Raw genomic sequence first — 236,657 nt, 5'->3', positions numbered from 1 at the left:
ATTATACTACTTTATATACTATTATATTTCTTATATCTATTATAACTACTTATTATTAGATATTTTACTATGCCTAAACGCATATATAGTCACTTTATAAGCGATCTAGCTTATATCAGATACAGTTATATTGAAAAGCTCAATTTCCTCACAGATTACCCCCAGGCCTATACAGAGGCCTTTCTACTATATATTATTTAAAAAGCTTCACTACTTCTATATGTTGTAGTAAAATAAATTATACAATTCGACATATACTCACTGATTATATTTTATTGACCCTGAAAATGATTTTATTTTACTGTTCGTTTTCTAACCAAAGGTCGTTCGAAGTTTGTCAAGGAAAATAATATATTTTGACACATCTCTAATATTAATAATTAATTAATTATTGATATCTATTATTATCAACTCAGTCAAAATAAATTGATATTCTTTTCTATCCTAAATAAACCGAGTTATATAATATTCATTATACATAACGTAATCCACGGCCGACCTGTCCACTTTCACCGCACCCTCAATAAAATTGCGGCATTTCACCCACGAGACAAGATTATATTAGTCTATCTAATCGCTGAATATATAGCTATTTACTAGGACAACTTCTTACAGTATGTCCAATAGTCCCACACCCACTGCAGCGCCGTGGAGCTCGCTGGCATGGCCTAGCAGTAGGCTCACTATGTTGCTCGTTCGGCTGCGTATCAAGCTGCTGAACGCGATTTTGACCCTCATCTCTAGATAAAAAGAGATCGTCGCCTATCTTACCACGCCTTCTTGCCTTCTTTTTCAGTTTCCGCTCATTCTCAGCGCGTAGAACCTTGATTTCTTGTTGGAGGAGAACGTTCATATTCATTGCCATCTGCGCAGCCTTTTCAAGACGTTGAATATGAGAAATGGGGCTACTAGAGAGCATTCTTTTTCGAAGGCTTCTCTGTAGACTGCGGACCTCATGATATAACTGGCGAGGATTCTCAGGTGTTTGAAAAGTAGAGGATATTGATCCTTCGACAAGAGGTGGTGTTGGCGTCCGAAGTTGAAATGTAATCTTTTCGAGGACCCGGTTTTCGTTAAGTGGCTTAAGACCACCTCCTGCGAAGCCATTCTGTATATTCTCTAGATTAAAAACCATCTCGCGTGCAGGAGGATATAGGTGTAGGAAGTCTTCCTTGTCGATATGATTGTTGCCGGCAGTCATCATTCCTTCAACCAATTTCCCATAAGAGCGTTTTAATGGGCCGAAAACACCAACATCGAGTGGTTGTAGTAGATGAGAGGTATGAGGAGGCATACAGAGACAGATAATTTCATTCTCTTTGCAAAAAGCATCAAACTCTGCAGTTTGGTGGCTAGAATGGCCGTCGAGAATAAGTAATCGCTTCGCACCGGTTGAAAGGCGTTCAGAATACGGCTCAAATGTCTCTTTTAACCAAGCAAGGCCTATTTCATCTGTTGTCCACCCATTTTGGCTTCTTGCAAGAACCCAGCCATTCTTGATAGCAGGCTCTTGATACCAAGCGGCCTGGTGAGATCCAGCCTTTAAGATGACCCATGGAGGTATAGAAATGCCTTTCGAGCTCACACATTCAATGATTGTAACCCATTCACGATTTCCCTGAATAACTATCCGAGGTCTTTCACTACGATCTACCGCAGTGATAACCTTAGAGGTTGAACAGAGCCCCATTGCGAAGCCGGTTTCGTCAAAGTTCCAGATATCATCCTCATGGATACCATGTTCTTGAATAGCTTCGCGTACGGTCGCAAACCACTGTTTTATAACCTTTGGATCCTCCTGCTTTGCTCGCTGGTATGTAATCCTCCGGTTATATCTTGTTTGTATTTCAGGGCGGCGCCGGTTTTGTAAAGGAGTAGAGTAGGCCCAGTTAACCCCAAGGGTTGCTGAAGGATCCTGTAGACGCGCTTGGAGTAAATTCTGCGCCATTCCACGTACAAACTCTGGCCGAATTGAAAATCCTCGTTTATCAGCATCTAGTAGCCGTTTAACTAGTGCTTCTCTTCAGTCGCTGTTAATTTATGGCCGCTAGCGCGTGTTTCCGACCGTGGTTTGATTCCTTTCAGCCGAGAGAGTAAGGTGGATTTAGGCACTCCAAATATTGCCGCAAGCCTTGATTTTGATCCAATTTTTTTGTTTTTGTAAGCCGCAATAGCCATTTGCATTCGATTTTCTTGGGAAAGAGGCATTTTGTATGCTGGTGGTGTAAAAACAACGCGTTGAAAGATGTTGCCGGAAGGTTGGACGCGAAAGTGGACAGGTCGGCCGTGTGGACAGGTCGGCCGTGGATTACGTTAATTATTGTATTTGAATTAATAAGTTATGAATGAACCTTTTTTCTAATGTAAATGACAATGTTCTATGAGATTTTTCTTGTTAGTATTCATAAAATACGACTTGATTATTTATATTTTGAAAGGTATTTTAATCTAGTACGTACGACTTATATGTGTAAAATATAATACTAGTTTTGGATTGTCCAGTCTTTTTCATATCACGTATGGTAGTTAATAGGTTTATATTTTTAGTTAAACTTTTATTATATTATAGAGTGATTCTATATAATGAAGACAAATTCCATAAATGAAATTATATTTTGAGAATATACTTAATATATTTCAATGAGATAGTATACTTGAAAAATCTCATTCTTATTACTAAGATTAAAGAAAGTAGTTTGCTTATATACGTATTTATCTTAAAAATTAGAACTAACCTTCTGTCCGCATTCGGGGTCTATGACAAAGCGAGTCATGTGCTGGACCCTAATGACGTGGAAAGATAAGATGGGCGAGAACAGATGATGAGATTGAGAGAAACTGTCTCTCCGGGTCTGACTGAATATCTGCCTAACTAACTAACGTTGGAATCAATCTTGTACAAATAGATTAAAATAAAAGCAAATAAGCAGACAAACACAGTAAGCCAGAAGCGTGGTAAAGCTTGTGTTTTTCATTTTATGCACGTGATGACTCTCTTCTGAGTTTTAAGTCCCAGTGAGCTGATCAGAATTACATCACAGCCTTGGAAGGCTCTTGTATCTATAAAATTCACTATTTTAGATAACGTAATCCACAAGCGAGCCGCGAATACAACCGAACCGCGAATTTTCGCGTTCCCCAACTACGATTTTCGAATCAACATTCATCAACGCGTCTTTTTTCATCGTTTTCATACAAAATGCCTCTATCTAAAGAAGCTCGCATGCAGATGGCTATTTCTGCATATAAAAAGCAAGAAGTCAAATCAAGATTGAAAGCTGCTGAGATATTTGGCATACCTGAAACCACCCTTCGCGAGCGGCTTGCTGGCATCAACCCACGGTCGGAAACACGCGCCAACGGCCATAAATTAACAGCTCTTGAAGAAGAAGTCCTTACCAAGAGACTGCTAGATGCAGATAAACGGGGCTTTTCAATTCGACAAGAGTTTCTGCGTGGAATGGCGCAGATTTTGCTTCGTGAGCGTACACAGGATTCTACTGCCTCTATTGGTGTCAACTGGGCATATAACTTTGTCAAACGCAACCCAGCGCTGCGTACACGATATAACCGGCGCATAACATACCAACGTGCAAAGCAGGAGGATCCAAAGGTCATAAAGCAGTGGTTTGCGACCGTACGCGAAGCTATTCAAGAACATGGCATCCATGAGGATGATATCTGGAACTTTGATGAAACTGGCTTTGCAATGGGACTCTGCTCAACCTCTAAGGTCATCACTGCAGTGGAGCGTAGTGAAAGACCTCGGAGAGTTATTCAGGGAAATCGTGAATGGGTCACAATCATTGAATGTGTGAGCTCAAAGGGGGCTTATATCCCCCCATGGATTATCCTAAAAGCAGGATCTCAACAAGCTGCTTGGTATCAAGAATCTGCTCTTTTTAATAAGGGCTATGCTATTGCAAGAAGTCAGAATGGCTGGACAACAGATGAAATAGGCCTTCACTGGCTAAAAGAGATGTTTGAACCACATTCTAAACACCATTCAACTGGTGCAAAGCGGTTGCTTATTCTTGATGGCCATTCTAGCCACCAGACTGCAGAATTTGATGCTTTCTGCAAAGAGAATGCAATTATCTGTCTCTGTATGCCTCCTCATACCTCTCATCTTTTACAACCGCTTGATGTTGGTGTGTTTGGCCCACTAAAGCGCGCATATGGAAAACTAGTGGAAGGGATGATGATTGCTGGCAACAATCATATTGATAAGGAGGATTTCTTATCTCTCTATCCACCTGCTCGCGAAAAGGTGTTCACTAGGGAGAATATATGCAGCGGCTTCAGGGGTGCAGGACTTAAGCCACTTGATGAAGAGCGAGTCCTTGAAAAGATTACTTTCCAACTTCGCACACCAACGCCACCTCTTGTTGAAGTCGAAAGCTCAATCTCCTCTGCTTTTCAAACACCTCAGAATCCTCGCCAACTTGATCACAAGGTCCGCAGTCTACAGAGAAGCCTTCAAAAAGAAAGCTTTCTAGCAGTCCAATATCTCATATTCAACATCTTGAAAAAGCTGCACAGATGGCAATGAACACGAACCTTCTTCTTCAACAGGAAATTAAGGTTCTACGGGCCGAGAATGAGCGGAAAATAAAGAAAAAGGCAAGGAAGCGTGCTATTCTAGGTGATGATCTTGTTTTGTTTATACAGGAAGGTCAGAATCGGATCCAGCAGCTTGATATGCAGCTTAACGAGCAGGTTGATGAGCCTACACCAAGGCCTCGCAAGCGAGCTCCACAACGCTGCAGTGGCTGCGCGACTATTGGACATACTATTAGGAGTTGTCCTAATAAATAGCTATTCATTTGTCGTTTAGACAGTCCAGTTTGATTATCTTTTCGTGGTTGAGGAAGCTTCAAATTGCATATGCGTGGTAAAAATTCGCGGTTCGGTTGTATTCGCGGCTCGCTTGTGGATTACGTTAGCAGATCCTACTCTTATGTAATACAGAGCTAGTTGTGGTTATTGTAGTCTTATACTTACTGGATAATCAGTGAAAACTTGGGTGGAAATATATATTTATATTTGATGTAGATGGACTTCATTTTTTGATAAGTGTCATCTGAATATAGCGTACACTACTAATTCTTAAACCACTCTAAAACTGGTATCGAAATATTCCTTTTACTTCAGCATCTATATAGTATCTCTATCATCATCTATAATGTTGTGTTCTTGAGTAATATGGCATTAAGTATAGATGATAGGCATTTCAGAGGGGTTATGTGAGCGATATATCATTATGTCAGGTAGTCTGTTGGGTAGTTGTATAGTTGGCTAGTTTCTTGCGGGTACCCGTTGGATATCGTACGATATCTAACAAATTACCCACCTTTGACTAATCTATAGCCAATCAGCCTTAATAACTACGTTGAACACGTTGAAATCATAGTCGTATAGTTGTTTGCCTCCCCTTTGTGTCAGCTGAAATATCAGTAAGTCTCTTAGTAAGACACTCTGAGTGCTACTGCTTTATCTACTCTGTCTACAGTTTGCCTACCATGTCGTGTTCCCAGACATCTGATACACTGTATGAGCTTTCGCAGTGTACTGATTCATTTATTGATCCAGATCTTTTGCAATCTGACGATTTCTCTGTGGCGCTCACTGGCCAATTTACTACGCGATATACTTCTATTTTTGAAGTTCCAGCTCCTCCTCAATATCCTACGGCACCTGATTCACTAGAGCCCGTTGGCAAACCACACCAGTTACTCTATATTCTCTATCCTAGCAACAAAAGTGATCCAAATATGAACAGCACTCGACAACACTTTGTTGACTGGAGGATAACAACTGAGTATGGCCAGAGGGAGGTTCTACAGAAACCGGTAGCTTGGAACAGTGAGCAGAAGACCTCTTCAGTCTGGATTTGTCAATATCAGCGAGGTCGGCTCAAGCCAGCAACAATCCGAGAACTTATGCTACATTCATTCTCAGCCAAGTTTGAACTACGGCAGAGTGATCTCGATAAGGCAAAGGAGTATCTTGAGTCTGGGGGAGCTGCTCTATTTAAGGAGCTGTGGAAGCCTACTGTTGGAATTCAAACCGGTTCAACACTTGGCTTCCAAGGCTGCGATCAATATCACCTGATCAACTGGCCATATCCCTCATTTCGACACAAATTAATGCTGTCAGATGAGTGCGTGTTCATCCGAGGAGCATCCCGCAGATGAGATATATCAGAATTACCCCACTTTACACCGCTTGTTTGCTTACTGCATACGTTACTTCCGTTTGTTGTGTTTACATCTTGATTTGTGTATTTAAGACTGCTCCTGATCATAGCTAGGTGATCAGGCGAATTCTAAGTGAATCTGAACCCGCAACACGACCCTTCGAGGCGAAGCCCGTCCTCGAGCGAATAGTCTGTGATTTGTCTCAACCTTAAAAGTATCCTCGGTCCAGCACATGGCTCGCTTTGTCATAGACCCCGAATGCTGACATATAGTAAATATATTTATTTTTGGATTTGATCCTATAATACAATAAAGTAATTATATATATTTATATATAATATAATGTTCATATATAGTGTTTAGAAGTTAACACGGTTCAACACCTAAATTCTAATGCGATCATATTCACCTGATTAATTGGCTAGGACTCGAGGTTTATCAGAGGGTGGTCCCACGGTTGAGAAGAAGGCAAACGTCTTTTTCTTATGAGTGATTTATTGTATTTACCCCACTTCTTTTCTACCGTGTTTATCCTGTTTGTTTCCATTTTGGTCTATTTATACGAGAATGATCCCATTATTAGTTAGACAGACAGATTCTTCTGGAGACAGATTTTTTCCTGAGACAGTTTTCTCTGAATCGATCTGTTCTCACAATCTAATCCTTGATCCCATTTGGGGTCAAGCATATGGCTAAGCGAAGTCATAGACCCCGAATGCCGAAAATAATTATATTTTTCTAAAATATCAAATTACAGCTAAGCACAAAATAGTGGAAAATATTAGTTTACTAAATCTATAAATCTAAATTAAAAAGATAATAATTTCTCTATATACAATCAGATAGATACTATATGCACTGAAAATTGTATATATAAGAATGAATAGTTCTACATAAAAGAGATTATAAAAATAAACAAAAAATATAGCTCTAATAATAATTTATATTACAGATATTAATTTAGCTTTCTGTAACTTCAGCATAAATTTATGTCAGCAATCGGGGTCTATGACTCGTCTTAGTCATGTGCTGGACCTCGATTGACGTGGAAAGATAAGATGGGTGAGAACAGCTAATATTCAGAGATGAGAACCTTCAACTGCCTAACTAGCTAACGTTGGAATCAATCTCATATAAATAGACCAAAATAGAAGCAAACAAGCAGACAAACAATATAAGCGAAAGCGGGGTAAATTTCGTACTTTCCCCTTTACACACGAGCTAACTCTCTTATTCCCCAGTGAGCTGATCAGGATTACATCACAGCCTTAGAAGTCAGGTGTTGAACTACTTTGACTTCCAACAATTTATTAATATTTCTTATTTTTCTAGTACCAATTTTTTGGAAACCAAGATAGGTAAGAAGTTGTCAGCATCCGCTGGTATGCGATGACAAAGCAAGTTGACTGATGCTAAATCATATAACCAGGAATGTGTGGAAGAAGAGTGAGTTCAGTTAAAGAGATAGAACTGTCTGATTAACTAATGATGTAACTAAGTAGATATATATAGACCGAAAATAGAACAAATAGTGCAAACAAAATATGCAATGAAAAGGGGCACGAGCAGGGGTAGTTCGATACATTAAACGCCATGCATCTAAGGTGGCTTCAATATATTGGACGCCACTCATAGGGAGGGTTCAGTATTCAGAATTTCGGATGAACTATCGGCCGTCACTCTCAAGGGTAATCACGTATGATTTCCCGACAGAAGTTTATATCCCCAAAACTCCACAAATAATTTCCAAAATTATAGATAATATTTAAAAAATTAAATATGAACGGGACTTTAATCCTATAACACTGTCTATTATGATACTCTTCATCTAGAAAATCCAGTGTCTACCTGTAAATCACTTAAAGCTTACTTTTCTACTAGTTACTATATCTTATGCTAGTGATCCTATACCTAGTTTTCTTATAGTTATAATTTTTGAGATATTATTATAGAGATAGTAAACGTCGGCATTTGGGGTCTATGACAAAGCGAGTCATGTGCTGGATCCCAAATGACGTGGAAAGATAAGATGGGTGAGAACAGATGATGGGAACTTGCGAATGACACCCTTTCCGACGACAGAGGTTGTTATCGTTCTCTGTCTTCGGGCTACCCAGTCGTCTGGGTATCTCCAACTTGAACAGTCGAGATTGATGGTTGAAAATCAGATAGAAGATCGAGGTTATTACAGATGTGCAGGGTGGAACCAGTATCAAACACACCCATACATCATTTTCCTTTTCTGAACCATGGGCGTGAAGAGTGAATGTTTTCTTTGTCTGATAACATGAGAAAGCACCGCGGTTTTTCGGCCGAAAAGCAGATTTCTGACTCGGTGTTTTTTGATCGCTTTTTCATATGCGAATCTGAACTCATAGCGTTCTGCATAACCATTTATGTTCTGTTTGTTTGGCGGCCCGATTGACTGGATGGCCCGAAGACAGAGAACGATAACAACCTCGAGCACGGAAGCAGAACTACTAGCCCTTTTGCAGGCTAGTAAACAGCTATATTGGACAATGAGGTTGTTCCCTTTTATCGAGTTTGACCCAGAGCATCAATTCCTAATCAGATGTGATAACAAACAGACTGTTGATCTGATAACATGAGAAAGATCAGATTTTCAGACCAAATTGCATCATGTCATTCACCGACTTTGGATAATACAGGAAGTTCAGGCAAACAGACTCGAGATCAAATGGGTTAAATCATCTGAAATGCCTGCAGATGGTTTGACTAAGCGGTTTTCTCGAGAAAAGCATGCCAGATTCATTGAGCAGATTGGGATGGAAAGGACTCGAGAATCACGATTCTCAAAAGAAAAATAAGTGGTATGTTGGAAGTTAACACAGTTCAACACCTAACTTCTAAGGCTGCGATCAAATTCACCAGATTGATTGGCTAGGACTTGAGGTTTATCAGAGAGTGGTCCCACGGATGAGAAGAAGGCAAACGTCTTTTTCTTATGAGTGATTTATTGTATTTACCCCACTTTCTTTTCTACCGTGTTTATCCTGTTTGTTTCCATTTCGGTCTATTTATACGAGAATGATCCCATTATTAATTAGACAGGCAGATACTCAGTTAGACCCTGAGAGACAATTCCTCTCAATCTCATCATCTGTTCTCACCCATCTTATCTTTCCACGTCATTTGGGATCCAGCACATGACTCGCTTTGTCATAGACCCCAAATGCTGACATTATTTCTATCTTGATCCAGCTCTATCAATATAGTATCGATTATAGAATATAAAATTTCCTAAATCTAATTAAACAAAACTGAGATAATTAATAGAGTTATATATTTTAAGTTACCATATTTCTATTTAGATTAACTATATTGATATTAAAGCTTTATCACCTTATTTGTTGTTTTTTCTATGAACATTTGTTTTATAATTTTGTTTTCTATACAAATATCTTAGAGATTACATTATCAAAAATATTCTTTGATTTAGCTTATAATAAATTATGCAACCTAATTTACTTATGTCTAATTAATATTTCTTTTTTTCCCCACATTTAAATTTTATACATTAACAAAAATTTCCTTATTTTCTCTCAGTTAGATCTGAAATTATTATAATTGTATTATGACAAAACATCATTATTATATTGATAAAACGAATCTTTAAATTAACGTAATCCACAACCGAGTCAGCAGTTTTCCCTAGCACCAACATCAAGCACTATTCAACGCAACATTATTCCACCACCACTATTCAGAATGCCTCTATCTCAAGAAAACCGAATGCAAATGGCCATACACGCGTACAAAAGCAAGCAAATCCAATATCAATCAAAAGCTGCTGGAGTATTTGGCGTACCAAGGTCAACCCTTCAAGATCGGCTCAGGGAAATGAAATCACGGTCGGAAACGCGTGCCAATTGCCATAAATTTAACAGCTCATGAAGAAGAAGTCTTGATCAAGCACTTGCTAGACGCAGATAAACGAGTCTTGTCGATTTGACCTGAGTTACTGCGTGGAATGGCGCAGATCTTACTTCGTGAGCGTACCCAGGATCCTACCACAACCATTGGTGTTAACTGGGCATACAACTTTGTTAAACGCCATCCAGCGCTACGTACACGATATAATCGGAGGATTACATACCAGCGTGCAAAGCAGGAGAATCCGATGGTTATGAAACAGTGGTTTGGGACTGTGCATGAAGCTATTCAGGAACATGGTATCAATGAGGATGATATCTGGAATTTTGACGAAACTGGCTTTGCAATGGGACTCTGTTCAACCTCCAAGGTCATCACTGCGGTGGAGCGTAGTGAAAGGCCTTGAAGAGTTATCCAGGGGAATCGAGAATGGGTCACAATTATTGAATGCGTGAGCTCGAAAGGGATCCTTATACCCCCGTGGATCATCTTAAAAGCAAAAGAACACCAGGCTGCTTGGTATCAAGAATCTGCTCTCTTCAATAAGGGCTACGCTATCGCAAGAAGCCAGAATGGATGGACGACAAATGAGATTGGCCTTCGCTGGCTAAAGGAGATGTTTGAACCACAATCAAAACAACATTTAACTGGTGCGACGAGATTGCTTATTCTTGATGGCCATTCTAGTCATCTGACTGCAGAATTTGATGATTTTTGCAAAGAGAATGCAATAATCTGCCTCTGCATGCCCCCCCCCCATACTTCTCATCTTCTTCAATCACTGGATGTTGGTGTTTTTGGGCCGGTCGAACGCGTACGGGAAATTGACTGAGGAGATGATGGCTGCCGGCAATAACCATATTGATAAGGAAGACTTCCTCCACCTATATCCATCCGCGCGCGAGAGGGTCTTTACTCAAGGGAATATATGCAATGGCTTTGCAGGTGCTGGTCTTAAGCCACTTGATAAAGACCGAGTTCTTGAAAATATTACTTTCCAGCTTCGTACGCCAACATCATCTCTTGTTGAAGTTGAAAGTTCAATCTCCTCTGCTTTTCAAACACCTCAGAATCCTCGCCAGCTTGATCATAAGATCCGCAGAATACAGAGAAGCGCTCAAAAAGGAAACCTAGCAGTCCGATGTCTCATATTCAACATCTTGAGGACCACGCAGATGGCAATGAATGCGAACCTACTTCTTCAACAAGAAATCAAGGTTCTACGGGCTGAGAATGAGTGGAAAATGAAAAAGAAGGCAAGGAGGCGTGCTACCCTAGGTAATGACCTTATTTAATTTGTACAGGAAGGTCAAAATCGTCTCCAGCAGCTTGATACGCATATTGAGGAGCAGGTTGAGGAGCAGGCATCCAGGCCTCGCCAGCGAGCTCCAGCACGCTGCAGTAGTTGCGGGACTGTTGGACATACCATAAGACGCTGTCCTAATAAGTAGCTATTTATATTATCTTTTATATAGTCTAATTTAATGGCGTTGGTGGTTGAAATGCTTTAATATTCTAGTGATGACGGAGAAAGTGCCGACTCGCTTGTGGATTACGTTAATAGTATACAGTTTACTAATTCTAAGGATAGTTTTATCTAGTTAAGATATATCTACATAGCAGCATATATATAGAGCGAGCTACATTTGGCAAATGAAATTCATCATCATCATCATCATCTAATATATATCCTTTCAAATAAGTTAATAATTATTTAAAACTGAAATTCAAAGATAGTCAAAGTATTATTAAGAAATCATCCAGCTAGTTAGTCTCAACCTGACTGGTCTGAATAAGATCGTATTTTACCATAGGTTGTCTATTAGCAGTTGAAAATCTGCATAGTCGATGGTATATAGACTAGCTAAGAAATACCCAGCGCCGCTAACAAGGTACCCACCAATCATTGGTAGCATCCTGGTCAGAGAAAACTGCCTTTACTGAATCGAGAATTATAGTCACTAGCCTTGTTCACCATCTCCCTGCGCTGTGCATTCGAGATCTTTGAAGATACGGCCATATCCTTCTCCCGGTCAAATGCACGCATGCTGGGGTCATCTTCCTCCTCCTTTCGAGTTTTTTCTGGCTTCTCCAGACGTCGATTTTTCCCGGAGCGGTCCTGCAGGGCGAGTCAGTATCTCTAAAAACGAAAATTGTGGGTTCTCAGGACGTACATTAAACTTTTTGATCTTCTCTTCCATGGAGCGGTCCTTTGTTGTATTTTTCTTCTCAGACTTAGATTGCGGAGCACCCCCCGATGGGGCACCCACACCCATCACTTCGTCCTCGAGCCGTCTTATCCTCTCCTCGGGAGTTTCGACCCAGGAAGCATCAACAGTTTTGGAAGACGCAGTGGCAGCACGGGCGGTCTTGCCCGTCTGAAATTTTCGATTCCGTAGCTGGGTTGGATCAATCTTGGATGCCCAGTCACTATGCTCTGGCGGTTGCAGCATCCATTGGTCTCGACGGCTTTCTGCTTTTTCGCCCTTGGCAGACTCAGGCCCAGGGTTTTCCGTTTGAGCGGACTCTGGTACAGCTGGCGCACCTGCCCCGTCCGGCGGAGGCAAGCTGGGACCAAAGTCATCGTCACTATCGTCACTGTCGTCGCTGCCGCTGCAGCTGCCGCTAGCCTCCCGTGATTCGGCCGAAGGGAGCGACGGTCCAATCACTCGTCGTTTGGGCGAGGGGGGCGGCTGGCCCTCGTCATCATCTCCAAATTTGCGCTTCTCCGAATCCATTTGAGCTGAGAGTGTTGGAGGTGCAATCATTCTAGTTGTGGAGGGAGAGGATCGATTCGAACTTTTGGGCGCTATCTTATCGCGCTTGATGTCATTCGATAATGATTGTTGTACATCGCCTGACCGCCTCGTCTCCGCCTCCGATTCTCTCTTCACACCGGCGGCCCCACCTGGCGAAGCTATCGGGGAAGTCAGGAAGCAGGAGGTCCGATCGTCCTGTTTACCCTCTCTGTCCCCCGCATTCTGATTCTCGTGTGACGGCCCTTATCTACGCCCTTGTCCTTGGTCCGGACCCTGGGGCATGCCGCTGTCCATGTTAGCCTGCGCCTGTCAACACTACTAGAGCATGGTGTGAATTTGGTCCAGGACCGCGTGGCCACAATTGAATATGGGCCATTCGCCTGTCGAACCTCCTCAATCCGCCTCGGACAAACCGACGGGGCAGCTGCAGTCGAATGATTCCTCACCTGGGTCTTCACTCGCCGCACTCCCACGAGTGGCGGGCCAACAACAAACAGATGAAGCGAACGGAGACTCTGTGTCATCCCCTCATCCTCCCCGAAAGTTCCTACCACAGCCTGTTGAGACATCATCGCGTAGCTCTCACATTCCGAATTCAAAAAACAGCACCGACCCTTCGTCACCCAAAGAAGCTTCACAAGATGTCCGACCTCGCAGGAGACTCCTGCCGGAGCCCGTTGAAACTACAAAGACAAGCCATCGAGGATCCTCCATAGGGAAGCAGAAAATTACTCCACATGTCTCCTCTACAGTACCCAGAAGGTTCAAACCCGAAATAATTGAGACGGAGTATCGTTCGGCCCAAGGAACACCGGCCCGTTATGCACGGCTCCGAGGGGATCGGCCAGATGCACCTGGCAGAGCATCTCGACTAAGTCCCAACCGTGGAATCTTTGACCCATCAGAATCGAAATTCTCATACGCAAATCTTCTCCGCCGGCATGAATTACGGCGCCATTCATTTCGAGTCCCAGATCTCCCATCTATTCCATCGAATAGCAGTGAAGACTCCGATGCTTCTTCTGAGTCACCTTCATCGTCATCAGCTCCAGAGAAGCTAGTTGATTTACACCCAGAACTTCGAAGGGACGGTCAGTTATTCCAAGAAAGTCGCCAAGGTGGGCTTTCTGAGTACTTGCTCCAGCTTGCGGCTCGATCTGCACATCAACAACTGAAGGACCAGACACTGGCTGCCTTCCCCAACGAGCAGAATTACCAGCCCGTCGATCACTTTGCCATTGACGAGGAGACCAGAGATTCTGAAGAAGAAGATTGTATTTATCCTCCCAAGCATCATATCAAATCCCGCAGACAGTCCTCCGCAGACCTTTCCTGGGAGCTGGAGTATATGCGTCAACACAAAGAAGAAGCCGAGCAACGACTCAGGATAATGGCATCATCAAGAAAGCCGGACCTGAAGCCTTCTGTGCAAAGGTCTGGGGAACGCCCGGGACCCAACCCCCCGATGCTAGGAGATGATATCATCATACCGCAGAGTCTCTCTCCGCAGGGGACATTCTCTGAAACGGTCAGCGCGGAAAGTGGCACACAGGCAGAATCAGACCCATGCACGGGGTGTGGTGGTCTCTGGTGTGGACCAACTCGCCCGGGGGGTGGCGGAGAGATGGGTCTTTGGATGGGCACTTGTCGCAAGGATGAGGGTCATGACCGGGAAACGCAAACCCTGTCCGGCATTATGACCCCTATGGCGTTGGACGATGAGCCCGGGATGAGCCCCAGCCCTTCCCATACCTCTCGCGTGGCTCGAAAAGATTGGGCAGACCAACCTACGCCCCGCAGTATTCCCACGAACCCTTCAAAGTCTCTAGAAGATGAGTTCCATGATGGGTTTGTCACGCAGATCTACAACTATATCTCTCTTGGTTACCCCTGTGTTGCTCGCTACTATGATCATGAGCTCAGCCGAATATCAGGAATCCACGTCGACGATCTTCGACGGGACGATTTGCATACCAATGCTAAAGGGTACGTTATGGCACCTGAAGATGATCTAACGGCGGCTTGCACTCGTTGGAAGGCTCTTCGTCTCTACATACGTGAATGGGCTCGACAGCAGCCGAGCATGGCGGAAGATGACACTTTTGAAGCTTGGGGAGTCCCTGAGCGACGAGGAAGTTGGGCAATCTGAAGTCCTAAGTATCAATCTGGTTTATTTTGTATCTATGCCCACGCCACCCTCCATCAGCCATACCTGGCGTGGCAGATTACATATTTGCATTTGGAAGCGCACCTAGATGGTTATGAAATAATTTGCTTGCAATCTTGACAATACTTTTCAACCATGGCTGGATGATCTCTTGCCAAATTATACGCTCTAAATTGATACAAGAAGCTGGACTTAAGAAAAGTGGCTGAAAAACTCCCATGAATATTGCTTGTTGCTTGTCTGAAGGGACATGCACACATAATCTGAATTTCTAGTAGCAGTTGGAATTGAAGCCGACTTGTAACTTTGATGCAGTTTGAACGTGCTTGGTCATTCAAAACTATCTTGCTAAAGTGTGTAAGTGACAAGAGATGAAGTGAACCCGAAAGTAGTCCCGGCTGCTGCCCCGCTTGATCCCGCAGAATCAAGGAGAATCAATGACCATGAGACTCCAAAGATGACCGAGAAAGCAGACTTTCCCTCCGAACCGATTCATGAACAATTCCTGGAAAGATCTTCTGCTCCGGGAGATTACCGGGACCTGTAACGTCTGCTCCAAGCAGACTCGTGCTACTAGGAGACGAACAGAGCTCCCCCGCAGCAATTCGAGGTGATGCGATATTCTGTGTCGATAGTACCGTGGCGAATGGGATGTCCGAGACAACCTGTACATCGGCATTGGAACCGCTCATGTGCGCCTCTAGATCGGAACCCCTGAGATAACCTGGGAGCTTGAATGATGCTGGCTGGACGGATTCGGGGGAAGCTGATCAACTCGTGCCAGATAAGTCGGCTGCAAACAAGTTCGAAGAAATGGTGCAACACCGAACAGAATAGTCAAGACCTACTGGGCTTCACCGACGCCTGCTTGGCTGTGTGCAGCAACCCCGGGGCCAATGCACCGCGTTCCTCGACTCCTGGGCCTTCAGAATACCGCTCGATCCTGAAACAGGTCAAAGAACCACGGGTTAGTGATGGCGCTCGTGGGATTAGTTTTCAGGGCGTTTGACTTACAAGGACAACTCTGCCATGAGGGTCTCGTGTCTAAATGCCTCGCGGATATCTGGCACGTTGCTCTTGGCAACATTATTACCAGCGACGCCAGGGAGACTGCAGTCGGAACCAAGCCATCGTCTCTTGAGTGCAATCTCAAATCCACTCTGGTCCACAGAGTGCTTGGCCAATTCACACATGTCAACAGCGCTGAATTTGTAGATCTGGGCGGCGACGGAATATTCCTCAATCAGAGGCTCCTTCGTGAAGGCGAATTGAAGAGGATCATCGGTCGACAAGGAGACATTAAGTCCTCGTTTGAAGAAGCTGGCACAGGGGTTCTTATCGTAGGTGAGGAACAACGCATTGTTACTCAGTGGCGACATTGCAATGCCAATCTGATCCAAATAGTACAGATACTGGAGCAGGGGAACCTTACGCAACAAGATACCGTGACTGATGCTGTGGCAGCCGAGGAAGCCTACAGCCAGATGATCCGGATCGCCAGCCTCTCCACAGTGTGGTCGGAGAACAAATGTGTTGAACCCTCGGCGCTTCCGCCAGTTGTTCAGAGATGCAATATTGGCAAACATGAAGTAGATCCAATAGCTGTATGGCGGGTTCTGTTTGGTATCCCATTCTCGCGGAATGGGGTATTTCCTGTAGAAGCGACGCTCGGTCTTGCTTTCATCATCGACGCTGTCAAATCCTACCACGCGCTGTAGGAAAACGTGTAGCTTGGGGTGGCTTGACGGGTCCTTTGTCACTTCAAACAGCGGCTGGAAGACATTGGTGATGACCTGTTCAAAATTCTCCATCATGCCGCTTGATTTGTAGACATCGTAGAGACGAGGCACCTGGATCAGCCAGCGGACGTTGGGAGAGAATAGCTTATTATCGACCACCCAGGCAGCCAATTTGTCCCACTCTTGAATGGACCGTCCATAAATAGAGATACGCCATTCGACCATTTGGTATTTGCTTGATTCCAAGTCCGAAATCACTTCTTTGGTAATCTCAGCCAGGTAGCGACCTTTGATGTAGTTGTCCGTCTTCAAGAAGATTTCACGAAGTCGAGACTCCCCAACCGGGTTATACTTTAGATTAAACTTGTCAAATCGATGGAATGAATCGGTGTGAGCCTTTGAGGATAGCAGATTAGCAAAGACTGTGTGAGAGCGAACAGGCCTGGACAAGAGCAGAATGGATTTGTGTAGATAGGATCCAAAACAAAACGTACATGCATATCCAAGGTATCGATACTGAGATCATAGGCAGTCAAATTGATACTTTCAAAGACCTCACGCAGGGTGAGGTGCTTGCCGTCACGGAACAAGACTACTTCATCTGGCGACTTTCTCATCTTGCTTTTGATAAACCGGAGCAGATGCTTTTGGTTCATGCACGCCGAGTGGTGAACGTGGGTGTCCACCTTTCGAACGTTGTAAAAATCACGATGGGGAACTTTCTTGCTGTCAGCGATTTCCTGATATTCGTTCAGAAGCGTGTATAGCTGGAATTTCCCCTCCAGGTACGAGAGACGCTTGAAGGCAAAACTCTTGGCCGGTCCATCGGTTGAGACATCTACCACGGCATCCAAATCCATGTAGAACTCGCGCAATGTCGGAATATGGACAGTAGGCTCTTGCTTATCTGCAGCTTCATCCGATTCGTAGACCTGATAAACGCTGTTACGGTCCAAGCGATATGTATAAGAGGACTCTCCGGGGACAGGCATCAGCTCTTCTAGATCGAAGTCCTCGCCGATGTCTTCGCCCATCTTTCTCCTCTTTCCTGTTAGGTCTGCAGGGCCTCCAACAGACCCAGGTTTATATTCCTTGCCATCATCCCAAGCGGGCTCTGGAGGTGGTGGATATACAACCCACTCAGGCTGATCTCTGGGGTCATCACCAGATCGCTGGAGGGACAGCTCCATATATTTGGACCGACGGTCCAGGAGACCTTTGATCTTGCGATAGATGGCCTTCAACTCGGAGGTGACGGCATCTCCACCTGGTGCTGTTCCATTTACACCTTGGGACATACCGATGCCCAGGCCAGTTTCTTGGAGACTCTCTGCAGCTGATGCGTACGGATCTTGAGCATAAGCCACGCTGAGTGAAACGGCATGGTTTCGAGCCGCGTAGTCTGCGGCGACCTGGGCACTGCTAATCTGCGGTGTGCCATCGGCACCGGAATGCGAACCTGTATACCATTCCGACTCGTGCACCGAAGAACTTCCCCACGGGCGAGCCTCCGCACCCGTAGTTCTGTCTTCAGACGGATCAGTCATCGACCGGCTTGCCAGTACTGGACTAATGAGGCCCGGGTTCTCGCCGCTTTTGGAGGCTTGTTGGTGGTGCTGATAGAAGAGTTTCGCCTCGGCGTGACTCATGGACTTTTCGTAGGCATAGTCATAAGTGGGCGTTTTCTGCTGCTGGTCTCGAGGGAGAATGCCAGAACCGTCCTGCACAGGCTCTTCATGAACAGGAGAAGTGGCCGACTCTTCGCCAGAGCCTAAGGATCGGGGAAGTTCATCGTTGGGCGTGCTGGCATTGGGATCGAGACCGAGCTCGGGCTCAGACGACCCCATGACTTCTACTGTGTACCGGCGGATCGAAACGGAGGACGAGGTCGAGGTTGTGTAGCGCAAGAGAATTATTCGCGATTCACTGGCTCATAGTCGAGAGGCAAAAAGAGAAAGGAAACGCTGCGATCTATATATTTTTTTTTCGGGCCCCTTGTGATCCACACCGGTGAGCCTCGCAGGGCCAGATCGCGGTGGAGCCGTTGCGACCTTGGGCCTTGGGTACTTCGGATCGGCTTGGGTGTAAACACCGTGTTCAATCGAGAGATAACCAGGGCAGATCAAACCTAAGATAGAAGAATCAATGTATTTTTTTTATAAAAAAAAAATTCTCTGATCAAAGGCAAAGTCGCACTGAGGCAATGCGGAGAAGAGATGGAAGAGATCAAAGGAGGAAGAGAGCGGAGATGACGTCCGCCTAAGCAGTCGGTGGACCGCGCCTGCCCCCAACCACTTCTGAGCTCTTTCCCCCCTGCGGTACACATACATACTCTACAAGACTCGCAGAGCTCCTGACACCGCTTGACACCGCCTGACCTGCCCCCGCTATTCTCCATTCCATTCACTCTTTGGCCTTTCTTGCAGGTATGTGCTGCCCCTCCTTGCACTCGGCTTGACCACTTCGGACCCCTCCAGCTTCGCCACCCCAGCGGCTGAGACGAACCCACCGAGAGGCCTTGGGAGCCTAAACTAATCAGACAACATCAGCCCGCTTTCCCCAATCCCTTCTCCTCATATCTCTCCATTGACGACGCTCCAAACCAATACCTCCTGATTGCTGCCACGCACCATGGCATCCCTCAATCTCTCGACCAACGGACCGTCGATATCGAAGAGCTACCAGTCCGTCGTGAATGCATCATTGCCGACGGGCAATGCGGCTTCGCCAACCTTCGGCCAATGGGCTCTGTTTTCCGTCTCAGCGCCGCTCGTCAATGCCTTTCAGCAAGATTCCGGCAACAAAGAAAGTGTCCTGAAGGTCCAAAGCACTGGAGGTCAGTGTCCTCCCACCCCGCGCCCCTCATTCTCACTGCTTGCCAAAGCTGACGCTGACTATCGCGCCATAGATGGTGAATTGGAGGATCTAATCGAGGAGTTCTCCGAGGGCCGAGTTCAATTTGCCTATGTGAAGGTGACCGATCCGAACACAGGACTGCCTAAGAATGTTTTGATTGCGTGGTGCGGAGAGGGAGTCCCCGAGAGGACAAAAGGTTATTTCACGAGCCACCTGGCCAGCGTTTCCAAGTTCTTGCATGTAAGACCGATCATCCTTTCCTACGCTCTGACTGAAATTCCGTCAGGTATGCCCGACGTTCGATTATGCTGACTTGGCCATCAAAATAGGGGTACCATGTGCAGATCACTGCTCGGACGGACGGTGACCTCTCTCCCGAGGGCATTATTCAACGTGTTGGAGATTCCTCGGGCTCCAAGTATTCGGCGGCGTCACAGGGCCCAGCCATTTCGACGGCCGCCGGTCCTCGCCCTCCAGTTGCCAGCAAACCCGTGTTCACACCGGCCCGATCTGGCGGTATCGCCTCGGCCTCTTCGGTAACGCGTTCCAAGCCCGCAACCTCATCGGCTGGCGTGGACGATGACGGCTGGGGAGCTGATGCACCCCCGGTCACAAGAACCCAGCTCGAAAAGGTGCAACCTGCTTATCAACCGACTCGCGTGAACCTGCAACAATTGAAGTCGGAGAACCAGGCCCCATCTTCTCAGGACCCGGCCCCCGCTGTTCCCGAGAGTAGTGCTGACGTTGTTCGTGGCGGTTATCAACCTGTCGGTAAGGTTGATATTGCGGCGATTCGGCGCCAGGCTGCTGAGTCGGGGCAGCTCAAGGATGACCGCCCGACGCCGGTCAAGGGATCCTATGAACCCGTGGGCAAAGTGGACATCGCTGCTATCCGAGCTCGATCCCAGAAGCCGGAAGTTGCCCCTGAGACCACAAAGAGCCCTGTGCCCCAGAATGAACCTGTGAACATGCCCGAGCGACCAGCTGCGGGTGAGACCGCCGAACGCCTCACATCTCTGCCAAAGCCCAAAGTGGCCAATAAGTTCGGAGGTGGTCCCGCCTTTGGTGGCACTAAGCCGCCTCTCCCTACTGGACCCTCAGCAGCTGTTGCTACCGCTGCGCCGGTTGGCAGTGCTAGTCGCACTTTTGCAGACGAGGGAGGAAAGACTCCAGCTCAGCTCTGGGCCGAGCGCAAGGCCAGGGAGCGTGGTGGAACTCCTGCCTCAGCTGACGCAGAGCCATCACGCCCAATTCAGAGCCAGGTGAGCGGCCAAGGCGAATGGAAGAGCTCGTACGCAGGAAAGTCATGGGCTCCGGTTCAAACCGTCCAGGATAAGTCTGCTCCGCAGGTGGTCGATGCGAAGGCCAACGAGCCGGAGAATGCACAGGCTGAGCCTCCATCTCATGTCCATGAAATTCGGGATCAATTCGCCCAGGAGCCTGCGCCACCTGCCCAACCCACGCCTCCTCCTGTTCCGCAGGCCAGTCGTCCTGTTCCAGTCCCTGGACTCCCTACTGGTCCAACTGAGCCTACTGAGCCGGAGGAGGAAGAACATGATGCTCAGCAGCCCTTGCCCACTCCTCCCCCGCAACCGCGCTCTCCGACTCCCCCTACACCCCCTGTTCAGGATAACTCTCCTATCCGAGTGGCCATGCCCGTCGGTCGAGGCGTGGCTGATGCTCATGAGGAACAAAACTCTCCTCCTCCTACGATGCCAGTTCAAAGCCTCCAGGAGGCGGTTCCAGATGAGAGGGATCTTGAAGAGACTCAAGACCTTGGCCGAGCTACCGCCGAGGCCACTGTCGTTGGCCAAGCCGAGGGTGGAATCCGCGCTCAGGTGCAATTCGACTATGAGAAGGCTGAGGACAATGAAATTGAACTTCGGGAGGGTGAAATTGTGACAGAAATTGATATGGTTGACGAGGACTGGTGGCTGGGTGTCAACGCTCGCGGCGAACGGGGCCTTTTCCCCGGGAACTATGTCGAGGTTCTACAGGACGATCAGCACGGTGCCCCTGCTGGATACCACACTCAAGAGCCGGAGCCAACGCCAGTACCTGCACCCGAGCCCGTGCCAGCTGCCGTTCCTGCGCCACCTCCAGCTCCAGCAGCTGCTCCGGCCCCGGCTAGCTCCAAGGGCCCGAAGGCGATCGCGCTTTACGACTACGAAGCGGCGGAAGACAACGAAATATCTTTCCCAGAGAACGCGAAGATCACCAATGTGGTAAGTTGCCCCCCACTTTCTCCCTGGGACCACCGCTCAATCGACCGTGTACTAACTGAACAATATCAGGAGTTCCCGGATGACGATTGGTGGCTTGGCGAGTACAATGGCAAACAGGGACTGTTCCCGGCCAACTACGTACAGCTGGACGCATAAACCCCTGAAACCTCACATGGAGGTTTGTGTGTATCATTTTTAGATGTTTCTTAGTGTGATCCTGTTGTTTTCAAAAACCCCCCGTGTGTAAATAGCTTCGAAACCGCGAGGAACTGGAAGACGTCATGTCACCTTATGTAACCGCATTAAGTCAGCATCACGTGCCGCGCAAAAGGCGTCCATAAACAAGCGCCCCGAGGTCGATCTCCGTGCACGGCGCGAGGGACCTTCGTTTGCAACCCCGAGGGCAGCTTCATCCTGCCGATTCCTCCTCTCTCCTCGCGTGCCTAGCCGGAATCTCTCAGGTGCCCAGCCTTCGTCCCTCAACATGGCAGCGCTAGGCGAGGATCTGCTCGTCACCGTGAACAAACTCCAAGATTTGGTCTTTAACACGATTGGCAATGACTCTCTCGATTTGCCGCAGATCGTGAGTGCTCACCTTTCCGCCTCCAGTAATACTGAGATCGTCATGTGAACTAAATCCTCCAGGTTGTGGTCGGCTCCCAATCGTCCGGCAAGTCGTCGGTCTTGGAGAATATCGTCGGGCGAGATTTCTTGCCGCGCGGCAGTGGCATCGTCACACGACGTCCATTGATCTTGCAACTCATCAACATTCCAAGTGAACGAACCGATAAGCCGGAAAACGACGAAATCCATGTCCCACATACAGCAGCCAGCGTGGCCGGCCATCACGAATGGGCCGAGTTCCACCACCAGCCGGGCCGCAAATTCGAGGATTTCGCCCAAGTGAAGCAGGAGATCGAGGCTGAAACAGCACGAATTGCGGGCAGCAACAAGGGAATCAACCGTCAACCGATAAACCTCAAAATCTTTTCCCCCCATGTCCTCAACTTGACGTTGGTGGACTTGCCTGGCTTAACCAAGGTGCCCATTGGCGACCAACCTTCCGATATTGAGAAACAAACACGCACCCTGATTCTGGAATATATTGCCAAACCGAACAGTATCATTCTTGCCGTCTCCCCAGCCAATGTTGACTTGGTGAACTCCGAAGCTCTGAAGCTCGCCCGGCAAGTTGATCCCATGGGCCGAAGGACAATCGGCGTCCTGTCCAAACTGGATCTCATGGATCACGGTACAAATGCGATGGACATCCTCTCCGGTCGTGTATACCCCCTGAAGCTTGGCTTCATCGGTGTCGTCAACCGGTCTCAGCAGGACATCCAGTCCGGAAAGGAACTTGCGGAAGCTCTGCGAGCTGAAGCCGACTTTTTCCGTCATCACCCTGCGTATCGGAACATGGCGAACCGATGTGGTACCCATTTCTTGGCCAAGACTCTGAATACGACTCTGATGTCTCATATCCGTGACCGCTTGCCGGATATCAAGGCTCGTCTCAATACGTTAATGGGACAGACTCAGCAGGAATTGGCGAGCTACGGCAACAAGCAATTCAGTGGCCCAGAGCACCGCGGGTCTTTGATTCTGCAGCTCATGACACGCTTTGCGTCGTCGTTCATCTCTTCCATCGATGGAACATCTTCCGAGATCTCAACTAAGGAGCTCTGCGGTGGAGCGCGGATCTACTATATCTTCAACGAGGTGTTTGGAAATTCTCTGGAAACCATCGACCCCACTCATAATTTGACCGTTTCGGACATCCGGACTGCCATTCGCAATTCAACAGGCCCCCGTCCCAGTCTTTTCGTACCAGAGCTGGCCTTCGACCTTCTGGTCAAGCCCCAGATCAAACTCCTGGAATCGCCCGCCCAGCGATGTGTTGAGCTCGTGTACGAGGAGCTGATTAAGATCTGCCACACATGTGGCTCGCAGGAACTGCTGCGCTTCCCTCGTCTCCAAGGAAAGCTGATCGAGGTTGTGTCCGACCTCCTCCGCGAACGCCTGGGACCATGTTCCGGCTACGTGGAGTCTCTCATCTCCATTCAAAGAGCCTATATCAATACCAATCACCCGAACTTTCCAGGTGCAGCTGCCGCCATGCAGTCGATCGTCCAAAATAAGCAGGAAGAAGAGCGAAAAGCCGTTCTGGCGGAAGAAAAGCGCAAACGCGAGAAGCGACGAATGAAGGAGCTCGGTGCAGCCAACGGTGTTAATGGCACGCTGGAAGAGGAAGATGCTCAATCCGAATCCAAGAACAACCTCCCCATCCGCAGTCAGTCTACAAAGGGTGCGCGCAGTCTGTCGCCCAATGTGGGCCGCAATGCAGAGAACGGGATTGCTGCGACCTTGAACGGCGCACATGCGAACCATCCGGCTGGCTTCGGTGGCCCGCACACTACTCGTGACTCTTTTCTGAACTACTTCTTTGGCAAGGATGGTGGTGTTCAAAATGCGGCTCCTCCGGTATCAAACCGGTCCGCCCAGATTGAACCCACGATCAGCCAAAGCCTTCGTCGCTCTGAAATGCGGTCTCCCCCATGCAGTCCGAGGAATACATTGCTCCGCCTGAGTATGGAGGTGATGCCACTGTCTTCGTAAGTTTTTGATTTCGTCAGACTGTACATTGTGTCCCAGATGACTGTTAACACACTTTTCAATAGCCCCACGAAAATGCCGAGCCAACTCTAACGGACCGGGAAATGCTGGAGACAGAGTTGATCCGCCGTCTCATCTCTTCTTACTTTAATATCGTGCGCGAGACCATTGCCGATCAAGTCCCCAAGGCCATTATGCATCTACTCGTCAACCACAGCAAAGATGTCGTCCAGAATCGACTTGTCAGCGAATTGTATAAGGAGGATCTCTTTGGCGAACTGCTCTACGAAGACGACGGCATTAAGGCCGAGCGTGAGAAGTGCGAGAGGCTGTTAGAGACATACAAAGAAGCCGCCAAGATCGTCGGTGAAGTGTTATAGATGCAAGCAGGCGTTTGAACCGTGATTTGGATTCTAATCCGAATTCGAATTCACACGTTTGAGTATGGGATCTGTGTGATTCTTTTGGTTGCGTGGATGTACAATTAATGGGGCTTGATGCACATGCTCGTGATATATGTTTTTTCCTCCTCTCTTCCTGCAATGCCTTCCCCTCTGTTATCTTACCTCGGAAAGGGTCTTACCATGTTCCGTATGCTTTAGCTCCAGTTTTCTTTCCATTGTATCTATGAGGATATCGAATGACGTTGAATGCCTGAGAGATATCTTCCCTTATCCACACTCCAGTAATGGTGCCTTCTACTTAATCCCATCTATTTCCAGCCGAATACCGCACTCGGTTTACAATTGTAATTGAACACTTGAGAAAAGGGCATTTCTTCTAAATTTACAGATTAATGTAAGCGTCCGGAATCTATACTAACTGAAAGAAAACCTCTGTGAAGGTTAAGACGAAAAATGAAACCCCGAAACAGAAAAGGTATGGGCAAAAATCAAGCTCCAGTAGTCCATATCACTGACGCTTCTTTGTAGCCAATTTTCGTAATCTCGCCCCCTCAAACCCATACAATCCACCACCAACAAAGACCAAAACGGCGCCAATGAGAACGCCCGATCCCAACTGATTTCCAAAGAGATAGATGGAAAGCAAGAGCGAGACGAGTTTGCGGATATTCAACGCAACAGTGACGGTCAAGGAAGAAGATTTGGCGGAGAGAAGATGGACGCCGCGAATGCAGAGGTATTGCGTCAATGCGTTCATTATCAAATATGCCACTTGAATCGGGATGGAGCCGAGTATAGCATGAAACGATGAGTTCTTCTGAGCTATTTCCAAGAAATAACTTGCGGTGCTGTTGGAGAACAATCCGGAAGAGGTCGAAGGCATTATGTTTGAGCCTGAGCTTGTCGTCATCTGGGAAAGGAGGGACGGCGATGAGGAAACAATACGCCACTGCGAATATAGTTGCGGCCAGCTAGTAAAGAACAGAGGAAGAGAGAGCGCGTGTGAGTAGAACAGGGCTTCTTTCCAATGGTCCCGTCCATAAAAGGCATACAGCCTGTCCGCATAGATACCCTGGAATGCGGACAGAATCATAGCCAAAGCAAGGATTGAGAAGCCGGTCGCAGTAGTCATCATGGCAGTACTATCTTCTAATCCAATCTCGATAGACTGTCCTTTGGCCTGCGCGTCCGCCAGCGCAGCAGCCATGACGCCCACGGTCAACATGGCCACCGAGAGGACTTGGCCACGGGAGTAGCGCCGACCATTGAAGATGTACCCCACAATCATGGATGCTACCGGACCACCGGATCGAAGGATGATGTGCAGTGGGACAGAGATTCTATACGCGAATGCCCAATTATTCAACAGATTGACCGAAACGAAATATGCGGTGTAGATCAACCACGAGCGCAGCGGAATAGCCCTCGGGCTAAGAAAAAGGGTAACTGGTCCGGCGGAGAATGAAAGAAAATGCGGCAAGGTGAACAATGCGCAGAGGACGAATTGAGCAAATGTGATCAGAGGGCCAGCCGTTGGCTGCTCCTTGATGATAGCCTCGAGGGCGAAAACCTGGATTGTTGAACCGGTGTGAATTCCCGCTCTTGAGAAGTCCAATGTCACAGGCCACGGAGTCTCAATGATGAACTCACATTCGCACAGCAACCCCCAAAAATTAATGAGACCATCAGAACCATATTTGCCCAGCTTGGAACCGCCGCTTGTGCGACAGCCGCGAATAAGCTGGCGTCTTCTTTCAGACCGGACTTTGTGGAGGTAGATTCGGACGGTGACACGGTGGCATTGCGGTCGGCTACGACTGCGTCGGGGGATTTCTCGGGGACTCTGTAATTGTCTGTTCGTCGTTTGAGGCCGTCATTGTCATGAATCATTCTGCTTGTCGCACGCGACGGGGCAACTCCGGCTCGCGTGGCTTTGTTGACCTCTCTGGTCGATGCGCTCGGGCGTGCGCAGGGAGATGTGAGTTGTGCAGGTTGCCAATCTCTTTTCCTCTGGCTCTATAATATATATATATATACTTATCCCTAAGTATTTTTTTGGGGGGGGGGTCGTCGGTGAGGGGGTCTCGAATGTTGATGGGCAGGAGTCGAGGGAGCAGTGGGATGAGAAAGAGGGTAGCTTGGACTGGAGGAAGTGCGGAGGAAGATGGACGGCTCCACTCTTCTCCGATGTACTCTCCGATGGACGGGACTAACGACATCGACTTGGGCACAACAAATGCACTGCATTATTCATTATGTCTATATTTTATGGTACATCATCATCCACAATATCGTCGTCGCTGAGAATCAGTTTCTCTTCTTCTTGCGGCAATTGAGGTCCAAATGCATGGCTACTGCTGCTGGGTTTCGGCGGTTGTGAGGGCGCCAATTCGTCATCCTCAACGTCGTCCAGACGACTGCCTCGAATGCTGGTGATTTGTTTTAGTTGCACGCCACTCGGGTCATTCTGCTTAATTTGTGCCATGTAAGGCAATTGGTCTAACAGCGCGTCATGTCGTCGCATCATGGTCACTGTCAGCGTCGAATGGTCGCTCCCAGACTCTCTGTTGGCGACAGGGCCAACTCGGAGTTTCTTCCAGGAACGGACACCCGTGAATTCAGTGTGACTGCTGGTGTCATTTCTATGTTGGTGTGGATTGCTGAAGGGGTCGAGCATATGTCTCATCCACGAGTCGACGAGACCATCGATTTCCTCAGTCTTTCGCCATAGTCTGAGGGAGGACGGATACAGCATCTTATGAGTATCGCCTGGTCGGCCATGTCCCGCTCTAGGTGTAAGTCGCCGCGAGACAGGGTAGGGGAGAGCAAATATAAGCCCCCGCGAAGCCACCTGGAAGCTGATCTCATCTTGTCGGAGCATGTCCACGCCGGAATTGAGTGATGTAGCGCCGATGCCAACGCCCCCGCGAGCTCCTCGACTAGATCTGCGATCTGCGCCGAGGATGTCGCTGTCAGAGAGGGCCTCAATGCAGCCATTCAGTGAATCGGTGAAATTCGGTCCGTCGCATGAGGGAGGGTAGTTTTCATGAAGAGCACAGATAAATGTAGAGATATCGGTGCCTGTTTCTTCAGCCAATTCATCAACCGCGACCTGCGAGACCTTGGGCCGTCGGCAGTCGACTAGATGACCTGGTGGGGATGGAGGGATCGTAGCATCGCTGGGTATTAAGCTAGGATCCAGACGCTTGTTGTAGACAATCTTGCCCACCGCGTGGAACATACCCAGGCTTGCTTCTCGCTGCGATATCAACTCGAGTGATTCATGTTCCATGGGCGTGAGCGCCGTCTTCCCTCGAGACCTCTTCGTTTTGGCAAGAGTGCCACTCCATGCCCCAGCCTGATCTCCCTTCAGACAGAGAAATTCGAGTGATGATATGGCACTGCGGATATCTCCAATCTCAGCAATCTTTTCCAGGACGGCAGGACCAGGAATTCGAGCACGCTTGGAGAACTGGGACTCTTTTTCAAGGACCAATCGCAGGGCCTTTTGCATGAAAGTGGCTGCTACGCTGTTGAAATCAATAATGGTGGTGCTAGGATGATTATAGAGCATGGGTCCAAGTAGTCGGTGAACAGTCAAGTTATCTGAAATCGAGGAGGCCGAGCTCAATAATGTCTCGGAGACAATCATCACAATAGGTGGATGCATCCACCCACCCCACGCTTGATCTGCAGCAGCTGCAAGATAGCGCTGTAGGGAAGTTCGAAATGCTGCGAGGCTTGAAGAGCTCCGGTTCAACACTGTCGGGAACTCCTCCACGAGCAAAACGCGACGATTGCGAGAGGGTGTCTCATTGTGCTTCTGTGTTACCGACGCGTCCTCCAGGTCGAGTCCGCCAAACCGATCACCTCGTCCCAGGAATTCTTCGAACTGGGCACTCGAGGAGACGTAATCCTGAGAGGCGAATTCGGGGACTGGGGGATTCCTCCATTCGATGACATCGCAACCCAGCACCGCTGAGAGCAGCGAGAGGGTTGCTGTCTTCCCAGATCCAGCGGGTCCCCGTAAAACTAGCAATCTCTGGTCTCGTTAGTTTGGACACCTCGGTCATTCTGTCCTGGCTCAGTGATTATGACGTACCTCTCTACGCCTCCCTTCAAAGACATCCTCCAGCCACTTCTGTACATCAGAGACCTTCCTCTTGTGGACCGCTAATTCATCTAACCCCGACGGTGCATAGCGCTGTGCCCAAGGCCTCAAGTCTTCTTCAATTGACGGGCGAGAACCGCGTTGTGTATTTGGGACACTAGAGTCCGGCGGCATAAGAAACCGTTTTATCGGTTTAGTCCTCGGTTTCACACTTGTCGTTTTCTTCGGCACTGCACGAGTGGGCTTCGATGCAGGACGAGTGTCTGCCTGCTTTCCGGCGTCCAACTCCGAAAAGATCTCATCGTAGGAATCATAATCGTCTTCGATCTCATCTGCATCGAGCGTCGTTTCAGCAGGGGCGAGCGCCGGCTTCGATTCAAACTTCTGCGCAGACCATCGCTGGCCCTCGGTGGCTTTTGAGAAGAAGCTGTGCAGGGACTTGGGCTTGGACTTGGTTTGTTTTGGCGAGGAAGATGGATCTCGGAGGGATCTGGGCGGAGCTGGGCGCGGGCGCGTAATTTTTGGACGCGACGAGAGCGCAGGGCGGGCGTTTGTGGATGTCGTTAATGGCGGTGCCGATTCGGGTGTAGTTTCCTCTGGGATTGTCCGACGCTGTCGTTTGGGAGGGCGACCGTCCATGATGGGTGAGGCGAGGTCGAAGCCAGGCCGAAAGTTGCTGCGGAATGCGATAAGGGAGGATCCACCCAAACAGTCCGCCGCACTGGATCAGTCGCCCAGACGGTGCATCACATTTGGCAGTACATTTTTTTCATATAAGCTTAAGCATGGGTTTTAATTTAACGCCTATGCTGCCTCTGGTGCCAGAGATCACCTATTTTGTTCTCATGGCTCTCATGTTTTCTATTTTGGTACCTAGTGGCGCGGATCTCGAATATATGTGGATACTAGGTGGTGCGGATATATATACTTCACTTTAATCAACTCTCTACATACCGTCTATTCTTACAATTGATACGACACAAGAAATGCCAAACCAACACTACTCCAGTGCAAGCCAACCGCCTCGATCCACTACAGGGTATTTAAATATTTTCCGAAGAAGCAGATTGATCATAGTGAATAGCCCCGTGAGGAGGCAAAGCGAAGTGGTGTCGTCCCAACCTGGTATTATCAGCTGACATCACCAAGGAGAGATGACGATCGAGTAATGAGATGAATGCTTTTTCTACGGAGCGAAACAAGCAAAAGAACCAGTTTGGGCCTATCTCACCTATGATCTCCCAGGTATTCATAGTCATATTGAATCTTGGGAAGCGACCAGCCATCCGGACCGAGCAGGTAATCGTGAAGGCTAGTCAAATAGCAACCAGTGCATGGCCCTCGCCAAGATGAAACCGGCCTAATGAGGCATAGGGATCAGCCTTTGAAGCTTAGCTGAAGCCACGTTCGAAAACTGATTACAGACAGTGGGGAGCCAGCCTGCTGGGTGCAAACCAGCAGATTGGGCAGAGGTTAGAAGTATACAAAAAGACTCCAATTGATGTATCTTACATGGTCACAGTGGGTATATATCGACAATCCGTCAACTGCACCAACCCCAATAAAACATAAACATGGAAGAAGAAAGAGCAAAGGGACAACAAGAAGAGGAAACAAACAGACCAGCTATGAAACAGCTATACATTACGCCCCACCAAAAACATCATAGTAGTAATCCTCATCCAGACCATCGCGCGCGGGTACAGGCGGAGCCTCGCCCGCAAATGCCGCGTCATCGAAGCGGACGTTCAGAAGGCGAATCTTCAGCCCATAGTTGCCCACCAAATCGATCAGTTTGGTAGTCTCCGCGGTGATTGGCTGCTGGTTGAGTAGCATCAGCAGCCCATCTAACCATTCGGAAGCGATGCTGTGCGAGGAAGGTCGGAGGACTAGGAGGACGACTTCCTTTTGGGTGGATCGACTCGCTGAGCGGGTGTGACTGTTGTGACCCTTCGAGTGGGAGGTACTTGTGGATTGGGCGTAGCCGTGGATGGTGACCTTTGTTGCGGTTTGACGAGGGGCGGTTTTGACGGTGGATGAAGAAGCGTTGTCGGGATTTGTGGAGACGTTGGAGACGACGGATGAGACCGTAGATAGATCAACTAGATGGAATATGATGAGTCATTGTGCCCAAACCCCTCAAAGAAAAACAAGAAACATCATTAGAGATGTCACGAGGAACGTTAGACTCACTCTTCTCCGGAAGGGCGTCGAGCTCTGGGGCTCGATTACCCAGTGCATTGAATTCCCCAAAATGGAGATACCGTCGGTTGTGCGACAGTTGAACGTATTGGTGCGAGGCATTCGACCGGGGCGTTGATCCGGGGCCGGATTTGGAATTCGACTCGAGAGAGAACCAAGCGCCTTGAAGGAGACAGCGGATCCGCTGTTCCTTCACGAATTGCAGGGCTTCATGGTGCAATTCCTCACGGACCTGACGTAGATGCTGACCCCAGGCGTCTTCGTAGGTGAGCTCGAGCAATTCCATTTGCAGTTCGCGGAGGCGGTTATATTCGAAGTTGGCGAGCTCTTCTTCCACGTCTTGGACGTCTTTGGTCCGGGATGCACCACCCACCACAGATTCGATTAGGATTCGAACCAGCTCTACGAGCTTGTCCAGGTCATCAGTCTCGGCTGCTGTGGCTTTCCACATGCGGAAGAAAGCCTGAAGACCTGCAACATGCAGTCGGGTCCAGTGGAGCAGCAATGGACGGAAGAGCCTGTCGAGACTGGAGCGAGACTCCATCAGCATATAGTTCTTAGAATCATCCATATCCGACTTGTCCACCTCAAAATGCTCGTAGAGAATGGACGTCACAGCTAGAGAAGCCCGTGCAATGGGACATCGCTGCCTAGCTGGCTTCGTTGAGTGCTCCAGGAGCATCTTCTGAAACTCGTCTTGATGACTGCGCACATAGTCTGCCAAATCCATCATGCCTAGGAACCCGACTTCATAGAATTCCGCCGCGGGACTCTCTGACTCGAACCCTAACCGCTGCCACTTATCAGGGTGGTGCCTCTTGGATTTCTTCGTATCGTCTCCATTCTCGGCAGCCTCATCGGTTCCCTTATTCGGACTGCTGGCCAGAAAAATGCCCTTCATCGCTCTGCGATGCTCTGGCTTCTCCTGGTTCAGGGGAATCTCCTTCCACTTCCGGAGAAGGACCTTAGTAAGTGACTGGAACTCGAGGAGGGGGTGAGCAAGATCCTGCAAGGCAGAATCTTGCATGAGGACGTAGACTGCGCGAATTACGCCGAGATCCTGAAGTTTCTGGATGAATTTGGGCCACTCGGCTTCAGAGTCGTAGGTGATGGAATCGCGCATGAGGGAATTGATCAATTGCAGCGCATTGGCGCACAAGGCATGATCCGCGGACGAGAGTCGGCTGACCAGCATTTCCAGGAACTGAGGGTAGATTGCAATCGCGGGCTTCAGAGCGCGAAATCCGAACATATCTAGCGATTGCGATTGGCGGCCGCCGGCGTGCGGGTGTGAGACGACAGAGACACAGATTGACATGGCGCCGCGGAGAATGTTGACGAGGGGGTGAGTGACGATCAGTTCGACGATCTATGCGCGGGCAAGCAATTGTGAGCCAAATAATCAATCGACAAGTCTTTGATATGCAGTCGGTACAATGTCCATGAAGATCATGTTTACTGCTGCGGAGGGGGTGTGCTTACTCGCTCGACCAATTCGGCGTCCACACATTCCCACCCTTTGTCAACCTCTAGCAGCCTCGCAAAGCTGGTTAAACTGTAGGCGAGGGTATTGCCGCTGGCATGGAGGGTGAGATAGCGCAGACGAACCAAGCCGCCCTCGGCGATAAAGAGGTCAGCGAAGGATGGGTCGCCGATGTTGCTCTGGAGCTTGAAGACGGCCATTTTGCGGACGGCATCTTCATCGCTGCCGAGGCGCTCCACGAGCTCGGCGACGTTGACGTTCTCCATGGTGAATCCCCCGGGGTGCGTGGGAGAGGAAAAACCGCGGAGGTGAAGGCGGCGTTCGATCAGGGGGAGGGGGGGAAGAGGAGCGCTTGTGCTGGGGCTTGTGGGGCAGATCGAGCGGATCAGCGGTCGTTTAGATTAATCCCCAATCCAGTAAGCGGTTATAGTACTTCTGTCGTAGACTAATATTAATCACGAGTAATATAGGTTTTGCAGATTACATTTCTGATTATTTTGCTCATAACCACGGAATTCGTTTATACGTCAAGGAGACGTTTTCTTTTCTCCAGGGGAATCTATAAAAAGCGCGGCCGTGAAAATCCAATCCAATCCACTCCAATAAATCCAAAAACTCCAGGAAGATGCAAGACGCCGCAGCAGGCACATACACCATACGGACAGGGTCTCTTCTGCGACCAGAGATGACTGTCAGCAGATCGGGCGTTACCGCCGCCAACCAACGTTCCAGATGACATGGGCAATGTCTCGCGCCGTATTGACGGTGTCCACGACGCGGCCAAGTAGACCATTGCTCGCGGGCTCGCCCTCCCCTTCGCTGTAGGGCATGAACATGCCCGAAGCAGTAAGCCGCATCGGACGACTGGCAGGTTCGTTCTCGTCTTCGGGGACAAACCACGGCTGATCGCGCCGATAATGGCCGGTAAAGTCGAGACTCGGGTCTTCGTCCTCGTCGTCGAGCAGGAAGTTTGCGGAGGAAGTGGGTGGACGAAGGGTTTCCACGGATGGAGTCGGGGATAATGTCGAGGCGGAGGATGGGGTGGAGGACCAGCGGTCGAGAATGGATTCGCGAGGGTCGGGGGTGTCCGGGCGGTACTTCAAAGTGGTGGAAGGAAGCGGGGCGATAGTTTTGCTGTCGCTGCTGAAGCTGTTACGCGGCGTACTCCGGTTGCTCAGGGATGATTCCCCCGAAATCTGGCGCATCATGACAACACCTTCATCCGAAAAAGACTCATCGTCAAAGGTGAGCGGCCAGTCTTCGTCGTCGCCTTCTTTAGCCTCAACGGCGATGCACTGGACCACCTCGTTATTGAAGTGGATATGCTTTCGCTCGCTCGGGGATGTCAACCCCGAGGAGGAAGAGGCAGTGAGGGTGCCTCCGAGAGAATAGGTTGAGCTGCCCGTCCGATGGTGGATGTGATCCAAATCGGTGCTTGATCGAGAGAATGGCGGACGGGTCCAGCCATTGCCACTGGCGGCCTCTTGGGCCTTGAGAATAGCGCCAGCATGCTGCAAGAGGGTGTGCTGGGACAGAGACCGCTGCAAGATCGTCTCGGACGCAGTCTTTTTCTTTAAGATAGGTTTTCGCTCGAGGTAGGAGTTGGGGGTTTCTAGCCGACTCGGGGGTGGCGAGCCATCCGACGCCATGCCATCCGAGGAGGCCGATGTCTTCAGGGGACCATACAGCCATGTCACGTCGCAGTCCTTCAACCTGGGGTCTGTTAGAAACCACATTTTCCACTCCACTAGATGAAATGATCTGGGAACTCACCAATTTAGAGTCTCTGGGGAGATTGTCCCGAGGTTATTCTTTGCCTTGGTCCAGGTTCTCCACGACGCGTTTTCCAGCCGGACGCCATTGCTATAATCGCTCTTGCGAGTCGTCACATAGCGCCACGAGGCCCAAATATCCTCCTCCTTCCACTCATGCGAGAGATAGTCCACATGCCGCGAGGGTTCATCTTCCACAGAGGTATCATCGGCGGCTGGGTGCGCGGACGCTCGGGGGGGTGGCAGGACGGCGGCCTCTACCGACGTGTCGCTGGGAAGATCCGTTCCCTTGAACTGCTCCTCCTCCTCTGACTGCGACCGAACCGGGGAGTTGGGCTCCGTATCGTAGGCGGGCAGGATCAGGTCGTTCTCGTCAAGGGAGAGGCTGCTGAGGTTGGTGGGCGTGTAGAGAGGATCCGGGCCGGTCGGAGTGAAGTTTGGCGAAGGCACGCAGGAGAGAGTGGATGCCACGGGGCTGGGGCAGTCCCCGGGGTATTCATCTTGCATGGGTGATTTGAAGGGAATGCCGTGGTCGTGGAGAAAGTAACGCTGGGTGGTGGGTGACCGCAGAGGATCGGGGGAGAACGGGCGTTCGTGCGCCAGCACGGCCGTCATGCTGATTCCGAGGGGACAACGATCATCACCGAGTGGTGTCGACAATGGAGCATGGACTGGGGGACGGTGGAAGGGTGGGAAGAGGAGAAAGATGAGAAAGCGAGGAGAGGTCGCGCAATCACGGGGGGAGGAGATAGCCGGAAGCGGAGGAGATGTGGGGGAAACAGGAAAAGCAAAGCTCAACGGCGGACTGGACGGGCGATACTCGTGCCGTATTAATATGAGGAAGCGTCGCTCTCAAGCGCTACCGTCCATGAGCGACAGTCGCCTCCGTGCATATTTTTATCTCAAATCTCATTTCCGCTACGATTTGCGAATTGATTTTGTTACTGTTTCGCCACTGCTGTACTCGCTAGTGCGCACCGGCCGCAGGTTTACGAGCCCCCCGTCCGCAAGGCTAGACCGCACGATTCCCCACCGGATTCAGTCGATCAAGTGGAGCTTCCAGCGAGGACAGGCCTGAGCACGACGCACAGCGGACTGGGGTAGGACATGCGAGGTCGGACAGCCGGACCGCGGGATTGCTGAGCTCTGAAACGGGGGAGCTCTTTTCCAGAAGAGCGGTGCTGGGTTCATGGGCGGGTGCAGACCACTGCTGACCCTGTGCAACCACCAGCGAAAGAACGATCAAGTGAGGTCAACACACCAAAAAAAAGAAGGAAATAAACCTCCGATCGACGGCCCGATCGACTCGGATTGCAGCACGGGCCTGTTCAGCGGACGAGAAAGATAAGCTTGCAATTGTGTGACGCCCTAGACTCGCCCTAGGGTCACCTCATCCGTCGACTAAAGCCCATGGGTGAACCATCGACAGCGTCTGGGCGAGGCCAAAAGTCTAAATATGTAATAGTAATTATGTGCTATACCTACACTAGCACGATCCAGTATTAGTACCTATGAAGCTAGAACATCGAGCAGAATATAGCAGGTTAGTAGCAGGGCAAAATTCTAGCACCGTTCTGGGCCCTCGTCCAACTACCACCGTCATCACCACCACCACCACCACGCCCATGGCTTGCAGGATGCAGGCCGGGGGCAAAGCAAACGTCGTACACAGGCCTTTTACGTCTGTGCGCTTGCAGGTCACGGACGAGACGACCAGCTCCCGTCCTGATTGGCCCTAACTTAAACCCTCCCTCGCACCAGGCCCACGGGCCAGTCGCAGCGCCGCATGCGTGCATGTCGCCGCGCCTCCTGGGTTTAGGCCTTTGCAGAGGTACTATGCTAGCACTATTTTGTACTTAGTATACTTAGTATGAGTAGTATACTTAGTACACCCTAGCGCTAGTGAGTACACTAGGGAGTATGAGGATCCAGATCCACGCCCCCAAAAGTACCCAGACTACCGCATGCGATCCACTATCGCCATGCAACGCTCGACACTGACAGCCCGCGGAGACTTAATGACTGCACCGGCGAGCATTGGCATCCCCACGGGCCCCCACGACCCCTGGCCGGAAATTGCGGAGCCTGTTGGCCCCGATCGACGCGACAAGTCGCGCCGGGAACGGTTACCAGTTTTCCAGCCGATGCTCGCTATGCTACAGCCGCCGAGACTATGCGCCATAAGGCCCTGTCCAATGGTGTCATTTACATCATACTGTACTTGTAGGGGACTGAGCTACCCGCATTACAATGCCATTATATCACCGCAACCAAATGTGTTTCACCTAGATAAGCCAGACATTTTAGACAAGGTCAATTGGGCCAATTCATCCCTGAGGATGTCCACCATCTTCACTATCATACCCAGGTTATCGTCCCCAGCCTTTCTAGGATTCTCCAGGCCAGTATCTTATCTAACGGCTGTGGATCTATCACCAGCTGGGCACCAATTGGCGCCAGCGTGCTATCGCCCTGTGCTAACGCTTTAGACCAATGCAGCTCTGCCGTTGACCTGCATGGCCCCATTCGCAACCGATAACGAGGGCGCATTGTCATCTCGCGCCACTGAGCGGGGTTTTTCATTTCCCAGCCTTGGTAGACCTTGATGGGAGGAAAGTATGTCTTGCAGAAGAAAGTCGGCGCGATTGCAGAGACTACGTAGCTACCCTGGTAATATCCGCAACATATTATGGACAATGGGCGGCTCCACATACATCATTTATACTTAATTGCGGCACAACGAACAGGGCGGTTCTTCCCGGCGGCTTCGCCCGTTATCACGTGATTATACTGTCCGCTCTCCATCATTAGTCAGCCGTAGCTTCAAGGCAAAGCTGCCCCGCCGCAAAGCCGCAGACCAACCGAGACGAAGACGAACAAGCCGGTTCTGGTTGGCATCTCTTATCAAACAATGGCTGAAGTGGCAGACGCAGGCCCGGTCGAACCGCAGGCCCGCCATGTTGTGTACTGTGGAGGTGAGTTGCGAACTGAGTACCCCCGTGGCGGGATGGATGGCTGTCCACGCCAGCCCGGGCCGATCATTCTGATCACGGAGGGCGAGGCAGGGGATGGGCACGACCTGGAACGACTGGGCTAATGCAATGGCTGTGGATAGTTTGCACGCTCCCCCCGAGGTATGAAATGAGTTGATTGCCAGCTTACCTGCTGCTTGGACCTTTCCGTCGACTGCCATGCAAGCACAGCACGCATTGAACAGGGCCATTGACTGACCATGTACGAAACGATTAGTTCTGCGAGTTCGGTGGGACCGCAAAGAAATGCGAGGAATGGCTTGAGGCGAAACAGCCCGATCTCTGGAACCGTCTATATTCCGAAGGTGAGACGGAGCCCCCCTCTACCCTCTTAAGGCGACCAAAAAGCAGAGCAGTCTAGACTCTTGAGACGTCCTCCCCCCACTACTGCATCCCACTAGACCACCAAGCCCACCTCGAAGCTGCTGGAGAAACACACTAACAGATCCGCGTCAATCGCAGATGCGGTAACGGCCAACCTCTCAACCCTCTCCGTCTCAGCACAAGAGCGTGCCGCCAAAGACGCTGCCAAGAAAGAAGCAAAGGCCGCGCAGAACGAGCAGCGGGACGCGGAACGGAAAGCCGCGTCCAAGGTCTTTATCAAGCGGGTCGAGCGAAACAAACGCAAGCACGTCACCGTGATTATGGGACTGGAGGTCTTTGGGCTCGAGAACAAGAAGCTGGCCAAGGAGCTGGGGAAGAAGTTCGCGACGGGATCGTCGATGACCCGGTCGCCTGCGGGGGCGGAGGAGATTACCGTGCAGGGCGATGTGAGTGAGGACGTGAAGGAATGGCTGCTGGAGGTCTATGGGGACAAGGTGCCCGAGGCCAATATCGAGCTGATTGAAGATAAGAAGAAGAAAAAGGCAGATGCCGCGGCGGCGGCTGTCTAAGATCTTCTAATGATGATGAATTGATGTGAAGATAGGGGTATCATGACATGACTTAAAAAAACAATACACATTAACGCCCACAAAAAGATCGCAAAAAGAGCATTGTACTCGTGAGTGCTATAGTTCATCCAGAAATTGTAGAGGATCATGCGTGGGCTGCGCAGCATCACTCTCACTTCCACCCCCACCTCCGCTCGTACTCTCGGTAGCGCCAGCCGCAAGGCTCTCTCTCCGATCCGCCAAACTGGAAGGATACCAGCCGGCCGTCTCCGGCTGGATGGCATCGCCCTGCAGGAGAGACTCCCACCTAGAACGAGTCGTCGGACCCGAGGACGCAGATTGGTTCAGGGACTCAGAGAGGAAGGGGTCAAAGCCCGCGGATGCAGCACCAGCATCCTGCTGTACGCGTCCGTGTCCAAGTGCATTACTATCTCCATCTCCACGGGCGGGGGCCAGAGAGGGCCAATTCTGCAAGAACCACGCCAGGATGCAGGCGAAGAAGGCGCCGCCGATAACAGCCCAGAAAATGCGGAGACGACGCGAGGTGCGCTCTTGCCATTCCATTTCTCTGCGTTCCCAGCTATCGATGTCGGATTTTACGGACTCAAGGCGGGCGCCTAGATCTTCGACACGCTTGCGGCCCTGATTCATCCTTTCTTGCAAAGCGTCTGCCTTTTGAGATTGGGGTTCGAAGTTCTTTAGCTCGATAATCTGTTTCCGGATCTCCTGGTCTAGTGTCGAGGTTTCATGGTCAAAGTCTGCGAGGAGTGTGGCTGCTGAATCGGAGAGATCTTGGAACGACCCAATGGTCGAGTTGAGGGCGGTTATCTTCTCGAGGAGGTTGTAGTATGTATAGTCCAGTCGACGCGTGACGTCCGTTGCTTGCGTCCCAATTGACGAGAGCGCGGAGCGCAGATACCTGCCCGTCGTTAGCAAACAGCTTCTCCGAAGAAATCAGGCATCACTCACTCCTCACCCATTTTCCTCCGCTTCTTCACAGCTTCCAAATCCTCCATCGACCGAATCTCCTGTCGGCGAATCGGTCCCAGCCGCTCATGTTGCTCGGGAACATCAAGTAGACTGCCCCGTCGACTCCGACTCGTAGACTCCGAGCCCCATCTCGACCGCGTGGTCTCCCGCGTCATCGGCCTGAGCAGGCCATGACTTTCATCGCTGTCGCGCTCTTTATCCCGGCCTGACCAGGTTGGAAGGAGCCCACGGGCACTGGCGGAGGAAGCGAGATGGCTCATTGGGCGTGGGAGACGAAGTTCGCGCGACTTGCTGTGCTTGTGTCTGGTCTTGGTTCCGTCTAGACCGAGTGGATCAAGACGGGGTCGCGGTCTGGACGGGTGGGCGTGGGCTGCGCTGGTAGGTACGGATTCCTCTAGAGCTGTCCCGGTGCCTGTTCCTGTCCCTGCACCGGTGATAGCACTTGTCGAGTGGTGGTGGACATGGCGAGGGGTTGAGCGGCGGTCGCCGAGCTCTGCAAACGGTATGTCATCAGAGCGCGAGCCATGGGTCAGGGGGAACGTTGCCGAGGTCGCTCGCGAGTGCGTGAAAGGGAGAGGTGATTTGAGGTCCATTTCAAATGAAATATGTGAGACTCGGGGTTGGCATGCTGGGAGCTGGAGCTGGAGCTGGGGATCGTCGAGCTGAAACAAGTGCAGAAGATGGGGTGGTTGGTGGAGGCTGCGCCAAGAGGATCGGCGGCAGCAGTTACAGTAGCAGGCACATGCATTGACAGCTTTGTAATAAGAATATTTATTCCGCATAGATTCATAGGTACGATTATAGTGGGATCTGATAGAGGGCATAGTGTTGGATGGGATACAATAGTGACTAAGGGCCCAAATAAATGGAAGAAGCTTTTGTCCATTGATAGATACTGAAAATCGGCGCTGATATGATTCCCTAACACTCCCAGAAACGCCAGTGGTCACAGCCCACACACTGCCAGAGTCCAACCAGACGATTATATAGTCTTAAGAACCCACAACTTCATATCCGCTAGATCTCTGGGTTGCCGGCTGGAGATACATGCATGCATTGTAGAAGGAAAGAAGATGGCTTGATGGTCACGCAGATCAAGAGTTGAGCAGCTTGTTGCGCTTCTCGCGGCGCTTCAGGCGCTCGACACGCTTGGCGTGCATCTTTTCGGCCATCTTCTCGTAGCGGGCCTTTTCTTCCTTGGCGGCGCGCTTGTCCTTGATGCGCTGGATGTGTGCCTGATAGAGTCAGGTTAGCACGGTTGAACGGCAAGTGAATGGGCAGGCAACGGCAGGAAAAAGAAGACTCAAAGGACAGGTGAATGTATGCTCAAAGCATGGGAGTGTCCTACCTGGCGCTCAGCTTCTCTCTCTTCCTTCATCTCACGCTCCTTCTCCTTGACAGCCTGTTGATGCTTCGCGGCCTCCTGACGCTTAGTGTAGGAGTTCAACCCCGCATTGGGACGGAAGGCCTTCTTAGGCGCATGCCAGTTCTTGCCTAAAGCTCGGGTCAGTCGGGTAATGGCCGACAGTGGGGACGTTGACATACCATTCTTCCGCATGCCCTGCGGCGGGGCGGCAGCGGTCGAAGCGGTCGAAGCGGCTGGCGCGGCCTCGGACATGTTGCGGAAGGGAGAAGTAGAGGGATAGCAACAGGTGAGCACAATCGAGGTGTAGTAGCTGGGTTCTGGTGATTGCGCCGAGTTGGTGGTGGCGGATGTGCTGACGGAGAGAGCAGGTTCGCCCGAGGCGACTTTGACGGCCAACTTGGAAAATTTCACTCGGAGATTATCAGATCGATAATCGGGCTTGGCAGCGCTAGCAGATGATTTTTGCTCGTCAGAGACCTCGACGCTCCACTCATCGCTCGTTCTTCTCCTTCACCTTCTCCATCGAGGCCCGCTTGCACCGTGTTTGGCGCCCCGAAAAGCAAAAAAGCCTGGTTTGGCCCTGACTGTTCCTCACGTTCCACGACTTCGCTTGCGCGGGGCTTGGCACTTCACCGCCAAATCCCCTCTCTTGCGCTTTTTTTGGTGTCCACCTCCCTCCCCCCACTGTGTCTGACGCGCCCGAACAAATCGCTCACTGTTAAATACCTCCACCTACCCGCCTACTTATACTGTTGGAACGAAACATGCTCCTGCGATAGCCCCGTCTACCCCCTCCCTGCCTAATCCCCCTGGACTTGGACGCCGATGGCGACGGCCGAGCATGCGATCACAGTCGATGAAGCGATGGAGTTGCCCGTCCTCCCGCCTAACCAGGGGGTCGAGGCAATGAAGGATATCGTCTTCGGATCGGTAAGTGACCACTCGAGCCGAGAAAGAGAGCCGACGCGCCTACGGCAAGATCTCCGCTAAACCCTTCACCAGGCAGCCGGAATGGCAGGAAAGCTCATCGAGTACCCCTTCGATACCGTTAAGGTCCGATTGCAATCACAACCTGAACACCTCCCGCTACGATATACAGGCCCTCTAGACTGTTTTCGCCAGTCGTTTCGGGCAGATGGCGTGCGGGGTCTATACCGAGGCATCAGTGCCCCAATGACTGGGGCTGCGGTGGAGACTAGCTGTCTATTTTTCAGCTACCGCATTATCCAAGACGCCCTCCGCGCCACCGTCTACCCGGATGTTGAGCATCTTCCCTTCGCGGCGCTTCTGCTCAGTGGTGCGGCGTCCGGATCTGTCACCTCGCTCGCCCTCACCCCGATCGAACTGATTAAATGCAAAATGCAAGTCCCAGTCCAATCCTTCGGACAGCAAGCGCCTCGGCCACTCACGCTGGTCGCGGAAGTATTCCGACAGGAGGGACTTATGGGTTTTTGGCGCGGTCAACTGGGAACCCTTATCCGAGAGACTGGAGGCAGTGCCGCATGGTTTGGCGGGTACGAAGCCGTTTCCTCTTTCTTCCGCTCGTATAATATATCGTCATCTCCTTCGCAACAACCGAGTGACACCCTCCACGTCTACCAACAAATGATTGCCGGTGCCACAGCGGGGATCAGTTATAATTTCCTCTTCTACCCTGCCGACACAATCAAGTCGCGGCTACAGACTGAAGATATTTCTCAACGACCGGCGGGGAGCCAACGCCAGACCTTTTGGAGCGTGGGTCGCGCGCTGTGGAAACAACAGGGGCTGAAGGGCATGTACCGCGGGTGCGGGATCACCTGTGCCCGATCGGCGCCCAGCTCTGCGTTCATCTTCTCCGTATATGAAGGATTACGACAATTTTTTGGATAGACTTGGTTCTGCCAGCATATAGATTTTTGTCACTGTTCTCTTGGCCTTGTTGACAGGACTGATATTTCGGGTGTGTTGTGCATATATGGATGGATCTTGGTCTTTTGCTCTATACCCTGATATACAAAAAACATATACCTGTCACCCTGTTGATAATAAGATATGATGGACTTTCGGAATATAATATAGTAGATTTCAACTTATTCTGTCTTGACTGTAAGCAGGCTAATTCTTATTCACCCTATGGTAGTGTTGGTGTCCTCCAGAACTTAAATATACATCGTTGATCAGGTACGGAAGATACTCTATTGGATAAACAAACTTGGATCTGCAAGGGTCTGCTGTATGTATGCATGGCACGGAATTTACGCTCATGCAATGTGTATAGAGCTGTGCGTTCTCTACAAGCTACAATTACTATCAACTGGATGTCTGGGACTCAAGTGGGAAATCAAAATTGTATTGCCTAGTACAAGATGCTGTAATGCGAAAGTTGTGTCACCAGATGAAAGAACAGAAGGAATAGAAACATTCACCAAACCTGCCTCCCAGTCGGCAAAAGAACCCTCACCAGACACTGATTACACTTACACCCAGGCATAGCCGCATTGAGCCCCCGCCAAATATACAAAGCATCAATTTCAGGCGTAGGCAACCCCGCAGGAGAAGCATAAAACGCTGAAACAACCTCAATACTCTTCTCAATATCCACAACAAAGGGATCAGAAGTATGGTCGCCATCAATACTCAGCCTTCCAATCTGCAAGCTGATTTCTCGGAGCACACGAGCGACGAGAGAAGCAGGGAACATCGGAGAGGTAAGGGATTCACGCTGAGAGCGGAGCTCAGAGATGATGCGGGTGCATCGTTGGGCGAAACAGTGGGGTAGGTAAAAATGCGTGTATTTTGCCTCTTCTTCGCCTTGTTCTTCGAGGCGAGATATCTGTTCTGGGTAAGAGAGGAGGAATTTAATGATGGATTCTCTGTTGGTTGGACTATTGGCTAAAATTTGGCTTTGGTGAAGGAGGGTGGTGGAAAGAGAGTTTCGCAGAGTGCTGAATTGGCCTACTGTGAAGGTCATTTTGGTTAGCTCTCCTGTACTGACATGGTAATTAGCTAGGATATACTGGATCAGGTTTTGGTGGTACTAGTAGCTGGTAAAGCTGGATGATGGGGCTTATTCTTGTACTTGGGCTTGAGGTTGGGCTTTCAGTGGAAGGGACGAGGCCTTTGTAGATGATTTGTGCGGGTGAAGTCGATATAGCTTTACTCCTGAATGAGATCTTTCGCCTTTATCCGAGATGTTGACTTTGACTTGGCTCAGACCAAACAATGTATCTTTGTTAGTGATATTAAGGTTTTACACTGCCGGCATGACAATGGGGCTTGTTTGAACAATGGAAAGGTAATAAACAGAGAAAAGACTTCAAAGCTAAAGCAAGCATCCGATCAAATTGTTGAGTCAGGGTTTTATTGGATTTCTATATGAATCATGGAGACGTTGGGTGATCGTACCAAGACAACAACAAACATCATGAAGTGCAATTGGAAGAAAACAAAACCAAAAAAAAAAATAATAATTGAACCAGTGGGTATAGCTAGAGTAGCTGGGCATCCTCCTCCGCCACTGCCACGATGCTCATCTCCCCATGGCCGCCCTTGGCCGCAGCATCAAGGAAGTCCTGCACCGTCAGCGCCAGCCCCTTTTTACTCAAGAGATCACCCTCTTTTAGACTCCCGCGTAGCAGAGGCCCATTCAGCCCCCCATTTAACTCCCACACTTGCCCGTCCTTCTGCACAAACCCGATAAAATGATGGTAGTTATCATCCGCAGGTGAAGGCGCACTCGAAGACCCTCTCGATGCCGCCTCCATATGCGCATTTTCCAAAAATTCCGATTTGTACAACAAATCGGCCCTTTCGTCCGGTCCCAGTGTGATCGCCTGCTTCCTTAGCCGATCCAGCTCCGACTCCGCCGCAATATACTTCCCACCCTCATAGTTCAAAAGGCAATGCAGCAGCGCCATCAACCCACAGGCATGGCCGATCGTCTGCTTCATCCAAATCACCGGCTCATCTGGCCCCGAGCCGTGATATACCGGGATCATCTGTTCGACGTGTGACCGGGCTGCGTTGTAGATGGGTCTATCGGCGAGGAGAACGAGCGCATGGATGGGACGCGGAACCCAGGCGAGCATGTCGGGGGATACCGAGAGGACATCGTGGAAGCTGAGGCCGGGCACGACCCCGAGGTTCTCGCAGAGATGGGCCAGTACGTCTGGGTTGTTCTCTGCATTCCCGTGAGTATTCACATTAGCTGACACTGATGACCCCGAGACAAACCAAGGGGAATAAATGTTTTGCGACCGTCGACGATCTGCGCCGTGAAGGGAGCCATGGCGTCTCCGGCATCGAGTGGAGGTCGAGATGAAGTTGCGGAGCGGAGAAGCGTAGGGTTGAGCTTCCCCGCCTTGGCATCTTTTTTCGTCTCGACTGTACTTTGACCTGTTCTGAGCATTTTGTTCGATCACTCGCCCATGGAAGAAGAACACTCTGCCACTATTCGTCCCGAATCGTGCTGGAACGACGTGTGACTACCGCCTAATGAGCTACTAGCACGGTCGACGCTTAGCAGCGAGCTCAGTCCGTCCGGCCGAAGCATGGCAAACAGTTTTCGCGAGAGTTTCGAGAGCCCGAGACAAGTGAACCTCATTTCCGACGCATTAACGCAGGGATATGTTTCCAATGCAGCCGCTAACTCCCAGGGTACTCAGGCTACCGAGATAGGCGAGCGGCGGCTCCGTCAAGGCGCCGTTGACTCCCAGCACTTGTCTTAACGACTAATGTGCCGGAGAACGCCATGAAAAATGACACTCAGGATGATTATTGCTAGTATTGAAAGTGGCCATGAAATGTGAATGAATTTGATCACCAACTTCAATCACATCAACACATCATTGCAGTCGTTTACACTGTAGAGGGTCTCCAACCACCAATCATGCCCATCGGAACGGTCATCGAACAGGGAAGCCCCACCCTTCAGCCCTATGAATACCAAGCCTGCGTGTCATGGCCTGGCAGACTCTCCGAAGTGGATCGTCCAGCACTACGAGACCCATTTTAAACATCACAGGAGCTTCTTCCAGCCAGGCAGCAGTGTAAATGGACAATTTTGCAGGAACTTTGATACCACGACCCCAAGGTACTCACCAGCAGCTTTATAAAGTAAAGCTCAACTCTGCCGGAAGACATGACTTCAAACAAACCAGTCTGGCTCATTCTCTGTCTCTGACCAGCCGGGGCAATGTCTTTCGATCCCACAAGCGTCGATCTGAACACTGCCAGTAAGGAGGATGTGCTTTGCTACCTCGAAATCGAAGGCAATGACTACAATGGTCACCTCGGCGCTCGCATCTCTTCCATCTTCGTGATCCTCTTCGTCTCTTCCGCTTTTACCGTCTTTCCAGTCGTCTCTAAGCACATGACGAGATGGAAAATTCCCTTCAGCGTGTACATTTTCGCCCGATACTTCGGCACTGGCGTCATCGTGGCCACTGCTTTCATCCACCTTCTTGACCCAGCCTACAAATGTATTGGACCACAGACTTGTGTCGGACAGTCTGGATACTGGGCTGAATACTCTTGGTGTGCTGCAATTGTCCTCGCATCAATTGTAATCATCTTCCTCCTCGATCTTGCCGCCGAAGTCTATGTTGAGCAGAAATATGGGATGCACAAGGATGAATCCGCAACAGGGGCCTTCGTCCAATACGAACATCATCCGGATTTGCAAGCCGCCCCAGATACAGAGAAAAACATTTTATCTCCTAATGAGAAGAAAACTGACACCTGGGCCACAACCTCGACTGGAACTGAAACCGATGACACCGCCGAGCGCTCGTTTCGGCAACAAATCGCCGCCTTCCTCCTACTTGAATTTGGAATCATCTTCCACTCCGTCATCATCGGCCTTAACCTTGGGGTGACAGGATCGGAGTTTGCAACACTATACCCCGTCCTCGTCTTCCACCAATCTTTCGAGGGACTTGGTATTGGCGCCCGGATGTCCGCCATCCCATTTGGAAAACACACTTGGCTCCCCTGGATTCTGTGCGCAGCATATGGACTGACAACTCCGGTATCTATTGCGATTGGACTGGGAGTTCGGACCACATATGTTCCTGGCTCAAAGGTATCATTGATTATCCAAGGCGTGCTGAATGCTGTCTCTGCGGGAATTCTGATCTACAGTGGACTTGTTGAACTGCTTGCGAGAGACTTTTTGTTTGATCCTTGCCGGACCAAGCAGAGATCGAAGCTTTTATTTATGATATTCTGTACCCTTTTGGGAGCGGGAATCATGGCTCTGATTGGGAAGTGGGCATGATCTTAGACTAAAAGCTCAAGTAAGAGGATCGACTAGAAAAAGAAAGATAGACTCTGGATATTGCTGTGACACTGTTGTCTCAGACTACGTCCCATCGGATAGTGAATACCTGTGACTCTTTTCAGATAACCTTGAAATTCAATGCCCATCTATCCGATACTAAATTTTCATCCCATCTCATGCTTTCTCGTCCGATTGTAGGGTTTCATCCTAATTGAAGTTTATGTTATGTAGCCTAATCTTAACCTTATTCTGTTCACCCATATTATTCTTGTTTATCTTAACATTAGCCTCATTCATCTGTACCCTATAATTATTTATAACCTAGATAGAAATAAACAAAGAAGGTGCTTAGAAAGCTTGATATCGAACTTTTTGTAATTTTTTGAAACGAAATGAGCTCTCCACTAAAATCGCTAGGGCCAATTCCTTTTTCCATAAAATTTCACAAGTCATAAGTGTGAGACTGAATCTTGATGCTGGAAACAGTGTAGACCTTGTTGTCGTTTGTCTTCAAACCAGAGGAAGTAGCCTCAGTGAGAGCCAAGGTATCGGCAAAAGTGGAGTCAGCAGCATTCAAGATGATGGTGGTATCGAGATATTCTGTAAAATTAGCGTTTTTCTCAAAAGGATGAAAGGGAAATAGAAAAGCTCACCGTGTGCCGCAGTGGTAGCATCGCATGAATCATCCTGGCACTCAACAGCAGTGCCCCAACCTTGAGCTTGTCCAGAGCCTGTATTTCTTGTCAGTCAAGCAACATATTTACACACCAAGATCCACTTACTAGTCGAGAGAGTAGACACGGCCTCTCCGTTGACGAAAACGGTCTGGTCGTACTTGCTGGTGTCGTCGTTGAATTTGTCTGTTCCTTTTTGTTAGCACCATTTGACCGTAATGAACAAGAATCTCTTACAATGCATTGTGATTTCATCACCAGCAGAAGCGGGAACCTCTTTGCCACCTAGTTGCTCGCCTTGAAGCGTGCTAGCCCACACACACCATTGCCCAGACTTAGCTCCGCAGTTTCTGTTCATGTCAGCTAGGAAGTAAATGAGATTGCTCCGGAAAATGACATACGCATCAGGATCGGCGAAGGAGACAGCAAGAGCCTGAATCAAATCACCGCCGCTTGTTCCCATACCGGGCCACAAAGCGAGACGGTCCTTCTGGGGACTGGGAGTCTCGGGGAGCACAAGCGTTGTATTGGCTTCACGAATCCATGACTGTGTAGGGCCGAGGGAGAAGGCTGGGCCGAATCCAACTGTGCTTTGAGCACTGGCAACACCAACGAAGGCGAGGGCAGCAAGATTTCCAAGTGTATACATGGTGGTAGCTCGGGTGAAATCTTCCGTGGCACTGGAATAACCTTGGGAAGGGACGGTCGACCTTATATAGAGCATTTCAAAATTTGCATCATTTGATCAAGGGGAGAATTGCGCCGTCTCACCATTCCAGCGCTCCATAATTTCTCCGTGTCAGGTAAGGACTCCAAATTAAGAATGAACTCCCAGGCAATTAGAGATGTGTTGGTAGTTTCATGTTGATAGCTTGAAACAAACTAGGGCTGTGGAGACTTGTCCCTGAAAAATGCGATCCACAGTGACATTGTAGCACCAAAGCTAGTTTCAGCCTGCAACAGGAGCAGCTGATGACTAATTATGCCTTCTTGAATACAGTATCCGCTTCACGGATGAATTCTAGGGGAGGCCGAGATTCTGGGGCATCACTGTCATTATCACAACGCGCTTGCTGAGCTATTTCCGACACTCTATCTAATGCTTTAACTTGAGCTGTTGTTATATAGAGATAGCACCAACTAGAAGCGAACGACTCTTGTGTTCTCTGTGTCGGGAGCTTGAGCCATCGTGGTTTCGAAACGTCTGCAGGAATGTACCCCGGATTCGCCTTAGAAAGAAACTTAAGACGACCATCAAAACCTCATTTTTCTATCACCAGGTGCGACCAAGCTCCCCGTCACCGTGACGATTTTCGCATTCATGCTTTGTCTCCGGACATTGATACTCAATGTACGATCTTTCCACTTCCAAGATCTGTAGACCAGGCAGATGATAAGATAGGGGACCGGGTAAGGAAGTACTCGGATGGATGTAAGCTCCAAGTTGGGAAGGTGTCGGTGTCGGTGGGCCCACTACGGCTCTGACTCTCCGCGGAATTTCCGAGGAACCGACCGATCCCGCCCTTATCTGATCCGATCTTCCATCCATGGATAAATACCTCCCTTGGGGTACCTTAGCGTACTACAACACCAAAGCACCAGCAGGAAGCATTAGGAAACATGTTCGCAAACATATTCCTCTTAGTCAAGCTATTTGCACTCATAATTCGCCAATCTAGTGCTCACCTGCGACAGTTTTTTCATCATTTAATCCACCGTCTAACATATCGTCCCGGCATCAAGAACATCGTGATTGTTGGTGCCTCATTTGCGGGTTACAATGCAGCCCGGCACCTCGTGAACTGCATACCGTCAGGGTATCGTGTTGTTATCATCGAGAAGAACAGCCACTTCCAACTTACCTGGGTCCTGCCGCGATTCTGCGTCGTTGATGGACATGATGCCAAAGCATTTATTCCCTACGGTTCATACCTGCGCGCTCCAAAGGACTCGTATATCTGGCTGCAAGACACGGTCGAAGAGATTGCGCCGGGTGAGGATGGAAGAGGGGGTAAGGTGCGCGTTACTTCTGGAGAAGTCATTGACTACGAATACCTGGTTTTGGCGACGGGGTCTTCAGCGGGGCTTCCGTCTAGAGTGGACCAGCAAGACAAATGTTCGGGCATGGAAGCGCTTCTGCAACACCGGAAGAAGATTGAATCCGCTTCCGATATTGTCGTTATTGGCGGTGGACCTGCGGGCGTGGAGCTTGCAGCGGATGCGAAGGAGCGATTCCCTGATAAGAATGTCACCCTGATTCATTCCCGAAGAACTTTGCTGAATGATGGTTTCGGGACAAAGCTACATGATGTAATGAGAAAAGGACTGGAGAAAATTGGGGTGAAACTGGTGCTTGGACAGAAGCCTGCCATTCCACTTGGTGTTACAGAAGGCAATATCCAACTGAGCGATGGCAGTGTTCATTTCGATTGTTTGGTCAGTTTCTACGCCAATAACGGAAGAGCCAATATAGACTTCTAACATATTAACACAGATCAAATGCACTGGACAAGTCCCTAACACAGATCTCATACGCTTCGCAGCAGCCTCCGCCATCTCCAAGTCAGGTCACATTCATGTCAAGCCCTCACTGCAAATCTCAGATGACAAGTGCGCTAGTATATACGCAGCTGGTGATGTGATTGATGCTGGCGATACGAAAAATGGGCGTTCGGCTATGCAACAAGGACAGGTTGTGGCAGACAATATCGTTCGGGACATCCGCGGCAAGAAACAGATTGAATACTGCCAGGAATGGTGGGAGGGTGCTACTACTCTAACTATTGGCTTGGTAAGAAATTTTAACGCCCGATTCCTGAGTTGAAGCTGACTCAAGGTTATTCGGATAGAAAAAGGGTGTCACGTATATCACAGACGGACAGGCTGAGTGGGTGATTTCGATGTCCAGGAAAATTGAGTTGGATAGTGCCAGGGTGTGGAAATTCCTTGGAGTTAAGCCTTATGAGGACCCTGCTGCGGCGAAGAGTTGAAAATTATTTATTCTACTGTCCGAAGTTTCAGCATCAGACTGAAATTTCAGAGTAAATCAGCCAGGCAATGAAATAAGTAGCATAGCCAGCGACTAACCAAGATTTGTCTTTCTGTTAGGCCAGCTCGTTTTAACCGACCTCGATGAGTAGGGAAGGTTTACTCGGAAGATAAATTATCAACCAAGTGGATAAGTTACACTGAGGCCTGATTCTCAACGTAATGCTAACATCTGATTTGCTACCACTGTCAAACATATTTGCAAGTTATTTGTACACAGCTCGATAAATTTCCAGAACATGGCACAGATCTTGTGATACCTTTAACTCGTCATACCTCAAGTGTTGCCACTGAGCATTATCTAGACATGGTCTCATAAAATATAGATTCAAGTGAGCTTAGATGACAGTAATAGAATCAGGAGCCTTGGTCCTAGGTTATCCATGATTCAGACCTTCAATAATTGCCTAATGTCTATAAATAAATACAAATCGACACTGTCGCCTTGAGTTACGGTTGGTTTCATTTCAGAAGAATGATGCTTTCGGCTAGTTGTCCTCGACATCCCCCTTAGAGCATGATAAAGTGCGAAACTCATTTTGCAACATGTTTCTTCCAGTCGTGTTTATTGCTTAATGTAATCATATCTCAAGCAGATCTACCGGACTGTTCTGCTACTTACTGTGTGACAATAAATGGTGTGGCCGAAGAAAAGTAGCGGAACAGCCAAGACTCCATCTAAGTGGGACTTGGACAAGCTTTGGGGCTTTGCTTATTTGCAACAAGGCTTTTGCATAGCTTCAATTCCTTGATTTCGCCCTTCACCATGATAAATCTGATTCAGTTGCTCGATCCTCTTGACTCAGGACGAATGCGTGATGCTGACAATTTATTCCAAGTCATTTGACACTAAACATGCAATCCTACCTCAGCCACCCTTTAGCAGGATATGAATTTTGAGAATTCCGTAATATATCGAACGGAATTCCTATTGTGCTCCGGGAGAGGCGCTTGAAAGTCCCGCGTCGCAGTCTCAGTTCGTGATTCTCGCTGGATTGTCGCAAGTGAGAAATCGCGTGCAAGAGACTGTCATAATGAGTGATATGGCGAGCGTGTAGGGAATCAGCCGGAATCTCTCCCTTTCTACTCGATCTGAGTGAACTGAGGGGCCAGCAGAGTGGTTTAGTCCCCGTGAATGGTCGCATCGATTGTGGATCTCTCTCAGCCAACCCCGCCCACGCGACGCCACGCGACTCCGAGCTATCTTTATCTGGCATCGTCCCCCGCGTCGGCGTCCAACCATGGCACCGATGGCGGAAGTCCGTCGGTTGTCTCTGGTCTCCATTCGGCTTGCAGATTACCCATGCTAATTCCAGCCCGAAAGTTGAGGTTTTTCCTGTCGAAAGTGTTCACGTCATTCACAACAACATACACCTGGCATGACTCCCTGGAATTAATAGCTGCTAACACCGGTTGCAAAGAACCTTCTTCTACTAGCACCTACCTTGGCCAAAGAATGACCCTTTCTTATCAAATGGGCTGCCCCTGATATGTCGAAAAAGCCCATACAGAGCAGATCTGAACTCTTATCTCCACGGTGGCCTTGGCTAAAATGCTTCGATGCGGCCAGTTCGCCAGTCGCTCGAGACGATGTCACCTAATTTCCACCCCCGGAAGGTTCCAATTGGCCCAAACAGGGTCAAGACCAATTGATCAAGAAGCTTGAATCCAAATCTTCACCACCATTGCGCGAGCCCTGCAGCTCGGACCCTTCGTCCTGCAGATTCGTTTATGATCCGAAGTCGACCCAACGTGGTAATGTGCTAGATCAAAGAATACTTCCTCGCGGGTGGTTTATGGACGGTAATTTATTCCTGATCTTCGTGAATACGAGTGGAGAGCCTGGAGATGCCTCTCACCAGCGGCTATTCGATGCCCGCACTCAACCCGGGCATGTTTAGTCTCTGTAGCTCGTGGATCGTCATTTCAGATTCCTGAAGAGGAAAAGACCTAGTCTCAATCCCATGAATGGTGCGATGGCTACTCCCTCGAGTGCTCACTTCCTCGTCGTTCTGAGATAGCGACACTACAAGGGAAAATGTATAAAAAGGCCCTCCTCGCCGGGCCTTTAGATTCCCATTCCATCCAGCATCACAGCTCGCTTCTCTTCTCGAATTCCATTCCTCGAAAATCCATCATGGTTGTCCTTGACAAAGTCTCCGTCGCTATTGCCGGTTTGGCATCTATTGCCTCGGCTGTTCCCACCACCAGGAAGTTCTCGGTCAACCAGGTTGCTCGCCCAGCTACCAAGACTGCCAATTTCGCTGCCAATTATGGCCGTGCTCTCTCAAAGTATGGTGCTGCTGTACCCTCGCATGTCCAGGCAGCTGCAGCTGCTAGCGGCGTTGCTACCACTACCCCCGAGGCCAATGATGAAGCGTACCTTACTCCCGTTACTATCGGTGGCACTACGCTGAACCTCGATATTGATACTGGATCGGCCGATCTGTAAGTCCAATTTTGTTCCTCGAGCATCTCGAAATCAAATTGATTATTTGTAGCTGGGTTTTCTCGACGGAGCTCTCTTCTTCAGAGCAATCCGGCCACTCCGTCTATAATCCTAGCAAGAGCGGCAAACTCCTATCCGGTTACTCTTGGGATATCTCGTATGGCGACGGAAGTGGTGCCAGCGGAAACGTGTACACCGACTCGGTCACTGTCGGTGGCGTGACTGCTTCCAAGCAAGCCGTCGAAGCAGCTAAGCAAATCAGCTCCGAATTTCAGCAAGACACCGACAACGATGGACTGCTGGGTCTTGCTTTCAGCAGCATCAACACTGTCTCGCCTCGTGCGCAGAACACTTTCTTCGATAACGTCAAGAGCTCGCTTGATCAGCCACTATTTGCCGTTGCATTGAAGCACAACGAGCCTGGTGTCTACGATTTCGGTTTCACCGACTCCTCCAAGTATACCGGTTCAATCGCCTATACCGACGTTGACAGTTCGCAAGGATTCTGGTCTTTCAACGTGAATGGATGGTCCGCTGGAAGTCGGTCTGGTGCTGGGTTCTCTGGAATTGCTGACACCGGCACTACCCTGCTGCTTCTTGACGACTCGATTGTTTCGAGGTACTACTCGCAGGTCAGTGGTGCCAAAGAAGATTATTATGCTGGTGGTTATGTCTTTGATTGCTCCGCTAGTCTGCCCGATTTCAGTGTCACCATCGGTGACTACACTGCTACTGTCCCTGGCTCCCTGATCAACTACGGATCCTCCGGTGTTGGTTCCTCCTGCCTGGGTGGTATTCAGTCCAACTCTGGTATTGGGTTTTCTATCTTCGGTGACATCTTCCTCAAGAGTCAGTATGTTGTGTTTGATGCCAGTGGTCCTCAGCTTGGCTTTGCTTCACAGGCTTAGATCAGTGCTCTCCAGTGGCTATCAGTGGAAACGGTGAGAATATTCTTGGAGTAAATGGTGGAGAAAGAGAGAAAGACCAAATTACATTTCGATTGTCTGAGCAGGAATAGTCTTAAATAACAAGAGATCTGATGATGAAGCTAAAGCATGGATGAAACCAAACATTAGATGAACCAAGATCAGTTAAGACGACAGTTCATATGAAACATCTAACAAAATAGAAGAAGAGATGAAACTGGAAATTTGATAGCTTAAGATAGAACAAGATAATAGGCCAGGTAAATCAGACATAAGACATAATTAAAGAAGGGAAGAACTAAATATGAGATGGATTTCGATCAGATCAATCAGAAGATCAGATAAAGTAAGAAGTAAGATGAATCAGATATCAGATAAATAAAATATTTGATAAATTAGATATTGGAGGAACCAAATATCAGATAAAGTAGAAGAAGGGGTTGAGCCAAATATTAGATGAGTCAAGATCAAATGACATCAGATGAAATCGAAGAATGGATGAACCCAATTAACAAAAAATACAAAGATCAATTAAAAACAGAAAGTCAGATGAACCAGAAGATCAGACAAAAATAAATGGTCAGATAATCAGATATCGGATAAGATCGAAGGAAGAATGAACTTTAACATCGGATGAAATTAGATTAGATTAGATAAAAAATTGGACGAATTTGATATCAGATCAGCCAAGATCAATAATAAGAGGCCAGGTAAAACAAATGTCGGATGAACCAAGAAAGAAAAGAGACAAAATAGTGGATGAACGAAAATTAGATTAAGTAACAGCTCAGATATTTTGGACATCTGATGGAAACAGATGAATGAAATGGATACTGGATGAGTTCAAGCAAAAAGACCAAAGAGACCAGATAGCAGGAGCTTGGAGGAAATTCATTCCTGGTCTAATTATCTGCTTTTTACAAGTCATCCAAGAGTGGTAGCCCGGTGCACTTTCTCACCCACGGCTTTGCTGAATGCACCCGAGTCATGTGACCGGAATCATCGCCCGAATTGGTATTCAACCCGGTGGGTGTTCCGAGCCTCTACCGGAATCTATGAGCCCATCAAGCGCAAGTATAAAGCCAAGTGTCGCACCTCGCCAATTCAAAACAATTAATCATCAGTTCCAACTGACAAGTCTCCTAAAATCAAATCTACTTCGTCTAATTTGCCCGCCATGTCGACCAACAACACTATCACTGCCACCCTTCCCCAACTGGCCAAAATGATCGACCACTCCCTCCTCCACCCGACAATGACAGACGAAGACGTCCTCGCAGGCCTCAAGATTGCGCGGGAAAACAACGTCGCAACAGCTTGCGTCAAGCCCTACCTAATCCCACTCGCGAAGCGCGAACTCGCCAACACAGACGTTAAAGTCTGCCCGGTAATCGGCTTCCCACACGGCAACAGCACGACCGAAATCAAAGTCCTCGAAGCCACCGCCGCAGCTGAAACAGGCGGGACCGAAATCGATATGGTCGTGAACATCGGCAAAGTCCTAGGCGGAGACTGGGACTACGTCCAGACCGAGATTGCAGCAATCAACTCGGCCGTCGTGAGCCGGGGCGCGATCCTAAAGGTGATTTTCGAAAACGACTATCTACAGTCTCCGCATATCATCCGCCTTAGCCAGATTTGCACGGAGATTGGGGTTGCCTTTGCCAAGACTTCGAGTGGGTATGGGTTTGTCAAGCAGAGTGATGGGTCGTACAACTATCTCGGGGCGACAGTGGCGGATCTCAAGCTTATGCGGGAGCATTGTGGACCGGAAGTGCAGATTAAGGCTGCGGGTGGCGTACGCAGTTTGGATGATCTGTTGCATGTTTTGAGTTTGGGGGTTACAAGGATTGGGGCGACGGCGACGGTGGCGATTTTGGAGGATGCGAAGAAGCGGGGGATTGGGATGGAGCCGACTACAGTGGAGTTTAAGCCGATGGTTGAGAAGGCGAGTGGTTATTAACGATACTCAAGGTGTGCAGGGCTGTTAAAATGTAGTGTAGCCGTTGGATTGAGCTTTGTACTTGAGCCAAAATATATCTGGAGTGTGCTGCCTGACCAGGGGAGCTTAAGAGTCAAAAAATTATGTCAAATCCTTTCAATTTTTTAAGCCTAGTCTCTCCAATCGAAAAGTCTGAAGGTGTTGTGAATACGCCCGGCTCCATATCTCCCCTGCTATAGATGGGATCCACTAAGGGCCCGGTTGCATTAAGTACTATCGATAAACGGCTATCACCGGCGATAAGCACGCCCCGCTCGGCACGTTGCCGCCAACCTAACCTAACTCCCCACTCCACGTCACCGTAGTTAACTTCGACATCTCTCTACTCTCCCACGACAACCAGCAAAATGCCTCCAGTATCCAACCCCGTCTCCGCCGCAGAGCTCACCACGCTCTCTACGAAAGCCATATCCGCCAAAGAAACCGCCTACTGTACGTCATTGAACAAGCCCAGCAAGAAACGACAAAGAAATAGAGAAATGCTGATTATTTCACAGGCCCCTACTCGAAGTTCCGCGTTGGAGCCTGTATCCTGACGAATCAGGGCGAGTACATCTCCGGCGCGAATGTCGAGAATGTTTCTTACCCTGTTGGGACCTGTGCGGAGCGTGTTGCGTTTGGGACTGCTATTGTGAGTTATCTTGCCTGTCATAATTATTCTACTCCCATATCCTCTTCGCGTGTGTAAAAAAAAATCTAACAAGAGTGGGCAGGTTGCTGGACACAAGGATTTCAAAGCTATTGCTGTCGCGACGGATATTCGACCGGGTGCTTCGCCTTGTGGCATGTGTCGGCAGTTGTAAGTCACATCTTCGTCCTCTACCTGTTGTCAGTACCTAGTTCAGGTACACTAGGCACGGAGGTACTGGACAATGCTAATTAATTAGTATGCGCGAGTTCACGACGCCCTCGTTCCCGGTCTACATGTATGATGCGGATGGGAACTATACCGTAAAGACGATGGGTGAGGTATATATACATTCCCAAGAAAGAAAAGCAAGGTAGGATAACTAACTGTTTAATGCGTAGCTTCTGCCTGATTCGTTTGGACCGGCGGATTTGCCGAAGGAGTAAGACCTACCTGTATATAGGCAGAACTCTCCAGAGGAAAGACGGGGAACCTAGGGAGGAACGAGCATGACCAGGTCGATACAGCGATACGAATGAGACACGAAGTGAAACTACGAGAACAAGAATAACTACAAGTAATCCCGGAATCAATCGAATGATTATATCTAACCCAAATCTATCTGCAAAGCTGATGACAGCAATTGATGCAGTATCAAGTCAAATCCAAAGCAAAAGCATCTTAATAAACATCAAATCAGTGGCTCATAATGACACATATCAGACTCATTTCAGATTCACCAGATAGAACCCCATAAATCAGACTAGCGCATCCTGGAGCTGAAGCGGGTCAAGGCAAACTAAGCCTCCTCTTCCTCTTCAAACTCATCCGGGCCCAGCAGCTCGTCTTCATCATCCACGACGTGATAGTCGCCGCGTCGAGCGAACGAGTCCCGCGTGGAATACGTTCTCTGGTATCCGTATCCGCCACGACCACGGAACAGACCGCTCACACTCCGCCACAGACTACCCGTAACCAAGGGCAAAGCCTTGGCTAGCGCAACGGTGCCTGCAATGATCGCAATCGGCACGGTAATCAGCGCATCCCGACTAAGCCATCCTTGACCCGATCTTGAGCCCGAGCCATAGTTCTCACCCAGACGAATTTGCCCGAATTTCCCGTCCCAGCGGGTGTATACGAAGTAGCCGAAGGCGGCGGCAGCGAGGATGGGGATGATGATAGCGAAGAAGAGAGCTGCGCCGGAGATACCGTGCTTGCGATCGAACTCGTCTTCCTTGTTCGGGCAGGGACGCATGGTTCCCTTGTCCATGTTGTAGCGGTCACCTCCTTGGCAGGTTGTCTGCGGTAGTCTTCTGTAGCCAGTTGGCTCGTAGTACTCGATCAAGGAAGGGTCTTGCTTGCAGGCGAGACTGTGGTCAGGCTTTGCGAGGCCGGGGACGAGAGCGCAGCTTCCGTCGGATTGGATTTCGTAGTTGTAATCGCTGGTCTTTGTTAGACCACAAATTAAAGTCATCGGAGTCGTTGAGTACTAGTGACTTACCATTCAAAGTCTGCTCGTGTGCAGGTGCAATTGTTGGCAATGATATGCGAATGCGGTTCGCGCCAGTTAACCCAACACTCGGCATCCACCTTCTTGCGATGGTACTGCTCGACGTGACCGAAGAGACAGTTGTCATCTTGGAGAGGGTGTTTCGGTGTCCAAAGTGTGTAATCCTTATCCGCATCGTCGGAGTCGATGGCCGCGCACTCGCGACTATAGATAGCGCTGAAATCCAGATTGATAGTTGCCAGTTTTGAGGACGAGGATTTCATATCCTTGGCCCAGAGCAAGAAGTTCTTCGACGTGTCGGAAGGCACCGTTGAGATATCCCCAATGGTCATCTCGGTATCAGAGAATTGGTACTCGACCCAGGTACTGCCGCTGTCCAGACTGTAGTAGATGACCTTTGTAGGTTCGAGTTCGCGGACAAGCACGATGACAGAGCCTGCGTCTCCGAATTCCCACATGTATCGACCCTTCTTGACGTTCTTCCAGGTGATTCCGCCGTCGTTACTGAGGAATGTATCGGCGGTGGAGGGCTCAGAGAGATACTCGCCGACATTGCCGACTCCAAGGAGAAGACCAATGGCAGAGCCAGAGTAGAAAGTGTCGCGCCAGTCGAGACGCTCAGTGTAGCCGTGGAGGTGTAGCGCGCAAGAATCCGTTCCCTTGCCTTCCTGCACTGAGCAATCGAATTGCTTACCGTCAACATCCTTGTTCGGGGGCGGGAGCAAGGCCCATTGACCACCGTCATTGTGGGTGATAACAGTTCGAAGTTTCTTCGAAGCAGACTTGGTCTTCACTTCGTCCTTGTTCACAACAATGTTGGCAATAGCAACACCTTCCAGATGGGCAATTCGCTCGTAATCAATGTATCCATAGTTGCTCTGGCTCAGTCCCTCGAGACTAGAGACAAAATAGGTTCCGTTGCTGTTACTCTTCACAAGAGAGCCGAACTTGCGATCTTCGTCGGTATTCGCTTCAACATTCATAAAGAGCGCATGTCCAGAACCCGGGACAGCGGTGTATTGCTTGACATCGGTATAGGCGAGGTTATGCGGGAAGTGAGCCTGTGCGAAGATCGAGCCGTCAAGACTGGTGCTGACGTTGAGGAACTCGTGCTTCTCGGTTGGATAAGTGGCAACAACGAAGAAGCCGTCCATCGTGACGAAGTGGGCGATGTTCTCGAATTTCACATCCTTTTTCGAGAACCATTGAGTGCCGGTGCTATTTCCAGAAACAAGCTGACGGTCCTTCGTGCTGAGCTCAGATTGGTATTGTTCGCACAGAATGAGGTTCTCGGTATTCTCCAGACCTGGCTGGTAGCCAAAGACGCACTGCCCAACACCACGCAGCATGGGGCTGTCGCTCCACGTCTGACCTGAGTTGGTGCTGTACCAAGCATCCAGTTCACAGCTGCTGCTGCTGCTGCTGCTGTCACAGTCCTCATTGGAGCCGATCCAGAGCACCCACTCCATGTACTTTTCATGGAATACCAGGGGAGGAATGTTCCGGTCGATGTACTTGGTGGGGACCTTGATCTTGTGGAATTTGGCTCCACGATTGACCGTAAACCAGGCAGTTTGACTCTCGGTTAGGAAGAATGCTGCATCGGTGTAAAACCTATTCGGGATGACATCGACGATGTTCTCGCCCTTCAACTGCGTCGGCTGTGCCCAGGTCTTGCCGTGGTCGTGCGTAACCCAAAGTTCCTTGTCGCCGGTCAATTGGAAGATCGTCTCGTCATCTCCATTGCTGCTGGTCTGACGCTCGAGGTAGTAATAGGCCGGTTTTTTCGAGTTGAAGTAGTGTGTTTCGCCCACGCGGATTTTCCCATCAGCTGCGGGCGGACTGGTGGCGTTTCCACACGATTGTTCGACGTCTTCGTCGAGGTTCTTACCACCTTCCCGTGTACATGTGTTTCCGGGGATCAATCGCCAGCCTGAAGGACCCTTGAACGTGTCGCTAGGGTCCTTGCACTGACCGGCAGGAGGTGACAAAGCCACGGCCGGTACACACTTCTTCCCATCTTCACTGCGCTTGAAGTTGTAGTCACATTCAAAGTCCTCGGCGGAGCACTTGCACTTCTCCGACTTGGGATGGTCAATCTTGAACTCATTCTTGACGAAACACTCGGCGTCGGATTTGCGACGGTGGAAAATTTGTTTGTGGCCCATCAGACAGTCTGGTTTTCCGTTCTCATCAAGACGGGCAGCCCACTCCTCGAAGTCATTCTTGTCGCACTTGCGTTCGTGAAGGTCATCGAAATCAAGTTGATAGATGGTGTACTTCGGGTTGTTGTCTTCATTGGAGATTCCGACCAGGATGAACTTGAGGCTAGTGGAGTCCGGAGTGGTCGTGATAAACAGAGGCTTGATCTTGGTATCCAGCTCGAGCTTCTCCCACTCCTTGCCGTGGTTGATGGAATACATGACTTTTTTGGTAGCGTCGTCGTCCTTGATGGCGACAATGACACCGCCATGGTCGCCAAATTCGAATCGGTGGGGGCCTTCCAGTGCCAATCGCCAGGTCAAACCTGCATCATCGGAGATATAGAGATTGCCCTTGGAATATTTCTCTAGATATTCACCAGTATTACCCACGCCCATGACCAGTCCGGGCGCCGGGCTCGAGAACATCCGGCCGAGGGCGGCCAATTCGTGCAGCTCGACATAGGAAGTGAGAGAATGGATGTGCAGATTCTCGTTGTCAACTTTGAGATTTGTGAAATTTCTCCCATCATCAAAACTGATCTGAGTGACGAGTTTCTTCTTCTCACTGGCGCCATCCTCCACTGCTTCCCAATTGTCAACGGTGTTGACAATCACGATGCCCTGGATGTCTGCCAACTTCTCAAAGTCGACATTCCCAAACAAATTTCGGTTGGTATGTCTGATGTTGGGAGTGAAGTATGTTCCATTCGAATTGGAAGTGAAGAGAACGCCGACGGGGTTTTCACTCAGGGTCGTTTGCACATCGACCTGGATGCTGTAATTGGTGCTCTCCAGAATGGTGTATCCATCCTGTTCGAGCCGGTGATCACCAAATTCCGCACGATGCCACTCGCTCGAATCGTCACTGATATACAGCGTCTGCTCCATGGTACCGCGCGACTGCAACGCCACGACGATGTACTTCTTCACGGAGACCATGCGGATTTCCATTCCAGGAACCGGACGACCACGATCCAGATTGATCTCATGGCCACCATCCTCGAAGAAGTCATCGGAGTAGACCAGACGACGGTGCAGGAAAGCATCCAGTCGTCCGTCCATAGCTCCAGTCACCACACACATGATGCGATCAGCTATGGACGCCTTCAGCTCCAGATCCTGGCCAAACTCAGGTGTCCCGACAGCCCAGCTGCAGTCGAAAGTCGCGTCCTCCTCGGAGAGCTTCTTCACCGTCTTAAAGTCATCCTTGGTGTAATATGCCACGGGGAAACACATGGTAATCGAGCACTCGCGACCCATAAAGATAACCTTCTTGGGATCATGACCATGAAACCGAAAAGGCGAATTCTTCCGCGACACATTCGGCGTCGTCTTAATCTCGAATTTCTTCCAAGTATCACCGCGATCAGTGGTAACCCAACCAGTTCCCTTATCAGCGAGCGCATAGGCGCGCTTCTCATCAAACGGATGTGGCATCAGCAGCAGTATCTCTCCTTCCATTTTACCATCGTCACCCTTTCGCGTGCCAAGGACAGACCATTCCTTGCCGCCGTCGGTAGAGATGTACGCATTGCGCGCGATGGCATCTTGGAAGAGGATGGTGTTGGAGCCTTGGAAGTAGAAGAGGTTGTTCGGTTGGTGGGAGAAGTCGGTCGAGTGGGCCTTCAGTTTATGGTCTTTTGCCGTGGTCGGATGAATGCTGAGGAGCAGCAGGCCGACCACGAGCAGCAGCCACCGAGGGATCATGATCGGAGGCGAGTAGGCATAGGCATCGGAAGGGGCGGTTAAGGTAGGCGGCGGCCGTCCCGCGGGTAGCGGCGGGAAGAGAAGGGCAGTGGAGGCGAGAGGGAGAGTCGATCCCTTGACAGGAGGTTAATTAAAATAGAATCGTTGTGCAATGTTGCTGGATTGGTCGGAGGTGAGGCCACGCAGTCGTAGACGCAGCTCCGGGGAGCTCGGAGTCACGTGAAGCTTATCGCTGAACCGTGGAACACCGCGCAAGTATACAAAAGTACTAGTAAACAATCGGATGACCTACAATTCAATTGCAACTGTAAACTTAAATCTACAATTCATACAATAGAGAGCCATGGAGGAACTGAGTGAGAGAAAAATGATGTTGGTATGTTCAAAGAGTGAGGCAGCAAATATATACAGCGCTGCGATAACAGCTCAACCGACGCCAATCCGCTAAAGAACGACATGATGCCCGCAGGCATTTTCATCAGAGAATGAAAGAAAAAAAAAAAAAAAAAAAAAAAAACACCGCAAGGGGGAATATAAAAATGTAAGAAAACAAATTAAACTCTCCTCCGCAACCGCCGCCAAATCTTCTTCACCATCCCGCGCTCATCATCTAGATCATCCCAGATCTGCTGACTGCGATCGGCCGGAGGAAGTGCAGCCAGCCGCAGGGGATCATCTGGTGGGGATTGCTGCGACGGGGTGGGAGATTCCTCCCGCAGATCCGGTCGGGTTAATGTCATTTTGAGAGTCATCTCGCGGTTTCCAGGCAATTGACGCGGTCCGGTCTTGGACCCCGGAAGGAACGATTGTCGTCGTTGGAACAGGGATGGGGTGTCCGCGGACGGGCGAGTGATTTCTCGGAGTTGTGACGAGTGCCGGGGGTGTGCGGGCCCCGCAGTGGCCGGTGCAGATGCCGGTGCCGGAGCACTTGATGGAGGGGGGGTCGGTTCCTCTGTAATGGAGGTGCCGGGGCTACCGACGACCGTCCCATCGTCATCTTCGAAGAATGTTCCGGCACATTCCTGCTTGACGGGGACCGACGGAGAGGTCGGCTCGGGGTCAACATTCTCCTTATTCTGGTCCAGCGAGGGAAAGCCGAATTCGATGGCTTCGTCGAATTTCTGCGGCGATGCGAGGTACACGCGGAGCTTGAGACGCGCATCAGGGTCTTGGTAGTATTGAGCGGACGGGTCAATGCTGGAGGTGGAGGATTTTGCCGCGTGGCTGGCGGGCTGGCGGCGAGATGCGGGACGCGAGGAGGAGCGGCGGCGGTGGTGGCTGGAGACCGGAGAGAGAGGAGGAATAGGAGATAGGGGCTGAATGGTCTGACTGGATGGGAGAGCGCGAGTTGGCATCGAGGGCGAGGGACGATGCTTCATGGAAGCATGCGTCGAGAAGGAAAGAGACCGACGGAAGGAGGGTCGACGACGAGATCTGCCTTTGCTGGTGGCTGCTGCGATATGCGAGTGATACTCGTCCAACGAGAGGTCAAGGTCGCCGTCCTCATCGAGCCAGCGGAAGCTGTCGTATATGGATTGATCCATGGTGGAATTGGTCTCCTCCCACTCGGATTCAGAGTCGGAATCGTAGAAGACGGTGGATGGTTGGGCCACTGGGAGTGTTTTGTCCGAGGGCAGACTGTCAATAGAGCGACGGCGAGGTCGAGGCTGCGTCTGCGGTCGACGAGTGGCCGGATGGTGACAGTGGCGTTGGTTCTGGTTTCCTCGGTAGAAGGCCTGGTCGGCAGCGTCGTAAATCACGCTGTCCCGGTAGGCCTGACGTAGACGACGGCGTTCTTCGGGGGAGAAAAGCTTTTGTTGGACCTTAGCGGGCAAGGAATGAAAGCATTGCGAGTCGGCCTGAGCAACCAGGGCAGCGAGTTGCAAGGAGCCAGGCTTGCGCAGTTTCTGCGGCGCGCGAGATTTCTCGAGACCGGAGCGTCTGGTCAACGCCGTCGATGGGGTTCGCACTCGCGCAAGAGGGCCAGGCCCGGACCGGATGACATGGTGGCCCCCATAGTTTGACGTGGAGCACGCAGGGGAACTGGGATCGCTCTGCGCTAGCCGAATGCGCAAACGCTCGACATTCGAGAAGAACTGGTCGAGTCAGCGACGAACAGGTGTGGAGAGGGCAAGTGGGGAGGAATGGAGGACGATCCAATGCTGGGGAGGCACTATCGACGTTGGCGCCAAGTGGGAGTGGTGGATGGTGGAATTCAGGGGAAGCAGGGAGACTATTGACTCCACCGGAGTGGGCTGTGATGTGACGAGGCAGGAGGGAGGCTCGCAGAAGGGCCAGTGTGGGAAAGGCGAGGGTGACGTGAGGGATGCGCAGGGAAGAGGACATACCTTCCGCCGGACTGCCGGTGGCAGCGACTCGAAGTCGTCGAACTGCACTGACTGCATGGAGTGTAAGGCGGGCAAATAGTCCGGGCGCCGATGCTGCTAGTAATGCTCTAGCGGAATGGACTGGTCGCTGATCAACCTGGGCAACGGTGATCGGATAATTAAGAAGGCATCCAGGTCCAGAAGAAGCCGGGCGTGGCATGCATAGATATAGCTGAGAGCTGTACTTGGTGTGTATGTACATCCTTTAAGTATTAGGGTAGGTCGGGATGCAAGAAAAAGAAAGGTACGCACAGACGTGTGACATTTATTTCGAGACCTGTCACTTTCCGCCCCTCGATGTGATCAGTCGCGAACCGTTCATCGTGACTTGCAGGGTGTTTGCACATTTCTTTTTAGCGCTGGTGCTACACAAACACCATTCTGTGAAATGATGGCCATGTGGATTGTTGCCATGCCATGAGTTGCCATGAGTTGGCAGTTGCCGGTAGTACAGATCCTGGCCCGGACTCGACCAGGCTGAATTGCAGCTTCAGGCTGGCAAGGGGCGATCTCCACCGGTTACAAAGGCTATCTGGATCTGATCTGTTCCGCACGGCCAATGCATGTCCCCACCTGCCAACTGCCAGCACAGAAGGAGTAGGGAATACCGACCAACCCTACTGTTACCCTACCCACGGTGCCCTTGTAGGGTACAGGTACATGCGTTCATGTGCTGGCGCCAACTGAAACACGCCATCCAGCCTCGTCTGTACCCAACGTTCGTTTGGAAATCGATCGTCAGCAGGCCGAATACGAGGGGCTCCGGTTGAGCCTTATTGCCTCATCTGGGGACTGCGAGAGGGTATGCTGGTACCTTATCTCCGAACCAAACAACTCTCAGGTACAAGGAAGAATCCTGGGCAGGGGGTCACGAATTTGAGTACGCTAGGCTTTCTTGGGGGCGCTTCGGACATCCCTGCTAGAGTGTATGTATGTTACTGGGCTAGACAGACGGGAATGTCATCGCAGATCGTCCAGTTATCTACATTCGTGGAGACTCGGTGAGATAAATCCTGTCGAGCAGTAGTAGAAATTGCGGTAGGATCGTGAGATATGAAAAGACATCCTGGTCTCTGATCGACTACACATATCAGCTAGGAGGGTATGAAATGTACATGGTGCACCTACGAATCCATATCATTGCATCATCGCAACTGCACCACCATAGATGAAGCGGTAAATATGTGAGCCCAGCAAGGCACATCGTCTGCAGATGCAAGGAAACATCTTGTATCAACTTCTCCAGACGAAACAGAAACAGAAACAGAAACAAAAACAAAAACAGAACAGGGTCGGCCCGTTCCCCGCCACGGCTTTGTTTCATTCGAGGCATTCTTCTGTGAGTCTGGTTGTTTGTTTTCGATCGAGTTTGCATGACAATGAATCGAAGAGAGGGTATCTGGAGGTGGCTAATTTGTTTTCAGCGCAGCATATTATGTTTCTCCGCTTTCCTCCCCTGTTCCTTATCAAACAATCACCATAGGCGGTTGAATGGCGGGGTAATCGTTGCCAAATTCGACATATGTCTCTGGCTAGCTGGGGGTCCTGGTCAACCATGTCAGCGGGGTGGTTGGTTACAGTCTGGAGATGAAATCATTTGTTGTAGGAACACCCCGACCGAGAGTGAAGACCACGGGGCTGAGGAAAACAGAAGGGAGGGCGTTGCGTATGCATTTCTGCTGGAAATGGCTAAGAGGAACTGACTTTATCTGTACCGTCAATTCGAGGATATATCATGTAGCTCCCCATCGATGTATACTATACAATTACTTGAATCATTAAAGTCTATCTCAAGATCAGACGGAAAAGGTATCCATCATCCCTTTCAAGGGCCCAAGCTGCAGCCTACGAACACACAGTCCCCCCCCCCCTCCCCGAGAGGCTCTTACTGTATGTATGATACCCACACTCAATTCTAGAACCGCAATCAGCTCACCCAGCCAGCCAGCCAGGCCGCCTAAACAATCTAACCACAACCATCCTAATTCGGAAAGAGGCGCGAACACAAACAAAAACAGTTATCACCGTCAGCCCCCCACTAGTGCCCTCCCGAAATCCGATCCAAGTCCAGCAAACAAGGAAAGCAATACGATGGCGGTACACGCGTAATTATGAGCTGTCACCGAACTCTAACCCCACAGAAACGAACCGAAGCGCGCGTCGGAAAGAACACGTCGATGTGGGTTCCACAGATCGGGTCGAGTCGATCTGGTGCATGATAAACCGAAGTATAATTAATTGTTCTGTGCGTGTTCTAGGGTTCGCCGAGGGGTTGGGTGATGTATACCATTTTTTTACTTTACCTATTTTCGCGAGGCTACTGTAGTTGGATTTCCAGTGGGTGGGCAAACTAGTGGAGTTTAGTAGCACTGGCAGCCGTTGGCGATGCCAGGAATTACGTGGTGGGAGGTACTAGTCCGTAGATCCGACGCCAGCAAACTGAACAAAGAAATATTGATCGGCCATCCCCGTCTAATCTCGGACTTGTCGGGTTTCATGGATTAGCAGAGCAGATACCCCTGCTCAATCTAGAGTACTCTAAGGTATAGCACAAATATTCGAATGAGACGTCCAGACGTAGCTGAATCAAGAAAGTTGTTGGTAGCTGCGGCAGGTCACAGCGCATTAAGAACCTGTTGCATAGCAAGGGTATTCGAATCCTCGCGTCTAGAAACATACGCCCGCACCTCTTGCACACTCAATTTCTCCTGTCGGGCAGATGTTGTGCCGGCACTAGTCCCAGCCGTCGACGTACTGCCGCCAGACCCAGCAGTCGTACCAGCAGCAGCGCCGCCGCGGATCCGCTCTCGCAAGGCCTCCACGCCAATCACGAACAAACTGCCCACTTCCAGTAACACGTCCAGCGCGCCACCGGGTCCTTTCGTTTCCTCGTCAATGTCCCATGATTTGAGCAGGTCGGCGTACTGGGTCATATCCTTGGTAACCATCAGCCCGCCCGGGCCGCTGACGGAGAATCGCTTGAAGTGTTCCAGAAGCAGACTGCGAGTGCGGAGGGCGATTTCAGTGAGGACAGAGCGGACGTTGGAGCCGCTGGAGGGGAGCGAGGTTTTGGCGATTGTTTGGAGGCGGGTGAGGAATGTGCAGATTGAGGCGCAGGTCTAGAAGAGTGTTAGTTTACTTAATCATGGCTAGCTGGCTGGATGGATACTTACTGGTGTTTGGAGCATTTCGAGCCAGGCGGTGTTGTCGCTGTCTCGAGGTCGGAAATCGTTTTTCCTTTGCCCCGAGAGGAGACGGCTGACCCAGGCCAATGTTCCGTCAATGGTCTTTTGTTCGATCGTGTTGATCTTCTCTTCAATTCGGGAGGTCGTCTGGCTCGTTCGTTTCTCCATATCCCGGCGGGTCGTGATACTGCCCGCAGCCAAGGGGAGCAGAACCGCATTAACACACATCACCATCAACGTAGTAATGCTAATCGTCGTGCGGACGGACGGGAGGTACGCAAAATCGGGCTCTGTCTTGCCAGATTCTTGCGAGGTGGCGGCCTCCAGGGCGGCGTCGAGGCAAACATCGATGTATCCATCACCCATAGTAATCAAGAGGACGTTCAGCATGGCGGAGACATCCTTGTGGGTGTCGGTATTGACGCTCAGCTCCAAGCCACGACCCACAGCCTCCGCCAGCCATTTCAGCATGCGCTTGGCGTCGCTCAGGTTGGGCTGGCCGTCTTCTTCGGTGAGTTTGATCTCTGTCAACCGCACGGTTTCGGGCACCTCGCCTAATTTAGCCACTTGGAGAAGCATTCGTCGTTGGATGGGCGACACTTCGGGGGAATCCAGGCGGTTGATGAAGGCGTCGCGGGTCGTGGACAGTAGTTCTGTGCCGGGGCGTGAGAGAGAAGCCATGAATGTGGTGGCGGCCTTCTTTCGTCGGGCTTGGTAAGTGGTGAATTTGAAGAGAACAGCATTAAAGAGCTCCTCCAAGGTGCGTTTCTCGCGTTCAATGTAAGAAGAGCCGACGAAGTAGGGGACGAACAGTTCTTCCAGCTGCTGGTCCAGGAGGAGTGCGGTTTGAGAAGAGATGGTCTCGGGGTGTTCGGTCAATCCGTGGGCTTTCAAGTCATCAATCAAGGCGCTGATATAGCCTCGAGAACTTTGTAGGCATCGTAGAAATGCAAGTGACGAAACTCCGCTGGCCTTCTCCAGAACCATTTCTAGTCTCTGCTGAATCGATTGCTGGAATACTCGTTGCAAGAACTTTCCCAGCACCTGCTCGTAGTAGGGGAACGCACGGCGGATGATCGCCGACTCCTCCTGCACGACCACCTTCACCTCGTCCAGAAGAGACTGCAGACTGGGTTCAACGCCAGGCAACTCGGCGTCCGGATCGGCCATGCGCTCCCACGACTCGGCATCGCCACCCACTTCTTCTGTGACAAGCTGACTGCGGTCGATGAAGAACTGATGCTGATTCACAAACAGGGCAATCACACTGGACCCGCCATTGAAATCCTGCAAGACCGTCGCACAGTCCTTCATGCCCTCGAAATTGGCCTTGCGGTAGAAGTCGTCAAACTGCTTCAGAAGATCCTTCTCCAGCGTCTCAGAGAACTTTTCAATCACCTCGCGCGTGTTTCGCCGCGGGGGACTGCTCTCCCGACTGACATCCTCGGAAGACGACGAATTTGATCCGTAGTTTCCATTCGCATTGGCATTGGCATTTCCATTCTTCGCAGAGCTTTCTTGCCAGCTCTGCGGATCCAACCGCTGGCTAATGCGCAAGAGTTGGCGCGCAATATGCGCCGACCGCACCTTCGCCTCGGCCGTGCCTGATCGGCGCAGATTCTCCAGGAGAGTGATTTCGCCACGATTGCAGACACCCTCCCAGCACTCCAGCAAGAAATGCGCGTCGAGAGCCCGCCGACGCTGCCGATCCAGCTCCTCCAGCCGCTTTCCCGTCTCGACAGCCATGTTGCCTGTGCCCCCCGCATTCTCCAAGCCGGCGCCATTCAACGAGGTGTCGAGCTGCTGGAACGACTCGATGGTCTGTCGGAGCTTCCGGCCGAGAGTGGTCAGGTTCTGCGAGTGTTGCGCTTCGGCGCGGCGGACGGCGGCGGAGAGCTCATTCTCGCGGATCTCGAGGTCGCCGGAGAGCTCGCCAAGTCGGCGCTGGGCATGTTCGAAGGTGCGGATGAGGGGTTTGGGATCGAAGGGCTGGTTGGGGATGGCGGTACCGATGGAGCGACGGTGCGAGATGGCGGTGTCGGAGAGGGTCTCGATGAATTCCTTGACGATGAAGTCGCGACTGGAGAAGTCCTCGAGGGTGAAGCTGGGGCCTTTGGGGAAGACGGAGCGGGTGCTGGCCGAGGCAATGGATGCATTGTCCATCATGATGGAGTCATGCCTTGCAAGCAGGGCGAGCAAGGTGCATGCAGAGTGGAACCTTTGTTCCGTCGGTGGTGCCCTCGTGCCTGTGGTGGTGCCTTCGGGTGGAAGTGAAGGTGGGAGAAGGTGAGGTTGGAGTCCGGGGAAGACGCGAGGGATCGCCGCGTTTCACAGGAATGCTACTTGAGAGCTCTACGTACGTAAGACAGCACTAGGTGAAAGGTCTATAATATTGTATCTGCAAATATCGATTAATTGTTCACAATTTATTGTTCGTACGAAGCCTTGATGTTCGATGTCGTCAAGCCACTTGGCCACTCGGCAGTGCAAGGCACCAGGATAGAATATAATATATATTTAGATACAGCATTGCCCCATTGTCATGACATATATTATTCAAATGGTATTGAACTCGCGGTGTCTCACAAACAGCTGGTCAACCACCAATTTTGAGGTGGCTTGTTCTTCCGATCGCCGCCCGTTGACAACTTGAACTTCTCCAACTCTCCCCCCCTCAACCACCCAAATGGTCTCCCCCAAAGAGCGCGAGGTGCTTCGCGCCGAAGTCCGAGCGCGAAACAACAAGCTCAGCGCTGCCGACCGCGAGGCCCTGCTGAAGCCCTACCTGCCCGACCCAGCCGACCTCACCACCTCGCGACACGCCCGCGGCACCCGCAAACCGCGCAAGACGCCTATCCGGACCTTCATCAAGTCGCAAATCCACCACCTCACCTACGCCTTGACACACATCATCTTCGGCATCGTCGTCCGTCTGATCCAGACCTACCATGCCGTCGTCGACCGCGTCCTTGCTATCGTATATCACCACCACCGAACTCCCGAGTTAATTCGCAAGGATGTGCGCGGTCTGAAGCGACTCCCACAGCACCTGAGTGTTATTCTGACGCTTCGCACGGAGGACGATGCCCTCGCCGTACTCATGGATGAGGTTGCGGAGCTCGCGGCGTGGTGTACGTGTGCGGGGATTGGGCAGCTCAGCGTGTACGAGAAGACAGGTACGTCCTCCCAGCCCTGCGTGGCATAACGTAGAAATGAGACACAGAAAGCTAACGAGAAGAAAAAAGGCGTCCTGAAATCTTGCATCCCAGCCCTCCACCAGATCATCACCACGAAACTGGCCTCGTACTACGGAACCCCGTCCCAGCAACCCTCTCTCCAACTCTACGCACCACACCACCCAATCCACGGCACCCGCTCCAACTCCGACAACCCCTCTCTCACCCTCCTCCTCCTCTCCTCCACCGACGGCCGCGAAACCATCGTCGACCTCACCAAGACACTGGCAGAGATGTCCCAGAGCGGAAAGCTCTCGCCGGAGGATATTACGCCGGAGCTGGTGGACGCAGAGATTACAGAAATCACAACTCACCCGCTACAGGATGGAGATGCCAGCAGTGGAGATTTGTTGAAGCCAGAGCCGGATCTTTTGCTTGTTTTCGGCCCCTTCCTGAAACTGGACGGATACCCGCCGTGGCAGATTCGGTTGACGGAGATGTATTGTACCGGAGACCGCAGTCATGGGCTGACAGGGTATGGCGAGGCGGTGGAATACCAGGGGTTCATGCGGGGATTGTGGCATTATGCTGGGGCGCAGATGCGGTTTGGTAGGTAGTTGCTGGCTTGTGACATTGCTGTTGATTGTTGCAGCGGGCTTGTTTGTCGGACTGATGTGGTTTGGACTTTATTATTATACCCTACGCTGAATATTCTTATCAGACTGTAGTCTAGTATATTCATCAATTACATTTTTATTGTCGCATTACTCTGCAGTCCGATTCTCTTGTGTTCTAAAATATCACCTGGCTTGGATGTACCGGCGCGTTGATAGAGCTATAGGGCTGTATAGTCTACAAATTTTACAGAATAGGTTCAACAAATGGGATAACACAGACAATTATCCATGATTCGATTGTACCTGTGGTTTTTGTCGCAGTGGAACACTGACTTTCTAGTATACTAGTAGTTAACTCCCAGCACAATTCGCATCTCTTGTCTGTAAACGAATCTTGGTCAAAACCCGGCATGTGATTCATCCCGATTCATCACCAATCTCCCACACTGCAGTAAAATTTCTCTGGCAGTAGCCCGAAAGATATGTTCCTGGTCGACTGCAAGGAAGGAGGCTCTTTGTACATAGAACATCGTTGATGCAACATTGACAAGGATCATCTGCAATAAAAGATTGACCCTGAATCCTTCCCGGAGCGTCTCACTGCAACCACATGATGTCATTGTTTGCTAGCTCAGGATGGCAAATCGTATCTATGAACGGAATTATTAGGATTTGGATATCAACAACATGGTGGTGAGCTTTGTCGATTGGCGTTTGTTCAGCTTCAGCCACCAATCTTCCCTCTACAAATCTCTGCCTCACCCTAGATCGCTCCATCCATCATCTCGCGAGCTCCCACAACCATTACATCGGAGGACCAACGAGGTCTACGAAGCTTCTATAATCTTGGATGATAATAGCCATCGGTCTTCTCCAACGGCTCGTCAGATTTGGGACAAGCGTGGGATGACGATCCTTTTCCTGGCCCGATCAATGCTCTCGTGGAGTGAATTTGGCTATCAGTATCAACATGGCGCATTGGGATTTCTCGCAGAGAGTTATGCCGAGCCAGGTCTACCAGAAGAAAAGGTACAAGATATCAGATGTTGATGAAAACCATCGAGGATCTACCCGCAAATCGCCACCGACACAATTGAGAATCAAACTAGCGGCGGCAAGGTCTTGCAAGTTAGTTACAGCATTGCCGCCCCATATATCTGGTGAGGGGACCATGATCACTGACCCTTGGGAAGTTTTTGCTGGCATTCGTCCTCGGAATGACCGCCTAACCCGTACCAAAGACCCTGGTGCTCTTGGCCAACTTGATCTTGATAGAGAGTACAACTGGCATTCACATGCGAACCGCACAGATCCTATCCCAATGGAATCTTGAATTGTTCTAATATCAAGTTTATGATGCCTACCACGAGTTGAGGCTGGCGTCGCTTATCCCCCTCTCGCAGCACCTATCACGTTTCCGTCGTGAACCCATACACCTTTCCTGGCTTTATACAGCTTACTGGCTGTTTGGATGGAGTGAGCTAAACAGAGTGCAGCTTGCCGAACGTTATATTCGTAGCTATCTGGCTAACTGAGGAAGAAGGAAAGGAAGAAGGTGTGTGTGTGACGGAGGTATGGTGTAGCCCGTCACCGCCCAGGTCTCGTGATTTCAAGTACCCCCCTCCTTCTGAGGTGACTGATGAAGCAAATCGCTGTTCTTTTCTCGTACTATGAGGACCGTCTTTAATCCCAGCATTTTGACAAATTTGGCAAACGTTGGTCCAGTGAGTGGTTTTGTAAGTCCATCAGCGACTTGATCAGTGGTTACGATGTGTACCAGCTTGCAAATACCTTCAGACACTGCTTGTCTGATCCAATGATACTTAAGCTTGACGTGTTTAGTGCTGACATGATTTTCTGGGTTTTCGGTGAGTGCAATAGTGCCGTTGTTGTCTTCATAGATGATGGTTGCTCGGTTACATGTGTACTCTTCGAATAGAGCCATTTCTCCAAGGAAATTCCGAATCCATGTAAGTTCAGAAGTTGCGACTGTTGCTGCAACATATTCTGCTTCTGTTGTGGAGATTGTGATCGCTGTCTGTCGTTTAGAGATCCACGAAATTGGGCCGTTGGCCATTTTGAATACGTAACCAGAAGTGCTGACATAGTCATCCGCATGCTTCCCGTTGAAATCTGCGTCCGTCCAACCAGTGAGTAGGTTTTGGGAAGGTTCATAATTGATCATGAGATTGCGGGTGCCTTTGAGGTACTTATGAATCCTTTTTAGCGCTGCGAAGTGTGCTGAGGAAGGATTGTGTGCGTATCTGGCTAGTTTGTTGACGGCATAAGCAAGATCTGGTCGTGTCATCGCCACCAACCAAATCAATTCGCCTATATCTTGTCTGAAGACATGAACCTTTTCGGGTTCAGCTTTGTCTTTGTTTGCAACAAGAGGTCTTGTATTAGCAAAAGGGGTGTCTACGGGATGACAGTCGAACAATCCTTTGCGAAGGAGGATTTTGTCAACATAATCAGCCTGTGAGAGGTAGATGTTTGTCAGCCCTTCTCGGTGGACATCGATGCCAAGGAATCTTTTGAGCGGTCCATTGTCGGTTAGGTCGAAGTAGGAAGCGGCTACAGTTTTGAACCATTTGATGTGCCTTTCACTTGGTGAGAGTACCAATAAGTCATCGACGTAGACGAGGACGTAGATCCAATGCTCCCTGTCGTGTAGCATAAACACAGAATGGTCTGTTTGGAACATGATGAAATTCTGCGCCAGAAGAAAGTCTCGAAGTAGGTTGTACCATTGTCTGGGGCTCTGTTTCAATCCATAGAGTGTTTTGAGGAGAAGTCCACAGTGTGTTCTCCGGTTATCCCAGTGTGGTTCGAGTTCTGGTAGTTCGATGTAGGCTTCTTCCAGAAGTTCTGCGTTAAGGAAGGCAGCCACAAAATCAATATGGTGTATTGGCCATGATTGGTCGGCAGCAATTGCTAGAAATAGCTTTATGCTGCTTGCTTTTGCCACATGTGCGAAAACTTGAACATAGTCAAGCCCTGGTCGCTGATAGAAACCTTTGGCTACAAGTCTGGCCTTGTATGTGCCGTCATGTTTCTTTTTGAAGATCCATTTGACTGGGAATGGTTTGCGGTGCGCTGGTTTCTGACATACACGCCAAGTGCGGTTTTTGATGTGACGTCGCATTTCTTCGTGTGCAGCTTCCAGCCATTTTGTTTTGTCAGGTGAAGCCATCGCCCGTCTCCAGTCCAGTGTGCGAGTTTCGTCTTGTTCTGCTTGTGTAACAGACATCGCGTTTGTGTGGTCTAGAGGGACAGGGCATCCTATCAGTTCGGTTGATCCGAGGATGCTGTATGTGGCGTAGAGTTCGCAAATTTGGTCGTCGAGTTCGACTGTTGAGAGGAGTTCTGGTAGCTGTTGCTCCAAAGTTTCTAACTCATCTTGGAGTTCTGGTTGGAAACCCTTGTCGAAGTTCTCGTTGAGTATGTGGTTGACTGTGTTGGCTTTGACTTTTCGTGCTTCTGCTCGTTGTTTTCGGATATCAAGATAATCCTTTGATTCCTGGCCAACTTTGGAAAGTGTCTTTTTGGCGACTTGATCGCCGTGGTTCCGGTTTCGAGGGGTTATCATCAGGATTGACTGGTGTTGAAGGGAAATGTCCTGGTACATCCTTAGATTGTGGAGTAATATGCGCTTGTTCTTCCTCCGGAAGATCTGTGACTTCCAAGAAAGGCGATGGAGAAACTGGTGGTAGCGCCAGAGGTGGTTTGCGTCTGTGTCTGGAGAAGATTTCTGGTTGGGGCGTGAAGTTTGAAGATGACTGTTCCATGGTGGAGTTTGGTTTCTGATGAGAATTTTCAAGGAATTCCATGGGTACGTATTGTTTCGCAGTGGGATTTGATTTTTCGTCATCAATAATCAGTTCTTCATGGCTTGAAGGTGATTGCTTCTTCATTTCCAGAGTAGGTTCTGCATCCAGATCATACGTTGGTCTTGGTAGTTCTTTGGGCATGAGCTCGTTGAACGTGACATTTCGTGAGTGAACGTATTTCCTTGAGTGTACATCGTAAATGATGTAGTTTCAGTCATTCCCATAGGCAATAAGGCGACCTTCCATCATATGTGGTGAAAGTTTGGTTGGTCGGTTTGTCTTGTCGACAAGATACCACGCTTGACATCCAAGTGCTCTCAGGTTTGAGATATCAGGTTTGTGACCATAGAGTGCTTCATAAGGAGTCATGTCAATCGTGGAGTGCCATAGCCTGTTGAATGTGTAGTTGATTCCCTGTAAGAGTATGCCCCAAAGATGTTTGGGCAACTGATGTTCTGTCATGATTGAAATCAGTGGCTCTATAAGAAAACGATTCTTGGATTCTGGTATTCCATTGAGTTGATGAGTGTATGGTGGAGAAGGGTCCCAAATCATTCCGTTTGCTTTGCAGTGAGTTTCGAGAGGAATGTTTTCCTTGGCGTTGTCGCCATGCAACTTTTTGACTCGGACTCCGAATTGAGTGAGTAAGTATCTTTCAAGTTCTATGTACTTTTGAAGCACTTCATCTCGTGATTTGAGAAGCTGTAGCCAACAGAACCGTGAGGCTTCGTCTATGAACAGAACGAAGTACTTGAATTGGCCTTGTGCCATGACTGATAGCGGTCCCCAGACGTCAGTGTGAATGACTTGTCCTGGTTTCGAGGTGATGTGTTTAGGGCGGCCAAAGGGAAGAGAATGACCTTTGCCTTGTACGCAAGGACCACAGGGTTTCTGAATACCGGTTCCCTTTTTGATGTCAATGCCGAGCGAATGGGTTGTCATGCGTGAAACCTTTTGTTCGCCAGCGTGACATGCTCGACGATGTGCCAGGTGCATGTTGATAGGTGTGATTGTCTTGGCATTTCTTCCAGCTGAGGATGAGTATGCCAAGAGGTTGAGTTTTGCCAGTGATGAATACAAGTGTGAGTTGTTCTGGTTGTAAAACCAATACTCGTGGTATCTCTTGTACGCGTAGGCAATGGTTTTGTTATCCCGTAGGATGAGAGAGTAATCACAGCAATTAAGAACATTTGTGTGTTTATCAGTGAGTCTAGAGGTGGATACCAGGTTCTTGGCTAGACCTGGTACCAGCCAGACTTGAACGAGGTGTAGTTGTTCGATTTGTCCAGTGTCAGGTCCTGTACCAACTGAGAGGTAAACGTCTCCATAGCCTTCTGTCCATAGGGTGTGGTTGTCTGCCAAGTAGACTGGTTCCCGGCGAGGTGTGAAGGTAGAGAAGACTGTTCTGTGAGGTGTCATATGTGCTGTGGCTCCTGAATCCAGCATCCAGTCTGTGATTGGTACTTCCCTGTTTAGTGTAGCTTTTGATGCTGTTTTGATTGACTCTGAAGTAGACACGCCTGGATCGGTGTTGGTACGTGTTGACTCTAAGGTAGAGCCTTGACTGTTGTGGAGGGAGGCGGCTTGAGCAGCTTTGAAATACGAATCGGCGTCGAATTCCCCGATTCTGTGTACTCTAGCACAACTTGCCTTATATTCTGGGGGTTGAGTGGCTGCTGATGCTCCCTGAGTCGTTGGTTTTTCGTGTCTGTTCGGGTTTTGAGAGCATTCTTCCGTAGTGTGGTGGCATTCACGTTTGTGATACTCACAGAAGGTTCTCTTCTTTAGAGGCTGCTTTGACTCGAAGTTTGAGCCCCCCTGTCCACCGTAATTCCCTCTTTGTCCTCCATGTTGTCCCCCCTGACCACCACGTCCAGTTCCGCGGCCTCGTCCAGTGCCTCTTTCTCTGTCGTTTCTTGTCATTGAAGCGGATAACGAGGTTTGGGCTTTGTATTTAGAGTGTAGGTGGTTGAGGAAGCTTGTGAATGTGTCTTCCATAAGAGAGGGTGAGGCCAGGTCTGGTTGGTGGATTGCAACCCAGGTTTCTGTAGCGGGATTTGCCTGTACAGCACGAACGAAGTGCATATACTGAAGTGTCCTTGGGATATGTTCATCCTTGGTCACGAGAGAGTGATAATCATTGAGAGCTTTGCGCCAGGCACCAAGGAATGCGTCAGGATGTCCGTTGACTCGGAAAGTGCAGTTCATGAGTATGTCGAATTTGATTCTCATGGTATCGGGTGTAGTTTGTCCATAGGCCTTGAGGAGCGCAGCGTAGGCTTCTGGGCCTGTGTGAAGACCGGAGATCATTGAGATGCAGTAGTCTTCGATGGTAGCGAAGATGAGTAGATTTGCAGCGTCGGATAGCCTAGTCCATTCATCATAGTCCGCATTAACGTTATCGATGTTGACAGTAGTCCATTCATCAATTTGTTCTTGTGTAGCAACGTTGACATTGTAGTCTGCCGCTGCGCGGTCGCGGATTTCGTTGTCGGCGTAATCGACTGGGCCCTCAGGGCAAAGATTTTGTCCAGTGACAATTTGCCAGAGGTGTTTGTCGTAATGCCTGCAAGCGAGTTCGAGAAACTCGCGCCAGCGAGGAAAGTTTTGTTTTCCTTTGAGCTTGGGCACGATGTTCGTGAGTTTGTCGATGTCCTTTTCTTTATGATCGGGCATCGTGGCGTTGTTGGTATGACCGTGTGTTGACCGTGGAATAACCGTGGGTTTTCCTTGGTTTTGAAGTGAGAGATAGCGTGCAAGATCTACGCGTAGCGTGTGCTTGCGTGCGTGTCGAGGATCGCAGTCGACTGGTTAGATCGAGTGCGAGCGAGCCAGAGGGCTCATAACCTGTTTGGATGGAGTGAGCTAAACAGAGTGCAGCTTGCCGAACGTTATATTCGTAGCTATCTGGCTAACTGAGGAAGAAGGAAAGGAAGAAGGTGTGTGTGTGACGGAGGTATGGTGTAGCCCGTCACCGCCCAGGTCTCGTGATTTCAAGTACTGGCCTTGTTGCAGTGTCCGATGCCATGCTTGGACACATCAAGTTGACCGAGTGATCGGTGACGGCTGAATCTAATACCCTGTTCGGAGAAGAACGTACCGCTACGCTATCCATTGGCGAATACGACAGTGGCACTGCCGGGTTACGAGACAGGTTTTTGAGGCCTACAAGTGCCATTTAGACGAAGAAACCCGCTTACGGCATCGTTATGCGGAGCAGTCCTGGCTACAGAAGAGGGCTCTAGTGCTTTCCCGATACGAATACGATTAAGGAAAGTGCTAAAGCTATTCCTACCGCAACTTCCTCCAACTAGGCTTTGCGTCAAACCAATCTGGTCCCTGAGAGCTTGATAGTAACTATAAAAGGTCTAGAAGCAGGGACTCGGAATGCAAGGAGGACACAGAGGAGAGAAACGCACGAAATTGAGATTCTGGAGCACCGGCACGCACAAAATTGAACTACGGCAAAGGGTGGTGTCTGGCAATATGGGCTTAGGAAGGTTTGAGGAGTGCAAACTTGAGATGAAGAGAATGCTATGTGGCGCATTTCATTATTGTTAAAATTGGCCAGGTGATTTACCTGCTGCCTGGAGCGAGGATAATGTGAGCGCGTTCTGGGAATTTCCAATCTCAACGGGTGTTCTGGGCTAATTCGCCAAGTTCCAGATGGGGACGTGGATATGCAAGGACATGCAGGCGGTAATCAATCAGGACATCGTGCACAAGTTTTCCAGGCGCGAGAAGGACGTGAGGAATATAATGCCTCGGGATATGGGCCTGGCCCAGGGTAGGAAGAGTACGGCACCTCCCCAGCCAGAGGTTCTGAGGAGTCTCGGCCCTCAGGTCAAGAGCAACGGTTAGGTCTGCCCAAGACAGCAGGGCCGGGATCTCTGAACCCAGTCTTTGCCTCTTTGATACTCGGCACTACCACCATCACGGTCTCTATCTGCGCCTCAAGACTCTCAACTACTACACAACCAGTCTCTATCTACTTCATCTCCTCTACCCTCTATACTACCACCATTGTTGTCTTCGCCTCTACTACCACTGTCCCCTCTGCCTCTACCACTTGAGAAAAAACATTTCTGTCCGGCACTCATTTTATTACGAGCACTATGGCGACCCAAGACCTCCTCGCAAGCCGTGCAACCACCAGTTGACTCGAATAACATTGATGTTCTCCCAGAAGCTTTTGCTGTCCCTAAACTGGACTCCGCACAGACTGACCTTGGAGCTATACGAGTTATCATCGACTTCTGGCTGAATCCCTACGTCTTCCCGGCGTCATCCGGTTGACTGGCCTTGATACAATCTCTGTCGCATTGCTTAGTCGGACAGAGTAGTCAATGGCTGTTGAACTAGATATCCTATTTGCTTACGACCGCACTGCCGCACACCAATGGATCCAAAAATGGCGCCACCGCACAACCAGGTAGCTTTTTGAGGCATTTCACGGGCACAAGAAAGGTTTCGAATATCCATCAGTGGCCTTTGGAGGTGTGGAGACACATCCGGATATATCTGCTTTTCTTGGGGCGAGGCGTTTTTCAATCGAAGAGAAGTTCCCAGTGTCCGGAATTTGAAGGCACTAGAACGTTTGAGTGTCCTATAAAACCTCCACTGCAAAGGGTTCCGTGAAGTGATCTGCAAGGTCTTTGAGACTTGCCCTTCTTCTTTCCACATTCTCCAGATTCCAAAGCCCGCATTCAATGTGACAGCTGGAATATGTGTCTTGCGAATAGGTTTGCTACTGTCTCGATCTGCTTTACACCACAAGCCGCTCCAAAATAATACAAGACACGAGGCCATTCGGTCCAGAATGTAAAAGCGACTGTATAATACGAAACAGGCGCTTCTGAGATGACGGCACATCACTTTCGACTTGGCGGCACTGACCAGTGCTGATGAGATATTAATGGATCTCGGCCCTGGGACAGATTTATTTTGACTTTTCTTTTATCCTCAATAGCTCATACGAAGTGAGAGCTACGCCAAATTCTTCTGCCCCAGAGCCAAAATCCAATTTCAAATGCCGAGTCGCAAAACACAGCAGCCATTCACGGACGGTGCTCTAGCATGGAGGCCAGATCAGCCTACTATCGCATTGACAGAGCCAAATGTCATCGACGTCAGTACTGCATGCCAGGAGAGTTGCGTCCAGATCACAATCCTGTAAAATTTGGAAATTACCACTCTACCAGCTACAAGGCAGATGGCAATGGCCACCGTCGCACACACTGCCCACGGGCGAGTAACTGCTTGTGGTCATCCAGCATATCTCGACAGGCGATCGTGCAGCTCTGGAAGTAGCTGGATTGACCCGGGACATTCACGATAGGGCGTCGCCTGTATAGTCGACCACGTCGACCACCTCGACCACATTTCCTGAATGGAGCGGTCGTCCTTCGAACTCCTCGGAAAGACATGGAACATGTCGTATATATACAGTCGCAGACACCGACTACCCTCAATCGGAACATCAGTCGTGCCCTCATGTTGTCGATTTTGCACCCAGGCGACAAAAAGCTTCGCTGAAAAAAGCGAAATACGCGGGCTCGTGGGTAGGCATCGACTATCATAGTCTCTAACACACATACTCCCGTCTATCGACGGTCAGACAAGAAGTACAGCTTCGATTCAGATCAAGCGAGGACGCTCATACACCACTACGATGGCCCTGGCATCAGACAAGCCCTTTTCGAAGGATTTACCGTGGAAGGATACACCAGAGAGCCTCACCAAAGACCCTTCTGGCGTTCACTCCTAGAACTTTCCCGATCCTCAACTGAGTTTGCGGGATTCAAGCACTCCATCAAGAATGATGGAAGATAGCATTTGAGTGAACTCTCAAGGCACAGTCAAAGTCCACCAAGTCTAGGCCCTTTCGGAAGGCTTCAAGCTTGTATCTTTACAACAGATTGCATGCGGCTCGGGTGTGCTTGGTGTGGATGACAGAGAGAGTGAAGTTATCGGATCCTACGGGGCATGTGCTCCTTGAATCATGGTCGCCGCAAAAGGCTTCTATTGAAATGCCCAAACAAAGAAGCAGCGTAGAAGAGAGCACACAGTTCGAACGCATGATTGAAGCAGCCGCAGATGGGGATCACACACCATCAAAATAGCGCCCGATATGATACAGAAGCAAGACAGAAATCTGCCGATCCTTCGAGAGGCAAGCCTTCAGAAGCCAACAAAATCAGAACAACTGAATACGGCACCGTGACGATACTACATGAAGGGGCTAGTTCAAATTGGAGACAGAAGCAGCACGAACTTACAGGGTTCCACTGGATCACATCTCAAGAGTCAAACATTGAAAGAGTCGAAGTGGAAGAGACAGACACGGCATCAGTCAATTTTGACAGTCGGCGCCAATACAGAAGGTGCGGAGCAATTGATCCAGAGGCAGTCATTACCAATTATGGCTGGGGGTGGTGTTTCTATTCATCTTTCGTGGCCACCCTCTCGCTGGGCATAACAATGATGCCCTAGTGGATGCAAAGCAAATGGCATTAATGGTAAGGCTGTATATGGACCTGTGCAAACCTCCTGGCGAGCGAGCGCACTGGAATGGCCCAGAAGTTAGGAACATGGCCTTTTGGAAAAGATAGGCACTGCTATTGAGTTCTCCCTTCCACAGGTCAATTAAAGCTCGGATCGAACAGTATACGGCTTTTGAAGGACCCCAAGACATTTGATCTGAACTTGCACTGAGCATATGGAAGGAGTTTGTTGCACACATACTCTGGAAAAGCGTGAGAGGGAAGAACAGACCAAGACTGAAGAGGGCATGGTTCCGTTTCTGAGATTTTAATCAATAATTAAGTCTGCTTGTACGTTATCTTGCTGCCTGACACAGCGTTTCTAATACCGTGATTTAGCTGCTCGACCCGAAAGCATGCGATACCTCAGACTTAAGTGCCCAAGGACAGGAGTCGTGGAGAGACTCGTGCTAGATGATCAGCTATGTCCAAAGAGCGAAATTCTCGTTCGACAGCTATACTTTATCAAGCTTGTTCGAGGGGATATTTGGGACTCGAAGCGATGCGCACTCTGCCATGGGAGGTTCAAAATCGACTCGTTTTAGAGGGGTATTATCTGAACGCAGAAGAAAATCAGAGAATATGCAGCCAATGGGCTGTGTCAAGTTTGTATTGGGGGGATCAAAATACTGCCATACGCTTTCTGACCTGGCAGACGGCGAATACAAAATTCCCATGGACGAGCTTTGGCATTTCTTTGAGAAAGCGCCTCGTTTCCTTAACCAGATAATGGCCGATCAAATTACTCATCTACAACACTCCGGCATATGCACCCAGGGCCAGGAAAGCCGTCAGACGTGTCCAATTTTTCGCCTCTAGAACCTCGAATGGCTGAGCCCCCGACGAACCAGCCCCTCACCTACGCCTCTGCTTAAGAAGTTGCCCCTCCTCCTCCTACCCTGGTGGCTAAGCCAATGAACAGATTACATCCCTATACCTGCGCACGAACTTAAGTGCCGAGTCAAATGGCTGGCACATGACGACCCGATGACCCAGCTCGGAACTTCAGAAAATAATGACGGAATTCAAAGCATACCGCGAATACCCCCTCCAACCGCCGAAGCGCTACAGGACTGTGCCAAACGAGACGAGTTTGACCACGACTCTGCGGACGATATTTCGCGACTGGCTGACTTTCCTCTAGGGGGGTTAATATCGCGAAAACAAAGATCGTAACCATCGGAAGCATGGTGGCCTATGAACCGATGTTAACGAGATTATTCTGTTGTGATATGTCGTACCGTAACGGAATCAATTCCTAACCTCACGGAATTACCAGCTTTGATTGGAAATCAATCTGGAGGTCGCATGTGTATATAAACCCTCAAGTTTTCTGTCCAGAAGGAAAATAAGCAATCTTCCTTTGAATTACAACAGGTTATGAGCCCGGGTGCTAACTTCTCGGGTGTCGTCTCCACTCACTCTGAGAACCACTGCATACTATAACTTGTTGAAGCTATATTTACCCCGCACTTCAGGCACAGCCACGATGCCTGCACATCTAACCGAGTCTCCCGACCGAAATTTCGCAGCTATTGAGCCTTTAACAGGGAGTGATAATTATGCAACTTGGAAACATCTTATGACCTCCTACTTAAAGGCAAGACAAGTCTGGGATATCATGTCCGGAGATCTCCAACGTCCTAACTGCCTTTTTAAATACGCAAAACCGATTACGGCCGACATTGTTCCACTGGTTGATGAACGCCTTATTGGAGCCCCAAGACAGAAGGCTATCGAAGCTCGTCTAGAAGCTGAAGTCCAGGCTTTTGAGCGACATCAGGAATGGTCCAAACGTGAGGCTGAAGCCTATCACACAATCTTTCGATATCTTTCCGTCGAAATCAGTGTTCATGTTGCAGGGCTAGAAACGTCTCGAGATCTCTGGAACGACCTTGAAGAGAGATATAGACGAATGGAGCTAGCTACATTCTGCGAACTTTTCGCCCAGCTCAAAGAAACCACTGGATCTAGCTGCACTAGTATATACGTGAATTCGTTGATCGAGTCCGATTGCTAGTACATCGCTTAAATGCGATCATGCCAGGGTCAATTGGGGATCACGCACGAGTTGCAATCCTCTTAACTCAGATCGGACCGGAATATGCGCCGATAGTTGATGCCATCCAAAATGACAAGGATCCGGCCAATCCCGCCATGATTGGGAATCGCCTTGCAAATGCTGAACGGACAGTTTCAGCGAAGAATTCTCCAACTCCTCCGCGCGGAGCACCGTCAGTTAACACAGTGAAGGCGTCTATCAAGAAATGCAATTACTGCAAGAAACGAGGCCATGAAGTCTCGAAATTCTGGAAAAAGAACCCGCATTTGCGCCCTAAGTGGGACACCGGTGTCAAAACAGAAAGGAGTGTTTCTGGCTCACCACAAAATGAATCACATCAAGGCCAGGCAGAAGAACGGCAGGGCCCGCCGACTTCTTACAAGAGACCAAGGATCAATATTGTGAGGGCGAGAGTGACGACTCTCTATACCCACGCGCCGAATCCCCGGTGGATACTCGACTCTGCTGCTACTAGCCATATCTGTTGGGACCGGCACTGTTTTAGCAGTTTCCGGATCCACCATGAGATGCTAGACACAGCGGGAGATCCAGTTGAAGCTGAGGGCATTGGCACCATCAAGCTTACGCTCAGGGGGAAGATCAACCGAACCCTGATCCTCAAGAATGTCTACTACGCTCCCCGAATCGGGATGAACTTGATCAGCGTACCAAAGCTCTTGAGGGATCGCTATTCTATGATAGCGCACCCCCAGAACGTCTTTCTGCAACGCCGAGGGCGAACTATAGGGGCTGCCTTCCATACAGAAGAAGATCTATTGATTTTGCGATGCTATGTGAGCAAGAGATCCAGACCTCAGGTCCAACTGGCCAGGTCATCATCATCTAATAATCATGATAATTGTATCGAAATGGATATCGATGAACCGCTAGAGTCAAGTGGTGCACCGAGCGCAGTGACCACCTCTGAACTCAACAGTGAAGCTCAGATACTCGATGAAGATGCAAGCAGAGGAGTTGACCAGATCCCTAAAGAAGCACTCTGGCATGCTAGATCAGGGCATCTAAACAGAGGAGACCTAAGGACGGTCCTTTCTCAAACTGGCACTCCGTACCAACAACAGACAAGTGGCAGAACTTCAGGCAACGCCACAGTGCCCGGCTTGTATGTCGGGTAAGCAGCACCAGAAGGAATCTTTGAAGTCATACACTCTGATATTCTAGAAATGCCAGTCGGCAAAGATGGCTCTAGGTACGTGATCACCTTTACTGATGGCTTCTCTCGAGGCTCATGGGCATACCCCTTGAAACGAAATCACGTATGCCCATGAGCCTCGAGAGAAGCCATCAGTAAAGGTGATCACGTACCTAGAGCCATCTTTGCCGACTGGCATTTCTAGAATATCAGAGTGTATGACTTCAAAGATTCTTGTTGAATGAAGATGTGGTCTTTTTCATCGGGAGTTCCTCTTCTGGTGCTCGACTTCTCTCGAGGCTCATGGGCATACGCCTAGAAACGAAAATCCGAGCGCTCCAGAAACTCCAACACTTTGAAGCCTGGGTCAATCGATAATTTGAGCTTCGAATAAAACGGTTCCTCTGTGATAATGGCAGAGAATACCTCCCAATTGGAGCCTATCTCGAACGCCAGGGGGTTGAGTTTGACACATCTGATCCATACTGCAAAGGACAGAATGGGTTAGCCGAACGAACGAACCGTACTATCCAGGAACGAATAAATACGCTCCTGTTTGATGCGAGATTACCTCCCTCCTGGTGGACTGAGATTTTAGAGACAGTGTTCTATCTCAAACTACGCGCTCCTGCGTCTATCCTCAAGAAAAAGACGCCGTACGAAGCCATATATGGCACAATTCCAGTGCTATCACACCTGCGTCGGATTGGCTCCCGTGCATGGGTTTTGATTCCAAACGCACAGAGAGAGAAAACCGGACCAAGATCATCCGAATGCCGGCTACTAGGCTATTGCGAACCTAGTCAATACAAGCTCTACGAAGTGCATTCATGCAGGACAGTCTTCTCTCATGATGTCGAGTTTGATGAAAGAACACCTGTGGCTCCGCTCATTGAAGAAAGTGCTAGTCATAACATCTCTGCTAGTAGCTCTACGCCACTAGTTATGCCTGAACCGACAGCATTTGATCCAGAGCCAGCACCGTTGACACCGCCATTATCTCTCTCTAGCGAGCCGCAGCAGCAAGATTTTAACTTAGCTGACCACTCAAACCAACCCACCAATGAGACTGGCCAGCCAGAATCAACTCCACAGCCTGTCAACCCAGCTATAAGTGATGCCCAAGAGATACATGACCTAGGTTATTCACTCTACGGGCGAAAACGCAGACCATCACGGCGACTCGTAGAATCTCTTGGTAAAGCCTATATTATAACCTCGCCAATGGGTTCCACAAATGATGACCCGCTTACATTTCAAGAGGCCATATCCGGCCAGAATCATCTTGAATGGCGAGCGGCTATCCAAAAAGAATACCAGTCCCTACTTGATAACGGGACATGGGAACTCATTCGTCGAGAATATATTGTTCCCCCGGGACAACAGGTCATTGGTTGCAAATGGGTGTTCAAGACCAAAGCAAACAAGGTCCGAAAAGCACGACTAGTGATCAAAGGCTATCGCCAAAGACATGACATTGACTATCATGACACATTCGCAGCTGTCTCTCGCATGGACTCTGTCCGCTGTATCATCGCGAGTGCTATGCTGAAAGGATGGAAGCTCCACCAGTTTGACGCAGTCACTGCCTTCCTACATGGAGACATTGACACGGCTATCTATATGGAGCTTCCGGAAGGCTTTGAGAAGGAGGGATACGTCTGTCAACTACGTCGATCCCTCTACGGCCTTAAGCAAGCACCTCGAATTTGGTATCGCTGCGTTCAACGGGTGCTACAATCAAACGGTTTCACTATGGCACAATCCGATAACTGTGTCTTCTACAAGGACAACTGTGTAGTCTGTGTGTATGTGGATGACTTCCTTGTGGCAGGCGCAACGACCCATGAGATCGAAAATGTCCGGCGAGCTCTTCAACTGGATTTCAAATTGAATGACCTGGCTACTCCGCGTTCATTCCTTGGAATCCAATTCAACTTCAATATTGACGGATCAGTCTCTATTCATCAGCATCAGTACATCCAGAAAGTGCTCTCTGACTTCTGTATGGAGGACTGTCAACCAAAGAACACTCCTATGAATCCGAAATTAAATACTCGGCCAGATGAAGAAGACATTGATGAGAATTCCAAAGACCGCTATTGCTCTGCTGTTGGCGCGCCAATGTATCTGATGGTCGGAACCCGACCAGATATTGCTTTTGCGCTTGGGACGTTAAGTCGATTTACTTCCCGGCCGCAATTGCATCACCAAGCATCACCAAGCAGCATGAAATGACTCCTGCGTTATCTCAAGGCGACTCAGTCATACCAGATCACTTACCAAGCGGGATAACTAATCGGTTATACTGACGCGGATTTCGGTGGATCTGTGGTTACTGACGTTGCTTACTCCACATTCGGATATATATTCAAGCTAGCAGGAGCACCAATATCCTGGTCATCTAAAAGACAGGGGGAAATCGCCACATTTACCACTCACGCTGAATATATTGGTCAATATAATGCCATCCTTCATCTACAATGGCTTCGGACATTCCTTGCTGAAACCTATCTCTTCCAATCTCCAGTCACAAATATCATGGCCGACAATCAGTCTGCTATCGCCCTATCTCATAATCCTGAATTTCACAAACGAACGAAACATTTCAACGTGAAATTTCACTATCAACGAGAAGTCCTAAACGCTGGTGAAATCGGTCTTCAGTACATACCAACCAATTCCCAGGCGGCTGATGGGCTCACCAAGCCATTAGGACCAAAGCCATTCTTGAGGTTCTGCAACCTCATCGGCATACAGGCAGGATAACTACACCATGGCACTCTTTCCACTTTTTCTCCTTCAAGAAAGGTTTTAGTGGTTTTACCGAGGCCTGGGTCATTACGAAGTCCAGTATCACCCTGCTCGAGCGATCCTGAGGGGGAATGTTGTGATATGTCGTATCGTAACGGAATCAATTCCTAACCTCACGGAATTACCAGCTTTGATTGGAAATCAATCTGGAGGTCGCATGTGTATATAAACCCTCAGGTTTGCTGTCCAGAAGAAATAAGCAATCTTCCTTTGAATTACAACACATTCGAGTGTTGAACTCAAGCCTCATTGCCATGCGCGGTTCAAGTTCAGACGTCTTGGAACACTTTCTGGATACGCAGGACTTTGGCTGGACGAACAGCAGTTCCTGGAAGCTTCGTTCCAAGAAGAATTTTCCGTTCAGAGGATGAGGATCAGATTACAGGTAAAGATCCCTCTTACCAGCCTAGTGTGACTAATTCTGATACTAATATCCTTCTTGACCCTCCTACAGCCAATGCTGTCGCCGGTCCTCGTGCAGAAAGCCTGATATCAAAGCAGAAGAAAGTCGTGAGCATAAAACTGCTTAAGCCTGTGGGAGGGCACAAAAGTTTGCGATGGAGGCTTTCCGATCTTGATGACAGATCTGTCGAGGATAATGCCGCCTAGGTGAGCTTGCGTTTGTTTTGGGAGATGGCTGGGTTTCCCCAGACGAAGATTATGTTTGTATTCATTGGATCCTGTTGTTGATTGGTTTTCTGAGGGATAGAAGTTTTAGTATGTTTTCATAGGTCGTTCACGTGTTTGGATAGGGATGGTTTTACTGTGGTGGTGCTGTTGACGTTCATAGAGTGCGCAAGTTATATATGTATAAAAAAAAATGATATGAGGTATTATACCATGCTAGCCGAAAAAAGGTCTAGAGACCACATGATGCAATGATATGCTATCGCCGAAAGCTCAAAATGTAGGTAGAATGGAAGTCAAGGTCAAAAAAAGGATGCAAAAGGATACCGCAGCCATGCACCTGCAATCAACGCCAATCGAAACCCATGCGCCCATGTCCTCCATTTCATGAAGCAAGTACATTCAAATCATCCAGCCAAATTCAGAAATCGGTATGTCGGTCGAGTATATTCCATGTGCAATGTCCAAGCAGATTCGAGTGCAGTCCAACGACTCGGTATCCGAGTCAGGGGCGAGTCAAGTTGCATGCAAGTCGAGTACCGTCCATCCCGTCATAATATCATTATCATCATGCGCGCGATACATGCCGTGAATACGAAGCATATCACCCATTTAAAAAGTCGAAGCGTGCTGTATGCTGCCACAATGCAATCACCCACACATCCTTACATCCCCATCCCAGGTTTCCTTCCACGGATTTACGCTGGGCTGGGGATTCCGCATGCAATCGAGACACCTAACAATCTCCAATCCCGTCTCGGTGACACTTTCAACCGCACAGCGAGAACAGATCTTCCGACGCGGTCTATCCCCAAACCCAAGGTCCAGATCCAGTTCCTCGCCGGGACTGTACAGATCCGGCAGGTCGGGAGAGCGGGACGGTGCACCGGAGCAGTTTTCGCCGTCACACAGACGCAGACAAATAAAACATGCTCGCTCGGAGCAGAGGTCACAGTCTGCGTAGGCGTCGAGGACGGAGCGGGTTGCTGGTCTTCTATGGCAGATGTGACATGGTCGAAGCGCGGCTGCGCTCATTGTGTTGGAAGTTGGGGCCGTTGTTGATGTTCCCGCGGGATAGGGGATCGGAACGAGAGTTTTCGGCGAGACGGGGGGTGAGTAAGGGTCGTGTGGTGTTGCGTAGACATTGGGCGAGAGGAGGGTGTTGTTTTGTTGCGGGATGCTGAGGTAGGGTGGCTGGGTGTTGACGGAGGTGTTGCGGCGTTTGCGAGGAAGACAGCGGGGACGGAACGAAATGTCTGCGGGCGCAGGGTTGTATGATTGATCTTGGTCTGTCCATGGGAGGAATGCGGTGCTGGATGGATGGGTTAGGAGGGTCGGGGTAAACATCGCGTTTCTCTGTAGGTACAGGTCGACGTACCGAGAGGATTCCTCGTCACGCTTGCGTTTGCGCCATATCTCGGCCGCAGTGGGCTCGGGAAGGCCAGGCATCATGCAAGAAGATTCACTAATGCCGTCCGGAGGTGTTGTGGTGAGGTCGAGGGGATGAAAGGAGGGAGAAAAGTAGAGCTTGGGCACACCGCCTGGCCCACTCAAGTGGAGACAACAGTGTAGTCAGAGGAGGTGAGGACAGTGGGATTCAGCTTGTTTCAGATATTTTTATTTATTATTGCGTTTTATGAAATCTATTTTTTTATAATATTTGATTTAGCTGATAATCAGATATAAACATGAATGATGTATTTGTAGTGTATACAGCGATCTAAATTACTCCAACCAAGCCCGAACAGCCTCCTTAAACGCCTCCCGCATCCACTCCTCCTCATGCCACCTCAACCCACTATCAAATCCATGCTCGCCGTCTCTCACAGTAAGCGTCACTCCGGGGCCAGGAAGGTGGGAGGTAAACTCATTGGCCCTCTTCACAAACTCCTCCGAATCTGCAACCGGAATCACTGTATCGTCCCCTCCATGAATAATAGCGAGACCGCCCCGAGGGATCTGCACATCCTTCTGCTCAAGTCGAGCCTTGGGGTAGAGCGTCTCGCGGGGCACACCATCTGTATCCCTTGCATAGAGACCGCCCAGATGACCATACTCCACAGCAGCGCACATAATCGTCAAGCTCTCCATAGAGTCAACCGACGACTTGGGCGAGCCAAATTTGACCGTCTTCATATAATCATCATAAATCTTCTCAGGCGTCGAGTTCCCAAACGGCGGCATCGCACGCGCAGTCATAAACGCCTCACTACCAGGATCAATCCAGGGGTACGAAGCCGTCGACGCGCGGATCTGCGGCGCATGCGCGAGGGCCGTGTAAACGCTCAGCAGACCGCCAGCCGAATCACCGGCCGTCAAGATACGATTGAGGTCGGCGGCAGTGGGGGTGGAGTGGGTGGCTAGCAGATCGGTAAAAGCCGACGAGTGCATCCATGTCCAGAAATCTTCAATATCCGCGTAGATTTCCGGGCTGGTGGCTTCGGGGAGGAGTCTGTAGTTTGGCGAGACGATGACGGCGCCGTGGGCGAGGGCGAGATCGGCGAGCCAGTGCGGAAAGAACATCATGAAGAGCGAGTCGCCCATCAACAGGCCGCCGCCGTGGTAGCGGAGGATCACCGGGCGGGGACCGGCATGGGGTGCTTGCGGGATGAGGATGTCGGCGCGGATGGAGTGGGTGTTTATATGTTTGTAGGTTGTTTGGATGAGGTCGAAGCCGGTGAGTTTGGGATCGGTGGATGCCATTGTGGAGTGTGTAGTGTAACGCACTAGCAGTCAATGGGATAATTGTGAGGTGATGAGGGAGATCGATGTGGGATCAATGGGTGGGACATGCGGTTTTATGTCGTGGGTCGATCGGACCGGGAGATGGCCCGTCGATCGACGAATTAAACCATTAAGTCCCCGGGGTTCGGGATAATCACAACGCGAGGCCGAGCATAGATTGAGATGTGGGGACTTACGCCTATCAGAAGCAATCCAGATGCGGCGATAGTAAGCATTAATGTAAACGAAGGATGAATTGGAGGCCGAATGATTGCTGGTGCATATGTCACCGGGCTGCTTGATCAATGCAATTTAGCCGAACATGATGTTAAAACTTGAGCATGAGGTAGATCATTCAGTAATTAGTCTCAGAGTGATTGAATGTATCCTCAATTGCTCAATTGCAATAATCACTTGCTCGTCTGGTGAATATGTCTCCATTGGTAAACTACTCTTGTCTCCGAGCGTAGTGCCGGAGACTTTGTTCCGCGGTCCTGCAGTCCGCTGCTTTGGGCATAGTTTGCGAGGGCTTGAGTCAAGCCTCATGAGATGACCAAGGAATCAACACCGGTGGAGGTGAGACAGCGCAAGTATTGTAGATCGTGGATTGAGCTGTGCTATCTGAAAGGAAGAATCACTGGGCGGGAAGGTCGACGAGGAGACATATCTACCGCCCACGTCCACGTTCACATGACCATATCGATCAGCGAAGACGGTTTTACAGTGTACCCAAGGGGTCCGGCTGCAAGGCACGAAGAGAGCTGGGATGTCCCGGCTGGGTCACCCCGGTGGATTGCTCCGGGAGGCAGCCGGCGTACTCCATACCTTTGGATATCCGATTAGTCCAAGGTCTTCGCTATGGTATGAGAATGCTGTGATATGTTGTAGAAGAACTGTTTGAACATCTGCCTGCTTTTTAATGTGTCTCAATCGGATGATTTTGGCGATTTTTGTTTATTTTCCCATTTATTTACCCCCTCCCTTTTTTTAAATAGACATCAACAGAGTCACGTGCTCATTCTGTATTCCAATGTCCAGCTGAGCCACAAATCGAATCACACCCGCATGCAACCTTGCTTGAAGTCGTCACCTGCATTTGCAGATCCCTCGTCAGTAGGAATAGACAGCTCAATAATATTAATAGATCTCCAACATCTTAAATAGAAACCATCGCTTGGCCACGATGATCTGACGGGTAAATCTTTACCCGCTAGTCATAAATTCGAGCAGCGGGCGCCGAGTTGATCGCCCAGTAAATGGCATTTTAGGTGATTATGTCCGAGCAGCCAGCAGAGCAGCCAGCAGTGTCTTGGGTTTCAATTCAGAGCGAGGAGAATCAGCGTCAATTGATCGTTTCAATAATTGCAGCAGAGAATGTAGCCTCGGCTGCTAACTTCGGATGCATTCCGCAGGCTCGGAGCCCGTTCCGTCGGGATGGATACGACCGGCTGTGGAGATCGGGATGCCGTATGTATACCCCAAGGTGCAAAGGGGATGCCGCGATGCAGGGACAGAGGCTGTGCCCTGCATCTATCTTTATTTCTTCTATTAATATTTTGGGCAGTGCTAGTGCAGTGGGTGCTCGTTCTCGTTCAGATGTGATCGTGGGGCTGTACTACCATCAGTGCCAGAGGACATCCCGACTGCTCTACTGTAAGAGCGCTGGGCGAGCCAAGTGCCGATCGTCGGCAGTTAGTTCTACCCTCGGTATTAGCGTTGGTTTATTCGCTTCAGACTAAGTATTGCGATGGCAAATTACCAAAGTAGCAACTTTCAGTTACTACTACCGCTGCTGATGAGTTCAGCTGTTGAGTATCTTTGACAGTACAGTCGAACAATACTCAAACACAACCCCGGCTACAGCTGCTACACACCCACAATCGTGGGGACGTGGGGAACTCGCCCTGACACTGTTCCAACCTTCCAAATCGTCCAGACGATCCAGACTAAACATCGGTCTAACTCGCTTCAGACAATCCACCTGATTGGACGATCCATCCCCGTTGCGTAATCCATCTTCTTCCGATTGCATCGGGTTTAAGACCGCAACACCTGCCCAGCAACACCTGCACGACACCCGACACTGCATCATAGCATGTGTCCGCGCCTCAGTGATGGATGAGGGTTCCGACAAGGCCCCTCGACGGAAGAGGGTTTCCCGCGCCTGCGACCGCTGTCGCAGCAAAAAGGTGCCTGCCTACACCTACACCTACACCTATTGCCGAGTCTTCGCAGGATACTGACTCTCCAGGATAAATGCGACGGAATCCGCCCAACCTGCTCAGCCTGCCAGGCATCCGGCCAACCTTGCTCCTACGACCCACATGCGAAGAAACGCGGCCTTCCAGAAGGCTATGTCCGCGGCCTCGAGAAGCTCTGGGCGTTGTGTCTCTGTAACATCGACGGATTCGAGGAGAGCATGCTCGCGATGCTGGGGACGACTAGCGACTCACTCGCCCGACGGGACCGGCTGATGTCGGTTTGGAGCGAGGATGGGAGTTCCGAGAGCTTGCACGAAACCTGGAAGACCTCGCGACTATATGGGGAGTTGGAGAAGATGCTTGCGGAGCCCAGCAGCAACAACAGCAGCAGCAATGGGAAGCGGTCGTTCAATCGTGAAGATGATGGCTGGGGGTATCGCGTGTCGAGGGATGAGATGCCGCTGGGGAATGCGCCGCGAATTGTCGGCGCGGATTCGTTGCAGTCGCACTCGCCCGGCGTTAAGCGCGCGCGATTGGGGACTGCCACAGCAGGAACACAAGAACGGGCGACGCTCCAATTACCCCCGCAAACGTCGCAACTGCTCGATATCTACTTTGCCGCCACGCACAGCTGGTTCCCCGTCGTTGCGAAACACAATATCCTACGCGCGTCGTACCTCTACGCCAATGCCGCCGTCTCCGTTACGACGTCATCGCCGGGTTCCGGGGATCATGCGGCTCTGTGGGCGATTCTCGCCTATACCATCACCCAATCGCAGTTACAGCCGCAGCGGGCGGGTGCTGCTGGATCTGCCTCGCTGGCAAAAGAGTACTATGCCGTCTCGCGGAGTTTGATTCCGTCGGAGAAAGAACGCTATGAATTGGGCCATATCCAAGCATTGCTGTTGCTAACATTGGTCAATATGGGACTGGAAGATTGGACGGCGGCGTGGCTATTGAGTGGACAGGCGGTTCGCATGGCTGTCTCGATGGGACTGGGTGCATACAGCGATGCGCGACGGTCCGACGAGCTTCGACAGGGCAAAGCCGTGTATCTCGGCTGTTTCGTCATTGACTCATTACTTTCGTTTCGTCTGCAGCGGTGTCCGGCCATGTCGTCGAATGATCTTGCGACTGTCGGACTGTTGGAGGAGGATGGGCTGGAGGAGTGGAATTCCTGGGTCGATGTCCTCCCTCCGACAGGCCACGGCGTCGCTGGGAAGAACCCGCCGCGAAGAGGGCCATTGATGGCGCTCAGCTGTTTCAACCGACTGGTAGAGCTCGCCAGTGTCCTCAACAAGATCTCCCGCAATCTCTCGATGGGATTTAAGCCTGCCACATTCGCACAGCAGCTCGTCATGGACCTGAAACAATGGGATGACGGCTTACCACTGGGCTGCCGACTCATCGGACCAGAAAGCATCTACCCCGAACGTCATTCCGCTCTGCTCCCACACCAGAGCTACCTAGGCATGACCTACGTAGCCACACTGTTATGGCTCTACGTCCGCCTTATCCCGAGCGAACAGGGCCTACATCGATCCCAGCGCCCTGCAACCGAAGGCGCAAAGAAACTGCTCTATCGCGGACTATCCATGTTCTCGCAGCACCTAGAAAACTTTTCCATGTGCGGACTGCCGCCATTATTCGAATTGAGTTTGCGGACGATCTCCGAACAGGCATTTTCGCTGCGCCAAAATGTCGATGGGTTGGAGACGTTTCCGTTTGCGCGGTGGGCGGAGGAATTCCGACAGAAGACGGTGACTCTTGCCCCGACTTGGCCAGTGTATGCCTCACTCCTTGCGGCGATGGAGCGGTCGCAGTCGAACGGCCATTCCAATACATTCCACTCTGCGCCTGCTTTTGGGGGTGCTGTTCCTGCGATGTCACTGACAAAACCGAATGCTATACAACGGGGTATACCCGGTATTCCAGACCAAACCTACGCCTCGTCCATTATGGGAATTAGTATTCCTGTCGACGGCCAATCCCTCACGCCAAAAGACACAGTCATGGAAAATGCCGACCTCCCACTCGAAACATTCCCTACCTCTCATCCTATTTCCGAAAAGCCACCACCAGCAAACTCTACGACTGGCACAATGAGCTACCAACCACACCCCCCAGCACAACAACAACAACCACAAACCCCCGACTCCACAACCTCAATGATACCCCGCCCTCCAACCACCAACCCAAATCCCACCTCCGTCCCCGACTTCACCGAACCAGAAAACCTAGACGCAATCTTCAAAGACCTCGCCTACCTCGACACAACAGAATGGTCACACAACCGCGAAGCAGGGCTCAAAGACTTTGGTTTTCTCGACGACAGCACCTTTCAAGCCTTCTGCCACGACCCCGATCGACTAGTCGGCTCGCAGCCGCTCGTTCATCCGCCTTCCATCGCGGATATTTGGCCTCCGCCGGGATTCTTTCCGGAGACGTTTCAGGAGGAAGGGGGGAGGTTGATATTGGGTGATTACACTAAATAACTGAAATTGGGTGTTTTTATATCCTTTGATGGAAGACGCTCATTTCAATGACAATGATCATGGCTCTGGTGTTCGCGGACCGACAGACCCAGACCCACTTATGTACGCCTCCGTTGTTTCAGATGCGAATAGTGCATTCCTCAGGGTCCAGCACCACCAGGGAAGAAAAGGATTCGGCACCGCCACTGGACCGACGATTTCACTGTCCATCTTCTACTACACTGCTATGTGTAGTACATGCGGGATGGCTGCGCTGGTGCCTGGATGATCACCGTGCTCGTGCTCGAGCTGCCGTCTTTCACAGTGAGTTATGTCAGTGAATGGACCCTTCTCGAGTGATCTCATACCCTACTCTTTGCTCCTCATATCTATCCCCGTTTTATTGACACGTGTGATCGTCAACTATTGAAGTTTGATTGGTACTGTATATACCCCTAAGAAGGGAAGATGAGAGGAGGTATAGGATTAGATTCGCACATCTACTATAATAAACGTTACCCTGAGCAATGTAGTTCATATTTAATTCTTTCATTTCCATCCATGCCTACTCCATACCCGCGAGTGATCTCGCCAGTTCCAAAGTTGAAAGTTGAAAATAATGAGATGAAAAGGAGAACACGTGACCACCCCTGACGATCCATCACTCAGGCATTTACTAGCCGAGAACTAACGCCTCGGGAGATTCAGAATCGGGGAGTTCGCACTAGTCTCCACATGAAATGAAGCTTGTCTGCGATTGGGATTAGGCAGATGGATTTGGCGTCAGCAGTATCCGGGTTTGATTGGGATTGGGATTGATAGAGTTGAATATAACTATATAACATACGCTATTTAGTATGTACCAAGGGCTCAGGGTATGTATGTGTGATGGCGGTGAGGGGTTGTGTTCCAAGGTTCCAGGTTTGAGGGCGGGACTGTAGGATATCGTACTTAAATTTGACAATGTGGAATTCTCTGGTGATTTCATGACTTCTAGATTTATTCTCAACGCGACTGCATTCGATACGATTTGTGATGAATGTGCAGAGTGCAGGTCGCTCAAGGGCGCTTCCTGCAGTACATCATGTAGGGTGAGGCAACGGCGGTTACTGGAACGCTAGCAGGGTTCCCCGTACCCAAAAGTACCTCGGCGTATTCTGGCAGTAGTTAGAAGTAGCAGCAGTCTCAGTGTACCCCCCGACACTCTGGTACTACAGTAGAAATGGACTACCTATTTTATTTTGAGCACGTCACTATTTTTTGTTATTGCTCTTGTAAAATGTCGGTATATGCTTTGCAGCATGCCTGCCCACGTCATCGAGGGATGTTTCAGCATGCGTGTTTCAGCTGTCACGGGCTCAGGCACCAAGGCAGCAATATCCACAACCTCATCCCTTCGACAACTTCATTTGTCAGTATCAGTCTCTACAGCAGGGGAAATCCCTGGGAAGACAACGACATCTTGTCTGCTGAAACCACCTACTGACCATCGATACAGGGCTCACTCCAGTACTTACAGCTCACCCCTGGATCGTCTCCCCCTCCTCCCCCCACCCCCCAGTCGATCCTTGCTCCCCACGGTGTGCCCCTGCAAAAAACCCGCACCCGATGACGCCGCCGTGGGGCGGCGGGTGCTCCTTGAACCACCGCGCTGGCCTCGTTGGCCCCTGGCCCGCGTGGTCGCTGATCGTGCGCCTCTGTCGAACCTATCACTCGCACGTCTCGCTGGCCCCGCCGAATCAGCGCGGTTCTTCCCCATCGATCGTCATGCCTTGAGGCTATGAACCGTCCTGTCCTGCTCGAGGAGAGGATGTCCCATGTCCCCATGATCGTCCGTCCTTCAGTCCCTTCGTCCTGTCGTCCCTTTTTCTTCGGGACTTGCACTTGCCTTTTTATCTCAACCTCACTCACCTCAGCTCACTTTCGGTCTCATGGCTTCGGCTCTTACACTCCTTTACTGATTCATATTCACTCCTTCACCATGTTCAATTCTCCTCGACGATGGGTCCTCATCGTCTCGCCGCTCCTTACCCTCGCCCTAGTCTTTTACCTGCTCAACCCTACCACACCTGCCGCCGTTGACAATGCCGCATACACCCACTCCGACGAAGGCCAGATCGTTCTGGAGGGTCATCAGAAACCCCCGTCTGGCGGCTCCGGTCCGAAACTGCCCAAGCCCAACAAAAAGCTGCAGGAGGAGGACAAATGCGGACACATCCGTCGGGACATGGACGATGTCTTTGTGGTCTTGAAGACAGGCGCCACGGAGGCCCAGCAAAAGGTGCCGACGCAGCTGCGGACGACGCTGCAGTGTGTTCCCAACTACGCGGTCTTCTCCGATCTGGAAGAAACCATCGCCGGCGTACAGACCTACGACGTGTTGAACAATGTGACCGAAGAGACCATGATGAACGAGCCCGAGTTTGCAATCTACCACCGTCTGCAACAGGTCGGCCGTGAAGGCCTGACCGACGAAGAATGGGGCGACCACGAGAACGGTCCGTTCGGCAAAACCAATAACCCCGGCTGGAAGCTCGACAAGTGGAAGTTCCTGCCCATGATTGACGGGGCGCTGGAGGCCATGCCCGACGCCAAGTGGTACGTCTTTGTCGAAGCGGATACCTACGTCGTCTGGCCGAATTTGATTAATTGGCTCGCGCACCTCGATCACACTCGCAGCTACTACATCGGTAGTCCGATGCAGATTGGCGATATCCTATTTGCGTATGGTGGATCGGGTGTGATTCTGTCTGCGCAGGCCATGAAACGTCTGCAGGGCTACCGCCGCGAACACCAAGCCGAGCTGGAGAAGATGACAGCCGAAGAATGGGCGGGTGACTGCGTGCTCGCCCGCGCGCTGGACAACATCCGCATCCCACTGACCTGGGCCTGGCCGATGATGCTGACGACTCGCCCGTGGGAAATTGATCATTTCTCTGAAGGATACGGTCGTCAACCATGGTGCTACCCGGCCGTCTCCTACCACCGCATGAGCCCGCGCGATATCGAGGAGATGTGGCAATTCGACCGGGACTGGTTCCGAAGTGTAAGTCACCCCCACCCTTTCCTTCGCGAATATATCGATACTAATGCAATGTAGGGAAAAAACGCCCTCCTTCTCCACGCTGACGTCTACCGCGAATTCATCTACGACGGCGACCTCACCGGCCGCGAAGACTGGGACAACATGTCTTCCATGGACATTATCTTCGACGAACCCACCATTCCGTCACTGGATAGCTGTGCCGACGCCTGCACGCAGAACCCCGAGTGTCTCCAGTACACGTGGCATGAGCGCGAGGGCAATTGCAAGCATGCCTCAACGACGTTTCACGGTTTGGCGAGCAATGGCACGTATTCGGGGTGGATAAAACCGCGGGTGCAGAAGTTGTTGAGGAACTTTCAGTCTTCTTGTCCTCAGGTTGAGTATATTTTTGATTAAACCAGCATCTGGTTAACAGCGATGCTGGCTCATTTTTGATTCATTGGCGACTGCTGTCGTCTTACATCCGTTTGAGCATTTCTTACTTACCTCCGCCGAGGGGTCATATTGTCACCAGGCGAAGCTGAAGCTGGCGTTGTGGCTGTATATATCCCATTCTCTGTACATATTTCTTTTTTATTTTTTTTCTTGTCTTTGGGTCGGCGTTCGGTTCGCATCGCTGGTCGGGACTCGCAGACTCGCACGAGTACATCAACAATCATACTTGAAATATATCAATTGACAGTTCATCATCATAATCATCATGATGAAAGTAATTCATTCACATTATCATATACACATAATCCAGTAATCCAATATCAATATCAACAAGATATGTATATAAAATACTTCAAACCACTCACCCTAAACACCCCCAGCCCCAGCTCTAGCTGTGGTCGCTCTCCTCTCCCTAATAAAAACCGGAACAATAGTAAGAACAACACAAAAAACAACAACAACAGCCTGCAACCCAAAAACCAGCCCCAATCCACACCGCTCAATCCACGCAGGCTGAAAATATCCCACCGCAAACCCGCCGCATGTCCGCCACATGTTTAAGATGGCGGAGACGGTTGTGGCGTGATAGGGGTATTTTTCTAGTGCGTAGGCTGTAATCGCACTGTCAACGGAATTAGCATGCGCTGCAAAAGAAAGAAAAAAGGGAGAGGGATGTAAAATACACAATAGTCCCAACCATTCCCACATTAACCATCGCCCACCCAAACGCAATACCAATCCAGTGTTTCTGGAAATGCATTGTGAGGCCGTAGGTTAGGAGGCCCGTGACCATGCTAAATGTTGGGAACCAGATGCCGTGGAGGCGGGCTTCTGGGCGTGAATTTGCGTTGTGTGTGGAGATTTGGTTGTTGAAGAGGTGACCGACTAGCCAGCCTGGAGTGATAGAGCGTTAGTTGGTTTGGTTGGGGGGAAGGGAGATGGGAGAAGGGGGGAAAGTACCACAGAGTGCGCCAATAACACCGGCGAAACGCATTGAGGATGCGCCGATTGTGTTGAAGAGGTACGGTGGGCTGTGGAGGAAGGTGTCGATTGTTGTTGTTATTCCTTTGGATTGTTAGTGTGATTGGATGGTTCAGACGAGATGGTTCAAATTTGATGATGGGATTGGGATGATCCAATCGGGACGATCCACATTGAGATGATTCAAATGAGAGGACACAATTAAGATGATTCAAGTCGAGATGATTCATCCAGCTGAAAGGGAAGATGACGGGGAAGAACTCACCGATGGGCCAGGTAAAGATAACCAAAATAGTAATCCCCGTCAAAAACAACGGAAACCGAAAGATATAAGCAACCAGCATCCTACTCCAGTAACTGATTGTTTTCATTTTCGGGAGGGTTGTGTTACCAATCCCAAAATAGGACGCTAGCCTTGAAGAGGCTGATGACGAATTTGCTGTTTTTTCGGCATTGTAGTACGTCTCCCTTCCAAAGAGAATAACCAGCAACGTCGACACTCCGTAGAGGGCGGTCAACACTCCAAAAGAGATTCTCCAGGTCGTCGCTGCGCCAATGTAGCCTGCTACTGCTGGGCCGAGGAAGGGGCCTACTAGGAAGGTTGTTCCCCTATTATTAACAGAAACATTAGCATTGGCATGAGAGGATGAGGGAATCAGGGGATCGATGGGAGATGGGTTGGGGGAGTACCAGATATTTATCATCCGCGGCCATTCTAGAATATTATCAGCATGGTCTTTGTGATCTACTGGGTAGTGTGCTTACCCTCAGCCCTATACATATCCCGAATAATTGGCAACCCAATAACCTGCGGCACCGTCCCAAAAAGACCCTGCAAGGACCGAAAAACGGTAAAGGTGTCGTAGTTGTTTGAGAGTGTTGCGCCGAGGACTATGAATGTTGTTATTATCTGGGGCCAGAGCCAGATTGGGAGGCTGCAATATCAGTATCAGTATGGTCAGCTTAATTTGAAAAATACAACCGTGGGGAAGGTATGTATGTTGAAGAATTCTTACCGCCCATAGGCCTCAATCAACGGCACCGCAAAAATCCCCCCAAACCCCTGCAAAAGAATCCCGTAGTTCATGCTGGTCGCGGATTTGTTGATTGAGATTCCCCATTCGAGGGCTTGGGGGGTTATGAGGGTTCCGCCCCAGACCATTGCACTTATCATAAACAGAATCTTAGATGGTGATCATCTGGGGAAGGAGGGGGTCATACCCATCCGCCAACAACGAGCTAGACATTAACGCGATAAAGAGCAATGTTTTCCGAGTTGAACTCCAATTCTGCGGATTGCGCGGGTCCATATCGCGCTCTGGGGATGATTCACGAACATCGTGTGGGAGTGAGAGAGGGCTCATTTCCCGCTCGTTGGGGGTGAGCTTTTCCATTTCGCCCGCTGGTGATTCTGGCGGTAGAGTGCAGTGATGGCTAGGGCTCGGCTGATTGTCCGACAGGGGTGCCACGCGCAAGGAGAAATCCCCGATCTCGTGGTTCGAGAGATGCGACTATTGATCGACTACCTATGGGCGCGATATCTATTAAGTATATGAGGAGGTGCAGGACACATGGAGTCGCGTGGCTTGTGTTGTGCAGGAGATAGGTAGATTCAGCCAGGAGATACAGCAACCGCCACTAGGAACTAGCCTAGCCAGATTTTTGGGAAGGTACGCGGTCAAGCCTTCCCTATACTATGACACTGCTGTACTGGTACAATACAGTATGAGGCTAATGTCGGCGATCGAAGATCCCGGCAAAGTTGGCCCCACTTTTTTTTATTGGTGGATTTCCCCCACTCGACGTGTTCCATGGTGCTGTCCTACATTAGTTCCCTACTTTAGTTCGCCAGGTTACTAGTTAAGGGACGGAGGGTTTGGTGTAGGTTTTGTGTAGGTCGATCGAGCGCGGCTAATTTCCATCTGGGACTTGATTCATCCGTGATCGGACGTGTCTGTTTGTCTGGATAGTTCTATTTTGACTTCCAGGAGTACTTAGTGAAGAAGGGTAGGGTAAGCGATCGGCAAACCAATGCACCCCTTGTTGATACATCGTGCCCTCTTTGCCCCGCGATTCCAGACTGCGACTTATCCTGGTAATCTACATTATTTACCGGTAAGTACGAATCCATACTGGGTACTAGGATAGGGTAGGAACGACACGCCATCACCATGCAGCCGAGGAATGCTACTTTAGCCTTGATTAATCTACATAAGACTGAATCACGTCTCCCTTGGAGGTACTTGATACCCCTTGACAGTGTCCAGTGTCAACCATGTCGTTTCTCAATCGGCTAGTAACGTTTCTAGGCCTTTCCAACCCGTCTCCGTCTCCTCCACCGGGCGCTCTTCTCGCGGCGACCATCACCGTGGTAAGTTCTTTTTTCTTCTGGGTAGTTCCGAGTCTAGGAGCGGTACGATCTAACTGCAGGCAGCCCGCCTCGCTCGGCTTCGTCCCTGTCGCGGTACACTTCGATCTTTTCGCAGTCCTAGTCCAACTAGGCGATGCGACCGCCGAGGAAGTCGCCAGTGCAGCTAATGCGCAGCTTAAACCCGGGGAGCCGCAAATTGGTAAGTTCCATACCCCCTACTAGCAGACTAAGAAACTGCCAAATGTCAATGCTAATGCTAATTCACAGGCGTCCTCCTCGCTTGTAAGTCTATCCTCACCACATCCATCCACACCACATGCTGAACGGTATTAGCCGACACACTCTACATAATGTCCGGTCTCGGCCTCCTCGACCAGATCTCCGAAACCATGTTCCGCGCAAACGCAATAACAAAGCACCTGGTCTCCATGCCATCGGCACAACACGGCGCCCTCCACTTCACAACAGAAGATTTACTAGCCGCCGCCTTCACAATGCGCAAACTGGTCGCGACAAACTTCGCGTACCCCTTCGCCGACGCCGACGGCCCGATTCAGCACGCTTACAAGCTCATGGGTAATGAGGCGCTCGCCAAGGAACACACGTACACCATCATGGAGCGCGAGGGCCGCATGGAGAGCTTTAATGAGTTTATGGTGGGTAAGTTCCTTAAGTATGGTACTTTTCCATCTCGTGTACAGGAGTTGGGGTATGACCTTGCTTCCGCACTTGCCCCCGCACTTGCCCCCGCACTTGCCCCTACACCTAGCCAAGGCGAGGGAGTGGTCATGGTCGACATCGGCGGCGGCAAGGGCGAACTCCTCCTCGAAGTACAGTCTGCATACCCGCACCTCCGCCGCGATCAATTAGTGGTGCAGGAATTCAACGCGGAGATCGAAACCTCCTTGCCCCCGGATGCTGGTTCAAGTGAGGCAGGGTTCACAACAATGGAATGGAACTACAAAATTTCCCCCATTCAACCCATCCACAACGCAAACATCTACTCCCTCCAACATATCCTGCACAACCTCCCGGATCTCGACGCGGTGTCACTGCTGCAGAAACTCCGGAAGGCGATGGGGGCCCACTCGCGCATTCTGATTATCGAGTATGCGAAAAATCGGACGTATACACATTTGCATGCTAGTATGATTGCCCTATATGGAGGGCGAGAGCGGAGTTCGCAGGAGTGGAGGGCTCTTGCCGAGGTGTCTGGGTTGGTTGTTGGGTTCGAGAAGTATGTGGAGAAGGGGGAGAGTCTGGTTGAGATGCGCCTCGCGGAGGGTTGACTGGTTAGCTGGTTAGCTGTTGGTAAAATGGAAATGAGCGAGGTATATTTTTTCTAAGATAAAAAACTCAGCTTGTGTTTCTGAGGGTATTGTGAGTAGAATACGGAAGTAGATGGATGGGTGGAGATCGGATGCTTTACCCGAAGTTAGTCCCCGACAAGGTTTGTCTCCTCCACTCGACAATCCTCCTCCAGCAGTACATAGACATTTGTGATAATGTGATAATTAATAGTGTATTGTGATGAAAATTAAAATAGTGCTGTGACTCGATCTCATCCTGATACCCGACGAACACCTCTGAAAATGACATATCACTCGTTCGCGAAGATCTTATGCATCACATCCAAACTCTCCTAACTAGTGGCTCGGATCCGCGATCACACCCGACGCACCCAATCAGATCAGGAGCTGAGCGAGGTCGATCTCCTTGCATTAAGTTGATCCACTTGAGTCTTATTTTGCGTTCCGCGTTCATTTTCACTTCGTACCAGTATCACTTGGTACTACTTTGTATTCGGGTAGTTGGTAGCTGGTGATATGAACATTGGAGTGGGATGACTCGAGACGAGGAAAAACAAGCGAATGGCCCGCTGAGCTGAATCCGGGAAATGCGGGAAAAGTCAGAACGCACTACTGAATATGCAACTTGACGCTCCTTGCGAACGCATGGCGGGGCGTGGGCTCACGCGTTGGAATGCTGCCGCGTCCACATGGACCTGCAGGGCATCCTTCTCCAGCGAGCGATGATCATTTTTCTCAGCTGGTAATTTATTCCGAGTCCTTTATTCATAGTTGAGTGGGTTTTAAGATCCCCTGTACGTACGCTCTACATATTGTAGAAAAGTAAACTCTACACCACACCACCACCACCCACTGGCAGTTCTATCCCAAGCGCCTGGTAACTCTCTGGCAAAAGGTTTGCACAAGGTTCACCCTGTGATCCATCGTGCCTGGCCCCTTGTTCGCTAGTCAAACTCACCCACTGTTGCAATGAAAGTGTTGGACCTGTAACTCGTTCTTATTCTCATCTCCACTCTTCAAGGCGGAGGTATTTCTGATCCGTCATCGATGTGTTTCCATCGCCGTCCACTTTCCTTCCCTACCACGACTCTACTGGCGAGGCGAGACGAGGAGAGGGCACCGGCAGACGACAGTCGATGCTATTTGAACCGCGCGCCGTCCACCCCGGACCCGGACCCTGACACTTGCTTTCAAAATGGATATCCCCCGCCCCAAAGAGGGCGATGTTGATATCGGTATGTCGCGCGTGACTTTTTAAATTGTTCAGGATGTAACTGACAATCGCAGGTTCGGGCACGTTCATCGCGTGCTGGGTATGCAATACCTCTGCTTGCCAACCAACACACACTGACACTGATTTAGGTCCTCACCGCGGTCGTCGGCCTAGCCCTAACCTTCCGCTATGCCGTCAAGGCCTGGATCCGCTGGGCATTACCTCAAGTAACAGCCCCAGGACGGATCTGGGGTGTAGAAGACCTCTTCTTCCTATCCGCCTACGTCTTTGACATCGTGCACATGACGATGATTCAACTGAGGTAGCCCTCCCCTCCCACATCCCACCCACTCACGTATACTACATACTAACCATTTTTCTTTGATGATATAGTGCATCCTGGGGTCTAGGTCGCCACTACTACTACCTAACCCCGGTTGAACGCTTCCACACCATGAAATGGGACTTCATGTCGCAACCCATCGCCGTGGCGTCAGCAATGATCTCCCGAACAGGCATGATGTGGTTCTTGTTGACATGCTTCGCGGCCAGCGACCGGCGCTTGCGCCTGAGTATTATCGTGTGTGCGATTATTCAGATCGTCGCGAATATGGTTACCATCGTCCAGATTATAGTGCAGTGTGGACCGAATCCCTACGCCCCGGCTGATCGGGTGAAATATTTCAAGTATATGTGGACACCTCTCCCTGCTGATGGCTCGGTTGTTTGTCAGAGTCCGAGTGTGCAGACGACTGTGGGTTTTGTACAGGGTGGTGAGTTTACCCTGGGGCCAGTATACTTGAGGTTCTTTCCCGATTCGGGTGTGGTCGAAAGCTAATCTGGTTGAATTGGCAGGGTTCAATACAGTAATCGACTTCTACCTCGGCGTCCTGGCCGCAGTGGAACTATGGCAATTTTTCCTACGGACGCTGCATCGAGACCCCAATCTATCGTTTTGGTCGCAATTTCGCAAGATTAATGGGACCGTTCGCTCGCGGCGTATTTGGCAGACTATCACGCTGAGCGGGCCACTGCTTCTTTCTGGGGCGGCGTCTATTGTTAAGACTTATGTGAGTTACCTTACCTACCCTCTTTCAATACCATCTGCATTTGTATGGATTCATGCTGATTGGGAGTAGAAACTCAAATCCCTCGGCGATAGGCTAGACTTTACCTATAATATTGTCAGTTTTATTCTTTGGGTTAAGTACGTCCCTCCCCCTCCCCCCCTCCAACCTCGCTTCCCAAGGCATTGTCTAATACAGTTTGGTGTGGTAGAATCGAAAACTACTCCATCCTCCTCGCCTCCTGCGCCCCCGTTGCCCGACTCTTCCTCCGTACCGTCGTCGACCACCGCGGTCGGGTAACAGGGTACTGGTCTCGCTCGCGCTCACATACGAACGAACATACAGATCGGAGTAATGAGACAGAACTCAAGCGCAGACATAAGGAGCGGTGGATGGATTCGGCGACGACGACAAATTGGGTTGATGAGGAGGGCCAGACGCATACCCACGGGATTCATCCCCATTTGCATGGGGATGGGGATGGGCTGGGGGAGAGGTCCGAGAGTCGCATCTCACATGCTAGTCCTGGCGATACTCAGACTCAGGTTGATAATGGGTGTGTTACTGTCAAGACGGATATTGTGGTGCAAGTTGATGATGGGAGGAGTGTTAGTAGTGGTGGGGCGAGGCTTTTGCCTGAGGGTGGGGGAGGCGGTTGTGATGAGAGGAAGGGAGAGTAGTGTATAGGAGGGAGAAAAGGAGAGGGGAGGGGAGGCGGTTGTATATGGAATGTATATACACTTTTTACTGTAACGTGATATGAGATGACAATATTGGATGAAATGTTAGTTTTATGAAACATCGGATGAATTATCAGATGGGAATATGTTGATATGTTGATGGGTGGGGTTGTAGTTATGTAAGTTTGTTTGTAGATGCTGGATTACTGCTAGAAGACCTATGGATGGAGTGGCTTAATTGTGGTTGTTGGGAACGTAATTATTTTCGTCTAACCAACATTACCTTTTTCGAATTATCGGCTCCATGCTTATTTCGAGTTGGGACCAATCTCCCAGAAATGTTATTTGCGGCTGTAAATATTTATCCGCGCCTTCGCCATCGCCAAGATATATCTGACAGCATGCATCCACATCCCACCACACATCTGTACTTAAAATGGACAAGCTTCAAGATCGACCAATTCGACTAGTCACTAAACACCCAAAGTACATCCAAAATCCACTTTATCCATCCAAAGTGTGCCGAACCAACACAGCCACATGACATAATACCACGTGACGCCGCGTTCACATCGAGGCCGCGAATACCTTCACTCCTTTTGTCCCAGGCCAAGCCGACAAAATGGCAACAGCCCGAAATACCGCATTCCCCCTCCGCCGAGGCTCCGACGCCTCAGAAGAGGACTTTTTCGACATCCCCGACGAATCCTGGATGTCACTAGTGAAACGCCAACTCCGCTACATCCGCACCTGGGTCATCTTCGCCCTCGCCCTGACCTACTTCCTCTGGCCAAAACGCATCCCACCCCCTCCCCAGCCAAACCCGCACATCCACTATGACGAGGTCAATTGGTCGCGCTTCGCGTACTCGACCTACGCGACCAGCGAGGCATACCTGTGCAATTGCGTGATGGTCTTTGACTCGCTCAAGAAGCTCGGTTCCAAGGCTGATCGTCTGCTATTCTATCCTGACGAGTGGGATCTCGTCATTGAAGACGATGGCGATCGCATTAGCCAGTTGCTTATGACCGCGAAGCAGAAGTATGATGTGCAGTTGGTGCCGGTGAAGGTGGAGGGGATTAAGAAGAATTCGGCGCGTAAGTACAGCCCCCCCTTCCCCCCAGCACACTCATAAGTTCCCACTGACACTGCTGTAGAATCCGCCTCCGCAGACTGGGACACCAGCTCCGCAAAACTCTACGCGTTCGGCGTCGTCCAATACGACCGAATTATCCACCTTGACTCCGACATGACCGTCCTCCAATCAATGGACGAACTCTTCTTCCTCCCGCGCACACCGGTCGCAATGCCACGCGCCTACTGGCTATTGCCTGAGCAAAAAATCCTCAACTCGCAAATCGTCGTAATCGAACCCTCCTACGACGAATTCATGGCGCTCAAAGAATCAACCCGCAACGCCGTGCACGGACAAATGGACCTACGCCTCAATGAGACGCGCTACGACATGGAGATTCTGAATAACCGGTACGGCGACAGTGCGATGGTCATCCCGCATCGTAGCTATGGGCTTGTTACGGGCGAGTTTAGGAAGAAGGATCATAAGTATTATCTTGGTAGCGAGACGGAGCAGTGGATTCCCGATAAGATTATGCGTGAGGCCAAGTTTGTTCATTTTTCGGATTGGCCTCTCCCTAAACCTTGGGTTATGTGGCCGCAGGAACAGCTGGCTGAGATGCAGCCCAAGTGCGATAATAATCCCGGCACGTTTGAGGAGAGTGGGTGTCGGGATCGGGAGCTTTGGAAGGAGATTTATGATCATTTCCGGCGGAGGAGAAAGGTGTGGCACCCCCCCCCCCCTCCTGTGGAATTGCCTCGTTGGTTGTTAACCCTTGTTTTAGGATGTCTGCAAGTTGCTGAGCTACCCTGCTCCGGTATAGTTCAGTCGTGATTCGACTTCCGATGGGTCTGGCGTTCGGGATACGATACAGCTGGCTGTACAATAGACATAGCGTATACATTGAAAATCATTGGTATCATTTTAACAAACCGGCTGCAACAACCAGCAAACACCAGTAAAAATTCAGATAGCCGAGATCAAGAATACCCCATCCCTCTCCTCCACCACCCCCAAATCCCTTTCGAAGCCATCGCACTTCCAAACTCCTTGACGCTCTCAACCTCATCCAACCCAACATTGATCTTATCCCTGGTGCTGGCGCTGCTTTGCGCATCTTCATGTACAAGCTCACCAGTTTTACTAACAAGCTGAAAGTCCTTATACCGCAATCTCTTCACAACACCAACCCACTCCTCAACCTGCCCCCGCTCCGCACCCTCAACATACATGATACCCGGACAGCCGCCGGAGCGGAGGAGGACGGCGACGCGGTGGGTGTCGGCGGCGCGTTTGAGGGCGGAGACTTTTTTGCGGGAGGTTATGTGGTGGGTGCGGATTAGGGCGTTGAAAAGCATGCTATGTGTGTAAGATGGGCATGGCGAGGTGCGGTGGGAGGGGAGAGGTTGATTGAGGAAAAGATGGTAGAGCGGAGGGAGCTTAGTTCTTGGCGGATTAGTCAGTCAGGTGGTGGGCTTTATAACGTAATTCCCTGCCGTTCGGAACACCCGCCCGTTCGGAACACCTACCCCCATTAGAAATTTTTGCATAAAAATTTATCAACCAAAACGCATCAATTTAGCTATATCTGACGATTTTTACATTGATTGATCTTATGGCCAATTTCCCTACACCCACTACACCTTGGTAGAGCCCTGGTTGCTGGCTGAGCTAGTTGAATAGCCTCATCGGCCTGCTCATGCGAAACGACCCGATCAGCTTCAACTAGCTGATTTAGCTGCGTAACTAGCTGTTGACCCTCTTCAACTGTCAAGCCTCCTTCGTGAACTATTTGCCGATTTGACCGTGTGCGTTTCTGGCGTGTTTTCTCATTACCCACGCGTAGTCTAGCGTTTTCATGCAATAATAACGCTGTTGAATGAAGCTGTTCGTAATGGCCCTTGATGATTTGATCTACCAGCGTTTTTAATGGGCTCGGAGGGCTGTTTGACCGTTGTCTTAATAGATCTTTGAGTAACGAAGCTGATTTTTCTAGTTGAACGACGGTCCTGGGTGTTTTTGGGCTAAAATGGCTATCGCTGGTGGTTGGCCGGCTATTCGGTGGTGACGGTGTTTTGAGTGAGATATTAAGCTTCGAAAGTACCCGTTCTGGGTCAATTGGAACAAGACCAGTAGCTGCGAATGCACTTTGAATAATATGTGGTTGAAAGGCCTCGGTACGCGCCTGGGGGTAATCATTAAGGAAGTCGAATTTGTCGATAGTGTTATATGACCAACGAGCTAGATCGCTCACGAAGCGGCCGTATGCGCGTTTTAGTATAGCAAAACAGCCAACGTCAAGCGGTTGTAAGAGATGCGAAGAGTGTGGAGGCATACAAAGTGGAATCACATTGTTTTCAGCGCAGATTTGGTCGAATTGAGGTGTAAGGTGGCTACCGTGGCCGTCAAGAATCAATAGCCGATATCCACCCCTCGCACGCGCTGTAGTCGCTGGAATAAAGAGCTTTTGTAGCCAACGAAGGCCAATTTCATAGGTTGTCCAGCCGTTTGGCGAGACCTCGATACGCCAGTCTTTTGGAAGATGAAGCTGTTCGTCGAACCAAGAAGCGATGAAGTTTTTGCCTTTGAATATCACGCAAGGCGGTAGCGAATAGCCATCAGCGCTTACTGCTTCGATCGCAGTAACCCATTCACGATTACCCGGTTGTAAAAGCGCTCGCCGACCATAATATTCAGCCCTTGTAACTACCCGTTGTGTAGATATAAGACCCATAGCGAAGCCGGTCTCATCAAAGTTATAGATATCCCCCCGTTGGATACCATTCTCATCAATAACACGTTGGACGGTCGCAAACCAGGTTCGTGGTGATTTTGGGTCTTCGTTTTGGGCGCGTTTATAATCGTAGCGTCGTGAGAAGGTTGAACGAAGCTCGTCTCGTCGGTTGACGAAGCTTGATGGCCAATTCTTGCCTACTGTAGCCGGAGGGTCGTCACCACGGGCAGCCAATAGAATATTAGCCATTTCTCGCACAGTAGACGGCCTAGGCGCTGCTCCACGTGAATCCATAGAGAGTATCCATCTAGTAAGCGAATCCTCTTCTAATTGGGTCAATTTATGGCCTGTTGGGCGCTTATCGACGCGTGAGGTTTGGCCAGTGGCGCGTGAGTGTAGTGTGGTGAGTGGTATTTCGTATAGCTTCGCTGCAGCGCGAAGAGAGTTGATACGGCCATTTTTGATATCTCTAAGGGCTAATAAGATCTTGCCCTCTTGATTAGCCGATTTCTGCGCTGATTCGGCGCGTTTTGGTGGCATGGTAGGTGGTTGAATTAGGTGGGTGGTTAGAAAGACGCGTTTTTGGATGGGGTGTTCCGAACGGGCGGGTGTTCCGAACGGCAGGGAATTACGTTAATGTCAGTTGGAGGAGGGTCGAAGCTGAAGTTGTTCTGTCGAGAAGTGTGAAGGAATTGCTTATTTTGTGTCAAATAATTTATTATTGGCTACATCTAGGCGGATATTGCATTTTGTATAGTTCTGTAGTGAGCGCTCGGCTGTATTTCTCTTAGCGGCATCTACTACATCATGCCTGGAGAGCACGAGTATCGGGAATGCAGCCAAGCCGACTGGCCAATGACTGCTAATATGAGCCATTATGCGGCCACTGCAGCCACTATCATCTATACAGGGCAAAGACTAGCGTAGCTCGGTGGAGTCCAATACTGGAGAACGGAACGCCCATTACGGCAAACGAGCCGAGAAGAAAATGACTCCGTGGGGTCTCCGCTTCTTTATCCTTTGTCCCCCACACTCTCTTCTCACTGCACCTGTGAACATGGGCACCGGCGAACCGCTCCAGCTTGCACCAGTGGAGAATGCAGAGGGAATCCAGTCTCTGCTGGACGAACATGGATTGGAATATACCCTCAATGGAGAATTTATTCGCTGGTCCGTCTCGAATAAACGGCATCCACGCAATTGGCCCGCGTCAAGAAAGATATATGATACAGGGTTGATTATTTTCTTGGATTTGTTCACGTATGTATGTGGCCCCTCTTTCTTTTAAGAGCAGAGCTGATTTTTGAGCAGGACGTCTGTTAGTACAGCGGGTGTATGTATACCTCTTTCAAGTGTTGCCGTTCTACACTGACATGACTCAGAGCTCAGCAGCCGATCACGCCCGCCATGAATACGGTATTGACAAGACACTGGCGATTTTTCTCTTCGTCTCGCTGTGAGGATCACCAGCATAACCCATAACCTGCATGACTCATAACTCACCGCTACTGCAGCTCCCTCCTCGGCCAAATGATCGGCGGTATCATCTTCCCAGCCTGGTCCGAGGCCTTTGGACGCAAAAAGCTCTACATCGTCAGTACAGGCCTGTACAGCGTCTTCTGTTTGATTGTCGGCATTATCCCGTCTCTCGCGGCCGTCGTCGTCGGCCGATTCTTCTCCGGTTTTCTATCTGCGATTCCCGCCATCGTCGTCGCGGGGAGCATTGAGGATATGTACAACTCGAAAGATCGCGTCTGGCTCATCTTTCTCTGGGCCATTGTCGCGAATATGGGCCTTGCGCTTGGTCCAATTATGAGTATTTACATCACTGTCTCGCTCAGCTGGTACCCACACCCACCCTCTTAACTTCTACACCTGCTGATATGTGGTATAGGAGATGGGTCTTCCGCATCGCAGCAGCCGTAACAGCGCTGGTCACAATCCTCCTCCTCTTCATCCACGAATCGCGCCCGTCCTCCGTGCTCGAAAAAGAAGTTGAAAAGATCCGGCAGGCCACCGGCATCACCACCCTAAAAGCTCTCAACCCAGATCACACGCCCGACTTAAAAACCTTCGTCCGAATAGGCCTCTTCCGCCCAATCCAACTTTTCTTCACAGAACCAATCGTCTTCATGGTTGCTACCATGTCTGCCGTCGCCTTCGCCCTAATCTACCTCTTCACCGAAGCCCTCCCCCCAATTTACGTCTCAATGGGCTTCTCAGATACATCCGCCTACCTCCCGTTCCTGGCCATCTGCATCGGATTACTCAGTGGAATGCTAACCCGCATCCAAGACATCCGCATAATACAAAAATACAAAGACCAGAACATCCCCCTCGAACCAGAACACAAACTCCTCGGCTTCTCGATCGGTGCACCGATCCTCGCAGGGGGTTGTGGTGGTTCGCGTGGACCATCCCGCCACTCATCACGGATGTCCACTGGCTTGTGTCAACAGCCTCCCTTGTACTCATCGGGTACGCGGTGAACGAGTTTGATTCTGTATTAGCCGGGTATCTTGCGGATAGTTACATGGGCTATGCAGCGAGCGGATTTGCGGCGGTGCAGTTGCTTAGGTCGAGTATGTCTGCTGCGTTTCCGCTGTTCGCGACGGAGATGTTTGAGGGGCTGGGCGCGAATGTTGCGTCATCTATTTTGGCGGCTTTTGCGACGTTTTTTTGTGTTCTGCCCCCACTTTTTAATCGGTATGGACGGCGCATTCGGGGGAGGAGTAAGTTTGCGAAGTATAGTTTGGAGGTTTATAGGGAGAATGGGGTTGATAAGAATGGGTATTAGCCCCGCCGTGTGAGATTGATATGACTCGTTTGATGGGGTTTGTGCATTTCGGTTGTTATTAGTTATTTGGTTCATGGTAGAGTTGGAATAGATCAAAAGTTCATTTTTGTTTTGGTGTTGAGCTTCCTATACCTAGGTAAAGTATTTCACACGGAAGTCACCATTGGGATCGAATCAAACTATACTTGATCATCCTCCATATCCAGCACGTTCCAAAATGCATCGCAATAGCCGCGCTGTGCTGACTCTACCTGACAATGGAATTATCGATCATGAAGTTGAGCTCCATGATCAGTCACTTTGCTTCCCCGGGGAGAGAGAGAGAAACCGGACGATGCTTGACGAAGCATGTTTATCGATGACTTCAGCTTCTTGTAGGTGGAAAGCATTGTCTCCATCCTGTAATCTCGAAAATGTGTTTGGAAACAGGTCTTGGGAATCGCGAGGCGGCGATGATGATTTTATCACTCCCTTTCAGCAGTGCCATTTCGCCGTCTCAGTGGGGATACTTACGCTGGACATGAATATCCTTCTTGACGTTCTGGGTATTCTGGTACTCTGCATGGGTATTTGCAAAGGCGGATAAGCGCGCCGGTTTTCATGTCAAAAGTCAGGTTGTCGTTGCCTTGCGTGATCTGGATTCCAGTGCTATCATCCATGAATACTTGTCATCTGCCGGCTCGGGTCGAGGTGAACTGGGTGTTATCGTGCCGGGGCCGAGCAAGTTGGACGCTGCTGGCGACTATCTGGCCTAGCCAGATACGTTGACCTCCTTTCCAGCTTAAGCATTACACCAGATTTTCGTCGTCTTATAACCCAGGTAGGCAAGATTAGGGAGGTTCGTACCCTCCCCAGCAAATTATAGCTCCCAACCACTACCGGAAAAAAGGTCCCCGTGAACTCATACGGTGAGCCTGGGCCCAGGCTCGGGCGCTATTTCTAGTGACACTATGCTGGCCGAAATATACTGTTACAACTTGATCCGGTTCGACAAGGAGACGTGACGCATTACAATAAAGTCTTGCTAATCGGTAAGTTGGGCGTACCGCGGAGGCAGAACGAACCGCTTCGATGGCAAATGCCGGTAGACAGGTACAGTCCAAGTGTGATATACTGGAGGAAGTGTCGCTTCGATTAAATCCAGAGGAGTCAGATCCGAATGGATTGGCTCTGTCCAGACCGGCTGAGGAACCCATGGGTCCCTCCATTCATTGCTCAAGAGATCCGGGATTTTTATTCATAAAGGATTCACCCTCCTCAGGTTTGCACAGAACATTCTGATAAGTAGCTGGATTAAGAGCAGCTAAGAAACCATAATTAAGATATCCTGTCTGTTTTCCTGCTTCTTCTGCTTGTGAAACTTGTCTTCGAATCAAGGCAGTCAGAGATACGCTTCGTCCAGACAGACAAAGCTTGAGAAGAGTGATCTGCCCTCAGGGTCGTGAATCCGGAACCATCGGTCTGTCCCTGTTAACAACAGCCAATCTTTTAGGGGTGCTGCTTTGTGTACCGGCCCTTCGAAAGAAACAGATTCATTCGGTGCCTACAGACGAGAATCTCGAAGATGGAGAAGGAAGGAGAAAGAAAGAAAGTCCACCAGAAAAAGAGGGCTTAAGTACCCAGCAAACGCGCACCAGCAAACGCGGTGTGGAAACGACCCAGAATTATGCCTCAGGCACCCTTACACGAGATGAGGCTATTCCCAGGTTCATCCGTCACACTTTGTACCTTTCGTAGAAAAGTGCAATTGGGTGGAGTCGAGTGTCGGAGGAGGTAGAAGTCCCGCGCGACAGGAGATGGGAGAGCAGTGCGGCAACATAGTATCCAGGTCCTCGGGCTGGATTGAATCACCCATTGGCTCCGCGAAAGAACCCCTGCATTGGTGACTAAAAGCTGAAGATTAGAGGATAAGAAGATTTGATGATTCAATCAGGGCCTCGATTCCCAGATCGTCTTCGAAAGTGGAAGGAGAGAAATGTGGACTCTCTTGAGGCTCGATTTTGTGCCCTTTGTCAATATCGCGTTGCCCAATATCGCCGGGGTCTTCAATACCGACCGGGGCAGTGTGTACATGCATTTGCATCATGCATATCAGATGTCTTGGAGAGCAAGAGTGCGAAAGATTAGTTTCAATATATCGAAACATAAATCAAATCCAAGTCTGCCAGTCCTCGTGGCAGGTAGGTGGTGAAATTCCATTCTCTCAGACTATGCTGGATGACGATCTTTAAGCTGGATATCCTGGCACGGAGATGTGGTGGGAGAAAGATGTGGTGGGAGAAAGATGTGGTGGGAGAAAGATGTGGTGGGAGAAAGATGTGGTGGGAGAAAGATGTGGTGGAAGAAGTAGGAGGATCATGTGAACCGATGCTTCCTAACAGTGCCCCATCAAGACGGTGCAACGCCCTCCTCGCGTGTAATCGTGAAAGCTTTCAGCGGGAAACTTCGGAATTACCTGTTTCTTCTGCAGTAATAGGATCGATCCCGTCAACTATCATGTCCGTGAGAAGAAGGAAAACATCCGATCTCTCGATAAGTTCTGTGCGAACGTTCGTGTCGATGGCCGAATATGCCATCTCAGCGGAGATATGCTCCGACCGAGCAACAGATGATTCGGATCCCGATCCTTCATGACCAGCTTTCTTCGGCTTTGCGCTGCCAAAACCCAATGGTCCACAAATGATGCGCCGAAACTATTGCCAGAAAATCTCGAAGAACCAATATCTGATGTGGAACCACTGGGCCGCGCTTTGCTGCAAAGTACCAAGCGGACTTTCGCAGATTGACTTGCTACCTGCCACTCATAATACAATGACAATGGACACATGAGGTCTTCCCGATGTAGGTCGACAGCAGAAGAAGTCATGTAAAGTTGGGGTGGACCACGCCCGCGGAGAGAGTGTTTTGACGGGTTCCAAAGTTCAAGTCTTTTGGGGAGGTCGAAGACATGGATCGTCGATATCCGAGGGAAGGACTGGGATTTTCGGGATATACGAGAGCTCATAATTTACTGTCTGTCCCGAATCATCGCCCCCCTAGTCTTGATAAAGCTTGTAGCCTGCTGGCGCCTCCCTCAAGAGGGCAGGTGTTGTGTCTTCAAGAGCCCTGGCATTCCTGTAAGCCGCCACTCTCCACACAAAGGCTACCATAGCTCTACCCACCCAAGGGCTGTAGTATGGTCTTTCGGAATTTTTGTTCGATCCTTCTGAATGTCTGCAGACTCCGGGGAGACTCATACAGCACCAGAGTATGCGGAGTGAGTACCTTGGTTGTCGTCACTCATAGTGTTTAAGTTAGACAGACACAATAAATCCTGCTGCGCGTCCATGTTGCACTTCCAAGGAGAGGAAAGCGTTCGTTTAGAATTAGTTTGACTCTGTGAAAATGCAATCCTGAGCGTTGTTTTCAGGAGACACAATGGTGTCAGAACAGCCAAGGTCTGAGAACTCCGAAGATACTATACGCCTGGCTTTCACACGCTGCGGAGCGACAGTGCCAGGACGCGAGGCAGGCTGTAGAAGCACCGCATAAGAGGAATGCTAGGAGCTCAATGTCCAGACGGTAGCAGGTCCATCGGGGGTTCACTCACCCAGGCTTTCACAATCCCTCGGCGTTGAGCATGATTCTGTTGCGCATCAACCGCCGGAGGATGTGGGCCGATTTTTGTTGCAATCTGTTAATCGGAACAGATGTGGCTGTTAAATTGTGATGGCAGTGACAGATTGAATAGTTGTTTCAATTGTTTGACGTTGATGGCAAGGGCTGCTATCGGATCGTCTTCGGATGTCTCATAGCGGATTGCTGCTTGGCGATATTCATAGACCTCCCCATTGAGCCCAGTGTGGGCTTTCAAAACTAATTTGCGGCCACGTTGCTTAGATGGACCAAATCTATAACTTAATATACCACTTCCATATGCCGTTCTGGCCATGAACTGAAGGCCATGGGAGCTTGTCCCAACCCGGTATGATATTCCCACTCCTATCTTTGAGTGGAGTATTGGGCAGGTCTCTCGATGCTGGAATGAATGACTGTTCTGGCGCAGACTTTCCATGTTCCATGGAAGAGTGACTTTGTGCATCTAGTCTGAATTCAAACATTCGAGAGCAATCACCTCCGTCGCGCCAGGGCAAAGGATTTCTTCCTGCGTGTGACGGATGAACCTGGGAATAGCCTCATCTCGTGGAAGGATGCCTGAGCATAATTTTGGGTCGTTTGCACTACGCGTTTGCTGGGGACTTAACCCCTCTTTTTCTGGCGGACTTTCTTTCTTTCTCCTTCCTTCTTCATCTTCGAGATTCTCGTCCTGTAGGCACCGAATGAATCTGTTTCTTTCGAAAGGCCCGTAACACTGCGCACCTTTTGCTCGATCTGGAGGCTTGCGCACTTGACCCCATCGTGCAATTTAGTATGCTGAGACGCATTCGTTTTGCAGGTGGATTTATTTCCGCAGTATTATTACTTTGCTCGTGGACAAGGAGATCCTTTTGTATTTATCGGCAGGTCATGAGAACCCTCATTACCGTGAACGTTCGCTGCGTGGTAATTTGCAAAAGGTTTGGCTGAAAACTCCAGGTTTTTGAGGTAAAGCCGTTATGAAAACGTTCAATAAATTGTCGTGATGGTGTCCGTATTGAATCCGAGGTCGGGAAGGAGAGGTTGTGAAGAAGAGGTTGTCGAGGTTCGCGTCAGAGCCGGACGATACTTCTTCAGTTCCGGTGTGGTGGACTGTCAGATGATCATCTTGGCTTCGCGAGCCAGCTCAAAGCGCGTCGCGGTTTTGATGATACGATCGTCGGTCTTGTAATATCGATCGTTCAGCGGGGCTGTGTGTGGAACGTAGTCGGGGTCGACCGTGATGTTGATTGTGTGTGGTATGCGACACGAAGAGGTATTCTGTGTGCCGGGTGCATAGCTTGGAAAGCTCGATCCGCAGCCCAGACAGCCTGGTAGAAGAGGATGTGAGCGCCGTCCCTCAGTGAAGTGAAAAATTCAAACTCACCAGCGATTCCAGGAGAGATCTCACCTGGGTCCTATTGCACGAATGGCGGCGGCAAGAAGATTCAGTTGAAGCTGAACGTCTTCTTGAATCCAGGAACACTCCTCATAACGATAATGTAGCTGATTTCTTCGAAAGAAACGAAGGAATATGAGTTCATTTTGACGTTGATGGTGTCGATATTTGTGATAGAGAAATGAGGTTGTGATTAAGCTGGCTCGCGTCGGCAGGCCTGATAGTGTAGGGACAGGAAGAGTATGAACGAGGAGGAAGTGTAGGAAGAGAGTCGGAAGCAGGTCGTCAGGTAATGAAAGATATCTCACTTTTATCTCACATTGTATGATCTTCATGGTATCATTTTCGTGGCTGTGCGGAACAGGACTCTTCTCCAAGCTTGAGTCGTAGACTCAAGGCATGATGAAAAGGTGTATAAACCCACGAAGGGTAAGCCAAAGAATACGCGGGAGAGACCCCCAGAAGGTGCCTCAACAAACAAGCCACCGCGCGGTGCAATGTGGTGGTCGGTCTGTGGTGAGTCGCCCTCATGACCGCGGCCCACCCCGACTAGGTAAGTATGAAGAGAAAGAAAAGAGGAAGTTACGGAGAGGAAGGCGATATTTATATCTCCACGGATCACGTGGCTGCTGTACTGTTGAAGCGGAAAGCACAGGCTGTACCACGAGAGCCTCAGGCAGGAGCCAAACAGATCACCCTCTGGGTTTAATAGAGCCCAGAAAAGACTTATATGTACCTTCTGCAGCAGCTTGGTCTTGAGTACTGGAATATTTATCACCAAACATTTCACGCTGAGTATTTGTTAGAAGCTGGCCAATAAAATATCAAACTGACAATGTTTGTACGTGACCGAGCGTAGGGGTCAGAAACAAACTATTCGAGGATATATGAAACATGACCAGGATAGAAATGTGACAGCTCTAATGAATCCAGACAGATATCAAGCAGCTTTGGTCGAAATGCAAAGTTGCTAGGCAGACGCAGGCCAACCGCCAAAAGTGGCAGAGACTTACCGCATTGAGTACTACAAACACCGCATATCACCATTTCCATGTCATTTCCAACATACGCGTTGAACGTGAGCTCCTTCCTTACAACATTTAAAGTCGATAGTTTTCATCTCCCACTCTGCTTTTTTATCGCCTTTCTCTTCCACCTTAATCAAGTCACCACCTCACTCAGCTACTTCCCCTTCGAGGGTGCAAGTCCACAATGGCACCCGCTAAGAAAAAGTCCAAGGTCACTTCTCTCACCAAGAGGGCCTTTGAAAAAATTTGTAGCGCCCTCGAAAAGTCCATTCTCGAAGAGGAAGAATCTGCCAACTTCGTCTGCGCCGGCGTCATTCCCGTCACCAAGACCGGTACAACTAATAGGCAAGCTGGTTCATCTTCGAGTCCGATCAGGATCTTCTGGGAAAGGCAGAATCAGAGCAACCTCGCGATCCTTCCAATCGACACCCCATACCTCGGCCCCTGTTCCAGTGATGTGGTCCTGGGCCAGCTGGTCGCTGATTGCGAGGCTGCTAGCTTTGGCAGACGGGGTGAAGAGGTTATGGATCCTGCGTATCGCAAGGTTGGCAAACTTGATCCCCATCGATTCGCGACGATTTTCCACCCCGCGGAATTTGCGATCTTCGATGAGATTGAGAAGTTTCTTGCTCCCCAGCTGAAGATTTGGGATAACGATCCTCTGGCTCGTCGTCGGATCCGTGCAGAGCTCTACAAGCTGAACGTAAGATTTGACTTGATGATATTTCTTAAACCGTGCTGGCTGATGCAATAAAAGGTGTACTCCAGTCCCACTGGCCTCTTCCAAGCCACGTTGATACCCCTCGCTCGAAGAACCAGATTGGCTCGTTGGTTGTGTGCCTCCCATCGACCGAAGGCGGAGACCTGGCTGTCCGACACAACGGTAGAGAGAGACTCCTCTTATGGGCGGAAAAGAGTACAAACTCAGTTCAGTGGGCGGCGTTTTACAGTGATTGCGAACACGAGATCAAGTCAATCAGCAGTGGCTATCGGCTCACACTGACCTACAATCTCTACATTTACGAGCCGCTCGAGAAATTGCAGGTCATCTCTCCCACCGAGTTGGAGTCGCTGATCTTTTATGATGATTTGAAGAACCTCCTGAAGACACCATGATTTCTCAAAACGGGTTCGTACCCCCACCAACGGTTTTGAGGCAGACTTGACTAATAATATTTCTGTAGGTGGTGTCTAGGCTTCTTCTGTTTCCACTGCTACCCCCACAACTTGGCGTTAGCCGATTCCATGATGCCCGGTGGCTTGAAAGGCGTCGACTCTCACCTCTACGCCATCCTGCACTCCTTCGGGCTCAAGGTCGAAGTCCTCCCAGTGCTAATTAACAACGAAGAAGACTATTACAACAATCAAGTTAGCTCCAACAGCACCGATGACGGAAAAGAGCCTTACGAATATCACACCCCTAGTCTCAAAGTGCACGCGCGAGGGAATTCATTGGAATTGGACCTGCGAAAAACTTCGGCGACAAAGGAGACACAGCTGTAAGTACTGCCGGGGGGCCACTTTAGGCCTGGGCCAAGATTCCCCAACGCTACTGACACGTGGAACAAGGTTATCAACGACAATTGGCCTCAGCGCGAGTTCAAAAAGCCTATTACCTGGATTACCATGCCAAAGATGCGAATTCGAAACTCGCAATAAACTACATGACGTACGGAAATGATCCGTCCACGGCGGAGATGTATTCCTTTGCCGCGATTATCGCGACCATCCATGAATTTGGTAAGCGCCGGGCGGGAATCGAGAAGGCCGAACGCCAGTAAGTTGCTGTGACCGTATGGATGATGGTTGCCAGTTTACTTGGTAGTTTTATTCGGACCTGGTAACCTCACTTTCAGCTATCTGGCTACAATTTGATTTCGGGAAATGCTTCGTATTCAATGGTCAAATAAGGCTTGCAATAGTCAAAGCTTAAATTAGGCACCCTCAGGGGTCTGTGAGGCATATTCATTGGCATAAAGTCCGCGGGTTTTCACTTTTTCATCATGCTTAGGTCAATGACTAGAGCTTGAACTGAGCTAAAAGTGACAGCATGTAGTGAAAAATCTAGCATCTTCCCAGCATTCTGGTGGCAGACTACAGGCCAAGCAGCATGCATCTGGGCGAAGCCCGGGTAGCGGACTCGGTCACGCTTCTCGTAACACAGGCACACTCTCGTATTAAGATGAGCGAACCCTGAAAGAGATCCGACAAATGCAAAAAATGATCGGTATCTAATATTGGCAGTAAAGAGCGGCCTCGCGTGGAACGTGTAAATGTAGATCCTCAATGCTTAGGCCAGCCTTGGTGTTGCTGCCTCAGGCTCGCATATACCGGCTTTCTCAGCAACTCCTTCTGCAACGTCAGCCTTGCCAACCTCGTTTCTGCTCATTGCTTTTTCTGTCAGACCGGACATTTCTGCACTGAACCCACTCTCACGCGATGACAGGCCGCACTGACCACCGTCAAGATGCAATACTCACCGTCAATTCTCCGCTCAAAACAGCAGCTCCAGCCCGATCGACGCAGATCGGGCCATCCACCTATAGCTTGCCAACCATTAAAAAGCCCTTGACGAGATAGCCGCCCGAACCAACGCCGACTGACTCAGTCCATGCAGCCCAGCAGCATACTGTAGTAGCTCGCAGCTGTCGGAACCGCGTTCTTTGGCTCGTGTGGATCTTCTCCTCTTGGCTTCCCAATTCTGCTCGGTTCCCGCGGACACCGCGGGCCCTCTTTTCACTGCTCTTCAAGATTTGCCTCCGCTCTCCAGCGACTTACCCGATCCAGGCAAGGTTGCGCAGGCGCCTGTTTCTCCAGGCGGAGCCCTCGTGGGCCGCTCGTGGCTGGCCCTGACTCTGGGTTATCATTGGCGCGCGAGATCCTCGGCGGATCAGAATTGTCACGAGTCAGTGTGTTTTGATGGCGGGCCCACCCGGCCTTTCTCCAGCTTTGCGATTTCTCAGCAAGCTTTGAGGGTGGTGATTGGGTGCGGACGTATTAGAGTCAGAATGTAGCTTGGCTTCCTTTTCCGGTTTTCTCGGGACGGACTGGGCTCTCCGAGATGTTACGTATGATATTTGAGGACGACCGCTCGCCATCTCTTTTTTTTCTTTCAGCACAAAGATGCAGTGTGTTCTGTTCGGCTTTTCATCATAGCATTTTGTGATCGGTTTTTGCGACTGGGTACATCATGCCCGCTCCTCTACACTCTCGGCCTCAGCATTCGTTTACGTCGGGGCAGGAAGCTCCATCCGATGATCACGGGCCTCGTGTGCATGTCTCTCACGCGGACGAGGATGCTCTCGCTGATATCCATCGCACGTTGACGGAAAAGAGTCAGCCTGGCGTGCAGTATGCGGAGCCCCACTCTTCGTTTGACAAGTTCCTCGAGGAACAGGTTCGGGGAGGCAAGAAGCGTTCGAATCTGGGTGTTAGTTTCCAGTCGGTGTCGACATGGGGCGATGGGGATGATCACGCCGGCGTCAAGACACTGGGAACGGCTCTGTGGCGCACTCTGACTTTCCAGGATATTTACGAATGGACTTTTCAGCCATGGGTGTCATCGAAGAAGCCTGAAGACGGACGTCAGCTTATCCGGGACTTTTCTGGGGTGGTTGAGAGCGGCGAGATGATGCTGTAAGTAAACCCACGTTAATGACGAGGATTTTTTCTAAACTTGTATAGCGTGCTTGGACGACCTGGTGCCGGCTGCTCGACATTCTTGCGAACAATTGCAGGCCACCACTCCTCTTTCCTCGGTGTTACAGGCTTAATCGATTATTCGGGTTTGAGCCCCGAGGAAATGCGCAATCACTACCGTAGCGCCGTGGCGTACGTGCCTGAAGACGACGTGCATTTTCCCACTCTCAACGTGAGACAAACTCTGGAATTTGCACTGCAGAGTAAAACGCCAAAGCGCTACCAGGACCGCATCCCGCGGTATCTAGAAATCTACGGCCGTGTGTTTGGCATGTCTCATACCATGAACACCCTCGTCGGTAACGAGTATATCCGTGGTGTATCCGGTGGTGAACGCAAGCGTATCTCCATCATTGAATCGCTCGCCACGGACTCTTCTGTGACATGCTGGGATAACTCCACTCGAGGTCTTGATGCCTCCTCTGCCCTGGATTACGCGCGTAGCTTGCGAATCATGACCGACACCTGCGGAAAGGCGACCCTCCTCACACTCTACCAAGCCTCGGACGCCATCTACGAACTCATGGATAAGGTCTTGCTTATTGATGAGGGAAGAATGCTCTACCAAGGGCCCGCCAGCCAAGCCAAGCGCTACTTTGAAGATCTAGGCTACGAATGCGCCGAGATGCAGACCACCTCCGACTTCCTGACTAGCATTACCGTGCCTGAGCGACGACGATTTCGTCCTGGGTGGCAGGACCGCGCGCCCAAGGGACCGATCGAGCTTGAGACGGCGTTCCGACAAAGCGTCGCATTCAAAAATATCGAGCGATCTGTTGAAATGTACGACGACCAGCGCGCTGGCGGGAAGTGTAGTGGATCTTGCCAGACATCGGAGTGTGGGAGCATTGAGGAGTTCAAGCGGACGATGCAGAGTGACAAGTCTCGCTTTGTCTCGTCCAAGTCTCCATACACTATATCACTGTTCAGACAGGTTGTTCTCTGTGCTCAACGGCAACTGTGGCAGTTGAAAGGGCACATGAGTCCGCTGTATATCAAGTTCATCTCTTGTATTGTTTATGGTCTGCTGATCGGGTCGATGTTCTACAAGCAGCCGCAGACAACGGAGGGGATGTATTCTCGTGGTGGTGTCCTCTTCTACTCTTCGATTCTGCTTGCTTGGCTGCAGATGTCGGAGCTTGAAGACGCAATGCAGGGACGTGATATCCTCAGCCGGCAGAAGAAGTTTGCTTTTGTCAGGCCGAGTGCTGTCTGCCTGGCACGGGTTATGCAGGATATGATATTATCTGCTATACTGACTCTGTTGTACCTGATTGTGATGTACTTCCTGTCGGGGCTGCGTTCGGATGTAAGTATGCCCTCGAAGTTTGGAGGCGAGGCTCTGCTAACGAGTTTAGGCTGGGCCATTCTTCATCGACTTCCTTTTCATCTACATCTGCACGGTCTGCCTCACGGCCCAGTTTCGTGTTTTCGCAGCTATGTCGAGTAATTTTGAGGTCGCACTACGCTACTGCGGTGTCTCGGTTCTATTCTGCATTGTTTTCGGTGGCTATGTCTTGTCCGTTGACAAGATGCTGCAGGATGTTCCTTGGGTCGGATGGATTGCGGTAGGTCAGTCTATACGATTACATACCAGCATATACTAACGAAGCTGTAGTATATAACACCCGCATTGTATACCTACGAATCAGTAATGGCAGCCGAATTCCACAACGTTAACTTTACGTGCGCCGCCTCGTCAATCGTCCCTTCAGGATCCAACTACACCGACGTCGCCTACCAAAGCTGCGCTTACGCCGGCAGCAAGATCGGTAGCACAGTCGTGAACGGCGACGATTACCTCGCTGCTCATTTCGGATTCTACTACCGCCATGTGTGGCGCAATTTTGGAATTCTCTGTCTGTTCACGTTCGTCTATGTCGCTCTTACTTGCTGGCTTAGCGAAGTCATGGAGTGGGAATTGGACAGCGCTGGTCCCACCCAGTACAACAGTTCGAAGAAATGGTTCAGCCAGAGGAAAGCTCGGTTTGATGAGGAATCCTCTCCTGTTTCGGTTGATTCCAAGGCTTCACCGGCTGAGTCTCAGGGTGTCAAGCCTGAGCAGTCTCTTGCTGCGACTGAGTCTACATTTACCTGGGCGGACTTGGAGCTCAGTGTGCAGATCGGGAAGGAAAAGCGGAAGCTTCTTGATGGTGTGAATGGTTATTGCAAGCCTGGCACTCTCACTGCGCTAGTTGGAGCGTCCGGAGCAGGCAAATCGACTCGTGAGTCCACCAAAGAGATTTCAGCGAGACATAAATTGACATCAGCAGTGTTGACGGCACTCACCCAACGACCAAGCGCTGGCATATTGACCGGATCAATGTACGTCGACAACCAGCCCATCGACGATTCTTTCAATCGACAGATCGGATACTGCCAGCAGATGGACATTCACGACGAGAGTAGCACGATCCGCGAAGCATTCGAGTTTTCCGCACTCCTCCGCCAGGACCGCGATACTCCCAAGGAAGAGAAGTTGGCGTACGTCGAGACAGTACTGCACACGCTGGATCTCGTGGACTTGCAGAATGCAGTGATTGGATCGTTGGATATTGAGAAGAAGAAGCGCGTCACGATCGGTGTCGAGCTCTGCGCTCGTCCGCGATTGCTGCTGTTCCTGGATGAGCCTACGAGTGGACTGGACAGTCAAGGTGCGACCAGCATTGTTGCGCTACTGCGACGACTGTCGGATCAGGGACTGGCTGTTCTCTGTACTATTCATCAGGCGAATCAGCAGCAATTTGAAGAGGTATGTTCCCCCGTTCTTTGATGTATGCTGGTTCTTACAGTCGCAGTTTGATCGTGTCCTCGCGCTCAGCCCCGGCGGCAGCACTTACTACTTCGGACCAGTCGGCGAGTCTGGCGAGACCATCTTCAACTACTTTAACAAACACGGCCACAACCCGCAAAATGTCACCAACGCCGCAGATTTCCTAATTGAAGTAGTCGTCGGCGGCATGAAAGACTCTGACAACAGCGTCAACTGGGCCTCCGTCTGGCGCGACTCAGCCGAGGCACAAAACGTCAAGAAAGAAATCGCCGACATTCGCACCCACGAAAACAAACACGCCTCCTCCGCACCATCCCTCCCACCCCTTCACCAACAAATAACCCTCCTCACCCAACGAACATGCCGCCAATTCTGGCGAACAGCCGAATACCCCTACTCGCGCCTCTACGCCTCCTTCCTACACGCCCTCATCAACGGTCTAACCTACCTCCAAATCGGAGACAGCACAACAGATCTCCAATCCAAGGCGTTCTCGTGCTTCCTGGTCCTCATGCTTGTCCCCGAATTCATCAACGCCATCTCCATGCGCTTCATCCTGAACAGAGATATTTGGCTTGCGCGCGAAGGACCGAGTGGCGTCTACAACTGGATCGCGTTTAGCACTGCACAGATCATTTCTGAGATTCCGTATGCCATTGCCGGCGGCGTTGTTTTTTATGTGCTGTATTACTTTATGGTCGGGCTTCCGCTGGGCTTTGCGGCCGGGTATAGTTTCCTCATGTTCTTCCTTTTTTTCCTCTTTGCTACGTCTTGGGGTCAGTGGATCGCTGCGCTGAGGTTTGTATCCCCCTCCCCACTCCACCTAGGTCTCCTTTTAACGTTTTATTGTGGCTGTAGCTCTGACTCAATGGTCGCCGCAACCCTAATGCCCTTCTTCATAATCATGTGCGAACTCTTCAACGGCATCCTCCGCCCGCACGAACAAATGCCCGCATTCTGGAAATACACCATGTACTACATCACCCCGTTCACCTACTGGATCGGCGGTGTCCTCGCCGCCGTCCTCGGCGGGACAGAGGTGATCTGCTCGGCGAGCGAGTTAACACTCTTCCAGTCCCCGCCTGACATGACCTGTGCGCAATACGCGGGTGACTGGTTGAAACAAAAAGGGGTCGGATATTTGGATAATCCAGATGCGAGTGGGGTGTGTGGGTATTGCGAGTATAGTCGTGGTGACGATGTGAGTTGCTCCGTTCTGATTGATTGATTACACCGTATCCTTTGGATTGGGGGGCGTTTGCTAATGTGTGTATGTGCAGTATTTAACCGGCATTGGACTTGATGAGTCGAAAATTTGGCCGTATTTTGGCATTTTCCTTGCCTTTACGGTTACTAATTATCTTATGGTTTATCTGCTTGTTTATTTCAGGTCTGTTTGGAGGAAGTGAGCTTTTTTAGAATGGATATGGGTGAGTTGAGGTGGAATGGGTTGCATAGCATCTATGAGCGATTATGTTTTTCTGTTAAGCGTTGAGATATTAAAAGCAGATGCATTGAGTATATCTTTTATACCAATGGAGTGGTCCACCCACAATAATTTTCTTCAAGCTCGAAAACTCTCAGATTCTGCAACTTGTATCTCGTATCGCGATACTACGAGGGTGATCGACAATATCATGGGGAGTACAAACGCTTCGCGCCAGAAGGTTTGTATCTCCTTCGGTCATATTTTGCTCGGTACGTATTACAGCTTACTAACCACTCTCTTCGTTGTTCTTCTCATCGAAGCAAATACATAAGCCAGCAATCAGTGCCGCATCGACACCAGGAGCGACAATAACAGCGTAGGTCTGTTGACCAAAGACAAGGTCACGGCCACTGAGCAGCTTCCGATCAATGCGAGCAACTGTCGCGCCGCTCTTATCATCAACTATATCGGCACTGTGGTCATACCAGCCGCCCTTCATTGTAAAAGTTACCGCCTTGCCGTTATGATCAATGAAAGAGGCAGTGGCCTTGGATCCGAGGACTGGGTCAATCAGTAATGCACACACAGAAAAGTATGTAAATCACCAGCCCAAGAGGCCCCCGAAAATACGTACGCTTCAGACTACTCTTAACCTCACAAATCTTCTTCTTATGAGGATCCTCAAGCGCATATGTAGTGTGGATATGCAGATGCTCCTTGACAATATCAAACAGGTGTTTACCCTGCGCATCCTCAACCTTCTTGCGTCCGGAAATGGAGACCCATGCCCCGTGTACCTTCAGAAGAGGCTGGCCATTTGCAAGCTTGATTTCGAAGCTGTCGCCCGTGACGGAGAGAACCTTTTCCTTCAGGACTAGTGTCTGCGGCTCAGAGGAGACGAATTGTTGGTTGATGGCAATCGGCTCGGCGACGGGCGCCAGATCGTGGTGTCCAAAAATTCCCATTGTGTTCTTTTCTTGAATGTTTGCAAAGTTGAGAAGTGATAACACTTCTACAAGGCTGAGAGTCGACTTGAGATCGAGATAGCGGGGCACTGCGTCACGTGCGGCTGATCGCGAGTCGATCTATCACGTGATGTTTCTGTTGACTCGTGGCGTCATTGGCGTCATTGGCGTCATAGTTCATGTTTATTGTCTTGCAAGTAAAATTTCCCAAGGGAAGATTAACTAAATCAAAAAACGGAGTCCCAATAAAATCTTGTTGAATGAGTGGGGTTGTGTATATTACACTTGGTGTGCCGAGATGCGAATGTGTATAATCATACCGCCCAACGACTGGGGATACCCATCTTGGTTAGATCCACAGTGTTGAGATGGGCTACGACGAAGCACTGAATATTGAATAAGGGCCTGCTAGACAAATCGACCTCAATGGAATTGACAGAACTTGAACTTGACTGTATCAAACTGTCTACATGCGATTCTGGGGGTATTTATCCCCGAACGGACGGCAAGCCCCTGACAGTAGTAAACCCCTCATAATCGGTCTCGATCGGTGCTCTTCCATGAAGATCCCCTGAATGTAGAATATCATGGCGGCAAGAGCGCTTGAAGCGCATATCAAACTCAGTGCCTCCGGTTTCCCTGGACAGGCATGCCGACAGAGGTTGGGAATGAGGCATCAATTCGGTGCCTTATCCTGGAACCTCAACACACGCTGCACAAGAAAACGTAGAAAATATTTTCACGATTATAAGGGAATCGACTGGAATAGTCTGTTCATCTGCACCTGATGAACTATGGAAAATCCCACAAAAAAAGAACGCAACTTGTTGGTGTTGCCCTTCTGGATTCTTTGTCGAGCCCGAGTGGGCTTTCCGCCAAGACTCGGATCCACGGTTAAGACCAGCCACGCTATCTATCTCCAGAAATAGACTAGATTTACAGCCACGCGGGTATAGATCCTGAGATCGACCCCAAAATTCCTGGTATTCGTTTCTCGGGGTGCGAGCCTACACTGGGGTATAATTTCCTGGCACATATATAAGACAACGAGGCGATACAGCGAAAGTAGCGCTCGTGCGCTGCAGGGGATCGTGGAAGATGGCTGCTTTCAGGGCATTTTTGGCGGGGCATCCGCTTCTTTCATCATGCCCTGGACCAACTACAAAAGGATCAAGAGAACAACCCAATGATAGCTTGGGGTAAGGCCGCTTATCGCAATTTTCCAAAAGGGTGTCTCAGGTTACCTATTCACATGCCACCGAAAGTGAGCCGCCAAACGGCCACCCCTTCCCGAACAAGCTAGCGCCGCCCCAGGGGACGGGCATAAATATCGTCTTCCCGGTGACCGTGACCTCTTCCTTTCTTTCCTTTCTCCTCCATACTTACCTGGCTTCAGCGGGCCGCGTTCCTGAGGGCGGCTAACCACAGAATGCTAGTCGCATTTCACACCCTAGCGGCCGCCTGTTTAGGCACCCTCGGGGTCTGTGAGGCATATTTTTTGGCATCCCCTTCGTGGGGTTACCTAAACTTTCTCATCATGCCCTGGGTAAACTCGAGCTTGGAAAAGAGGGTACTATAAATACTGCGTATGTAGTGAGCTCTCAAATTCTTAGCATGTGGAGCGTAGTTCATTCCTTACTATGACCTTTCATTCAGTTGGTCTTGAGGCTGTTCACAGGCGATGGCACAGGCTGTATAATGGTTATGCACTATTCGACACCGCACAGACACCAGACTGGATCATAAGCGTGATGAAATTCCTCAATGCTGTCCTCTTCTCTGTCCGAGACCTATCTCACCAACAGTGACGATCCCTTCCTCAAACTTCAATACGAGTTCGTTCGACCCAGCCTGCGTTTGCTCTCCAGCGGCACGGCTCTCATCGTCACCTAACATCACGGATCTGACTAGTCTCTCTCTCATCTCTCTGCGACAACTCCCGTCCATCGCTCGCGGATTATGACTGAAGGTTTGAGACATACAATATCCGTTCACCTGCGATGATCCAGGATCTCACTAACAACAACCCCGCCTGAACAGCCAGACAATTCATATTAATTATACGTTGTCGGAGATACGACAGCTATAATGCGGATACCCACAATCATCCGACGACGACGGCCTTGCTGCAGAACTCTCGCTAATCCCACCGAAGATAGCGACCGAAACCGAGGACTCACTGACTCATCCAAGACGCGCGGATACAAGCTCAAACCGAATACTGTCTCCCTGAAGACCGGGTTACTGAGAAGTAGACGGGAGGATTACAGAACAATCTCGTTACTGTGCTTTTCATGGGATCTTTTTGAATTGAAGGAGTGCCCGCCGCGCAGCTTTTCAATGCTGCGCGGACAGGGCGACGAAAATAAAAAGTTGGTTGCGGTCTTTTCGACAGTTAACCCAGGTCGTTATAAGATCCAAACAAGCATTCGTTGGGCGATGGCCAAGCCACGAGAAATGGTCACGCCTTGAATGGGCGGGAGATAGCGATTCACCCTGAATGTGAGACATCGCACGTTCGGTGAGAAGGTATCTTCCCAGGATGCGCATAGTCGCAAGCTGTGTCTCTTGAGTAGACCTTGAGGACGGATGATGAAATCGAACGGACATTCAACCGTCCTTCACGAGGATTATAAGAGCTCGCGATGTTCTCGTTTTGACAGAGCAGTCTACTTGCTAATCGGCCACCGTTTTTCAAAGTCTCGGAAAAGAGAAGAGACACGAAAGCTACAAGAGAGAGATTTGACACTGGGACGAAGGCCAAAAAAGACCAGAAAGGCCAAATATTGGCGCAATATTTGCGCAGACGTTATAATGATTGGCTAGTACAATGCCAACTGACCTTATGTCGTTGCGGCCAAAACGCAAAATGATCATGACCGGACAACGGAGAAACATCCTAAGCCCTGATCTGCTGTCAGCGAAACGCTTTACATCTGATGGTGGAATCTTGCGTCTCGAGAAGAGGAGTCTTCTAACAGACAATCGGTTTTATCTATGATAAGCCCAATTCAGGGAGCTTCGGTATCCTTGGCCTTTGCAGGAAATTACGCATCGTGTGGGAAAATGTGCCAAATACCAGCGGCCTAGAGGAAGGACGAACAAAATAAAAGAAGGAGCTCGTCGTCAGACGAAACTCGGACAAACTCACTTAACATGACAGAGGAATCGGAAGATGGTGTAGCGAGCTACTCGAGTCACCATTCTGCCTCACGTGATGGAATCCCACATCAGCACATACCGTGAGAGTTGTTTCAGTGCGACATGTTCGGTCCAAAGTTACAAGGACGAGGCACTCAAGCCCGGTCATGTGAAAGAAGGCACAAATACGGGGGTGTACAAAGCTGCCGGCCCGGCGCGACGCCCAAATGTATATCAGGCAGCAAGGTTGGAATACTCAGTGAGTACCCAAGGAATTTATTTGTTAGTGATGGGGTACGACAGACTACAGCGAAAACAAAAAAAATCAAGGTGGAAGATGTCCCCCTCTTCCCTCCCCCTGGGGCGACTGGATAGCCCTCTGCGAGAAAGTCGCAAACTGGAAGCTTGCTCACGAATTACAAGTTTCCTGAATAAAGCAATGCCACCAGAAGAAGAACTGTTCAGGTGGACCGCCAGGTGCAGCAGCGATCGAATAATTCAGAGGCGTCTTGCCAACGACCATGTGGCATACTTGGGATGAACAGCGTGATTATTGGCTATATCTTCACAGCTGCCCCCATGCCCTGTGATGTGGGACAGCACTCAAGACCCAGTACTTAAAATCACGGGACCTGGGCGGTGATGGGCTACACCTTACCTTCTCTGTTCCACACACCTTCTTCCTTTCCTTCTTCCTTCCTTAGTTAGCCAGATAGCTACGAATACAACGTTCGGCAAGCTGCACTCTGATTAGCTCACTACATCCAAACACCCAGGAACCCTGTTCGCTGCATTCTCGAAACACAGACGAGAAACGGTTGTGTTCGCGTTGAAGGAGTGTACTGACTGTTTCTGAAGAAGAATCGTCTGCACAAGAGCCGTAACATCTCTGGCCGTTGGCAATAACAAGTCAATGCCAGTGAATGCTGCTTCAATCTCCTATAAGAGAACATTCCGCCGCATATTGGGTTCTGTTGATCATCTGGAAATCCGGTGGGGCTTGTGTTTTTCTAGTCTCAGTACGACTCGACCTGATCAACACATGTATTGAAGCCAGAATGCCTCCAGCGCTTCAAGGGCAGATGGGACCAACTTAAAAGAAGATCTCTGGCGAAGTAGGTGCTCTTTTTGGGGGGCCTATGTCAAGTTGATACAGCCCGAATGGTTTTTGAAGACAATAACATACGAGAGAATCACTATTCATGTCTTCAACAGCCATTCAAATTTAACGACTCTCCGCAGAACTCCCTCCGAAGCGTGGAGGAACAGAGATCAGAGTCAGCCTATACGGAAGAAGAGAGTGAGCAAGAAGGGAAAATGGATCGGGAGCATGCCACGAAACCTCGGCGCACGCCCTGCATGGAGCTGCGGGTCCGTTCGCCTCCCAAGATACACCAAGCCAAAAAACCTCATAGCCGAGGACACATGATGGAAACACAGGAATTACGTCAAGGATGGAAAAAGGCTATTCCATTTGTTGCAGGGTGTGGTTGGAGAAACAAAAAAGTCGACTGGGAATTGATAATGGCATGGAGCCACGCTGGATACTGCGGTGGCATTTTTGTCAAAAGAACGTTTCCAGACCGTCGTTAAAGGATACACTTTAACGGAGCGCATTTAAGTTCCATATATGTCTTGACTGGAGCTCGCATACTTATGGCACATTCTAGCTGCAACCAAAGTCGAGTCAGCACATCTTCATGGGGTGATATCATGTTCAGGTTCCGCCACCTTCCTCTCTGCCAGTATATTTACATTTCTCTTGTTTATTCTAGCCAAAAGCAAGGCAGAAGGTCAGTTTTCATGAACAGTCGGATCAAAAACATCTCTTTACAATCACCACGTGCGGCATTTCGCAAAGGAAATGGTCTGTTAATTAAGGAGTAGTCGTGTCGACACAATGCGGCTAAACTTTGGCGCAATTGCAGAACTGGTCCAATCCAGCTACTGATAAGCAGTGCTTTTCAAACCGAGTGGCTATGCGTAGAGAATTAGTAACATTAATGTCCCATCGCCCAAGGAAGCTTCAATAACACATGGACAGTCCCCCCGGTCTACAGCGGTCCCTGCCACCCCGTCCCCTGGCAGGTTCTCCATAGGTCCATGGAAAACTGGAACTCCAGTCAGATCGGCTCCTGGATCTCGAAGGTTTCGATCTTGCACGTCTGTTCTGGTCTGAAGACATGAATGGAGCTTGTCTCTGGCCTCAGGGCGTGCGATCATGGTATTGAACTTCCGGTGCACGAATGCACGTGTCGTGAACGCCGGTTCGGCTGTCCGCCCGGGGCGCGGCTATACCGGGAAATGGGTTTGAGGCATATCCGAGCCATGTGACTGGGATATATTAAATCTGGCATGATGGTAATTTGCAAACTGGTAAAAGGAGTTGGAATGTCCCATCGTTCCTCATCACGGGCTTGACTGCAGCCGGAGCCCCCCACCCGGCACAACAGGACTTCATGTGAGCAGAGGATAAATCCCTGAAGTTGTAAGCCGGATAAAAACTACACCGGGGGATCAGCTGCGAAAAACGCAGGTGGATCACGGGAACTTCAATTATGTGTGATGGTTTCGATCTTGCGCCGGTATCTGAAGAGACAAGACATGTAGATCGTCTTCTCCCCTTTTCACGACGCGTGGGATATACTGAATTCGTAATAAATGTGCATCTGGGTGTATAAGCATTTAGAGATTCAACAGAGTCAATAAATTCCAAGGTATGGCTCGAGTATACCTGGACCTGGTAAAAAGGTAGCTCAAAAATGAGCCAGGGATGTCCCATGAAAGTCTCCCAGTGCCACATTCAATTCTCGCGATCCCAACACATAGTGCGTGGAACTGATGTGAAGTTTACCCGGAGATAGATCAGTTCTGTGCAAAACCTGTGATAGGCATTTAATCGAACAGAGAATTCGAATAGGCCCCATGGCCGACAGCGCTGGAGATGGGGTGGTGGTTTTGATATTCGTACTTTGCAAGGAAATAGGAGTAAGAGACCTATCCTGTTTCCGAAGAGAAGCGCAACTGGATGTAGCGTATACCTGGATGTAACGTATCCTCTGTTTTGTGTGATGAGTCGAGTGCTCGCCAGTATAGAATCACCGACTCAAATAACTTGGTATATTTGCATTGGTCAAGACTTGCATGACCTATGCAAACACATCTGTGATGAGTTAGTAGTCCCTCACTTCGACTCGGGATGTCCCATCTAGTCTCCAGCGCCCATTTCAACCCAGACTATTCCATCCAGCCAGTCACTTTGAAACCGATGTTAGGATTGTCCAAGGACAGATCAGATCCTGCGTGAAAGACAAAGAAGAGCCGTATGTCCAGGCCAAATGGCGACCCGGATTTTGCGCTTGGGACGTAGCAATGGTTTTTTTTCTTCGCCCTGGTCTGCAGAGATCAAGGATGGAGGCACGCCTTGTCCGTCTCACAGAGCGAACTTAGTGCATCAACTGTGAATAGCACCAATTCTCAGCTGGCATTGAGATGGTCAAATCCACTATCGAACCTCAACCCGTAGCCCAAAAATGGATCCGAGGACGTTGGTATACAGGTACCTCATCCTGCCATAATTTGGGATTGTTCGTCATCTCACTTTTACACCCTTGTTGACCAGGACTAGCAACTTCCGCGGCGGGCCCCCGGAGGGACCGATGTAGGAGGGTCCGAAGACAAATCGGCCCATTCAGCTCCCGGCCAAGAACGAAAGGATGTCCCGGGCAACGAAAGGGCTGGAGGGCGCTCGACATGAGAATGGAATTTGATCTTCGCCCCTGGATTGAGAGACACAGGTATGAGCCTCGCCTGATCCCCTGACGAGAGGCGGATTGACTGTGCAATCTTGGTGTGTTTGAGGCCTTCACTATCATGGGTGAACATAGCTTTTGTGAGAGAGAACACAGGGCCCATTTTCACTGAGGCAGCTAAAGGCTCTCATTTTCAAAAATTGATTGCAAGCCCAAAAACAGCTGTGAAGAAGCTTTTCGCACGGAAGTACCAAACGCAGTGTGTATTGGGGCATGTCCCATCTTAGCCATTGCGCGCCCCTGTTAACCCGGGCTAACAGTCGGTCCCGGATGGATGACTGAGAGATCGACATGATAGCGTCCTGAGACAGATCGACCTCTTCAGCTCTAATCCGAAAGAGAAAGCGTGTCCCAGGCAACGAAAAGGGGGAGGGGAAGGCGCTAGACATGGGGATGGATTTCGGTTTCCGCCCGGCTACTGGAGATGAAGGTATGATCCTCACCTTATCTTCCCTTTGCCAGGCGACTGAGTAACATACCCAGAGATTGGGATAGTGGATGGACCTCCACCAGGAAGGGAAAGCGATGAGAACAGAGAATGGGAAAGCAGCGAAGATCAGGTCGATGACGGTCAGCCAGGATGGGGACACAAAACCCATCAAGACTTGATGGGCAGCCCTACTGACCATGCGCGCTTTCGCTGAATGTTGGTCGTAGCCACCAGATGACAGTGTGTAATTCGCATTCGTTCAGAGTTCTCGGAATAGAACAGAGATGGCTCACAGGGGCGAATGGCAGAAGGATAGCTGTCAAAGCTAGTCTCATGGCATCGGGATGCAGTATGATACTCAAATGAACTTGTTGGAAGAAGAGGGACAATTCAGAAATTCAGAAATGCGAACCCGGCCAGAAAAGCAGGAAGATATCTGGAAAATGAACTCCGTTAGTACCAGAACTGAGTAAAAGCACACGAAACAAGTGAAACTGGCAGATAATCGACGCTAGATCCGTTCCATGAAAGGACAAAAAGCAGGAAAGACGCCGGCAAAAAGTCCCAGAAAAATTTTCAGTTGCAGGGATGTCCCGTCCCCTTTCCCATTGCCTGTCTAAGGCACTATACTCTGCTTGCCCTATGGATCTGACTGGTGACTGATGTGGTCGGGCTGGTAAGGAAATTTGATCAGTCACCGACGGGCAGAGGCAAGCGACGCCTGGAGGCACAGGGGCGGTTTTCAATTTACGCGCGAAGCACTAGACTTCAGGCATGGGTATTCCTGAATCTAAATAAAGCGCGATGGGTGATTTGGGTGTTTGAAGATGTGTTGAGGTTATGGGTTTGAGAACGGGTACGTACCTGTATGGAGAGAAAATATGTTCGCGGTGACTGAAAATGATCTGGGGGCCGGTGACCTACCTCGCTGAGTTTGCGTGTAACATGAAGACGGTTGTAGTATCAATGTACTATCATGGCTTTCCGGGGAAGTTTGGTCCAGGCCATTAAACCTGGCAGGTCCAGGCTAGGGCTGTAGTAGTGACCTGCAAAGTTTTGAGTCAGTACATTGGCATTTCCTGACTCACAGTAAAAGCAAAACAGTGTCCCGTCACCTTTATTCTCCTCGTCTGTCAGTGTAACTATACTCTGCTTGCCCTATAGTCTGACTGATGGCTGATGTGGTTGCAAGGTCATGATTCATTTTGATCAGTCACCTACTGGCAGAGACAAATCAGACGGGATAGGGGACGGTTTCTTTCTACGCGCAAGGCCAAAGTCTGCAGGCATTGATATTTCCTGAGCCTGCGCGATGCGCGATGAGGTGATGTAGGTGGTTGGGGAAGTATGCGTAGATGGCAGTTGCGTGACTGGGTACTCACCTGGATAGTGAAACATGTTAGCAGTGAATAGAAATGGGGTAGATAACTTACATTGTCGAGATTGCATGAATGAAGAGTAAGAATGCCGTGTTAGTATCAAAATATCGATGCTTGAAAGGGATTTGTGGAATGTTCCATCACGGCCTTTCGGGCACATTCGATCTGGACCATGGAGCGCGACAGGTTCCGATCGGACTGCAGATAACAGACGATGTATTTTGCAGTGTGTGTCTCGTTAGGTGTGATGATTTCGATGTACGCGCTTTAAACGGAATGAAGGCATTGCGAGAGCCGTCTCCCTGAAAGCAGCGCGAGTGCATACGGTTGTGAGATATCGAAATCGTAGTTGGATCAGAGAAGAAAACACTGAAGGATTGTCCGTCATTTGAGGAGTGCTAGTAGTGCAAACAACCAGATTGGAGGGGACTCACTTAATTGAAACTGTATCGTTGCAACATGGTAGTACATTAGTAGAAACTTGAGCCGTTCAGTAGAATGGACCGAGGAGGGATGTCCCATCTTGTCCATGCACCCCTCGTGACTTGGATCTAGATCTCCCGTGGCGGGCCACTGAGGGAGCGATGTAAAGGTGTCCAAAGACAGATCGATCCCTCAGCTCGCGGTCGAGAACGGAAGTATGTCCCAGGCAACGGAAAATGAGAGAGGGTGTTGAAGACGAAAAGATGGTGTTGATCTGCGCCCCGATTACAGAGATCAAGGTATGATCCTCACCTTGTCTCCACCTTTTCAGTAGCGCGAGACTCTGACTTGGAGATTTGACCCGTTTTTCGACAATGATGGCTTGCTTCGCCGAGAAGTGAAAGAACCACTGGAGGAAATGTTGTTGTGGGGTTTTTTTTTCCCCCTGTTTTTCCTGTTTTTCTTCTACTTTCTTTCCTTCTTTCTTTCCTTTTTTCCCCCTTTTTTTAAGAAAGAAGAGATTGTGGAACTTGTTCGATAGATGTCCCATAACCCCTTGTCGCGACTATACTTAGTGGAGTGGGAAGAGTTGCCAATGTACAATTCAACGTCAGACAGGGGATGGTCCCGATATTCGCACGTAGTTGGAAAGGTAAAGCTGTGGACATCAGCTATTCCTCGACTTGGCGTGCGGTTGGGTAGCATATCCAAGCTTCTAGAGTGTTTCTCGCATGTCGAAAGCATCACACAGACTCGAAAACAAATGACGGAGGAACCGATGCTCTGGCTCACCACGTCTTAGGAGGTGAATGTTGGAATGTCCCATCAAGTCCATTTCGCACATTCAATCTGAGCCAGCAGCCCCGGCCAATCACCGCAGAGTCTGATGTGAAAGTGTCTGCTGTATATAGCCCTTTTAGACTGATCAGCCCCTGCAGCGTAGAGCCAGGAGAATCTGTAAGCACCAAGTCAAACAAGGGTGAGAGGACAAATGATGTGTTTCGATCTTGCAGTTTCCTCGCGTCCGTGGATGTGTGATTAATGTCACCTGGGTGACTTCAAAAGTGCGTGGAGACGGCTGAGTCCCTGGATGCGGCCAAAGAGGATCTGTAAGAGCCGGAGAATGACATGTTAGTAATGACGGCAAAAGAAAGGTGTCAGGGACTCACATTTTCAATCATAGAAAAATATCACGATCTCGGCATACGAGACAGTCATGATAGAAGTCTTATGGAAAGGAATGTCCCATAAGCATTGGTAATGTCACTTCCCCCTCGCGCCCTGGCCAGTTTCACTTATCAAACCCATGAAAAATGATGCGATGATCATTCAGAGACTGGTCAATTGGCACAAAAAAGAGGTAGAAGACAAGAGAAACAGCTCCCGGATCGGAGGTGGGGTTCCATAAACAGCCCCTTGGGAGAGTGACAGACATAGGATGGTTTCAATATTCGCACGGTCCACGGAGTAACAACATGGAGTGGCTGCGTCGAGGAGAGCCGTGCGTTTGAGAAATCTTTTTTTCTCTGTCAGGTTTGCAGAGCATGACATGGTCGAAGAGTATGAGGGTTAGATCGGATGTGTGTTAGAATTGGAAGCGGACTGGATGGAGTCCTGACGCTCACAAGACGGTATCGTTTTGGTGTTTCTTTGACACTGGTGGTTTGGATGGTCAATGTAAATCACCTCAGACCTCTCATACGCCCCTCTCGTTGAGCCATGTCCCCTCGTCAATCCCGTGGGAACTGATGTGAACATAGATAAAGAGGCTGATTAGCCTCCATAGTATTCCAGACCAATTGAGAGGCAGGAGGACCGGTATTCCCGATTCAGAGGTAGGCTTTGCCCCGCAAGTGCGAAACAGGGTACTGAGAATAGAACATCAAGTGTCAGCAATGGATGTTGACCGAATGTCAAGAGATGTGACAAAATGAAAAGCGAATTGTGAAAATCGGGCTTTCGGGGATATGCCATAATTCACCTCAATGTATTCGAAATCCTCCTCGGACCGAGCCAATATAACCTGTCAATCGATGGGAAGCTGATGTGAAGATTGTTCGACGACAAATCAGCTTCCACATCTTTAATTAACAGTTTGAAAGACAAGAGAGCGGTTCTCCAATCAGAAGATGTCGGCGGTTGCGAAAGACGTGGTGTTGACTTTGACATAGCACGGTTCTATTAGAGCGGAAGACATGGAACAAGCCTTGGGCTCAGACCCTCGGTGCATTGGATCCGCCATACTTTGGAACCATGGGCAGGTAATAGAAAATAACATGCAGGGTAGGGATAACGACGAACTTCCAAATGCAGGAATAGGAGTAGGGATACTTACTTTGTACGGGAAGCAATCAATGCTTGTAATGAAAAGATGGCACTAGTGGGCCAAGGACTGCGATGTAAGAACGTCGATACAGCCGGGCAACCTATCTGGCCGGGCTACTGCAGCCATGAACAATACGGATAGTCCGATCGACCTTCAAACATCGTTTGCTGTGGCTATTGCCAACGCATAGGTCTGAATGCAAGATGTTGGTGGCATTTCGACGGCCTAGACATAGGCCCGATGGGAGGAGCTTGACGAGTCGAGCTGACGTCGGCCATCACAGATGGGCACTGCTTTTAAATATGGTGTCCCCGTGAAAATGACACCATGACTATGAAGCCACAGGAAGGAGGTGTCAGTGACAAAGGGATGTCAGGTTGGGGATTACTGTTCGAGTTGTGATACTTACCATTATCTGAAGCTTGTATTGTAAGTGACAAACAGATATGGCGCAAGACTGTTTGAGGACATGCATATCAGTATGTAGCAGTATATGCAGATGCAAAATTAACCAACGAAGGATGGTGATTTTCGGGATGGAGGATGGGGTGGATGGTGTTGGTGGAGGATGAGGATGAGGACGAGAGTGGTGGATGGGAAGATGTGGGATGGGGAATGGGAGGTGAAGGCAGGGGAGTAAGGGACGCAGAGGAGGGTTATTATGATGGACTTACAGTCCGTGTGGGGGTTGCCGTCAGCTTGTGAAGTGAGTGTAGAGGGGAAAGGAGAGATTGTAGAAGAAAAAGACCGTGAGCAGAGGATGGGAGAGAGATGAAGGGGGAAAAAGGAATGTTTGGGGAGATGAGGGGAGGTGAGGAAGGAAAGACAGATGATGGGGAGTGAGATTGAAGAGGGAAGGGCAAGAGGGGCGTGGTGCAGCATGAAGAAGAAAAAGGGTGGGCGACGAGCGAGGGAGGGGAGATGTAAGTGTGTGCTGTGAAGATGGAGGACAGAGTGGTAGAAGTGCGAATTAGCAGAAGTCAGTGGACAAAGGAGACACAGACACGGAATGAGGGTGTCTGGTCGACGTTGCAGTGAAGGTGTTCCCCTCAGCTCATCAAGACAGTCGAGAAATCGACTTGAAGACTTGAAGTCGTGAGGAGATTGATTATGAGTAGAGGGAAAGAAGTGGGAGAGGAGAGAGACGCGTGGGAAGAAAACAAATACGACGCTGCAGCAGGCGTCTACGGGACCTTCCATTTGTGTGAGTTCAATTGGCATATGATCTCGTCGACTCGCCTATTCTCATGTGTATGGAACTCTTAGGCCTCCTCTGGCAGGGATCAGCCCTGCACATGCTCCTCGTACGTAGGTCCTTTCACACATATGTTCCTTTCAACAGTCCGGTTCATCACAAAGGTCCGCAAATCCTTGAAGTACAACCATGTCCACGGCCGTATTGTGAGTAGGCCTCCGTGTGAACACACAGAAGGCATACTCTACTGCCCACGGCTCTACTAAAATTGTTCCTCCCATACAGCCACCTCTTCACACTTCTAATTGCATTTCCAGTTTGACTTGAGCCGTTTACTCGGGTGTACTTCGAGGCCTCAAGACTGTTGTCCTCATACTGAGTCCCAACTTTTCGTTCAGCACCCTGCCTTTTTCTTTGGCTCGTACGTCTCACGTTGTTTGGTCATTTTCTTATCGCAATCTTCTCTTCCTTTTTGTGACGGATGAACCTGGGAATAGCCTCGTCTCGTGGAAGGATGCCTGAGGCATAATATTGGGTCGTTTGCACAACGCGTTTGCTGGGGACTTAACCCCTCTTTTTCTGGTGGACGTTCTTTCTTTCTCCTTCCTTCTTCATCTTCGGGATTCTCGTCCTGTAGGCACCGAATGAATCTGTTTCTTTCGAACGGCCCGTAACACTATTCAACGTGCCACAAACCAGTCTAGCAGGACATTTGGTAAGTAGAAAACCCATACTACTTCGTGGCTCAGTCATCTGAGGAAGCTCGAATTTATGACTGCCTTGCTAGATAACAATCAAAGTTCCTTCGACGAGCTTAAACGCCTGTTCTTTCAATGTGATACGATCTACCTGCAACTTCGTCGAATCCTCCTCCCCCGCACATTCATCTCACACCAATGCTGGCATTCTTGACATTCAATCCAGGAGTGACATTCCTATACCTCATCAACCTCACATGAATCTAGCTATCATTTTTGAGTGGGACCAATGGATAAAATTGAATGGTGAGAAAGTTCTCTGGCTTCCTGTCGAATCACCGCCCGGCTGTTTCGAGATCAATGGTGATACACTTGCCCTGGGACACCTATCAGGGCGTATCTCTTTTATCAGGTTTTTTATATAGAGAAGAACGATAGTTGGACAATAGCGTACAGACCAATGCTGGACGAGTCAAGCCTACAATTTTTCTTGCTTCAACGGCGAGGACGGCTGTTGGATGAAGCCTTGTGCACTTCGTTCATGCCTGCCCGTCACCCTACTACCACTTACAAGGCCGTTCATATATTTGGTAGCTTGAATGAATTAGATTATCCCGGGGATGGGTGCGTGGGTTGCATTTTGTCTTTCCTGTTCTTTTGTGGTATACCCTTGGCGCTGTCGGCAGCACTCTGACTGCAGCTATATATACATCCGCATCTCGTCAACACGAGTGCATCGACATTAGGTAAAGATTACAATCGCTCGAATTACGTATAAGACCCCCTACCGACATGTTTACATCTCACTAATAAGCATACCTAAAAGCCAAATTCTCCCTATCCGTCAAACCCGCCCATTTAACCTCCTCAACAACAACCTCTCCCTTCCCCTGGCGCCTGCGATTAACAAGCACATAATACCCAAACAAAACAACTGAAAGTACCGCGGCAGCAGCCTGCGTCGCCAACACCGCAATCTTCGCAGGCCGATACTCCGGCGCATCCCTCTCCTGAAACGTCTGCGGCCCAATAATATTGCCAACAGAGAACGACCCGGCCACAAGCGCACTCGCAAACGCCCTCTTCGTGTGTCCCGCGCAGTTGGCCATTGTCCACTGGTACAATATCGGCAGTGTCGCGACGATCGCGTTGACGAGGTACACTCCGATCAACACGCCCGCCGTGTTGGATTTCGGAAGGAAGGACATTAGTCCGCCGCCAATTATACCTGGTATCGTGCAGAGGATGTTCCAGGCCCATCTATTGGAGGTTTTGCGGATACCGATGCCGACGAGCAATGTGAAGAAGATGCTCACTAGGCCGGAGGGTGTGTTTAGGAGGGCAGAGATGGGGCCGCTGAAGCCGAAGCCTGCGATGAGAGTGGAGGAGTAGGTTGTTACCACACCCGAGGAAACGGAGATTAGGATTGTCGTGAGTGTCAGCAGCCACAACTGCGGGTCGAGGAGTGCTTCAGCTATCTGGGACAGATTGACAGCTGAACTCCAGATGCCGGTCTGGTTCTCGCTGACGTGGTGTAGCAGTGCGACCTTCTCAGCCGACGAGAGCCATGATGCCTTTATCGGTGTATCGGGGATGAAAATGAATGTTAACGCCCCAACGACGGCCGTGATCAGTCCCAGGACAAGAAACATTATCCGCCAGCCCTCCATACTCGCGCCGGTGACGTGCTGGAATCCGAACGAAATGATCCCGCCCAGGATCTGCGCGACGCCGAGCCCCATGTACCAGAACGTGAAGCGGGGTGCTTGTTCACTCCTGGTATAATATTGGCTTGATATCAGCATCAGGCTGGGCCCGACGGTTGCTTCGAATATGCCTAGGAAGATGCGCGACACCAGTAGCGTTGGGTAGTCCCTAGCCCCCGCTGAGGCGGCGGCTGCGACGCCCCACAGGAAGACGTTGATGCCGAGCCATTTTGCGGCGGGTATTTTTTGGAGCAGGTAGACTGAGGATGAATTAGTGGTGTGTTTTGTGTTGATATTCAGGGGGAAGCAATGGTCATACCGTTTGGAACTTCCGCGATCAGGTAGGCAATGAAGAACCAGGATGCTGTGTTGGAGAATTCGTTGCCTCGTAAGTTGAGGTGGGTTTTTATGCCCATCACTGCTGCGTACTGATCTCGATCATACATGGTTAGCCATGATGTGAAAAGCGTTGGTCTGCATGCTGCTGACCAGATCTGACCTGATCGACGTCGGACAGATCAGATCTGAAGTAATGGTGACTTACATTCAACATGACCTTATCGAGGAACTGCAGAACATAGCAGCAGAACATAAACGGCAGTAATCGGCAATCGATCTTTCGTCTCAACGCCTTCAGATCGACGGAAACTTCCGACTCATGCGCTGTGGCTAGGTACGCTACCGCGTCCTCGTTGGTGTCCGCTTGGACGGGTGGTTTCTCGCCCATCGCGCACAGCACGAGACTTCCTTCGAGACAGTTTGGAGCTGTTGAGCTGTTGGATTGAATGCAGACTGGGATGGGCTGGTTGTGGCGAGAAGATTTAAAATGGGGTTGCAGGTCTGAGTTCCGCTACTTGTACCTTCCCCTACAATCTCCGGAAAGTACTTAACTTTGTCAGTGCTAGTACGGGTACAACGCTAGCATTGACACTCATGTAAACAGAAACAGGCTAATGCACGGTACGTGCACCTTGCCTGGTTGGCTCAGGGTGTGACAGTGCGACCGGGTGGGGTGAAACGGATCGGCGAGAGCGCCCGATCGCGACGAAGGATTCGAGATTCGTGAAAGCTGTGGGGTCTCTTCTCGTCGAGGTAGAGTTCAAACTCATCTCAGGCCTGTGTGAAATCGATTCTCGGTTCTTCCTTCGGGGGTTGGTGGATCGGCGCAAGGGGCAAAGGAATTTGTTACGGTGCATTCCGACATCACGCCGCGTGTTATTACACTGGCATTCCCTCCACGTGGATCGGTTTGGATTGCTTCTTCGCATCTTCGCCATGGGATGGGTTTACAATGCCAGTCCCAACGTTGAGGCTGCGTCGCAGTACCCCGTTGTGCTGGGGGTTTGTTTGAGTCTGACGGTGTTGATGGTTGTTACCGTTGGGCTGAGGTTGTTTATGCGGGCGCAGGCGAGTCGGCTGGGTGCGGCGGATTGGGTTATGGTTGTTAGCATGGTGAGTACTCGCGCGGCAAAGCACTATGAAGTTGGCGAGGGTACTGACAGTTCCAGATATTTAGTGTTGTTTACAGTGCCCTTTGTATATCCCGTGAGTACCCCGGATCTTGCTGGGCGAGTGAAATGCTGAAAATCGCAGAATCGAGATACGGACTTGGCCTTCCGCTAAAGTTGCGTCCTAAGCTGAACCTCGATACGTATACAAAGGTATGTTATGTCCCTGCCATCGAACTCTAGCAGCGACTGACGATAACAGCTAAACTACGCCGGTCGCCCCTTCTACCAAATCGGCATCGCGGGCTTCAAAGCTTCACTCTGTCTAAGCTACCTGCGCCTGCTGGAAGGTACATCTAAGAGCCGCTACCGGATCCTAATATGGGTGGTTATTGTCCTCTGTACAATCGGACACATCGTCGGCGCCCTGATTCTCATCTTCAACTGTACACCCGTCCACAAAGCGTGGCATCCCACTGAACCGGGCTCGTGCCTACCGGTCGGCGCGACATTCTACGGCCTCGCGATCTTCACCATCATCTGTGACGTGGTGGTTATCTTCCTACCGATCCCGCTACTCCTGAAACTGAATATCAAACCCGCACAAAAAGCAGGCGTTGTTTGTCTTTTCCTCCTGGGATTGTTCACAACTATCTGCTCGATCCTTCGCCTAACACAGATCCATCGCGTTGCGTTTGGGGATGGAAATTCGACGATGTTGGTTCTTTGGGGGACGATTGAGTTTAATGTTGGCGTATGGACCCGTCACTTCTTGCTTCCTTCGATTTTGTGAGTGCTGTGCTAACTTGCCTGTCGTTAGAACATCGTAACGTGCATCCCCTACCTCGCCCCCTTCTGAAAGGCTACGTCCGCGACTTCCGCTCAACCAGCGGAAGAAAATACTACAACAGCAACGGGAGGAGCTACGCGATGGAAACATGGAAAGAGACCCGGTCGCAGGCACAGAGTCAAGCATCGGCCCCCAAACGCACGCCGAGCGAGGAGCTTATTCTTGCGAGTCGCGAGCCAGAGCTGGGTGGGATTGCGATGACGGTGGAATATCGTGTTTCGAGAGATACCCTTGGTTGAGGTGATCCTGGAGGATCAAGCGCGATATATTGTTTTGCAGTGGCTCAGGGGAGACATGCGACTTCATACGGGATTTTCCTCTTTTGGGTGGGATGCATGAGCCTAGACGGACTAATGTATGGAAGATATCAATGTGAGGATGGCCGCATCCACATTCATCATTTCCAATCATTCCTAGCTTCTGCGTGTACAAGGGTATATACTTCACGCTAGACTGAAGAGACCGCGCCCGATAAACTCAATCCACTCTGTTCGGCTCGGGCTTCTGGCTACACTCGGCCCCATCTGCGCTAGTAAACACTACGCCACGCTAGTAGCGAGATCGACCACTTAACACTTCTGACCCCGACCCGCAATAGAAGCTAATGCGCCATCCTTTGGCTCGCGACGAATCGATGCGAGGGACAGGGATTAAGTCACGCCCACGCCGATCGTGGGTCGCGTGTCGCCGGAGTCCGGGTGGGTGAGCGGATTGGGAATGCGATCTGATCAGTTTGGTATTTGCATGCGGTTAAGATGCGACTGAGTTCTCTACGCGATTTACGATGGTGTGGTCCTTGGAAATGCGTAGTGATGGAAATTGGATTGTCAGGAACTTTGAAAGTGTAAGCTGATATCCCCTTTCAGCCACACAAAGCGCTGCTAAAATTCCCGCATCTGATTAATATATTCGGACTGGTCTAATCTAGTCTCATCTAGTGTCGCATGCATCAAATCAGGCATACACATAGCCTACTGTACGTCTGATCCTTCTGATTTGGTGCGACGCAGATCCCCCTCGTCCACAAAGTCTCGTCCATACCAACCCTAGGCATCTCTGACAGTATCGTCACTCATCAACGGCTATGATTCTAATAATCGGCGCAGGCATCTCAGGCCTAATCCTCGCCCAGTACCTCCATTCGCAGAGCATCCCATTCAAGATCTTCGACCGTGACTCCGCCCTCGACGCTCGAACCGGCGGCTGGGGACTGACACTGCACTGGGCACTCCTGCACTCCGCACCCTTCTCCCCGCCGAGATCGTCGATCGGTTCCCCGAGACGTTCGTGAATAAGGATGCGGCGGCGCGCGGTGATACGGGGCGGTTCCAGTTTTTTGATCTAAGTTCCGGACGAGCGTTGTTTGATGTCCCGGCTGAGGAGAGGATACGGGTTAATCGGGGGAGGTTGAGGGAACTGCTTACCACGGGGTTGGATGTTAAGGTATAACAACGATTGGATTGTCCGGAATCAGGAGGTGGGTGCTGATTGATATGGCAGTGGAATAAGACGTTACGCGAGATTTGGTCAGACGAGAAGGGTGTCACGGCGGTCTTTGAGGATGGGGAAAAGTATATCGGTGAGCTGCTGGTCGCGTGCGACGGGGCACGGTCTGTTGCGCGATCAATTTTGTATCCCGATGCGAAAATGAACCCATTACCTGTGCAGCTGCTCGGTGCTTCAACGTTATATTCCGCAGAAGAAATGGGTGGCGTGCAAAACATCGACCCGTTCATATTCCAGGGATCGCATCCTGAGACGGATGTTTTTCTTTTCTTTAGTTGTGTGTTCGACCACCATCTCGCTCAGCCTCTCAGTACTAACACTGCTACTAGTCCTCGATACACCCTCCAACTTCAACGAAAGCAGTCGCGACCGATACCACGTGCAGATCATCATATCCTGGGCCGATAGCAAGGGCATTGCCGTGCCGAAAGAGAACGTCGATCGCATCGCGCTCATGAAGAGTCTTTCGGAGAATTGGTCTGAGCCGTTTCGGTCACTCGTGCACAAGTTACCACCTGATGCAGAGGCGCGATCGATTCGCATTGAGGATTGGATGTTCGCTCCTGGACGACCGAATTTGCATCCCAGGGTTACGCTTATGGGTGATGCTGCACATACTATGACGATGTGTATGTCCTTCCTCAACACAGTACTCGTAATGTACTTACTGACTCTGGACATATAGTCCGCGGCGAAGGAGCGAATAACGCCATCGTTGATGTGTTGGATTTAGTGAAGAATGTTGATTTCCGGAATGAGAGGTACGTGACGGCCAGGCTGAAATGGTGACGCGTACTAATTAGGCAGTTGCTTCGACTCCGAGGTGTTGGCTACTTCGTTGGAGAAGTATGAAAAGGAGATCTTTAAGCGCGTCGAGCCGAGTTTCCTGGCGTCGAGGCAGGCTTGTTTGGATGCGCATGATTTTGGGAGGATTGAGGGGAGTCCGCTTGTGCAGGCGAGGGTTTTGAGGGAGGATTCTTGATGAATCGATGCTCGTACGTGATGGCGTGTGCTTGTTATGTGATCTCGCCTCGTAGAGATGCTGTACTGGCGATAGAATTGTGATATATAGAGTTGGGTGTGAACATATGCTATCATATGATGGGGAGAGAGTGTAAGGGCGGCGGTGGTCTGAAGTTAATGAGGTAGGTGACCAATGAATGCGATGTAATTGTATGACATGGAAAAAGCAAGGGTAGTCGTGGGTACAGTATGGCTCTGACTCGGAGAAACCTGTTAGAGAGGAATGCGCACATGACAGATAAGAAGGATAAGCGGACTACGTAGGCTCAAAACAACTGGGGCACTTCCCCCCTAGCGCAGAGGAAATCTGACGGTACAAAAAATAGGTCATAAAAGAAAGCGTTGTTAGAGCATCAGAATTGGCAGAATACATTCGTCAACTCAACTGAAAATAGTCGAGGAAGAGGCGATCGGTATCCATGTCCTCACGGGGATCTCGGCCATGACTTGACCTCCCCCTTTAAACTGGACAGTATATGCGAAAAGCGCTAACTAGACGACAGTCAAGTGATAGTACGCATCATAGAAAGGAAGGTCGTCCATTAAACCTACTTGGACTGTGTTGACTTTCCTTTGGGTTAAGGATTAAGCCAGTGTAAGGAATCCCGACAGCTATACATCAACATGTTGAGAATGCGCATGACGGTGCTCCTGGTCGGGCTTCATATCACACATGTTTGCATTTTCAACTCAAGAAGGAATCAGGGAGAATGGGCGTTGCTTGAAATTTGTACCGGAACAGATGCGACTTGCAAGGTGGATGAGTTCTATCAGCCACTTGTAACAAGGTGACCCTGCTCTGATGTGGGTCCGCAAATCATGTCCCAATAGTTGTTCAACAACCGAGCTGAGATCGAACTTGAGTCTTCATCCTGGAAGACATAGTACCCCCTGTAGGCCGGGAGATACGATAGTTCTTGGGCATAGCGAACTCAAGCCGTTTCAGCGTTCGGTCGAGTAGGATCAAAAATTGCCATCCGATTCCAAGTGTTGGTATCACCAGCTAGGTACTGTGTACACAGTTAAGTGGACAGTGTGTATGCTCCAAAGCAAAGTCAATTGATTCTTGTTGATAGATGTAGATAGATGTAGATATGTTCCCAGGTCAGGTTCCAAGATACCCCTTAATCCCATGCACGGACAATTGGCGGTCACAACACCGGAGCCGCAAGAATGCGTACACCAAGAAAGGGATGTTATGTCCCGACACCAAGTCATGCCAGGCTATCACAAGAATGGGAATAGAGCCGATATGTACCGCTTGTAATGTAAAACTCAATCCATATGGGTAATAATCATTGCCAATGCCGCCCTCACAGCCTGCGCGCATTGGAAGATACGATCGCCCTTGATGATTTGATAGAGCGTGAAGCGAAAGGTGTAGTCGGCAACGGCGAATAATAGTCAAGCGAACCGACGTGTTAGGTCAACGAACACTGACGGATTGTTGCTCTCTTCTGGCCTGCCGAGTAGTATCGTCGTGCTTCCGACACAGTCAAATTGACATCCCTTGGGTTAAGTTCTGATTCCTTGACCTTTTCTTCCAAGTGGATTTTGGCGTTCAATATTGCCACGAACTCCTGAATTAGGTCCTATAGATCTCCTTCAACCTCTTCTTCGATCAACGGAGCCGACCCACATTTCGAACCGGGCCCTCGAATGCACTTGGCTTCGAGGAAATCAGAAGCAGGAGATATCAGACACAGTTCTTTCATCCCCTTCGAAATAATGGCCATCCTATGAAAAGACCCGCAATGGCGGATGACTATTCGCTCTCTGTTCGGGATATAAAGTTTCCCAATTAGCAGTGAGCAGTGCTTTCTGAACATCCCAAACATAGGAAATAGAAGCCCCACACGACAGGAATGGTTGAAATTATGCGTGCCTCGAAGAGGAATCCGGATACCGAATTATACAATCTGGATCCAGGAATTCTATTAGACTCCCACCCCCGATGAGGGAATAGGCTTTCTCTATAAAACCAACGAATAGGCTGTGGATGTACCGCATGGAAATCTTGCGTGTGCCGACTAGCAGGAATCGCCGAGTTCATCCACATCCATACCAGCAACAAATTTCGAACTGCATTTGAACGTTACAACGTATCCGGGCATCAAAATTGTCACTCCACACCCACAGCTTGACTGGGATCCAAAGCTAACTCAGTGGCCGGACAAGAAAAATTCCTTCGCTATTGCGCATACTAAAACCGATTTGAGAAGCCACGAGGTGCCTGTGAAGAGAGCTGACGCCTTATGACTGAAAAAGCTTTCGATTTTCTGCCAAATGGAATTACCAGCGATAGACGGTATTGACAATACCATGATAGGAGGGCGGACATAACTTCCTACCACAGTTGTTTCAGTGCGACGTGAAATTCGTCACAGCAAGCAAAGACTGAGCGATTTCGCCGAGTCCTCATCAGCGGGTACGGAGCACAAAAAAAGGAAATATGACGTTCGGTGTAGTTGTTTCAACACCAGTGGGTTCTGAAAAAGGTGATAGAGTCTTGTTCTATATCCCTTCGTGGATTTACCACCCACAGCGGTCCAAGTACGTGTCTGGCGTCCAATGACCCACCCCATGATAATGAAGGAGACTTTCAAAGCACCATTGTCCCAGGTACAGTGTACGAGTTGCATCGACGCTTCAGCTCGGGTCCAGAGAGATGAGAAAGGTCAACTGTTTGAAGTAGACCTTACCGGCGGAGATGTGCCTTCTATGGGCATTCGAGCTTAGAGAGCTCATCACCTCTGGGATGCATCTTGTTTTCCGTGAGGAGAGGATAGTGTTTACCTAGGTGATTGCAGACAGACAAGCCGCGTACCAGATCAAGAGCTCTGTCTTTCTCGTCAAATCAAGCGGACCTGGTCGAGGGTGCTTGCGATATATATCCCTGCATCGGCTTCGAGGTATCTCGTATTGAAATTATGCGGAAACCTCATTGGTATGGTAACTAAGTTCACCAGGTTGACTGTGAAAAGGTTTCAGGGCTTCGGTAGGTAGGCCAGACCCGTATCACGTGCAGTGTATAGTAAACCTCTTGGCTCAGTGTAATCATCACCAGGATGTCGGCAGACGGGCTCCTAATCACGGCAAGCATTGAACAGATGTTCCTGACTTTTTGGCTCAGTCAAAGCGGTCGGGATCTCACTCGATTTTTCGCGGCCAAGACGGATTTCGAGCTCTTGTTCATTGCGCAAAGAATAGCCCTTTCTTACCTCTTAGAGCGCAAGAAACGCAGGACATCTCGCATCATTGCGGTTCACCATGACATCCAGATACGCATGCTCATGACGTGTCGCCGTCGGGGCCGGTCACAGGCTTTTGGGATCCAGTGACCATTGCAATGGGTCGACAATTCTCTCACGAGAGCGACCTGAAGATGTTGATTCTGCTGAACTCGTTTGATTGATATATCACGAGTGGTACCAGCAATGACAGCGAGGACGGCACGATGCAAATATAAGGAACGAATGTTCCCCAGCAATTGCTTAGGAATGCTGGAATAGAGCTGCCATAGATTTACCAATCCATGGAGAATTATTGGATATCACTGGTCTCCTTTGCAGTCTGGTCGCTCCTCGCGCCTGAGTGCTAAAACGCGCCTGAGTGCTAAAACGCGCCTGAGTGTTCAATTGACTCCGGGGGCATAAAGGGGTGGTTCTGTTGATCATGCTTACCCACCTTGAGACAACGGCCGCATGGCCCGTGTACGAAAGAGTACACATGCGAAGCGTCATTGCGAATTTGTTGAGCAGAAGTTTTGTCACTCTGACAATGAACCCATTATTTAGGAACCTCATTACCAGGACTGTAATCCTGACTTGTGAGTACAGTGGTTCCGGCAATTGGACTCGCCTGGGCTAGCCGGACCCCGAAAGAATTTCACGTAGTGTCATTCTAGGTACGCCGTCAGAGCCACTTCATCAGGCCAGACGCCCGAATTGGAACGCTGGAAAATGATTCACATGAAGCTGAGGCAGGCGATAAGGGTTTTTTGATGATCGATCACAACTGCCACTCATGGTTCCGCCGAGAATCCTTCCGATCATCGCCTGCTACAGGAAATCATCCCTGAACAGCCGGTATTCCAGGCTGAGGCTGTGTGTACATCAAACATTGATCAGGCAATCAACCAGGGCCACTTGATTGATTTCTTGAAATGTGATCGCCAAGCCAGCGACATCTACCCCTGTTTAGTCTCCCGTACCGGGCGCAGGCAAATGCACAGCGATCGAAGAATACTGATGCCAAAAAAGTCCACCTGGTCACACTTGAGGGGTATAGCTGTGAGCGAGCCGTGTGGGGCGCTGCTCTAGCAGACTCTCTGAACCCACGCATGCGATGACGGTCTCCGCCTTCATGGATCAACTCGATTCTCGGTACCAGCAATGGTCAAAAATTGCAGCTAGACGTAACGTGTCCCAAGCATCGCGACCTCCGAACCGGGCGCGACCCCACATGCAACAGGTTCAGCGATATCAGCGACATCCGATCGCTAACGCCTATCAGCCTACCACTGGCCCACAGTGGAAGACGACTCAGATTCAGGATAGAAGATACGACGACACAACGTCAACGTACGCACGACAATATCCATTCGGTCAAACACGCAACCAAGGTTACGGTCAAGGTTACAGCCAAGGGTTCAACCAACAACGCCAGTACGCCGGAGTAAGTCACCAACAACGTCAGCTTCCTGGGCAGCCGCAGATCTCGTCCCAAACGACAGCGTCCCAGTTCACCTCCCACACGCAGCAAGCATCACCGCAGCAGCCATGCACGAAAGCTCAGGGACAGCGTCTGATAGCAGCACAGCCATGGAACCGTCAAACGGGTCCGACTAACAATCGTGCTCGGGGAAGGACGTGGCTTTGATGGCTGGTGAACGTCGCTCGGTTGTTGCTTCTGAACGAACTTTTCCATCGGCGCTAGTTCCGGCCTCCGAGTGGACATAACAAGCCATCGGAAATTCAGTCTCATGCAGCTTGCCCACTCTCGTGCGTCGACGTAAGGTGATGGCGCCGTCTGAGCTGTTAAAAGCGTCCACCTATGAGAAGTTAGCGTCGACTAGGCACGCTTGAAATTGAGCACGCGTGACGTCTTCAGATGCGTGATCAACCTCAAACAGGTAATCTCTATCGTCAGGAAGCTTGTCGCGAACTGCCACTGGGATTGCGCGGTAAGAGTGTTGTGGGATAGTGATGTCGCGCGCATCGATTCGTGTCGGGGATTGACTTTTCCAATCGCTATCCATGCCAAACCGCACAGTAGACGTGAGCGGCCAGTGTACCTCGAGCGCGACGTCACTATCCCACCACACTCTTACGACAGGTACACATGACGACAGTCTCATAGCCCTCTGGTGTTAACGGCAGGCCAACGACGAAGTCGGTGTGTGAAATGGGATTGGTGGTGACATTATTGGCTGTAAGGAACCATACGGGCGATGGCGTCGCACTCCGTTCCACAGGCACTCATCGCACATGGCGACGTACTTCTTAAGCCTGCTCCAGCCGTGGTAGATAACTAAGCCACGCAGCTTGTGCCAACATCGATCAAGCCCTTGATGACCCTAATCGTCGTGAACCATACGGAATATGTCTTCCGCCATATTATATGGTATGCATAGCCAACGATCGTCATAATCCTGCTGGATTGAGAACAATAAGCCCTCTTCGACGACGTATGGGATCGGGGTATTCATCGGTCAGCGAGCTTTTCGATTCGCTGTAGTTCTGAAATGACTCTTGACCAACGGGAATCTGTGGTGTAACCTGCGATAATTCGTTGACGCACCCAACCTCGCTCCTTTCGGCATTTGAATGTTCGACGAGGAACCGGATAAGTGCCGTATCGTTCAATCTTCTCCCCCGAGACATCATTCGGTGTTTAGTGATCCCTTAGGTGGTAATAATAGACGACAGAATCTTAAGTTGCCGTTTCTCGCAACTCGCACTGTTAAGGAGCCCTGTCAAAACGGCAGGATCACGTGGAGCCATGTCTGCTGATGGATAATTTTGCTCACAAGCCGGCCGAATTCAGACACCACGGTCTTCCAATTACGCCGAATGTGCGGCCAAGAGATCATTGGACACACACCAAAAAGGTAGTTAACCTGAATAAAGCCTCTTTTTCCTGCCATCTTGACTAAATTGCGTCATGACATGATCTGGCAGTCGGAGCAGAAGGAATATAGTAGGTTTCTCATACACCACAAATGCCGCTGTTCGAGATTCGGTTTCTTTAAAATATCCTCTCGGTATTTCGTTTCAGCTCCAGGTAAAGGGGCTTATATTCTGAGCTGGCAACAGGACGATCTAGCATCTCGTTTAGGCCTCAGTGCCTGACCCTCACCGCAGGATGCTGTAGCCAGCTGCTTGGCTTATATCTTCGTATTCCCCTTAGGGCCCTTTCAATGTTCGTCATTCGCAAAGCAGCACTCCAAGAACTGGTGAATCTTCACGGCTTGACATGACGTGATTCTGCTTCTCGTCCGGCATGGAGTGGGTTAGGTGAGAGTCCAGTTCCGACCTGTGAATGTGCGACGCTATTATCGAAAGTAGCAGCAGTCTAAGATTGCCAGTGAAAGGCGTTTTTGAGACAGAGATGTGACGGATCACTTCCCTCTTCTCCACTAGCCGACGTCCACGATCAGGGCCTCCTGCCCGCCACATCAGCTATTCCACACGGAGGAAAGACCTTAATTTCTTTCGCTGCATTTTCCAGAGAAAGGCAGCAGTTGTTGATTTCACGAGCAATCCGGATCCTTATTGACAGAATCGATGCAACAAAAACCGATCTTGCCCCTTCGACTAGGACATGTCATTCCTCTATCTTAAGGTGAGTAGCTTTTAGTTCCATCCGCTGATCTGTTATGGGGACCGCCATGTCTGCCTGAATAGGGTATCACATGAAGCCTAGACTGTTTGTGATGTGGGATTAGGGGTTGCCCAGGAGTGTCTCTCATATTGGCCGTTGCGGGTCAGGGTACCAGCGCAGAGCGGAATGGTAGGGTTGTTGCGATTTCTGTCCGCGCCCACTTGAACCCATACAGAACCTCAGCTACCCCTGTCAAACCGCACTTTCAAATGTCCACCTCGGCGCTTCTTTGCGAAGACTTAACACCGAAGCGAGGTGTCATGGTCCACCAGGGTGGACACGCTTCGAATATGCCATCGCGCACCCCACAAAGCGTGCAGAATGACAAGTGGTGGGTACCCTTAGATGGCGTGTGCCAGCAAGTTAAAGTTGTGCGAACACCTCACGCCGAGAGTAATGGACGGGCTCGACCTTGGTACAGTTACCAGGTCAGCGCGGTCATCTTTAAATCCAGCAGGGCAGTAGTAGAGAATGTGATCTATTTGGTTCGTGTGATTTTCACAATGCAGTATTCTTCCGTCAGGGCCAACCCCAGAGGAAAGGAAATACAGGGAGCTTGTTCTCGTACCCTGCAGTCCGCTTCTGGATTGCTTCAGAATACATGAGAAGAGGAGCACGTATGTGAAATGTGACTCGGAAAAGTAAAAAAAGCATTTGGACAGTCGCACCAACCTCTTTAAGGTGATAAAGGCCTGTGAGACGAAGATCCTAGACCGGATCCGGGCAGCTTTGCCAGTCCCGCTTGATCTTTCATGAATGGCTGATGACTGACTCGCTTGGTACGCGCTGTACACTTTTGGAGAGAGTTGTCTTTCTCTTCTGGCGGTTGGTTTCCACCTTGTAATCATAGTTCAGTGTTGCCCATATCCGGCCGTAGCTCGTTGTGTGAAGAGGGTGGAACTCATATTGTGTCACCCACGCATACTGAGCCATCAAGGAGCATGTACTGCATTATATAGGATATTGGTTCCTTTCAGCATACATGCGGACCCAGATGTACTGTCCTAGCAACAGCCACGGGGGTAGGAAAGCAAGTTCCACCTCTGTCAAAGGCGTGCCACGGGGAGGACGTCTTCCAGATCACAGTAGAAACATCGAAATCTGCAAGGTAATCTTGAATTTTCACTTTCTCAATCCTGGCTTTCACGAGAAAAGGTAAACCCTCGACAGCGTATGAGCCCAAGTTCTCCGTCGGTCTCGTTGTGTGCGTCTTGCCAATCCTTTCTATCCAGAGTTGACCTCGCTCGACAGCGGACCATGAACTGGACTGTTGAGAGTATTTCACGCCAGAGCCTCTTCATCCACTTGGCGTGCAGCCCTCTCAGGACCAGGAAGACAAGGGTTCAGTTGCTCCGTATGTGGAGCTCCGACCCCTTAAATACGGCCAAGGTAAGAGTTGAATGTCTGTTTCCAATGAAACTTTTCTGCAACTGCTCCAGCTTCTCGGACCTTCAGGATATGACGTCTAGTCTGTCAAGGCTTCTCTGCACATTATTCGCCACAACCAGTTGAAAGCCTCGGGAGGTCGTATCTGGCCTAGTAGTCTCAATGGCAAAAGGTAGAGTTTTCTCCTAGAAGCGGATCACTTTCCGCCCACGAAAGGTAGAAATGGTAGCCCATTTGCGTGGATACCGGGACTGTTCGCACATTTTTTCTGTTAACGCGAATTTCCTACGTCCAAGTCAGAGGAACTTCACTTTTCCTGTTCAGCAACGGCTCCATGCGTAATACAATTCGTTGATTTTGACAGCCGTCCGCAATTCATTCCACGCCTTTGGATCGATCTGTAACAGCATTAGCCTCGTCCAAATGAGCAACAATCCAGTGTACTCACTAGACAATCTTCACTCGGAATTCCCGCTCGTCGGTCATTTCTCTTGCCAGCCATGGCAGGAACAGCAGTTGGTATCTTAGTCCACTCCTCCAACCGCCAAGGATAGAGACCTATGCCATAGAAGGAAATTCCGACCACCAGCCAGAATCGTGATTGTGGATGAATCTCGGCAAGAGGATATCCGAACCCGGACCTTGGAAACCATCTCCAAAGATCTGAATGATAAGAAGCGACTCCTTCATTCACTCGCAATGGCGTACCGCGGGATAATGTAACAAACTGAGGGGGTGGTCAAATACCAGGAAGCAGATCAGGCCGACAGTAACAGGTGGGTCGGGCCACACCTGACCGGAAGATCTATTTTCCAGGTGTAGAGCATAGATTAGTAATCTATTATGATTGGCCAGGTCAAATACCAACTTCTTGGCAATACCAACCCTTTCAATCTCCACACCCCTCCTCCTCTCCACCAATCGTGAGCCCTCCCAACTCCCCGCCTATTTTCATCAAGAACAAATTATTAATCTATTATTGTCGAATCCTAACTAGTTACACCGTACAGGTCCCTGAGTCAAGATGGTGCGTTTCCTGGAGTCCCACGCCCCATACAAGCAATACGTGGCGGATGCGAAGGCCGGTATGCTAGAACTACCCGCGTATGAGAAGGTGAGTGGAAACATCTCTGAGTGGGGTTTCTGATTGTCCTGGGCATTGAAATATATATTGAATGCGCCATCTGTGCTTCTAAAAAATCCTAATAGTGACCTTGAATATATGACTAATATGCATTTCTAGGATGATGATGGTAGCGTTATTGTCCTTCCTGGAGAGCTTTTCTGTCGATTCGAGGATTGCGATCACCAGGTATGCTATATGATCTTAAAATATTCTGAATCTATTACTAATGTATTATCAGAAGCAGTATTCTCACACTGGCAACCTCAAGACGCACCTCACCGGTCATCAAGGCGTGACGGTCTCTGGTAAGTACGCTAGTAAGGGCCGCCACGCTATCAAGGAGATGGACGAGGTCAAGGGTATTAACACATCCCTAATTTATTCTTGTTATACTACTAATATATGATTTTAGCTTGGTACACTGCTCTTGTTGCCCGTATCTCTACGAAGCCGCGACTTCACGAAGGGTAAAGGCAAGAATCGGAAGGTAAGTTATCTCTGATTTATTGAGAACAGATTGCTAATATATTATAGATTTCGGTTAAAGCCGTGAGGGATTTCCTCGCCACTAAGCATATACACGATGACTGCAACGCCTGTATCACTGCTAATATCAGTAAGCGATTCTTAATATATCCTTAATGCATTGCTAATATATCATAATAGAATGCGGTACTGCCCCATTCACCTGCGAGTATCTTTCTCGCTTTTGGGATGTGGACGCAGACTTTGAGCGTCTCGAGGAGGAAGCATAAATTTACAATTATTCTTAATTCCTTGACCAAAATTGTTAGAGTTAATAGAAGTGGGCATATTTTAACCTACCTACGCTTTACCTGTCTATCTATCTCATCTAATTCTTGCTGCCGTTTACGATTAGCAAGCTGCTTTTCGAGCAATTGTGCCTTTAAGTCCTCCTCTCGGAGCTGATGTTCAAGCTTTTGGATAGCAAGACTATTATGCTCTTGTCGTAAATTGTCAGAGGCAACCCGTTGTAGGCTTTGAGCTCTGTAATATATTAATAAAATATTCTTAAAACATCATAGAGTACTAACCTTGGTGTAGGTGTTCTTGTTCGGCGAGGAGTAGCGGTAGGGGATCTAGTACTAGATCTCCTTGGTACACTAGCTGAACGTCGAGAAATTGGTACACCTGAGGTCGTATACCGTACACTTGTCTCATCAGATGCGAAGAACTCATCTATGTTCGATGAGCTCTCAAGCTGATTGAGTTCCTCTTCTAGTAGCCTCTCCTGGCGCCTTTTTTGCTCTATAGAAATGATTAATAATGTATTGTATATATTCTTCGTATCAACTTACCCTTTGCTAGGTGACGATCGAATGCTGCATGAATACCATTCATCCGATACCTTTGTCGAATTCCGGTTACTTGACGAATAGAATAAGCTTGCATGCGGTTCTTATCATGGGCAAAAGAACTAGAAATATTGTATTAATATACTATTAATATATTACGACGAAATTAATAAGAACTTACTTCAAAACCCCTTGTAGTAGTGAAAGCTGAACACCAGTACTATTGATCATATGGTGCGATTGCTCCACTGCATTTGTGTTCTTTCGAAGTCCTTCGAAAATCACATCAGGTATCTGACTCCAAGCTTTATTCAAAGCTGCCGCAACGTAAGGCAGTTTTTTATGGCGAGCCCATTGCTGAATGACAACAGATGATTCATGCTCTAATAATAAATTAATAACCTATTAAGAACCGATTAGAGTATATTTACCGATTATCCAGTCTAAAGCTTGAATATACTCCTCTCGATTCGGAATATCGATCACTGCTCGCATCCTTTCCCTACATCCAGGAGCGACCTGTTGCCCACGAAGTGCTCTATCAATACCCCTGTAGAAGTGGGCTCTGCAGAAGACAACGAAGTGTTGGATAAGATCATCAGGCGATACTTGAAGAGTACTCTTATCAGCGAGAAAGTCTCTAAGACCTATAACGTATTAGTAATATATTAATAGTATATGATCTATTTCTCACCTCCGTATTGCTTTGTATCCATATCCAGAACGACAGCATGTAGCCCCGTACGATGGATTGGATAAAAGTAGAACTGGCGACTAAGCACACGCTCTATGCACTCAAAAAGCCGAGTAAATAGGAGATAATAGGTTGAATGGGTCTCGGAAACGACAATCACACGTGCTAGTGTAAAAACTAGAAGAACATTGTATTAATAAAGAACTATTAATATATTAGGGTAATATTTACCTCGGTCTTGCTCAGGTATATATTTTGAAAATGTAACCTCTCGCATTGACCTTTCTTTGAATCGTTTAAAAGACATGTCAATCTCTACCGATTCAGATTGGATGAAAAGCTCAGCCATGTCAGATGTGAAGCAAATAACCATAAGGTCAGGGTCTTGATAGATATGCTGAACGTAGTCCTACAAAAAGGTTAATTATAATATATTCTCATTATATCACGACCTATTATCTTCATACCTTTAAAGGAGGATCCTTTTCCATCTCAAAGATCAAACCATTGATATCCTGTCCATGAGGAAATCGTAGGAGTCTCTCCTTTCGAATGAGTGTGCTGATCCGGTCTAAATTAGCAAAGCTTTCATGGACATTGAGCAGCGACTCGCTATTATTGTATCGCTTGCATAGACCCCGAAGCTCAGGGCTAACGAGAAAACGTCCTAGGATAAAACATTATTAATATTTCTTTAATATATTCCTAACATATTAGAAAGAACTTTACCTGTTGTTAATGCAGGATTGTTCTGTAGGCGGATTATTCGTACTAATCCGTCTATAATTGCGGGTGGAGGCTTCGATGGAGGTGGCGGAGGGTGCATATGAATCCCGGTTGAGGTAAAAACCCAAAATGGATTGGACGTGAGGTCTATTGGAATAAACCAATGGAACTCAACGGAGCATTTGTGCCTTTTAATTTTACCAAGCCCACGTGTATGGTCAAATTCTATAATATAGTCATTAATAATATTTTCTTAATGTATTAAAGATATATTCCTTACCACAATAGTCTCCACGATGACGATTTGTGTCGATATAACCACAGGTTTGAATTTCTCCCTGGACCTCTCCATCAAGGATTCGCCTAAGCAATTCCCTGTCGATACCAGAGTCAGGGCGCACACATGATGCAAAATGAGACCTTGGACTTTCATATGAATTAGAGCAATAGATATAAAAGTCAGATCCACCAATAACACTCTGATATATAAATAACAGGTTAGAAATATTTTAAGAATATATTAGTAGTATATTACTTACATCCTGAACCCATCGACCGCGCGGCGAACAAGTATCCTTCCAAGATCCACATGAAGTGCGATTGATCTTGAATTGGCGCATCGTAGATTGGTACAACCTATATGTTGCTGGTTGTAGAGGGTTTTGGGTATCACTGAATGCGATATGTTGGCGAAGCTCTTTGATTCGCTGCCAAATACCCTCAGTAACATGCGAATGCACCATTTGCTTGAGCTCAGGATCTGTAAATTCACACATTTTTATGCCTGTACATCTGTAGAGGCTGTGTAGAAAAGCGACCCTTTCTCCAAAGATAGAATCATGCTGGTTACGTCTGTTTCGATAGGCTTGTTTTGACGAGTATTGCACCTAATATATTATTAACATATTATCAATATATTAATGGGATATTAATATACTCCTTCAATTGACTGCTCCACTGCGAACAATGACCGATCAGGCACATTGATCACATATGTGAAGCCATCCGGGTCTGTCCGGGGATATTCAGGTAGCGCTGAAGTATATTCGATAAAGCGTGTTCGAATCGGCGAGCGCTTGTCGTGTAAGATAGTCCGTAGGAATTCCTAAAGACACAATATATTATTAATGTATACTTAAATATTGAGAATATATTATCGTCATACCGGAGGTTCATCTAGAGCATCTGTAGGTCCAGGGGTCCCTTGAACAGTAGCAGGAACTGCACTCTCCTCACTATTAAGCTGCCGCCGAAGCTCCTGCTGAAGCTCCTGCTCAAGGGATTCACCGATATCTTGGTCGTCCTCTAAAAAGGCTGCCATACTGGGTGTGGGTGCAAACACTAGAATGAGATGAAGGAGAACTACCCCGCCTGACCCATGGTTCAGTGCGAGTGAATAATACATCAGTAATTTATTAAATGTATTCGCCAGAAATAAATTACAGGTGCCAAGAAATTAGGTGTGGCCTGGACTTATCGGGCTTATCAGGTGTGGCCTGACCCACCCGCAGGTGTTCAGGTCACATATACACTCAAAACGACCTCCCTTTTTTGGTTCTGCAGTGCTTACTAAACCAGAATGGCTGTGTATTATGGTTACATATTGTATTGTACCTTCAGCTTGAATTGTAGGCATGCCGTGCTTTTGCCGGTCTTTTTCCGGTTTTCCCGATACACCTCCTTTCGTCTGTGGCAATTTAGCTGTCACGTGGCGAAGGACAACTGAGATGCAAATGACGACGTAAACGGGACGTACTGGTGAGAGTCGGCTCTAAAATCTTTGAGCGAAGAGATTTCATTCTGTCAAAGGGTGATTCCGTCGCGAGCGACATGGTGTATCTTTGAGCACAAGAGTCCAGAAATATATAATGTGGCTATGGGGCTTGAATAGAACAACAGCCACTTTAAGATGGAAAAATGGGGATAAAAAACCCAAACAACGTGAGGGAAACGCGAGATTGACAATCCTCGAAAAAATTCATCAAAGCAATCAAAGACAGCCTGTCCCAATGCGGATCTAACTCACAAATGTAGAGATGCTTTGTCTCCAGGCTCCAGTTCTTTGAGACGGAATCCCTCCTCCACGCCCATGCCATTCCCACCCTCACCCTCGAGTGTCTTCTTTGTCAAGCAGAGACATAAAGCGGACGTTTCCCTGTGACACCATCTCATCAGAACAGATTCTTTAATCGTTCGACACAGAAAATCCAGAATATCCTTCTTAGACCTACTTTGGTAGACTGCAATTTTCTTCTGCTGTCTGTATATTTCCATACGGCACCATGTTTGATGCCGTTCGAAGAGCGACAAGCCTCGTTCGCAGTACACCAACCCCACCTCTGGCCAAAAGCCTGAATGATGGTGAAGATGGCGATGATGGTGGTGATGGGCTTGCATCCTTCGTCGATGGTCCTCCATTTGCATCGCTCCCCACAATGAGGACATCTCCCTCCATCGCGCGTTCAGTAAGCTCCGCGCATTCGTCCGTAACTAGCAGCATGGAGATTGAAATGGGTTCCACCCGTTCCGGCTGCTCTACCGCGGGGTTTGACGGGACTACCGATGGGCCTCTCCATGACGAAGTTGTTGTCAGTGCGGCCCTTTTGTTTGGTGATTGTACCTATGCGAGACCCTTGTCTCACGAGGACTTTACAAGCGCCGGAAAAGGTCTGTTTATGCGAGATCTCTTCTGGGAGATCATTCGAGATTTAGAGGGCACGTTCCTTGCTGCTCTCCCTAAACCCAACCCTCGGAGTCTTTACCCGGATGATTTTGTGAATCTCTTCGGGCATTATGATGGCAATCGTCTACTCAGCGGCATTGTCGAGACAGACACGGAGATTATTCCAGGTGACTCGCCAGCACTTTGGGATGGTCCTTCGGGAATGTTCGGTCCCAACACCAACCTGCTCAAGGTCTGTCGAACTTCAGACCACGTGACGATTGGCGTTGTCAACAAAGACGGCGTTGCACCTCTGTTCACCAACAAGACCAGCATCGACGAAAAGGCAATCCGAAAAATAATGGACGACAATGCAGAGGATGAGGATCAAGATGAAGACGGTATCATCCTCGCTCGTAGGTTCGGTCCGGACAACTACAGCAAGCTCCTCCCTCTTGACGACCTGGTCGATTCCGGGGACGGCATTTTCACCATGCACGTTTTCTGGGAAATCATCCGCATCAGAGAGAGTGGCACCTTCCTCGCCGCTATTCCCAAGGCTAATCCTACCATTCAATATCCTCGTGAATTTGGAAAGATTTTTGGCGATACCAACGGACACCGGCTATTCCGAGGAATCATCGACACATACAGCGAGACAATCCCGGCCGACTGCAACGAGCTGTGGGATGGAACTCTGGGTGTCTTCGGTCCAGAGGCATTCCTGCTCGGAATTCACAGAGTAGCAGACAACATGTTAATTGGCGTTATCAACAAGGATGCTATCACAGAATTGGAGGGCCCTCGTGGCGAGAAACGGAAGCAACCAAACGATTCTGAGGCAAGCTCTGAAGACGAGGAAGCTGTCGGCGAAAATGAGAGCGAACACGACAGCAAGCGTGACCGAAGCAGAAGCAAGCTAGTGAGCGAGCGACCCAATGATGGCGGCCAAGAGGGCAACGACGATGAAAACGACATTGCCAGTGAAGTTCCGACGGAGCTTCAGAGTGACTCCAGCAGCGAGGTCGTAGACATCGTCCCAATTTCCGCCACGACAAAAAAGGTCATCAGAGAACTTTCCCGACGAGGCACCGAGGAATCCGAGAGAATCTACTTCCAAAAGCAGGCTGAGGGGGCCGCACAACGCCGCCGAAATGAGGAGGAACGCCAAAAGAAGAATAAACGCCAAAAGCAGGAGGAACTGGAAGAAGAGAGACTCATGCACCAAAATTCTCTTGATCATGCTGTAGCCCGCCACCGAGAGAAGGACGTGGACGAGTCCGGCAGCGAAGTCTTCTACAATCCTGGAGGAGACACCTCCGCAAAAAGCGATCATGAGGACAAGAGCGATCATGAGGAAAGCGAAGAGCAAGACAGCGAGCCTGAAGAAGACGCTGAAGAGAGAGAGAGTGAGAGCGAGGAAGAGGAGGACGATAGTGCCGAGTCGGGTATGCTCCTTCCCATTAGAGTGTAACTGGGCGTGACTGACACCACTTCAGACAGCGAGATCAACCTCAAACCCGACAGCAACTACGGACTGCGACCCATGACCATCCGCAAGATGCTGAAGCGCTACAATGCCCACGACGTCGAGCGCTGCATCCACGACATGGAGTATCCCTCGTATGGTAACGAATTTACCACGGTTTACCCCAAACTAACCCGTCACAGGCGCGTTTACGAGCTGATCACCAGATTGAAGACCCGCATGGCTGTCCCTAGACAAGAAGAGGAATGCAAGTCACTGCTGCGATGGATCAAGAAGAACCTGCCACTGGGACACCCGTGAGTCTGAAACCCAAACGTGCTACTATCCTCTCTAACACATTCAATTCAGTATCGACAACATCGGCGTCGCGTTCGCTGGAATCTCCACCCGTATCACCGCAATTCAACACGATGTGATCGAGATGCAAGAGGCCGTCTCCAACTTCTTCGGAGATACAGGGTCCCAGTGGATCGTCGAAAACATCGAGTCCCTCGTCGACTGCTACAGCCGCAATGAACTGGGCATTTATCCCAATAAAGTCACTGTCTGGTATGCAGGTAGGATGGTGGTTCGCGAGCACGAGCCGGCGGCGAGGAACCTTGATGTCAATGAGCTGGTGACGGAGCGTCTTGCGGAGTGGAGGGAGATGTACGGACCTGGATTAATGTGGATTGAGAATCCCTGGGATGTAAGTACATCCATTGAGACGAATGTTTGTGCTCATTGATCCACTACTGACATTCGAAGTAGTGCACTCGGGAATCGGTCCTGGAAAAGAGACTGGAAGAGCGAATTCGACCAATTGACAACAATGGATTCCTTCACTACGTAGGGTCAATCAACCTCGCACATACTGGCACCCATCTCACTAACTCCTAACTCATGCAGTACCGCCTGTCCGTCAACCTCGTCGACCAAGAAAACCGCCCCGTCATTCTCAACTGCGTTGTCCACGACACAGCCTCCTCCTACCTTGAGATCTACATGGACGAAGCGATTGAGCTGGGTCTGGATAGCGAATATCACTACCTCGGCCCAATGATCCGACTCGAAACATCCAATGGTGCTGTCTTTCGCCTGACCTTCCAAGTCGAGGTGCAGCTAATGGCCGACGGACATGAGGTCGCCGAGAAGGTGACGGCGATGGCTTGTCTGGTGAATGACATTAGTCTGGGCCAATCGCATGCTTCTGGTCCGTTCATCCAGAAGACATTGTTCACTGCTACCCACCCCAAGGGTGATCTTTTGATTGGTGCGAACAAGACTGCCATTGCCAATTTGTATCGGGGTCGGTGAGGGAGGAGTCGTAGGACGAGTTTCTTATATTGGTGTGTTTGTGGGTCCAGGTGTCTTTTATTCTTGTTTCTCTTGTTATTTTGAAGTTCTGCTGAGTTAGATGTTGATCTACAAGTCAATGTGTTCTTTCCGATGTCCTGTTCATCACAGCTCTACCGAACACATGACCACACGCATTCCCATCTCTGCCAAAACAGAAAATCTATGCAAAAAGATCCCAACAAAGCAAATAATGAAAAGTCTCAGTCCATTCCAAGGCACCTTAGCTTTGCATACTTATTTTTCAGTGTACAATGGGCGTTGAAAAATCCTCTCATTTCAAATATGAATCGCTTACTAAGCACAATCGGCAATTCTTCGGCGCGTCGCATCTTCACCGACGAGCACTCCTAAAAAAGAGCGGCACACATCCAGGATCTCTCCTGGAGGCCTCAATATGCCGGCAGAACTGACCCCCGCCAGGGCAGGCAATCAGAAGATCCGTCGGAGTCACTCGGGGTGTAAAACGTGTCGGAAGAGAGGGAAGCGTGTAAGTTTTCTCCATCGTCTACCAGCGACACCTGCTGATTACTGCCAGTGTGATGAGGCGAAGCCAGTTTGCAGAGCTTGTTCAAAATTGAGGCTTGAGTGCTCCTATGCGGTTGAATATTCTTTTCGAAATACCACTGGGATGCAGTTTGAGCGGCAAGTGGCTACGACAAAGGAGACATCATGGCCATCGATGGCAGCTACTCGCGGTGCAATTACCATTGCAAGAGAGAATAAATTTGACTTAGGCCCAAAACTCTTCGACGAGCCGTATTCGAAAGAGCTGCCGATTTCTCTGGTGTCCGAGGCGAATGTCGACTCGCGTTATCTTGGCCATTTCTTTTCGCACGTCCAGCAATCTCTCCATCCAGCTTGTCGCAGATTCACAGGGGGTGTCTCTCAGCCTCTACACTTGAGATACGCTATGTTGTGTCTATCAGCATCGAGCTTATCAATGCTTGATACTCCCGTGCAGAGCCGTGTCCTAGCAGCCAGCGAGCGAACATCGGTGTTCAGCCCGCTTGTCAACCCAGTTCACGACCGCAATGCCGTAATGTACAATGACCTGGCAGTCTGGTACTTACACAGTGCATACAAAGGAGCTATTCACGAAAACGCCCCCTCGATACTTGTATCCTACATTTTACTCGCCTTATACCACCACGCCTCAACCGACCACGAGAAATTCCGACTCGCAGTGACAGATTCGGTCAAGTTCGTGATAGCGAATAGAGGCGATATCCTCAATGCACCAGGGGGTACAGACGCATTACAAATGTGGTTTCGTCTATGCACATCACATCGACCGTCGAAGTCGCCCGCCCTCCTCCTGGAAGGCCAAGGAGTCAGTTCATCAGCACCAAATCTCCTTCCGGACGTTACTGAACACTTGTACATGAGCTGCATACTTGGAATGAGTACGGATGACTTGATATACGACATCCTAATCAAAACATTGGAGATTCGGACAAAGCTAGTGGTGTCTCGCTGTGTTGCGGACTGTCATGGTGTACCTGAGCAGCCCAGTGATATCGGTATATTGGCGTACGAGACCCTGAACACGATGTTGGGTCGGCCTTGCACCCCTGAAGGGTATGCCGAAGCCAGAAAGGGCTTTTTGCAGAGCTCGCACTTGTTTGAACTGTTGAATGTTCAAAAGGAACGATTGGCAGTCTGGCGATCAAGGCTTCGGGCTGATCAATTACCGTGTAATCTACACTGTCCTCGTGAGACGAAAAGCAAAGATGTCTCAGCGCCACAGGCAGATCAATTTTACACGCACCGCGACACGATGAACGCACTTTACTGCCGCCTATGTGAGATAACCTTCGACGGGACAACCGAATTCAACGCCTCCTCAAAACCCTCAATGCCGAAATATTGTCGTCCAATCGAAAACCTAGCAGATAGTTTCTGCGAAATCGCCAGCACAGTGAATCCAGCCATCTCCAACACATCCGACGTATACACTCTCAGCCTCGCCGAGTCCCTGCTCCAACTCGTCCAGCTTTATCGATCAGATAAGATCTTCACATTCATATTCGACACGCTTTGGCCTCGACTCGAAGCAACAGGCAAGGGCTACGAACACTCGCATTACCCGACCCACCTGGTCAAACGCATCGTCGGTCAGATCGGAGCATACTGGAATGACGGCCACACAGTGGAACTCACCTTACCGGCTGTTCCTGAAGATATTCCGAAGTATAAGCTGTTAGACGTCGATCAATCGATTAGTCTCGTTGTATGTGGGCACACGGAAGACGGAACGAGCTTCATGGAGAAAAGGCCACTAGCTTGAATTCTGCAAATTGGGACGAAAAACGTAGATCGGACGAATCGTCTCTTCCTACAAACCTGTTGCATCCAAGCCTCCCGTTCTCGGCGATGGTGATCCCACCCATCAACGCTGCCAAAACGGGAAGAATTGTACGCCGGACGGGACGATACAATCGTGATACCGGCAGATGACTGAACCGAATGCCGATCGTCGACCAAAACGCGGGGAAGTGGAGCGGCTAAACCAACTAGAGGCATATTTTACGCAGCGCATGGGAATTACGATTTCGTCGCAAGTTTTCTGCATTCCAACAAGGTCCCCTTGTCGCTGCTGTCGAGTTCATGTCATGATGGGTTCACTCAAATTATTTAAACCCCAATCCCGCCCATCCTGATTTCTCTCACAGAATTGCCAGCTGGAAAAGAAAACAGTCTGACAAAATGACTGGCGGCATTTGGACCAAACTATCCTCGGACAATGAAGTCCCCAGATCCTCGCAAACACTCGCCGTCCTCGGCAACAATGCATACATCTACGGGGGTGAACTACGCCCACGAGAACCGGTTGACTCGACCGTGTATTCCATTCAGCTGAGCCCAAGTAATTTCTTCCAACGACCTTGGAAACGCCACATTTCTAATCCATGCACAGCATCATTAAACAAAGAGCCCTCGGCCATAGCGCCGAGTCTTAGTCCGCAGCCCCGGGTCGGTGCCGCATCAACCGCCCTCAATGGAAAAATCTACATCTTCTCCGGGCGCGGAGGCACAGCAATGGCGCCCATCGAAGAGCACGGCTCATTCTGGGAATTTACCCCATCGACGCAAACCTGGGCTGAGCTCAAAGTCGCAAACCCGAAACACCCCTACCCAACCGGACGAAGCTACCACGCCTTGACAAACAACGGCTCCGAGACGATCTACCTACACGCCGGCTGTCCCACAAAGGGCCGACTGGGCGATCTGTGGTCTTTTAACATCCACACCCGAACCTGGAAAGAACTGCTGCCCGCTCCTGCGCCCGAGCGCGGCGGTACCTCTATTGCGTACAGCCAGGGCAAAATCTTCCGCATGAACGGCTTTGACGGGAACAAAGAGCAAGGCGGGGCAATTGACGTCTTTGACATGGCGACGAATGCGTGGAGTACGATCTCGTATTCGCCGGATGGTGTTTCCGGTCCCAGCTCACGAAGCGTGAGTTGTTTGCTTGCGTTGTCTATTGCTGGAAGACCGAGTCTGATTACAATGTTCGGAGAACGTGACCCCAGTAGCCTCGGTCACCAGGGGGCTGGGAAGATGTTGGCTGATGTGTGGGTGTTTGATATCGGATCGGAGGTGTGGAGGAAGGTTTTGGTGGAGGGTGAACGGCCTGAGGGGCGTGGATGGTTTGATGCGGGTGTCGTTGCTGATTCGGAGGGTGCGAGTGTTGTTGTTCATGGGGGACTTGCGGAGTCGAATGAGCGGCTGGGGGACGTTTGGCGGTTGGATTTTGCGATTTAAACTTGGTACAGCACCCCATCATATCATATGTCTGAAGTGCGTGGACGATACGGTCTTATCATATCAGTTGTCAAAGTGCAAACGATGAAGAGGAACAGTTTGTACTTGACAATGTCTGCATGGAAACTTGTTGGTACTCTCCAGACGACCAATGGGCTTAAATGGATATATCCAACGAATTCGCGGTCTGGAGACCCCACGACACAATGTACGGTCCCGTAATTTGAGCTTACAATAGCAGCAACCACACTGCAATGTCAACGCCGACGTTCGAGAATGTCGTATGGATTTCAGCGTCGTTTGTCGAGCGAGTTCCGTGATCATTCAAACAACATCCATTATCATGTGTTGCGCCGGGGACTCGAGTACAGGCAAGAGGTGGGAAATACACGTCTATGCGAAGAGGAACGATTTAGGATTCGTCTTCGAACAAGACGCCAGGACTGTGAGGGAAGAGTATGCACTCACCTACACTAGTAAAGTCAAAAGCCCAAGGGACATGTCGAATGCGCTGCAAGTCGTGAGGAGAAACAGGAAGACCTGGCTGCCAATTGCGATTGAGGTACAGACAGCAAAATACCCAACAGTCGAACTCCCTCCGCGTAGTTGCCTGAAGCAGCACAAATGTGCCCGTGCACATCAGCGTAGATCTAGTGGTAACTCCTCTGATTGGCCCAGCCCTCACAGGTGTTGTCGAATCTGCCACTCCCTCCGCCTATGCAGGTATAAATATCACATCTACTTCCAAATTCTTTCCCCTTCTCTTCCCCAGGTATATCGAAATGAGGGTCACCCGGGCCGTCCATGATCATGAAGATGGCGTCCACACAGGCCCCCTTCTCTTCCATTTCCCCTTCGCATTCCCCTGGGGCCGGTGTCAACTGCGGTTGCGGACATATATTTTGGCACTCCGTTCGTGGGATCTTTCATGTTTTCATCATGTCTGGGGTCAGGGACTCGGGCTTGGAGAAGAGATACAGGGTGGCGATGTGAGGTCGAGATGCTTTTGGTTGAGTGTCATGCTTTACAGATTGACGAGACTAGGGAAATGTTGTATGTATCGATATTTGATAGAGAAATATTCGTGAAAGCTATGTAGTGACTCCAATCGAGAAGGATGTAGCTCCACGCCAGAGTGTATACACAACGACGCCGCGTGTTGTTGAATCTCTTCGTAACTACACCGTTGACATATTGCACAGGACCAACTACAGACATAATCCAAGAGAGAAGCATACCCCAGTACCATCACACACCCAGCCGTCCAGACGTGTTAAACACAGCTGTATCAACTGCATGACACCCGCCATGACAACACGCGCCTTCCGAATTAGTCACCAACAGACACCCGACCGGGATATCACGTACCTTCCCATCGCACCCTACTGTATAAATACCACCTGCCGGTCCAATTCTTCCTTTCCCCTTTTCTTTCCTCTTCAACTTACCTAGTCCGAGAGGACCGCGATAATGAAGGCGGTTCACCACAGATCTTCTGCCGCATTGCACGGCGCGGTGGTCGCCTATCCAGTCACCCTTGGGGGGCTGGGAGGATTTATTTTGGCACTTCCCTTCTGGAATTTTTTCATCATTCTTGGGCCTTGACTTGAGGATGGAGAAGAGAATTGCGTGGATTCGTAGGCTGTTTGCGTTCAGCGGTACCTGAGAGTTGTAAACAGTCTACCTTTTCCCCGTTGATAGTGAGATATTCCATCTTCAAGGCCGAATGCGCAGCATTGAACAGTCATTTCTAAATTTTAAAGGCTTTTCATCGAGCTACATCTATACGCGTAATATTCCGAGCATTTCGATACGCTCGGCTAATCCGACCCGTCGCGGTGGAGCCATGATGCCATCGCGAGCCCCAATGGCGATCGGCAGTCAACTACAGTCAGGTACGAACATAGACACAGTAAAAACAGACTCAATTCAAAAAACTACAGCAAAAAAGAACAGTGAATATATTCGACAAGTTGTTCAACTCGTCAACAACTACCGTTAATCACACTGCATCATTCCCAGCGCACTGTTTACCGCCGGCTCCATCACTGATATAACGCCGTGCCCCACGCATGGCGTGCTCGACCATGGCGATGAGAACACACCCCTCCGCACCCATTGGCCTTCGCTGCAAACCACGCGGAGTGCCGGATCGCAATCTTCGCAACGGAATGCCGATGGAAGCACATGGTCACTAACGACCGTCGGGGCCAGCCCAGGCCTTGAAATGGCGTCGATCCCCACGTCTTCGCTGACTTCCCTTTCGAGTGACACCCGTCAAAGAAAATGGTCACCAATCCCGGATATAGCGCCACAGAGGCGGTCGGAAAGACTCAGTCGCGCAATGATGCATCTGCAGCTCAAGACGAAGAGAGTCCTCTACTCGCGCAGCCCGATGCGGTCGAGCCGAACATGAAGGAGCTAACGGCCGTGGGGACCATCATTGCCGTTCTTCTACTTGGTAAGTACCTCCTTCCCACAGAAGGTAATGCGCAAGGTCTAACAGTGTATATGTATGCAGGCGAATTCATCTCAAACGCCGATGCAACGCTCGTAATGGCCGCCGCTGGCCGCGTTTCCTCCGAATTCAATCGTCTCCGCGACGCGAGCTGGTTGTCGACGGGGTATACACTGGGACTATGCGCGGCGCAGCCGATGGTGAGTCGCACAGTTGGATCGACGTCAATTGAGAGGTTACAAGGACGATGCTAATTGCGAATAGTACGGCAAGCTGAGCGATATCTACGGCCGGAAGCCGCTGCTATTGATTTCATATTTGCTCTTTGCGGTTGGATGTATTATCTGGTACGTATGCTTGCAAAAATTGGTAAAGCACATGCTGACATGTTCCAGCGGCATTGGATCGCAGATGTGGGTGGTCATACTCGGCCGTGCGATCAGCGGCATGGGAGGCGCCGGCACGATGACCATTAGCTCGGTCATCATCACGGACATCGTTCCTAGACGTGAAGTTGCGACGTGGAGAGCCTACGTCAATATCGCTATGACACTCGGTCGTAGTCTGGGTGGTCCTGTTGGTGGGTGGTTGAGTGATACAATTGGATGGAGATGGTAAGTACATATCGAATCGATGACAGTAATCGGTACTAACAAGAACAGGCTCTTCCTCCTACAAGCTCCCTTCGTCGCCCTTGCCGCATTCCTCGTAATGCTAAAGCTGAACGTCGCGCGAGCAACACCAGAAACAGACAGCACCTCCAAACTCGCAAAAGTCGACTTCCTGGGCACAGCCCTCCTCCGGCACTTCCATAATCGCCATAACCGGACTCCTCGACCAAGGCGGAAAATCATTCCCCTGGAACTCCTGGCTCACAGTCCTCATGGGTGGTGGTGGCCTTTTGCTTCTCATCTCCTTTGTACTCGTCGAAGCCTACGTGGCCAAAGAACCAATCTTCAACCTCCGCATCCTACGCCGACCCAACGTCCCAACAAGCTACGTGATCAGCTGCCTCCAAATAACCGCGCAGCTCGGCATGCTCTTCTCCGTACCCCTCTACTTCCAGGTAACGCAAAGCGCCTCAACAACCTCCGCTGGAGGGCACCTCGTCCCCGCCGTAGTGGGAAATACAATCGGCGGCCTAATCGCCGGTGCTTTCATCCGGAAAACAGGACACTACAAAATCCTCTTAATCCTCGCCGGATTAATCGCCTCAACATCCTACATCTCCCTCTACACACAATGGACCGGACACACCGGCCTCTGGGAATCGTTGTACATAATCCCCGGCGGAGTCGGCACAGGCATCGCATCCGCCTCTGCCTTCGTCGCAATGACAGCCATCCTGCCACCGGAGGAAATGGCCATGGCGACGGCGGGGTATATGTTGCTGATCAGCTTTGCGATGACGGCCGGGGTTACGACATCGAATACGGTGCTTGGAATGGAGTTTCAGCGGCAATTGAGATCGAAGTTAACCGGTCCGGGTTCGGAGAGGGTTATCCGCCGTGCGATGGCAGATACGGGGTATATTGCTGGCCTCGGGGGACGGCTTAGAGAAATTGTTATTGAGTGTTATCTTTCTGGGTTGAGGAGGACGTATCTTGTTTCGCTGGGCTGTTCGCTTGCGGCTGCTTTCTTTGGGTTGTGGATTAGGAATCATCAGTTGTGAAAGATGAGGTTAATTAGATGTTTTAATTTTTTGCTTTGATATCAATAGCAGACTGTACCCGATATTTCTAGGTGTGGGTTGTGCCGTAAGCTATTGCGAACCGGAGCACCACCGGTCTGTGGGGATTCCAAAGTGTAGATGAATAATTGTGGATGGGTGACAGTATCACGTCAAGACTCGGAATGTCGAGGAAATTAGCGCGTTCAAAAGACCAGTAGACGTTGTTTCCCATGGTTCAGTATGGCTGACCCAAGGCATGATGCTCAGGTTTAGACACTGTCGAAGTGAAGGACTTGATAGCGATGCTCGAGGACATGGCCGCGAAATTACGTATCTCCAACGACCAAACCACCCGTTGCTCTTCTCCAGGCCCGAGTCAGGACTCAAGGTATGATGAAAAGATGTAGATAGCCCCACGAAGGGGATGTCAAACAATATACTTCGCAGACCCCCGAGGGTGCCTGGACAGGCGGCCGCCGCACTGTGCAATGCGACTGGCGTTCTGTGGTGAGTCGCCCTCATGAACGCAGCCCACCGAAGCTAGGTAAGTATGGAGAGGGAAGAAAAGAGGAGGAAGTTGCGAGTGGGCAGACGGTATTTATGTGTTTGGTTGGCACGTGATGCGTTAGTGCCTGCGGAGTGACTACCCAGCGTCACGGGTGCTAAAGTCACGGGGATATGGCCGGTGCCGGGAATAATGGTGTTTGATGCTGTCGAAAGGGGGCTACAGTGAGAGATTGATCGCCTCTGGGCTTAAGGCATATCTTTCCTTTGGACGACATGATACAGATAGGTATCGTGATGTGGTACTGTAGAACGGGTCGCTAGATGGTGCTGTAATATCGAACCAGAGGCAACGGTTCAAGGCAGTGGAGATCATGGAGATCATGAAGATCATCAGTGACACATTCAACCTGCTAGATATTAGCATGGAGATGCTTAAGACAAGCATTCTATCGACCTGCGAGGATAGCCCAGCCTGTTCGTGACAAGCAAGTCCATCTAACACCACATCTCCGAATCTCTTCTCCGTCCCCAGGTCACTGACCCAAGGGATGATGAAAAGATGAAGAACCCACGAAGGGTGTGCCAAAACAATATGCCCTCCAGCCCCCGAGGGGGTTTAAACTGGACAGGAGACTGACGCGCTGTGCAATGCGGCAGACGATCTGTGGTGACCCGCCTTCATGATCGTGGACCACCCGAACTAGGTAAGTTGAAGAGAGAAGAAAAGAAGAGGAGGATTGCAAACGGCAGGCGATATTTATACCCGTGGGCTGAGTTGTCACGTGTTGGCAAGGGCACCTCATCCCGTGACGGGCAACTGCTCAGGGTGCCTGAGGCAGATGCCTGTGCATTTGACTGGGATTGAGCTCTCCTCTTGTTCTACTGACCTTCCTTCGCAGGGTCATCAACACATTCGGATATGAAACTTTGCTGAGAGGAAAAGGGATACGAATGCAATGGACTTCTTTCCTTTTCACGAGCCGAATCTGGGAGAGATCATGGACCTGAGCTGGACGGCGACTTGGTGAGTACTATCGTACCTCTAAACATCATACACAATTCTTACAGACCTGACATGCCTTTGTAAGCCCAGAAATTGTTTAATGTCAACCCCTCTCCGTTTAAGCATCAAGATAAATGTATACCTTCCTTTCTCAATCGTTATGCGTGAGGATGGCTCCGGGCACGTTCATGACCCTGTTCACCCACGACATCAAATGTGTCATCCAGGTACTATTCTACAAATATACAGTCTATATGGCTCCTGCGCAACTGCCACTGGATGGGGTAGTGTCTCAATACGCGTTTGCCTTCACATGCTGACCAAATCAATGCTCACAGCGCCGCATCTCGTTCAACGTACGCGTCGATGATCATACGGGTACAGAACATCCACGGCCATGATTATATCCGGAAGGATACCCCCCAGGCACATTGGAGATGGAAATACGGGACAACTATTCGATGTGATCTGCTTGACGGTGGCGAGTTATCCGGTTTCTCATTCCTCTCTTCCTGTAGTAGCATCATGCTGACCGTAGATTGGCTTTCAATCAGTTCGACAGGCAATGCACCGTTACAACAAATTCCCAAAACACCAATACCCAGAATGCCCATAACTCCATCTCTATTGATTTCCCAACATTGATATGAGTGATACGGACATGGCGTCCTGGACTGCGCTTCACACCAACCCGACGATTTTCCGCATTGATCACCGTCTGGTTCCTCACCATCCGCATGCTACGCTTACACAGAGGCTCGTTTATACACATCTTAAGTCTCACACCGATATGGTGGATCATACAGGTGTGAGAGAACGGGGAAACCGTGTAGGTGTTATGAGGCCGCAGGGATCCGCGAAGTCTGATCTGTGTACAACAAGCTAGCAGGTACAGGTTCAGCTCAGAAGCATTGCGATCCCGAAATCTGTCTCGGCATTGATATCACGCATATGCTTTCCGTCATTACCAGCAAGGAAAGAGCAAACTTGTCCCTACCTCGCAGAAAGCATTTACCGACACCTCACACATCATGCTGATGGTCGATGTCAAGCAGATCAGTCATTTGTGACGGGAGGCCCCCTATACCGCGTCATTTTATTTTTCTAGTGTTCCGGTGAGCAGTGGAGCTGATTCAAAACAGATTCTGGCTCTGTGGAACTGTCATTTATTGAAGTACTACAAGTTGGTACGGACCCAGATGTGACTTGTCTACTTTCTGGAATGAATCTTTTGAATCTGAACTGGGCCCGCTCCAGTGGTTCTCGGTCTTCATATATCAATTTGCACATATACGTGTCTGCCTCATCCACGACCGCCGCGTATGTTTCCAGCACAGTTTACACTGGAGCAACAGACCAAACCAAGAGATGCCGCGAACTCGTACAATCCTCTCCGTACTCGAATCACTAATCCAAGACATGGGGGAAAGTGCTGAAGGATATCTGCGACGTTGCCCCAAGACCATCGAGCAATGGAACCACGCTGCGCAATGATAATAGCAGTGCCTCTTTGGCCCCCATCTACTTGATCATGGCGGCTCGGGCAGGTATGCGATGAGATACTGGAGTGGAAGAAAGGCCTATTGCACCACAATGAATCTCGGTCGTCACGGAGAATGAAGAATGGTTTCCCTTGTAGCACTGCGCAATGTAGACTCAGTCCAGCATGTCTTGGACGTGGAAATCCCAGCCAAGCGATGACCGTAAGTGTTGGTTTGGACCGTCGGACACTTGTCCTCATCCTACTCGCTAATGTCATTCGCTACGTGATGACAAGTATTGATTGATCATGGCAATTGGCAGTGTCGCCCTCTATTAAGCGTAGTGCCATCTTCCAGCGTTGTACGTTTATGTTTGCCGTGAGATCTACGTCGACACCCCCGGTTGTCTGCGGTTCGATCGCAACGTCGTCACGTTTGGACAAAGTGCTGAGAAAGCGGTTGGACGCGAATAGTTCCCTCAGCAAAGACACTTCCGATAAATTATAATTGGATCACGTATCGGGTCGACGACGAGCAGGGGGAGGAGCGGAAGAAGCAGAACGAGTACGGGGATGACGAGGGTAGATACTGATACAGGACTTTGTTATTACTATCAGGACCACGCCACGCCAGGGATCTAACAAGGCTTGGAATTTAAACTTACCTACCAATGAGCTCGGCTAAGAGCTATGAGGCGGGGGCAGTAGCTCATAATGAACCTCAGGTGTGTTAAAGCAGAGATGTTGGGCTGATGCAACAGACAGTCCTTCAACAGAGCGGAGCGTGAGAGAAGACGTGTGGGCCTGCGCATTCCAGTTGATTCCAGAAGCCCGACGCACAGAAGACACCAGCTTGCCGTATGTGAGAGACTGTCAGCTAGAGAATGTTTGATGAAGTGGGTGAGATGAGGACGATGATAGAGGAGAGAACGAGGCCAGGGCGTGTCTGGTGGACTGCCCGCAAGCGTCAGCGATGCTATCACTCGTGAGACGACTAAGAACAATGCAGCGTGTAGACGACAATGATATAATCTCCTTGAACAACTTCTGCATAGATGATGATGATGATGATGGAGAATCCTGACGTCCAACATTAAAGACACGAAGTGGCCACACATCCCACAAATTCTTCTCCAAGCCCGAATCACTGACCCAAGGCATGATGAAAAATAGATCCCACGAAGGAAGTGCCAAAGATTATGCCTCCTAGTCCGCCGAGGCTGACTGAACAGGCGACCAACGCGCTGTGCAATGCGGTGAACCCTCTGTGGTTGACTGCCTTCATGATCGCAGTCCACCCAGACGTTGGTGAGTTTCCAATAGCCTGAGGGGAAAAAAGAGAAAAGGAAGATTTTCAGTTGGCGAAAACGACGGTATTTATAACCCGGCGATGAGACGCTAGTCCTATTTTGGAAAGGAGGAGGCCTGGCGGTTTGGGAAGATGCGGAGTCGGGAGGAGGGGTGGGTCGGCAGACCTTCATGGGTCTGGAGTCATGTAGAAGTCTTTAGACTGCCTGTGAAGCAGAGGAGAGGCAATAAGGTCATTGTCCATCTTGTTGGCCCATAGAAAAAATCTATATACGTTTGCGGGGACCGAAGTTCCGTGTTGATGAAATTCTACACAGGTCCGGAATTCATCCGGAAGACTGTTGAAAGCGGCCATTTTGAAGCTCCCGTACCACCATCGAGGTTTCACTTATAAAGCGGAACTGAGATCGGCCCTTGAATCATCTACGAGTGAAAATGTGGTTCCACTGCTTTTACAGCCGTTCTGTATGGTGTTGACGCTTGGTTTCCAGATACACGATGTCTCATATGGACGTGTAGAGGGAGTCAGTCCAGCGACGAGCTCGGAAAAACACGAATCACGTGTACTCACTGACGACGATCCAGCTTCTCCGTCGTGATGCACAGTAAATTCACGCACAGCAGGCACCCAACAGCTCAAGCTATACGAGTACCTCTTCTCCAAGCTTGAGTCAATGGCCCAAGGCATGATGAAAAGATTGAATCCCCGAAGGGAAGTGCCAAAAATAGCGCCCAGTCAGCCCCCGAAAGGACTACCCAGCCACCCAGAGCGCGCTGTGCAATGCGATAGACGGTCAGTGGTGGACTGCCCTCGTGACCGCAGCCAACCTAGACATAAGTTGAAGAGGAAAGAAAAGGAGAAGAAGGATTGGAATAGCAGATGATATTTATACTGTAAGCAGGCACGTGTGTAGGCGGTCAGTGAGTGAGTCACTCCAGTGTCCATAGCAGAATCCTGGGCACACAGCTGACAGGTGAAATATCTCTTCTCCAGGCTCAAATCATTGATTCAAGAATGATGAAAAGGTGAAGAACCCACTAAGGGTAAGCCAAAGAATTCGCCGCAGAGACCCCGAGAAGGTGCCTCAACAGCTGGCCATCGCGCCGTGCAATGCGGTGGTCAAACTGTGGTGAGCCGCCCTCATGACCGCGGCCCACCCCAACTAGGTAAGTATGAAGAGGAAAGAAAAGAGGGGGAAGAATCGGAAAGACTGGGTACTTATACCTGCGAGCGATGTGGCGCTAGTCCCGATTGAGAGAGTGGCCCGGGGGGGGGGGGGGGGGAGGGGGTTGCCTGAGGTATTCACGGGCCTCCGCTGCTCTCGCATTAACAAGTTAGTTAACTATGTTTCTGTTTACTCTATGCTTTCAACGGCACAAAGATCATTTTAAACAAGCCAGTTTTATGGCCTGGGCTATGTAAACGCAGGCCCTTGATGTTCATGACACAAGTACATACACGAACGCAACTGGATGGTAAAAGTATATTTTGCTGTTGTTTAGATGCTTGCATTTGGGGACTACATGGTTGCCCAGGTGTGAGGTCTAACTCGGAGCATCAACGGACTGACATCACTTGTACACTGCAAGACTTATTTCCTATATGAAAAGTATCTGCGACTACGATCACTAGTGTAGTATCAAATCCGACATCATATCCTCCTTGACACAGCACTGACAACCCAGTTGTTGTCATTGATCACCGCCAAGTATCGCTAATCGTCACAGCCGTCGTCGCACAAGCAGCCGGCACAGTATACGAGCGATTTGGATCACTCTCCCACTGGATCGAGCTATCGCTCTCGACCCGAATATACTTGTATTGGAACACCTGTCCGGCAGGCAGGTTAACAGTGACATACCAAAGGTGGTTTGAGCTAGTATATTTATCCGCACTTAGCGCAATAGCGCTGCCTGTATCCCAATTGCCCAGTGCGGAGATAGAGCCAGCAAGATTGATGTTCTCGCCGTAGGTTGTAGTTGCGACTACGTCAAAGGTGACAGCGACCGAGGTCGGGGTCGTGCAGGACGTGGTTGTCGTCTTCGACGTAGTCGTCGTGGTCTTGCTGGTCGTCGTTCCACCAGCAGTCGTCGTAGTTGCGCCAGTTCCACTTGTCAAAGTGCTCGGCCAGTTGGTGTTTGTCGCGGTGCTGTACGTACCAGTCGCGGATGTCGCAGCGCAGGTTCCAGGGACGCTGCTGGCGGAGGTCTCGCCCCATGCGGGAGGCACGACGGAGTTGCGGCGCATGTTGGCAGTGAGGAGAGCGGCATACGACCAGGTTAGGTCACGGGCGGATACAGGGCTACCGTTGGATCTGGAGAATTGCTCGGACATGGAACCGTTTGAGTAGGCGTATTGTTCCTGAAAGCAATCAGATTCCTGTCTTACCGGCGGAGGTGTATTAACATACCGCAATGCTCATGTATCCGTCCGCATATGTCTTGACCGCACTGACAATAGAAGAGTATGTCGCACTCGACGACGAATAAGTTCCAGTAGCGGCAGAGCTGTACAAATCAGTGAAGAAGCTGAGCGAAGTGCTGCTGATTGTCAACGAGCCAATCTTGTTCCACTGATAGAGTGCATCATAAAGCAGTTCTGCGGCAGCCATAGTGCAGAGATACCAGGGATTGCCATTGTAGTAGGAGTCCTCGGGGTACCGACCAACAGCAACAGCTTGACCAGCGCTCTTCCCTGAATTGACGGTGTAGATGGAGCGGAAGGAGTCTGTCACGACCTTGTGGTTTGCCAGAGCACGAGCCGAGCAAGGTTGGAATGTCGTGTCATCACACCCTGCCTCTGGATCGAACGTGTGGATGCTGCCGAGGAGAGTGTTGGCATCTTTACCGGTACGGCTGCTACCGAAGTTGGCCAGGGTGTAGGAACCCGTCCAGTATGACTGCAAGAAGCAGAGGACTTGGGGCGCTTGAGAATCGCAATACGAGCAGGAAGATCCGACCTGGCTGGCGAATTTGCTGCCTTCGACGAGTGCGCGGTGTTGGACAGCCGTAGTGAAGAAGGATTCGCCGTTGACTTCTTCCCAGAGGTCTATACTGATCAGCTATGCTATATATTTGAGGAAAGGGTGACTTACCGTATCCAGAGCTATTCCAGTACTGTGCGACGTAGGACAGATCGTTGCGCACGATCGGCCAGACAATGTCGGCTGCCGTAGAGGTGTAGCCGTTGCTCTTCACGCAAGTCAGTAGACAGGATGCAATTAGAAGCAGGTATACTGACGATCAACCACTGTCCGAATGCGATCAAAGCAGTAGCACGTAGAGCTGGACCATCGCGTTGAGGACGCCCCCACGAACCAGTGTAGGCTGTCTCATCAACATTGAACTTCGGCTCACCCAGTCCCCCGCTCGAAAGACCGCCAGATGGGTTCGAGACCGTCTGGATGTACGCCTGGGAACTGATGTACTCCTCAATAACGGTGAGCAGGTCGGTGTCGCCGTTCTTGAAGAGATCGACGAGGGTCTTCATGACTAACGCGGAGTCACGGGTCCACGTGTAGTAGTCTGCCGGTCAGCTCCTTCCTCAACACACACTCATGAGACAAACACTTACAATCAGGACTGTCGGTGCTGGGACTGGCAATGACAATCCCCGATTTCGAGCTCCTCGCATAGGCGCCATCAGCCCCGATATTATCGAGAATGCCCGTTCGAGCAACGGCAGTTTCCGTGGCCAGCCAGCTATCCAAGCTAGCTGTCGCACGAGGCGCCAGCTGCGGTGCAGCGAGCACAGCGTGGCCGAGTGTGAAGGCGCATAGCGCAGTCCAAAAACGAGGAGCCATGAGGAAGCCAGTCGATGTCGATAGTCTTCGATCTGATGGGCATTGCCAGCTTTTATGCGCCGCTCTTTGCCGTCTCGCTTCGGTTAGAAGCTACACTCGGACGCGTCCAGATTGCTCGAGGCGAAGTGCAAGGAGCGGGGATAGGGCGGCCGCTAGCGACGCTTGATGCAGCTAGTTTTGCTTTTGAGTGGTCGGGCACAGGTTAAATTATACGCGTCCTACCCCGCCATGAGGGACGGGCATTGCATTTTCGACTGCCGCGATCGGATGATCTGATGATCTCCAGCAATAACTACCAAGTTAAGTAAAGATATATCTACACCGATCGACTTTGATACCGCAGTGCGTACCGACGTACTGACACCTGGAAGTCGCGATAACCTTCGTGAAGCTCGAGTCTGAAAATCAGGCGATCCCCCCTGAAGCGTGCATCTTGTGTAAACGTGCCACTCAAGCGTGGCGTGTCGCAGCCCGTAGATTCTCCGTCCCCTGTCTAGCTCCTAGCTAGCCAGACGCCCGCCAGGAGACATTTGCCAATCAACACGCCCAACACAACCACCACACAGCGTGCCTGGCGCCATCGGCCTCGCCTACGACGGAGGCGGCCTTGCAGAGATGTGATCTGCATGTGAATCAGCAATGACACGCATTCTGGGGTCAAACTTCGGCATTCAGTACCGTTTCGCCCTGGAAATGTGGAGCCGTGCAAAATGCCTGATCCACTCTTCCCGGAGGATCAACCGATTAAGACTGGCGTGGGGCGCTAGCGCTGGCCTGCAGGCAGGACTATTAACCGACCTGACTCTTAACAGTCGATGGAATCCTTGATCTCGAGTTGACAGCTGCCAGGGAACCGGGAATTGAGCGGGCGTCTGCCAGGGATCTGAAACAATTCACCGTGGGATGAGGGTTTGCACAGTCGTTCATTGGCTGTTTTGTCCGACGCCTACGGCCCAGCCCCGTGCGGGGTGTTCTAGAAGGACGTTCAACACTGCACTCTTCTTTAGGAGTGCAGTGCCCGAGGCCTGTAGAGTCTACGTATAAACGCCACCGTCTCCATACCTTCACAGAACGGCATTTATCATCACATCAATCTATCAGAACCGACAAGCGATCATGAAGTGGCTTGCAACGACAGCCACCTGTCTCCTACTGGAGGCCGTTGCTGCTCTGACGCCCGCAGAATGGCGGTCCCAGTCTATCTATTTTCTCCTGACTGATCGATTTGGCCGTGAGGATAACTCGACGACAGCGGCTTGTAACGTCACAGACAGAGTATGTACTAGCACCATTCATTTTCACATGTGTATAATCTAACTGGACGAGATCTACTGCGGTGGAAGCTGGCGAGGAATCATCAACCACGTAAGTGTTCATTTGATAGATTGTTATGACAATATTGATAATTCTTCAGTTGGACTATATCCAAGGCATGGGATTCACAGCCATCTGGATCACACCTGTTACGGAACAGATACAAGGAAATACCGGTTATGGCGAAGCGTACCATGGTTATTGGCAGCAGAAGATGTAAGTTACAAGGCACTCTATATGACGCTTAATAGGCTGACGTTGCAAGATACGATGTCAACTCGAACTACGGCACCGCAGATGATCTTCTCGCGCTATCCACTGCGTTGCACGCCCGAGGAATGTATCTCATGGTAGATGTTGTCGCAAATCACATGGTATGTTCTACCACATCTACTACTCCTTCTGTAACTGACTGTAAACAAGGGATACAATGGCGCCGGAAGCACGGTCGACTACAGCGTCTTCGACCCCTTCGACTCATCCTCGTACTTCCACTCATACTGCCTGATCAGCAACTACGACGACCAGACAAACGTAGAGGACTGCTGGCTCGGCGACACAACCGTCTCTCTCCCTGACCTCAACACCGAACTGTCATCGGTTCAAACAATCTGGTACGAGTGGATAGCAGACTTGGTCTCGAATTACTCGAGTACGTGCCAAATCCATCATACTGCTGCACTGACTGACATACCACAGTTGACGGACTTCGAATTGACACGGTGAAACACGTCCAAAAGTCCTTCTGGCCAGACTACAACAGTGCTGCTGGCGTCTATTGTGTGGGAGAAATTTTCGACGGAGATCCATCATACACCTGTGACTACCAGAGCTACATGGACGGTGTCTTGAACTATCCGATGTAAGCCCACCCAGCTGCGCACTACACATTTACTAACGCAGACAGCTACTACCAACTCCTCTACGCATTCCAGACCTCAAGCGGTAGCATCAGCGACCTGTACAGCATGATCAACTCGGTCGCATCCGACTGCAAAGACCCAACGCTGCTAGGAAACTTTATTGAGAACCATGACAATCCTCGATTCGCATCGTAAGAAGCCTCTCCCCGTCTGATATACACTCAGCTCATCTGGCAGATACACGAGCGATTACTCGCAAGCCAAGAACGTCATCTCGTTCCTGTTCTTCTCCGACGGAATTCCCATAATCTACGCCGGTCAAGAACAACATTACAGCGGGGGCAGCGATCCTGCTAATCGAGAGGCGACATGGCTATCAGGATATTCGACAACGGCAGAGTTGTACACTCACATAGCGACGACGAATAAGATTCGTGCTCTCGCCGTGTCGTCTGACTCTTCATACATCACGTCCAAGGTAGGCCCCCAGTTCTGGGTCAAGGTCTACACTAACTCGTCGCGCAAAGAACACCCCCTTCTACCAAGACAGCAACACAATCGCAATGAAAAAAGGCACCTCCGGCTCGCAAGTACTCACGGTGTTGTCAAACAAAGGCTCTTCTGGCAGCTCCTACACCCTTAGCCTCAGCGGAAGCGGCTACACATCCGGGACCAAGCTAACAGAGATGTACACCTGCACCACAGTCACCGTCGACTCGAGTGGGAACATTCCGGTGCCAATGGCATCCGGACTCCCGCGAGTGTTGATGCTCGCTTCCGCCGCAGCAAACAGCGGACCCTGCGCGTCGTCTTCAACTCCCACGACGACTAAGGTCACAGCAAGCACCACTACACCAGCCACCTGCACACAAGCGACCGCGCTTCCGGTTCTCTTTAAAGAGATCGTGACAACCTCTTACGGTCAGGGCATCTATCTCTCCGGCTCGATCAGTCAATTAGGAAGCTGGGATACCGATGACGCGGTTGCTTTATCTGCCGATCAATATACCTCGTCGAACCATCTGTGGTATATAGAGGTTACGTTGCCGGTCGGCACGTCGTTTCAGTACAAGTTCTTGGAGAAGGAAGGGGTTTCTGTAACCTGGGAGAGTGATCCGAATCGGTCATATACAGTTCCGACGGGTTGTGCGGGATCGACAGCGACAGTGACGGCGACCTGGCGGTAGACAGACTATTCCGAATAGCAGAATCATAGTCGGAAGAGTATCTACAAGGTCACATACGATCCGTTCAAGTCTTTTAGTATGTGATTGAGATTGCACTATCTCATATGTACTTCCTTGGGTTGATCGCATCGAGCCCCTTCAACCCCATCAAATATAGAACGAGGCAGTATTCTCAACCAAAAAGTCGAACGTATCCTTCCGAAAATCATCAGCCAGGAGGGTCCCACGATTACTAAAGAACTGCATCAACATTTGCCCCTCGCTCCACCGGGGCCACTCCATGTAGCTTCCCGCCCTCGAGTTGGGGTCCAGATCATAAACAAAACTAAAATAATAAGTATGAATCGATTTCGACGCGTAGTTCGGAAGTATCCCATAAAACACCTGCAGTATATCCGACCCATGGAACGTCCCCAGAATCGGGGTCCCGTAGTCGTACGAAGAGAGATACGACCAGGTCGGGACATCAGGCTTGACCTTCGACGCGGCGGACAGAAAGACCCGCCGGGTAATGGTGAAGGTCAGATCACCAAGGATCGCGGCGATGCGCTTGTACTGCGGATACCAGTTGTTGAAGATCCCTGTTCGGAATGGCGAGCCGTTTGTCGTAGTGTCGGGGTACGCGGCGACGAGTTCCTCGATTTGCTCGCGCGATGCGTCGAGGAAGAAAATGTTTTTCAGGTAATCCACCAGCTGGGCGGTAGTCGTTATATTATTCTGGAAAAGCGCGAAGAGTGTCCCCTCATCTTCCTGGTCGCCGACAATGAATGGGACAGAGGCATATTTGCCTGCGTTGACGAGGAGGTCTGGCGATTGCGTGAGAACTTTCCCGTCTGGTCGGGGGAGATATGAAAGTGCGACGGAGCTGTAACCCAGGATGCCGGGGACTGAATTCGCGGCATTGAGAAATTTCGTGTAGTCCACTCCGCGGAGGCACTCGAGTGTGTCACTAGCGGTGCTGCAGCCGGCCTGCTTCACAACGGCGTCGTATACCTGCTGACCCTTGGTACCGTCGACGGGATCAGCGGGGACAATAGAACCGGAGTTCATGATACCCGCGCGGAAGAGCGGGGAACCATTGTAGGTATTATCGCCGTCGTAGAGGGCCATCTGATCGAAGACGGAGATCGAGCCCGCGGACTCGCCCCAGATTGTGACCTTTGACGGGTCTCCGCCGAAAGCCGCGATGTTATCGGCGACCCATTCAAGTGCGAGTCGTTGGTCGAGGAGTCCTAGATTAGCGGCCCCATCTTTCAGGATCTGCGAGCCGGGCATGAATCCGAAGCCGCCAACGCGGTAGTTCATGGCCACGAAGATGATCGGCATGTTGAGGTCTATCGATGACTGCACGAGGCTGGTCCCGTCGTATGTCTGCGTTGACCCGAGTTCAAAGCCGCCGCCGTAGATCCAGACTAGGACAGGTAATTTTGAACTCGCAGTAACACCCGATGGCCGACGGATGCTCACTGTCAAGCAGTCCTCGCCGGCATTCGTAACGGCCTGGAACAAGGGCGTATTCGCCAACAGGCCCAGCGCCGAGGTGGGGATGCTACTCTCGTCGGTCGTGAAGTAGAACTGTGGACACGCCTTGGCTATACCCGTTGCTTTGACAGTGCCCAAAGACGACGTAATTGCCTTCGGTGGCTTCAGGCGCAGCGATCCAGTTGGCGGCTGCGCAAATGGAATCCCGTTGAAGCTGTCGACCTTGTTGGAAGACGACCCGATGATTGTTGCGGCAGGCTGGGCGATTGTAACAGTCGGCGCCGATGCTCTTTTCTCTGCTGGAGCTGCCACTGCTGAGATAGCAGATAAGAGCAAAGCCAGCACTGTATAAAACTTCATGATGGAGACTCAGGACGGAATAGCTAATGACTTCGTGCTCGTCAGACTCGTCCCTACCTTCGCGCCTTCCCGGGCAAAGAGATACCTTTTAAGCATCCCCACATCACATCCTCGGCCACACCACCAGCAACAAAAGAACTAACGAACATGTGGTCCCTCGGCCAAATTAACAACGGCATCGCAATATCTTCCGGCATCAGCGTTGCTTCCAAATAGTAGCATCCGAAGAACCACCGCCGCACGCAGAATGGCATCTCCGCTGCAGCCTCCAAAACTACCACGTCGCAGCTCCTCAAAGAGGAATCACCCCCGAGTCTTCACAATAACATCAGCCACTCTCAAGAGTCAAATACAATTTTTTCATGTCCGTGGTTGGAAGGCCAAGGCTGCCATGCGTAACCCCTCATCTTCGAAACCCAACCATCCACTAGGAAAGTAGGGCGCGCCCTGGCCAAGCCGGGCCAGGTACGAGTCCGAGTGTTCATCGGGTGACCCCGTTCTTGCAGGCATGGCATGTGGAATGCGTGGTGACCTCTGCCAAGGATATGCAGGCGTGGCTACCCCGCGAATACGGCGGGGGATCATCCCTGCGGGCTGGTGGGGCTGTAGATCGGATGGATTCGGTTGGTGAGGGTGGGGTCAGTTCGTATTTGATGCCGAGGAAGATAGGTGTGTTGCAATTTTGTTTTATTGGTATGTGCCTGTGTTCCTGACATTCGGAGTTTTACCATGCGAATCAGAGCGGTTACGCGAGAGCGAGGCTCGGGGGGTCTAGGCGGAGGTGTTTACAGTACTGTATATGTGGTCAGGGAGAAAGAAGTCTGGATATTAGAAGGGGCTGAGTACTTACCGAGACTGCTTGTGTGGGCCTGTAGCTATAGGAGGTGTGTTGTAAAAGAGGGCAACACAAGAAAGCGCGTGGTCAAGGTTCTGGTCGAATGCTGCCTCAGGCGCGATGTATAAGTCGGTGGCCCATTCGACTCAAGGGTCACATGATCAACAATACAACCTGATCGACATCCCCTGAATATCACTACCAGGGCATCCTCAACTTCAACAGGATATTAGTGGGTGGTTCTGGATAAACATCATAGATTAGTAATTTATTTTACCCCTTATAAATTGTTAGCTCAGGGGTTATACTCGAAAATCAGACTTGTTCATCTACATCCACTGGTTGCCATCACATATGCGGTTCCACCGCCTTCCAACTGTATTCCGCCGTCGGCCACAGGCTACCGTCCCCAATCGGGACTAGCGTCGCACCACCCCTGGACATAAATATAGTCTGTCCGCCCGCAACTTCCCCCTCTTTTCTTCCCTCTTCATACTTACCTAGTTGCGGTGGGCCGCGATCATGAGGGCGGTTCACTACAGACTGTCCAACGCATTGCACAGCGCGATGGCCAGCTGTTGAGGCACCTTCTGGGGGTCTCGGTGGCGTATTCTTTGGCTTACCCTTCGTGGTTTCTTTTCATCATCGTTTGAGTCAATGATTCGAAGATGGAGAAGAGGTTGCGGTATCTCCACCGTGCTTTCCTTTGATGGTGAGAAACTGCTGGAGTATTGCCATCAATGTATCTTTCCTGTGTCTGTCTTCTCGAGGGGTGGTCTCGTTACTCTCCTTCTCATGGCTTCTTCTACAGCCGTCACAGACCTGTCTCAAGGCAAGGGCATCTTACCTAACACCTCGCATGTGAGGCTTCTCTTGGGGTCTGAATTCACTGTTCGAATCCCAGGTTCCTTCAATCTCTGATCTCTTAGATGACAGCGCTGCCTACACTATTGGACCCCCCCCGCCCTGCGTGGACGTCACCATCAAGACACGAGTGACCATATGGCGACCCCACTGGCTTCTGTACGTCACTCACTTGGTAGCTGGTATTCGTAGAACTCAAGAATACTTGATCAGCGATCATCTTGGTGAGTCAAATAGTATTCAAATCTGATGAGCAACCCAAAAACCAATACTGAACAGTGAGTGCTACTCAATTCTAATATGCTACTCAGCTACTACTAGTTTATAATGCACACTACACGTTCTTCGCGTTCTACCGCGATTATTCTTACCGTATGGCCACTCCAGCGACAGTGCATGTCACACGTGGGTCACGTGTGACATGCACTACCACCCGTTGGCCACAATCTTCCTCCGCGTTTCTTTCCTCTATATACTTACCAAGCTTCGGTGGATAGCGGTCATGAGGGCCTTCCACCACAGAAATTCCATTGCATTGCACAGCGTGTTGACCACCTGTTCAGTCACCTTTGGGGATGTGAGGCATATTTTTTGGTATTTCCTACGCTCCCAAATTGGCAGGTGCAGTAGCTTATCACTGAATAGCTGAGCACGTGCCTGCCTACAGCATAAATATCGCCTTCCATTCCAATTATTCCTCCTGTTTTCTTTCCTCTTCATACTTAATGTCTAATTATACTGAACTTACCTCACAATTTTTTGCAACCCCACACAACCGTGGGACCTTTTCATCATGCCTCGAGTCAATGACTCGAGTTTGGAGAAGAGATGTGTCACATGGTCCCTCCTTTGCAAAACATCTGTGTCTGATGCCGGGGTCTGTTTAATGCGCATCCGTTTCGCGAGCACACACTGACAACATAGTCGAGCCGCACTGATGTCTGAGTTCATAGGCAGTCAGGTCGATGTCACAGCGATGGAAGGTCCGCTGGATAGATAGACACTAGATGGTCTGCTGAAGCACAATATCCCCTCGTTCACTCAGCCAGATCGTGTTTACTGGGCCGCGTCGTGCTGAAGTTCGTCTGTTGGCCGCACCTGCCCGAAGTGAATGCTCGCTTCCCATTGCCGCCTAACGCCGGTGGCCCCACAGGCATAAATATTTCCTCCTGCTCCAAAATTTCCTCTTCTTTTCTTCCCTCTTCATACTTAATGTTTAATCATTATATATATGTCCAGGGGACTCACTTACTTACTTACCATCAATTTTTGGAGCCCCACACAACTGTGGGAACTTTTCATCATCGCTTGAGTCACTGACTCGAGTATGGAGAAGAGAACCTGATGGTGATGTGGTGGCTATCCTTCCTTCATCACCTCGTCCCAACAACGTGATTCGCCGTCGAGCCTAACGTTTCCACAGCATGAATCATCAATCCGGTGCGTATATATGTTGTTTGTGTCCTACATGTTGTTCTCGCATCTGGTCAAGCACAAACGCCTGCAAACCCTGTCCCCGTTGGCGGTCCAACCTCCAGCACGATAATCGCGCTCATGGGAACGCCATGCCGGCAACAACAGCCTCATCCACGACAACGACAGGCTTCGCAGCTTCACTTCAATCTCATTTAGAAAGGCAGTTGACGGAACCCTGATCTTAACTCTCTAATTATACACCCACTAAACGTCCTTCCCTCAAGGAGCGGCCTGTGTACCCTAGACCTCATGCGTCTTAATCCTCACGTCATTGACGCCATGGGCAATGGTGAAAAAGGGGTCGCAGTAACCCAAGGCTCATGACTATGAATACAACGGCGACAATATGACCACGTCCACCGCATTGACCAATGACGATAAGGGCAAATGATGATGGCGAGAACGAGTACCTATACCGGGAACAAACAACGCTGCCGCCGACAACACCGACGACGACGAAGAGCGACGATGATAAGAGTAAATAATAATGACGAGGGCAAACAACACCAGCGAGGATGACGAGGACGAAGGACGACGACAATAGCAAATAACGATGACGAAAATAGCGACGCCAAGAACGACCACGACAAAGGCACGAAATAATAATTACTAGCACAAAGAATGATGATCAGGAGAAATACCGTCAACGACTAGCACGACGAGTCACGACTTTACCGCGAGCAAATAGCGACTACTGCAACCGAAATTGCTGACAGACGACGACGACGAACAACGATAATAGTGAGAACAACGACACATGACGGCAGGCGCGTCATAATGGCGCAGGGCCACCAGGGCATATGTTACGACATGGAGACAGCGGATCTTACCCCACTGTGCCGGGTTCGAAACTACTCAGCGTGGGAAGATCCAGCAATGGATAAATGCGTCAAACAGGTCAAGGATACCAGCTTCGACTACACCGTGAATCAAGCCAAGGATTATCCCAGTCGACCCGCCCTAGACATCTCCCAGCTCACCGAGCATAATCGGCGCGTGGTAGCTTACCTGGAGTACAAGGGAAGAGTGGACCTCTACAGTTCTTTGAAGCAGAACAAGGTACCGCCTAAAGGGAGCAACTTTCCGCAGATACAACCATTCCGGTCCAATTCCCTATGGCAGAGGTGCATTCTGAGGATGAGAACGAGGCCGACGCAGCTCATGGAGGCTTGGAGATGGCGTCCTGGGCCTCCTTCATTTGAATTTCATGGTTGGATTAGCACACATAGTAACCTTACTATATGTAGTGGCTGCATTATCATCAGGGATGCGGATATAGCACTGGTTTGGCCGTTCTTTACGTTGGGAAAGGCGTAAGAGTATTCCGAGGCTCTCTGTTACGTCTTGCCTCTGTCAGCAACCTCGGGTAGTGAGCGGAATATGGTATAGAGTCACTTGGGCATATATCACGCGAAGGCTAGGTCCCGCCCCGAACAGGCCTAGCGTCACCATGCGTGGGTATAAACATCACCTGCCAGTTAGCAACTTCCTCCCCTTCTCTTCCTTCTTCATACTTACCTAGTTGCAGTGGACCGATATCATGAGGGCGCTTCACTACAAGACGTCCACCGCATTGCACAGTGCCGTGTTCGCCTGTCGGGACACCCTCGGTGGCGTATTCTCTGGCACTCCTTAGTGGGGGCTTCTACACTTTTCATCATGCTTGAATCAATGATTCGGTCTTGGAGAAAGCCGTAGCACCCATTCAGCTGTCCAATTTCACTCAAGAGTCTCGGTTCCCCCATTTGCCTTGGTCTCCAGATATCGCCGTTGTTCTAATTGGAATTACCCACGGATACCTCACTTCACCTTCAGCATCACCGTTCAAATCATGTTCTCCTTTGGCTCGCAGCATAGTTGCAATTCGACTACTCTGTTCAATAGTTCAATAGCAGTGTTTTACAATGCCTAGCTGCGTAGCTTCTCGTACGGCGACTCCCCCTTGGAGGTCCCCGTCACAGCCACATCCAGAATATCCTGGACGATATCCTTCTGCATACACGATACGATTCCGAGTGTTTTCTACGAAGTTGTATACACCTGTGATCCTGATCCATTCATTAACATGCAATATCGATTAAATTCTCTAATTATAACAGGCCTAATTACAAACATCGCAAGCAGTCCAACCCATCAAACGCCTCAAATGCAAATCCACCAACATTACCTACTTCTCCTGCCACCCCTCCCACCTCTCAAAATCCCCAGTATCCAAATCAAACAAATCCAACATCCGCCCAACACTCTGATCAACCAACTCCTCAATGCCCGCAGCGCGAATATAGTACGCCGGAACAGGCGGAAAGATAACCGCACCAGCCCTCGTAATCTCCAGCATATTCCTCAAATGAATCTCACTAAGCGGTGTCTCCCGCACAACAAGTACCAACTTCCGTCTTTCCTTAAGCATAACATCCGCCGTTCTTGAGATAAGATCATCGCAGAACCCAGAATGAACACCGGCCAGGGTCTTCATACTACACGGCACAACAATCATGCCATCTGTCTTGAACGAGCCGCTTGAGATGGGCGCGGCCATGTCGTTGATGTTGTGGACGTGGTCAGCGAGGACTTTCACGTTTGATGGGTGGTAGTCTGTTTCGTATTTGATTGTTGCTTCGGCCCATTTGGACATAACGAGGTGCGTTTCGATGTTTAGCCGCCGGAGGGCGATGAGGGTTTTTATGCCCAGGATGGCGCCTGTTGCGCCGGTCATTGCGACGATTATGCGTTTGCGCCGGCGGGTTTTTGGGTGATGGGGGTTTTCGGCGGGCATTGTTTCGTGGGTGTGGGAGCTTCCTGGGGAGGCGCGGCCAGATTGGGGAGCTTGGATGCCCGAGAGTAGGGAGAGCATTGAAGTAGAGCTGGTGATGGTTTGTATGTGTGGGTGTAGGCGCGGGTGTAGTTCGTAATGAAGGTAGTGAGTGAGTGATATTTGGCTCGTTGTGGGTAGAGGATGATCACCGTCAACGCAGTCTGGGCCAGCTAATATATATCGGCCTGTGGCAAACTGGGCAAGCCGTCAGAGCTTGAATAAAAAACGAATAAATCACAATGCGAAACAAATCAACAGGAACTGCACTCGGCCCGATTTTCATAACCGAGCATGTCCGAGCCTCCGAGCCTCCGAGCAGCGCGATCCCGGTGCATTCTGTTGGTGGGACTTGGTGGATCGGGTCAGGATGCCGTGTATTTTAATCAATACAGAAAAGTGGGCTCAATACAAACTGTTTCTGGGTGTTGATGCTTGAGCTTGCCGGTGTGGACAGGCATCAGCCCCTTGCACCGGTGTCCGGTCACCTCGTCTGGTACGGGCATACCGCGAATCGGGCAGAGAGCATGCGGGATCAATGTCCCTCAGTTGCTGTATACTCCGGTGCTCTTCTTTCCCTGTGCGCCCTTGTGTGTAGATCGATCGCTGGTATCAGGCACTCAGCCTTCGTAGCTCCCGCTCCGCAGAGGCCTGTAACACCTGGGATATATACGTGTAGACGGCGAGTCTTCGTCAGGTCACGGGAACCCATATTCCTGCGTCATATCGAAAATGGGCACTGTCGATATCAGCATTCGCCCCATATTCTGGAAAATCAGACTTACCATTCATAATCGAATCAAGATACGTAACAGGCGAAATATCAAACGGATTCGACAAGTCGAAATCGCCATCGAGATCACTGAAACGTCAGCAGCGCCACAAAAGACGACGTGATTGCCTCTACATACCCAGCATTAAACGGCGGCACAGCCCCTAACCTCGTATCAAGCTGCTCACTGTCAACAACTCCCCGGTCCTCCTCCCGATCAAGCGCACTTCTCAACGTAACAAGCGCCCGAATATGCCGCTCAGATAACCACTGTCCATCCGTCTCATTTAACACCGTCCTATCATCCGACCTCGAATCTGACGAGGAAAACACGTCAATAACCCTCTGCTGCAAATCCCGACATTCAGGGTCACTCCGCGTCTCCTCCCAGATACACAGCAACAACGTCGAGCTAAGGACAGTATGAACCATCGACCAGCTGCGTAGCGGGACAACGCTCAGCGCCTCGAAATCGAGAAATGCCCTCGAAGCATCGATGAGACTGCCCTTCGCGCGCGAGCGCAGGATCTCCATATGCGGTAGTTGCGTCTGTGATTGTTTCATCGCCGGACGGCAGATGACGGATACGCAGAAAGAAGTGTGCATTTTCAGCGCGAGGTGTTCTAGGTGCTGCTGCATTGTTGCGCAATTTCCTCGGTCTAGGAGGTGGGGTTGTCCGCGCTGGTGGAGAGCATCCATATTTTGCAGGGTTTCGATCGCACGGTCTGCTTCGGTTACGCCGTAGCCTTGCGGGCACATGATGATCAAGCCGAGTCGACAGAGGTAGTGCATCGTGTCTGCGTAGGAGAGGTTTGTTCGCTCGAAGAAGGATGGGCCGGAGGGCCAGCCGGAGACGGAGACAATGGGGGCTCGGTCGTAGCAGAGGCATAACAGACTATCCTGCCAGACAATTGTTGACCTACAGTCGTTAGCAGCCGTGGGGAGTGCTTACGGGTCATTTCTTACCAGAGAGCCTTCGCTTTTGATCGAACATATTCGGGCCAATGAGCTGAGCCCCGTTCTGTGTGCAAGCCCATTGTCTGCGCCAGTCGGACTGTTGTACCGAGCAAAGCCCACGCTGCGTCGGACTGGCCCATATTTTGTAGGGTGTTTCCTAGGACCAGCAGGGCTTGGATGATGTCCAGCGAAGGGCGGAAGAGGAAATTCGCGAGCCGAAGGGCGTGAAAGGATCGGCGGGCTTATCAAAATTGTACATAGTCAATAGTGATATCTTGATTAGTTGGGTGCGAACTTACCAAAATCCGTAGAAAGCTCTAATCGCTGCGGATACTCAATATCCGAGTAATGGGCCCCAGCAGCAAGCGTAGCGAGCAACAAACTGATATGACCAACCGACTTATCAGTCGCCCAACGCTCCGAGATACATTCGGGATTACGCAGGTCCCCTCCAGCGTGCGCATTCAAGTACGTGCAAAGATCCAACTCGAAACGATCCATATCAGCGAGGATGGGGTTGAACGGGTACGCAGTGATGCGGTAGTAGTGGAAGAACCTTACAGATCAGTCTCAGCTGCTAATCGCAGGGCATGGGGAATACTTACTTCAAAACTTCCGCCCGCTGAGGCAAAACACCCAACAACGACCGCCACCGCTCACCCGGCGTCTTCGAATCCATAAACGGGTACGAACTAAACGTATTCTGCAACCCAAGCACAGAACCAACCTCCCTCGCAACGGAATCATTCGCATTCAGCCCTCTAAGCCGCAAGATCGACACAACCGAATTATCCCCAGAGTAAACGTAATCCTTGGACGCATCATCCGGCCGGGGCTCGGAATTGTCAGCACCAGAACTTACCCCTGCATCTGCAATACGCCAATCCCCTGCCGCATTCCCAATCGGATTAGTATGCCCCTGCCGTGTAACACGTGCAGACGCAGAAGCAGGCGTCCGAACAGACAGCGGCGTCGAAGGACCCCTGCCCCTCTCCCTGCGTGGAGTTTGAGTCTGGAACGAGCAGATTCCCGGATGCTCGCGGCGGATGCAGGTTCGACAAGGCTGGGAGCCGTCGCATTTGACCTTGCGCTTGCGGCAGGGATAGCAGGCGTGGGATTCGTATTTGCGGGCTTTTTGGCGGAGGACTCGGTCGGCTTCGTCTTGGGTGACGGGGTTCATGCCGAGACACTGTGGATTGACGATCGAATGTAATTAGTTATTAGCAATTAGGTCTCCGTAGTTGATCTGCTTGATCGCGATGATACCAAGACTTAGCTTGATGCTGGTTCTTGGCGACGCGCGAACGATGTTGAGGCGAAGACAAGCCGAGCTTCCGAGCGCACGGGCCAGCAGAGTGTTTTGTCGCGCGGCTGTCCAGCGCCGCGTCCTTCCTACAGCTCTCTACGGATAAATTCAGGCGATATGAATTTAGAAACGGAGATTATATGGAGACGAAGAATGGACAGAGATTTTATGCCCACTTAGATGGAGCGACTAGCTGTTTCGCGGGCTGCAGAGCCGTTATATAATTCAGCAGTTGAACATTCCGAGACCGCACAAAACAATAGAGGCATTATACGGTATAGATTAATTATGATGAGGCGGTTCTGTATACAGTGTCCACCATTGCATCGATGTAATAGTGATCAAGAGCTGCTGTAATACTGTGTTTCTGGCATTTTTTGAAGATATTTCTACTGTCGCGTGCGTGAAGTGAACAGTATACGCATCGAGGTCTTGCGTAATATTGAACGAGGGCGGTGGGTACAAGACCTACGAGATGTTGGGATACCAACTGATGCCTGTCCAAGAGACAATGAGAGGAGCCAAGGAAGGGATTCTGACGGCTGGTACAAGAGCTATCGTTTGAAATAGATTCGTAACAAGGTCGTCTTCGTGTTCACACAGACACCCGGAACGGGGTGAATCCAATGTCGACGTGAGCCGGGGCACGAGTAGTGGAGGACACACAGCCAGCCTCAAGCTGCGACCATCACCAAACCCCACGACCAATCTCTTCTCCATGCCCAAGCCAATGACCCAGGAGATGATGAAAAGAACCCACGAAGGGTGTGCCAAAACAATTTGCCTGAGAGTCCCCGTAGGAAACAGTACAGGCGGCCAACGCGCGGTGCAATGCGGTGGTCGCTCTGTGGTGAAATGCCCTCTTGACCGCAGTCCACCCAAGCGTGGTAAGTAAGTTGAAGAGGGAAGGAAAGAGAAAGAAGATTTGGACTGGCAGGTGATATTTATACCCGTGGGGAGGTGACGCTAGCCTATTTGGGATGTGAGGCATTGAGTGAGGGCTCCTTCCAGAATGGGTAGGCACGTGCTGTGACCCTGAAGGCCAGCAGACGCCGTAGGATGACATGAATAGCGACAAGAAGCAGATTCCAGTGATTGGGATGGACTTAAGAGCTGCGCATTGTTGTGCTCTCTCTGTGTCTGCTGTGTATAGTAGCCTCTCTAGCAAGTCTTGCTGAGTGAGGCAGAGAATCCGCAGAGTGAGAAACATACAGGACTGCGCTCTTCAGCTTCTAAGGGTTCTTTGATAGTGAGGGCCATCAGAGTTACGCGATAACGTGACTAGACGTGATGCTACTTTGTTGATCGTGGCGGCGGAGAGCTGGTACATGTACTCGACACATGGCCGCTGTGAACTACAAGGCAGTCAAGAGCATCAACCGGCCGCATCAGAGCCAATCACTAACTGAAGAATAGCATGTCAAAATGGGAAGTGAAGGGAAACATAGCACAACAGGGTCAAAGCACAGGATCTCCCAAGCCCCCATTATCCCCAAACCTCTCTATAAACCTCTTCGCCATACCCGAGTCAATGACCCAGGAGACGATGAAAAGATAAACCCACAAAGGGGATGCCAAAAATTACGCCGGAGAGACCCCCAGAAGGTGCCTCAACAGGCAAGCCACCGCGCGGTGCAATGCGGCGGACTTTCTGTGGTGAGCCGCCCTCTTGACCGCGGCCTGCCCCAACCAGGTAAGTATGAAGAGGAAGAAAAGGAGCGGAAGAAGTGGGCGCGCAGATGATACTTATACCTCAACAGGCGGAACGGAGTGGCAGTTCGGGGAGCGGGATTGCTCGTGACTAGCTGGTGACGATCTGCCTGCGGCTGGTGTGGTGTGTGATGGACTGCTGGTTAATGTGCTCTTCGGTGGCTGTTCACAGTGATAAGTCCAAGTGATACAGGAGCTAGCCAAATTAGTGCAGGCACCAAGACCAGTGCAGTTCAACGTCTTTCCCATTGGCCATCATGCCAATCTGGAAAAACGTGACAATTCGGAACGGGTTCCAACAGCTCTTCATCAGGTAAATATCACTAAATATGTGACCGATTGAAGAAATACAAAGTGCAGTATATTCAATTTACACTAAACACATCTAGCAAGTCTAGTCAACCTTCGAAAATCCCATCTCGGTCCACCGCTGCTTAACCTTCTCCTTCAACTCAACGGGATACGAGCTCTCAAAATCCGCCGGCACCCAATCCCGACCAGTAGTATACTCTTTCGGCATAAGCGCATCAGAAACAACCTTACCACCCATGACCGGCGAACCATTCCCATGCCCCATATACGGAATAAGCGGGAAACCACGCACATCCTCAAAGAACAACTCGTCGAGGTTCGGTCGACAGCGCGTCGAGAAAGCCCACATCACATCCTTGCCGTTATACACATCGATGTCATCGCCGCAGAGGACCAGTCGGTGGATGGTATACCCGGCCTTGTGGTTGAAGACCACGTCACCGATCTTCTTGCAGAGTTCTTTAGAGTTGGTTTTCATTTCGCGCAGCTTGACGCCGTCGATTCGTAGGGCCACCCAGGTCACCTGCGACTCGAATGGGGCAAAGGCATCTGTGACAGGTAGACCGACTTTCTGGCAGATCTTTCTGATCTCGGCCGCGGCGAGAGATCCAATCATAGTGTGTGTTTCATCGGTGAGGCGCCCACAAGATGACATCGGTAAAATTGGATCGTTGCGATAGGTAATGCGATCCACCTTGTACTTTGGCCAGAGATGAGTATCTCCGGGGAAAACGTAGCCATGCATTTCACCGAAGGGACCTTCATCGCCAAGCTCCGAAATCGAAAGGGTACCTTCAAGAACAATCTCGGAGGACGCTGGAACAAGCAGCTTATTCGTGTCACACTTGACAAGTTCCAACGCCTCACCCGTCATCGCACCCACATACCCAGCCTCAGTGACACCATCGGGAATCGGCATGCTAGACGCCATAATTGCAGCGGGGGGCACACCAAACGCCAACGCCCAAGGCACATCCTTGCCCTCTTTCTTCCACATCTGATGAATCTGCCAAATATGCTGCGGATCAATGACAAGACCGGTAAGATGATTCCTATCCGAGACCATCGCACGCGCAATCGACCAATTCGTCCACGACCCATCAGGCGACTGCACAATATGCATGCCATACGTCTGAATATACTTCCCACCATCATGCTGATGAACCATCGGCGCGGGAAGGGCCGTAAGATCAAACTCGCCATCAACCTTAACATTCTCCTTGCAGGGACCTGTCTTGAGCACACGGGGTTCGATGGGAGGCGTATCCGCCGCTGAGAGCATCTTATCCAGGATCTCCCTCATCGATGCAGTCGGCGGGAGTGCGAGGTGTCGCGCCAGACGACCGTACCGATCCTTCGAGGAGGCGCGCAGCGAGGCCGGTGCACCGAGGATCCGGAAGAGGCCATCTTGTGCACCGATCAGGTTGTTGAAGAGGGGGCTTTGTCATTTGTTTCGCAGACGAGACGGGTGATGGCGGCTGCTTCAAGGTTGGGATCGATCGGGTCGTTGATTTCAATGAGGTCGTTATCGGCTTTCAGGGCTTCGACGAAGGAGCGGAAGTTTAGGTGTGGGTGTGTGGAAACCATTGATGTTGGCAGTCTTGAAGTATTCTACGTGTATGTGATGAGGCAGGGTGAGGACTGATGACGAAGACTAGAGTTAATATTTATAGCGGAACTCGGCAAAGTCGGATCTCATCGAATGATTCGGCATCCCGTGAGACGAATAAAGTCGGATCCATTGTTGTGGACGATATGCGATATGTGAGGCCCGAGGGTCCGAAGGTCGAGCCTCCAAGTATTCGAGTCTCCGAGGACCGAGATACGATCCACGGATCGTGGGGCTAGTGTAAAAAGTGGGTACGTGAGGATAATACATTGAACTAGGGAAAGAAAAGGTCGAGTGTACTTACCACAGTCGCGATGTTGAGTGCAAAGCGCCATCAGCTATTACTGCGATGATGGTAGGTGGGAGAATAGACGCGAATATATCGTTGCCGTGAAAACGAGGCACCGGAGGTCAATTGACGTAATTCCCTAGCGACCCGCGCACCTCATCCAAAAACGCGTACTTCTTCCTATCCCAATCAATTCATTCACTCACTATGTCACCAATTCGCAATATTTCTACACATTCGCGTGAGAACCAGGAGGGCAGGCTATTACTTGCTATACAGGCTCTCGAAAATGACGAAAAGCTATCTGTTCGACGCGCCGCGCGCATTTTCGAAGTCCCCGAGACTACCTCCGCGACCGCCGCAGTGGTATCACCGAACGCGCTACTACTCGCCCAAACAACCATAAATTGGCCGATTTGGAAGAGAAGTTGCTAGAAAATTGGATACTCTCTATGGACGATCGTAGAATTGCTCCCCGGCACGAATTGGTACGAAGCATGGCCAATTTACTACTCTCCCAGCGCGGCAAGAGCCCTCCGGTAGTAGTAGGTAAAAGTTGGGTTACCAATTATATCAAGCGTACACCAGAGCTTGATCCTCGCTATACCCGCCGCAGAGACTATCAACGCGCTCTCTGTGAGGGCCCAAAGCTTATTCAACAATGGTTTAACCTTGTACAATAGGTAATTTGCAAGCACGGCATCGATCAAGATGATACATACAATTTCGATGAGACTCGCTTCGCAACGGGTCTCTGCAGTACTGCTAAGGTAGTAACTCGCGCTGGTTACTATGGGAAAAGGGCTAAGATTCAACCTGGAAATCGTGAGTGGGTAACAGCAATTGAATCAATCAGCGCGGCCGGATGGGCGTTACCGCCGATGATTTATATTCAAAGCTAAAACCTACAATTTTGCCTGGTTTTCCTCGCAAATTGATATTCCGAACGATTGGTCTCTTGAAATTAGCGATAACGGATGGACGACGAATGAGATTGGCCTTCGGTGGCTACAAAGCCACTTTATACCATTAACTAATGGTCGAACGAAACGTACATATTCCATCCGCCGGCACAACCTCTCCTCCTTTTCTCTTCTCTTCATACCTACCTAGTTGGGGTGGGCCGCGGTCATGAGGGCGGCCCATCACAGAACAACTGTCGCATTGCACAGCGCGGTGGTCGCCTGGCGAGGCACCCTCGGGGGTCTCGACGGCGTATTCTTTGGCATCCCCTCGTGCGATATCTACACCTTTTCATCATTCCTTGGGTCAGTGATTCGAGGATGGAGAATAGAAGCGCTGTAACTGGGGACAATGAGTGCGGCACCACGCTCGTAAGACCTAACAGTTGTATCGATAGCTTCTGAATCTCCTTATAATATGTCGAGTTCTGACCTAGGTTTTAACATGAGTTGAAGTGAGGTCAAAACGCCGCATCAACACTTTAAACAGAGAATCGCTCGAGCGTTGGACGTAATTCCGAGAGCTCCGGCGGTATCGCGGCCTGGTCGGATAGCCTGGAAAGCGTCTAGGTCTTACTCAAGGGACAGGACTTTCGAACCCACGTCGTTCTAAACGGATCGGATCAAAGCGAATCAGAACCCGCCGGGCCTAAATGAGTCAGAATGAGCCCCGATGTTGGACTCTCGGGTTGAACCCCTTACTCGACCATACTCGAACGGAGCTCGACACGATACTAGAATCGAACGTGACGCTGTACTCGAACCGTTCGACGCGGTACTCGGATCAGACTCGATGTCGTATTTGAGAATTCGATGCTGTACTCGAAACGAACTCGATTCCGGGATCCTCGCAATCCAAGTCACGGGGTAGGTTTCGAATAGTTCCCGTTTTTATAACGGAATCTGCTCTGATTTCCATCAAGCAGTTTGCCCGAATTGGCATAGAAAACACCATAACATTACCACCTCTGCAAGATATATCGTCCACATAGTTTTCACTAATGAGGTAGTGTAGCCGAATACCCTAACTACTACCAGTGCTGATCACATATCCCACAAACACCCCGTAGAGCTGTGTACCCCTAATATTCACCCACAATCGATCATCCCGTGACTCTAGTCACCAAAAGGGCAGGCACACCCATCACGTGCCCCCTCCCCCAAAGGTATAAATATCACCTGCCATTCCGATTCTTCTACCTCCTTTCTTCCCTCTTCATACTTAATGCTTAATGTCTAATGACTTACTTACCACCAATTTTTGCAACACCACATAACCGTGGGAACTTTTCATCATGCCTGTGTCAGTGACTCGAGTATGGAGAAGGGTTTGTTGAGGTACTGTTTATTGTTGTGCGGGCAGTTTGCAGTTTGTCACGAAATCGCAACAGCCGTTTGCGGTCCATCTTCCCAGGACTGGAGTTCCTCAGACTCATAGAGTACTCTGATCTGTTCAGAGCCCGTGTCCAGCTATTTGGGGCTGTCCAAGGCTGTATCCCCTCGATGGTAAAGCCTGCACGAAAGAGTAATGTGATGTGACTTTGGCTACGCAAAGTGAGGATCACGTAGAGCGAGCTCCTCGCAATTCTACACCGGCCTAGACAATTCGAACATTCTTCGCTATTAATCTATTTGCGATTCCCTATCCTTGATATCCGTGTGTAGTCAGCCGTGACACTGTCAACCAGAGCCGCAGAACCGCTTTCCCGCGCCAAGACCATGATGGTCACGCTCACCCGCACAACCAAACACACGACTCTTCCTGTGAGGATGACTCGACACTGCGTTGTGAAGAACATCAACAGCAGGCCCAAAAACATGACTCTACCTCGGACTGTTCCACGAGACGGCCCACACAAGCTCCGCTCCACTACCGAGTCCCGAGTCCCCGAGTCGCGACGGTGGGTCTCGGTCGGCAGTCGACTCGGCTGAAATGGAGAACCGCTATGCGGGGAGAGGAGAATATAAACAGGCCAGTCAATCATACAGCAGCTACATTGCATTGACAAAACTGTTCAAAATGTTCTACGAACCAGGAAAGACAGAACACAATCTCCCGCACGATCCGTTCAAGGTACGCCCTCTGCAATCAACGGCAAACGCCCTACTAACACCGCGGATAGGCCTGCGTGGTCCCGCGACCGATCGGCTGGATCTCAACAAAGAACGGAAAAGGCCAAGCCAACCTGGCCCCCTACTCGCAATTCAACAACCTCACCTTCGACCCGCCCTACGTAATGTTCTCCTCGAACCAAACAGTGAACGGCACCCGCAAAGACACCGTAATCAACGCCGAAGAAACCGGCCACTTTGTCTGGAACCTCGCAACCTGGGACCTACGGGAGGCTGTCAACATCACCGCCGAACAAGTGCCCTATGGCGTAGACGAGTTTACCCGGGCAGGGGTAACAAAGGAACCCGCGCGAACCATGGACGTGCCAATGGTGTCGGAATCACCCGTCAAGTTCGAATGCGAGTACCACTCGACAGTCCGACTGCCAGGCAACCCGCCGATGGGCACGGTGGACGTGGTGATCGGCCGGGTGGTGGCCGTGCATATCCGCGACGAGGTGCTGACGGACGGATTGCTGGACGTGGCGAAGACACAGCCGATTGCGCGATGTGGGTATTATCAATACACGGTTGTGCGAGAGACATTTGAGATGGTGATTCCAGGGATGTCGGAGGATGTGCTGTATGGGTTGGAGGGGAGCGCGAGGAAGAATGCAGACGTTCATTCGGGGGCTGCGGGTGGCCGTGCCAATGCTGCTAATGCTAGTGCTGCTAGTGCTGCCAGTGCCAATGCTTTGGAGTCAGCCGAATCAACATAGCTGGGGTGAGTGATTGGCGATGTTTGATGGCAATATCGGAGGGTTCTAGAAACAGATGTGGCTGGACCCTGAACTTTCTGCCAGGGCCAGCATATACGGAGAAACGAATTATCACCTTCTGGATGCAGACAAGGGGTCAGACCGCGTGATAGAGTAGATATAAGCGTGGCGAGTCCACTTCTTGGCACCACACAGTAGTCTCAATACTATTCCCAATTAGGCAATGCGGATTTGGCTTCTGGGGCGGCCTTTCTGAATTCGGGTGTGCCTCCGCCAACCACGTTCCTGCCCGCCTCGTCTATCAACATCGCCGGGCCAAGACGCCCAAAGACGCAGGGTTGCACCACGATGTGCCAGCCAAGCCCGCATCGAGCGTGAATCGCTTGGCAAACATCTTGGCACCCATTGCTATCGCAGCCCCAACAACCAATCTTGGGGCCGCAATGCCGATTATGCCATCGCCAGCCGGGATGTCCTGCGATACGCGGCCGCACGCGACATCCCATACGAGCGTCGAGCGAGCTCTGGCGGATACCGACGGGGATAGCGAATGACTTGGCGAGCATGGACCTTGGTTCTATTGTTGCTTGAGCACGGACAGACCGAAGCCATGAGGCGAACTGGCACGACTGCGATGGCACTTGCAATGGCGAGTCGAGGACTGGGTTAGCGTCTGCGACCAGCAGCTAGAGGAAAGCGCGAGACCGTCCCAGACCACTTTTAAAGGCACCCACCCGCCACCTTTCTCTTCCTCATCGCACCAAGATGAACGCATCCGACCCCGTCGACCAGGCCGAGGTCGCCAAGTCCAAGGCTATTTCCCATGATGTCGCTGTCGATGAGAAACATATCGATGAGAAACACGATCTGTCTATTGAGCCGGCTCCACTGGTCGGCTACGGGGCTCACGATGGTGAGGACGATCTAAAGATCATCCCTACGGAAGAGGAGCTCGCGACGCTGCGAAGAGTCGCGGGCAAGCTGCCCTGGACGACGTTTACTGTCGCATTTGTCGAGCTGTGCGAGCGTTTCTCGTATTATGGCACGACGGCTGTCTGTATGTCTCTCCAGATCCACTCTACATGTTCACGTTTAACGCTGTGCAGTTGTCAATTTCATTCAGCGCCCTCTGCCTGCCAACTCTGTGACTGGTGCTCTTGCTGCCGGCGCAGACTTTAATAATGATGTCCCTGGTGCGCTGGGAATGGGCCAGCGAGCCTCGACCGGCCTGACACTGTGTATGTTTCAATCCCCCCATTCTTTGTAGTCCACGCTGACACCGTGTTGAGTCAACCAATTCTGGTCCTACATTATGCCCCTCGTCGGCGCCTTCGTCGCAGACCAATACTGGGGTCGCTTCCGCACCATCTTTGCCTCCATCGCGGTCGCCCTGGTCGGCCACACCATCCTGATCGTCTCTGCCATCCCCGCCGTCATCTCGCACCCCGGTGGGTCCATTGCGTGCTTCTCCATCGGTCTCGTCATCATGGGCATAGGAACCGGCGGTTTCAAGTATGTACCCTCATCACCGGCGTAAAAACATTAGCTTACAATTACAGGTCAAACATCTCCCCTTTGATCGCAGAACAATACCCCGATGAAAGACCCTACATCAAAACCCTCCCAAGCGGCGAGCGCGTAATCGTAGACCACGCCTCAACCGTCGCCCGCATCTACCTCTACTTTTACCTCATGATCAACATCGGCTCACTCTTGGGACAAATCAGCATGGTCTACGCAGAACGCTACGTTGGCTTCTGGCTCTCCTACCTCCTCCCCACCATAATGTTCTGCCTCTGCCCAATGGTCCTCTTCGCCTGCCGAAACAAATACAACCTAATCCCGCCCACCGGCTCCGTCTACACCCAAGCCTTCAGGCTGTGGAGTCTCGCAATGAAAGGCCGCTGGACATTGAACCCAATCGCGTGGTTCAAGCCTACCGACAACGACCAGGAATTCTGGAACCATGTGAAACCCTCTCGCCTGGGCGACTCAAAACCCGCCTGGATGACCTTCGACGACGAATGGGTCGACGAAGTTCGCCGCGGTCTCAAAGCCTGCAAGGTCTTCCTTTGGTACCCCTCTACTGGCTTGCCTACAACCAAATGCTGAATAACCTCACCTCGCAAGCGGCAACGATGAACCTAGGTGGTGTACCCAACGACATTATCAACAACCTCAACCCACTCGCGCTCATCATCTTCATCCCGATAATGGACCGCTTCGTCTACCCCGGTCTCAGAAGAATTGGCTTCAACTTTACCCCCTGAGACGAATCACGGCCGGCTTCTTCGTGGCCGGCTGCTCCATGATCGCAGCAACAGTTACACAACACTACATCTACAAAAAAGGACCCTGCGGCAAGGACGCGAATTACTGCCTCGAAGTCCGTGGGGAACACACCGATATCTCAGTGTGGGTTCAAGCACTAACATACATCCTCGGTGGAATATCTGAGATTTTCGCATCTGTGACCTCGCTCGAGTACGCCTTTACCAAAGCCCCGCGAAATATGCGATCACTTGTGCAAGCTGTTGCGCTGTTCATGAATGCGATTTCGTCCGCTATTGGCCAGGCGCTTGTGGGGTTGAGTGAGGATCCGTTGCTTGAGTGGAATTATGGAATCACTGCTATTCTGGCTTATGTTGGCTGTGTTGGGTTTTGGTTGACGAATTATAAACTGGATGCAGAGGAGGATAGGCTTAATATGCTTCCACAGAGTCATTTTGAAGGGAGGGTTGATGGGGATGAGGAGAGGAGGTAGTTAGTATAACTGCTGAGATTGAAGTGTGTGCGATGGGTGGATGTGAGAGGTGTATGCTGTAGTTCCTCTAAGTGAAAATGAGATTATGTCTACTATTATTTCGTGCTCGTATATCGTCTGAAACACACATTGGAATAGGAACGGCCGTGATGGTTTCGGGGATGGAATGAGACGAAAGTGAAAACTACCATTCAATGATACCTCCGAAGAGATAGTGAAATCCATTGCATAACAGGTGGTCCTGGTCGTAGTTGGATGTCGCCGTAGTGGCTTCTCTCGTGCCTTCCGGCCCGCCCGCCTTGTGTTGGCCTGCGTTTCCCTTTTTATCCTTGCTTCTCCATTTTCCGTCTTCGCCATCTGATATTCGAGTCTGATCCTCCTCAACATGTCTTCCTCGCACGTCCTCCAAGCCTCTGGCCGTCTTCCACAGAATGGCACGACCATCGCCACCCCCATCTTCCACCCAACCGCCGAACAGGTATCCTCGTCCTCAATGTCATTCCACTCGCCCCTACGGTTCTACATTCTTCTTACCTCGGTCGTATTCACTAGGAGTAGAATATCACTGCTCGACAGCATTTTTTTCGTCCCTAACTCCATAAGGAATCCTGGAGTTCCTTGCTCGCAATGATCGATAAGCATTTTCCTGCTGTTGGCTTCGTCTGATCCTTCCTTGCCTTTCCATTTCGAGCATCTTTTTCCATCTCATGTCTTTATCTTTATCATCCCAATGACAACAGCCTCCTCACTCCCGGCCGCACGCTTCGTCACAAAATATCACCACCACCGCAAAAAGGAACGAACCTTGGTCCTGCGGGTGTCGTTCCACGGCGCAATACTCATACTGACCACAAAGTCGTCCTGAGGTTTGGGTGTGCTAACTCACCACACGACGAGCCTGAGCTTCGAACCTGATTTCAATCTTTACCTTCGCTGTATTCCAACCCTTGTTGATCATTCAATCGCTTTTCTACACATCGACAAAGGAAACACATCGTTGGCGTGCGTTGTCGGCTGGGCTTGAGATGTTGGGTCCCATTTACTTCCATTCTGCAATCATTCGGCTGTCTCTCACGTCGTCCTCTTCGCCTGTCTGACTGCCATGATGAAGATTGTGGTTGCTCGTGGTTCTCATCCGTTTGGTGTTAACCAGCCCCGGTCTGACCGTTCAGGTGTTTGCCAGCGTCGGACTGGCAGGGCTCCTGCTGACCTTCGTGACTGTTATTGAAAATTTCCTATTTTGAATTCCGATTCCCTTCGCGCCCTCTTGTTCGACGAAAAGCCCAAGCTCGGTCGAACCTCCCTCCTCGAACCTCCCCCCTCGGACGTTGCCTTGGACACTCTTCGGGAGGCATTCACTTCCACTTCAATGGCGAATATGTGGAAGGCCATTTTCAACTGACTTTCCACCCTCCTCCGAGTCCTTGTGGACATAACCATCATAACACTCCAAGTCGTCGCCAGCACCGTCCCAAACTGGCAAAGTTTGGACTGGGAATTAATGCCGCTGTGCTGGAATTTCTCGCTTCCTGCCCATTTCGCATTGGCCAGTCTGTTCTCCATTATTAATTCCAAACGGAACCTGACGATGGACATCCCTTCTCTCGAACGTTTGCCTTCGCCGTTTTTCAGATACCTTCTCTCCGTACAGTCGGCAGAAATGGCGAAGATCATCCATCAACCGAACCATTAAAATTCTCATAACTCGTCCTACTCCTCATAAACATCCAATCTTCTCTCGTTGGCTATATTGTCCAGAATCAGACATACCGGCCTTAGCACGTCTATTCCGCACCTGCGTCTGTGTAGTCGGAGTCTCGTTCGTGCGCTGCTTCCTTATTATTGGCGGTTTCTCGCTTCTTATTCGAGGTTCGGGATTGTTTGGCTGTGCGTTTTGTGCCGGCTTTTGTCTTTGTTTGTCCATTGGTCTTTGTGTTTGCTTTGGCCTTTCCGGATGAACTTTCGTTCTCGTCGTCTTCATCCTGTTCGTCGCCATCCTGCCGCTCTTCACGGTCCTGTTCCTCTTCATCGTCTTCAAACTCATCATCGTTGCCATCCTCGGCCTCGCTATAATCGTCATCACTACCCTGCTCAACCTCTTTCCTCGCTTTCTTCCCCTTCGCCTTGGCCTTAGCTGTATTCCCAACAAACTGCTTCCCATTTTTAGACTCATCCACCTTCTTCTTATTAGTCTCCTCCTTGTCTTCCTCACTCAACTCCTCCCAAGCTTTCTTCGGCAAATACCGCTTCCGACTCCCATCTTCGTTCGTCGCATCTCCACTGCCTTCTCTAGTCTGCCATTCCTCCTTCGTCCATTCATCCAGTTGCTTCTGCTCTGATGATTTCTCCTCTTTGCCTTGATTGTATCCGCCGCCTTGCTTTTTGTATTCCGAGGCCATGAGTTGGGCCTGCGCGTGTCAGTGGATTCAAACTACGGTACATGTATTGATAGAAATCATACCTTTCGTGCAGACCATTGACCCGGTTTCCCACCTTTATCGCTGTTTTGGATGTCCTCTTTGATCTTGTCGCGGAGTTTGGGGTCGGTGTACTTTTCCTTTGGAGCCATATCGGAGGATTTCGTTTTAATTGTTGAAACTGTGAACTTAATTGCAGAGGAACTTCTCGTGGTCGATATCGCACTTTTTTTTTGTCGAGTATCCTATCTTTCGAGAAGCATACTGCGACTTTATACCTTCTCCTTCCTGGTCTGTACCCTTCAACCGGGTACCTTGAACCGGAATGACATCTCCATTGTCGGCGGGTGACATCATCGATAATGACATGGAACGTTTGCGCACTAACCAGTTTGATGCCGCCGAACCAGGGTTTTGAGATATAGAGCTTGATTTTATTTTAACCTCGTTTCCGAATCCTGATTTGTGGAATGTTCGCCATGTACCACAAATATCCCATGCGCCGATTAGATATGGGGATGCCGATCGATCGATCGGATCGATCGGGGACCACGTTTGGGCTTTAAAGAGGGCCCTGCAGGTAACTTCAATCGTGATCGAGGTTTTTTTTTGGATATGATTTTCGGAATGGCGGTGTTTTGAAGGTGGAATTTTCTGGATTTTTGAACTGTTGAGAATCTGTTGACTATCGCAACAAATCACGATACATAATATGTATGTCCGTAGCAGATTGTGTTGTTGGAGACGTATTTTGGAAACGGACGGGCAATAGGCATCTTGCTGCAATCATCGAATATCGATAGAGCATAATCAGATAATACATAGTGCGATTTACTGGCTGGCAACTTCATTGAATCATTGTTTCCCAGCCAGCTCGGATATGAGTACGACATCGTTACAATGTTCACCCAAGATGCGACCTGGGGTGACCGCCTCGGGCAGCAATGGCAAGTTGGAAGGCGGTGGAACGGCGTATGTGATGGCAACCAGTGGATGTAGATGAACAAGTCTGATTTCGAGTACAACCCCTGAGCTAACAATTTATAAGGGATAAAATAAATTACTAATCTATGATGTTTATCCAGAACCACCCACTAATATCCTGTTGAAGTTGAGGATGCCCTGGTAGTGATAGTATTCAGGGGATGTCGATCAGGTTGTATTGTTGATCATGTGACCCATGAGTCGAATTGGCCACCGACTTGGCAGGACACCCGCGGGACGGTAGCGACTCTGATTGGCCACATGCGAACGGGACTAGCGCCCTTCGCGCATAGGTATAAACATCGCCAGCAAGTTTGAATGTTCCTCCCTTCTCTTCCCTCTTCAACTTACTTACCAAGCTTGGGTGGACCGCGGTCATGAATACAGTTCACCACAGAACGACCACTGCATTGTACAGCGCGTTGGCCGCCCGTTCAGTCAACCTTTGGGAGGCTTGGAGCCGTATTCTTTGGCGCACCCTTCGTGAGTTCTACATTTTTTCATCAGCTTTGGGTCAACGACTCGAGCCCGGAGAAGAGGTGTCACCCATCTGCATGTGTCCGATTCTGCCGTTAGTGTGTTTAAGTGATGACTGACCGCCCCAACACGTGTCTGTCGACAGCATAAATATCGTCTGTCGGCAGAAATCTTCCTCTTCTCTTCTTCTCTGGCTCCAATCTACTTATGTCCTGGTGGGCAGTTGTCAAGAGGACGGCTCACCACAGAGCATCTCCGCATTGCACAGTGCGGTGGCCTGTTGAGGCACCGTCGGGAGTTTCAGGCATAATCTTTAGCCCACCCCTTCGTGGGGTCTCCATCATTTTTCATCATGCCTTCGGTCAGAGTCTCGAGGTTGGAGAAGAGAATGACGTTCATCCAATTTGCAAGTCCTGGAAATCTGTTTTCATTACTTGACGGCTGTTATTGCACGGCTATCACTGCGTCAAGTGCTGTAGACTTGTGTCTGTCCATGATGGCATTCCAGTCTGTCGTTGTCGTGATCCCAGCAGCCGAAGTTGTCGCGCCACAAGTTCATCCAGCAACATAACCATCACATCGTTTCGGTAACTGAGATCCCTACCCTGAGCTCATGACTCATTTGAGCGTCATTTAATATCCTCATTCTCGTCTTAGTCCAGTCGTACGAGCGTGGAGCAGCCAGGGATCGTTGGACGGTGACCATAGTGAGCCTGCAACCCTTCCACCGTACGAGACGTGTCCACAACGCACAAACTCGACAGAGGGATGCGGGGTACATACAGTAGTGGAAACAACATAACAGCTGGGTGTCCTCGTAGGAACGCCGCCCAATGCCCGCACGGCCTCTCAGTACGACCGTCTTCCGCCGAGTCTCAAGTCGAAGTCTAGCACACAGCAACCGTGACACGAATAACAGCCTTCATTGTGGGAAGAAGGTTCGCGATACAATGAACCCCCTGCTCATATCTCTCTGTGGGTGTGGGTTACATGTTCAAGTCGTGGGCCACCGAAAACGAGTCGTCAAGACTATTGTGGAATGGGCACATCATCAGGTAACAGTACAAATAAACGGTATATTGTTTGCGACAGATTCAAAGGAGGGTGAGATCACGGCTGACGTACAAGCTTTCTACAATAGCTATTGAAATCCCCACCGAGCACACAATCGCCGCAGTAAAATCGCGAAGGAAAGAACTACGCAGAGGATGGAAGGGCATTACTCGATCGTTGACGGACGATGCGAGCCATTTGGACCATTCCCCTGCGAACTCCTATTCAGAAACATGACCTCCAGATCGTCATTTGACTGTGACGTGGAAGGTGATCTGCAATCGCACGGACTGTACAACGCCGAGCGTTGACCCCAAAGCACCCTTACACCAACAGAGCGAACTTTCACCATTAGTAGGCTTGCATTCCACACCATGTCTCGACAACGGGAAAGCATCCCTTCAAATAACGAGCGAACTGTAAAAGCACGTGCCGTCGTGCCGTCGTTTGCTGTCAACACTGAGTCATTACATTATGGGAACGTTCGAATGACGACGATCGATCCAGTTGCTTTAAAGTGGTGTCTCCATTGAATTTAATGGCTGTCTGGGGGAATTTCAAGACCTATAAGCCGGAAGTATAACAGATTGAAGGAGGAAAAATGTGTTCCCAACAAAGAAAGAGCGAGTGGGCGTATACAGAGGAGGGCATAGAATGTTCATTACGGACACTGATGTAATAAATGGAAACCGGACAAAATATCGGCGAGAGATTCAGAGTACTCGAACATGGCTAATGGCGATTTACGATCCCTCAAGGGGCTCTGCGCAGAGAGTGTGGATAGTAGGTTCTGAGCGTCCGTTGAGGCACCCTCGGGAGCCTCGATGACATAATTTTGGGGACTTCCTTTCAGGGATTCTATTTTAGTATCATCTCTTAGGGCATTGATCTGAAGACGAAGAAGAGACTGAGGATGGCGATAGGATCCTCGTAATACATGTTACTATCGAATTACTAATCTAGTCTCAACATTAGATTATCAGGGAGAAGTGATGTCTTATCCCAAAGATGAACATCATGGCCGTCGATGTAGCTGCAGGGCCGTTAGCCTGCTTCATCTTTGGGTTAGGACAGATAGATCGACTGACGCGCAAATAACAACATTTACACTGTTTTCGATCGGGATGTATCGGCTCGTACAGCTGAAACTTCGATAGTTAGCCGTGATATGAGATGAACCAAGAACTGAAATCTGATGCTTTTACCACTAATTACAACCCATACACAGTCGTTGATGGTAACTGAGGCCGGTAAGACGGCGTTGATCCCCGGCCAAGGCAGCCCTTCCAGATCAGGACTAGCGCCGACTGCCACGAACAAAACCAAGTTCCTCGCCTACCCAACTTCTTCCTCTTCCTTCTCTCCTCCAAACTTACCTAGCTTGGATGGGCCGCGGTCAAGAGGATGGCTCATCACAGATCGTCCACCGCATTGCACAGCGCGGCGGCCGCCTGTTCAGTCACCTTTGGGGGGCTGGGAGGCATATTTTTTGGCATCCCCTTCGTGGGGTTATCTTTTCACCCTCTCTTGGGTCATGACTCGAGGTTGGAGAAGAGACGCTCCCAGTTAGGTAGGAGCTGCCAATGGAAATCTCGTGACTCTGCCAGCAGTGCTTAGTCACCGAATCTGTCTGCCTATACGATAAATATCGTCTGCCATTCCAATTCTTTCTCCTCTTCCCTTTCCTCCTCACGTACCACGCCCAGGTTGGCTGCGGTCATGAGGGCGGCTCCCCTCAGATCGCCCATTGCATTGCACACCGTGGTGGCCGTCTGGGTAATCCTCTCGGGGTTGACAGGGCACTATTTTTTGGCATTTCCCTTGTTTGGAATTCTTTTCATCATGCTTTAAGTCAGTGACTTGGGCATGGAGAAGAGAGAAATTTATGGCGGTTGCTGTGCGGGTGTTATTGTGCATGATATGAGATTGCTGCAATATGAGTTGCCCTCTCAGGGCAGAATCATTTCGTGTACATCTTTCATGGGTCTTACCTGATGTGTAGGTTCTTCATCTCCTTCAAATCGAGGTACGAGGCTCTGACAAGTATCGAACAACTCTGTCGCATCTCAGCAAGCCTTCACACCCTCGTCACGTATCATCGCCTCGGGACAGATGGCACGGCCTCGTTGCACTCTCGCGACCCTATGGAGTTGCAGAACATGTTCAGCGACGCACCTGTTTGAAGAGTCATTTTTCATGAAGCCCGGAGCAGTTTTGTCCGTGATACAGCATCTCGTGCCACATGAGCTTGGAGGCCGCTCTGCACTGAGGCTCGACACCGATCGGTCTCATCTGCAGAAGGCCGTCCACAGGTAAGTTGACCCCTCGCCGAGGATACAAAACATGTATTCTTGCCACTAACATTATCTAAAACATAGAATTGAAGCCTAGATTCTTAATCTCGTCTTCTCCCAGCGTAATGTCCGTCTGCCATCCTCCCTTCCTCACACGCCGTAACGACAAGCGCCGAACACCTGCAATTCCTCGCTTCAGTCTTCACATACATTTGGTTCCTATTCCGTGAAAAAGGATAATTTCATGTTTATAGATGGCATGACCAGATGGCAGCTGTTTGAGTCCGTTGAAGATTGTGGACGAACGGCGAGGCGTAGTCACCGTCACGCTTAAGTCCTTCAACATTACCGTGGCACTGCAGAGCATCCTGCATCCACAATTGAGGCAGCAGAAGACACAGAGAGCTCACCCTGCAGGATACGTGATTCGACACGACTGAATATCCTACTCCCAGCCATCGATCGACATCTGTCATACTCTCTTACCATCCTTGAAATGCGAAGGTGGGTGCCCGACAGCTCCGCTGGAGCAGAGTCAACTCGAAAAGTATACACATGCGGCCTACTTACCAATGAATCCGAACCCGCGTAAAACAAGGCCACAACAAGACCATTACGACACGAAGTGCGTCCCGATAACTGTGTCCTGACAAGTTCCCTTGTTTTCACACGCCATCTAAATTGACGAGAGATAATATCAGGGCATGGAGCGGACAGGCGGAGCCAGCGAGCGTATATGGCATGAGAGTCGTGATTAATTTGATATCAGTCGCCCTCATGGAACCTGCCAAGACCCGACAACCAGAGCAATCTGTACCTTCGGGGCGTTCTATTTTGGCCGAAATGATATTACCACAGGGATTCATCGCTGGAGAATGTACACAAGAAGCCACAATATGAACTGGGGCTGAAGAAACCAAAGAATACCGAGGGCTTGGTGGAAACGACTATGATATTAATTGACATCAACTTAGAGCTTGTCTTTCAAGACATTCTTCTTACCAAATTGTGCGCGTAAAATGTTCAAGCATTCCGGGCATTGTTGAAGCCATTCCTGTCGTAATAGGTCTAACGTGGACACGTGTTCAACGATTATGTTTACTGGAGACACCTGTGTGCGACAAGAGTTGGGAACTGTCGCCTCTTCTATGTGATTACATCTGTAGGAGCCTGAGGATGAAGCTTTTAGCTTCCAGGGGACGATTCAAAATGGGCGACAATCTGTCGTACAGGTAAGTCTTAAGCCATAGAACAGTAGATAATTCAAGACTGACATTATGAAAAAAAGTAGTAGCACTTGCAACTTTCCCTACACCTTCTGGATATCACTCGATCGTTCATACCCTCAGACGAGTCAATCGTGACCAGATTGGGCATTGTGCTTCGCCTCCACCAGTTGCGTGTGGGGTCGACACTCAACGAATTCCTAGGCCCATGTGTCCCGACAAGATACACGTCAGACAAGCACCGCGGATCTGAACGAGGAATGTTGTACGTCTAAGGCAATCATGGGTCGAAAGAACACAACGCAAGAAGGGTAGAGATCCAGCACTAGCGACAACCTCGAACAGCCCTCATCAGACATAGACACGCTCGCGGAAGGTGCTATAGAGCAATGAACTGCGTACGGTCGTATAAAATTACATTGCAAGCGTTCAATAATTGAATTGCCTGTTTGCGGTTTGACGAGAAGAAATCGTGCTGTGTGTTTGCGAATGATGTCGACAATCTTCAGCGAGAGAAACCATTCGAAATGTTGAACCACATCAATAGTACAGTCGACTGGTCTGGATCCGTCGGCTGCGTTTTCATGAGACCGCCGCATCGACTGCATTCTTCGGGGCCACCGCCGGCATAGTTGAACTGAAAAACCCCCGAACAGCGCCGAGGACGTTATCCCCACTTGAAACATCATCGACTTGACATACGTGACTTGGGTATGGATTGCATGGAGACAACTTGAAAGCATTTCTCGCCAAGTCGAGACTAGCTTCTCGATTCACAGAGATGTCTACTGCCTCAACAGGTCGAGTGTGCACGGCAGCCACGCAAGGAAGGCCGACAGCAAGTAGTTTATTGACTGGCCACAGGGACAGTGAAAAATCTAACGCATGATAGTGGCTTGAGTATTATCCCGTAGAATAGGGAACTGTTCAAACATCGAGAGTTCAATTGCGAAATCCCAGCTGTATGAAAATTGAAAGAGCGATATTCCCACTCCCGTCATGACCAGAAACGCCGCCCCACCGTGACCAAAGTTATTTATCCAGCTCTCAGAAGTGAATTGTAATATCTCTTGGGTGTGGCAGGGCATCAAGGCGAGTAAAGGAACCGTAGGCAATCTATCGAGGGAAACGGAAGCATTTCATGATGCGTGATCATCGTGACTGGAGGCAGGATACTACGTTACAACAGATCATTAGTACGATCCACATAGATAGTATCAACAGAGTACTTACCAGGATCTTCATATCCATGAAGGGCAAACTGATGGCCGTCGCGATCGAGCGGATCATGAGAGTGGAGGGAGCGTACTGTAGCCAGGCCGAGATACTTCCAGCGGGGTAAGCACACAAGCTCTGACAAAGCGGATTGGTAGCTTCACAGTCTTCAGCGCACTGGTGGAGTAGATGAACGAATCTCTTGTCGCGATAGATTGTCATCGTGGAGGATCCATCAAGAGGACACCAACGTTTGAGTAGGCTCCCGAAGAGGGTTGCGTGGTAGAATCTGAGAGGGATCACGGAGGCCATCGTGGCTGCGTGAGTAGCTGCACGAGAGAACTTCAGGATGGGGTAAGAGCTTTGGCAGAGGGACTTAGATGGTGTTATGCTCTGAAACTCAAGACGGTGCCGATGTCAAGAAACACCAGGAGTCCTGGCAATCCAAGAAGCTTGCGTGCAGGATCCAAGGCCGTAAGAAGACGCGTGGATGGGAGGGTCAGCAGTGAATCCAACACAGGAAAACAGCAGATGAGCAGTCAGGCCCTTTCGTGCAGGCCAGGAGGATGGGGAACACAGTAAATAGTAATGAAGGGCTCGGTACCTGATGATGGATCCCCACTTTCTACCTGGACAGGTCAACACGAATAACCTCGAATGAACTTCCCTTCTCCAGGCTCGAATCACTGATCCAAGGCATGATGAAAAGATAAAGAACCCACGAAGGGTGTGCCAAAACAATTTGCCTCCTAGCCCCCCGAGGGTGACTGAACAGGCGGCCAACGCGCTGTGCAATGCGGTGGTCGTTCTGTGGTGAACCGCCCTCATGACCGCAGCCCACCCAAGCTTGGTAAGTAAGTTGAAGAGGAAAAAAAGAGGGGGAAGTTGCGGGCTGGCTGGCTGGCGATATTTATACCCGCGAGATCAGACGCTAGTCCCAATCGGGAAGGGGAGCCTGTCGGGCAGGGCTGGAGGCATGTGAATGGCGCAGTGTCACGGGCTTGAGTGACAACGGTAGAACGTGCATGGCATGTGGAATACTGCAAAGGCGATTCGCTGCAGATCTACATGTGTTGTTTGTTAATCAATCCCAAGACGCGAGGAGAAAACAATGTAGACTCGATAAATGGTAGTCGAAAGAACCAGTCCGCGCGGCTGGCTGTCTACCAAAAGCATTTATGTTTCTACTTTGCAGCTCCGATGATCTAGACAGTTACTGCTCAGGGTCCGGGCGTTCACAATAATCGCGAGGAGACGTGTTTCGGTAACTGTCACAGGCGATGGTCAAGATGATGAGGATGTAGGCCCGGAACGGCGCATCCAACACGAACGTGAAACCGGCTTAAGCATCGGGAATAACTCGCAAAGATACAGAATTTATATATTGTAGTGGGGAGAACCCCTCCTCCTACTACATGGGTGCCATCCAGACTATGTGACATAGCCGGCAGTATACAGTGGCCGGATAGCTAGTTCTAGAATACACCTTCTTACACCTCCCCGACCTGACCCCTACATTTGGGCTTCTCGCTGTTTCCTGATTGCTACGCGTGTGATTTGTGGTGGTTTTTCTGCTGAATCGACCCGCACGTCTCAGCGCGTGCAGCCATCGAGCGTTCCCCTCTTCAATATCTACCAACTTCTACCGTACTTGAGCTTCCATTTCGGCGACGCACATACCGTAAAAACCTGTACGATGTCTACGCACGCCCTCCGATGGTTATCCGTCAACTCATTCGCTGCACATCTCTCTTCTCCAAACCCGAGTCAATAACCCAGGAGATGATGAAAAGATAAGCCCCAAAAGGGAGGTGCCAAAAAGTACGCCGCAGAGACCCCCAGAAGGTGCCTCAACAGCTGGCCATCTCGCTGTGCAATGCGGTGGTCAAACTGTGGTGAGCCGCCCTCAGGACCGTGGCTCACCCCAACTAGGTAAGTATGAAGAGGAAAGAGAAGAGAAGGATAAATCGGAAAGGGACGCAATATTTATACCTGAGCAGGCGGAACGGAGTGGCAGTTTGCGTACGGGCCTGGCTCGTGACGGCAGGTGCTCGGGGAGCCTGAGGCAGTCTGGGTTCATCCGCAAAGACTCCGACCGCTCTTTACGCCCTTGCACGCCCTTGCCCACTGTCCTTCGTCAATCTTTCGCAGTGGCATTCAAAAATCATCTCTGGTAAGTTCCATCAACCCGAAACCATGCCGATCCTGACCTGATATCGGACTAGATGCTGTAGCGTACCTTTTTATTGAGGTGCGGGAGACCTCTCAACGGGCCGAGATGTCAACCATGTTCAGTTTGACCTTCGAGGTGAGGTTCTGAACGGTCTAAAGTGTGTTCCGGTGGATACATTTAGGGCCATTTGTTTATTTTTCAACAGCCTGTGAACTCTTCGCTTCTCATCTACCTCCCTGGACTCCCTGGACACTATATTCCCGCGCTATCACTGGCGGCTGAGGACACACCAAGACGAACGAGAAACACTGAACACTGCCCGTATACTGAGTTACATTGCATACCAATGTCATTAAAGCCAGCGGGGGACAGCTACGAGTTACAGTCGCAGTTGGAGATACGGTAAGGGAGGCAAATAAAAGTCTGGATTTACCCGTAATGCACATTTATTCATGGCTGACAAAATTAACTAATAGCGGCCTCGCAACACGGAAACACATCGAGATGAACGCGAACTCAACAACATACAACCCAAAGCCTTACTCGTGAACGGAATATCAAAGGCCCACGAATGAACAGTGTGCCAGAGTGCCTGAATGTACTCGGGAAGAGCCGCAGATCCCATGATGCTGCTAGGTAAACCGGCCGGGAAACTCCTCCCAGCAGGAAAAAACACCTCAGAAAACGATGAATGCCGATTTCATATCATTTCGCCTCCTTCATGCTGACTCATGAGGCAATTAGGAAATGAACAAATGCACAAACACGATGAGGATTAGAAATGCAAGGGAAAGTATTCCAGCAATTCCAAACCATCCCTTCGAAGCAAACATGGTCTCGGCTGACTGGTTCCCATATTTTGGAGGCAGCCATTCGGACGAAGGGTACATCGACGTCCCAAAGATCGAGACCCGAACGTATCGATTGCGGTACGTCCTGTTCGACGGACCTTTCTAGGCGTCCACACAATATTCAGAAGCAAGATTTGCCACCTTTTTTGCCTCGTCGGGGCCTTCCACTTTCATACAACAAGTACAACATTACATACAGTGCCCAGCAAGAGGCCGGTTAGGTGTGACAGCAAAAATCCGCTTGGCGTATCATCCACAGTCCCGGCCACAGCAACCACTTCTACCCGCGCAGTCCCAGGCAAACTCAGGCTGAATATACCATTCATTATTCGACCTCCATGCCTGAAATGCTCTCTGCACCGACCATCGGTGAGAGATGCGATATCATAATATCGGTTCCTTCGTTCCTGACAACAGTAGTAGCCGAGATCAAGGTATGCCTCCTTCACATTATGGTCGCGCTTAGCGTTCTCGGTGCGGCAGATTGTTAATTCTAGGGATGACAGCGATGCTATTTCACGCTAGTATAGCCCAACCAGCCAGAGCATGTTAACTTCGCAATCAACGATGGCATCCAAAGTCATTCCAAAGTTGAAATTTCTCAAATTATACTCGTATTTCAGGTAATAGGTGGCAACGGACAGTAGAAACGTCCGTAAAGAGTCGACGCCGCCGTATCGTGACAGGACAACTTCGATCGCTTCAAACAGTGAGGATAAGAGACCAGGCCAGCATTTTGTCGAGTTCAGCAAGCGTGAAGCAAAATGGTGAACCAGCTACACCCCAGACTATTTTCAATTTGGCTCCGCTCCTAATACGGAAGTCCGCGAAAGAACTAACTATAATAAGCCCGGCTGACAAAGTGATCCATGGACGAAGTCAAACATTCCAGATTGATGGATAGATCTGGCACTGCTGCTTTGTAACAATGAACTTGGCGGGTGACTATATTGACATTTTGCCGGCTAATTCGACCGTGACTATACAACGTAGTAGTGAGGACAACGAAAGGTCTCGTTGCTCATTGCACTGCCATGCATTGCTTGCAGGCATTTGTAGGCTCTAGACAGATCGCACCCGGGGAAATGGACAGCTCGACTACAGTCTAGCGATCTAAATCGTGTATCTGTGATGGCACGATCGATTCAAATACACCGCCTTTGTATGTATGGGTATGAAAGGCCTCTTAAAAAATGATATGTCACCATCGTCACAGGATATATTTCTACACTAGCGTACCATCCACGACATTCCGGGGTCATGAATAGTGTCAAAAAAGCCAAATAATTGAAAAGGAGCCGAAGACTGCAACAAAAGGCCGTTTCTAATTATGGGCAGGGTGATATAACCGTGAATGTTAGCAGCTGCCTCTTCAGCAAGGCGCCTGAGCCAGCTTCACTTTCCCGTGACATGACAGATGTGGGTCCTAGCACACGGTCCCAAACAGGTCTAGCGTCAGCCGACCCGCGGATATAAATACCACCTGTCTTTCCGATTCTTTCCCCTCTTTTCTTTCCTCTTCATACTTACCTAGTTGGGGTGGGCCGCGGTCATCAGGGCGGCTCGCCACAGTTTGACCACCGCATTGCACAGCGCGATGGCCAGCTGTTGAGGCACCTTCTCGGGGTCTCTGCGGTGTATTCTTTGGCTTACCCTTAGTGGGTTCTTCATCTTTTCATCATCCTTGAATCCATGATTTGAGCCTGGAGAAGAGATATTTCACCTGTCAGCTGTGTGTCCAGGATTCTGCTATGGACACTGGAGTGACTCACTCACTGACCGCCTACACACGTGCCTGCCTACAGTATAAATATCATCTGCTATTCCAATCCTTCTTCTCCTTTTCTTTCCTCTTCAACTTATGTCTAGGTTGGCTGCGGTCACAAGGGCAGTCCACCACTGACCGTCTATCGCATTGCACAGCGCGCTCTGGGTGGCTGGGTAGTCCTTTCGGGGGCTGACTGGGCACTATTTTTGGCACTTCCCTTCGGGGATTCAATCTTTTCATCATGCCTTGGGTCATTGACTCGAGCCTGGAGAAGAGGGAAGCAGTAGACTGGGATTCGATGCAGCGTTGTAGCGTTCGCAGGCTGTGATGTCGCTGAACGGTTCCGTTATGACATCCCAGTAACCACCCACCACGCACAGAGCTCTAGCATCGCCATCCCGAGTTGTCATATCTTCATCCTCGCCATAACGGCCATCCTAATCAGTCTATCCACAACCTCATCTCCTAAGTACTCAGACAGTTAGTATATCTCCTCATTCTGTTCAGGATGCCCCTACGCCTCGTTTAGAACGTCTCTGACCCTATCCTCATCCAGCACGAGTTAAAGGACCTCATCCTCATCCTTACCCAGCCGTCGTCGTACAGCTTCGAGACACCTCACACAGGCTTCAGATCACCCTCACCTTCCTGTTACTACAGGAAGAACGCGGAAAACCCCACAACTAACCTACAGGTGATCGGATCCTATTTCCATGGCACCGCTTCGCTATCAGACCCGCAACGCGGCGGGGATTACTCAGACTACTCAGACGCAATGCCGCACCTCCGATTTGTGGACTCCAGTCGCTACAATAGACCGAGAAGCATTGTCTGTTTTAATACTCTTGCTTGTTTTGCCGCGATGTTTTCCTGCGCTCGTTGCGAGGACTCTGCGATTACAATCGGTATGAATCTCCCAATCCCATCCCATCCCATCACTAACACCAACGCTCACGAACCCTCCGGAAGGCGTCTGCCGTTCCTCAAAACACAGCCAATACTGTCTTCCAAGTCGAGTTGCTCGTCGATAGACACCGATGTCACTTTGCGGGATGACATTACGGCAGCCTACGGGGCCCGTCTTATCGAATGCCATTGTCGAATGGTGAAAAAGTGGCTGATGATTCCCCGATTTAGTTAATAGGCCACCGTCTCGGGGTGAAGGCCACCGTCTCGGGGTGACAGGGTTCGTAATCACTGCGATTGTCTATGTCAGCACGCACGTCTGAAGTCGCTGGCTTGGGCAAATACGTAATCTGTGTGTGAGTGATGAAGCATTCGTGCCTGTAGTCGGTAGGCCGGCAAAGGGCTCGAGTGGAATCAACGGAGGGAATACATCGGGGCTCGTACAATCACAACGGTCTAGATGTGAGCGAGGGTAGATCAACCATCAGGAGTACCGTATGCGAATTTGCAGTTGTCAGTCCATCGATAGGAAATCAAATCTTAACGGTCCACGGCTTCAGACTTCATCGCAGATCGACTTCGTTGTCAATGTGTGTTCGCGAGACCAACGCACATGGAAAACCAATCAGACCGGGGCAACGGACACATATATTTGGCAAAGAAAGAAGGACAAAGTGATACATCTCTTCTCCATCCTCGAGACCTTGACCCAAGGCATGATGAAAAGATCCCACTGTTGTGTGGGGTTCCAAAAATTGTGAGGTAAGGTAAGATCAATTAGACATTAAGTATGAGGAGGGAAGAAAAGGAGAGGAAGTTTCGGAGCAGCAGGCGATATTTATACCTGAGGGCCGCCGGCGCTAGGCTACAATCGGAAGGGTAATCACTGTTTGGACAGGATCACATCGAAGACCCCATTCGCTCCTTCCCAACGCGGGTCCACGGCTCCGGTGACACTTCCACACTCCCCATCTGGACAATGCCCTTCCAACCCCACCAAATCAAGCCAGGTGAGTCCAACGAGTTGTCAACAAATGTCCGAGTCTACGCGCATATAATAATGCCATGTCATACCTCCAGCACTCTGATCTCGCCTTCTTGCCAACGCGTTAACGGCCGCCTCAACCGCAATGCTGTCTCAGACTGAGAAGCGACACCTTGAGCCCCAAAATGGACGCGAATACACCATGATATCGAAGTTATGGACCATCCAAGAGGGATTAAAGTACTATACTTGGTCGACTGACCCCATTAAACGATCTGTCACGAATACACGTGTGCTGCTGTCTTCAGTCGAAATCGAACTCAAATCAGTCCACGTTTTCTGCACTGAGTGCTTTTGAGACTGTCCTCGCTGTTCATCGTTGCTCTCACTACAAAACCATTGAAAGATCACCTTGTTATGTTGTTGCTTCCCATGTCAGACGCGTGCTGATGGGTATGAGTCTTGTACAATGTGCTGATTTGCGATCCTTGTTGACGGTGACCATTTCTTTTGGTCCCACGCCGCCATTTACAGACACGAGTGCTGATGGCCAATGATTTTGCCCTGCGTCCCTGTGCATACCAATCTCATACGACAAGTCAACAATAGCATATAATCAAATCATATCTATTTCTTTGCTACGGTGAGTATAGTCCCCATCCTCACTAAACAATGAGACTCATCTAGTTTCTCGGGCTGACTCAATGTGTCTTCAAAAGCATATCTCCGTCTCTGGTTATTAGTTCATGGACAGTCTTCAAAACTTCAGCGACAATGTCATATCCACCGCTCTTCATACAAGATCGCGCTTCAGGGAACCTCAATTCTCCAGGATAATTGCAGCCTGATCGGGATTCCTGTGCAATTGCTAATATGACATGGCAACATTAGCCTGGATCCTGATTTTGTAGCACGCTACTAGACACACAGCTAGACGCTAACAAGCTGCCTTGTGTTATTTGTTTAATATAGACCCAAGCGAGGGGTGGATGAAACTGTGAAGAATTGTCGTGTTCAGAAGTGTGTTCATGACCTCGAGTAAGTGCGTCGTTCTTGCTGTCGCAAATTGTGCCAACAGGTACCACACATCATTCTGAAACATGACACGACAATCATTTTACTAAATCTGAGACATTTATAGCTGTAATTTCGTCATTTTCCTTTCCTTTTTCTCCGACTGTCCGATCATCCAACGCGGCATGCGAAGTTATGCACCGATGAATGCTTCCTGTCACCGATTCGAATCCCACTACACCCATCCTTTCCCAAAGTGGGGCTGGTTGTCAATAGTAGCCTGCGTTTGACACTGGCCAGCTTTTGGGAGCTCCAAAAGTCCATGGCATTCCCGATCTATCGTTACCATTGATCGACGAACCGACCTTGCATCTCGCAGGTCGTGACATGCCGGATTCAGGACATCCAACGGACAATTAGATACATATCTGGACAGAACATACTGTGTGGCCAATCGGGCTGGGGTAGGGAGCGAATGGCACAGCGTTCACGTCGAGGCTGAGCATGCGTCGAGCCATCTTAACGGATATCTTTGATGACGATGGACTCGGTTAATAGAATCTGACTGTGCAAGCTTGACCTACGAAGCTTTTCAACATCCCTTCTTGCTGCAGTATGCCCCAGCGTTACAGAAGCTCTACCGTAAGCTATAATAAGTGCAAGTTGAAGACTATGGCCCAGTCCACTGCGAGCGGAGATAGAGCGTTTTATTGCACATCCAAAACAGCCATAAACACGCATGTGTTGGGTTCCAGACAGCAGCTCTCTTCCTAAATGCTCGAAGTAACACGATTATTGTCATGGCCAGTTATGGTGATGTAAGAGCAACTTGGCTACACCCCGCGCGTAGACCCAAGGTGATATATTAGTATCTACGAGCATCCAGTGTCCCACAGATTATGAGTACCTATCATACAAGCAGATGGGCGTGTGCTGGAAAACATCAATGTCCATAGATGAGTGGTGTATGTCCATACGTGATGCTAGATGGCAGTGACCTACGCCTCCCGTCAAGCATCCACGAATCTCTTCTCCAAGTTCGAGCCACTGGTTCGAAGCGTGATGAAAAGATAAAGAACCCACTAAGGGTGTGCCAAAACAATTTGCCTGACAGTCCCCGTGGGAACCTGAACAGGTGGCCAACGCGCTGTGCAATGCGGTGGTCGTTCTGTGGTGAAATGCCCTCTTGACCGCAGTCCACCCAAGCTTGGTAAGTATGAAGAGGGAAAGAAAGGAGGAAAGGTGGCGGATGTGTGGTATTTTTAGGGTTCTTGTTGTCACGTGATGTGGTGTTAACAACCCGCCGCAAGAAGGGTTGGTTGATTGTGACTTTGGCAACTCCGCTTGAGGATCGACTACTATCTTCCACGAAAAGGTATCATTCCTGGACATTATTCCTTATCATTACTATTGGCTTTGCGGTCTTCTTACTGTTGTTGAATGTTCAGGCTCCGATGATATATCAATGCGTTGAACTGTTGTAATTCACTGGTATGTTTTATTCTTGAGGGGATACACGAGGCTATATATAAAACGAGAAGACCAAGTTGATTACAAATCAACTTGATTCTTCGTATAGGTGAACCGGGATTATTTCCGATATTGCGGCTTTGTTCCTGATCTGCGCTAGCCTCATATCACAACATGAACGATTCAATCAACAGACTGATCCACGGACACAACGATCCAACGTCAACGCTACATGCCAGGAGCACGGTATGTATCGTTCAGGTAGCTTACCCCGTAGACCGAGCTCTAAACTTTGAGTGCTGACTGTAGTATTCTCCCCAAGTGTCCCTACCTATTGCCCTCCTGCCACCCACAGGACCAAAGATCGTCGACGAACTTCCCCGGATCGACAGGCCGTGATCGGCATAGACCAACCAAGTTCTATAAAAACGACGTACGGAGATCCGTTTGAACCACGTGTACTATATACCATACACATGACTATACGCAACAGTAGCCAGGGGGGTGGGTGCGGAGACATGGTACCTGCGACAGTCATCGTCCCGGGACACTCATACAATGGGATGTCCGCAAGAGTGGGAGACATCTCTACCCCGCTGCAGTTTGATTGCAGAGTTTACAACAAGCTGTCGATTGCATATCATATTCGCAAGCTGCCACTTGAAGTTATTGCCGTCGATCGTCCACAGAATAGAATATCGAGGGTCTCGACAACGATTTGGGTTCCGAAGTATCCGCCCGATTGGGGACATACGGTCCAAAATAATACTAGTACTCTGTTCGAGGTGTAAAGCAACGACAGGTCCATGACAAGAGCGGACACTGAATGATGCCAGCGTGCAATTGCCATGGACAAACACGTGTGATGTGTGGAGCGCGGACATGACGGCAAACATCTCCGAGATACGCTTACGACGAGGCCAAATAATGAGCCGGCCCTGTGAACGCAGTCGCCAAGGATGGTTCGAGGTCTGCGATCACAGTTCATGGTATATCCTCGCTTCGAGAATGAAGCCTCTCTGTCATCGTTCAGTAGCTAGACGACGGCTCGAAGAATGACGAGAATACGTAGGCAACGTTTTGCAGAGGTCAGCAGCATCTTTGAGCAAATAAGAACCACGAAAACAGCTTCATTGCTCTTTCCATCTACAACCAGATCTATACCTCCGCGTAGCTTGTGTCTTCACGTGCTACCACTGGTCGGCAATCCGTACCCTTCCCAATTGGGACTAGCGCTATCTGCCCCGAACAAAACCAACTTTCTCGCCCATCGAACTTCTTCCTCTTCCTTCTCCTCTTCAACTTACCTAGTTCGGGTGGACCACGATCATGAAGGTGGTCCATCACAAATCACCTGCCGCATTGCACAGCGCGTCAGTCTCCTGTCCAGTTTAAACCTCCTCGGGGGCTGGAGAGCATATTGTTTTGGCACACCCTTCGTGGGTTCCTTTTTTCATCATGCCTTCAGCCAGCGGCTGGAGGATGGAGAAGAATTTGGTATGTGGATTGAGCATCATCGCTTGGAGCACGGTGTTGTCCAAGGCCGTGTCGATGTCGTTACCTATTCCTGTCTGCTGTTTGCCTTTGACTTGACCGGGAGATGATACAGTACTCTTGAGGATATGGTGCTTGTGATGTGCTAACGCCACCCTCGTTCTACAGAAACACGTCCCGATGTTGAAGCAGCTTCCGCCGTCGATGTCTCCCTCGCTTCATCACGATCCTACGTACCACATCAACACTCACGACCCCGTCCATAGGCAACCTTTCGAAGGCCGGTAATATCTTAAGCGAGGTTTGACTGGGCTATGAATGCGGGGAGTCTCATTGCTCTGTGTGTGACACATGAAGCAAAGGCTTTCTGAGGGCACGTTGACGCTGGGCATCCTGTTAAATGATACTCGGCGTAGCACGCTGTGTATGAGCCTCCATGTCTCACTCCTGTCCTGGGCAATGCAGCCTTCAGTATTTGGTAAATCGCAGACAGGATGTTCTAGGAGAAATTGCTCGCGATCCGTCGCATCCGCCGGGCGTCATCTCATCACGTATCTAGGGCAGCACCATGCTCTACGCCTTCATCATCACGGTTATTCTGTTTCTGAGTTTATCGTAGAGGTCGGACTTTTATTGAGAGTCTGCCATGAGTCGATTCCTAATGCCTACAAACCCTGTAGGGACTGACAGCGCCCGTAGACCAGCCCCTCTGACGGGCACGGATCGCTAACAACGGCCGTGAAACAGATATCCTGTCGAATGGCACAGCTAAACGATCCAGAGCACTGACTACACCGCTTGGAGTACCAATTGAACCCGCGAAGATATGTTTCACGTCCTTTTAAGGCGTTACGGACGCCAACCCGCCTGCTATCTCGACAACTGTCTTCTCCAAGCCCGAGTCAATGACCCAGGAATGATGAAAAGAATCCCCAGATGGGAAGTGCCAAAACCTATGCTCAGTAGCCCGCCGAAGCTGACTACCCAGTGCAATGGCATGGACGGTCTGATGTGAACTGTACTCATGACCGCAGCCCACCTGGACGGGGTGAGTGAAGAGGAATAAATGGAGAGGAATAGCTGGACCAACAGACAATACGTCTGCTGTAAAAGGACACATTAACTGACCAAACACTGTCTACACACCAGGAGCGACCACCACACCTGCCCATTTGGAAGCATCTCTTCTCCAGCCTCGAGTCATGACCCAAGAGATGGTGAAGGTGAAAAGATGAGAAACCCACGAAGGGTGTGCCAAAAAAATATGCTCTCCAGCCCCCGAGGAGGTTTAAACTGGACAGGCGAACACCGCGCAGTGCAATGCGGTGGACGTTCTGTGGTGGACTGCCTTCATGATCGCGGTCCACCCGAACTAGGTAAGTTGAAGAGAGAAGAAAAAAGAAGCAAGCATTGGGGAGAGAGGTGATATTTATACCTGAGCAGGCGGAACGGACTGGCAGTTCCCCGGGGGGGGGGGGGGGGTCTGTTGACACGTGCCATAGGTGAATACTGGTAGAGCAGAGTCCGGGAAATTTCCAGCCCACCACTGCTTCCCTCTCCACAGTCTCGCGGCTACGTCTCGAAGCATACTGGTATAAGCGGTTAATGCAGAATATCGCAGATAATGTTCACATTCAACGATTTGGTAAGTTTGCCCGAGCCTGAGAAGTAACGGCGCACCCCGTGTTGATGGCTGCATTAGGCTTTCTACAGGTATCTCACAAAGCCGTCTGGCCCGATCACAACCTTGCCGTGCCCCTAGTCCGTATTCGAGCAATAATTATGTGAATCCCGTCAAGCCCGTTCGCTGTGTCGAGCTATCGGTGGGAGGCATTTGCCCTCACAGATATTTGATACCACACACAATACCACGACCTTTTCGAAGTTCACATTGTGGCACTGGACAGGAAATGGACGGCAAAGTTTTAGTGAATATGTACTTCGAGAACTGCTCCAACCGCGCTCGAAAACCGTTAGATGACATTCAGGAAGCGTTCGCTCGCGTTCGGGAATCCTTGGACAAGGATGCAGCAAGCGTTTGAAAGGCGTCCAGGAAGCGCTTCATTATATTAGGGAAGCGTTCAAATACGTTCAGAAAGCCCTCGGATGCGCCCAGTAAACTTTCGATCACGTTCGAAATCGTTCGATGGCATTCAAAAAGCCCGTTGCTGGGTTCGGGACACACTCAAGACGCCTTCGAAAGGTGTCTGATTGTGTCCAGAAAGCCTTCAACAAGATTCAAGCATTCGAGCCTTCAGAAACGCTTCAATAACATCCAACCCGTCCCCAGCCGCCGAAATCCTCAAGCAGCGCCCAAGTAAGATTTTCTATCTCCGATTGAGAAACGCCCAATACCTTGATTGCCTCACACGAAGAGATTGACGGCCCTGGGTGCTGCAAACGTTTCATACTGCAAGGCCTCCATCACGATGAGATTCCTTTAACTAGCTGAGTTTCTTGTATACGTGTTTTTAATTCTGGATAGCAGAGTTCTTGGGGGTCAATAAGGACTGGTGAATGGGAACTTATATTTGAGAAATGTTCAGAATGATTTAACGAAGAAGAGGGACAGTGTTGGATTTATCGCCTGGGAGTGTACTTGCTAGCTGATTGGTAAACGTTGAACATTTAGACGTATGCTGATGTGGGTATTGAATGATTCGACCGCTCAGCTTCCATTCGACATACTTTACAAGAACCTTCCATGTGGTGTAGAGGGTCTTCCCACGAAACATCACAGTATACTCATTGTCATGGCTAAACAAATGACCCTTTCCATTCACACGAGTTATCCAACGGTCTCTCGTCTTCAGGATGAGCGCTGTTGTACAAGCGGTGTGTCGCACCTGTCGGTTACAGCAAAAGCAGCGTAGAGGTTTCGTGCTTCCCCGTGCCTTTAACGTTCATCAGGCGAGGAGTTCGAGGAGCCGGTGCGAATATGGAAGGGGTCCTGGGAGATTCGAAACAGGTATCAGTCTGAGATGATAAGATCATCCCAGCAAGAAAGGATCGGGTTTGACAGGACGGGGAATACATGGAAGGGCAAGAGGAAAGTGGATAGGGCGCCAGTTATGATACTTTACCGTTGACTCTGACGATGCCCTAATGACTGAAAGATGTCCGTGGGACACCGTCACTAGTCCGGCACCCGTTAGACTGTAGCTTTGACCGCAGCACAGAGTGAGGTGTACTGACTGGGATGCTGCGCAGACATGGATAGACTGGACTCGAAGTATCTGGGTCTTGATGAAGAGTCTGGAAGTCTCGGGCCGCGGGTTGCTGTCGTATAGAAGGTGACGCATCGAGATGAGCGTAGAGTTGGGAAGATGACAAAGATGACGACAGACCGCAAACAGGAACTCACCGATGCTGCTCAGCGCGTAGGACGATGACAACCATGGTCTTCAGAATCAAATGACATTCGATAGGAACTAGAGATATACGGCGAGAACGTCGAGTAGCGCCACGTACTTATGAACGACAATCAGCGTGTGGATGTCATCTCTCTTCTCCAGACTCGCGCCACTGGCCCAAGCATGATGAAAAGATAACCCCACGAAGGGGATGCCAGAAAATACGTCCCCCAGCCCCCAGAAGGTGACTGAACAGGCGACTGCCGCGCTGTGCAATGCTACAGTCTATCTGTGGTAGCCCGCCCTCTTGACCGCGAACTACCTGAACTAGGTAAGTTTGGAGAGGAGAAAGAAGAAGAAGAATTTCGGTGGGCGAGAAAGTTGGTTTTGTTCAGGACAGACCACGCTAGTCCCGATCGGGAAGGGGGCCTATGAATGGAATGTCGACATTGGCAATTCTCACGGGCTGCCAGACCTCCTTGCGGCTGATAGACAAATTATTTGTTGACATGCGCTCTGGTTATTCTGGTGATGATTTGTTCTTGCTTCTTGTCTAGATAGCCTGACAGGACGCTCTGTGCTGCTCGGCCATAACGTTAGTGCGGTGGTCAAAGACTATGACACACATCATTGGGAATTATATTATCACGCTGGCTGTGAGAGTCTCACTTCCTGTAGTCCATGCGGTCAGTGGGGTTGATCTGTTCTGCTGTCACCGGTCTTCTGTTCTGTTCTAACCGGGCCTAGGAGGGCGCTTCCTGTCCACCTCCGTAAGGACTACTTTCGGATCCGGATGAGGTTCTCCGGCATCAAACATTGCTACAGCAATGTTCGAATTTGGCTTCCATGTTTTGCACAGAGAAACTATCTCCAGCCCCACCGCCAAGATGATGGTGAAGCGGCTTAGGCTAAATTAGGTTAGACCACAGATCACCCGATACGTCATAATGGAAATGTAAGTTACCTGACAAAATAATACGCCCGAAGTCCCCGCTTCTTCGTTTCCAATGGCTCAGAGAGAGCCGTCCACGCCTCGTTCTAAAGATAGAACTGAACACCGAACACATTTTAGCGCCCAGAAAAGTCACCTGATAAAAAGATTGGGGATGAACTCCGCCTGGGTTGGGACCTTCCCTTTACTCCAGAAAGCAAAGCAGTGTCTACATCGCATGTCAGCTATGGCATCTCTATCTATATCATTTAGTGACGGAAACCGGGGTACGCAGGTAGGAATCAATAATGGATCAATACATCTTCCCCCGGGTAGGTTTCATAAGACCCCTTACCAAGCTGAAATTGACTAATCACCGTTAACCTAGAGCGACCGGAAACTCCACCAGCCCCTCTATCGACCGTCCCGTTTCGCCGCGACCCAGACTTTGTCAGTCGCGACAAACTGCTCGATGAGATACATAGAAGAATCTCAGTCCCAGGTTCCAGGATAGCTCTTGTGGGCATCGGTGGTGTCGGGTGAGTGTAAGGAGGTTAGCGGGTAGGTCAGTGCTAACAATCCACAGGAAATCGCAACTTAGTATCGAATACTCCTACCGCGTCCGATCCCAATCACCGGCGACATGGGTTTTCTGGGTTCATGCAAGTAACGCGGTCCGGTTTGAGCAAAGTTTCCGGGATATCGCCGACCAGGCCAAAATGGTCGGGCGCCAGGATCCCACAGTGAATATATTCCGACTCGTCGAAAGCTGGCTCCAGGATAGCAAGAGAGGAAAGTGGTTGCTGATTCTTGATAATATTGATGACGATGGGTTCCTTCGCCAGCCCCTGGCGACAGGTCAGCAGGGTGCGGAGGTCGGCCAAACCAATGCCTCGACAAAGCCACTATTAGAATTCCTCCCCCAAAGCCCGAACGGTTCAATAATTATCACAAGTCGGAGCCGAGAGGTAGCATTGAAAATTGTCGACCGCCAGGACATCATTAAAGTCGAACCAATGAAAAAGCCCGAGGCGCTAGAACTGCTCCAACGAAAAGTTGGACTGCCAGCGGAAACCCCTGATATTCTGAAGTTGGTGGAGGAACTGGAGTTCATGCCACTAGCGATCATACAGGCTGCCGGCTACATCGTACATCGAGCGCCTCGCTGTTCTGTCTCCCGGTACCTAGAAATATTTCGGAAAAGTGATCGCGAAGCGACAAAGCTTCTTGATTATGAAGCTGGTCATCTCTATCGAGATTGGGAGGCAAAGAATTCGATTCTGGTTACATGGCAAATATCCTTCGACCATATTCGCCGAATAAGACCACCGGCCGCTGATTTGCTCTCTCTCATGAGCTTTTTGACCGACAGGGAGTCTCAGAGGATCTTCTTCGAGCTCAATACGAGATCAAAACCGACGATTCGAGCTCGGAGGAGTTTACGTTGGAGCACAGTGACGATGATATGGATAGCACGTCTGGATCTAAGACGGATTATAATTTTGAGGATGATATCACAACATTAAGAGACTTTTCATTTATTTCTATCGAAAAGGACAACACGGTCTTCACAATGCATCGGCTGGTGCAACTGACTGTGCGTGTCTGGCTGAAAACTGATGAACAGCTAGAGCGATGGAAGGAGCAATTTATCATGATCCTGTGGCAAAGGCTTCCGACAGGTGAATATGAAAACTGGGCACAGTGCCAGCCGCTCTTTCCACATGTGAAATCAGCCATGTCACAACGACCAGAATCACAAGACTCACTAGAAAAATGGGCTACGCTGCTTTACAGAGGGGCATGGTATGCGCGAGAACGCGGAAGTATTGCGGAATCAATGGATATGGCATCTAGATCGCGGAAGCAAAGGACATTAATGTTTGGCCCCGAGGGTGAACAGACCCTCAGTAGCTCTGCGATGTTAGCGGACGCACACCGACTGGAGGGGCAATGGGAAGAGGCAGAACAACTCGAGGTGCAGGTGATGGAGACTCGCAAGACGAAGCAGGGTGCGGACCATCCTGACACGCTGACGAGTATGGCCAATCTGGCATCGACGTATAGGAACCAGGGCCGATGGGAAGAGGCCGAGCAACTCTTTGTGCAGGTCATGGAGACTCGCAAGACGAAACTCGGCGCGGACCATCCCTCAACGCTGATGAGTATGGCCAACCTGGCGTCGACACTCTGGAACCAGGGCCGATGGGAAGAGGCAGAACAACTCGAGGTGCAGGTGATGGAGACATTCAAGACGAAGCTCGGCGCGGACCATCCCTCAACGCTGACGAGTATGGCCAACCTGGCGTTGACGTATATGAACCAGGGCCGGTGGGAGGAGGCCGAGCAGCTCTTTGTGCAGGTCATGGAGAATTTCAAGACGAAGCTCGGCGCGGACCATCCTGACACACTGACGAGTATGGCCAATCTGGCGTCGACATTCTGGAACCAGGGCCGGTGGAAAGAGGCAGAGCAACTCTTTGTGCATGTCATGGAGAATTTCAAGACGAAGCTCGGCGCGGACCATCCTGACACGCTGACGAGTATGGCCAACCTGGCGTCGACACTCTGGAACCAGGGCCGATGGGAAGAGGCAGAACAACTCGAGGTGCAGGTGATGGAGACTCGCAAGACGAAACTCGGCGCGGACCATCCCTCAACGCTGACGAGTATGGCCAACCTGGCGTCGACGTATATGAACCAGGGCCGGTGGAAAGAGGCCGAGCAGCTCGAGGTCCAGGCCATGGAGACTCGCAAGATGAAGCTCGGCGCGGACCATCCTGACACACTGACGAGTATGGCCAACCTGGCGTCAACGTATAGGAACCAGGGCCGATGGGAAGAGGCCAAGCAGCTCGAGGTCCAGGTCATGGAGAATTTCAAGACGAAGCTCGGCGCGGACCATCCCTCAACGCTGACGAGTATGGCCAACCTGGCGTCGACGTATATGAGCCAGGGCCGGTGGAAAGAGGCAGAGCAGCTCGAGGTCCAGGTTATGGAGACTCGCAAGACGAAGCTCGGCGCGGACCATCCTGACACGCTGACGAGTATGGCCAACCTGGCGTCGACGTATATGAGCCAGGGCCGGTGGAAAGAGGCAGAGCAGCTCTTTGTGCAGGTCATGGAGACTCGCAAGACGAAGCTCGGCGCGGACCATCCCTCAACGCTGACGAGTATGGCCAACCTGGCGTCGACACTCTGGAACCAGGGCCGATGGGAAGAGGCCGAGCAGCTCTTTGTGCAGGTCATGGAGACATTCAAGACGAAGCTCGGCGCGGACCATCCCTCAACGCTGACGAGTATGGCCAATCTGGCGTCGACGTATACGAAGCAGGGCCGGTGGGAAGAGGCCGAGCAGCTCGATGTCCAGGTTATGGAGACAAGCAAGACGAAGCTCGGCGCGGACCATCCTGACACGCTGACGAGTATGGCCAATCTGGCGTCGACATTCTGGAACCAGGGCCGGTGGAAAGAGGCAGAGCAACTCTTTGTGCAGGTCATGGAGACTCGCAAGACGAAGCTCGGCGCGGACCATCCCTCAACGCTGACGAGTATGGCCAACCTGGCGTCGACACTCTGGAACCAGGGCCGATGGGAAGAGGCCGAGCAGCTCTTTGTGCAGGTCATGGAGACAAGCAAGACGAAGCTCGGCGCGGACCATCCTGACACGCTGACGAGTATGGCCAATCTGGCGTCGACATTCTGGAACCAGGGCCGGTGGAAAGAGGCAGAGCAACTCTTTGTGCAGGTCATGGAGACTCGCAAGACGAAGCTCGGCGCGGACCATCCTGACACGCTGACGAGCATGGCAAACGTCGCCTATACCCTTCGCTCGTCGGGTCAAAGCAAAGCCGCTTTGCTGTTAATGGGCGAATGCGTTCTACTTTGTGACCGAAAACTAGGCCCTGACCATCCACATACTATGTCCTTCAAATCTGCCCTTAACAAATGGCGTAGGAAGGACGAGTCTCTATCTTTCGAGAATATTAAAGCGCCAACCGAAACCAACGATGACCAAATCCTAGCCAGTCCCACAGAAACCCCCGAGCCAGTTTCCAAACCTGACCGACATGGTAGGCGCAAAATCTTCTCGCGCCTCTTCAGTAGAAAATAGGGCCTGACCCTGTTCAATTGCCATGGAAGGAAGCTTGTTTTGGTATATGACAAACTGAGGGGGTGGTCAAATACCACTAGGACACTTCGGAAAAGGCTTATTCATCGTTCGCCCAATTTGCCTTAATGTGTTTACACAACATGCCACAGTTCAACAAGGGAGACCCCTGAGATCGATTGAGCGATCTCAACAACCTTCAATCCATCATCTTATCCTGTTGGGACATCTTCAGTACTAGCCAGTACATCAATTCCTCATCCTGACAATATATAATAGTGAAAGATAAGGAAATCAACGAATCTCGTTATCGCAAAGATAAATCTCTCTCTTTCTTTGACGATATGCATTTAGATATAATATCCGCCAGTTGGGAACCCGTCACACTGAAAGATATAGCTTCTATAAAGTAGTATTCAGGAAGGAGCTCGTATTCAATGAAGTTTACTGTCAGAACCTTTGGGCAACAAGACTATGTCTGTCTGTATAGCAGTTTATAGAAACTTTTTTTTTTTTTTTTTTTTTTTAATAAACGTGGTATCTTACGGGCCCCTATTCGTTCGATGTTCCGTACCATACGTCAAGACTGTTCAAAACAAGCATGATTTGCAGCCTAGCCGAGTCTAGCCTAGGCAGTTTGAGCATTGCCTTGGCGGTGGGGCGTGGGACCATTTCTCTATGTAAAACATGGAAGCCAATTTCGAATATTGCTGTACAGGGCATTCCAAAACTCATTAGACATTCAGCGCACATCACAATACAGCCCTGTCTCCCCTCGGTGGCAGTGAACACGTAGCCCGTGTCTTCACGCTGGGACACAACTGCAAACAACAAAATACCTCGTCGCAGCCACACGATCCTCTTCTCCAAGCCCAAGTCGCTGACCCATGGCATGATGAAAAAGATGTAATAACCCCACGAAGGGGTTGTCAAACAATATGCCTCGCAGACACCCCGAGGTTGTCTGGACAGGCGGCCGCCGCGCTGTGCACTGCGACTGGCGTTCTATGGTGGGCCGCCCTCATGACCGCAGCAAACCGAAACTAGGTAAGTATGAAGAGAAAGAAAAGAGGAGGAAGATACGGGAGGGGAGGCGATATTTATACCCGCGGGCTGGCTGGGTCGTCACGTGCTAGGCATGCAACCCGGC

At 50.2% G+C, this 236,657-nt stretch overlaps 66 protein-coding genes across 66 annotated transcripts; 36 read left to right on the top strand and 30 right to left on the bottom strand.

The window, feature by feature from the left end:
* Nucleotides 1-12,015: 12,015 nt before the first annotated feature.
* N7532_000135 (GPALPP motifs-containing protein 1) lies at nt 12,016-12,832 on the bottom strand (the record flags this gene model as incomplete). Its single annotated transcript, XM_056612639.1, has 2 exons — nt 12,016-12,213; nt 12,269-12,832. The coding sequence occupies 2 exons, from the start codon at nt 12,830-12,832 to the stop codon at nt 12,016-12,018; spliced, it is 762 nt and encodes a 253-aa protein (XP_056479863.1).
* Nucleotides 12,833-13,220: 388 nt separating this feature from the next.
* Nucleotides 13,221-15,002, top strand: N7532_000134 (uncharacterized protein; the record flags this gene model as incomplete). Its single annotated transcript, XM_056612638.1, has 1 exon — nt 13,221-15,002. The coding sequence occupies one exon, from the start codon at nt 13,221-13,223 to the stop codon at nt 15,000-15,002; it is 1,782 nt and encodes a 593-aa protein (XP_056479862.1).
* A 452-nt stretch (nt 15,003-15,454) lies between these two features.
* Nucleotides 15,455-18,606, bottom strand: N7532_000133 (uncharacterized protein; the record flags this gene model as incomplete). Its single annotated transcript, XM_056612637.1, has 4 exons — nt 15,455-15,786; nt 15,869-15,963; nt 16,035-17,155; nt 17,254-18,606. 4 exons carry the CDS (start codon nt 18,604-18,606, stop codon nt 15,455-15,457), a joined length of 2,901 nt encoding a protein of 966 aa, XP_056479861.1.
* Nucleotides 18,607-19,390: 784 nt separating this feature from the next.
* On the top strand, nt 19,391-21,996 carry N7532_000132 (putative actin binding protein; the record flags this gene model as incomplete). Its single annotated transcript, XM_056612636.1, has 3 exons — nt 19,391-19,595; nt 19,668-19,855; nt 19,945-21,996. 3 exons carry the CDS (start codon nt 19,391-19,393, stop codon nt 21,994-21,996), a joined length of 2,445 nt encoding a protein of 814 aa, XP_056479860.1.
* A 328-nt stretch (nt 21,997-22,324) lies between these two features.
* Nucleotides 22,325-24,456, top strand: N7532_000131 (dynamin family protein; the record flags this gene model as incomplete). Its single annotated transcript, XM_056612635.1, has 2 exons — nt 22,325-22,423; nt 22,486-24,456. 2 exons carry the CDS (start codon nt 22,325-22,327, stop codon nt 24,454-24,456), a joined length of 2,070 nt encoding a protein of 689 aa, XP_056479859.1.
* Nucleotides 24,457-24,557: 101 nt separating this feature from the next.
* On the top strand, nt 24,558-24,833 carry N7532_000130 (dynamin-related protein DNM1; the record flags this gene model as incomplete). Its single annotated transcript, XM_056612634.1, has 1 exon — nt 24,558-24,833. One exon carries the CDS (start codon nt 24,558-24,560, stop codon nt 24,831-24,833), a length of 276 nt encoding a protein of 91 aa, XP_056479858.1.
* A 532-nt stretch (nt 24,834-25,365) lies between these two features.
* N7532_000129 (uncharacterized protein) lies at nt 25,366-26,747 on the bottom strand (the record flags this gene model as incomplete). Its single annotated transcript, XM_056612633.1, has 2 exons — nt 25,366-26,427; nt 26,508-26,747. The coding sequence occupies 2 exons, from the start codon at nt 26,745-26,747 to the stop codon at nt 25,366-25,368; spliced, it is 1,302 nt and encodes a 433-aa protein (XP_056479857.1).
* Nucleotides 26,748-27,123: 376 nt separating this feature from the next.
* N7532_000128 (uncharacterized protein) lies at nt 27,124-29,607 on the bottom strand (the record flags this gene model as incomplete). Its single annotated transcript, XM_056612632.1, has 2 exons — nt 27,124-28,899; nt 28,960-29,607. 2 exons carry the CDS (start codon nt 29,605-29,607, stop codon nt 27,124-27,126), a joined length of 2,424 nt encoding a protein of 807 aa, XP_056479856.1.
* Nucleotides 29,608-30,612: 1,005 nt separating this feature from the next.
* On the bottom strand, nt 30,613-32,488 carry N7532_000127 (uncharacterized protein; the record flags this gene model as incomplete). Its single annotated transcript, XM_056612631.1, has 2 exons — nt 30,613-31,070; nt 31,144-32,488. The coding sequence occupies 2 exons, from the start codon at nt 32,486-32,488 to the stop codon at nt 30,613-30,615; spliced, it is 1,803 nt and encodes a 600-aa protein (XP_056479855.1).
* Nucleotides 32,489-32,625: 137 nt separating this feature from the next.
* Nucleotides 32,626-32,919, bottom strand: N7532_000126 (uncharacterized protein; the record flags this gene model as incomplete). Its single annotated transcript, XM_056612630.1, has 1 exon — nt 32,626-32,919. One exon carries the CDS (start codon nt 32,917-32,919, stop codon nt 32,626-32,628), a length of 294 nt encoding a protein of 97 aa, XP_056479854.1.
* A 441-nt stretch (nt 32,920-33,360) lies between these two features.
* N7532_000125 (protein phosphatase regulator REG1) lies at nt 33,361-35,040 on the bottom strand (the record flags this gene model as incomplete). The annotated part of the gene is made up of 2 exons (XM_056612629.1): nt 33,361-34,366; nt 34,427-35,040. The coding sequence occupies 2 exons, from the start codon at nt 35,038-35,040 to the stop codon at nt 33,361-33,363; spliced, it is 1,620 nt and encodes a 539-aa protein (XP_056479853.1).
* Nucleotides 35,041-37,336: 2,296 nt separating this feature from the next.
* On the top strand, nt 37,337-38,350 carry tma22 (putative RNA binding protein Tma22; the record flags this gene model as incomplete). Its single annotated transcript, XM_056612628.1, has 2 exons — nt 37,337-37,400; nt 37,920-38,350. 2 exons carry the CDS (start codon nt 37,337-37,339, stop codon nt 38,348-38,350), a joined length of 495 nt encoding a protein of 164 aa, XP_056479852.1.
* A 117-nt stretch (nt 38,351-38,467) lies between these two features.
* N7532_000123 (uncharacterized protein) lies at nt 38,468-39,933 on the bottom strand (the record flags this gene model as incomplete). Its single annotated transcript, XM_056612627.1, has 2 exons — nt 38,468-39,269; nt 39,320-39,933. 2 exons carry the CDS (start codon nt 39,931-39,933, stop codon nt 38,468-38,470), a joined length of 1,416 nt encoding a protein of 471 aa, XP_056479851.1.
* Nucleotides 39,934-40,434: 501 nt separating this feature from the next.
* N7532_000122 (CGR1 family protein) lies at nt 40,435-40,958 on the bottom strand (the record flags this gene model as incomplete). Its single annotated transcript, XM_056612626.1, has 3 exons — nt 40,435-40,575; nt 40,689-40,834; nt 40,886-40,958. 3 exons carry the CDS (start codon nt 40,956-40,958, stop codon nt 40,435-40,437), a joined length of 360 nt encoding a protein of 119 aa, XP_056479850.1.
* A 573-nt stretch (nt 40,959-41,531) lies between these two features.
* Nucleotides 41,532-42,578, top strand: amcA (putative mitochondrial ornithine carrier protein AmcA/Ort1; the record flags this gene model as incomplete). Its single annotated transcript, XM_056612625.1, has 2 exons — nt 41,532-41,636; nt 41,709-42,578. The coding sequence occupies 2 exons, from the start codon at nt 41,532-41,534 to the stop codon at nt 42,576-42,578; spliced, it is 975 nt and encodes a 324-aa protein (XP_056479849.1).
* Nucleotides 42,579-44,176: 1,598 nt separating this feature from the next.
* N7532_000120 (ubiquitin carboxyl-terminal hydrolase) lies at nt 44,177-44,976 on the bottom strand (the record flags this gene model as incomplete). The annotated part of the gene is made up of 2 exons (XM_056612624.1): nt 44,177-44,868; nt 44,922-44,976. 2 exons carry the CDS (start codon nt 44,974-44,976, stop codon nt 44,177-44,179), a joined length of 747 nt encoding a protein of 248 aa, XP_056479848.1.
* Nucleotides 44,977-45,882: 906 nt separating this feature from the next.
* On the top strand, nt 45,883-46,965 carry zrfA (high-affinity Zn(2+) transporter ZRT1; the record flags this gene model as incomplete). Its single annotated transcript, XM_056612623.1, has 1 exon — nt 45,883-46,965. The coding sequence occupies one exon, from the start codon at nt 45,883-45,885 to the stop codon at nt 46,963-46,965; it is 1,083 nt and encodes a 360-aa protein (XP_056479847.1).
* A 445-nt stretch (nt 46,966-47,410) lies between these two features.
* On the bottom strand, nt 47,411-48,291 carry N7532_000118 (uncharacterized protein; the record flags this gene model as incomplete). Its single annotated transcript, XM_056612622.1, has 5 exons — nt 47,411-47,568; nt 47,622-47,699; nt 47,751-47,828; nt 47,880-47,992; nt 48,044-48,291. 5 exons carry the CDS (start codon nt 48,289-48,291, stop codon nt 47,411-47,413), a joined length of 675 nt encoding a protein of 224 aa, XP_056479846.1.
* Nucleotides 48,292-49,262: 971 nt separating this feature from the next.
* Nucleotides 49,263-50,632, top strand: N7532_000117 (NAD(P)/FAD-dependent oxidoreductase; the record flags this gene model as incomplete). Its single annotated transcript, XM_056612621.1, has 3 exons — nt 49,263-50,078; nt 50,137-50,433; nt 50,492-50,632. The coding sequence occupies 3 exons, from the start codon at nt 49,263-49,265 to the stop codon at nt 50,630-50,632; spliced, it is 1,254 nt and encodes a 417-aa protein (XP_056479845.1).
* A 2,195-nt stretch (nt 50,633-52,827) lies between these two features.
* N7532_000116 (pepsin-like aspartic protease) lies at nt 52,828-54,047 on the top strand (the record flags this gene model as incomplete). The annotated part of the gene is made up of 2 exons (XM_056612620.1): nt 52,828-53,138; nt 53,192-54,047. The coding sequence occupies 2 exons, from the start codon at nt 52,828-52,830 to the stop codon at nt 54,045-54,047; spliced, it is 1,167 nt and encodes a 388-aa protein (XP_056479844.1).
* A 1,195-nt stretch (nt 54,048-55,242) lies between these two features.
* Nucleotides 55,243-56,028, top strand: N7532_000115 (2-deoxyribose-5-phosphate aldolase; the record flags this gene model as incomplete). Its single annotated transcript, XM_056612619.1, has 1 exon — nt 55,243-56,028. The coding sequence occupies one exon, from the start codon at nt 55,243-55,245 to the stop codon at nt 56,026-56,028; it is 786 nt and encodes a 261-aa protein (XP_056479843.1).
* Nucleotides 56,029-56,414: 386 nt separating this feature from the next.
* N7532_000114 (cytidine deaminase) lies at nt 56,415-57,141 on the top strand (the record flags this gene model as incomplete). The annotated part of the gene is made up of 5 exons (XM_056612618.1): nt 56,415-56,499; nt 56,565-56,698; nt 56,781-56,866; nt 56,955-57,036; nt 57,097-57,141. The coding sequence occupies 5 exons, from the start codon at nt 56,415-56,417 to the stop codon at nt 57,139-57,141; spliced, it is 432 nt and encodes a 143-aa protein (XP_056479842.1).
* Nucleotides 57,142-57,494: 353 nt separating this feature from the next.
* Nucleotides 57,495-62,116, bottom strand: N7532_000113 (vacuolar protein sorting/targeting protein 10; the record flags this gene model as incomplete). Its single annotated transcript, XM_056612617.1, has 2 exons — nt 57,495-58,137; nt 58,197-62,116. 2 exons carry the CDS (start codon nt 62,114-62,116, stop codon nt 57,495-57,497), a joined length of 4,563 nt encoding a protein of 1,520 aa, XP_056479841.1.
* A 554-nt stretch (nt 62,117-62,670) lies between these two features.
* N7532_000112 (uncharacterized protein) lies at nt 62,671-64,521 on the bottom strand (the record flags this gene model as incomplete). The annotated part of the gene is made up of 2 exons (XM_056612616.1): nt 62,671-64,212; nt 64,465-64,521. 2 exons carry the CDS (start codon nt 64,519-64,521, stop codon nt 62,671-62,673), a joined length of 1,599 nt encoding a protein of 532 aa, XP_056479840.1.
* A 2,597-nt stretch (nt 64,522-67,118) lies between these two features.
* N7532_000111 (exocyst subunit SEC10) lies at nt 67,119-69,854 on the bottom strand (the record flags this gene model as incomplete). Its single annotated transcript, XM_056612615.1, has 2 exons — nt 67,119-67,622; nt 67,677-69,854. The coding sequence occupies 2 exons, from the start codon at nt 69,852-69,854 to the stop codon at nt 67,119-67,121; spliced, it is 2,682 nt and encodes an 893-aa protein (XP_056479839.1).
* A 520-nt stretch (nt 69,855-70,374) lies between these two features.
* N7532_000110 (ditrans,polycis-polyprenyl diphosphate synthase) lies at nt 70,375-71,481 on the top strand (the record flags this gene model as incomplete). Its single annotated transcript, XM_056612614.1, has 2 exons — nt 70,375-70,864; nt 70,934-71,481. The coding sequence occupies 2 exons, from the start codon at nt 70,375-70,377 to the stop codon at nt 71,479-71,481; spliced, it is 1,038 nt and encodes a 345-aa protein (XP_056479838.1).
* A 1,609-nt stretch (nt 71,482-73,090) lies between these two features.
* N7532_000109 (Ty1/Copia family ribonuclease HI) lies at nt 73,091-75,109 on the bottom strand (the record flags this gene model as incomplete). Its single annotated transcript, XM_056612613.1, has 2 exons — nt 73,091-74,012; nt 74,730-75,109. The coding sequence occupies 2 exons, from the start codon at nt 75,107-75,109 to the stop codon at nt 73,091-73,093; spliced, it is 1,302 nt and encodes a 433-aa protein (XP_056479837.1).
* A 412-nt stretch (nt 75,110-75,521) lies between these two features.
* On the bottom strand, nt 75,522-77,987 carry N7532_000108 (integrase catalytic domain-containing protein; the record flags this gene model as incomplete). Its single annotated transcript, XM_056612612.1, has 1 exon — nt 75,522-77,987. One exon carries the CDS (start codon nt 77,985-77,987, stop codon nt 75,522-75,524), a length of 2,466 nt encoding a protein of 821 aa, XP_056479836.1.
* Nucleotides 77,988-83,342: 5,355 nt separating this feature from the next.
* On the top strand, nt 83,343-85,125 carry N7532_000107 (DUF4219 domain-containing protein; the record flags this gene model as incomplete). The annotated part of the gene is made up of 3 exons (XM_056612611.1): nt 83,343-83,835; nt 83,901-85,047; nt 85,098-85,125. 3 exons carry the CDS (start codon nt 83,343-83,345, stop codon nt 85,123-85,125), a joined length of 1,668 nt encoding a protein of 555 aa, XP_056479835.1.
* A 1,167-nt stretch (nt 85,126-86,292) lies between these two features.
* Nucleotides 86,293-87,306, top strand: N7532_000106 (uncharacterized protein; the record flags this gene model as incomplete). The annotated part of the gene is made up of 1 exon (XM_056612610.1): nt 86,293-87,306. The coding sequence occupies one exon, from the start codon at nt 86,293-86,295 to the stop codon at nt 87,304-87,306; it is 1,014 nt and encodes a 337-aa protein (XP_056479834.1).
* Nucleotides 87,307-89,160: 1,854 nt separating this feature from the next.
* N7532_000105 (uncharacterized protein) lies at nt 89,161-89,958 on the bottom strand (the record flags this gene model as incomplete). Its single annotated transcript, XM_056612609.1, has 1 exon — nt 89,161-89,958. One exon carries the CDS (start codon nt 89,956-89,958, stop codon nt 89,161-89,163), a length of 798 nt encoding a protein of 265 aa, XP_056479833.1.
* Nucleotides 89,959-90,234: 276 nt separating this feature from the next.
* Nucleotides 90,235-91,212, bottom strand: N7532_000104 (uncharacterized protein; the record flags this gene model as incomplete). The annotated part of the gene is made up of 1 exon (XM_056612608.1): nt 90,235-91,212. The coding sequence occupies one exon, from the start codon at nt 91,210-91,212 to the stop codon at nt 90,235-90,237; it is 978 nt and encodes a 325-aa protein (XP_056479832.1).
* Nucleotides 91,213-93,347: 2,135 nt separating this feature from the next.
* N7532_000103 (putative C6 transcription factor) lies at nt 93,348-95,929 on the top strand (the record flags this gene model as incomplete). The annotated part of the gene is made up of 2 exons (XM_056612607.1): nt 93,348-93,422; nt 93,485-95,929. The coding sequence occupies 2 exons, from the start codon at nt 93,348-93,350 to the stop codon at nt 95,927-95,929; spliced, it is 2,520 nt and encodes an 839-aa protein (XP_056479831.1).
* Nucleotides 95,930-97,889: 1,960 nt separating this feature from the next.
* On the top strand, nt 97,890-99,350 carry N7532_000102 (PAN domain-containing protein; the record flags this gene model as incomplete). Its single annotated transcript, XM_056612606.1, has 2 exons — nt 97,890-98,954; nt 99,009-99,350. 2 exons carry the CDS (start codon nt 97,890-97,892, stop codon nt 99,348-99,350), a joined length of 1,407 nt encoding a protein of 468 aa, XP_056479830.1.
* Nucleotides 99,351-99,755: 405 nt separating this feature from the next.
* Nucleotides 99,756-101,764, bottom strand: N7532_000101 (putative MFS transporter; the record flags this gene model as incomplete). The annotated part of the gene is made up of 7 exons (XM_056612605.1): nt 99,756-100,011; nt 100,073-100,283; nt 100,350-100,454; nt 100,636-101,085; nt 101,136-101,305; nt 101,387-101,536; nt 101,592-101,764. The coding sequence occupies 7 exons, from the start codon at nt 101,762-101,764 to the stop codon at nt 99,756-99,758; spliced, it is 1,515 nt and encodes a 504-aa protein (XP_056479829.1).
* Nucleotides 101,765-102,645: 881 nt separating this feature from the next.
* N7532_000100 (putative O-methyltransferase) lies at nt 102,646-104,030 on the top strand (the record flags this gene model as incomplete). Its single annotated transcript, XM_056612604.1, has 4 exons — nt 102,646-102,741; nt 102,805-102,940; nt 103,009-103,023; nt 103,075-104,030. The coding sequence occupies 4 exons, from the start codon at nt 102,646-102,648 to the stop codon at nt 104,028-104,030; spliced, it is 1,203 nt and encodes a 400-aa protein (XP_056479828.1).
* Nucleotides 104,031-105,246: 1,216 nt separating this feature from the next.
* On the top strand, nt 105,247-107,011 carry N7532_000099 (uncharacterized protein; the record flags this gene model as incomplete). Its single annotated transcript, XM_056612603.1, has 7 exons — nt 105,247-105,286; nt 105,339-105,364; nt 105,414-105,586; nt 105,658-106,037; nt 106,120-106,334; nt 106,404-106,471; nt 106,543-107,011. 7 exons carry the CDS (start codon nt 105,247-105,249, stop codon nt 107,009-107,011), a joined length of 1,371 nt encoding a protein of 456 aa, XP_056479827.1.
* Nucleotides 107,012-107,633: 622 nt separating this feature from the next.
* N7532_000098 (uncharacterized protein) lies at nt 107,634-108,909 on the top strand (the record flags this gene model as incomplete). Its single annotated transcript, XM_056612602.1, has 3 exons — nt 107,634-108,108; nt 108,169-108,809; nt 108,871-108,909. The coding sequence occupies 3 exons, from the start codon at nt 107,634-107,636 to the stop codon at nt 108,907-108,909; spliced, it is 1,155 nt and encodes a 384-aa protein (XP_056479826.1).
* Nucleotides 108,910-109,066: 157 nt separating this feature from the next.
* N7532_000097 (uncharacterized protein) lies at nt 109,067-109,444 on the bottom strand (the record flags this gene model as incomplete). The annotated part of the gene is made up of 1 exon (XM_056612601.1): nt 109,067-109,444. The coding sequence occupies one exon, from the start codon at nt 109,442-109,444 to the stop codon at nt 109,067-109,069; it is 378 nt and encodes a 125-aa protein (XP_056479825.1).
* A 2,364-nt stretch (nt 109,445-111,808) lies between these two features.
* N7532_000096 (uncharacterized protein) lies at nt 111,809-113,617 on the top strand (the record flags this gene model as incomplete). Its single annotated transcript, XM_056612600.1, has 6 exons — nt 111,809-112,080; nt 112,132-112,153; nt 112,203-112,276; nt 112,335-112,664; nt 112,715-113,223; nt 113,280-113,617. The coding sequence occupies 6 exons, from the start codon at nt 111,809-111,811 to the stop codon at nt 113,615-113,617; spliced, it is 1,545 nt and encodes a 514-aa protein (XP_056479824.1).
* A 6,226-nt stretch (nt 113,618-119,843) lies between these two features.
* Nucleotides 119,844-120,775, top strand: N7532_000095 (uncharacterized protein; the record flags this gene model as incomplete). Its single annotated transcript, XM_056612599.1, has 2 exons — nt 119,844-120,362; nt 120,428-120,775. The coding sequence occupies 2 exons, from the start codon at nt 119,844-119,846 to the stop codon at nt 120,773-120,775; spliced, it is 867 nt and encodes a 288-aa protein (XP_056479823.1).
* A 129-nt stretch (nt 120,776-120,904) lies between these two features.
* On the top strand, nt 120,905-121,534 carry N7532_000094 (uncharacterized protein; the record flags this gene model as incomplete). Its single annotated transcript, XM_056612598.1, has 4 exons — nt 120,905-121,158; nt 121,229-121,257; nt 121,295-121,436; nt 121,516-121,534. 4 exons carry the CDS (start codon nt 120,905-120,907, stop codon nt 121,532-121,534), a joined length of 444 nt encoding a protein of 147 aa, XP_056479822.1.
* Nucleotides 121,535-122,849: 1,315 nt separating this feature from the next.
* On the top strand, nt 122,850-127,540 carry N7532_000093 (putative ABC multidrug transporter; the record flags this gene model as incomplete). Its single annotated transcript, XM_056612597.1, has 7 exons — nt 122,850-123,295; nt 123,344-124,667; nt 124,717-124,926; nt 124,977-126,110; nt 126,151-126,929; nt 126,990-127,332; nt 127,412-127,540. The coding sequence occupies 7 exons, from the start codon at nt 122,850-122,852 to the stop codon at nt 127,538-127,540; spliced, it is 4,365 nt and encodes a 1,454-aa protein (XP_056479821.1).
* Nucleotides 127,541-127,846: 306 nt separating this feature from the next.
* Nucleotides 127,847-128,525, bottom strand: N7532_000092 (LURP-one-related/scramblase family protein; the record flags this gene model as incomplete). Its single annotated transcript, XM_056612596.1, has 2 exons — nt 127,847-128,121; nt 128,195-128,525. 2 exons carry the CDS (start codon nt 128,523-128,525, stop codon nt 127,847-127,849), a joined length of 606 nt encoding a protein of 201 aa, XP_056479820.1.
* Nucleotides 128,526-142,735: 14,210 nt separating this feature from the next.
* Nucleotides 142,736-144,362, bottom strand: N7532_000091 (putative MFS transporter; the record flags this gene model as incomplete). The annotated part of the gene is made up of 3 exons (XM_056612595.1): nt 142,736-143,895; nt 143,955-144,063; nt 144,180-144,362. 3 exons carry the CDS (start codon nt 144,360-144,362, stop codon nt 142,736-142,738), a joined length of 1,452 nt encoding a protein of 483 aa, XP_056479819.1.
* Nucleotides 144,363-144,910: 548 nt separating this feature from the next.
* Nucleotides 144,911-145,876, top strand: N7532_000090 (uncharacterized protein; the record flags this gene model as incomplete). Its single annotated transcript, XM_056612594.1, has 2 exons — nt 144,911-145,087; nt 145,346-145,876. 2 exons carry the CDS (start codon nt 144,911-144,913, stop codon nt 145,874-145,876), a joined length of 708 nt encoding a protein of 235 aa, XP_056479818.1.
* Nucleotides 145,877-147,017: 1,141 nt separating this feature from the next.
* On the top strand, nt 147,018-148,421 carry N7532_000089 (FAD-dependent oxidoreductase; the record flags this gene model as incomplete). The annotated part of the gene is made up of 6 exons (XM_056612593.1): nt 147,018-147,216; nt 147,291-147,376; nt 147,434-147,716; nt 147,769-148,068; nt 148,125-148,200; nt 148,247-148,421. 6 exons carry the CDS (start codon nt 147,018-147,020, stop codon nt 148,419-148,421), a joined length of 1,119 nt encoding a protein of 372 aa, XP_056479817.1.
* Nucleotides 148,422-153,206: 4,785 nt separating this feature from the next.
* Nucleotides 153,207-154,350, bottom strand: N7532_000088 (uncharacterized protein; the record flags this gene model as incomplete). Its single annotated transcript, XM_056612592.1, has 4 exons — nt 153,207-153,268; nt 153,314-153,515; nt 153,567-153,774; nt 154,265-154,350. The coding sequence occupies 4 exons, from the start codon at nt 154,348-154,350 to the stop codon at nt 153,207-153,209; spliced, it is 558 nt and encodes a 185-aa protein (XP_056479816.1).
* An 8,527-nt stretch (nt 154,351-162,877) lies between these two features.
* N7532_000087 (uncharacterized protein) lies at nt 162,878-165,473 on the top strand (the record flags this gene model as incomplete). The annotated part of the gene is made up of 3 exons (XM_056612591.1): nt 162,878-164,705; nt 164,757-165,042; nt 165,095-165,473. 3 exons carry the CDS (start codon nt 162,878-162,880, stop codon nt 165,471-165,473), a joined length of 2,493 nt encoding a protein of 830 aa, XP_056479815.1.
* A 155-nt stretch (nt 165,474-165,628) lies between these two features.
* N7532_000086 (uncharacterized protein) lies at nt 165,629-166,042 on the top strand (the record flags this gene model as incomplete). The annotated part of the gene is made up of 1 exon (XM_056612590.1): nt 165,629-166,042. The coding sequence occupies one exon, from the start codon at nt 165,629-165,631 to the stop codon at nt 166,040-166,042; it is 414 nt and encodes a 137-aa protein (XP_056479814.1).
* A 721-nt stretch (nt 166,043-166,763) lies between these two features.
* Nucleotides 166,764-168,371, top strand: N7532_000085 (uncharacterized protein; the record flags this gene model as incomplete). The annotated part of the gene is made up of 1 exon (XM_056612589.1): nt 166,764-168,371. The coding sequence occupies one exon, from the start codon at nt 166,764-166,766 to the stop codon at nt 168,369-168,371; it is 1,608 nt and encodes a 535-aa protein (XP_056479813.1).
* A 419-nt stretch (nt 168,372-168,790) lies between these two features.
* Nucleotides 168,791-169,849, top strand: N7532_000084 (Kelch repeat protein; the record flags this gene model as incomplete). The annotated part of the gene is made up of 1 exon (XM_056612588.1): nt 168,791-169,849. The coding sequence occupies one exon, from the start codon at nt 168,791-168,793 to the stop codon at nt 169,847-169,849; it is 1,059 nt and encodes a 352-aa protein (XP_056479812.1).
* Nucleotides 169,850-172,135: 2,286 nt separating this feature from the next.
* N7532_000083 (uncharacterized protein) lies at nt 172,136-173,979 on the top strand (the record flags this gene model as incomplete). The annotated part of the gene is made up of 6 exons (XM_056612587.1): nt 172,136-172,310; nt 172,371-172,507; nt 172,572-172,654; nt 172,703-172,921; nt 172,970-173,015; nt 173,059-173,979. 6 exons carry the CDS (start codon nt 172,136-172,138, stop codon nt 173,977-173,979), a joined length of 1,581 nt encoding a protein of 526 aa, XP_056479811.1.
* A 5,997-nt stretch (nt 173,980-179,976) lies between these two features.
* Nucleotides 179,977-182,080, bottom strand: N7532_000082 (putative glucan 1,4-alpha-glucosidase; the record flags this gene model as incomplete). The annotated part of the gene is made up of 5 exons (XM_056612586.1): nt 179,977-180,639; nt 180,689-181,326; nt 181,373-181,469; nt 181,519-181,802; nt 181,852-182,080. 5 exons carry the CDS (start codon nt 182,078-182,080, stop codon nt 179,977-179,979), a joined length of 1,911 nt encoding a protein of 636 aa, XP_056479810.1.
* Nucleotides 182,081-183,181: 1,101 nt separating this feature from the next.
* N7532_000081 (putative alpha-amylase) lies at nt 183,182-185,444 on the top strand (the record flags this gene model as incomplete). The annotated part of the gene is made up of 9 exons (XM_056612585.1): nt 183,182-183,355; nt 183,407-183,445; nt 183,495-183,610; nt 183,660-183,768; nt 183,818-184,046; nt 184,094-184,256; nt 184,302-184,448; nt 184,495-184,735; nt 184,785-185,444. Coding segments are annotated over 9 exons (1,878 nt in total), but the record flags the coding sequence as incomplete, so codon positions are not given.
* A 147-nt stretch (nt 185,445-185,591) lies between these two features.
* On the bottom strand, nt 185,592-187,286 carry N7532_000080 (putative extracellular lipase; the record flags this gene model as incomplete). The annotated part of the gene is made up of 1 exon (XM_056612584.1): nt 185,592-187,286. The coding sequence occupies one exon, from the start codon at nt 187,284-187,286 to the stop codon at nt 185,592-185,594; it is 1,695 nt and encodes a 564-aa protein (XP_056479808.1).
* Nucleotides 187,287-191,238: 3,952 nt separating this feature from the next.
* N7532_000079 (uncharacterized protein) lies at nt 191,239-191,663 on the top strand (the record flags this gene model as incomplete). Its single annotated transcript, XM_056612583.1, has 2 exons — nt 191,239-191,500; nt 191,551-191,663. The coding sequence occupies 2 exons, from the start codon at nt 191,239-191,241 to the stop codon at nt 191,661-191,663; spliced, it is 375 nt and encodes a 124-aa protein (XP_056479807.1).
* Nucleotides 191,664-192,628: 965 nt separating this feature from the next.
* On the bottom strand, nt 192,629-193,237 carry N7532_000078 (UbiX family flavin prenyltransferase; the record flags this gene model as incomplete). The annotated part of the gene is made up of 1 exon (XM_056612582.1): nt 192,629-193,237. The coding sequence occupies one exon, from the start codon at nt 193,235-193,237 to the stop codon at nt 192,629-192,631; it is 609 nt and encodes a 202-aa protein (XP_056479806.1).
* A 734-nt stretch (nt 193,238-193,971) lies between these two features.
* Nucleotides 193,972-196,182, bottom strand: N7532_000077 (uncharacterized protein; the record flags this gene model as incomplete). Its single annotated transcript, XM_056612581.1, has 6 exons — nt 193,972-194,012; nt 194,059-194,135; nt 194,185-194,964; nt 195,012-195,243; nt 195,302-195,558; nt 195,608-196,182. 6 exons carry the CDS (start codon nt 196,180-196,182, stop codon nt 193,972-193,974), a joined length of 1,962 nt encoding a protein of 653 aa, XP_056479805.1.
* Nucleotides 196,183-198,412: 2,230 nt separating this feature from the next.
* Nucleotides 198,413-199,917, bottom strand: N7532_000076 (UbiD family decarboxylase; the record flags this gene model as incomplete). Its single annotated transcript, XM_056612580.1, has 2 exons — nt 198,413-199,737; nt 199,797-199,917. The coding sequence occupies 2 exons, from the start codon at nt 199,915-199,917 to the stop codon at nt 198,413-198,415; spliced, it is 1,446 nt and encodes a 481-aa protein (XP_056479804.1).
* Nucleotides 199,918-203,210: 3,293 nt separating this feature from the next.
* On the top strand, nt 203,211-204,021 carry N7532_000075 (flavin reductase family protein; the record flags this gene model as incomplete). The annotated part of the gene is made up of 2 exons (XM_056612579.1): nt 203,211-203,264; nt 203,314-204,021. The coding sequence occupies 2 exons, from the start codon at nt 203,211-203,213 to the stop codon at nt 204,019-204,021; spliced, it is 762 nt and encodes a 253-aa protein (XP_056479803.1).
* A 765-nt stretch (nt 204,022-204,786) lies between these two features.
* Nucleotides 204,787-206,785, top strand: N7532_000074 (uncharacterized protein; the record flags this gene model as incomplete). The annotated part of the gene is made up of 5 exons (XM_056612578.1): nt 204,787-205,078; nt 205,128-205,259; nt 205,311-205,533; nt 205,581-206,096; nt 206,152-206,785. The coding sequence occupies 5 exons, from the start codon at nt 204,787-204,789 to the stop codon at nt 206,783-206,785; spliced, it is 1,797 nt and encodes a 598-aa protein (XP_056479802.1).
* A 1,784-nt stretch (nt 206,786-208,569) lies between these two features.
* Nucleotides 208,570-209,354, bottom strand: N7532_000073 (uncharacterized protein; the record flags this gene model as incomplete). The annotated part of the gene is made up of 2 exons (XM_056612577.1): nt 208,570-209,193; nt 209,247-209,354. 2 exons carry the CDS (start codon nt 209,352-209,354, stop codon nt 208,570-208,572), a joined length of 732 nt encoding a protein of 243 aa, XP_056479801.1.
* A 4,558-nt stretch (nt 209,355-213,912) lies between these two features.
* Nucleotides 213,913-214,240, top strand: N7532_000072 (uncharacterized protein; the record flags this gene model as incomplete). The annotated part of the gene is made up of 2 exons (XM_056612576.1): nt 213,913-214,028; nt 214,132-214,240. The coding sequence occupies 2 exons, from the start codon at nt 213,913-213,915 to the stop codon at nt 214,238-214,240; spliced, it is 225 nt and encodes a 74-aa protein (XP_056479800.1).
* Nucleotides 214,241-216,283: 2,043 nt separating this feature from the next.
* Nucleotides 216,284-216,763, bottom strand: N7532_000071 (uncharacterized protein; the record flags this gene model as incomplete). The annotated part of the gene is made up of 2 exons (XM_056612575.1): nt 216,284-216,352; nt 216,470-216,763. The coding sequence occupies 2 exons, from the start codon at nt 216,761-216,763 to the stop codon at nt 216,284-216,286; spliced, it is 363 nt and encodes a 120-aa protein (XP_056479799.1).
* A 14,941-nt stretch (nt 216,764-231,704) lies between these two features.
* N7532_000070 (uncharacterized protein) lies at nt 231,705-235,510 on the top strand (the record flags this gene model as incomplete). Its single annotated transcript, XM_056612574.1, has 5 exons — nt 231,705-231,728; nt 231,785-231,846; nt 231,906-231,935; nt 231,983-232,544; nt 232,769-235,510. The coding sequence occupies 5 exons, from the start codon at nt 231,705-231,707 to the stop codon at nt 235,508-235,510; spliced, it is 3,420 nt and encodes a 1,139-aa protein (XP_056479798.1).
* Between the last annotated feature and the right edge of the window lie 1,147 nt (nt 235,511-236,657).

Source organism: Penicillium argentinense, assembly GCF_028826775.1.
Source record: "Penicillium argentinense strain IBT 30761 chromosome Unknown utg000001l_segment0_segment0, whole genome shotgun sequence".
Taxonomy (NCBI): Eukaryota; Fungi; Ascomycota; class Eurotiomycetes; order Eurotiales; family Aspergillaceae; genus Penicillium; species Penicillium argentinense.
This window is presented reverse-complemented; position numbering and strand designations above follow the sequence as displayed.